The 233,345-nt window shown below is 38.6% G+C and overlaps 8 protein-coding genes across 13 annotated transcripts; 4 read left to right on the plus strand and 4 right to left on the minus strand.

Moving 5' to 3' along the window:
- The first annotated feature begins 3,124 nt into the window (after positions 1 to 3,124).
- On the plus strand, positions 3,125 to 11,672 carry LOC117295016. Its single transcript, XM_033777578.1, has 4 exons — positions 3,125 to 3,395; positions 7,557 to 7,624; positions 8,456 to 9,628; positions 11,270 to 11,672. Exons 1-4 carry the CDS (start codon positions 3,350 to 3,352, stop codon positions 11,612 to 11,614), a joined length of 1,632 nt encoding a protein of 543 aa, XP_033633469.1. The 5' UTR covers positions 3,125 to 3,349; the 3' UTR covers positions 11,615 to 11,672.
- Positions 11,673 to 20,304: 8,632 nt separating this feature from the next.
- Positions 20,305 to 58,071, minus strand: LOC117294669 (cilia- and flagella-associated protein 43-like). 2 transcript variants are annotated; one of them, XM_033777175.1, is made up of 33 exons: positions 55,890 to 56,048; positions 54,897 to 55,150; positions 54,307 to 54,403; positions 52,974 to 53,141; positions 51,738 to 52,120; positions 48,983 to 49,215; positions 48,196 to 48,312; positions 47,124 to 47,204; positions 46,116 to 46,368; positions 45,361 to 45,510; positions 44,533 to 44,717; positions 43,780 to 44,060; positions 43,145 to 43,322; positions 42,568 to 42,669; positions 40,985 to 41,062; positions 39,069 to 39,194; positions 38,328 to 38,432; positions 37,256 to 37,372; positions 36,013 to 36,060; positions 34,043 to 34,420; positions 33,157 to 33,327; positions 31,809 to 31,934; positions 31,228 to 31,347; positions 30,585 to 30,692; positions 29,327 to 29,502; positions 27,945 to 28,173; positions 26,705 to 26,817; positions 25,470 to 25,629; positions 24,887 to 24,960; positions 24,108 to 24,198; positions 23,237 to 23,317; positions 22,448 to 22,601; positions 20,305 to 20,531 (listed from the first exon to the last, which is right to left on the minus strand). In XM_033777175.1, exons 1-33 carry the CDS (start codon positions 55,916 to 55,918, stop codon positions 20,362 to 20,364), a joined length of 5,136 nt encoding a protein of 1,711 aa, XP_033633066.1. In that variant the 5' UTR covers positions 55,919 to 56,048; the 3' UTR covers positions 20,305 to 20,361. The 2 variants fall into 2 exon arrangements, with proteins under 2 accessions (XP_033633066.1, XP_033633067.1); XM_033777176.1 differs by lacking the exon at positions 55,890 to 56,048 and adding an exon at positions 58,008 to 58,071 and having other exon boundaries at positions 20,362 to 20,531.
- On the plus strand, positions 56,531 to 60,343 carry LOC117294670 (transmembrane protein 128-like). Its single transcript, XM_033777177.1, has 4 exons — positions 56,531 to 56,702; positions 58,405 to 58,594; positions 59,233 to 59,394; positions 60,110 to 60,343. The coding sequence occupies exons 1-4, from the start codon at positions 56,546 to 56,548 to the stop codon at positions 60,216 to 60,218; spliced, it is 618 nt and encodes a 205-aa protein (XP_033633068.1). The 5' UTR covers positions 56,531 to 56,545; the 3' UTR covers positions 60,219 to 60,343.
- Positions 60,344 to 61,826: 1,483 nt separating this feature from the next.
- On the minus strand, positions 61,827 to 67,949 carry LOC117295162 (CCA tRNA nucleotidyltransferase 1, mitochondrial-like). 3 transcript variants are annotated; one of them, XM_033777732.1, is made up of 7 exons: positions 67,866 to 67,949; positions 66,108 to 66,416; positions 65,526 to 65,793; positions 64,725 to 64,851; positions 63,845 to 64,038; positions 63,052 to 63,296; positions 61,827 to 62,642 (listed from the first exon to the last, which is right to left on the minus strand). In XM_033777732.1, the coding sequence occupies exons 2-7, from the start codon at positions 66,381 to 66,383 to the stop codon at positions 62,364 to 62,366; spliced, it is 1,389 nt and encodes a 462-aa protein (XP_033633623.1). In that variant the 5' UTR covers positions 66,384 to 66,416; positions 67,866 to 67,949; the 3' UTR covers positions 61,827 to 62,363. The 3 variants fall into 3 exon arrangements, with proteins under 3 accessions (XP_033633623.1, XP_033633622.1, XP_033633624.1); XM_033777731.1 differs by having other exon boundaries at positions 67,860 to 67,949; XM_033777733.1 differs by lacking the exon at positions 67,866 to 67,949 and adding an exon at positions 67,641 to 67,718.
- A 1,265-nt stretch (positions 67,950 to 69,214) lies between these two features.
- On the minus strand, positions 69,215 to 89,081 carry LOC117294928 (exonuclease mut-7 homolog). Of its 2 annotated transcripts, none has more exons than XM_033777477.1 (18): positions 89,038 to 89,081; positions 87,966 to 88,117; positions 86,273 to 86,436; positions 84,633 to 84,806; positions 83,579 to 83,632; positions 82,454 to 82,593; positions 81,270 to 81,441; positions 80,642 to 80,841; positions 79,341 to 79,488; positions 78,794 to 78,858; positions 77,171 to 77,304; positions 76,122 to 76,231; positions 74,806 to 74,992; positions 73,972 to 74,159; positions 72,752 to 72,904; positions 71,283 to 71,336; positions 70,981 to 71,112; positions 69,215 to 70,461 (listed from the first exon to the last, which is right to left on the minus strand). In XM_033777477.1, exons 2-18 carry the CDS (start codon positions 88,087 to 88,089, stop codon positions 69,790 to 69,792), a joined length of 2,871 nt encoding a protein of 956 aa, XP_033633368.1. In that variant the 5' UTR covers positions 88,090 to 88,117; positions 89,038 to 89,081; the 3' UTR covers positions 69,215 to 69,789. The 2 variants fall into 2 exon arrangements, with proteins under 2 accessions (XP_033633368.1, XP_033633369.1); XM_033777478.1 differs by lacking the exon at positions 89,038 to 89,081 and adding an exon at positions 88,460 to 88,817.
- A 794-nt stretch (positions 89,082 to 89,875) lies between these two features.
- Positions 89,876 to 188,388, plus strand: LOC117294576 (G protein-coupled receptor kinase 5-like). 2 transcript variants are annotated; one of them, XM_033777043.1, is made up of 17 exons: positions 89,876 to 90,279; positions 108,597 to 108,692; positions 122,782 to 122,894; positions 130,387 to 130,464; positions 148,078 to 148,178; positions 149,487 to 149,579; positions 161,437 to 161,500; positions 166,709 to 166,849; positions 169,266 to 169,494; positions 170,117 to 170,206; positions 171,060 to 171,148; positions 171,646 to 171,765; positions 173,155 to 173,292; positions 174,171 to 174,308; positions 175,952 to 176,083; positions 181,033 to 181,099; positions 187,247 to 188,388. In XM_033777043.1, exons 1-16 carry the CDS (start codon positions 90,228 to 90,230, stop codon positions 181,066 to 181,068), a joined length of 1,710 nt encoding a protein of 569 aa, XP_033632934.1. In that variant the 5' UTR covers positions 89,876 to 90,227; the 3' UTR covers positions 181,069 to 181,099; positions 187,247 to 188,388. The 2 variants fall into 2 exon arrangements, with proteins under 2 accessions (XP_033632934.1, XP_033632933.1); XM_033777042.1 differs by lacking the exon at positions 181,033 to 181,099.
- A 10,944-nt stretch (positions 188,389 to 199,332) lies between these two features.
- On the minus strand, positions 199,333 to 208,216 carry LOC117294984 (short/branched chain specific acyl-CoA dehydrogenase, mitochondrial-like). Its single transcript, XM_033777543.1, has 10 exons — positions 208,187 to 208,216; positions 206,935 to 207,249; positions 206,278 to 206,484; positions 205,720 to 205,890; positions 204,711 to 204,836; positions 203,697 to 203,789; positions 202,651 to 202,740; positions 201,907 to 201,987; positions 201,276 to 201,432; positions 199,333 to 200,811 (listed from the first exon to the last, which is right to left on the minus strand). The coding sequence occupies exons 1-10, from the start codon at positions 208,214 to 208,216 to the stop codon at positions 200,729 to 200,731; spliced, it is 1,353 nt and encodes a 450-aa protein (XP_033633434.1). The 3' UTR covers positions 199,333 to 200,728.
- A 1,431-nt stretch (positions 208,217 to 209,647) lies between these two features.
- Positions 209,648 to 213,311, plus strand: LOC117294261 (60S ribosomal protein L26-like). Its single transcript, XM_033776620.1, has 3 exons — positions 209,648 to 209,849; positions 211,306 to 211,446; positions 213,065 to 213,311. Exons 1-3 carry the CDS (start codon positions 209,682 to 209,684, stop codon positions 213,197 to 213,199), a joined length of 444 nt encoding a protein of 147 aa, XP_033632511.1. The 5' UTR covers positions 209,648 to 209,681; the 3' UTR covers positions 213,200 to 213,311.
- Positions 213,312 to 233,345: the final 20,034 nt, after the last annotated feature.

Here is a 233,345-nt window from a genome sequence, read left to right on the forward strand (position 1 = left end):
TTATTTATTTTTACTTTTAAGCTCTCCTCTGGGCGCCCACTGTTGTTTTACTTTGTTTTCTTAAGTATTTTTTAATGAGTGTACATGTGCTTGTAAATGTGTTTGCCCGAATAAATATTATGAAATATTATATTATTATGATAGGACCAGACAAATAACATTACATTTTTAACGTGATTTCATTTTGAGATCTTCTTTTGCCATTCTACACAATTTAAAGTTGCTGCCAGCATACCATATCTTTCTCTCTCACTCAGCTAGCTTGACTATTGGTTATACAAGTTCGAAATGGTTTGTTCTTGTTCAAAAAACATTTCACACAAAATCTCTGGAAAAAAAACATGTGTGTACTAAAAAGGGTCTGTATACATTTTGGTAATGTTTCTGAAGAAGTACAGCTGCCTTGAATAGTATATTGCATTAGGAGTTTTATTATATGCATTATTGTAATTTGCCTTTATTTAGTGTACTTTGTATAGGCCTATATGCTGAAATAATCTTTTCCTGCATGAAATGCTTAAAAATGATATATTTTCCGCATGTTTTTACTTGCTAGATTTTGATTAAAGTTGAGGGTTATACTTTGGTAATGACCCAAGTAAAACAAATGGTATTGGTTTTAAACATCCAGCAAAATTACTTTGTCTAGACTCTGAACACCCCCCCCCCCCCATCCACCCTCCAATTTAAATCAATATGTCGAGAAATTTGATTCTTCAAAAGAAAAATTGTGATTTATATTGACCGATTTCCACAAAAATGATCAATCGCTTATTATGACAAGGAGTAATGAAAAACATTACATAAAAAGTACTGACAAAATAACTAACAAATCTAAATACAAGCACAATATTACATAAAGTCTTTATACTATTCGCTTCAAAATATCAATGGATTGAGAGAGTGTTGTGAATGGATGTCAGATGGCAGTTCATTCCAGAGTTTGGGGGCAGCCGATGATAAGGATCTGTCACCCGTAACATTTAAAGGCAATGGACACTATTGGGCATTACTCAAAATAGTTACTAGCATAAAATCTTAATTATTGGTAAGGAGTAATGGGGAGAGGTTGGTAGTAAAAAACATTGTGAGAAATAACTCCCTCTGAATTAACGTAGTTTTCGAGAAAGTAATTTTCCACGAATTTTATTTCGAGACCAAGCATCTGAAAGCACACAACTTCGTGTGACCAGGGTGATTTTTCTTTCATTATAATCTCGTAACTTTGACGACCAATTGAGCTCAAGCTTTCACAGGTTTGTTATTTTATGCATTAGTGGAGATACACCAAGTAAGAAGACTGGTCTTTGACAATTACCAATAGTGTCCAGTGTCTTTAAAGGCAGTGGACACTATTGGTAATTGTCAAAGACTGGCCTTCACAGTTGGTGTATCTCAACATAATATGCATAAAATAACAAACCTGTGAAAGTTTGAGCTCAATCGGTCATCGAACTTGCGAGATAATAATGAAAGAAAAAAACACCTTTGTCACACGAAGTTGTATGCGTTTGAGATGGTTGATTTCGAGACCTCAAGTTCTAAATCTGAGGTCTTGAAATCAAATTCGTGGAAAGTCACTTCTTTCTCGAAAACTATGGCACTTCAGAGGGGCCGTTTCTCACAATGTTTCATACCATCAACCTCTTCCCATTACTCTTCACCAAGAAAGGTTTTATGCTAATAATTATTTTGAGTAATTACCAATAGTGTCCACTGCCTTTAAGTCATGGAAAAGATAAGCACAACTCAGAACAGAAACAGTAACTGGATGATTTATTTACAGATCACTAAAACTTTTGAGCTATTAGTATTAGGCCCTAACCATTATAAGGCAAGTTTGGGAGATTCATTCCATTTGCCCGTGGAGTCCGTTTGTAAAATGCTGCCGCCAGAGATGCGGATACAGATGAGGGTCTGCTGTCAAGCAATCATTCGATCAATAAATATTGTTCAATCAGAAAATATTACTTACAGCGCCAAAAATCAACAATCAAAAACAATGAAAAGCTCTCAAGACACTTACTCAAAATACAGTTGTTGAAAATGAGCAGTTTCTTGAAAATACGAATAGTCTGAGCATCTTGATGTGATTTGGAGGCTTACTGTCTCCAGCTCAAAACTTTTCCAGGTGACTTTTATTGTTCGGGGGGAGTCATGTTTTTGGCGAAAAAATGGCCCACGGCGGCGGCCGGAACCGTTCTACTATATAACTTGTTTCTAAATTCTATACAATCTGAGATTCACTGCGACAATTTGTTCAACATTTAATTGCTAATTTTCGGAAGGGCTTGCGCTCGAGCTCCTTGTCTAGATGCTGAAAAGGCTTTGGCAAGTAGCCGGATAGCTAAGATGGATGTAGATGAAGGAATTTGATGATTCAAAAGAGGGCGCTATCTAAAGAAGTTAAGTTCTACGTTCACGTATTTTTTTCCAACTTTTGATAAAAGACTCCAGAAACTTCAGACCAATGAAAGGCCGTTTGTGCTAAAACGAACTTCCACGGTTGTTAACTCTAAAACTACAACGCGTTTTTCTATAACTTCGAATTTGTCAACTGGCAATGAAAAGAATGTATAGGGCCTGCACTTCTGACAATATATGACTCGAAAGGCCACCATATACATTTAGCTCAGCCTCTGTCCTCGTTAAGTACTTTCCCCAAGGACCAAATCATGCCTGCTCTGACTCTGAGTTATACCGGGGGAAAAAAGGTTTGTTGTACACGAAAGTTAAGCTTTGTTCAGCCCCAAATTAAATTTTTGACCTGATCTAAAGGTAACTTCACAAATATAGAAGGAGAAAGGATTTATTGCTAAAGCAAAGATGAGCACGACAACGCACCAGTCACAAAATGATACATAACGGTAATTTTGGCCGGTAATTTTTTTTTGTTAAAGCCATAATTTGGTTGTGTTTGGCCCCCCCCCCCCCCCAGAAACTTTGATATGCACCGTTTCGAACCGGCGGCGGGTTCGAAAACAATGAGGCCGAGATTATCGATTACAGGGCCGAGTTTGCTTGGTGACAAAAAGGTCAAAGAAAGACGGACACAGTCAGTGAACGCACACACCAACGCGGTAGAGAAAGAGATGCACGCACACACGATTGGGATGCACAAGGACTGACTGACGTGTGGATACACAAGTGTCTTATTTTTGCGATAGTGCTTCTACTTGGATCATGAACTGACTCGAGTCTGTATCAATTTAAACCCACTTACTGCCTGCCTGGATGTATGTAATTCCTTCAATCATCTTCAAAGACGAGGCTTTTTGAGGGTGCACAGTGACGAGAACGGACAGACGGTCTGTGAACCGGCTGGATTGTGTGTGGAGCTTGGAATATAATGGGGGACGTACGCGATGTACACGAAGGCGAAGCAAGTGGTGGAAGTAAGTTTTCTTTCATAATAAAATGCCGTACTTGGCCTAGTTATCACTAGTTCAGAGAGTATTCTATCGAGTTGGGTGATGGCTGGTAGGAAAGTACTTCTAGAAACTATAAGGCTCCCGTTTCTAGAAGTAGTAGGGATGGAAAGGACGTCAGTAGTCAGTGCATGGTCAGTGACACTTGCACGTATGCAAACGGAGGAGTCCAACCGGGGCTAGCGCTAGGACCTGGGTCACGGCATGGAGGAAGAACCTCTATGGTCACGGCATGGAGGTGGTGAAATAGTGTTCTGTTAGAAAAGTGTTATGTTTCATATAAATCATAATTAGTTGGCAGTCAACAAAAACAAGGCTTTTTAATTTTAAACTAATGTTCCTAAACGATTCGACTCAACCCATCAGTACCGTAGTTTGGCGCTTTAAGTGTAAGTGTACCACACCCGACTGGACTGGAGCTGTTGGAGTATTCCTAGAACTATGATATGAGGTCTGTCGCTATCGTCTCCACTAACTTACTATGTATGAGAGGTTCATTCCGCTATTGTCTGAGTCTCCACTAGTGGAGACGAAAGCGGAACGGATAGTTCTACGTTAGCGGAACGAACCTCGGAATAGTTCTAGGGGTAGGGTTGGAGCTCCCTGAGGGCGGTAGGAACATCGTATGCAACAATGGTAGTAGAATAATCCTCCATGATGCAACGGAGGAGTCCAACCTCGGCTAGGATATTTCTACAGATCCATTCTTAGGCCCGATACTTCACAGAGGCAACGGAGGCGATTGCCTCCATGCCCCCTGGTCATTGCCTTGGTGCCCTTGAAATGCTCCAGTAGAAATTTACAATTTCCTCATAGGGTGCCCTTTACCAAGGAGAAAATGGCTTAGTGCCCTTTCCCTTGTGAAAACGAAGCATACAGGCCTGCATTCCTACCTCCTTTAACCAACCTGAATAAAAAAGAAAAGCAAAAAGGAGTGTCCCAGTTTAATACTGGGTAATACCGAATACTGGGATTGGGAAAAAGCTTTTATAATCCCCTTGAATTTATTGAAAAAAGTGGTTTTGAATTGTGTACTTCTAGAAACTATTTAAGGCTCCCCCGTGAGAAGCCTTTCCAAATAGTTTCTATAGGCCTTCAATGATGCTTCATCAGCCCAGGACTTCCACTCTTTGGGTCTTTTTGTGTAGCATCAGCCCGGGGGTGGAACCAACTCCCCCTGACTGTCAAATCATCTCCATTCACAACTTTCAAGACAAACTTTAAATCTCACCTGTTCAAACAAGCATACTCACATAATCCTCAGTCCTATTCTTTCCTCAAGCGCCATGAGCGCCTTCTTTAGGCGGATACCAGCGCTATAGGCCTACTTATTATTATTTGTGCATGGAAGTAGGATTAGATGTGTACTATGTAGGTTTTCAGGCTTGAACTACAAAACATGTACTTATTATAGTACAATGTCATTGTCGTGGTCATGTGGCTCTAAAGTAAATTCACTTTCATAAGGAATTTTTACAATTTTTATAATATAATAGGCCTAGATAGTACTAAAATATGGAATTATGACGGTGAATCTTTTCTTTCACATGACATTACAGGCTGGCGACTCAATAAATAATTATAATTTTTTACTTTGAACTGTGCTTCACCTTTTCAATTTATTTGTCATTTGTTTTGAGTTCAAAGTACGTAGAATTTTATTACATAAAGCTAAAGTTTAGTGAACTGTGTTATAAGCAGTTGAATACACAAACAGCTCAATTAGACTTGCATGCTTTGCTTGGATGCATTTAGTTTGAAGGCATGAGAGCACACAGCAGTGATTTGCGAGGAAGGAACGGGACTGCAACTTCAAAAGGTTGGAAACTTTGTAGAATTAAGTAAATATTATGTTGTTAATTTAATTTTTTCCCCGTGTGTTGAATGAAGCAAATGCTATTACAGCTACAATGTAATGGCTTTTGTATTGATAGCCTCTGTACAAAGTGCACACACTTTTACACATGCTAAAAATGAATGATTAGATAAGAACTTTTGGATTATAAACAGTATAAACAGTGCAGGCCTCAAATTAAAGACACTGGACACTATTGGTAATTGTCAACGACCAGTCTTCTCGCTTGGTGTATCTCAACATTTGCATAAAACAACAAACCTGTGCAAATTTGAACTCGATCTGTCGTCGAAGTTGCGAAATAATAATGAAAGATGGAAATTGTGTGCTTTCAAAATGCTCGATTTCATGACCTCAAAATCTAATCAAACTAAAATATTTTAGTGGAAAATTACTTGAAAACTATGTTACTTCAGAGAGAGCCGTTTCTCACAATGTTTCATATTATCCAAGTAAGCTTTTGTTGCCAAGTAAGCTTTTATGCTAACAATTTTTTTTTGAGTAATTACCAATAGTGTCCATTGCCTTTAACTCATGGCACCAACAGCCTTGGTGCCCTGTGATATTTTTGTGGTTTCAATACAGATTTACACTTTCCTCCAACAGGAGCAAAATTGCTATGCCCCTTCAAGAGGCAAGTTAAAGGGCCTGACAGTGCATTTAAAGCCTGCAGGATTTACAATTATTAGGGCTTATTTCTACCCTCATGCCGTACCATCCCCAACCATCCAAAATCTTGCTCCATCATTAGGCCAAATAAAATAAAATACCAGTTGATCATCCGGATTTAAAAAAAAAAAAACGAGGAGGATGAGGGCCTTACTATTTACTATTTCTACTTTTTTTTCAAGATGGCCGCTTAGTATTTCAAATCAAATAGGCCACCAATTCTCAGTTTTAATCAACCGCAAACTTATTTACCTATTAGTTGCAAGGACCTGCCTGTGTCAACACTAATTACACTAACAGGGTCGGATCACTCAAAAAGGTTTGCTGGTAGGCATTCACTAATATTGTATTATGAAACAGACGGTTACACGTGTTCGAGAGCATCACATTAGATTCGGAAAAAAGCTCCTAGGCAAGTCCTTTCCAAAAGATGGATTTTTTTACAAAAATCGAAAAAATTGTAAATAGTAAAAAAAAGGATGCGGCCCCAAAAAAGGATGCGGGCGGGGACGATCAACTGGTATTTTTTATTATTTGGCCATAGTCATTCTTTATCATGTTTTGTTTGATCCTGCTGAAGGACAACACTATAGGCGAGTACGTTGGTTTGGATGCATACTGTGCCTCGGTATTTGGAGCCAAAACTTATAGATATTGAGTGATTAAAATTAAATTTAGATGTTGTTGTAAGTGTCTTGAGCTTAGAATTGTCCTGCTTGGGTTAAAGACACTCAGACACTATTGGTAATTGACAAAGACCAGCCTTCTCACTGGGTGTATCTCAACATATGCATAAAATAACAAACCTGTGAAAATTTGAGCTCAATTGGTCGTCAAAGTTGCGTACAAAATAATGAAAGAAAAAACACCCTTGTCACACGAAGTTGTGTGCTTCGAGACCTCAAATTCTAAATCTGAGGTCTCGAAATCGTATACTCAGTATTTTCAGTACTCAGTACTCTATGAAAAAAATAAATCAACTAGGCATATTACACGGGTGGGATTCGAACCCAAAACCGTTGCATTTCTAGTGTCTATACCAAATAGACCACCGAGTGCGCCTGGAGGCAATTTGAATTGTATATTTTAGCAGCGGGTACCGCAACGATTTCAAAGATGGAAATTTGCATTGGATATCTTTTTTTTCACAGAGCTTACATGTAGGAAAGTAACTGCGTAAACGGTGCTAACACCCCTCAGTGTGTAATGGGTTAAACCAAAATTAAAACCCAAATTAACATTCTTTATGATAATTATTGGTAATATTTATGGGTGCGATCGTTTAGCTTCCCTGGGTCATCCCCGATCTGCCCCGGTGCGTTCGAATAGCTTTTGACGTCATTCCAGGGGCTCACCCAGGTCAGCCCCCAGTGCCCTGGTTGTGGAGTGGATCACTTGGGGGCTGGCCCCAGGTAAACGACGTCACTATGAGAGTGGTGAGTGGTCATTCGTTTAACTCTTGTCAGGGGCTCACCCGAGTGAGCACCGCGGGGTAGACCCAGGGAAGCTAAACGAACGCACCCTATATCAATCATAAACCAATGTACTTTGGAACCCAAGGTTCTACGAAATGATTTAAAGCAGTCTGTTATCTTCCTTTTCAGCAAAAGAGGACACTATGAGTTCCATGGATAGTCAGGATACCAGATCTGATAAAAAGAAAGCCCTCAAGGTGAGAACAAAACTCAAGAGTCAAGTTCAGGAGAATTTTTGTCTAGATATTTTTTAGGATGCAGTTTTGTCAGAGATCTAGTCCCAAAGTCCAAACCAAATGTCCAAGTTCTCCATTCTTTGAAGCAGCAAAAATATTTTGCATTAAAAATTGTGCCTTTTTGTGTATAACTTTGATATTACTTCAAAATGTGACCATAAACATTAGTCAGTTCAATTACACCACTGGACAGCTGTTAAATGTTGTTAGAAACAACCCATTATAAAAAGGAATGTACTTTTTGCGATGAGGTAATTTTTCACCAAAAAGTTTGAACCTGAGTGAGAAGGTCTTGATGCAGTCTCAGGCATCTGAACACTCACAATTTCCATTTTCTTACCTTTGTAAAAACTCTTTTAAAAACTTTGTAAAAAAAAAACCCCATTAATAATATTAATAATGATAATAATGAAATTCAGAACAACAAGGGTGATTGCGTCTTTGATTTATACCACTTGAGCCCATAGGCCTATTTTTACATTTAAACAAATATTATGCATGTTGGAATACACCAAGGTAGGATACTGGTCTTTGACAATTACCAAAAGTATACTCTGCCCTTAAGAAGAATAATCTCATATGCTCAAGAACCCGTCCGCATAAAACCACACTAACTTAGGAAGTCTACGAATTTTGCCAAATGGGCAATAGGCCCTATGGACTCAGTTTTAATTGGGCAAAACAAAAGTATTCGTTTATAGTTAAGGATTTGGGACAGAAGATTGTGGGGTTATTTTGTGAGTCAAGTTCATAACTCATTTTAAAAATTAAATTACATTCTGTGTTCTGCAGGGATCTTTCTGGCAGCGACGGCAAGATGTGATTGCTTGGTTGTCTGCAATGGTATTCATACTGGCTTGTTTGGGAGGTATGTTTGGCTTAGGAGCACTACGTCACTGGGACGCCAACACGGGCTATGACCACAATAAGAGTGCAACCTCGGAGGAGCGGTTCTTGCCTGAACCTTTTGACCCCGACCCAGACATGAAAGGGCGTCACGGAGCTGACGCAGTAGGCCGTTGGTACTACTGGAAACTTCCTCCAAGCCAAGCCAACGCCTTAACCAGGGCTGTCGTCTGGCTGTGCTACACCAGTCATCAGTTGCTTATGTGGGGATGCATCTTCTACGGCCAGAAGCAGAAGCTAGTGTGGCAGTCCAGCACAGCACCTCGATACTCCGGGAAGCTGGAGAAGTTTAACATCGTTGCTTTACTCGTCAACGCTTTGTTTCATGTGCTTCATCTTGGGCAGACGCACTTGACGTACGATGCAACTGCGCAGGACGTCTCGGTCGCTAGCTCGCAGAGCTCCGTTATCATGCTGCTCGTATTGGTGCTGGTCTTGGAGTATCGGGATCGTGGTCTTGCTTTCGGATGGCCTACTGCCCGCAACACCGACGCCTTCAGTCGGAAGCTTCGTCTACCTCAAGGTACTGTCAACATGATACGCAAGTACCACGGCTACGCCTTCGCCTGGGCTTCCATCTACACCTTCTGGTATCACCCCATGGAGAACACGTGGGGACATGCCATGGGATTCATGCACACCTTTATGATCATGCTGCAAGGCAGTCTGATCTATACTAACATGCATCTAAATCGATACTGGCGACTGACCCTTGAAGCCTGGGTGATCCTCCACGGTAGCGTGGTGGCCTCCCAGACCGGAGGACCTGATCTAAACGGCACCCTCTTGTGGCCGATGTTCTGCTTTGGTTTCCTCTGGGTGTTTTCGTTCACTCAGGTGTACGGTCTCCAGTTCTGGAAGAAGCTCCCTGCTTGGGTGCGCCCGACACCCTTCCTTATCTACTTAGCGGTTACCATCGGGATCTACTCGACGCTTCCTGACCGACAGGGACGCTACTGGATCAGGCTGAATGAGATCATTCGTATTCCTGCGATTGAGTATCTGGCTGCCCTGTTTGCCTGGCTCCTGGTTGAAATCTTCTTGTTCATTGAGAGAAAGGTAGGAAACATTTTTAACTCTAGAATTAAAACATTCCTTAACCCTTTAGAGACCATAGCGGCTGCAAGCGGCTTGTACCAACGGCCACAATATGTTTACCAACTTTTGCTCAAACAATGGTGTCAAAGAAAAGGTTAAGGACTGGATTGATATTTTCCAACTAAAAAAAACAAAACGGTTATTTATATTTATGTTATATATCGATTATTTATTAATTTTCCAAACACTTTACCTGAAAGTATAGTGGTGCAAAAAATCAGCAGTCTCTAGGGTGAAATGAGATTTCTCATGATAGCTCACCGTGCTTAGAAGTCAAGTTTCAGTTTAGAGCAACAGCAATCTACGTCTTGCATACAACTTGCTAAATTAGGATTAGACTCATACTTTGGAAAAAGTTTGTAATTGTTTAAATAAAAAAACAGATGTGTGTATCAGGCCTGCGTGGTATTACACGGAAGGCATTGAAGGCCATGGCCTCTTTTGCACCTGGTCTTGGCCTTGGCGCCCATTTAAAAATGTTCCCACTGATTTTTTAAATGGAAGCACGCCCTTTGCAAAATGAAAAGGGCTTTGCCCTTTCAAAGATGAAATTCTAGGCCGGGTGTAAAGGGCTACTCTGAAGTTTGAATCAGAAACTGTCACCATTGTCAAGTGATTTATAATGTCATTGATGTGTACAAAGCGGTTTCCCCCGTTTATGATTTTCCCATGCATGAGGATGTTATTTTAAGCACACACGGTTCGTTAGATAATGTATAGGCCTACTCATAATGCCTAGACTTGATGATGTGTGTTGTATAGAAATGAATTGAATTGAAGTATAGTAAATGTATTCTTTGAAAGTGTTGTTACAGAGTGCTCAGTGGATACACACGTTTGCATATCGTCGTCTGCTTTGAACATAATAGAAAGATTTATTGCAATGATTTTATTGTTACATGTAGCATGTACACAAGTAAGTGTGTGTTTTGTATTATATCGTTACTAAAAATGCAAGTTACTTGTCTGTTTGTGTAAGAAAAACTCCCGGGTGCCTGTAAACTTTCTTACGATGAACCAATGCAATGTATTAAAGGGCAGCTGACGATTTACGAAAATGTGCCAACGAAAACAACGTCGACGTCGCGCGACACGAATCACGTGTGCCACCAAAATCTGGTTAGCTCTGAAACCTCAGCGCGCGCTCATCATACACTAGCGGGATTCCGCACTTCGCGCTGCACCCACTAGAAATTATATAGAATTCTGCTAATGTAGCCTTGTGTAAGGGGGGAGGGGTAAGTGGAGGGACGCAATTAGAATCATCAATACAAATCACCCTGGTGCCAACATACTTGTTTTCTGTGCCCCCCCCCCCACAATATTTGTTAAAATGTTGTTTAAGTTTAATAGATGTTAAATTTGCATTAGGGATATAGAGTATTAGTTTTGGTTTTTACCCATATAACATACACCAATGTGTGTGTGTTAGCACTGTATACTCAGTACTTACCCGAGATTGCCCGGTGGCTAGAGGCAGTTCGAATCCTATGTTTTTACGGGGACTGGAAATGTTTTAATAGATTTTAAAGTTGTTAAAAAGTTGTGCAGTTGACATTTACAATAAATCCGTCTTTCATTTTGTCCTCGAACTTTACCCAGGTTCAATCCCGATCTGATGGCCCCAAGGAGCCACTCAGCCCAGCCTGGGAGGCCCTGTACATCATGGGTGTCCTCTTCATCTACGCCAGCATGGTCACCGTCAGCGCACTGGTACAAGTATTGGATTGGCAGATGAGTTTGATCACGCTCATGATACTGCTAGTGTTCGTCTTCATCGTTGGTGTGTCGATCGCCAATATGCTGCTCAAGCAGTGCTTCCGTAGGCCGGCCGGTAAGCCCATCGTAGCACCAGCTGAGGAGAAAGATGCGGTTGTGCCTACGGCCTACGGATCTACCTATGAAAACGGAGTGACAAATGATCTATTTGAGAAGAGCGACTTGTAAGTGATGATTTGACGGCGGTCCAATCCCCTCAGTTCATGGCATCATGGGCCGATTTCAAAAAGAGCTAAGACTGATCTTAACTGCAAATCAATCGTAGTTGCTTATAGTAAAGTGTGATGTCACAATACAAATCACTATGGTGATACTGACAATTTGTCTTACAACGAATTTGATTGCTTTGTAAAATCGAGCCCCGGGCACGGCAACCAGGACTGAGGGCAACTAGGGTCAAAACTCAGTTTGGGTAAAAAGGTCAGCTATCTTCTTGACAGTTTTCCTTTGTAAAGGGCCCTAAATGAAAGAAATTTAAGTTTCAAAGGGCACAATGATTTAGTTGCACCTGTTCCCATTGCCTCCATGTGACAGTACAAGGCCTGCATTGTTTGTGTGTTTGTGTGAAAACTTTTTTTAAATCAGTTTGACTGAACACTGCCACCAAAAGTACGTTTTTGCTTATTTATGTGCATTGAAAATCGAAGACCCGAGTTCTCTAAATATTTCAAAAATAATAATCTGAACTGAATACAAAATAATGCTCAATGCAAGAATGAACAAATTTAATAAAAATATAAACTTGCCCAGTTGGTGCTTTCAAAAAATAAATTCTTGTATCTGAATAATTTATGTAATTTTGTGTATATATGGTATATTGCAGGAATGGGGCTTGGGTTTACTAAAAATGATTTTAAATAAAAGTTTGGGTTTACTAAAAGTGATTTTTAAATAAACACAGACTAATACTTACATGTTAGCATCTAGTTTCAAGCTTTCTCGTGAACTAGTTTGTTTTACTAGAGTCTAAGTGTTTTAAAAAGTTGACCCTAACGTGATTATTAAAAAATAAAAATCTTATTCTTTGGGTTGGCATGGGAGGCGTTAGGTGTGAAGCGCTTGCCTCTCACCGATGTTGGTCTGGGTGGATTCCCGGCTAAAGCTATATGTAAGTTGAGCTGTCCTCTCTGCTATGCCACAACGTTTTTTCTCTGGGCCTTCCGGTAGTTCTCCCTCCGGAAAAATCAAACCCTTTTGATCTCTGGATTGCTTCGTTTTATATCGGTTTATGTGGCTGGCACATCAGGTTCAAGTTAGGATGATTAGCCTCCCGATATTAATCAAACAATAAATTGTGGTCTAGATTTCACCTTGGAACTAATTCTCCCCCTCAATCTTTTTTTTTATTAATAAAATGGACAAAATCCACTGAAGTATTGAAACTTAAAGGCAGTGGACACTATTGGTATTTGTCAAAGTCTACTCTTCACAGTTGGTGTATCTCAACATATACATAAAATAACAAACCTGTGAAAATTTGAGTTCAATCGGTCGTCGAAGTTGAGAGATAATAATGAAAGAAAAAACACCCTTGTCACACGAAGTTGTGTGCTTTCAGATGCTTGATTTCGAGACCTCAAATTCTTAATCTGCGGTCTTGAAATCAAATAAGAGGAAAATTACTTCTTTCTCGAAAACTACATTACTTCAGAGGGAGCCGTTTCTCACAATGTTTTATACCATCAACCTCTCCCCATTACTCGTTACCAAGTAAGGTTTTATGATAATAATTATTTTGAGTAACTACCAATAGTGTCCGCTGCCTTTAAATGCGTCAACAAAAGATGTTTTTTTTAATAACAAAACTTAAGTATTAGACTAGATTTTTGATTTGTTTGTTTGAGACGATTTCTGAGAATTGTACATATCAAATTTTTCTTATTTTAATCAGAGGAAAGTTATAACTGTAAATAATTGGTATGTTTTTAAATAAAAAGAGATACGACTAAAGAAATTTTTTATATACTATAATATGAAGAAAAACACAGAAATATAAATTTTGATAACTTGAAAGAAAAACTTGGGTGTTATTAGTAATGACAAAAGACGGACATATTTATACTACTGATCAGCTACATTGTACTTGGGTTCCTTTACCAAATTTAATTGCTGTTATTACTGTGCCTGTCACTGGGCCTGCCAGAATTAAAGTACAGGGTGATTCAAGAAGAAGTTGCCGGGATAATTTGTGATATTTTTCAGAAGAAACAAACAAACAAACAAACGACACTCAAACCTCAAAAATTCAGTAAAGCTATATATTAAACAAGCACTCTCTCCTGCTTATTATGATAAAAGAATGGCAAAAAAATGGATCATTCCTAGGAGGAGTATGTCTTTTTTAGTAAAGGTACTCATTTTGCAAGCTGTCCATGGTATAGTTTTTTATACTCTTTGCTACTTACTCAGATGTTTAAATTCAGTCAAGCATAAATCCATGGACAGCTATAAACATTCACGTGCTTTCAGTAAAACAGGCATAACTTCTCTCAGAAATGATCAATTTGTTTCATTTTGTTAATCTTGTCAGATAAGCAGGAACGAATGCTTGTTTAGGGGTTTGAGTGTCAGTTGTTGTTTTTTTGTTTTAAGATCATAAATCTCGGCCAAAAATCATTTGGTCTCACCCTGTAAAGAAACATAACCTCTAATATTCTCAGGTATGGTTAAAGCATTAAAGGCAGGGTTTACATTTGGTAATTGTCAAATACCAGTATCCCCACTTGGTCTTGGTGCATGCCAAGTTTAAAAAAATATGCTTAAAATTACAAACCCATGGGCATTAATAGGGTCTATGTACTTTTTGTAGGACAAAAAACACAATGTCTACAGATTTACACTAAACTTACTCAGTTTGAAGATAATGATGGTAGAAAGCTTCCCTGCAAATATTAGTTGCTGAGGTGCTGTAGTTTTTGAGAAATGAGTTAAACAATGTCATGAAAATAATTTTCGTCTCAGTGATCATGAGACGAAAATTCTTTTAGCATGTGAAAACGTATTTTCATGACATTGTTTAACTCATTTCTCAAAAACTACAGCACCTCAGCAACTTATATTTTAAGGTACGCTTTCTACTATCAATATCTTCAAACGGTGTAAGTTTAGTGTAAATCTGTGGACATTGTGTTTTGTGTTAGAAAAAGTACCCAAATCCTTTAACCATTGAAGACTGGTACAACAATTGTAAAAGTTCTTAATTTGCCTCTTCCACGGTTCACCGAGCAAGAAAGGGTCTCCTTCTTACTGTCCAACATTCCTTCTGGTGTGACCATTTTGTGCCTCAGTCTCTTCTTTAGAGGGGACAGAAATTGCTCAGGAATAATTTCTTGGTTAGGAGCCATGGCAGTTTCTAGTTTGACAGTTACAAGTGTAATTAACTTAATCTTTATCGGTATTGATAAAAATAATTTATATTATAGTTAACAACATCATTTTGAATTTGTCATTTTCAAAATGTAATTTTTTATTATATATTTTGTGATGAATTTTATATTTAATTCTTAAAAGTAAATTAATAAAATAACACAAAATGAAAATTTGTAAAAATGAACTTGAATTATGATATATTATCAACCTCTTTTCTATTTGTTAACTCTATTTGTTAACTCCCATTGATTTGTAATTTGGGGTCGAACAAAGATACATTGACTAAAGCTGGATTTTAACCTGGGACCTCCTGATTAACGTGCCAGTACTCTACAAACTCTACTAATACTAGTACTCTACTAATGATTGGTGGCATGATTAAAGTTACAGCACAGAGTGGGTCCTTGCTCTATGGTTACAGCTTATCAGCAACCGGAGAAGGTTCATATCAGTAATCCTGTTGGTTTTGTCTGATAGTTGTTAGTGCTGTGTGGCATTAAAGGCGCTGGACATTCTGAATTAATCACAATAATTGTTAGCATAACGTATTTGGCCTGAAGCCCTTTTTTTAGGCATCTGAAAGCACGCACATTTTTACAACATTTTTTCTGTCATTGTTCTCTTGCAACTTCGATGACGAATTGAGCCCAAATATTCACAGATTGTTATTTTCATATGCTGGGATACACCACCATGGAGGTGAGAATCTGGTCTTTGAAAATTACCAAAATGTGTCGCGTGACTTTAAACCCTTACAACATCCACCACAAGGAAGTGGAATCACCTGTATGAACCAATTCCACCCCAAGGTCATCGCCCACAATTAATCCTGCAATAAAGCAAAAGATGGCGATGGCAATATCAGATTGGTGGCTAGCTACAACTGTTGCAAAGGGTGTGGATCACTGTCAGCACTGTTTTGCTGAGATATTTATTCCCACAAACAATATAATTTTAAAGTTTTAATTTAAAACAACAACAAATATATTAATTTTGTGATGGATATTGGTTGAACTCACAGTTAAAGCCATTGGACCCTTTCGGTACAGAAAAAACAAAAAAAGTTCACAGATTTACAAATAATTTACAGGGTTTACAGAAGGTAATGGTGAAAGACTTCTCTTGAAATATTATTATTTCATTAAATGCTTTGCTTTTTGAGAAAACGGTAAAACAATTTAAGTTCTCGTTAGCGAGAATTACGGATTTATTTTAAACACATGTCATGACACGGCGAAACGCACGAAAACAATAGTGGGTTTTCCGGTTTTTTTCTCCCGACTCCGATGACCGATTGAGCCTAAATTTTCACAGGTTTGTTGTTTTATATATAAGTTGTGATACACGAAGTGTGGGACTTGGATAATACTGTTTACTGAAAGGGTCCAATGGCTTTAAATTAAATTAATAAATCTAACCATAGCTGTAACTGTAGATGCCAGTTCGAACATGACCTGGTCCCAATGCACAAACATTAGATATAAGCATAACAAAATTATGCTTACCAGAATAAGGTTACCAGCCAAAAAAACATCTTTCATGTACTAACTGTGGCTGGTATCCTGCATATTTATGCTAAGCAGTTTTTTTTTCAAGGCTTCTTAGGACAGGCGTGAAACACATGCATTGTAAGGGTCTTTTAATATTTTCCCTTTTGTTCTTTCTGGTTGGACTGAAAGTTGTTGAAGAAATGGTTTACCATTGATTGATATCTGATGATTTAAATGGATGAATCAAGCCTTAGGAATTAGAGTGCTTGTTTTTCAGCTGTTTTTTTAAGCACTGGACACCTAATTGGTAATTACTCACTTAAAATAAATCATTTATAACAAAAATTACTTGGTAACGAGCAATAGAGAACTGTTGATCATTTAAAACATTTTTAAAAACAGCTCCCTCTGAAGCAAAGATCGCAAGATCTTTGCTCTGAAGAAATGTAGCTTTTGAGAAAGAGCTAATTTCTCAAACAAATATTAAAATACTTCAGCAGGCTTCGAAACCTTTTCTTAGGCATCTAAAAGGACACAAATTTGTGCAAAGGGTGTTTTTCTTTATGTTATTGCAACTTTGATGCAAAATGAGCCGAAATTTTCACAGATTTGTTAATATTGATGTACATAGTGAGATACTGTAAGAATACTGGTATTTGAAAATAATCAAAAGTGTCCAGTGCCTTTAAGTGAAGAAATCAAGCATTAGGAATAAAAATGCTTTCGTTTTTCAGCTGTTACACAGCACTCTAAAATCCAAGTCATGGGCTCTTCAAAACCCCAGCTATTGTCACAACTCATTTGACTTTATTGTAGTACTGCAGTACTGTAAATAGTCAAGATTCTCTAGTTTCCTTGTAGAAGGTACAGAGCAGCTGGGAGAAACATAGCTTTGATTGTACTTTTATAAAGCAAGGAACAGAGGGTACTTTCAAGTCACATAATAGGGAACTGGGCAGCAATGGAATGTAGAATGATGTACAATAGAGTGCCACATGTTCTTGGTAGTATTTTTTTTTTTTTTTTTTTAAATATACAACGTATATTAGCTGGGAGTAACATAGTTTTGATTGTTCAGGGCAAGGAAGAGGGGGGTAATTCTTTCAAGTCAGATAATTGGCAACTGGGTAGCAATGGAATGTACAGTCAGTCAGTAGTGTACAATAGAGTGCCACATGATGTTCTTGGTAAGATTTTCTTGGGGGGAAATTAAGGCAATGTTAAGTACAAATGAATTATTCAATGAATTCTAATTGAATTCTAATTGTGTAAAGAAGCTTTGACAAAAGGCTTTAGGTGAATGAGTTTAGCAAGGGATGGAGTGGCATGTAGGTTTTGATTGTAAACTGGGGGGAGTCGGTCACATACGACAGCAATATGAAGCCACTACAGCAGGCATTTTCCACTCAGCTGCTGTCATGGTGCCATGTGTGTGTTGGAAACTTCTGCTACCATTAACAAGACTTGGGGCTCGACATCATAATCAACTATTAATGAGAGAAACTTCATGTGTTTTCCTGTGTGGCAAATACTTCATTAGTGTATGCAATGTGCTATATACAGCAATAAGAATGGTTAACATTAAAAACCAGGCAGTTCCCACTCAGCTGCTGGTGTCATGTATGTTTGGCAATTTGTGCCATTCAAGAATTAAGGCTTGAAGTCGTAGCCATGTTTAATGAGAGAAACTTCATGTTTTTACCTGTGTGGCACATCTAGTGTGCTGTGTGCTATAGCCCCTAGTAGTAGTAGGACGTCATTGGCATGCAATGGAGGAGTACAACCTGGGCTACTGTGTGCAGCAACAATGATAACATTGAAACCAGCAAGGTGACTTTCATCAGCAAATGTACTAAAGAAAGCTGTGAGTATTAGTTATTTGTTGAATTCAAAAGTAGAAGAAGATCTATAGCCTTGAAATTAGAATGTTGTTTAAAACATTTTAGGACAGTATCTATTTTGTGATACAATAAAGGTTGTCAATATTTAGAAGAGTCTCCACACAATCGTAAGCTTCATTCACATAAGAGCAAGTTTGAGTGTGCACCATGGTTAACTAAAGGTTTACCATTTTGACTCGGGAACCCATGCTGGTCGACCATTGGTTTGACCGTGTGGTCGACCATTTAGAACCAGCCTAGAGCCAATATTTTTTTCACTTGTCCAAATAGCCGGTGCCATTCTAACATGTGTAAAGCGCAAAGGGGAACCAGTGACACTAAAGCAAAAATGCGTACCGTGGGTACCAATGGTTGACTATGCTTCCAACTGAGTCGTTCGAGTGAGTGATGCGTCACTGTGCATGTACGTCGCTGGTCTGTAGTCGGCTAAATGTGCGCACTCGAACTTGCTCTAGTTATGATATGACTCGGCCACCACAACTTGAATTTGTTGCACTAGACTGCTCGGCCACAACACACTATATCACACATCAGTGTATAGTAAACCCCAAAAATATATAAATTATACAAATGTTGAAGCTTGTTGTTATGAATAACAGAGAAATCACAATATTTTATTAGAAGAAATACATTGAAAATATTTATCATCAATATTATAATGTGCAAACAATTCCATATATACATTTAATAAAATGGACGGAAATAGTAATGGAACTATAAAGGTTAGCAATAATTAATTCCGTTTAAGGTATTTCTTACTGGTACATTAAAATTTGGAAGGAATGTCACTCACTGTGAACGAAGATGTTTGTATCATAATTAACCTATGTATAGAAGTTTCAGCTTCGATAGTCAAGTTTAAGAAAAAAGTGAAAATCACATAGCAATGTTTTCAGGAGAGTCGCGTTATATATGCATGTCTCCTGAGTCAAAAACTATTTGCGTGAAATTGTTTTACTTATTTCTCAAAAAGTACAGCATCTAAGCAAATAATATTTTAAAGGCAGTGGACACTATTGGTAATTATTCAAAATAATTATTAGCATAAAACCTTATTTGGTAACGAGTAATGGGGAGCTGCTGATAGTATAAAACACTGAAGTAACATAGTTTTTGAGAAAGAAGTAATTTTATACAAATTTGATTTCTAGACCTCAGATTAAGAATTTGAGGTCTCGAAATCAAGCATCTGAAAGCACACAACTTCGTGTGACATGGGTAATTTTTCTTAATTATTATCTCGCAACTTCGACGAGCGTTCGAGCTCAAATTTTCACAGGTTTGTTATTTCATGCATATGTTGAGATACACCAAGTGAGAAGACTGGTCTTTGACAATTACCAATAGTGTCCGCTGTCTTTAAGAGAAGCTTTCTACCATAATTACCTTCGTGTTTAATTTTAATGTTAATCTGTGGACATTGCGTTTTGTGTCATACAAAAAGTACAACTGGAAGGAACTTGTGTAACGGAAATAAATCTATGAAAACAGTTCTGAAATCAGAACAAAAGATTCTGACAAAATCCCAGGTCTGAACACAGCAGAAAATAATTATTTATTAAATGACTTACTAAGCAAGAAAAAAAACCAAGACAGTAATCAGTCAAAAGCAGCTTTTTAGCAGCTTCACAAATGTTACCATTTTGTAAAGTTTGGTTACAAGGGGCTGTCATTTAAACACATTTAAATCAAACAGTGTTCCTTGGTGATATATTATTATATAAGACGTTTGAGAAGAGATAATGTGAGATGACCTGGGCCCAATGTCATAAAGCTGTAAAGCAGGGAAAAAAAATGCTTGGAAATGGTTCTTTGCTAAGCAACAAATAAGTGGGGCACCAGTTGCAACAATGTAGACTTAAATGGAATTTCGGCTGGTAACCAGTTTGTGTTAAGGAACATTTTTCTTTGCTTAGCAAGTTTTTATGCTTACATGGGTTGATCAAAGAGTTATGTTCAAATCAAATCAACATTTATTTCCATACAAAACTATATGAATACAAACAAGAGACTAGGACTAGTCCTAGGAGATATTACAACATAAGGCTAGTTCTAAGTTAGGACAAGTAACTCGTCCTAAATCCAGATAAGACTAGTCCTAAATCTTTATGAAATCCACCCCAGGCTTTATGAAATTGTTCCCTGTGCGGTCCACTCAGCGTTCCACCTGGACCAGAGCAGGGAATGTCCTCATGCGAAGACGCTCCACCTCTGCCCGTAACACGGCCACTTCCTGGGCCTGTGCCTTGGCTAGATCAACCAGCTTCCGTCTCTGTACGATATCACGCATACGCTGAGCAGAGCCACCCACATTCCGCATAGCAGCTGTCATAAAAAAATGAAAAAAGTGAAAAATTTAACATTGAAACTTTCAAAAGTTTCTTCTTCATCCACTTCACAAACAAATATAAGAATTATAAATGCCCAAGTTTAGTAGCCTGCTGGCATACTTATAAGAAGTGGTTTTTACAAATTGTAGCATAAAAAAAAAGGACAAAAGTGAAAAACTCAACATTAAAACTTTTTAAGTTTCTTCATGCACTTCTTACAAAAAACATAAGAATCATAAAGGCCCTAATTGGGTAGCCTTCTTGCATATTTGTAAGAAGTGTTTTTTATAAATCAAAGCAAAAAACAAAACAAAAAATAAGTAGGATTTGAAACTTTGCATGGTGGAAATACGATATAGAAATGTTTGCGTTAACACCATGTAATGACTATCTCTAATGAGTTGGGGTGGTTCTAAAAAAAGAACCGTTGGTTTCAACTAGAGTTGAAATCGTTGGTTTCCACTAGAGTTAAAATTGTTGGTTTTAACTAGAGTTGAAACCAACGGTTCTTTTTTTAGAACCACCCCAACTCATTAGAGATAGTCATTACATGGTGTTACCGCAAACCTTTCTATAAAACAAAAAAAATAAAAAAAATAAAAAATTCACATTGAAACTTTTAGCAGCGGTCAAAAAAAAAAGGAAAAGTAAAAAAAATCAACATTTTAAAATTTCTTCATCTACATCAAACAAAAATATAGGAATTATAAATGTTCTAATTTAGTAGCCTGCTGGCGTACTTATAAGAAGTGGTTTTTACAAATTGCATCAGTTTTTAACAGACAAGTCATGCTAGGCTAGTGGTTGGTGTAGTGGAATCTTTCATCGTCTTCCACCTCTTGCTTGATTCCCACCAGGGGGCACTATGTGGATTAGGTTTTCAGTTCCTACCCAATTACTTTTCCTTTTTTTACCTGGAGTATTTCTCTGTTGTTTCCCCCCCCCCCTTGCCGGAGTCTAAAACTGAAACTTCCTTCCTTGTTTTAACTTAAAGGGGTTCTTGGCTAGACCAGTGATTAAGTTTGCTTTTCTGAGAATCCTTGGCTAACCATAGGAATTAATAAATGTATTCAGTGAACTGAAGAGCTAGTTCTGAAAGGTGTTCCAGTTTGTTGTGATAACTTGTCTAAAACATATATGGGATTTAAGGCATTGCATGGTGAGCTACATGTATCAATATTGGATTGCAGTTAAACGCCATTTGTGTGTCTACTTGTTGCCAGGTAGATTTTGTTATTTAGAGGACTGTCTTGCTTTATAGTCTACTACTGGGGAGTAGTCTTTTTGGAATTCGGGAGACTTCTCAGTCTTAAAAAGAATTGTCCTGCCTTTTAACAACTACCTGGGCAGAGGGAGAAAATCGACCGTGACTACTAGGTTTTTTCCCCAGCATAGTATCCTGGCTCTGAGATTCACTTCCTGAAAACCTCCGGGAAACACACATCTCCGTCTTTCAGCAGCAACTAAAGACACACCTGCTTTCCCTACCACTTGAGAATTGACCGTTCCGGCTTTCCACTAAGCTCCGCCCACCGCGCACGTGAGCAGGACACGTGTACGAGCACTCCCAATGACATTCTGCACGATTTTCCCACGCGTGCCAAATATACGCGCACGCATGACCGAGTTTGTCCGACCACAATTATTGCTGTGATTGGTCAAATGGGTGAACGCGCACAGTTTGATTGACAGGCCGGATCGGTCCATTCCCTCTTTTCCAATTCCATCTTGACCGGCACCTTTGAATGCTTTTATATCAGATTACAGTGCGCCTTTACAAATGCTGTGTTATTTGTTATTATTACTACTTTAGCTTTTAGTAGATAATTATTGACTTCACTATAGCGGAGTGACTTCTTAAAGTGCTCTCAACGTTTCTCCTTGCTTACTCTAGGCATCATCTTAACTTACCATTGACTTCGTTGATGTGTTTCCTTTCGGCCACCGATACATTCATCTCCTCTAGATCTTTGTCCAATGTGGCGTTGTTCTTTTCTTTACCTCGTATCGTCTGCCGTAACTTCTTGACAATTTTCTTTCGCTCTTCGCAATTTTTCTCATGATGCTGTGGAATCAACCAAACCAGAGTATTGTTTGTCAACATTTGTTTACAATGAGACCGATTTTTTTGGTTTATGTTAGGCCAATTTATGATAATTTTGAATTTTAGATTGCAGTTGTCTGTGCTGCCCCTTTGTTCACTTTTCTGGGGCATGTCATTTGCCTAGCGGTTAAGAGCTACGGATTCAAACTCAAGTGTTTCTGTTCAGCAGAGTGTGGGTTCAAGTCCCAGTCGTGACACCTGTGTCCTTAAGCAAGACACTTAACCACAATGCTTTGTCCTTCGCATGGGACGTTAAGCTGTGGTCTTGTGTAATGTGTAGCGCACGTAAAAGTACCCAGTGCACTTATCGAAAAGAGAAGGGGTTCGTCTGGGTGTTCCAGGATAATAATAGGAGCATATTGCGCTACAACACCTTGTAACCATAACATGGTGCTCTTAAAAGATTAGGTCTCATAATTCAAACGTAGTCCCACATATCTTGCAAGAAGTACTGTATGTGTTTAACGCCAGGAGCGTCACTGAGTGACAGATGTGTGCGCTATATAAAAAGCCATTCTTAGTATTTACTACCATCAAGAAAGGAAGCATAACTTCGGGGAGGAAATGACATTGGACAACGAGAGACGAGTTCTTACCGCTCTCTGGTTCTCTAGCGTTGATTCCAGGGTTGATATCTCCTGTTGCCTCCTTGCTTCATGGTCTTCATTATGCAGAAACTATAACAATCAAAACAAAACAGTTTTAAACTTATTAATCAGCTGTAAAAACAACAACATTCATGCCAGAAATCTCTTTCTGCTAAGCAATATTTTTATATATTGAGCAAATCTTTTGTGCTAAGCAGCATTTCATAAAACTGTAGCAAATTGTATTTCATAAATGATAAAGAACATTTGACACTGCACACCCCTAATTTAAGTTTGCCTAATTTAAGTTCGCCTGTCTGAAACCAAAATTTACTTGGGTCGACCTAGAACTAATCTATTTGGTTCGACACGATTCTGGTGCGCCTGTCTGAAACGGGTGTGACTTTGGCCACTCAATAAGCAGCAAATGCGTCTTGAAGGAACACGTTGCCTTGGATCGGTCGAGTTGGTCCTTAAAAAGCGTTTGTAACCGTTTGTTATAAAATGCATTTGATTAGAAAGATATTTTAAAAGTAGAACATAATGATCCACACAAGTATCACTCAAAATTGTTCCTTTTACCTCGTCGACAAACGCGATTGGCCATTTATGGGAGTCAAGTTTTTGACTCCCATAAATGGCCGACCGTGTTAGTTCGCAAAGTAAAAGGAAAACCACGCAATTTCAGGGCAAATTTGTGTGGAACATTGTATTCTACTTTTACAACATCTTTCTAACCATATGCATTTTATAACAAACGGTTACAAACGCTTTTCAAAGACTAACTCGACCGATTCAAGGCAACGTGTTCCTTTAAAAGCATATGAAATTGGGCCCTGGTTAGTATGGGGGAGGGTTGTGGGGATGTCTATATACATACATTTTGTAAGTCTCGAGATACTTTCAGCATCTGGATGGTTCTGGCTTTATTTAAAAGGTCTTCTATCTGCATCACCATCTTCTTGTGTTCCCTGAAACAAACAAGCAAACAAACAAACACAAAAATGTCAATCAGCAGACAATAATAACTTGATGACTCACTGGTACGAATGACATTTCAAACTATTTTCTCAGGCAATTTATAATTTCAGATTAACAAGCAATTTTTGTTCTTCCTAAATGGTTAAAACTAATTTTGTCAGCCACTCTCTGAAATATTTTTTCTCATCTCAATTGCCAACTATACATGTACATAACAGCAGGTGTATTATAGTGCAATCAACAACTATGAGTGTAATCATAGTCAGCTCATTTTGAATTCATAAGTACCCCAGACAGTTTCGCTATTCCTATTGGTAGATAGCATGCACGTGGGGTGTTTAAACATGTGATATAAACATGGCTAGAAGTGTTTAAACATAGATGTGGCGCGCAAGCTTTACGCTTGTTGCTAATGTATGGGTAATGCAATGAATACAACGGCAATCAATGTACAACTATTAGTCCATGCGCACGTACGCACAGCGGTTGAGTGTCGCAAATTGCAACTTCGTTGACCAATCAAGTCAAATTTTTCACAGATTTGTTATTTTATTAATATGTGTTACATATATATGTGGGATAACATCACCTGAGAATACTGGTCTTTTTGATTGATGAGTTTTTACAAGATACAGCAGAAAATAAGAAGGTGGGTTAGATGCTGGGAACATTACTTACCATTCCAGGATGTGAATGCCTTTTCTAAAGTCTTTACTCTCCGTCATAGCAGCAATCTTTTGCTCTCCAAGTTGCTGGTTTAAAAAAAGGAGAAGAGAAAACATGAACTGTGTCATTATTTTGTTATGCCCAACCTGCAAAGCCAGATGGGGCATGTAGTGTTTGCAATGAACGTCAGGTGATGTGCTTCTTTAAAGGGTTTTGATACCTTTTGTAGATCAAGTTTTTGACCCGGACATGAATCCCTCGTCACTGTGAATGAGACTGTATATAAATCACCTTAAGAAGTTTCAACCCCATTTTGTCGTCATGTTTTTGAGAAAAAAGTGTGATCACAGAGCAATGTTTTTAGGAGAGTCGCATAAATACATCATTAAATGATGGTATATTTTAAGGGAAGCTTTGTACCATAATTATCTTTGTGTTAGTTTTAATGTAAATCTGTGGACATTGTGTTTTGTGGAGTACAACAAATCATTTAATTGCCATATGAAAGGGTGGATGTCCTTGTGGACACGTGCAATCATTGTCCGAGCCATAACTCAAGAAGGACTTGGAAAATCAACAAAAATAATATAAATACCCTGATTGATCCGTTGAGATCTTCTACCACTCCTCGGTGAATCAAGATGCTGTCTGAAAAGTTGTGAATGAAAGGTCCGCTATCCACCTCAACCTGACCCTGCTTCAGCAGGAACTGAACGTCCAAGTTGCAGTTGAATTTAAAACGTTCATCTCGGAGCCTGTCAATTAATACAAATAATAATAAATGATATTTATAAAGCGCCTTTTACAAAAGTTACAAAGCGCTGTACATTATCTACGATTCATAAATACCCCAGACAGTTTCTCTACTCCTATTGGTGGAGAGCGCGTCACGTGGGGGTGTTTAAACGGTTGATAAAGACACAGCTGAAGCTGTTTAAGACCGGCTGGCTTCCGCGGCAACGACCCTGCCGGTTTTAAACGGCTGTTTAAGAACTCTACGCTACACTTTTATTCCCTTAATAAACACAAAATAGTAATAATTTTGCTAAACATAAAAGCAAATGAGTTTTGAAAATGACTTTGAAAGATTCAAGAGATGAGGCCTGTCGGATGTGAATAAGGTAGATTGTTCCATAATGTACATATGTACATGTAGGTGGCCATACCCCGTGGAGGTGCATGGTGCAGGGGACAAGCGGGGAAGTAGGGAAATAGGAAAACACTAAGAAATGTTATCTACTCTTCTTCTTATTATTATTAAACATATTGGGGTTAAACTTTGGTTAAACTTTCCAGGGCGGAAAATCATTGCTGATAAAGAGATCTGGAACTTGGATCCAAATTTTTTGGAAGGTTGAGATGATGGCATTTCCAACTTTAAGTCAGAGATAGTTTTTGTGATTGATTTAGCTTTACTTCACGACAACATAATTTACTTACGAAAAGCAATCAAACACTAGTGACAAAATTCTTCAATCCATTCATTGGTAATTTTGCCATATTGCGTCTGAGGCAAACAATATGCCTCAATGCATCTTGGTAATCAAAAATAAGTCTCGACTAGTGTCAAAGTCGCGACTTTTTGAGTAAATTTCACTAGTTGCCCAGGCTAATCTCCAATTCTGATTTCTAATTTAGCTTTAGTGCATAATTGTTGCACAGGCTGTATACTCCCCAGGGAGCTGAGATGTATTAAGGAATGAGTTGAATGGCCCAGTGACCAGGAGTAATGATGAAGCACTTTCAGACGCCCTTCGGGTGTGAAAAGTGCTATAACAGGGGTGGTTGTTTATGATTATTATTAGATCAAAGAGCATAATGTGATCTTACCTATTGAGGGCTTCAACAGTATCTTCAATCTCATTCTTCAATCGATCATCTTCTTCTTGGCGATGTTGTTGGAAGGCGTTCATATCGGCCAGTGTCAACGCCTGAACCTTGACCTGATGCAAAACAACAATTACAGATGGTCACCTAAAATGCTCACTCCACGAATGTTGTTAGAAAGTCTGGATTGGATATTTGTCAGAAGTAGGGCGACTCGTGAAATTTACTACTCGACAAGATGCATATTTCGCAGGCGCAATAAAGCAAAATTCGCGCTAAAAAGGATTGAAGGATTGTGTCACTAATGTCTGAAGTAAGTAAATTATGTTGTTGTGAATAGTTGCGAGCGACACAATTGGTTCACCAAGCAGGTTGTCGCGACTATTTTTGTAGTAGTCGTAGCGTCAGGATTAACCAAGTAGTTGAACAAAATTTGTTCCAATCAATAGTCACGACTACAAAACTAGTCGCACTAGTCACCAAGTCTTTAGTCAGAAGTATAGTGTTGGAGGACTCGAAAGGGACCTAAATCTGTTGCCATGTCATAACGGACTGGAGCTCTGGGCCCAATTTCATGGCTCTGCTTTACCAACAGGGCCCAATTTCATAGAGCTGCTAAGCACAAAAATTTGCTCAGCATGAAATTTCTTCCCCGATAAAAACAGGATTACCAGCCAAATTTCCATTTGTTACATAGTGCTTGTTACTGGTATTCAGCTTTTGTTTGCTTATCCTGAAAATCACATGGAAATTTGGTTGGTAAACCTGTTTTTATCAAGGAAGAAATTTCATGCTAAGCAAAATTTTTGTGCTTAGCAGCTCTATGAAATTGGGCCCAGCAAAGAATCGGCTCTTGTGGAAGCAGGGAATTCTGTGGTAACATCATGCATATTTAACTGGTTAGCGAGGAATGTTGGCTTGTGCGCGTGCGTACTCCATGTTGCTAGGCATTCTACGCTTACACAGCTAGCGCAGAAATTCAGCGCTTGCAGATAAGTAACCCTGTTTCAGCCCTAGGAGTAGGTGGCAACGGCCTCTGAAAAAAAAAAAAAATTGTAGCCCACAACTTGGAAGTGGCCTTCAGGCCTTGTGTGTCTGGCGACTTACATTAAAAAAAAAAAAAAAAAAAAAAAAAAAGTGGAGAGGTGATCGTAAGCGCAGTATTTGGCGTAGGGTCAGAGAGTTTGGTTGGTGTCCCAGTGAAATTGGAAATAAAAAATATCCAGCCTATAGTACCACATACCTCCTGTTCACTCAGGGCCTTGGTTCTGCGCAGGCTGCACATACGAGTCCATACATGTGGCTCAACACCTTCAGGACAGTGCGACTCGTTATCCAACTCATCCAGCCCTTTCATCAACACGACCGTCGTGTTGGATTGTCTGGCTGATAGAGGGCGCTCTCCGTAGGGATTAGTCATGCCTCCGACGGGGGTTTCAGATATGGATCCCTTCTGATCTCTCCGCTGACCTCTGTCAAAATCGATTGAAATCATTAAATCGTTAAAATTCGAGTGAAAGAAAGAGAGAATACACAGAGAGTACATTTGGTTTCATTACCCAATTGGAAGTCCTGTAAGGGTCTTGTGTTTTTTTTTGGGGGGGGGGATTGTAATTTTTCCTTGTTGTTAGCTTTTTCGTCTTTGTCTAATTATTTTGTTATGCTCTTGTGTACGTGTTATGGAGTGGGCCCAAAATAACTCAATAAATTTCTCATTATTACATGTACCTAAACCATTAGCTAAAGGTTGAATCTGATACCTGAAAAGTAATTGCAACAATAACGCAACATTTTGTTCAGTTGCAGAAGCAAACGGAAAAAGCTTCGCTTAAAAAAAATTTTTTGTTAGGGTAAAAAGCATGATAGATAAAATTTGGTTTTGTGCAAGCTTATCCTGTTTCTACTTCTACTTGTACAGTTGAAACTTCTGATTGTTTTGTTTTTGTTGTTGTTGTTGTTGAGGTTCTGTGCCAATTTGTTACTCTGTTACTGGTTGTTGCCGAAACCCACAGCAATAGACCGTTTTGAATAACCCCTTTTTTTGATATGAAAGTCGCCATCTTGTAGGGCAAACAGTATGCGTGTGAAAACGTGTACATCATCGAAGCACGCAGCACTCCCAGTTTGATTTCTACGGCACATGCATGCACACACCCACGCAAACGCGCACAGACGCCATGTTGCAGGGCAGATATTTGAAGGGTGATGTCATATTCAATACGGTCTATTGGGGACATTTTCTCATGCTGGTCCGCTACAATATGGAGCAACCCTGCCTCTTAATAATCGTAAACATGTCATCTATTCATAAGTTCAAACAGGCTCTCAAAATCTACTTTTTCATTGCTGCTTTTCACTAGATATTTGTGTTTAATTCCTTGCGCCACGAGCATCACTTGTGATGGATACCAGCACATTATTAAGCCTGGCTTATACTTCCTGCAAATGCGAAGCGAATTTTTGTGATGCAACAATCGGTACGTGCTCCCTTTCCCTTTGTGACGCAGTGAAACTCGCTTTGCATGAAGCATTTGCAGGAAGTATGAACCGGGCTTTAGTGTTCTTCTTATTATTATAATTACTTGTGAACGAAACAGTAAACAACACAAGAAACCGATCCTTTACCTGGGCCTTCTCCGATAAAGCTTAAAGAGCTGATCCACGTATATAGCGTGAACATCCGGGAACTCCTTGCGAAAGTTCTTCTCCAACACTTTGTCCTCAGCGACCCGAATGTCGTAGGTGTCTCGGTAGGAGTCTACAACACGCTTGGCCTTCAACACAGCTTGGACCGTCTCTTGCTGTTTATGAAAAGATGTGTATACAAGACTTTCATTTAAGCTTACTTCCGGGAAGAAGCATCTGGTGCTCGATATGGGACATGGTAGTCCCCCGCCCCCCTCTCCCTATTGTGCCTCCGTTGTGTACTGGATATTACAGCAATTCTTTAGAGTAATCTTTTGTGGGTCTTTCATTGTTGTTGATGGTTTTTTTTGTTTTTTGGGGTTTTTTTTGGGGGGGGGTATACTTTTGTACGTACATGAGGAAAACGGGTGTGCTAGGGTATGGGAACATTGACACGCCTTAAAGGCCTCCTCAAGTGAAATCACAAGTCCGTGGTCATTCCTAGGCCAGATACAACAGTTACATCAATGCCTCCAACTGTCCGAATAGTTCAGTATCATCCATTTTGCATGATAGGTAAACCATGCCAGCCTGCAATGAATGCATATACATAGTGTACTTGTGTACAAACACAGCTCTGCACCCTCATGTGTCAACATACATAACCTGTGCATTTTTTTTTTTTTTTGGATATATATTCTCAACGCTCTACTTAGAGTTGAAAGAGAAGAGAGAAGACAATTAAGAAATTTTAGTTTTAGATGCGGGAGGGAAAACACCAGGGAAAACCAACTGACAACACCAGAGCTTGGGTCCAATGAACTATCTCAGCCACTGTTTTGCCAGTGTAAGCGTGCACTTAAAGGCAGTGGACACTATTGGTAATTGTCAAAGACTAGCCTTCACAGTTGGTGTATCACAACATATGCATATAATAACTGACCTGTGAACATTTGAGCTCAATCGGTCATCGAAGTTGCGAGATAATAATGAAATAAAAAAACACCCTTGTCACACAAAGTTGTGTGCGTTTAGATGGTTGATTTCGAGACCTCAAGTTCTAAATCTGAGGTCTCGAAATCAAATTCGTGGAAAATTACTTCTTTCTCGAAAACTATGGCACTTCAGAGGGAGCCGTTTCTCACAATGTTTTATACCATCAACCTCTCCCCATTACTCGTCACCAAGAAAGGTTTTATGCTAATAATTATTTTGAGTAGTTGCCAATAGTGTCCACTGCCTTTAACAGTTGTCTTACCTTGAGAGCCCTCTTGCTATCCAGCTGCCTATTCAGCTCATTCTCCTGGGCATCTAGTTCCTCTTCAATAAGAAGCTCTCGGTTCAAACGAAGAATCTTCAACTCCTCCTGAAAATGGAAGAGAAAATGTAGACAAGATGATGTCAGTATGGATTTGTACAAGCTCATTTTTTCTTGGAATAGTCTTCCTGTGCATATTGGCCAGGCTAGTTCTTTAAACTGCTTTAAGTCTGTTTTAAATCTCCTTTGTTTGAATGTGCTTACTTATAATTCGCTTTTTTTTGTAATTGTATCTTTCACTCATTGTATATTTTATTGTTCTCTTTACAAATGTCTTTATTATTTGCGGTATTTTAAGATTGACTCACAGCAGTTCAAGATTCTAACTTTGACAATCTTTTTGTTGCTCTTTGGTATGAAATATTAGATAAAGAGAGTGTGACATTGTTGTGATGTTTGGCTTTAGATCAAAGGTCTTGTCACAAGAGGCAACTTTTACAGGCAACTTGGAGGCAACCAACCTCTTTGGTAGCACATGAGTACTTTTTTAAGCAATGTCTAAAGGTTCCTAGGTCCAAGTCACCAAACTTGTGACACTTGCAGCACAAACTGTATAGAGGGGGTATTGGGACTCTATTCCTACCTGGTATATCACCATCTCAGTCTTGATCTTCTTATGAAAACGATCCACAAGACGATCATCAAAGTTGGACGTGGTGTCCGCAATGATGGTCTGTATCTTCTTCATCTCGGCTTCAAGGGTCTATGTTTGGAGAGAAGAGAAAAAAAATCAACATTTTGTTTGTCCATCTTTTTTTGTGTGTCTCCCTATCCATTGTCCATCCCTTGGTTTCCGACTCTTTCTCTCTATTCATGTATTTCTCACTTTGCTATTCAACTTTTCTTGCTTCTTCCATAGTCGTTGGTCTCGTGTGTTGTGTATCAACGCACGTAAAAGAACCCAGTGCACTTATCAAAAGAGAAGGGGTTCGCCCTGGTGTGTTTCTGGTTTGATTGGCTGCATATTGCACAACAGCACCTTGTAAAGCATTACATGGTGCTATGTATAAGGGTTAGGTTATTATTAAACCGCCTCTTTGCAACTGCAAACCTCCTTGGATTGCAATAGCACAGTTTATGAACCAACTGAAAGACTGCAAATGTTCATGAACGTACAAGTTTGCAATTCAATGTTTTTCTTGCGTCTTCCATAGTCTCTTATACCTTTCTGTATTTCTCCCTTTCTTCGTTGAGTTCCTTGACTTTCCTCTCATACTCTTTATGAGCCTTCTGTTCCTCCTCGGACCACTCCTCTGGATCCTTGGCCATGAAGGTTGGTACAGGCACATCCTACCAAAGAAAGCAAAAAGGTCACATAATAATAATAATAATAATAATACACAAGCATTTCTATAGCGCCCCACGAAGAAAGGAGCGCTTAACAAAGAAGAGGAACAAAAGAACAGTGAATCACGGAAACAAATGAGTTTTCAATTTCCGCTTGAAAACAGACAAAGACAGCGCTTCACGAAAACTGATCGGAAGTTCATTCCAAAGACGAGCCGCGGTAGATGTGAAAGTCATGTCACCAGCTTTCTTGTACGATCTTTGGACAACAAGCCGGGTCCGATCAGTGGAGGAGCGCAGTCTTGGTCTGTGTTCAGCGGAACCAGTGTTCTGGAGTTGAGTCATGGCAGAAAGATAACTAGGGACAAGGTTGTTGATAGCCTTGTAGACATACAGCATGAGTTTGAAAGCAATTCTTTGTCTGACAGGGAGCCAATGAAGTTTCCTCAGTAAGTCGATAGAGGGCACGTCCCGTCCACAAGCCATAACTAACCGCGCTGCTTTGTTCTGCAGGCGAGTAAGATCGGCCTCACGCGCCCCATTATTGATTTGTTTTCTTTTTTTTAAACAGTCCACAGACTTGGGCTGATTTCTTGGGATTCCATTACGCGTTCTACACTTATTCGTGCATGATGACTCATTTGTTTGTATACAATACAAACTGGATCTCCCAGGTCAGTGTCATGTTAATTTTTGTGTGTATGTAAAACTTGTGACTAGCCACTTTATGAAATAAAACTATTGCTAAAAGCTGCCTCTAAGCGAAAAATATATGCTTATAGCTTTTATCAGAGCAATAAGTGCTTCATTGACACCCTACTGGGGTGTTGTGGTCGAGCGGATAAGAAAACCGAACTCGGGCTCTGGTGTTTCTGATCATTAAAGTGTGGGTTCAAGTCCTGGTCGTGACACGTGTGTCCCTGAGTAAACACACTTCACTGTAATTGCTTCACTCCACCCAGGGGTAAATGGGTACTGTGAGGGCAGAGATGGTTCTTGTGATTGATTTAGCTTTATATGGTGAGGCTGCACAGGTTTTTTTTCAGTCCCCAGGGAGCAGAGATGGTTTAAGGAATTTTTGCTCGCACACGTACCTGACACGCATGTGCTAACAGATGCCATGTTGTAGGGCAGGTATTTGAAAGGTGACGTCATATTTGATACAGTCTAAAAGCACTATATAAAAAAAACAATTATTATTTATTATTTATTATTATTACTGTACCTTCTTCAGCTCATCTTCCTTCTTAATCTCCAGGACTCCGCCCATCATCATATCAAGGGCGCGGTCTCGGGCGTTGTCTCCTTTCTCTCGAAGTTTCCTCTCTTCCTCTTTGGCTTCTTCTTCCTCCATTTTGGCCCGCTGCTCTGCAGTGATGAACTTCTCAACTTTTACCTGGAATAAATTAGTAGGGGGTAAAGATTTTAATAACTTGGTCTCACAAATATGACCAGAGACCATAGAGCTATATATATTGACTAGAGTGCTAACTTGCTCTGCGTTTTGTAGCCACCCTGGGCACAGACATGTTTGATGTGTTGCATGACCATGGAACGATTTTTTTTAAGAGAACACACATTGCCGCGATTTGTTTACATTCGGCGTGTGCCCTTACGTATGCGACTGCCCCTTCGCGTACGTCCGCGCTACGAAAACTGTAAGTTCGACTTGATTGACACACTGAAAAAAATCGTACGCGCCTTTTAAACATGACGCACATGACCAGCAAATTGTGCGTTCACATTTGCTGCATTTTTTGGTTCGATGACACATAGAAAAGAACAAATGCACTATCATGCAAATAGCCGTACAATTGCCGTACAAAAATTCAAGCTTTTGTATTGGTATCGAAATTGCATGGTTTTCGTTCTACTTTGCGAACTATCATGGTCGGCCATTTATGGAAGTCAAAAATTTGTGTGGATCATTGTATTCTACTTTTAAAACCTCTTTCTAACCATATGCATTTTATAACAAACGGTTACAAACGCTTTGTATAGACCAACTTGTCCGATCCAAGGCACTGTGTTCCTTTAATAAACCCCCAGGATATCCGGTTAAAAACGGAAAATAACATCCCTGATTATAATTAGATTCTAAGATTTCTTACCTCGCTATCCTCCACAGTGAGCAGTTTCTCCGGCTTCTCATCATCGTCCATCTGTGGCTTCCACACCTTCTCCTTACTGGACAGATCCTCCATGATCTTCATGATCCGCAGATTCCGATCGTTGATCCGGCCGATCTCCTGCTCCCGGGCGCGGAAGATCTCGTCAAACTCCCGATTGAAGGCCATCTTGATGCGGTAGATGGCGTCTTGGAGGAGGAGGATCTGGTTGCGTTTCTGCTGTCGAGTGTGAAGCTCGAACTGACTGTAGAACAGATCGCTGCCGCCGCCGTATTGGGCGCCGAGGCTGCCGATGGTAGAGGGTTGCTCTTTACCGTCACCTTCTTCTGACTCGTCATCGGCAAACTCGGCATCACTTGCCTTCAATGAATGAACGTCGATGAGGATTGGTTACAGGGTAGGTACTAAGAAGCTAAAACTTTTGGTTTTGGTGTCTACAGACAAATTTACCCAAACCTAATAGTGCCGCAGTATTGTGTCCAACATACCCCAGGTCGAAATTCCACTTGAACCTAGTTAGACTGGGTTTAACTGGAACTAGTTGAAACCAGTTGATAAACTAGTTAAACACAGTTAAAACCAGTTGGTTTAATATGGAAAATGGACAGAGACCAACTGGTTTATAATTTCAACCTAGTTGAACATAGTTAAACCTAGTCCAAACCAGTTGGTTAATATGGAAAAAGGACGAGTTTGATCACTATCCAGTTGAACCAGTTGACCCCAGTTAACTAGGTTCAACTGGAATTTTGACCTGAGACCTCAAAATGGCTAAGAGTCCTTGGCTTCATAAACCAGAATCAATAAATGAAATGAAATTAAAATTTAAATTTGCGACCCCCCCCCTTCCCTGCCGCCAAAAGCAGGCACTTCCTGTCAATAATCAAAACTGATTTTTGTTGTTATGCAAGTCGCCAGACAAACAAGGCCTGAAGGCCACTTGAAGGTGTAGGCTACAATTATTTTATTCCAGAGGCCGTTGCCACCTACTCCTAGGGCTGAAACAGGGTTATAATACAGTGTTGCTCATTAGCGATACGAATAAGAGCTTTCAGTTATAATATAACAAGGGCCCATAAAGTAAGTGTTTAGCGGTGGGGGGGGGGGGGGGTCATAGATAAGTTTTTGTCACTGTAATGCTGATTTATAGACAAAATTACAAAGAAAGATACAGTGTGAAAGTTGCAGCTGCTTACAATGTCTACTTGCTGAGAAAACAGGGAAAAAAAATCACAGTATTTTCAAATTATTGTGATTTGAGGTACAATAGACGATGTGACGATATGTTTACGTTCAAACTACCCTCTGTTGCCAAAACACTGTTCACGTCACGTTTCACCGGCCAAAAAGACGCGTAGTCATGGTAAGATTGTGTGTACTTTCTAGCTGGCTGCCAAAACACAAAGGTTTTGCTGGCGATATGCGCGCGAATCGTGTTGTGGTTTTCGAGTGATGTCAGAGGTCATATCGTCCATGGTGTTTTGGCTGGTAACCTATGTCTAGTAAGCACAACTGTAAGGTACTCTGCTATTGTTTGTGTTTAAAGGCAGTGGACACTGTTGGTAATTACTCAAAATAATTATTAGCATAAAACCTTTCTTGGTGACAAGTAATGGGAGCTGTTGATGGTATAAAACATTGTGAGAAATGGCTCCCTCTGAAGTGCCGTAGTTTTTTTGAGTAAGAAGTAATTTTTCATGAATTTGATTTTGAGACCTCAGATCTCGAAATCAACCATCTAAACGCACACAACTTTGTCTGACAAGGGTGTTTTTTTCTTTAATTTTTATCTCTCAACTTCGATGACCGATTGAGCTCAAATTTTCACAGGTTTGTTATTTTATGCATATGTTGAGATACACCAAATGTGAAGGCTAGTCTTTGACAATTACCAATAGTGTCCACTGCCTTTAAGCAGCTTCATGTAATTGGGTTGAAACTTCTTGTCTTACCTTGGTGCTATTTCCCTTGGGCTGTACCTCCACTATCTCTTTCCTTGCCTACAGAAACAAAAAAACATGACAATGTTACAAATAATTTTAATTTGTTTAAGCCCTTAACTTTGAAGTTTGTCAGGCCATTAATTTTTTTTTTCACAAAATGTCTCTCATTTTATGGTGGTGAGTCTGGTTTTTAGTTTCACATCATCACAAGTTTGACATTGCAAATATCAAATCATTCGTGTAAAGTACGTTCAAAGATAATTTCTCTTTACATTAAAATAAATCAAATTGTCAGATGAGTGCAAAAACTTTGCATCTTGATTTTGCAACAACAAAAAATTTCACAAAAGTGCCCCATGCACAACCACAAGGGGAAATGTTCCCTATGGCTGCTGCTTCCCAGCAGGTTGTATCGTAATTAGGGTGTGATCCCTGGCTACACAGTGCAGATAATTGTTGTATGGCTTCTGACTGGCACCCCTGTACAAAGGTACTGACAAATTAGGGAGACTGCCAACATAGGGCTAGATAGCTAGCACAGTTGGTAAAGAACCGGCACGTTTATTCAGAGGTCGTTGGTTCGAATTCCACTCTCAGTAAATTTTCTTGGTTCAACCCCCAATTGTTTAAAATTTACCAGTCAGTTTCCCTTGTGGTTTATAATAAGGGAATCAATGTGTGGTGAAGAGGTTTTCAACTAGTGGTTTAAACCCGCCGAGGCCTGGTTCTTGATAATTTTACCGAGACGAAATCGAGGTAAATTATAAAGAACCAGGCCTCGGCGGGTTTAAACCACTAGTTGAAAACCGATTTGACACACATTGATTCCCATTCATAAATACCTTTTCGGTCAAAAAACGTCAACACTTTTTGTCAAAACGTCAAAAAAAATGCAAAAATTATAATTGTTCAATTATTTCTTTCAACACAACACCCCTCCAGCTATGAAATGGTAAGGCCCTCGGGTAAACAACTCCTTATAAGGAGATTGCTGTGCGCGTCGCGCATATCGCGTGATGTGGCACAACTGTCCCGGCCGTTGCTCTCGACCAATAGGAATGAAGAAACTGTCTTATAAGCATAGGTGCAAGCTCGAAGGTCACGCCCATGAATTAACACTTTTTACCGGTCATAAAAAAAGGTTTATACACACCCACGTGACGCACTGTCCACCAATAGGAATAGTGAAACTGTCTTAGGTATTTATGAATATTTGATAAAATAACAACTGAACGTCTTATAGTTAACTTACAGCCATCTCAGCCACTTCAATGCTTCTCATCTTGGTAACAAATGCCAACTCATCCACCTCCTTCTTCGTCTTGTCTCTCATCGGGTAGTTACCAACCTCCAAGTTCATGTGAAATGCCTGCAATATTAAAAAATCTTTGCCACTTCCTGCATCTGTCTAGGCCTGATACTTTACGGAGGCAATGAAGGCAATTGCCTCCATGATCCCTTGTCATTGCCTTGGTGCCCTTGAAATGCTCCAGAAGAAATTTGCAATTTCCTCATTGGGTGCCCTTTACCAAGAAGAAAATGCCTTGGTGCCCATGCCCAAAGCATACAGGCCCGGAGTCTATTACTCATTTGTATTGAAACATACACTCTGTCTTCCCCCAAATCCTAAAAAAAAAAAACTTTCCTTCCAATAGGAGACTTTCTGGGACGATAGGTGGCAGCAGACTTACCAGGTAAAACCATTGTTCTCAGAATTATGCGCATGTTCAGAACTACGTAAACAATGGAAATTTACCCGGTAAGTCTGCTGCCACCTTGCGCAGGAAAGTCTCCCATTGTAACACTAATAAAAATGTTGAACTGCTCTCGTGGCAACACGGCTGTTGATTGTCTCTGTGTTTTTTTGTTTTATTTATCAGTTTCTCTTCATGTTTTGTCTTCATTTTTCCGTACAATAATGTCTGATGAGTGCTTCTCGATTTTCGTACTTAATTGTCTCTTCAATCTGTCTGTTTATTGTTCTAAATGTGTTAGTGTTTTTGTCTGCACTGTTCGAATCAAGGCGAAGTTTTAATTTCCCCAGTGTGGGATAATAAAGTTCTTATCTTATCTTAATAACAACGTGCAGTTATTGTACAGAAACTGTGACACAAAGTCTCTATATAATGCACAGTTGGTGACCATGCAGTGCAGGCACATGCACCTCGACTCTGGAATGAGCTTCCACAGTGCATGTATCCACAGCTCCTCTTCCTTGGACACTATAGAATGCTCTGAAAAAGCACCTATTTGAACAATGACTTCATGTCTAACTGTATTAATTGCCTGTTTTTGTTTAGACTTTGTTAAGACGCTGCTCCTACCTTGATGCTTCTTCCTTTGACCAGCATGGAGTCCCAGCATTCATTCTTGATCACCTCCCTCAGGTAAGTCTTGGACAGGTCATCCAGTTCCATATTGACACGCATCTATCCAAAAAAAATAGACAGTAAATATATAGATTATCTGTACTCATAGCTCCGAAACTGATTTGCAAATGATGTGGCTACACCATGGTCGAGCCAGAGGGATGCGAAGGCCCCTTTTGGCAGCCAGCCACCTTGACCCATTTATGACCATGGAGCACAGTCACAGATCAAAACTGTTTAACTTTTTTTTTTTTTCAAGAGAGAGGAAACTAAAGGGCCTTGAAGACATTCAATGGAACCAATGCACAACTCTCTTCACATATCCAAGTGTCAAGCAAAAAACGTTGTATCACCTAAAATAGCACAAATTTACTTGCCAGGATGTACGCACACGCCGAGATACGACGTTGTTGCGCAGAACAAAATCAAGATTCAACCCTTTTTGACATCTCAATTCTAAAAAGAACTGACCGGCTTTTTAACTACTACGTGGGCAGAAGGTAGAAAATCGGCTTGGACTACTACTTTAGCTTAGAGGATCGTTATTAACTTCACTACCACAGAGTGAGTTCTTAATTGGTCACAACCATTCGACAAGCTTGCTCCAGCCATCGTCAGGAGACAGTTAAGAGGGCGATTTAGCTTATGAAAAGTCCGTCTTTGGCAACGATATTATGTTTGAACTGTGAACCTTACCTCTTGGACCTTAGCTTCCCCCATGGCCTGTAGTCGTTGCTGTTCCTCAGAGTCGAGGTTAAACTCGTCATGTCCGAGCTGTTCTATGTCTGGTAAGCCCTCGTTCTCTTTCATCATGCTTTGGATCTGAAGGACGCAAGATGAGAAATTCCAAATTGTATGATGTAAGCAGAACCCAATTTCATAAAGATGGATTGTTTGATCCCCATCTATAAGCTGTAAGCTTTAAAACAAACTTGGTGTTCACTTGTTGGTTAGTTGGAAGCATAGAGTTATATATAAGAACTATAGGGCGCACTGGCCTATATATGCTACCCGGCAAGCGCGCAGGCGGCAATTTTCTAAGTTGACAAAACAGGCATCACACAGCGTGTGGTTGTGCGGCCATTTTGTAAGTTGACAAAACAGCATCGCGTCAGCGTTCAATAAACACAAATTCCAACGTGTACTTCATATTCAACGCGCGTGCATAATGGCTTGTGTGCAGAATGGCGCGCGTGTCTCCTTGCAGTCCCGTCGCGTTTGTGCAAGAAGCATCACCAGTGCGCCCTCTAGTTCTTATATATAACTCTAGGGTTGGAAGCTGAACTGAGGTTCCCACACAAACGCAGCGTGCCAACATCTTCTTCTTTTTTTTGTAACTGCACCCGATTGGTTGAAGAAGGGTGCCCTGCCCATTTGCAACAAGGAAACCCCAAATAAGCCTTTGGGAAAATATGTGCAAGGTCATGAAAAGGACAGGGTTTGGCTAGCCCATCCAACATGACAAAACTAGCTAAGGTAGGTGGCACCACAAGGGTTGTGGGTGTCCACTCAATAATGAATTGTATCCGAAAGTGATAAAATTAGATTATAAGGCAAAGCCTGCACGGTTAGACCCAGATATGCACCAGATCTCTACATGCAATTTAACTCCCAAAATGAAAAAACCATAGCTGACAATAGCTGCACATGACATCAGTGCAAGGAGTTTGTACAGCACCTTGTACATTGTAAACCATAAGAAGGTGCTATTGACCCCTTTCACCTGACGTCATCATCAGAAAAATCTTGAATGCGCCATACTGGTGGGCAATTTCACTGTGCGTTTTCACGTATAACTCTATGCATTGAGTATGCTGTGCGTTATGCAGTGAAGTGCGCGTTTTAGGCGACGCGGCGTTAATACTAACTTGCCCACCTACATGGGAAGCGTGGCATCAGTCGCCGCGTGTGACACGCGTGCAAGGGGTCAATAAAGGAATAGGTAGCATAATTCAACAGCACCAGGAGTGTCAATGAGTGAAGGACATGCACACTATATAAGAAGCTACTATTATTACTAATATTTATATAACAATAATAATAATAACCCGTTTTTATATAGCGCTTTTCACAACCGGAGGGCGTCCCAAAGCGCTTCACATTATTACCCCTGGTCACTTGGCCTTAAAGGCAGTGAACACTATTGGTAATTACTCAAAACTATTATTAGCATAAAACCTTACTTGGTAACGAGTAATGGAGAGAGGTTGGTAGTATAAAACACTTTAAGAAACGGCTCCCTCAGAGAAGTGGAGTAGTTTTCGAGAAAGAAGTAATTTTCCAAGAATTTGATTTCAAGACCTCAGATTTAGAATTTGAGGTCTCGAAATCAAGCATCTGAAAGCACACAACATCGTGTGACAAGGGTTTTTTTGTGTTTATTATTATCTTGCAACTTCGATGACCAATTGAACTCAAATTTTCACAGGTTTGTTATTTTATGCATATGTTGAGATACACCAAGTGAGAAGACTGGTCTTTGACAATAACCAATAGTGTCCAGTGTCTTTAAATCACTCCTTAAACCATCTCAGCTCCTTGGTGGGAGTATACAGCCTGTGCAACAATAATATGCGCAACTCGGCTAAATGGAGAGATTCATACAAACTTACCGTTCTTCTCAGCTCTCTGATGTCACCACGCAGACCTGTTTTGAGCTCAGCATACTGGTTGTCTTCCTCTCTCAAAGCCTGATGATTATAAATAAAGAGACAAGACTTGATCATCAACTCATTGGAAGCAAACAGATAAGCAGTAGGCCTGGGCGAATAATTTGAATATCCGGTTAATGGCGAATAGGTTTTCCTATCCGTAACCGCGAATGCCTTTTTTTTCTTAACTGGATATCCGCAATTGGCGCGAATACCTATTTATAAACCAGATAGTCCTGTAATTACAACCAAGTAACCGGATATTCTTTAATATCCGAATATCCGCGGACGTCGGGCGACAACTGATAGGAATGTTTTGTCTGAATCCTTAAGAAACTTCTATTAAGACAGCATAAAACAGCATAAATTAAGTATTTAACTATGCTCACCTCCGTGAAGAGTTAAAACAATGACATTTCTGACGTAATTTGTTCAAAGATTACGAAAGTTTTCCTTCACGTAGAGTCAATCACGATGAAAAGAATTAGCAAATCGCCATCTTTAAATTAGATCCGGTTATTTTTATGAATGAACCGAGTGACACTGTCTAAAACCAATATCAATCCACCCATAAGGTCTCATTCACAAACGAACAGCGCCCTCTAGCGGCAAACAAACTATTCGAATATCCGCTTAATTTCGGATAGTTGGCCAGCGGTAACCGAATACCAAAATTTCACTATTCGCCCAGCACTAATAAGCAGCCAGGGGTTGTTTTTATAAGCTTGCCAGTCACTGAAAATATTTGCTTCTTCTCCTGAACACAAGCTGGGTTCACTGTACGAGGCTAGCCTTTAGTTATATTGGCCCCCGCCTCTGGAACGATCTTCCCTATAACATCCGGGCAACTACCTTAGCTGCTTCTTCAAGAAGCAGGGGTGCGTTCCACTCGCGCAAACAACTCGCAACTGTTCGCGCAAACGTTTTTTTATCTTTGGAACGATTGGTGCACATTCCGCGATGTCAATATGGCAGCGCCCTGTATTGAAGATGGCGCGCACCGTACGTAGTATTTTTTTAAACTTAGTTTTTGCTGTAGGTAGTCCTCTTTTGTACATCATTTCTTCAACTAATTAACTTTGTTACTTTAAAACTTCAATATAAATTACCGAAAATACAATGTTATTATGTTTGTGACAAAGAAATAATACTGTATGCTTGTCCGCCATTTTAAAAACCACTCGCCAACACCTCAGAAGTATGTTCGCCTAAAGTTGCCAACGTTCGCCAACGGTGGCAGCACACAACTCGTTCCACTTGAAATTGTTGGTGAACGTGCGCAACTGTTAGCAACGTCTGCGCGAGTGGAACGCACCCCAGCATAAAACTGAACTGTATCAATTCTGACAGTCGATGTTCCATCTCACAAGCGCCTCAGTCTAACACCTAGGATTTGTACGCTATATAAGAACCTATTATTGTTATTACTTCCAGACCATACCAATGAGCTCTTTTCAGAGCCAATGATACCTAAAAAAAAGAAGCTTTTCACATGGTGTGAAGGTTCAAAAGACTTCAAATCAGATAACTGTTGTGGACTTTACCTCCATTTCTTTGACTTCCATCCAGGTTGGATCAGCTTTAAGGGTTGGTGTTGGAGTCATGTAGATCTCATCTCTCTCGATGGCAAGCTCAACACCTGTTTTCTGTAGAAGCAGCCAGGGAATCACAGAAGAGGTTAGAGATATGATAAAGCATTATTTGTTTATATTAATATTTGTGACAGCTGGAGAAACATTCTACATGCATGAGGGACAGGGAGATCTCGGGACAACTCAGCCGTAACATCATTGACCGAGGACACCACTCGAAATAGAAGAATTTGTTTTGGTCATCGGAAATAATAAGGAGCGTCAGTTGAGCCTTGCTGGTCAATGCCTTCGACACCCAGTGCTACCATGCCAATTAAGTCATAGAGCGGGAGCCCACCCACAACAGGCGCGGTCCAGGAAGACCCACCAAGACTAAACTCAAGACCCTGATCGAGAATGCAGGAGTTAACAACAAGGAGGAGCTAATCAGTATGCAGGATAGAGTTGAGTGGCGTGTCAGATAAGCAGCTATATGAAGTTTAGTTAAAGAGTCTGCAAAAGCATTCTTCAATAAGATTTTCTTGCTCACCTGTGGTCCTTGCATATCAGACACAGATCTTGACATAGGGGTTGACGTCCCCTCACTCCATTCTGGCATAGCGCTCAACACTTCGTCTTCTCGCTTACGTATGGCATGAAGCATTGCATTGTGGGAGCGTGCAGCCTCGATGGCCGAGGTGGCCTTGCTACGACCTGTGTTGCTGAAACTGAGAAGGAGAATATCATATCATGAAACAACCCTGTTTGGTGATGTGGGGTACCAAGGATAATCGGATACCGACCTCCAGAAAAGTGTTACCATGCATAAGAATCTCTGCAACTTTTCATTATAGATTCTGTGGATTTTGTGGATTGTGTCACTGATGTCTGATTGTGTTTCGTAATTAAATTATGTTGTCGTGAATAGTTGTGAGCGTCACAATTGGTTCACCAAGCAGGAAGTTGCGACTCTTTTTGTAGTAGTCATGGTGGCACAATTAATCGAGTAGTTTATAATGGTAGTCGCGACTCGGCTAATCAATCAATAGTTGCGACTTTGACACTAGTCACACTTGTCACACTAGTCGTTATAGTCGCCAAGGCTTAGTTATCATAACATCAGCTGTTTGATAGCTACGTCTTCGAGGGTCAGATAAAAGATAGAATCCAAAGAATCACACTCACTTCCATGTGTAGCACGATAGCACGCCATCCTGAGTACCACAGGTCAGAATGGACTGAGCATCCGTGGAGAGACAAACCTGACGCACACCGCCCTTCAAGAAGCTGTGAGCGGAGACCACCATGGGACGATCTAGAGCCCCGACACCTCGTACCTGTACATGGCCGTCGGGGGCAGCTGAGGCAAGCCATTTCTGGTGATGGGACATGGTGAGGATGCCCCCGGGGAGCTCATGGCCTTGGAATTCTCCTTGTGGCTGGAGGTACGAGGCTTTGTTGTTGGCCTGAAATACAAGTCAAAATAATCTTTTAGATCTTCTGATTGCACAAGGTGTATTTTTCGTGCAAATAAAACAAACTGACTTATAACAACAGTATTAACATATCTACAAGTTTCTCACAAAATAATAAATCTGTTTGATTCTCCGATAGGACAAGGTATTGTTCGTGCAAATAAAAAACATACTGACTTTGACTACAACAGCAACGTATCTACAAGAAAAATGTCCAATTCTTTAGGCAGCTAGAAAAAGAAGAAAAAAACACTCCCCTAAACCCATTTCTTGTTTTTGTAATATGTTGGAAACAGATGGATTACTATGGCCATGGATTTCAAATTTAAGCTGCGACATGTGACTCAGCAAGTAAACAATGACTTGTCAATTTGAAATTTAAGCTGCGACTTGTGACTAAGCAAGTCATTGTTTGAAACAAGCTTGTGTGAAACAGCCCTAACACCTGAGACGTAAGACTTACCTTCTTTGGTGCTTCCTCAGGTAGAGTAAGTTTGTGTAGCTGTTTAGTGTCATAACTCAAAGTGAAGAATACACCACCGGTAGTCAGAGCAGCACCACAGGATGGTACCGAGAAATTCAGATTCATCTTGTTGATGGCACCTTCCTTCAAGTCACACTTTGCACTGGCCAAGAAACTATCAACATCTGATGACAAAATACAAACATTTATTTTATGATATAAGAGATGTACCCACTGCCAAAACATAGGATTCGAACTGCCTCTAGCTACCGGGCAACCTCGGTAGTCTAGTTGGTAAGACACTGCTCTAGAATTGCAAGGGTCGTGGGTTCGAATCCCATCCGAGTAACATGCCTGTGATATTTTCCCACAGGACTCAGGGAAAGTACTGAGTATACAGTGCTAACACACATTGGTGCATGGGTATAAAAAAATTGATAGTAATATTTATTTTATGATAAAATATGACGCATTAGACAGCGCCAATGTGCGGATGAACAAGATTAAATGTTCAACTTTAGATGTGGAGGGAAAAATCCAAATGGGGAAATCCATGCAATAAGGTAAGGATTGAACACACATTCCACATGCAGAGGTGGTCCCAGAAGTTTTGAACCAGGGTCCACAGGGGTATCATCATCATCATCAACAGTCGGCTGCACGGCAGGCGGACACAAGCTTTTTTGTATTCTCTCCTGTCTTGTGCTATTCTCCGCATCTCAAGTGGGGAGAGCAGAAAATCCGGGGAGACTAATCTTCCGACGTACTCAGGGTACAGCAGGCGCTGACGACCTTGTTTGCACCTAAAGTTAAATTTACTCAACCTACCTTGAGCCAAATTGCTGGGAATGTCAAACTGAGCACATTTGTTGGCCCCGGGTCCGGCATCAGACGTGGTGCTTGATGTGACTAGTACTTTGACGGCTCCATGCTTCTCTTCAGTGTTAGAGCAAATAGTCTGGACAAGCCCCTCAATTGCTAGACAATAATAAAGCAAACTCAACGATTAGTCAACTAGTTTGATACACAGGATAACTGTTGAAAGGAGGACACAGGTTGTGTGTGTCTTTGCTCAAGTTATGTTAAAGGTACTGGACACTATTGGTAGTTTACTCAAAATAATTGTTGGCATAAAAACTTACTTGGTAACGAGTAATGGAGAGCTGTTGATAGTATAAAACATTGTGAGAAACGGCTCCCTCTGAAGTAACATAGTCATTGAGAAAGAGGTAATTTTTCACTAAAATAATAAAAGACTTCGGGCCTGAAGCCTTTTATTATGCATCTGAAAACACACAAAGTTGTGCGGCAGGGGTGTTTTTCTAACATTATTCTCTTGCAACTTTAATGACCAATTGAGCCCAAATCTTCACAGATCTGTTATTTTATGCATAAGTTTTGATACACCAAGAGAGAAAACTGGTCTTTGAAAATTACCAAACGTGTCCAGTGTCTTTATGATTAGTAATTATCAAATAAACAAACTATTGTTTTCAATCTGAAAGCTCACTGATTATACTAGTACCAATCCGTCAGAGAAATATTTACAAACTGAATTTGAATTTGAAAGTGCTGAGACTCACGTGTCTGTCCGAGAATCTTGAATCCAGACGAGGGTCGTGCATCCACCACAAAGACATGTCCATCGTCTGCCCCGGTCAAGAGATACCTTCCCTCCTCATCAAACACAAGCTGTTGGACGGGAGACTGGTGCATGTGAAGCCTCTGGACAACACGAGGGTTCTCTAGGTTGCTTAGATCCAGGAGGAAGACATGGCCGGTCAGTGTCCCTACAGCGACGGTGTGGGACGATGGGCTGCTAGCAAGACATGATGCCTGGGGGATGTACATGTGGGTTGTTTGGTAATAATAATAACTCTTATATAGCGCATTTCACAATAACCGTCTCAGTGCCCTGGTCATTTGGCCAATAACATTCCTTTAATCTTTCTCAGCTCCCTGGGGCAGGCCTAGAAGTTCGCATGACTCCGCGAGAATTAAAATGAACTCTCGCTGAAGAATTTCGCGAGAATCCAAGATTCTCCCCAATTTCGGAAATGGATTCTCGCATATTTTTGGGGAGAATCTCTTTTTTATTGCATATTTTACAAGTATATGTGCTACATGTAGTGTTTCGAAAATAAAGCAATTATGAGTAGACATCTTATTATTTTTTTTTCAATCGCCCACCAGGCAAGTCACTAGCCCGCATGTATTGATACACCAAAAAAAAAAAAAAAAATTCACACGAATCTACTCAGATTCGCGGCGTCCTAGTCGGGCGCGAATCGATTCGCGTCGGATTTCTAGGCCTGCTGGGGAGTATACAACCTGGGCAACCGTAGCTCTTCAAAGGTTTTTTCATACACAATATCAACCTGTACCCTCGCAGGCAATGGCAGGTACCATTTATACCCCTGGGTGAAGAGAAGCAATTAGAGTAAAATATCTTGCTCAAGTGTCATGTCCAGGACCTGAACCCACACTCCGATGACTAAACCAACTTGAATTTGATGCTCTTAACTACTTGGCGATGACACCCTAGTACACATTGAGTGCAATGCTTTTGTAGTAAGAAGCATCTGACTTACCGGTTTCTTCAGTGAGAGGCTGCAGGCAAGCTTGTTGTCCTCCATGCTCCAGACCTGAACCTCACCATTGTCTCTCACAGACTGCATGGAAATAACCACACCACAGCATCAAAAATATATAAAATGGTCAAACTTAATGTCTCCAACTCAGTGATGTCCAGAAGCGCCGGCTGCCGGCAATTTTGCCGGCTACTCAGTCCTTTGCTGCCAGTTACTTCTTTTTTTTTTACTGTTCCTTTTCTCTTTAATTTTTGTTGCCTCCTCCAGTTTTCCCCGTGTTTAATTACTGTCAACGACTAGAAAACTATTTGTGACCTACTCTGTGAAAATGACTCAGATGTCGCCCAATACATTATTAAGTTATGGACAGTTTAATGTGGAAAATGTAAAACAATTTTTTGTTTTCCTTTTTAAGATAGATTATAGTTGAATGGTTAATCTTTAGAACACTTACTTTTAGGCAATGAAGCTATGAAAACAACAATTTTGTGATCATACTTATGTCCAATTTGTATCCTTTTGCACACAATGGTAGTTTAAAATATCATTTTACTTGTAGTTCGTATGTCACCAAAAATGGTGTAGTGGCTAATTTCAAACGGGAGTAACTCAGCAACGCGATACACCCTAAAGCTTAGACACATACCAAATTACTGTTGCTGATGTGTTCTTTCCAGCCATGCATATAACTCAATTCCTGAATTTGCCTACATCTGACTCATTTTCACAGAGCGGGTCACATTTTCAATAACTCTTACACCATACAATTCAGTTTCCACTCCTGTGCCACGCTAAAGGAGACATCAAGTTACCCAAGCCATTCAATCGGTACAATTTTCAAACAACTCTTCAAAACAACTCTTCAAAACATAATACTTGAATGAAATCAAAAATCTATGGCAGGCTCAGGAGTGCATGTAACAAGACAAAATTAATTCAACGGATTATGTGTAAATTCTTATCGTATTCACGTTCGCAGGAAGTATGAATAATACAAAAATAATACAAAATAAAAGGAGAAAATGTTTCCTGAATGAAAAATGTAATGCAAGGTATGAAGATGAAATCTTACCACGCAGTGTTGTGTGCCGGGGGCCATCATTGCAACAGCAATAAAGTCACCATTGTGGGTGTCAATCAGAGGCTGGGCGGTGCCTGGGTTGGTGTAGTCATACAAGTATAAACAACCCTGTCAGATAACAACAAAAATATTGGGTTAATACTTGATTTTCATCTGTTTTTATGTGCGGGAAGTCAACTATTTGGAGGTCTGGTTCGTCACTGTTTACCTGTTTATGTTTTATTTGTTTTGTGGTTCTTAATATTGTATGCTCAATTTATAATGTGTGGTTTTTTATTTTTATTTATTTATGTATTCACTTGTATATAATTGCTGTGGTTTCAACCATTTGTACATAATCTGCCTTGTCATATTGTCAAGTAATCTTTATATTTTTAAATTATTGTATATTGTATATTTCTCTTAATATTTTTATATGGAGCTGGTCTACTGTTGTAATTGCCTGCAAAGGATGATTCAAGTTTTTTTAATTGAATTAAATTGAATTGTTTTGTAGGGTGGTTTAAAAATGGACTAGTTTAATCTGAAATGGATTAGGCTGAACTAGGCTGAACTTTAATGGGAGACTTTTGGTAGTGCGCATGCTCAGACCTACGCGCGCAATACTGAGCATGTGCGCGCCTGCTCAGAGACGCATAAAAGGACCATCATGTCTGCTGCCGCAAGCATCTCAAAAGTCTCCACTTGGATTGGATTAGCCTAGATTCAAGTGTTTTTGGGTTGGTTTACATCTAACTTTTTTTTTTTACATTTGATTTGATTCAATTAGATTGAATACCTTTGGACTACCGATGGCAAGCTTGGTGTAGCCCGGAGACCAACCGAGCGACGAGATAGCAGCTCCGCTATTCCAGCTATCAGAAACCTGCACCACACCGTGGTTAACGTCCAAGCATCGCAGGATACCATCGTCTCCACCGGCAAACAGTCCCTCACGATGCAGGGCCAAACAGTTGAGAGTACCCTCTCTGATTGCAAGACTCTTGCCTGGAGATGCTTTGGTTTCTTCACCTGAAATTGTCATCAAAAAAAGGTACCCTTTTAAACTACTATATCAAGTAATGAACCACAAGAGAAACTGACTGGATAAAAATAAAATTTAGTTTGAACAAAGAAAACTTGACTGTTACGGGATTTGAACCAATAACCTCCGATTTTACCAAGAGAGCTTTTTAGCTCAATGTTGGTGGTCTCCCAACTTTGTCAACATCTTTGTTCGGAGGGGGTGCTTGTTAAAGGCTATACAGCCTAGTTGCCATCCCGTGTAGCCATGGATAACACCCAAGTTTACGATACAACCTGGGAAGCAGCAACCAGTACTAGATCACTATGTCAGTTCTAGCATTTCTCTCTATCCTGAGCTGTCTGTTTCAATTTTTGTATACCAAGTTTATCGATTGAAACATAGTCTTATCTCGATTTAGGATGCCTCTGGTTTCACGTGCCGGCGATCACTATGTCTGTTCTAGCATTTCTCTCTATCCTGAGCTGTCTGTTTCATTCTTGTATACTGAGTTTACCGATTGAAACATAGTCTTATCTCGATTTAAGATGTGTCCTCCGGATTCACGTGCCGGCGATCACTATGTCTGTTCTAGCATTTCTCTCTATCCTGAGCTGTCTGTTTCATTTTTTGTATACCAAGTTTACCGATTGAAACATAGTCTTATCTCGATTTAGGATGCCTCTGGTTTCACGTGCCGGCGATCACTATGTCTGTTCTAGCATTTCTCTCTATCCTGAGCTGTCTGTTTCATTCTTGTATACTGAGTTTACCGATTGAAACATAGTCTTATCTCGATTTAAGATGTGTCCTCCGGATTCACGTGCCGGCGATCACTATGTCTGTTCTAGCATTACTCTCTATCCTGAGCTGTCTGTTTCATTCTTGTAAACTGAGTTTACCGATTGAAACATAGTCTTATCTCGATTTAGGATGCCTCCGGATTCACGTGCCGGCGATCACTATGTCTGTTCTAGCATTTCTCTCTATCCTGAGCTGTCTGTTTCATTCTTGTATACTGAGTTTACCGATTGAAACATAGTCTTATCTCGATTTAGGATGCCTCCGGATTCACGTGCCGGCGATCACTATGTCTGTTCTAGCATTTCTCTCTATCCTGAGCTGTCTGTTTCATTCTTGTATACCGAGTTTACTGATTGAAACGAAGTCTTATCTCGATTTAGGATGTGTCCTCCGGATTCACGTGCCGGCGATCACTATGTCAGTTCTAGCATTTCTCTCTATCCTGAGCTGTCTGTTTCAATCTTGTATACCGAGTTTACCGATTGGAACATAGTCTTATCTCGATTTAAGATGCGTCCTCCGGTCTTGTGCCGGCGATCACTATGTCAGTTCTAGCATTTCTCTCTATCCTGAGCTGTCTGTTTCATTCTTGTATACTGAGTTTACCGATTGAAACATAGTCTTATCTCGATTTAAGATGTGTCCTCCGGATTCACGTTCCGGCGATCACTATGTCTGTTCTAGCATTTCTCTCTATCCTGAGCTGTCTGTTTCATTCTTGTATACTGAGTTTACCGATTGAAACATAGTCTTATCTCGATTTAAGATGTGTCCTCCGGATTCACGTTCCGGCGATCACTATGTCTGTTCTAGCATTTCTCTCTATCCTGAGCTGTCTGTTTCATTCTTGTATACTGAGTTTACCGATTGAAACATAGTCTTATCTCGATTTAAGATGTGTCCTCCGGATTCACGTTCCGGCGATCACTATGTCTGTTCTAGCATTTCTCTCTATCCTGAGCTGTCTGTTTCATTCTTGTATACTGAGTTTACCGATTGAAACATAGTCTTATCTCGATTTAAGATGTGTCCTCCGGATTCACGTTCCGGCGATCACTATGTCTGTTCTAGCATTTCTCTCTATGCTGAGCTGTCTGTTTCATTCTTGTATACTGAGTTTACTGATTGAAACATAGTCTTATCTTGATTTAAGATGTGTCCTCCGGATTCACGTGCCGGCGATCACTATGTCTGTTCTAGCATTTCTCTCTATCCTGAGCTGTCTGTTTCATTCTTGTATACTGAGTTTACCGATTGAAACATAGTCTTATCTTGATTTAAGATGTGTCCTCCGGATTCACGTGCCGGCGATCACTATGTCTGTTCTAGCATTTCTCTCTATCCTGAGCTGTCTGTTTCATTCTTGTATACTGAGTTTACCGATTGAAACATAGTCTTATCTCGATTTAGAAGTATGAACGCCTGACTTTTCATTCTTGTATACTGAGTTTACCGATTGAAACATAGTTAGGACTCGTCTTATCTTGAGTTAGGATGCGTTCTAATAAGAACAATTTCACAAAAGATAAGAAGGATTCTTATGTAGGATCGCACCTAAGGCTTAGAATCGTCCTAAATCCTAGGATCTATCACAAGTTAGGAAGAGTTTTGTGAAATCGACCCAAGTTGTTTTAGAGCTAACACAGCTCTTGATGCTACTACAAAGCTATCTAAACTCAATCAGACGGACTAATAGAAGACCAGGGATTAGCTCTCATGAACTTACCATCAGGCACAGTGAACAACTTCTGAGGAAATTCATCAGCAGTAGTCACCCTGGACACGAACCCAACCGCTTTATTATCTCCAGGATTATACAGGACGCTGATAACTTGGGTCTCTGTGTTATACTTGAGCAGCTGGCCCCCTTGGCACCCACAGTAGATGTCCCCTGTTGCGGTCCAGCACAGGGAGGCCGGCTCCACCTTCTTATGGTTCTCATCAAAGTTGGCATCAAAGGCTTCTACATGTTCCCCGACGAGGCCGGCTACAGCTGCCTTGTCTACGTTGATGCTGAAGGGTTCCATACGAGAGCCTGGTCTGTCTGGGAGGCCGTCTTTTATAGTGGTTTGGCTTCCAGTTTCGTCACCGTACGGAAGTCTTGTTTTGCTGTAGGTTAATAATAAAAAATATAATAATAATAATAGTGGTTTCTTACACAGCGCGCACATCCATCACTCAGTGACACTCATGGCGCTTTAACATCCAGTATTTCTTGCAAGGTATGTGGAACTACTTTAGTTATGAGACCTATTCCTTTTAAACAGCACCATGTACAATTGATGTCATGGTTTACAAGGTGCAGTGGCGTAATATGCAGCCAATCAAACCAACACCGGGGTAACCACCTCTTTTTGATAAGTGAACTGGGTTCTCTTTCGTCCGTTACACAACACACAGGCTTTACATCCCACCAAAGGAAGGTTAAGTGCCTTGCTTAAGGACACAAGTGTCACGTCTGGGAGTCGAACCCACACTCTGATCAGAAATACCAGAGCTTGAGTCAGGTGCTCTTAAATGCCATGGTTGATTTGGGATCCTTGAAAATTTGTACCCTTTACTAAGATACCCTTTACCATCACAACCATACAGCATAAAGAAATGTGCCCTCGATCTAAAGGATAACATTTCAAGCATGCCTTAAATATAAAAACCTGTGGAGCGGGAAAAACCATGCTGTATCTTTTTTAAACGCTTACTTATTACTATTTTTTTTATTTACAAATAAATTATTATTTCACACTTTCTATTTTGTTTTTCTTCTGGGGATATTAATAGTCGTTTGTTTTCTATTGCTTACTTATTTTGCTGTTGTCTGCATGTTTACTTCTTTATTCATCTTCTTGTATTTGCTCATTTGTAGTTGTGTTTTGTTTGTAATTGTGTTTTGTTTGTTTTGGTCAAACATATAATAATAATAATAATAATAATAATAAGTCCATTTACATACATCACCACTGACCTTGGAATGAGAGAGAAGAGCTTATCAGCTTGCTCAATGGTCCACACTGTGAGCTGATCAGGGCCAATGACACTCAGTCTATGCCAGTCCGTTGGATTGAAGGAGATATTAGTGGCCTGGAGTCCCCACATGGACTTACTGCACAGAAGCTCGCCTGTTTCCCAGTTCCTACAAAATTAAAATTAACACACACACAGGGTTTTATGTTTGTGTCTCTGCATTCAATAATAAATTGCAAGAACTTTGATCTCTATAGGATTTGAGGCATTGCATGGTGAGGTATCAATGTACATTTGGATTGCGGTAACACCATGTGTGTATCTACTTGCCAGGTAGAGTTAGTTCTTAGAGAACTGTCTTGCTTTATTCTACTGCCGCGGAGTAGATAATCGGAGGTTCGAGAGACTTCTCAGTTCTGAAAAGAACTGTCCTGCTTTTTAACTATTACCAGGGCGGATGGTATAGAAAATAGACTAGACTACTACTCTAGCTTATAGGATCGTAGTTAATTGTACTTCCGCGGAGTCAGTTCTGAATTCAATGTTTCGACTAGCTTGCTCTAGTCATCATTCACCTCAAGTTTTGGGCAATGTAACCGATAAAATGGAACTGGATATTGACGTCTGTTTTCGGGTACCTGGATGCCTGGCACAGGCCTAAAGGCCCGGTCCCATTGCAGCGATAACGAGAACGATAACGATAACGACGCCAAGAGAGCGCATTCTATTGGTTGAATGAGCGTGTGCGTATTTTGCGTGGAGCAATTCAACCAATAGAACGTGTTCTCTTTGCGTCGTGATCGTTGTCGTTCGCGTTATCGCTGCAGTGGGACCGGGCCTTAAGGCATTGTTTTCTGCTAAAAAGTTTATGAAATTAAGCCCTAGGCACAATAACTTGCTAAGTAAAGACAACTCCTGCTTAGCAAAAAATAAGGTATCAGCCAAAAAAAAACACACAGTCACCATTGCTGTGACTTGAACTACAATTGTTTCTTGCTTAGGCCTAACAAAGGAATTTGCTAAGCAGAATCTTCTGCTTAACAGCTTTACGAAATAGGGCCCTGCTCAACAGTTGATTTTGTGCTTACTACATTATTTCTATTTCACAGCACTACTAACCATATAAGTGCAGGAAAAAACACACTAACCTTCCAGCGCTGACAGTTTAGAATTTTTTTCCATTCAAAAGTAAGCAGGCATTTTTGCTTCCCACTAAAAAAGGAACTCAATGAAATTGATTGCAGATGGGTTAAAGCAACCACAAATTACAAATGCCTGCTACCCGAGGTACAAGTTTTGTTAACTGAGACTTTCAAAAAAAGATAAATACTCACCATAGAGAAAGCATGAAATCAGGAATTGCTGAGCAGCTGGCCAAGTATGGATGGGTATGGGAAAACGCTAGGGCACTGTACTCCATCTTAGTTCCGCCTGTAAACAAAAAGTACAAAATGTTAAAATAACAATGAAGATGACGAGCAGGATGGTTAATGATTGACATTTTGGCAAACTAAAAATATTTGTGAATCCTGACGATAAACTTGACGACAATTAGGCACTGTGTTTGAGACGGTTTGTGGTATTCAAATGCGTACAATATATCATAAACAACACAGGTCGAATACTTCGCGGACGCAACAGAGGCGATTAACTCTGTGCCAAGGTCATTGCCTTGGTGCCCTTTAAAAGCTGCAGTAGAAATTTACTCATAGGGTGCCCTTTTACCAAGAAGAAAATGCCTTGGTGCCCTTGCCCTTTCAAAAACGAATCAAACTAAACTGGCCGCTGGATTCTGCAGGGTTTTGAATAGTTAGATTTGGGGAATGGAGCTCAATTAATCGTAGTTGCGATAACGTAACCCTTCGCAGGAGGGTTACGTTATAGCAACTAAATTAATTGGTCAGTTGAAGGCCAGGGAACTAACCTTGGCAAACAGACTTCTGTGTGAACCCAGGATAGGAGAATACAAAGATCCGAGGGTTGAGGCAATTCTCGGAGAAAGCCACGAGGTGTGTACTGCCACTGACTGTGAAGGCTCCAATGCCCATGCCTGGTGAGGAGTAAATTTCCTCGCGGCCAGTAGTGATGTCGATGAATTTGATCCCATTCCCACAGACGTAACAGAGGGTGTTGCGGTTGATAAATAAGGCATCTGATCCACTGTAACCTTGCGCCCACCTGTAAACAAACATAAATACAACAAATCCAAAATGAAATTGACAACGAATTACAATGAATATATTTAACAATATTTTTGCAAGCAAAAACAAAGTTGATTAAGTATCGCATACAAATTTGTAAAAAAACACCACCGGAAAACAAAACCTGTACAGCAGAGGAAAAGAAGTGTGCGAAAGCGAATGAAAAAGTGGTGGCAGGATACAAAACTTTTCCACAATTTTACACACAACAACAAATATTTTGAATATTAATATTACATTATACTAGTTTAGTAGGCCTATAGACCTTATGCATCGACGTCATCCAGCCGCCATCTTTGAGGTCAAACGGTGACGAAACAATCAAAACGCACATAGATTGACCAATGAACAATCTCGTTTTGACCTCAATGCGGGGGCGCCGTACTGAAATGACGTCATGTGCATAAGGTCTATTTAGTATTATTAGTCCAGACCTGTCAATTCAATTGTCATGTTTTTATTACATAAATTGAACAATAACAAAAAAACATAGGCCTATATAACTTAGAAAGTCAAGTAGTCCGTAGATCTTATTTTGGCAATGCGTTATTCCTTTTGATCAATGTCAAAGAGCGGCTAGCCTAACCTTTTTTGAAAGTTTTGTTTACAAAAATTATTCATTTAATTTTTAATTTAAAAAAGAAAACACAATCAATTTGTTGACATAACATTGGATTTTTTTTAAATCAAGAAACACTGAAATAATCTATACTCACGCTAGATCCAAAGTTCCAATACTGTCCATACTTTGAACGCTACAATAGCTTAAACAATCGCATATAAATTGGTTTAATTATGAACTAAAATTTATAAATAAATCGTGCACATAACAAAAACATTGAAGTTTGGACGACCATTCATTTATCCTACTGCAAAAGTCCCACTACTACTTCGTGCGTTCTCTGTTGCCAGGATATTAGCTGGTACTACGCGCACACGAAACTGAATGGATTACAAGATTTAGTACCAGCTAAAGTTCAGCGAAATACCTAGTCTTAAAATCAAGTCGGTAATTGGTGTGAGTGTGTCAGGTTGTTTGGATATGCATAAACGCTTGTATCCTTTTTGATGTAATGGTGGCCACTAAAGTTCACTTTTTGGTTTGGGTGATAAACAGTCAAATTTTACAGTTTTTTGTATAATAATTTGTACCCATATACGAAACAGTGTTATATTATTGTGTTCACCGCAACATAGACACTGACTAACGAATTGTCATTAAGTCTACGTATCTGTTTTTAACCCGGAAGAGCAACTAGTTGGCTCCTTGTCTTCTGCTATTGGTATACAATGGTGTACAAAACTTGTTTACCATGGGGGACAGACTATTTACACTAGTTACGTTTTGTACATTCACTCGTGCACTGATGACATGACACAGTCGACGAACCGAGTAAGAATGTCTGAAAACAACAGTCAAACAGACTCGCAGGAGGAAACTTCTTCAAGAATACCCGAAAGAGAAGAAGATGAATTCCAACTCCGAAGAAGAAGGATTGCGGACGTTTTTATGGCTGCGTATGGAAGAGGTATTTACTTGTTTTTGTTTTACTTTTTTACAATTAAGCCCCAATACAATACAAAGATTAAGAAAGTAGACAAAAGTTAATCTGAAATGGGAAACAACGCACTCTATTGCCAGGTTAAAGTTGTAAAACCTAACACACCAGATATTTTGTTTTTATCCCTTTAAAATTCCGCCCGCTTCTAGTTGCGATAATCGTAACCCTCCATCCTCCCGACGGTCGGAGACCGGAGGGTTACGACACAAGACTGATATTATCGGTGTAACTAGCAGTTTTGACCAGTTTTTGCCAGACTCGTGATCAGATTCGTCCTTTTTTTCCACTTTCCAAAATCATGACAGACATTCTAAACACATGGAGTTGATCTTTATTGTATGACAACGTCATCTGGAACCCTTAAAACAACACCATGAAAATATTTGGCAGAAAAAACGACAAACACTTACTTACCAAAAGACTGACCGAATATATCCATAATCCATAGCGGAGCCAACTAGTGATGTTGAACGTCGCACTTGCTTGGCAACAACCAATCAGCGTGACCCAACCAAACACGATGTTCATACAGTACATGTACATGTACATGTACATGCCTGCATGCTGCGCACTCGGTGCGGGGGATCGGTGCTTACACACACAGGCGGTGACAGCATACGACAGCCATGGCTCGTCCAGATGCGTGTTTGGTTTGGTCACGCTGATTGGTTGTTGCCAAGCAAGTGCGACGTTCAAAATCACTAGTTGGCTCCGCTATGGATTATGGATATATTCGGTCAGTCTTTTGGTAAGTTTTTGTCGTTTTTTCTGCCAAATATTTTCATGATGTTGTTTTAAGGGTTCCAGATGACGTTGTCAAACAATAAAGATCAACTCCATGTGTTTAGAATGTCTGTCATGATTTTGGAAAGTGGAAAAAAAGGACGAATCTTATCACGAGTCTGGCAAAAACTGGTCAAAACTGCTAGTTACACCGATAATATCAGTCTTGTGTCGTAACCCTCCGGTCTCCGACCGTCGGGAGGATGGAGGGTTACGATTATCGCAACTAGCCCGCTTCATACCTTTATTTTCTATTGCTTTGATTATAAAATTACTAATTAGGTTCAAATAGTTTAACTGTAACTCCTTTTTAAGGTCTTTTAAAAATAAGTTAATTAAATCACACACTTTTTTTTAATTACAATTATTAAAATAAAATGTTTTAATTTTAGTTTGTACACAATGTTTTTATTTTTTGTACAATATATGTGATGCGTAAATATGCACATATTTTAATTTATGTAGCAGATGAGATTGCCTAGTGCCTACATACTTGGTATGGTCACTTCTGCACCTTGCTTACAAACTCAGCACCAAGATTACAAGAAACTCGGCACACCTAGCAAACACAGCACCCTCAAACTCAGCACATGCACAGAGTTTGTATCAAGTGCCAACATTTCCTGATGCCAAGTGGGTGCCAAATATGCAGGATGCCAGAGTGTCTGATACTTGCTTGGTTGTACTTTATTTAGTTGCAATAATCATAGCGATAGGTAGGAGACGTGCAGCGTGTATGTGCGCAACACATTGTGCATCTAGAGTCTATTGCATTGTTCCTTGTGTTTTGTGGTGACTTTAGTTGACAAATTTAATTTGTGTATGAACAGTTTGTTTGTAAATCAATCAAAATAATAGGGGATGCTTTTTATTTTTATGTATACAGATCTTAAAAACATTGATCCGAAGAGACTAGTGGATCTTCAGAAACTCCGAGATGGTGAAGAGTTAGAGACGAACACGAAGCCAAGTTCTCCATACAACCTCCAGACATTGTTGTGGATACTCGCAACTGCTGCTATCCTGTATTACACAGACCTAATCCCTGCTATTAAAGAAGACCATCGAATTTACAGGTAGGTTAATGAATGAACAGCGGTATCCCCAGGATTTTTCAAAACTGAAGGGGTTCGCCCCAGTGTTCCTGGCTGTGGCTGCTGTATGCGCCGTAGCACTTTGTAAACCCTTATAAGGTGCTAAATAATTGGGTCTCAGAATTCGTCACTGCAATCTTTCTGAATGTTTATATATACTCAGCCCCTTGAGTACCTTGTTTGGTAGATACGTGTGCTATACTACTTATTATTAATATTATTAATGTGGGGCATTCTAAATGGTGTTATGTTTATTTTTTTTGTGAATTTGATCTCAGAAGTACCTAAAAAATAATATTGACAACAAAGCAAAGAGTCCTCATGTCATTTCCCTGGCACCATAGATTGGGAGCGCAATGTTGTTTTTTTCACGATAGGTGTTGCACAAAAAAGAATCCCAAATTATGAGAGAGTAGGGGTTTATGTCATTATTTCTGGTTCATTGAAAGCATCCTTGCTCTATGTTGAAAGCATCCTTGTTTTCCTGAGGCTTCAGAGCTACAGTGATTAAGTTCATCCTTGATTTCATGACCAGAATTTAGTATTAATAGCGCCACCATTTATTTGTTCTCCTCTTTTTATCCACTCAAGTGTTTGGTTTGATTGTGTTTCTTTTTCAGATCCTGGTTGTACTTGGGCCTTGTTTTGCTGGCCATACCTGTTTGCATTGGTGGTTACCTCATTGTATTCTTGAGCTGGATAAAGAAAAACAGTGATTGGGAAAACGCAGTACCCATGGCAATCCCACTGGCAACTGGAACGTTTATAGCTGGTTCCATTTGGTAAGCTCAGGGGCCAATTTCATAGAGCTGCTTAAGCAAACAATTTGCTTAAGCACGAAAATAGCTCGCTTGTTTTACACATGTTACTGGCCAAAATTTCATGCCATATACATTGCTTGTGACTGGTATTTAGCTGTTGTTTACTTAGCATTTAATAATTGAGTTGAGTCTTGGACGGCAATCTGATTTTACAAAGCAAGGATTTTTTGCTTTTTAAAAGCACAATTTTGTGCTTAAGCAGCTCTATGAAATTGGGCCCAGATCTTTCAATAAAACTATATATAAACAGTTAACTTGCGGGTCTCCTGAAAACATGCAGAGTACACTGTTTGAAACGTTGAGACCAAACCGGCTCTTTTCAGAGCCAACACTCCCACTAAAGAGATTTTTACATGGTTGTACCCGCAAGTTTACTATTTATTTATAGTTTCTTCGTAAACCCTTTAATCTCTGTTTATATCGTCTTCTTCAGGTTTTAATGCATTTGTCCTAATCCTTAAGAATTGTTTCTTTATGAAATCCGCATCAACTTCAACTCAATAAAGAAGCAAGGGTTGCGAGACTGGATCGCCCATTACATGGAGATTTGAGATCCCTCCCCCATCCGCAAAGAAAAAAGGACGATCAACAACTTTTTTTTTTATGTGGCCTTATAAAGTCAGCTTACCAAGTTTAAATTTCTAATCTCCTGGTTTTCTTGTTCTTTTGATTACAGTCTCAACATTGCTATATGGCCAGTGTATAGTATCCTGACTCCTGTGATGCTGTTTACATTATTCATGGGATTCATTGTTGTTGTCAGCCTACTACCCAATATTTTCTGAATTTCTTAATGCCATATAAACATCAGGGCTATATTTGTATATAATTGTATGGACAAGTTTCCGTATGGCGCCATCACTTTTTCATTCAAAATAAAATAATATAGTATCAATTTACCTGATTGATATATCCCTTTTTGTAAAAATGAGTGAAAAAGTGGTGGCGCCATACGGAAAAATATCCAATTGTATTTGTATATGTTTCTATAAAAAAAATGTATTTCTATTGCAATTTTTATTGTTCAATTTTTTGTGTGTAAACATCATCAAAGACGAAGTGGCTTATACTCTAACGATAGCAAAGGAAAAAAGAGCATTCACACATTTGAATAGATTTAAATCAAATAATATTTATTATACCAATCATTTAGTTTTCCCCACATATCCTTAGCCTGTGTGGGAAGGGATAATTTGACACATCTTATTAGGGGGGTCAAAGGTTGGCAACTTGGCAGGCACAAAGTGTACACTCGATAAATTAATATTTATAATCTGTGTAATTTATTAAATGGGTAAACGGTTGCTATTTCCTCCAAAAAATTAATGACCATAAAATCTTACTTCTTTTAAAAAGTCAAATGAAGCTCTGCAGCTGTTTCTAATATTTTACGTTTTAATAACAATTCCCTTCTAAGGAATTAAGTTTTAGAAAAAGGGATTAAAATAAATTTCAATCTGATAGGAAAGCATTTTTCAGCGTGGCTATAACTGCACCAGATTTTTGGCGATGTCTCAAAAAACGATACTACCTTTTAGAATGAAACTTCCACATGTTAGTTTGAGTGTATACAACTACATTTAAAACAAACAAACAAACAAACAAACAAACAGATAAAAGTTTTACTTTGCCTTTAAACCGAAAGAAGTTTTTAATTTGTACTTTCTTATCATGACTTTCTAAAAGATGGTTTAAAACCAACATAAAAACGTTAAGTGGCATTCTTTGAAAAAAAAGTTACCTAGCTGGCATACGCTTGTTTAATTTCTCCAGTATAACTGAAAGATTAACGTGCTATTTAAATTGGTACATTGGTGCAATTTGACAAGTATGAAAGTAAAACAACTGTAATATAACACACTTAAATGTAAAGCTTCAATCAACTTAAGTTGAGCTGTTTCTCTACCATTGAAATCTACTTTTTGTATTTGAACACAATTTGGTATATGAAATAAATATATTTTCCATTTGAAGTCAAATTGATGAAATTGTATGACTATGTTTTCAATCTTAACCAATGTCAACGATCTTAAAAGAGTTAACACTGTCTTTACATGACTCAATGAAACAGATGAGATTCCTATAAAGTCTTGAACTTTGCTCCTTAAAGATGCTATGTCAGATTTTTTGCCGATTTGACCCAAAACTTTTGAATTAAAATTCAATAGGTACTTTGATTGGGGTCGAGAAAGTTACACGCTTTCATTTGAGCCATTGCTCGAAAAAGTCCGCCAATTATTAGTAGCAGTGAAATAAAGTGCTCAAAATTAGTTTTTGTCGGGATCCCGACAATATATCACGTGACCAATTCTTGTGTGTTTTAAAAGTAATGTTTTAAATTTTTGTCATGGTTCCTGACCATTAAAAGTAAAAGTTAAACTTTTTTTCGTTAGAGCGGGTGATACTCTTTGAAATACCATTCACTCAAAAATATATATTTTTTTATGTTTGGGGCAAAAAATCTGATGTAGCATCTTTAAGGAGCACAGCCCTTTTCCCATGATAAGGGTCACCCCCACGAGGAAATGTAAATTGTATTGTAAAACCACAGCAAAAGTACAGGGCACCATGGCAATTGCTGTGGGTGCCATGGGCAATTTTGAGACTTGTCTTGTATACTATGATGGGAGGCCAGACTAATTTATTCTTTCGGCCTTGGTTTTGGGAACAATGATTCAAGTGAAAGAAACCAACAAGATGCCTCACCAAGAAAATGAGTATGATCTAAGCCCTATCCGTAGCCATGATTTGCAAGCCTGGAATTATTACATTGAGGCCACGCAAGCCTCTGTTGCCCCTGGTCTTGGCCTTCCTTTCAGAAGCTACCCATAGACACTAAGATTTTCCAAAAGAAGTGCCCTTTCCAAAATGACAATGGCCTTGCCCTCTCAAAAATGAAACTCAGGAAAAGCCTAGATTGTAACACTGTCCTATGTTTGACCATCTTTACAATCTAATAATTCTTGAACCATCTCTAGTAACTCTTCTCTGCTTGTCTCAAAGTTCCGCTCCATCCATCTTTCCTTCAGTCTCTCCAGATACTCCCCAAACCTTCTCCCTTTGGGCACTCCAGCGGCAATCAAGTCTTTCCCAGAGACGGGGAATTTTGGAATCTCCCACTCCTTTAGTTTCTCGTAGAGTTCTTGCTCTCCTCTGTACTTTAGAACCTCAAGAGTGTACGTGAGGACTCCTTTCTCTTTGCCTTGGAGCTAAAAAGAAAACACACAAACTTGATAATACAATAGCTCAGTTGGTAGAGCGCTGACGTGTTAATCTGGAGGTCGTTGGTTCAAGTCCGACTGTTATATAGCTTCAGACTGGCACCCGGAACAATGATATTGACTAATAGAGAGACATACATAGGGCTAGACAGCTCAGTTGGCCAACCCAGAACAGACTGGACAAGGGCCTTTAAACCGACATGATGTAAAATTTTCGTAAAGGATAAAAACTTGCTAAGCACAGAAATATATTGCTTAGCAGAAATAGGTTATCGGTCAAATGGCCACACAGTTTACATTGCTGCTTAGGAAAGATATTTGCTATTTGTTTAACAGCTTTATGACATTGGGCACATGCCACTAAAGACTAGTTGAAACATGTGGCGTTTGTACTCACTGAAACAACAATGTCTTTGTACGGCTTTAATGGATCGCTTTCATAATGTTTGTCGTCCCTCTCTGCGATAATGAACAGAGCCGTTTTCCTCTCATCTGCTGACATTCTAAGACGGGCCTCAAGTTGTAAGACTTCTTTCTGTTCTTTGAGCAATGATGCAAGGAGAGTCATTGGTTTGGGCTCCATGGATTGCGAACGCTCCCACACACGACGGAAATTTGTGATATTTGTCTCCGATGGTAAACCTACAAATAAACAACAAGCCTGAGAGTAGTTCCATATTTCTCTGCATTAATGACCCTCTTGGTCCAAATTCATGAAGCTAAAACAGTGCTCCATAATCTTTGATTAAAGGAAAAACTTTTGTAGGCAACCAGTTACTAGGGATGTGAGTAACGGTGTGCATGTGTTTTGATTGGTAATAGTAACCAATCTTTGCCCACACAACTTCTCAAATTCTTGTGTTTAACAAATTTGACCTTTTAATAGCTTTGTGAATGTGGGCTTTGAGGTATTTCATGGTGATGTATCAATGTCGTACTTGTATATTTGGTTGGCGATAACACCATGTGTATGTCTATTTGCTGGGTTGATAATGTCACTTTGAGAACTCGTCTTGCGAAATATATGCTACTTGCGTGGAGTATTTTTTTGCGGGGGAATTCGTGAGACTTCTCTACTGCCGCAGAATAGAACACAACTTTGTGACATTACTTTCTTTAACACTATCATTGATGGAGTCAGATTGGCTAGTGATCATGGTAGTGACTGAACAAATGAATGATTGATTTACCCATGTGCTGTGTGAGTTGCAGATCATGCATGCATTCCATCAGACTTGCAGCATGATTTCCAGTGACCGTTTTCTTCAACTCCAGCCAAATTCTCTCTCCTGAGATTCGAGCCAAACCCTCAGCATTCTCTCTGATTGCTTGTAGGGTCTTAGAGCAGTGTGAATTGGGCTCCTTGGCGATGCGGCCGTAAAATCTAAAGGTGAACAACACAATAATGGATCAGTTTATCAGAAATGACCCTGCCTTGGTGGCGTGTCGTGGCCGAGCAGTCAAGTGCACAGAACCAGAACTCTGGCGTTCCCGATCTGATGGGTGCGGGTTCGAGTTGCGGTCTGAACACTTGAGTTGTTGTCAACCATTATACGATTTGCCCTTAACTTAATAAGTGACTACCCAGTTAGGACTAGTTAGCTTGTTATTTTACTAGTCCAACAGTTTTGTTCACTAGCCTGTATATGAAATGCGATGGGGGTGCTTTTCAACACTGAACTAGCCAGCTGGACAACTTGGAGTGGATTTTTACCAGTCTTCAAGTGTTTTAACTGGCATTTGGCCAGTGGACCACTGTTATCTGAATCATCTGAATCTTTTCAATTCAAATGTTTTTAGTTAATCAGATACTGGAGACTTTTTAGACAACCCTGGCTTCATACCAATCATTAAACAAAATACATAAAAATTTAGAAACCTTCAAATGTGTTCTTGTAAATTGTAATTTTGAGCGCAATTTCAGAATTCGCTCAATCTCCAGATTGTGCTGTGCAATCTTGAGTTTTTTGCTCCGTATTTTTATCTCAAATTTGAGGGCTAACTTTTGAGATTGTGCCCTCAAAATACGATTCCATGTCAACACTGCCACTGTTTGCAATTTGTCCTTACCTGAAGTATCTCAAGATACGCAAGTAGTCCTCTTGTATTCTTGATGTTGCGTTCCCAACGAATGCCACCTTGCATCTTTCCAAGTCCTCCTTGCCTTGAAAGTAGTCAATCAATGTACCATCCAGAGCTGAAAAATAAAACAGACAAAATAACGTCGAGCCTAAAAAAAGTGTATCTGTCTACCTACATCAGAATTTAGCCCAGGTAGGTTGTAGGCCTCCATGTAGAATGTCCTCTTTGAAAAGGGCACTTGCAATTAGAAAATCTCTAAAGGCTAAGACCGGGGCAATGAAGGCAATAGCCTCAATGTAAATTCTAGGCAAGGGTTTGCCTGATTTAGAGCTCTTTACTTTACTTGTTTTTACAGCCAAACCAATCATGTTCGGTGTTGAGCAGGGCGGTCTGCCAGACTCCACAACACTATTCTACCTCCAATCTTGTTGTAGTGAACTTGTGTTTTGAAAATGATAAACCTATCTTCACAACAGTAATCTGACTTTGTTGCAACTTTAAATCCATTTCTTATGTTTTATTGTTGGATCCTTCTCTCGAGGAACGTTTCTTTTCTTGATTCCTTGTTCTTACCAAGGAACATTTCTTAATATTGGGTCTGTATTCCACGCCAACGAGGACGCCCACCACTGCGCTGGAAGGTGCAAATTCAGGATGATGCCAACATTCTACTTCATGAGGCAGAGCATCTAGCTATAAATAGACCTGAATGGGGACGGTTTTCCAAGGAGGCCAAGGGACACCCAGTCCTAAGCAGCTAAGTAAGTAAGTAAGGGTCTGTATTCTTACCGAGGAACATCGAGTTGATGGTGAGATCCCTCCTCTCAGCATCGGTTCTCCAATCCTTTGTGAATTCCACCTCGGCGTGTCGGCCGTCTGTCACTCGATCCACCCTAAGGGTAGTCACTTCAAAGTTCTCCTTGTTGTTGAGTCTTGCCGTGATGGTGCCGTGCTGCTCTCCCTTGGTATTCAACATCCGGATGCCTTCTCGTTCGAACATGTCTTTCATCTCGGTGGGTGTGGCCGTGGTGGCAAAGTCAATGTCATGAGGTTGCTTCTGTAAATATAAGTGAAGGAGACATCTAGATCTAGTTGTAATAATCTTTGAGCATCAGTCAAACAGGAAAACTAAAAATCTATGATAAATTAGAAATTGATATTTCAGCGAACTATTGCTAAGAGATTTGCCCAAAATAACTGGAACTTAGCCCACCTTGTTTGGCTGTTATTGCTCTCTTTTAACATCGCGCATGTCATAGTCCCAATTAGTAATGTAGGATAAGACCAATTATAAAAGAGAGCCACCCCAGCACATCAAGATGGGTTAGCGGGAACTTTGAGCTAAAACCCAAACTAAGAATAATTACCCACCCTCATGAGGAGATCCCGGACTGCCCCACCAGCGATCCTCAACTCATAATTGTTCTGTTCAAAGATTTCCGCCAGCTGCCTCAACTCCGGAGTGAAGACTGCGTGGAACTCTGGCGTATCAAGCTTCATGGTTGAAGAAGTGACGCTCGCCTGCCTGATACCGAGGATTCTCAGAGATGGTTTGGCCTTGCAGCTTGAAGTAGAAGACAGTAGTTGATGGATGGCTCGTTGGAGGTGGATTCTAAAGGGTCTTACTCTTAGTGCAAACCCCAACATCTGCTTGGAATTTGATGATCTACTTTCTCCTGACTGAAACAAAAGTGTCAAAAAAAATAAATTTAAAAACAACCACTCATGTTTAAAGCATTTCCATAAAAAACATGACTATGCTCTGCTGCGGGTCTGTCTTTAGTCCATGGATTCATACTCTACAAAAAAATAAAAACATAAATTGATTGGTAAATTTTAATAAATAGGGCCTATAAATATGATATTTTGTATCAATAATATTTTTAATAAATTAGTAATAGTATATTTAGATAATTTTTATATTAACGCAATGTATAAGTTTTAAATAAATATGGAAGATCGAACATATAATTATCAATTATAATTTATAAACAACCTTGTCACCGTGGTCAAGTGGTTAGACTGCAGGACTTGCAATCACAAGGTTGTGACTGTGAGTTCGAATCCCCCAGCTAACCGCTGATTTTCACAATGATTAGAATAAACATTGTCGTCTAGTTACTGAATCACAATTTCTTGATTTGTGCAATTAATCATAGACGTTAAACAAATGTTTGTGAGAGAGATTGGAATTGTTGTCCTCCATGGTTGTTGTCAGCTTGGTGTTTATATCGGCGTCTTACTTCACGAAAGCATATTCCTTATAACCCTATAATTCATGACTTTAATAGTACGAGTCCATTTAATGATGACTCGCCTTTGTGTTGTTTGTAGGCCTACACCTATCGTCTGACCATGTTGTCCCTTGTCTTTGTCTTTGTTTGTGTTCCTTAGTATCATGTTTGTCTGTCAATAGGTTAGGGCACAAAAGCATTTTGCTTAACCTTACACCTAAATGTTGTCTTTAAATTACTACTTGTTTATTTTTTTTTTTTGAAGTATTGTGTACCTAATCATACCTCATACTATATTGCTTGTTTTGATTTTGACATAAATGTACGCTATTGTATTATTGTTTTGTATGACAGCATTGAAATAAATGTACTGAATGAATCCCCTTGTGGGAGTTTGCCGAGTTCCCTTGTTGATGGGAAGATCATCTAAACTAATTAATATAAAAAGATTCTATTAATTCATCATCATCACATCATCACATCAGATTCATTGCATCATGATTAATCATGAGACTGAATAATGTCAATGATGAAATAGATGAAAATACGAACATCTTCATTCAGTCACTCAACAACTCAACGAATCCCACCATCCATGGAGGTAGTTTATTTGCGTTTATTTCTATACTATTACTACCTCGAAATTGAATGAAAACAACAAAAACATTACCAACAATCATACTGACAACTCAAATTGCTGGCGTGCACATCCGCAACGTAGACAGGGCTACATAGGGTGTAGAACCGTAGTGTAGGCTAGCCGCGTTAGGATTTTTACTTAGGACCGTATAGACGACATCAGTGATTTTGGCTATTGTCAAAGTGTAAATCTTACTCAAATCATCATCAAGGTATCAATACTACCAAAAGCATAAAAGTGAGTAATTACCGTTACCCAGCACTGCAATGTTCCAGCGAAAATCTGCACGACGGCTAACAACAACACGTGAGCACAAAACTGTTCATGGGCGCCGCCATCTTTGAAAAGACCCACAATCCACCGCGCTCAAAATTAGCCCAAGAAAGTTAACAAACTCTCCCCCAAAAACCACGTGTGTTTGTTTGTAAATAAATAATGTTAACGATCAGCGCGCTTCATAAACAAATCGAAGATGCTGAATAGACACTTGCACTTTTAGGTTACAAATGATAATAATAAGTTAAATCACATGAACTCTCCTGCCTCTCTTTCCCCCCAAAAGCTGAGCAATATTATTGCTCAAGATCTGTTAGAGAAATATAAGGTCCCTTCTCTACGGTTATTTACTTTTGAAGTTGAATTACTAATTCCAATAAAGCGAGAAAATGCATATTTCAGTTGATTTCAGTCAAGTTTATTACTTTTGAATTAATAATCTAAAAATTAGATGTAGGCTACTGGATATAAGCCTCAACAAAGTATAAACAAATAAACTTATTATAGGACAAAAAGCAACTAGATAAAATATCTATTGATAAATCCCATAATATTTTCTTTGTTCATTTTAATATCAAGTTACTGTCAATTAACTCATCCATAGTTAGTTGAAAGTGTTCATTAAAATGGCACAGGGTAATTTAGTCCCCAAAGCAGACAAAGTTGTAGAAATACAAACATTTAAAGCATATACATTTGAATTTTCTGGAGCACATGAATTAATAAATCCCCAGGAAATTATCTCTAATTGCAATTTTCCACTTAAATATATTGAACATGCAGATACATGCATTCAGCCTTGAGGTTTTGTTACTTACATTATAAACACAATACATTGGTGTTTAAAGGCACTTGACACTTCCTTTAGTTACTCAAAATAATTGTAAGCATAAAAAATTAATTGATATTTAGAAATAGAGAGCCGTTCATAGTATAAAACATTGTGAGAAACGGCTCGGGACCTCTGAATTACAGCAACGCAGGTACATGCAATTAGCCTTTTCGTTTAGTTTAAACATTACATATACACACATTACATTGATTCACCTGTGAAGTTACATTTACTGCTTTTTAAATCATTAAATTGTTGATATTTTGCCCACACTAGGCATGATGGTGTAAACTAGACTAGATTGTTGCGGGTTCGAATCCCACTTTGGTGTTTCAGACAGATTTAAGAAGGAATACATGTAAAGTACAAAGTACATACTTATAATAGATGTTAAATTTGCATCGGGGATAAAGAATATTAATTTTGGTTTTTTACCCATAAACCGATGTGTGTTAGCACTGTATACTCAGTACTTTCCCGAGTCCTGTGAAAAAATATCACAGGCATGTTACTCGGGTGGGATTCGAACCCACGACCCTTGCAATTCTAGAGCAGTGTCTTACCAACTAAAATTAATAAGTACATACTTGACTCCCCCCCCCACCTCAAACAAAACCAATCAAACAAATTAAACCCTCATTCTAGAGCAAACTTGTTTATAATTAAAAAATAAAATTAGAAGTTACTACTTATTCACCGAGTTCTTAAGGTTAAAATAAGGCTACATTACTCAGGATTTAAAAAGTTAGTTTATAGGGAAAAAAGTATAGTTGGCAACCACTGTGTGCTCTTTCGTACTTCATGCTGTTACAATATTTTATAAAATGTTGTATTTTTTGGCACAATTTGAAAATAAGTTGTCATGCAATCCTTCCTTCTTTACACACAATTCCCCTTAAAACAAACAATTACAAGAAAATAAAGCATTATTTACAATTTATTACAAAAACAATGCTTACTATTGCAAATACAAATGCCACAGCATACAGAATATTTACTGCTTTTTTCTAATCAACTTTATGTTGAAAAATTGGCAAAGATGTGCACCGTATGTAGTGTTCTGAAAACAGCTCAAGAATTATCCGACATATCTAGAACATGCGAGAATTGGTCCACAACTCGGTCATAGTGAGTGCCATCCCAGAAGGCTTTGCCACACCCTGAGCAGCAAAAGAAAGTCTCAATTTGAGACAAAACACCTTCTGGAATGAGCTCAACTTGAAGCGGGATGGCTCCGTTGATGGTGACACTTTCAAAGTCGATCTTATGCTCAGGGTTGTTGTCAGTTTGTGGCCTGTAGTATTTACTCTTCTTTCGATAGTTGGCACTGTCTAGAGGGGCGAGTGTTGGGGTATTCGCAGAAACTTCAAGGGGCGATTTGGATTGGGGATAAGAGGACGTCATCTGAGGAACTGCAGAAGCAGGATGGGGGTCTACTATCCAAGGCGTGACTTGTTGAGTAGAGGCAATTGTTGCGGCAGGTGCGTTAACGTCAATGGCTGAGTGATAATAGTCAAATTCAATATCTTCGTCACAATCAAGGAGCAGCTCGTCATCGTCGAAGACAAGATCCTGAATGGGACGTGTCGGGTAGTTTGAGGGCGATGTACTGCTTGCTGCCCGAGTATCTGAAATGGTTGATGGAGTCTCAGCGACAGGGCCTTCTAGGAGAGCCTTCTTGTTCAGCCAGAGTCTTCTCATCTCTTCATTGGTCACATTGATATAAACGTTGCTGTTACAAACCTGAGGTGAAAAAAGAAAAAGTGTAACCTTATTTCTGATGGTTGAGTCATCAGGGTGTGTGGGTTGGAATCCCAGTCATGACTTAAACTACAATTGCTTCTCTTCACTCAGGGGTAGATGGGTACTTGTGAGGACGGAGATGCTTCTTGTGATTGATTTAGCTTGATGCGCTACACACATGACAGCACAGGCTGTATACTCCCCAGAGAGCTGAAATGGTTTAGGGATGAAATAAATTAATAAATTGGCCAGTGACTGGGGTAATAATGTTCGTTCGACATGAAAGTCACAGAGGGATGGATTTTTTCGCTGTATAAGAAGCCATTATGAATATACTTAGAAACGCTAATTTCCGGCAAATTTTTACAATTGCAATTCACAAAGTGCAAATAGAAAGCCTTCTGCTTTCAGGTTTCTTACAATAAAGACAGGACAATGAGTTCAGTTTCTGGTTCAGAGAGCCCGTGAAGCAACACATGAACTTGAATTCTAGAAGGAGTCATAAAATCTCTTTTTTACCTGACAACGACTGAAAACATCTTCTTGTTTGATGCAGACATTGAAGTGTTTGAAGACTTGAGCCACTTGTTGTTTGGCATTACACGTTATGTCGACAGCCAGACACCTTCCTTCCCCTACCTGGGATTTAAGCTTTAAAAGGACGGACACAAGACCTTCTATTAGAATTTCAGCAGAAAATTAGGAGAAGAAATTCGGGACAGAATAAAACAAAATATCTGTTGATCTTTGAAATTATTTTCAAAGAAACTTAAATTGTTGTTTAGGCAATGCTGAAAGAGTATGAGATAATGAGGACTCACTGTTTGAAATGGTGTTCCAGACGTCAATATGACTCTCTTTTCCTTGAAAGCTATCTGTAAAAGGAAACATCTAATATTATAACACAACTCTTGCTTGTTCTGTAATCTGGTTGGCTGAAACACGGTCACGTGGGATGAACTAATATAGTCTAGTGATCACGCGCGCGTTTGCAGGAACTGGTTCCCGAGCGGGCACTAGTCTTTGAAAATAGTGCCCGGTTACAGCACCCTCTCTTGACATGAATCGTGACCAGCAACTACAAAACTTCCTTTCTTTTCCAGATTTCTGTTCTTATTTCACATTTAAGACCGAGCTGTGTTATAAAACACATATTGACTGGCATAATTCGGTAACTAGTGTACGTCTATTCCCCTTCGGGCCTGTGAGTGACCAGAAGAGGGGCTTAAAATATGTTGCTCTTCTGGTCACTCAAAGTCCCTTGGGGGAATAGACGTACACTAGTTACCTCATTGCCAGTCAGTATATGTATAATAATACATGGTTGCTTTACACATTTCATATTATCCCTGTTCGTTCATCATGCATACTTTTTGACTATTTTTCCTACAACTTTCTCAAGTCCCTCATATAAGCTGCTGAAATATGCAATAAGCTCCCGTTCAAAATACATGGCCTATCAGCCATTTGGAGATTTCAAAACTGCTCTCAAAACCCATTTCTTCTAAAGTAGTGCCCTTTGAACCACGACTCCTTTTGCTGGTAGCTTGTTTATTTTAAGACACAAATTTTGTATTGTATACATGTATTTTATTTAGTTATACCCATACACCGATGCATGTAAAGCACCGTGAACTCAGTACTCCCCCCCCCCCCCCCGAGTCCTGTGAAAAAAAAATCCACATCCATACCCAAACATGCAACCTGTGCAATTCTAGAGCAGATGTCTTGCCACTAGACGGCCGAGATTGCACAGTAGCTCCAAGCAGTTCGAATCCCAGACAAATACATGTATCTTGTTTTGGAATGTTGTTATCTACTTTAAGGGTTTTGTACTGCGCCAATAGTGTCAAAACTTGACAAGTACCGGCACACTATAAAAGTGTTTTTATTACTAACATCATCATTATATAGGATTTGAGGCATTGCATGGCGAGGTATCAATATATATTTGGTTTGCGGTAACACCATGTGTGTATCTACTTGCCAGGTAGAGTTTGTTCTTAGAGAACTGTCTTGCTTTATTCTACTGCCGCGGAGTAGATGTTCGGGGGTTCGGGAGACTTCTCAGTTCTGAAAAGAACTGTCCTGCTTTTTTAACTATTACCCGGGCAGATGGTATAGAAAATAGGCTGGGACTACTACTTTAGCTTATAGGATCGAGATTAACTGTACTACCGCGGAGTCAGTTCTTAAATTGGTCTCAACATTTCGACTAGCTTGCTCTAGTCATCGTCAGGAGACTGAAGAGGTAAGAGAAGATCGAGTGGGCTTATTATTATTAAAATACCTTAGCTGCTTCATCGTGATCGTCCGAGGTTTCTAAGATCTTGACATCCACACCACAAGTCCTGAGTTGTCTACCGAGACCTTGTAGCATTGTATCACACACAACAGACAATTCTCCTGGTCGTATCATCGCCTCTACTGCCTGTGGTGGTATCTAAAACAAGACTATGAGATTCTGTGTCCACCGTGCAAGTACCAAGTGTACTTGAAAAGTGCTTTGACATTTGAAAGGAACAAAATCGCAGACTTTCAACAGGGTGTAACATTTAAATGCTTGCAAAAGAAGTGTTGTAAAAGAAGTCAAATCAAGTCACAAGTCATCTTTGCTCAAGTCAAGTCAAAAGTCAAAAGTAAATTTTTCGCTTCGCAAGTCAAGTCACAAGTCCAATTTTGCAAGTCAGGTCAAGTCACAAGTCACAAAATGTCCCAACTAAGCCCACTCCCATGACAATCTTAAACACAGTCAAAAACGTGTTACCTTGCAGATATAATGTTTGCCCTTGTGACAAGAGCACCAAAAAATATCAGGATCAATGGTAATGGCGTCATAATCGAAGACTCGATTTTTCAAAACTTTTTAAACAATAATTGTCGTAAAAGTAATTTTCCCTCAAGTCAAGACAAGTCACAAGTCATTTTTAAGTATTAAAGGCAGTGGACACTATTGGTAATTACTCAAAATAATTATCAGCATAAAACCTCACTTGGTAACGAGAAATGGGGAGAGGCTGATAGTGTAAAACATTGTGAGAAACGTCTCCCTCTGAAGTGACGTAGTTTCGAGAAAGAAGTAATTTTCCACGAATTTGATTTCAATACCTCAAGTTTAGAATTTGAGGTCTCGAAATCAAGCATCTGAAAGCACACAACTTCGTGTAACAAGGGTGTTTTTTTTCTTTCATAGTAATCTCGCAACTCCGACGACCTATCGAGCTAAAATTTTCACAGGTTTGTTATTTTATGCATATGTTGAGATACACCAAGTGAGAAAACTGGTCTTTGACAATTACCAATAGTGTCCGCTGACTTTAAGCAGCAAGTCAATGAAATTGGCAATTAAAGTGTGACTTTAATCCAAGTCACCGACTCTGTCAATAACACTGTGCAAAACTTGTGCACTATTTTCTAAAATAAAGAATACATGGTGAACAGTTTTTTTTCCTGACATCTCCACTGTCCCAATCATTACAACTACTTTTACTTGCAATGCATTTGAGTTACCTTAAAAACCTGTGGTAGAGATTTATTCTTTGCTTTTTTGGCTTCCTTGGATTTGGATTTGGATTTGGATTTGGACTTTTTGGGTGTCTTGGAGGCGCATGTGGGTTCCATGTCAATCTGCAGGCCGGCTTCGTTCACTTTGTCCTTCAGGAGAGAGTAGATCTCCAAGAGACAAAAAGCGTCCAGAGCTGCACATAGAAAAAAAAAGTAGCACGGTGGTCTATTGGTAAGACAATAGGTGGTCTAGTGTATTTACAAATCTTCAGTTTGGAAGATAAACTTGAGAAAATGACACGCTCTGATCCTTTGAACAAAACTAATTGCCAGGAATCTTGACTGAGGAGGCTTAGGGTATGTTCAGACAGCGTACTAAGTTAGACCCGAACCGGTTTAACTTTTACGAGCAGCAGGGGGTGATCGTAAAAAAAAAAAACCTATTGCGTTCAGACAGCACTGAGTTAAACCCGATCCGGTTTATCTTTGGTTTTAAGAGGTCAAAGAAAATGCGACCCCGTTACTCTAACATCCTGTTTATTGTCCTGTTCATTGGTCACCGTGTGTTTACGTAATGATTACGGAGGTCAATGGGTCGCCTGTTGTGAGTTAAACCGGATGTGGTCTTTTTTATTCTGTCCACACAGTGTTAAAAGATAAACCCAAAGCGGTCTACAGATAAACCCCCTTCCTGGACGGTTTATCTTTTGTGGGTTGAACTCAATTCGGACTAACTTTAGATCCGTTCAGACACACTGAGTTGAACTCGATCGAGTTGAACCATGAGTTAAACCAACTTTAGTACCGTGTCTGAACGCACCCTAAAGCACCAACACTTACCAGCGTATTTGATTTGTGATTGTCGCAAGGGGCGCCTCTCCCAGTTGGATAATTGTTCTTTCTTATCTAAAGTCAGGCCGAAGCATTGAAGAGTCAATTCACTCAATCCTTTGGCAGAAGAAACCTGAGCATCTCCTGCACCACGGTCTGCTGGTCTACTTAGGATGCCTGGAGAATCTGTGAGAATCTGTGAGAATGTATGAGAATGTGTGAGAATACCTGAGAATCTGTGAGAATCTATGAAAATGTGTGAGAATATCTGAGAATCTGTGAGAATGTATGAGAATGTGTGAGAATCTGTGAGAATGTGTGAGAATATGTCAGAATCTGTGAGAATCTATGGGAATGTGTGAGAATTTGTGAGAATGTGAGAATATTTGAGAATCTATTAGAATATTTAACAATACTTGTGAATCTAATAATAATAATAACAACAAATTCTTATATAGCGCATTTCACAATAACCGTATCAATGTGCTTTACATAAGTGCCCTGGTCATAGGGCCAATACCATCCCTTTCCAATGTTTCTCAGCTCCCTTGGGAGTATACAGCCCTGAGCTGCCTGTAAGGCGCTTGTGGCTTTTCATACACAATATCAACCTCTACCCTGGCTGGTACCCCCCCCACCCCCATATTGAGTTATTTCTCATCTTACTACTGTTGCTAGTCGTTGACATGACACGTGAACACACACTGGTTACTTGTTGTAAATGTTATTTTATTTATCTCAACGAATCATCTTCAAGCTGATGCTCATTGTCCACAAAGCACTTAATGGCAAGGCTCCCCTCTATATTTCTGAACTTCTTCAAGTTTACACTCCATCAAGAAATCTTCGATCAAGTTCCATGCTTCTTCTCATTGAACCCAAGTCTCAACACTCATGGGGAGACAGGTCTTTTTCTTTAGCTGCCCCACGCATCTGGAACTCTATACCACTTAATCTTAGATCTTGTCTTTGTACCACAACATTCAAATCTCTTCTCAAAACTTATCTTATGTCACAATTTTTCAAGGACTAATTTTGTTTTGTTTGTTTTTGGTTTTTCTGCGCCTTGAACACCCAGCAGGGTGGATACGTGCGCATTACAAGTCTTATTACTATTATTATTATTTTGTTTATTTGTCTATTGTAAAACTGTTGTTTTGTTTCATTTCGTAGGCTGTTCCGTGACAAGCCCTGCTTTTTGGAACGTGCCTCCATATTTATACATATTGACTACTTTTTTGTTCTTCTTCAAGATGATAATTATGTGGGAACAAACTTTGCTTTGAGTTGGATTAAATTACAAAAATGTAAAGAAACTGTCTTACTTGCTTACTGAGCATGAGCAGATCCACTATACGCTGGACGTTAGCTACGGGTGCTTTTAGGTCTGGGTAGGACTTGCTAAGCATCTGAAAGTCACCACTGATACCAAAACCTAAACAAACAGGTCAAAGGTCAATTGTTGCAAAGTTTACAGAAGAAGCATTTTGACTACCATGTTAAATTACTCCGACATAGAGGGTAGAGTGGGGACGTTTAACCATTGGACAACAACAGAGCACTGAAATCCATTTCGATATTTCCTTAGTGGTAATCTGGTTTTAACTGGGACGATAGTGAACAAAATTCCACCTTTCTTTTCTTGAAAATGTAAGCCCCATGTGCTATCCAGGAAGAATGATTGCCATCCCTTTGTCTTAATCCCCTTCAAAATGTAGTGCATTATTCAAAGCCATTGGACCCTTTCGGTAAACAGTATTTTCCAAGGCCCACATGTGTATCACACCTTCTATAATAAAATAACAAATTTAGGCTCAATCGGTCATCAGAGTCAGGAGAATATAACGGGAAAACTCATCCTTGTATCCGCACGTTTCGCCGTGTCATGACATGTGTTTAAAATAAATCCGTAATTCTCGCTATCGAGAATTGATATTGTTTAACTGTTTTCTCAAAAAGTAAAGCATTTCATGGACTAATATTTCAAGAGAAGTTCTTTCACCACAACCTTCTGTAAACCCTGTGATTATTTTTTTATTTTTCTGTAACGAAAGGGTCCAATTAATGGCTTTAAAATCCTCTACAAGTTGTACTGAATTCACCCTTTCGGTTTGTGTTTTTTCGACTGTTAAGATTGGCTGTAGTGTAATTCTACTTTTAATCGTGACAGATCCTGGAAAATATGTCGACACAATTGCTGCTTATACAGGCGGGCCAGAATTTTAGTTTGGAATCGGTAGAAACGATTAAAACAGAAATCACAAGTTCTGCTTAACCATTTAGGAACGAAAGACACAGATTCACAATTTCAATGAATTGTGTTGGAGTGGACAATGAAGACATTACATTATTTAAACAGTCTGGGTTATCTTACCTAGTTTCAAAACTTGTGTGCTTGAAAGAAAGGATTGAAAGAAAGAAGTTGTCTTGACTGGATCAAGAGTCATTAGAGCGGGAAGATCCAACAAGAATGCTCTGTCTTGGGTTGCTAGTTGAACGACAGCGACACTGTAAGAAAATAAACATGTTAGTCTTCATCAGGAAGTGAGAACATTGAAGCACGTCTACCATGTTTAAAGGCACTAGACACTATTGGTAATGACTCAAACTAATTGTTAGCATAAGAACTTACTTGGTAAAAAGCAATGGAGAGCTGTTGATAGTATAAAACATTGTGAGAAATGGCTACCTCTGAAGTAACGTAGTTTTTCAGAATTTCTTTTTTTTTTTCACTCAAATATGTGAATTTGATTTCGAGACCTCACAATTAGATTTTGAGGTCCCGAAATCAAGCATCTGAAAGCACACAACTTCGTGTGACAAGGGTGTTTTTACTCCCATTATTATCTCGCAACTTCGTTGACCAATTGAGTCCCAAATTTTTACAGGTTTTGTGCATATGTTGAGATACACCAAGCAAGAAGACTGGTCTTTGACAACTACCAAAGGTGTCCAGTGCCTTTAAGGTAGGGTCATACATTGTTCTTTGTCAACGTAATGCTGATTTCTAGGCACAATTATAAAGAAAATAAACGTCACATGTGAAAGTTTCAGCTGCTGAATACAGTGTCTTGCTGAACAAAAACAGCAAATAAATGTCACAGTGTAATAGATGTTAAATTTGCATCGGGATTATACTCGGTACTTTCCCCCTAGTCCTGTGAACAAATTCACAGGCATATTACTTGGTGGGATTCGAACCCAAGACGTTTGCAATTCTAGAGCAGTGTCTTACCAACTAGACTACTGAGATTGCCCGGTATGTTCTAAAGAATGTCAACATTTAAAGGCAGTGGACACTATTAGTAATTACTCAAAATAATTATTAGCATAAAACCTTAATTGGGAGAGGTTGATAGTATAAAACATTGTGAGAAACGGCTCCCTCTGAATTTACGTAGTTTTCGAGAAAGAAGTAATTTTCCACGAATTTGATTTCAAGACCTCAGATTTAGAATTTGAGGTCTCTAAATCAAGCATCTGAAAGCACACAACTTTGTGTGACAAGTGTTTTTTTTCTTTCTTTCATAGTTATCTCGCAACTCCGACGACCAATCGAGCTCAAATTTTCAGAGGTGTGTTATTTTATGCAATGTTGAGATACGCCAAGTGAGAAGACTGGTCTTTGACAATTACCAATATTGTCCAGTGTCTGTAACGAAGCGACAGTGGGTACCAGCCGAATCTCTGGCCGTAGACACCAACCCTGAGAAATCTGAGACATGATTCATGCATAAATCGTTTTCTCAGATTAGCATGTTTTGGGGTGAAAACTATCCAAGCTATATTAGTTTGAAAAAAATGCTTTCTCAAAATAGTTTATAAATTCAACAGCTTCAGTATATGCTTCTCACAAAGCAAGTTTTTATTGTCATTAACTTTGTGTTGATGGGGGAAAGCGATACTAGGACCAATTGCCTGGCTACTGCGCAAAAATTACAACACCCAAATAATGTTTTTTAGTAAAGTTGTGCAAAATGATTATGTGCATAATTACCTTGTAATCTGTGTTGCTGTGAACGATGGAGTCCACTCCATGTCAATTCCAACTATTTGACCTTCCTGAAAAATAAATAAAAAAAACAAGTTAAGAATAATTTATTACTACAGGTGTGGAATCTTTTTTTTTGAAATGGAAGCAAGTGGCATTTGTTCAAACTCAAACTCCATAACACTTATCAACTAAGAGAGTGCTTTTTTCCCCTTAAAATTAAGACTCTATAGCCTGAACATCTGACGTCACACTTAAAGGAACACGTTGCCTTGGATCGGTCGAGTAGGTCTTTGAAAAGCATTGCAACCGTTTGTTATAAAATGCATATGGTTAGAAAGATGATTTAGAAAAGTAGAACACAATGATCCACACAAATTTGCCTCGAAATTGCGTGGTTTTCCTTTTACTTTGCGAACTTACACGGTCGGCCATTTATGGGAGTCAAAAAATTGACTTTGAGTAATTACCAATGGTGTCCAGTGCCTTTAAGAAGCAGGGTACCTGTATGCTGGGTACCTGACAAAGTTATCTAAGAGCACAAGATTTCTACCTGAACCAGATGCATCTCGCACGCATGAAGGTCATCAAGAGTGTCCACCATACAGACATCATCAAGGGGCAAGTTCAGTTGATAGAATGACATCTGAGGTATTAATGTATCATCATCCCAGCAGTCCACTTCATCAGAGGGAGGAGGGCTGAATGATAGATCAACAGACGGCATAAATGTATCAGTAAAAAGCTTGATGTATAATTCAGTTTGCGGTAACACGGTGTGGAATTTATCTACTTTACTTTGTTGATGAAACCATCAGGGGGGGGGGGGGAGTAGGATTGAAATTATTGAGTATTTGTAATGCTTAAGATACCTTGTATGAGGCCAGAGAGTGTATAATAGAGAATGACATGTCTCATATGTACTGAGCAAACCTATGTACACGTATGAAAGGGCAAGGGCACCAAGGCATTTTCTCCTTTGTAAAGGGCACCCTATGAGGAAATTGTAAATTTCTTCTGGAGCATTTCGATGCACCAAGGGGGCATGGAGGCAATCGCCTTTTGGACAAAACATCAGACCTGATCAGGGACCTTGGTGGAATCAGGTTGGCTCAGTAGTTTCCTTCCCTACCTTTCACCTCTGTGGAGCCTGGTTCAAATCCCACCTCAGACCAGAGCCTTGCATGGCGGATTGGGTTCTCGGTCCCTACCTCCCTAACTCATTTGTTTAAAGCTGGGTTTTGTTTTTTTGCTTATTTGTATCTTGTATCTTTCTCTCGTTGTTTATTTTATTGTTCTCTTTATGCGCTTAGAGGCTTTTTCCAATAGGCGCTTTACAAAGTCTTATAATTGTTATTATTACCTGATTGCTAGGGTTTTTCCCAATAGACTGTATTGATTAACCCTTTTTTTGCAATGAAAGTCACCATCTTGTAGGGGCAAACCGTACGCGCGTCCAAACGCGCACATCAATGAAGCACGAAGCACACAACATTCCCGGTTTGATTTCTACGGCACATGCACGCACACACGCAAGTGTGTAAACACCTGCAATCGTGGACCCTCCTTTGTTCAACTCTTTGTGATAGCAACCGAGGACCCATTGTCCCTTTTGTTATAGGTCCCCGGTTTGAATGTGGATACCTACCCACGGACGCACACGCGCACAGACGCCATGTTGTAGGGCAGATATTTTAACGGTGATGTCATATTCAGTACGGTCTATTCGGGTTTTCCTCCCACATCTACAACTTTGCATTTCTTCTTGTTTCCTATATATATTCAACCCCCTATGGTGATTTTGTGCTCTTGGGTGTATAATAAAAATAAAAATCTACTTGATCGTAAGTTTACCATTCTTTGGCTCTCTCAATCTCTTCCAAGACGTTCTGAGAGAGCTGACTCTGATCAATCTCGTAATACAGAGCCCATTTAGCAGCAGCTGGCAAGTCATTGTACGACATCAAGAGGTAAACAAACTCAATCTGTAACTCCTTGTTATCCCTGATGGTGTTCACAACGAGCTCGTCCCAGTTCTCAGCATCTAAAGTCAACTGCAATTGAAGAAAACAAAAAAAATAAATAACGATCAATTTGATTCTTCTTCTTGTCCTTCTCAAAATTGCCTAAAATCACACAGCAAGATGGCAACTTGGAGGTGAGGGCTACACTCAACTGATTTAGGGGTGTCAACCTAAATCAACTGTAACCAGTATTTGCAACAGACCCTTGGGCTGATAGACATTGTTACTACCATCACAGTAGGAAGTAGGCATGTGTATCATCCACTAGGAGTCTGGCCGGTGCACAAGCAAAAACACTGAATGCACTACCGTCCCAACAATTATGGTAAAAGGGAAGGTACACGTTATTATTATTATTATTATTATTATTATTATTATTATTATTATTATTATTATTATTATTATTATTATTATTATTATTATTATTATTGTTACTATTTTTATCATTATTCACACACCTCTGTGTATTTCTTGTAGAGCAAGTACTTGACAGCGCCAAGATCCTTGTGAAAGTTTGTGTTCGGGTAGAGGGCGCCGTCCAGCTTATAGAGCTTCGCCAGACGAAGTATCAATTTACTCAGATTCCTGGGTCGCAGCTTCTCCTTCTTCGTCCCCGGGATTTTCAGCTCTCTGTGAAAAAAAATTCAAGAATGGAATGACAGGAGGAGGAAAAATCAGATGGTAGGACATGATGAGAGTCTTTCGCCAAGTGAAGACAAGCTTGATTAGACTGACCCAGCCCTCAAAACTAATATTTATGAGCAGACTTATAGTTACAGACAACTCTTCTTCTTCTTCGTCCTTTCTAGTGCGCGATTATAATTGAGAACAGTCGCACTGCCAGACACAACGGTCGAACCTCTTCTACTTGCGATAAGTAAATACTGGGGTTATTTACCCATGTATAGACCGTAATGAATATGACGTCACGCGGCTCAAATAACTGACCTACAAGATGGCGTCTGTGCGTGTACGTGCGTGTGTGCGTGCATGTGCCGTAGAAATACAAACCGGGAATAATGCGTGCTGTGTGCTTCGATGATGTACGCGTTTGGACGCACATACGGTTTGCCCTACAAGGTGGCAACTTTTCATAGCAAAAAGGGGTTATTCAATACGGTCTATTGATAGTCTTTATAACACACATGACCTGCAGCCTTACATCCCATCTGAATGACATAGCAATGGTTGAAGGTCTTGCCTAAGTAAACCAAGTGTTATGACTGGGACTCAAACCCACACTCTTCTGATCTGAAACAGCAGAGCTTGAGTTTGGTGCTCTTTAAATAATTAAAATCAGCTGGGTTTCAAGATGCATTGCCCGTGTTTGGGCGAAGAAAAAATAAAATCATTCATATTTTGTTTCATTACATAATTGAAGCGAATAAATTTAGAAACGTTATGTTTCACAATCTAATTGTAACTTATGGTAGGGCTGATACTTCACGGAGGCAACAAAGGCGAGGGCATCCATGCCCTCGGTCATTGCCTTGGTGCCCTTGAAATGCTGCAGTAGAAATTGACAACTTCCTCATAGGGTGCCCTTTACCAAGGAGAAAATGCCTTGGTGCCCTTGCCCTTTCAAAAACGAAGCATACAGGCCTGTATTATGATAATCATTAGGAAATCCACAATCTCTTACTCGATGACTTGAAAGAGATTTGACTTCTTGGTACAGAAGGAATCTAACTTCTGTATAAGCTCAATCTGAGTAGCTGGGTAGCCCTGGACGTACTTCTCAACCAGACTGATCTTATCCTGAAATACCAGAGGCAAGCATATCTGAAACAAAAGAAGAAGTGGTTGATTATAAAAGAAATCAACCACAAAACAAACCTACCACAACAATATTCCATGAACACTTGAATAATAATAATAACAAATTCTTATATAGTGCATTTCACAATAACCGTATCATTGCGCTTTACGTTAGTGACCTGGTCGTAGGGCCAATAACATCCCTTTGTAATGGTTCTCAGCTCCCTGAGGAGTATACAGCCCTGAGCTGCCTGTAAGACGCTTGTGGCTTTTTCATTCACAATATCAACCCCTACCCTTGCAGGTACCCATTTATACCCCTGGGTGAAGAGAAGCAATTGTAGTAAAGTATCTTGCTCAAGGACACAAGTGTCACGACCGGGATTTGAACCCACACTCCGGTGAACAGGGTTGCAAGCTACAATCCCGGCCATATCTCGTTGGCCCCTCCCCCCCTGCCCCCTTTCAATGTTGGTTCCAATTGGCGGTCTTCTTCTGGTTACAGTCAACATTGAGCGGGGGGGGGGGGGGAGACAATGTTTATTGTCATTTGTCATGGACAGGGAATGGTTTTATATAACGTTAGGAATGGGCGGCCCAAGCATTTTGGCCGAAATCGTAGACCAATTAAAGTGGTGGGCGGAGAGGAACAAGAGGAGTGCAGTGGCTCATGGCTGCGGTCCAGGGAGACGACAAGGGCCTCCCTGGAGGTCTAGGTGCAACAGAACTGTTGAATTTGAGACTTTTTCGGGAGTAAAAAACAGTATTCTGAAGCACTATTTAGGGTTGGGGAAAAAAAGCTAAAGAAGGATTCTGTACCATGAAATAATTGCAATGTTATGTTAAATGATCATCACACCATGTTGAATGATTATGTCTTTTTGTATTTGTAGTAGGATTTCTGCAATGGATTAGTTCATCTCAAAATCTCACTTAAAACCATCACTTTGAGGCTATACATTTCTGCGAACAGAATAAATAAAAAAGTGGACAAGGTGGCGATACAAACCTCTTCAATTTTGAAGCAATGTTGTAGATGAAGCCTATGTACACACACTCCAGCCTGTGAAAACAGACACAAAGATAATTGATACCTTAAAGTAACACCAAAAGACCTGCACAAGTAACCCAAATGAACCCAAGGTTATCATTCTTGAAATTAAAACTTGACGTTGCGATCCCTACCTCGTAGATTCCACCAACCCACTTGTAGCTACGTCTAAAAAAATAAATGGCTTCGGCTGTGACTGTGGCTTTCGGCTTCAGTGATAGCACAGAAGTACAGGGTGTAACAGACCCATGCACAATGCGCAGCGCACCTACACGCGCGCATCCTACCTGCCGTTTAGCCAGTCAAAATCGAGCGCAAACATACACAAACGATTTCACGCTCAAAATGATGGAGATGGTAGACAAATTGTGTAAGGGGTTTATAGAAATCAATGGATCCCCTCGCATAAGCGAAATGCTACCAGATACGCTGAGGTCATGTGCACAATTATGCGCACAAAGTACAGCTATTGTCCCGTGATCTGCCTCCTTTTGGCCTCAGGGATAGCGCTTTTTAAAAGTTCGACGTCATATGCAAGGGGTCTCTTTACCATGGCACTTCTTACTGCACAACTCTATGCTTTATATGCTCATCATTTTGGGTTACCAGGGATAGGGCCAGCATTTATACAGTAGCCGTGTGAGCAAGAACGCCTAGCATGACACAACTATTCCTTGCTATAACTGTATAACCCGTGAATGGGCTTATTAGCGTCAGCATTAATCTTCACAGTAAGCAAGACAGAATATTGGGCCAAGCAGTTGACTAGCCCATAATTGAACAGGCCTGTATGTTTCGTTTGTGAAAGAGCAAGGGCACCAAGGCATTTTTCTCCTTCGTATAAAGGCACCCTACACGAGGCACCCTCTGAGGAAATTGTTCATTTCTATTTCCAAGGGCACCAAGGCAATGACCACGGGGCATGGAATCAATCGCCTTCGTTGCCTCCCTGAAGTATCAAACCAAGCCATTGGATTGGATAGGATGGTCTAGCATCCTGACTTAAACAAACCTCTTTGTACTGGTCCCTTGCTATGAGCACCCTGAGATGTGATGCCAAGAACTCATTCCCCGGGGCCTCAAGATGGTACAGTTTACACAGCAGATCTAAGATGGTAATGTGGGCACTGGTTGCTAGACGCAGAGCTTGAAGCTTTACATCATTTGTTAAGACCCTCTTGATGTCCTGCAAATTTTAAAACCAGATAAATATATTATTTCATGTTTGGTATTGTTTAAAGGCAGTGGACACTATTGGTAATTACTCAAAATAACTATTAGCATAAAACCTTACTTGGTAACGAGTAATGGGGAGAGGATGATAGTATAAAACATTGTGAGAAACGGCTCCCTCTGAAGTAATGCTGTTTTCGAGAAAGAAGTAATTTTTCACGAATTTGATTTCGAGACCTCATATTTAGAATTTGAGGTCTCTAAAATCAAGCATCCAAAAGCACACAACTTCGTGTGACAAGGGTGTTTTTCTTTCATTATTATCTCGCAACTTCGACGACCGATTGAGCTCAAATTTTCACAGGTTTGTTATTTTATGCATATGTTGAGATACACCATGTGTGAAGACTGGTCTTTGACATATACCAATAGTGTCTAGTGTCTTTAAAGGCAAGGAAACCTTTGGTTGTTGGCACGGTTCAATTGTGCTCATCCTATAGACGATGTGACCTATGTTTACATTCAAACCGCCCTCTGTTGACAAAACACTCTATACGTCATGTTTCGCCGGGCACTGAGTTGCGTAGTCATAGTAAGATTGCGTACACTTTCTAGCTGGCTGCCAAAACACAAAGGTTTTGCCCGGCGGTATGCGCGCGAATCATGTTATGGTTTTCGTGTGACGTCAGAGGTCACATCGTCTATACAATAAGAGATATATATATACAATAAAACTAACCTGTGTAAATGTCATTTCAAAAGGTCATGTTTTTAAGATATCGCTGAAAATCCAGAGCGATTATGTCCATGCAGGAAGAACAATCCGTAATTGAAATACACAATCTGAGAGATGCTACTGTCAGTAACGCTTGTCAAATTCAATTTTTAGGGAATACAAACTTAAATATTTTTCCATATAACATTTCTTCAAAGTTAAATGATTCTCAAAAGGTTTTATACTATCGAAAGCTGTTGTACTGCAAACCAAGCACCGGGTAAGCTTTTTTCCAATATTTTCTCAAACCAAATAATTCATCCCCAAAATTCTCCCCAGTTTTACTTTGACCAATCATCGTTTGGACAGTTACTTACAGGAACGTTACAGAATTGGTAATAAACAAAAATCGTGAAGATCACAGGTTTACATAAAACTTACTTGGTCTAATGATTATGATAGTAGAAAACATCCCTTGAAAGATTTCTGTCTGAAATTTCATGTTTGATGAGAAAAACGTAGTATAATTTGGAGTTTATCGCTCAGTGAACGTTTTATACATTTTTGTTTGGCGTCGATGCAATGCAAAATTTGTAATCGGTTATCCTTATTCTCGTGACCCAGATGGCCGATCGATCTCAAACTTCTACAGGTTTGTCAGTTTATGGTGGATTACATAAAGTGCTTACACTGCCAGCAACATTTTTGCAAGCAAAACCAATTCTGTAATGTTCCTTTAAAGATGGTGCATAAGAAAAACCAACCGGAGGAAGTGAGTGTCTGTTCATGTGTGTCCATCGTTCAAACTCTTTGAGAACAACCAGCCCAAGAGATGAATGTTTCATCCGGCGAAGGTCTTGACTCTTATCCAACAGATGAAGAACCAAGGCGTGCAGACTGTAGGGCGACACTGATCTGAATGCTCCAACTGTAAAATAGAATAAAAATAAAGTGAAACAGGCCTGTATGCTTCGTTTTTGAAAGGGCAAGGTCACCGAGGCATTTTTCTCCTTGGTAAAGGGCACCCTATGCGGAAATTGTAATTTTCTACTGCAGCATTTCAAGGGCACCAAGGCAATGACCAGGGGGCATGGAGGCAGTCGCCTTTGTTGCCTCCGTGAAAGATCAGGCCTGGTGAAATTTAGTTTTAAAATCGTATTTGGCGATTCCTTTTTTCCTGCATATCATTTCCTTTCTTGAAAGGCAGAAGAAGTAATATCTAATTTTAAAAATATAGTTTTTCAAAGAGGACCATATTCTTCAAATTTATATTCAATTTTGGGGATGGTTTAAACAAAGAAAAATTGACTAGAGTGGGACTCGAAACAACACCTCCGGATTTACATGATTCCCAGAGCACCGGCACGCTAATCCGGAGGTCGTTGGTTCGAGTCCCACTCTAGTAAATATGTCTTTGTTCAACCCCAAAGTCATTAAACTTTTTACCCAGTCAGTTTCCCTGGTGGTTTATATTTGTATTACATTTCAAATAATAAACCACAAGGGAAACTGACTGGGTGAATTTTTAAATGATTTTGGGTTGAATAAACTATCTGGAGGTCCCTGGTTAGTCAATCTTTGTTTAACCCCAAATTAGGCCTATATTTTTCAGGACTTTCGTCGACATTCTTAAAGAACAATTTTTTAGTTCAAATGATCATAATTTTCCTAATAATCAGTACACTTTTTAAGAAAATGTTGCATTAAACTATAATATGTTGCATTAAAGACACTGGACACTACAATGTATTGGTAACTGTCAAAGACCAACTTCTCACTTGGTGTATCTCAACATATGCATACAATAACAAACCTGTGAATTTTTTTAGCTCAATTTGTTGCGAGATAATAAAAGAAAGAACACCTTTATCACACAAAATTGTGTGCTTTTCAGATGCTTGATTTCGAGACCTCAAAAGTTAATTCTGAGGTCTCGAAATCAAATTCATGGGAAATTAATTCTTTCTCGAAAACTACAACACTTCAGAGGGAGCCGTTTCTCACAATGTTTTATACTATCAACCTCTCCCCATTACTCGTTACCAAGTTAGGTTTTATGCTAATAATTATTTTGAGTAACTACCAATAGTGTCCACTGCCTTTAAAACTATAATATGTTGCATTAAACTATAACATTAAACTAATAACATAATGAATTATAATTTAGGGTAGCCTGAACGTCTGACGCCATTCTTCGAGGCTCGTGAATAACGCCAGAGAGCGGCCAAAAACAGGCGTGTAGTTTGACCTCTGACCCCTGTCGTTTCACATATAGATACGCAGTCAAATTCCATTGCGGACTTGAGAGCAGTGACTATTTGGGCATCTATGTCACTGCACGTGCATTGTATCCAATGGGAATCACTGGATCTAGCGGCAGCGACCTGTCTTTATCCTTGCGGATAAAGACAGGGGCCCAGTCTAAATTTAGGGTAGATTACAGAAGAGCTCCCTCACCAAGAATGTGAATGACTTTATCTGTTGCTTCTGATTGCCACAATCTCTCTGCCTCGCACAGCCACGTGTCCCACTCTACTGGAGCTGATGACGCACTGGCATGGGTCAGATTGCTTCGTTGCATGGTTGTACTTTATACTCTATCAGGACATCTGGAAGAAAAATACACAAATGTATGTTTGAAAAACAAACTAGATTTGTCAAATGTAATTTTTACTGCCAAATTTGATCCAGATTGTTAAAACAAAAACTTTGTTTGTAGTTGACAAAATCATGACAAAATTGTAGTTTAAGGATATTTATTATTTCAAAATTAATTTAAGTTTTCATTTGAGCTGGTTTAATTCATTACCAACTATTTATTATTGCTTGATCCTGCTTGGTGAAACAAGTAATACAACTTACAACAAGCACTGTGACATTGCTACATACTATCCGAATGAAAGTACAATGTAATTTTCATAAAAAATATGCAATTGCAAAGGTCCTTGCACCTTGCTTGCACCGATCGTCCAAGTTCAACCTGTGCTGTGTTGCCCACCCTGATGAGCTGTAAATAAATGGCTCTCTTTTATGGGTCTCATTACTGTCGCCATTACATTTTTACACTTACAGTGATGAGACTGATATTAAAAGAGAGCCACAGCACAGGTCAACAAGGTTATGAAGGTGGGCTAAACCTGTGTAGTAGGCTGTATAGTGTAAAACTGTAAGCAATTTTGAGATATCGAGGACACATTTATGGATATGGCATTACTTCGTTTGAGTAAATTGGTTGTTATATGTTATAACAGTTATATGCCTGTCCAATTATCTCAAAAAACTATTGACATGATTGAAGATAAAATTCGAATCATGAGGTCACATAATAAAATAAAATAAAGTAAAATAAATAAAGCAAACAACTGAACTAACAAACATGTCTCATGATTGATGATCGCAGACGAAACGAAAGCTGCTCATGCCCTGATCTCGTGTCTTATCCCTGCCTGAGAAAGAGTCAAACCTACCCAACGAAGGATTTTTAGAATAATTTGTGAGAAAACCATTTAAATCGCCGTAAATAACTTACCAAGTTGATCATGCCAGCTGCCTTTCGACTATTTCTCATTCGCACTATTTACCAAATGGCGCCCTCTTGTGTGCTCATAAATAGAAAGTGTAAGTTAAGGGGTGCACCTATCGGATGGGTTGTTCAAAGGTCAAGGTGTTATAACAACAAACAAAATAACAGAGCACAAAAGGCACCTTCTTATTAATTAGTTTAAGGCAATGTTTATGATATAAAAACTGACGAAATTCTAACCATAAATCTGAAATTGATTTTTTTAAACGAAGGGCACAGTTTTGAAGAACGAAATTAAGAAAAATTTCAATTTGTTATGCTTGAATGACTACCACTACAAACAAAATAATAGTTATTGCATATTATCCCATGTTTTTCACACAAAGATGATCTTGGTGTTAATAAACAAACTGTCTTACATAGCAAACACACAAATATTAACACATGTAAAACTTTTATTATCTTGAGCATTCATAAAATTCAAGTAATTAAAAATATGTTTAGGAGAAACCATGGACCAATTCCTCAAACGATTGTTTTGATGAATGTAAACAAAATAGTGACGTTTATTATCTTTAAATGTTGTCATCATAATTTGTCAAGTCAAGAAATAACAGTTTCACGTTGCTTCTTTTGTTTGAAGATGGATTTGCATGAATGAATGATGGATTTACGTTCCATTATTATTAGCGGCATTTGTTTCATAAATTAGGAACCTTTGCGGTCGAACAACATGAATGTAGGACTTCACTTAAAAACCCCCGCAATTAAAAAATGGAACCGTCCATAACCAGCCATATTTGTGTGTGTGCGTAAAAAAATGCATTTCTTTTACACAGTCATTATTTATCGTACTGTGCAAAAATAGTACGGATTTTGTAACTCTGATTACAAATTCGACCGGCAATATACGACTTTAACACCCGCATAATGTAATGTATCATGTATGATACCATGTGTTGAGTCTCTAGCATTCTTATGGATAGTTGAGATAGTGGTTATCACCATTGGAAAATCGAGTTAATACCTCACGAAAGATTTGCTTCCTTTTTGGCTAGCGTGAGGACGTACGACGACGTACGGCTAGCTACGGGACCACCACACCCAGAGAAATTGTGACGGCTCACGCACGGCCGACCGACTAGCCAGCACACTGACCGAGGACTATCGCGCCCCAGGCGTAGGGGACTTATGTTATGGAGTTAGAAAATATTGTGGCCAACACTGTTTATTTGAAAGCACGTGAAGGTTGGTATATTTTATTTACAAAGAATAATGTCCTAATTTAGTGTGTGATTGGAATGGGTATTTTGTGGTAAAAGTTACGAATAGTTTTTGTTTGTTGATTTTAATTTGACATTTTGAAATGTCAAATCAAAAGATGGCGAAACTGTGTTTATAAACCCGAAATGTCATTCATCATGTTCATAGGAATTGGGTTTCATACATGTCTATCCATCCATGGTCAGTTACTCCTGTTTGACATTTTTGGATTTGTTTGGGGAAAGATTTGTAATTGTGCCAATACAAAATTGGAGAGAGTTTTAGTGTTTTGCTTAGCATTATTACTAGATTGATTGCATTGGTTTGCTGTAGCACAAAATTCGGCTATCTCTATTGCATAGCTATTGCTAGGTACACAATCCTTTTTAAAAATGAAAGAAAAATTTCCGTTTGGCGCCACCACTTTTTCATTCAATATGAAATAATATAGTTTCTAATTTACCTCAATCCCTTTTTGTAAAAATGAGTGAAATAGTGGTGGGGCCATACGGAAAGTTATCCAAAATGACCCACACTGTCCATGCTCGTGGTGCCAATGCCAATGGACTGTGTTGTGGAAAAACCTGCCAAACTGCATAGTTTAGGCGAAGCAAGCTGTTAACCAATTCACCACTTTTTCATACGAAATAAAATAATATAGTATCTAATTTACCTGATTGATATATCCCTTTTTGTAAAAATGAGTGAAAAAGTGGTGGCGCCATACGGAAAGTTATCCAATTCATCTCCCGCATTGAAACTCATATTATGACCAAAACATTATCGTATTCTGAGAAAACAAGAGCTACTGTATTTGGCAATGAATGGAATAATAATGGTGGTCAGATGTGGACATAAGCCAATAATCCAAGGTTACTAATCCAGGCAAGGTTTCTTCGTAAAGCCATCCTTGTAGTAGTTGCAGAGTGGGTCTGTCGGAGTACTTTGCTGCAAGTAGCAACATACCAACAATGTGAATGAAGTGTCACATTTTACATTAGAAATGAGCTTTACATATGCCTTTTTTTGTTAAGTTTACCTGAAGTTTGACCTACTGTTGCTCTCCATATTTTAATTGATTGGTAAAGGTATTACAATCTGTTTAAAAAAACAAAAAAACAATGGCAGCCAATTTCACGTAACGTTTGAGTTACATGTGGTCTGCAGCTGATTTCACGAAACACTAGGATTAATCCTATCTCGAGTTAGAACGAATAACTCGTCCTAACTGAGGATGGGTTCAATGCGTCGCAACATCTATGGATACGGAACTCGTCCTAAGTCATAAGATTAATCCTAAGTGGGGAGGAGTTTGGTGAAATCGACAGCTGAGTATTCTAGTCCTATTTTAGGATTGATCTTAAGGTTTACATGTTACAGAGCCAGGCTGGGACTCGTTCTAAGTCCTAAGATTAATCCTAAGTTAGGAAGAGTTTGGTGAAATCAATGGCAGACCAGAGACAGTGGTATCCAAACAGAAGTGAAAGTATGAACACAAGTGAATTTGTATTTTTTTGCGGTCGCCTAAAAAAACTCCCACCAAACAAATTGAGCCAGTGATTGCTGAATGAGCTGATGCTTTTGGGTGCCATCAAGGCAGTTTTCTCAACCTTATTTTCTTCAGTTTTCTCAACCTTATTTTCTTGGGGAAACGAACCACATCAAAGGCCAAAACGTCTAAACAGATGTCGATAGCCGACAAATTGGCTGACTTCACACATGATGTGTGTGTAAACAATTTGCAGACTATTTCTCTGTATAAACTGTGTATGACCTTCTCTGTAGACTACATTTCTCTTCTAGTCATCATTTGATGGTGTTTATTCATTTCCTGTCAACTATCATCATGTGGCACAAATTTATAACTTTTGTTTTGGCATTGGCACCAAGACAGTTTGGCAGACTGATTTGTGTTCAAAATGTGTGAAACACTATGCTACATGAATTGAAGCCAGGATTTTGTAAAAGGGTGTCCAACTTTGCTAGAAATTGAAAAACTGGATACATGTCCAAATTGTTCACGTGTACTACTATACATGACAGATAAAACAGGATGTCCAAAATTTAAAATAGGGTGTCCAAAAGACAAAAGTGTAGGTGTAGCATTATAACTTTGAGACAAGATGCAATGATGCTAATGTATACTGCATGTATGTTTCTAAGGAAAGTGCTGTGGTTTTGTTGTCATTAAGACCATTAATTAAGTAAAACCAGGGCAACAACTTTGAAATACTTTGAAAGATAAAAATTTACAAAAGGAATACACAACAAGCAGATATTATTAACATGTACATGAGAAAGGTAGATGTAAAAAAAATAGTAGGCCTAAGCCATATAAGGAAGCTTACAGAAATCAATTAATCAATAGGCCTAGAGGTCAACAAGCTGCAGATTGGGGTTATTACAGAGATAAGAATTTAAGCGAGTTTTAATAGTTTTAAGGAATGAAACTTCTCAGCTGATCGACTTATTCCCTCTCAGTTTACATACCAAGATTAAATGTGGTTGGCCACTTTCTCTTCTTTGTGCATGTATAAAATCTGAATTGTAGTTTTTTAATTTTTTTGTTAAATTAGCTGTTACTTTACTTGAGTCTCCCTGTTCTGACATGTGGAGGCAGTGTGTGTTTGTAAACACAAGGCACAATGTCATTTTCATCTATACTCCGCATTTTAAGTGTGTTACAAAAACCATTTTTACACAGAAGGTTAAAACACTTCCTGTTTCAAGGAAATGAAGATCATTTACATTATTTGCTTACAAAGTTGGTTGTACAAACCTTTATAAATGTACAGCAGCCTATATCATGAAATGCTGGGATAATTTCTACATGTGTATCTCGAGTTAGGACGGGTAACCCGTCCTAACTTAGGATGGGTTCAATGTGTCCTAACGTCTAAGGATACAGAACTTAACTCGTCCTAAGTCCTAAGATTAATCCTACATAAATGTATGTAAGTTACATGTAGGATGAGCTTGGTGAAATCGATGGCAGTACTTGCATTATACATGAAGTGTAATGATGCACGCTTATTGTCGTAAAGGCAATTGTCCCTGGTCATTGCCTTGGTGCCCCTGGAAATATTTAATAGAAATTTACAATTTCCTCATCTAGGAGTATAGCAAAACTTATTGGTGCCCTTGCCCTTTCATTATACCATGGAGGACTTCCTCAATGATAAAAATGAAGCATGAACGCCAGTGATGTAAATCCAACTCAATGATTCAAGAGCAACATGACTATTATCGCATGCTTAACTAATACTTTAAAAACAAAGAAATATTGATAATTTGCAATATTGAGTGCTTGCACCATATGATGCAAAGTTTACATGGATGAATATCACAATAAGCAATCTGGTACGACATTGTATCTGTCCGTCAAGTGTGAAGTATACACAATGTATCATCAATTACTGTGGTGTTTCAATAATGTGATAGATGAAATTGAGAGATAGGAGTGTGAACTCAGTTTCTACACAGTATGTGTACTATTTTTTTTGTTTTTGAGGGGGCCTCCTTGGTGCAGACTTGTTCTGAGGCTCGTGTGCAACTGAGAAACATTATTTTTAAGAGAACATACACAGTAGATTGCACTTGTGTTGAAACTGATGCAATTATTCTAGTGGTTTGCACATTGACTGGTTTGTAGGGCTCTTTGATGTATACAAAATTATAAAGGAAGATACAGTAAAAATCACCTGTGAAAGTTTCAGCTGAATGAAGTCTCTACTTGTTGACAAAGCAGCAAAAGACTGTCACTGTATTTTCACATGAATGTAGAATCCATCCACGCTTAGTGAGGTGAAAGTGGGTCCCAACTGCAACTCTGGCCACAGCATTCATGAACGGACACCAACTCTTAGAAATCTGAGGAAGGATTTGTGCATGAATCGCTTCGAAGATCCAATTTTTTTTTTTACTGATTTCTAATCAACAGGGGGCATTATCAGATAAAATAATACCGTAAGATGCTTACAACCAAATTACCATAACAAGTATGAAGCTTTTGGATAGAAATGACACAAATTTTGAAGTATGACCCAACATGTACCTTTGAAGCATTTTTGTATGTTTTTTTTTGTACTACAATCCCGGCCAAAATGCTTGGGCCACCCTTTCCTAACGTTGTATACAACAATTCCCTGTGCACTTCCCATTCACATTCAAAACATTTGCCCCCCGCCTCCCGCCCCCCGCTCAATGTTGACTGTAACTCAGAACACAATCGGCAATTGGAACCAACATTGAAAGGGGACAGCGGGGCCCAACGAGATATGGCCGGGATTGATACCTGCAACATGTATGTAAATATTTTCGATAGACTGGATCAATACATTAGAAAATGTAAGCGAGATTGGGAGATTCTAAATGACATAATATTTACGGTACCTTTCCATAGTTGATGTTTTTTATGAGTAGGCCTAAATTAAAAAAACAAATTGTTTAATGCATGATACAGCTAGTGTAGCCTTGAAGATGTGCACTGTAGGCCTATGTTGTTTGCAATCGTCAATCCTCTGCAATGTAAATAACTGCATTATAGTGATTGCATTATAGTGATTACATGTCAACATTACATGTAGGAGCTGATACACCCAGAATGAAGAGACAAATTTACATAATTTTGTTCAATAAAATAACATTTACATCACAGACTCTCTTCCTACATGTACTCCTAGGCCCTTTTGGAAACCACAGCTTCGGCTTTGGATCGGCTCAGGCTAGCTTGGCCCTGCGGTTGTTTCAACAACAAGGCGTACATTTGAGTATGCGCTCAGGGCTTCAGATGAGAGAACGGAGCCTGAAGCCAAATCCAAAGCCGAAGCCGTGGTTTCGAAAAGGCCCCTAGTCAGTACACCACTTCCTCTATCAACAATAAGCTACCATTTTACTGTACATAACTTGTGGACCAGTTTTACAATACTATGTACAATGTAGGCCTACTTATTAATTTCAGCAGACAAGCAAACTTTAATTGAGGGTAGACTGTTGGACAATTCACCATGAATGAGTCAGTTCTTGTGGTTAAGCATGTGGTTTTATATTTACTAGAAAGGGGAAGTCTTATTGATAAACAACTTGCAGACTGTAGATGTAAACAACAATGTCAAGGTGTGTTTGGGACTGAGTGTTTAAAGTCATGCATTGTTGTGTGACCAAAGGAGTGGGCTGATTAATCCTATTAAACCTATATCAGGCCTGATACTTCATGGAGGCAACAAAGGCAATTGCCTCCATGAAGTATCAGGCCAATTTCAGAGCTGCTTAAGCAAAAAATTTGCTTAAGCACGAAAATAGCTCGCTTATTTTTAACATGTTACTGGCCTAAATTTCATCATGTCATGTATACGTATGTACATTGCTTGTGACTGGTATTTAGCTGTTGTTTACTTAGCATAACAATTGAGTGGCATCTTGGCCTGTAATCTGATTTTACTAAGAAAGAATTTTTTTGCTTAAAGGCAGTGGACACTATTGGTAACTTCTCAAAATAATTATTAGTGTAAAACCTTACTTTGTAACAAGTATTGGGGAGAGGTTGATAGTATAAAACATTGTGAGAAACGGCTCCCTCTGAAGTGACATAGTTTTCAAGGAAGAAGTAATTTTCCACGAATTTGATTTCGAGACCTCAAGTTTAGAATTTGAGGTCTCGAAATCAACCATCTAAACGCACACAACTTCGTGTGACAATGGGTGTTTTTTCTTCGACGACCAATTGAGCTAAAATTTTCAAAGGTTTGTTATTTTATGCATTTATGTTGAGATACACCAAGTGAGAAGACTGGTCTTTGACAATTACCAATAGTGTCCACAAAATTTGTGCTATAAAGCAGCTCTATGAAATAGACCCTTCCCATGAAATATGTTAATTGCACATAGGGCATGCGCACTAACATTTGAGGTGGCAAAATGAGGGAACATCGCGCTGTTTTGTACATGGCTAATGGCTGCGTGACGCAGACGCAATGCGCGTCTGCTTAGTGCACAACTCTATGGCGTTTGACAACCAATAGGGTCTGTACACATGCGTGAATGTAATTAGCATATTTCATGGGAAGGGTCCATTGGGCCCAGGTCATTGCCTTGGTGACCTTGAAGTGCTTTTTTTTAAGTAGAAATTTACGATTTTCTCATAGGGTCCCCTTTACATGTACATTACGAAGGAGAGAATGCCTTGCCCTTTCAAAAACGAAGCATACAGGCTTGCCTACATTGTAGTTGTAGAAATATTTTTTCCCCTGAAGACGAGCAGAGTATACATGTAGGGCCTACAGTTTGAAACGGTTGAAACCAAATCGGCTCATTTCATAGCCAACACTCCCACAAAAGAGATACGTGGTAGTACCCGCAAGTTTTACTAAGGGAATAAAAGTGTAGCGACGAGTTCTTTAACCGCCGTTTAAAACAGGCAGGGTCGTTGCCGTGTCTTCTATCACACGGCAATGACCCCGCAAGGTTTTAAACACCCGTTAAAGAACGAGTCACTTCTCTTTTTTTCCCATTCATAAATGCCTTTTTGGTTAAAAGGCGTAAATCAAAGTAAGAAACTCTGTAAAACTTATCCGTTTGCAGTCTTGGTGCAAGTGTTCTCGTTTTCCTTTCACACACAGCGTGGCCAACTCACCGACTGCGCCCGCATCGCCCGTAACAAGAAACGTCTTGCACCAAGACTAGCGCGTAGTATCCGACTACAACCACTTATAAACAGAGCTCCAGCTGGTCATTATCAACCGTTTAAACACCCCACACCATGCAAAGCTTCAAACATCACTTGTAAAAGTCTTGACGATGGCGCAACACATTTTCTTGTTCAAGGACTTTTCATGAACCCTCCCACCCCCAGTTAACCCACTTCTGTTAAATTAGATTGTGTGTTCACTGTAAACACAGAGCCATCAGTGGTTTGGACAATGATTGATAATAATTATAGTAATTGAAGGTATGTGTACTTGCCAATTCTTCTCCTTGTTCAAACATTTCAAAAATCAGTGATTAAAAACCTTGAATATTGACCTCACCTATATAACAATGCTACCACCATCTTTTGTCTGTCTTGATCCCTGTGTTCAATGCATTGCATACTCATTTTTTACCAAATAGGGATCAGACTAATGCCCTTCCTGCCTTCGTTCATTTACCGGTACGGAAGAAAATATTGCTTGGTTATGTGTTTTAGATTTTTTTTTGAGGATAATTACAGCATTACAGGGTCACTTAAAAAGGTCATCTGTATACTCTGCAAATACAGTTACGTGTTTACAATTGACATTTTGTTGTATAAAGTCTGTGTAAAGTGTAAAAATACAATTTATCATTCAGAGTGCAAACAACAGTTGTGATTGAACTTAGGGTTTGCCAGTTGGGCAGCTCGTATATAATCAACAACAGACACACAAAGCATGTGCGCTGCTAACATTTTGCGAGGGGGGAAATGTTCAGCAATGGCTTAGTCAATGTACAATTCTCCGATGGCAGGCATTTTATACTAATTGCTCTCGGACTGCACTGACTTTGAAGAGCAATTTATTCTGATTAGTAGTTGGCTAGTGCTGTTTTCTAAAGATTCTGTGACTGTTTATTTATGTCGCTGCTGTGTTTAGGGTACCTAAACGCAACGACTGGTTGATCCTGAATTGCTTCGGAGTCGCCATGCTATTTATTTATAAACCCGTTCTGTACTGATCAGCCAATGCTGCGTACATCGTTTAGATTATGTACCAGACAAAGCAGGGCCAGATTTTTCATCATCTTAAAGTAATTGTCAACGGTCCTTTTTAAAATATAAATAATTTATATGTCAAAATTGTACCTCGGCTTTTCCTGCACCAACGTTAGACAAAGAGCTGTAAATTTTTTATCAAATAATGAAAGTAGCCTTGCAGACTCCCAGACCTAAAATTAACTCTGGTGAAGGTCTTTTGCTGATGTATGCAGTGAGGGCTTCAATGATAGAGATGCAAATAAACTACACATTAGTATGCCCATAGACATTATCAATTGCTCCACTGTTTGACGGCAGAGTGTGGAAATGGAATACAAAGAGACAGGTTGTTTCAAACATTTTGGAGGGAATGTGTAAACAGGAAGTGTCACATGCAGTGACCTCAATTATCGCTTCCTAAAAATTCAGGATTTTAGCTCATTTTGTTACAGGAAATCAAGACACACATCCATGTGGCTCCTCACAATATTATGTTTAGAATAGGAGGAGCAAGTGATAGGCCAGATGGGTGTCTTTTTGTTACCCTGTTTTAAACTTGGGCACCCTGTTTTAAATTTGGGCACCCTGTTTTAAATTTGTCCACCCTCATTTTAAACTTGGTCACCCTGTTTTATCTGTCATTTTAATACATGTATTGTAAGTAAGCATTGTGTCCCCTTTTGCCAAATCCTGGCTAATTATAGAGGAGGGGTTAGCATCTCCAAGTAAAAATACAAAATTGTACAATTACTTTGTATAGCGCACTAAGTAATTGGGTCATTCCGTGTCAAGGGTAAATTTTCACCGAAGTTCAGTGCCGGGTCACATGATCCACAAGGTCAAATTCAAGGTTAGAGAAGAGGTCAAAAGGTTATCAGACCTAAACATGTTCCTACAACAAAAAATAAAGACATATTTGGAAAGCTTACACAATTTCCTTTCCAAAGACACCAATTTCAACCAATTTGACCCAAAGGTTACCGATTTATGGTCGTTTGAGAGTCAGAGGTCAGGCGCATTTTGACCAAAATCAACAAGAAAGAGCATGCGTAGCGTGAAAACCGTTTATCGGATGGAGGTGAAATTTAAAGTTTGAGCTTGTTGAGCCACGATTACCCCATAAACCAAATATGAGCAAATTTGAAGAGGGTAGGGTTTAAAATTGCCTTTTTTTGGGGGGGGGGGTGATTTGACACGGAATGACCCAATTGTACAATTGTAGGCCTACTAACGTGTTAGTAACTACCCTGTGTAGTTAGCCTGCAATATATCGAGGTCGAGTCTTAAAGCCATTATACACTTTCGGTAAACAGTATTGTCCAAGTCCCACACTTCGTGTATCACAACTTACATATATAAAACAACAAACCTGTGCAAATTTAGGCTCAATCGGTCATCGGAGTCGGGAGAAAATAACGTTTCGCCGTGTGATGACATGTGTTTAAAATATATCCGTAATTCTCGCTAACGAGAATTTATATTCTTTTACCGTTTTCTCAAAAAGTAAAGCATTTCATGGACTAATATTTCAAGAGAAGTCTTTCACCATTACCTTCTGTAAACCCTGTAAATTATTTGTAAATCTGTGAACTTTTTGTTTTTTTTCTGTACCGAAAGGGTCCAATGGCTTTAAACAGCTTTTTTTTGGTACTTCATAAAAATGTATTTTGCCCGAATGCTTCACACATCAACAGTCTTAGGGCCTTATTTCCCATGGGTGTGATTCAGAACAGAATTGCACATGGACATGTTTTTTCCCCTTGTACTTAAAGGGTCTATGTAACTTTTGTAGGACAACAAAACTACATGTATGTCCACAGATTTACACTAAACTTACACAGTTTGAAGAATGATAGTAGAAAGCTTCCCTGAAAATATTACGTGCTGAGGTGCTGCAGTTTTTGGGGAAATGAGTAAAACAATGTCATGAAAATAATTTTCGTCTCATGAGACGAAAATTATTTTAATCATTTACTGTACAAACATTTTTTCATGACATTGTTATACTCATTTCTCAAAAACTACAGCACCTCAGTAAGTAATACGAAGGGAAGCTTTCCACTATCATTATCTTCAAACCCTGTAAGTTTGATGTTAATCTATGGACATTTTGAAAAAGTACCCAAATCCTTTAAAGGTGTTTTCATACTGGGTGTTTGGGATTGGCATTTGTGCGCAAGTGCATAATTGTGAATGTGTGCAAATTATAGGTTGGCTGTAAATTTAGCACGCTTGATACTTTGCAAGTGCCATTAGTGGACTGCACATAGGGTGACATTATTCCTACTCAACACTACATAAATGCAAGTAGTGAACATATTAATCAAGGCAGAGAGTACATTATGTTGGATGCTATTGCTATTCGACTACATGTATGTTCAATACTTGCAGACTCAAACTAAACATTAGAAATTCTGTCACTCAATTCTTAAAACTAACCCCCACCCCCATCAATTATTTTTAGTAAACAAATAGAAAGGACAACTTTAATTTAAACTAAATTTGTTGTTGTTGTTGTAGCTTTAACTAATTTGAAAATGACTTAAAGGCAGTGGACACTATTGGTAATTACTCAAAATAATTATTAGCATAAAACCTTACTTGGTAGCGAGTAATGGGGAGAGGTTGGTAGTATGAAGTTGCATAGTTTTCGAGTAAGAAGTAATTTTCCATGAATTTGATTTCAAGACCTCAGATTTAGAACTTGAGGTCTCGAAATCAACCATCTAAAAGCACACAACTTCGTGTGACAAGGGTGTTGTTTTCTTTCATTGTTATCTCTCAAGTTTGATGACCGATTGAGCTGAAATTTTCACAGGTTTGTTATTTTTTTTGCATATGTTTACCAATAGTGTCCACTGCCTTTAAGATTCATTGTGACAATCTAATAAATATAGAAAATGAAAAAAAAAAACCACAAATTTGAATGGCATGGTTTTGGAACACTAATCCTACCTCCATGCATTACGTACATGTTTGCCGCCCAGCCTAGGAGTGATATTTTAATGGAAAAAACCCCTGAATTAACAAGTAATGAAGCCTACATATTTGATAATTATATGGAGGAAGGAAAGGGTAGTCTGGTAATGAGTTTTACATGCATTCACTGGTGCATGAAGGCAAACTACAGGTCTTGACTATAGGGTACTTAGAGTACTTAAAGCCACTGGATACTATTTGTAATTACTAAAAATAACTGTTAGCATAGAAACTTATTTGATAACAAGCAGTGGAGAGCTGTTGATAGTGTAACACATTGTGAGAAACGGCTCCCTCTGAAGTAACGTAGTTGTCGAGAAAGAAGACAATTTCCACTAAAGTATTTGAATTTGATTTTGAGACCTCAGAATTAGATTTTGAGGTTTTGAAATCAAGCATCTGAAACCACACAACTTTGGTGACAAGGGTGTTTTGTCTTCTTTTATTATCTCCCAAATTCGACGACCAATTGAGTTCAATACATAGGTTTGTTTCTTTTTTGTGCATGTGTTGAGAACCAAGTAAGAAGACTGGTCTTTGTGGACAGGTACATTGTATCATAAATAATTTTATAGCTCTCTGCAGGAAGTCCTATCCTATGAATACATGGGGATTCTCCCCAGGAGTTCTAAAAACTGGGGGGAATTCTGGACCCAAATTTAGCAAGTTTGGACAAAGGACGCTGAATTGCGAGGTGTTTATCATTGAAAAGCCCTAGTCTGCAATATGGAGCATTCTGAATGGTTCTGTCTTTTTATAAATTAATATTATGATAATTGATCCAAGTAAAAGGAGAAAGAAAAGCATTTGGCCACAATTTGCGAAAATCAACGCTACGCGCAACTCATGCTTTATCATCAGCCCAATAGTAATCTCTTGCCCGTGCTTGGCAAGAACCCTGCATATTGTTGTAACAATTACATATATGATCATAATCATAACTTACTTATGCCAGAAGTAAAGCTGAAGAGTATCCTAATACCTTAAAGATCTTATTTGTTATTACAAACGAGTGAATGTTTTTTAGAAAAGAAAAAAAAAGTGAAGAAGAAAATCCATTTGCAAAATGATTCACCAGCTGGTGGTGTATTTTTTTCCTTGTAAAAATTTAATAATGGACAGAGGGATTGAATAAAGAGGTAGATGTAATGTGGATGAAATTAATAATGTCTCCAGAAGACAGCAAAGAAAAACATAGTGGGTTGAAGCCGTCTTTAGCCAAACGTCTGCCGATAGATCATCTCTCTCTTTAATAATGGTGAGAGAGCAGGGAATGTAGGCACAAATAAACAGCAAGAGAAGTGAGCGCACCCGGAGCTATGTTTAGTCATTCAGAAAATGTCTTTACCATCCTAACCAGGTTCAGTCTTATGAGCAGGTCCCAATTTCATGGCTCTGCAATACCGTAAGCACAGAGTCGGCGCTTGCGAAAGCAGAGAATTCCGTGCTCACGGGTTAGCGACGAATTTTTTGGCTTTTGGGCATGCGTACACCACGTTCTAAGCTTACACTGTTAGCGCAGAAATTCGGCGGGGAATCGTGATCGTAAGCGCAGAATTGGGCGGTAAGCAGAGCCATGAAATTGGGCCCTGGTCACATGAATTGTATTATTACTTTTGAGGCTCTCCCCATAACTTAAATGTATTTATAAAGTGCTTTACCACTGTTTCAAAGCGCTGTACAATCAAGAAAAACATTAAAATGCAGGATTAAAAAACATGAGCAAAAATAGCAATATGGTTTTTTTTTTTAAATACACAACAGTTAAAAAAAGTAGCAAAAATTTAGTACAAACATTGCATTACAAACAATCATATTACACTGAATAAAATACAAAAAAGATAAGCGGTCAGGCGGACCCAGAGTAAATCAACCCCATTTCTGATAAAAAGGAGACAAAATTGAAAAAAAAAGGTAAGATCTCCACTGCAACCGCAAAACGCACACTATAAAAATTTACATGACAAAGGGTCAAAATAAAGCAAACCACAATATTTATACATGCTGAAAAAGCTAGGGTATTGGGCAGAGACGCGCAATTTGCGTGCTGATACAAACACATTTTGGCCGTCACAAATTTTTGTGTGTGTAATTGCACAAAAAACATCAAGAGAAATCCATTATAGAATTATTGTTTAGTATTGCACAGTAGGGTTTTAACATATATAAGATAAACACCTAACGAAGTAGAACACATTCCGCAAGACCTTGTTTAAATTCAGTGTGCTTAAAATCTTGTATTTCACAGTTCAGATGTTAAAAAACACAAGCCTGTCAAAACATTATAACAATATTAAAAACAACATGGTTATCATTTAATCAAACTTATGAAATCATTTTCAAAAATACATGTATTGTGCAAGTTCTGTTGTACTTAATTATATTAGAGTCTAATATTTACTCAATTCCTTCTTTTGGTTAAATTATAAGGACGAACCTTTTTTTTTAAAATATCTAAATTCTTTAGAACCGAAATTAGGACTTCATTAAAATTAACAAAAACATGCATGTAGAATCCCGTTAGTGTGAAACTTATTTACTTGTCAATTTTAATTACAGGCTGTGACGAAACAAAAAGCAAACCCCATTGAATAGAATGATCCCTACCTACATGAAAAATAAAAATCAGAAAATGAAAAATAAGGCGTCTTTGACAGCTAGATCAGTTTGACCCAATATTTATGTGATGTGTCTATAGTGTCCACCCAGTAATGCAAGTAGTAATTGCCTTCAACATGGAGCAGTATGCATGCCTTGGATTGTATAGGGCATGCTGCAGAAATCGGAATCCGTATGTACGCATTTTATAATAAATTACGGCCGAGTGGGAGTGTAACGCAAGCATGATGAGGTTTGAGGAGTAGAATGTACATGTACATTCTGTTGTCTCATCTCACTGTATGCAGTACATGTAGTAGTGCTTTCTCTGTTTCTTCAACAAAACATGTCACACTTACAACGTAATCACGTGGAATTTCCTTTTAGCTAGACCAGAAGTATATCCATGTGCTTATTTTCCTTTAAAGGATTTGGCGTCTTTTTGTAACACCAAACACAATGTCCACAGATTTACAAGATCATGATGGTAGAAAGCTTCCCTTCAAATATTACTAACTGAGGTGCTGTAGCTTATAAAAAAATAAAACAATGTCACAAAAAACATTTCATCTCAGTTTTTAGCATGTGAAACTACCAGTTTAATTTAATATTTGTCTCACTGAAAATTATTTTTGTGTCTTTGGCTCATTTCTCGTAAAACTACAGCACCTTCAGCCAGTTATATTTTATGCGAAGGTTTCTTCCATCATTATCTCCAAACTGTGTAAGTTTTTAAATCTGTGGACATTGTGTTTTGTGTCCTACAAAAGGTACCAAGACTATAAACCCTGGCTTTTTAATCTTTTATTTTCAAGCTTACAGATCATGAAATGTTGAAAATAAAAGAAACGTCTGCTGTTTGAGTTAAAATCATTATTACCATGAAGCTTTAATATACCTTAAAGCCCTTGCAGCCCTGATACTTCGGCTTTTAAGGGGCACGGCAGTTTTGCCTTGACTTTTTGTAAAAATTTAGGGCACCAAGGCAATTTTCAAAAATTTGGAAGGGCATCACGGCAATCATAAAAAGTTGCGAAGGGCACGACGGCAGTTTGAAAAAAAACCTCCGAGTTGCCTGTAAAAAATAGTTCTTCCAATTTTTCCATTTTCTAACTGTTACCCAATGAAAAAAGAAAGCATTCATCTAATTCAACAAAATAAAGAACAACTACCTACAATACACAATAAATAATTTTTGTTCATACGTAATCCTACTATTGGTCATGCACGTTGTGTAGTTTTTCGTAGAGACGCTAAAATTCCCACGTAACTGCTCCATTTTGACACGATGTTGACAGAATAAATACATGCGGTGCGCGACGCCTATGCTGTACATGATGGTACATCACATGTACCAAGCGTGGGGAAAACCACTATCCCAGCATGCAAAGACACGTCGAGTCTTTTTCTCAAGGCGTTTAGCGTTGGTTCGCGTAATTTTACCACTAGAGGGCGTTTAATCTCACGCTATCGCTCTGTTCCGAAACGCCCTCTAGCGTTCGATGTTTCGAGTATTTCTTTTGTCGCACGCAAAGAACAACGACTAACGGGCCTGAAATCTGCTGTTGTGCCTTACGTGCGTGAAATTGGGGTATATTTCGTTGCGTGAAATTTACCCAGACATCGGGACTTTTTGGCTTATTTTCGAACTTTGACAACGTTGAATATAATTTGTTTTCGGGAGGAAGGGCACGGCGGCAATGATGAGAAAAGGGCACGGCAATCATTGCCGTGAAAAATTGGTTTTTTGAAGGGCATTGCGGCAATCGGTAGGGGCAACGACGGCAATTGCCGTCGTTGCCGTCGTGAAGTATCAGGGCTGCCCTTGGACCCTTTCGGTAGACTTTGTGTATCACAACTTATAAAATAACAAACCTGTGAAAATTTAGGCTCAATCGGTCATCCGAGTCGGGAGAAAATAACAGGAAAACCCACCCTTGTAACCGCACGTTTCGCCGTGTCATGACATGTGTTTAAAGTAAATCCGTAATTCTCGATGTCGAGAATTGATAATTGTTTTAATGTTTTCTCAAAAAGTAAAGCATTTCATGGAATAATATTTCAAGAGAAGTCTTTCACCACTACCTTCTGTAAACCCTGTAAGTTATTTGTAAATCTGTGAATTTCTTTGTTTTGTTTTTCTGTACCGAAAGGGTCCAATGGCTTTAAGATATGCAGAATGTTAATTTTTCCCGGGATTTATTTCTATAGAATTATAACTTTGGGTGGTGGCGGTGTACAAATTCCCCAGGAGTTTTCTCTGATTTACAGGCCTGGAATTACGCAGAGGCCACTGGCCTCTGTTGCCCCTGGTCTAATCGTCTTGGCCTTGAGAGCTTGGAAATTTCTTGACCCTAGCGGAGTCTGTCTCGAAAATTTCCACAAAAATCATAAAGAGAAACCTTAATGTATTATTTGTTACCAGGATCAACAAATTGGTAAAATGTAATTAAAGGCACTGGACACTATTGGTAGTTGTCAAAGACCAGTATTCTGACTTGGTGTATTCCAACATAGTTTTTTTGTATGCATTTGGGCTCAATTGGTTGTCGAAGTTGCGAGATAATAAAGGAAGGAAAACACCCTTGTCGCACAAATTGGTGCTTTCAGATGCCTTGAATTCAAGACCTCAGCTGAGGTCTTGAGTTCAATTCAGATATTTTAGTGAGAAACTACCTCTAGTTTAGTCAGGAATGAATTGAACGATCTTGGCCAGCTGGGTATTTTGTCATAGTGTTTCTTTGTTTGTTTTAAAAATAATATGTGAATTTTGATATTCTGTTATCTCTTTTGATCCACCCAGCCTCAATTAAAAAAAATGGAATGTTTATTTTTAACATTGACAATTTTGAATACTTGGACTCCGCCCTCTCAAACACATACTATGAGTGTTATACAGAGGGGTGTCTGAATGTCTTTTGGAGACCCATTTTTAAATTTGGACACCCTGTTGTATTTGTCATCTACATCACGTACATTGTAAGTACGTATAAACAATTTGAACACCTACATGTAGTTTTTAAATTTATAGCAAATTTTCAGCAAATTTTACCGAACCGTGGCTAAAACCTTGCTTTAGATGACCCATGGAAGAAGGAATGGATGACCCATGAAAAATGACATAACATGGATAGGTCAGGCAGGGTGGTCGATGGTCAGCAGACCCTGGCTGACCAGGGGCTCTCCCCCAACCCCTGACCAGGGACTCTCCTCCCCCAACCTCTCAATATAAAATGAGGTGTCCCTCCAGACTATGTGTGTGAAATCTATTTACGAATGCAGCGTAGTGTGAATCAATCCGGGCTGGCTTTACCTACTCTCTGTGGCCGCTGTGCAGCATGCATCAGAGACTGGCTGGACGGAGTTCAGGTTTTTAATGCATAGGTTCTGTTAATATTTAATTGCTCTTGGATTGGGCCATGGGTGTCAGAGCGACGGTCTTCGCACTTGAAGGTCCTACACGATCATGTGATGTTTTTCCTGCGGTTGACATTCTGTTAAATTCTTTGTAATAGAATCAGGGGCTTGAATGAAGAAATAAAAAAACAAATCCATGAGTTTGAACATGCAATGTACTTTGTATTGCAACATCATGAAGATCCCACAATTTGTTTGGTATTAGTTGCTTTTAAACTGCAGTGAAATTGAAGACTAAATCTCAAGTTTTGCTCTGAGATATTTATACCAGAGAGTCACCATATTGATGTAATTCCAGGCTTGAATTTGTATACAATAACATAAAAATCCTCATTGGAGAACTGAAACCTTGTAGATTCTGATTTCCTAATAATGTGTAGAATTTTGAATCTAGATACATAAACTGCTGTACTTACAATTTCAAACTAAATCTTTGGCTCAAATCGGTCGAAAAATCGATATAAAATCAGACTTTGTACTATCTTGAAGATTAGATTTCCTTGTCAAGGCCTGTTCTTGATGGTTGTATTGATATGATCATAGAGGAAGTTCCCTCTATGATATGATGGTGTCTACGCATTACTGGATAACGATCAGTTTGCAAACACCTCAGAACCTATCTTTGTATCAGAATGAAGAACAAACCGACCAACCACTAAAGGGTTGGAATACAAATGATCTATTTTGTCCTTCTTTTAAAGGCAGTGGACACTTTTGGTTATTACTCAAAATAATTATTATCATAAAACCTTTCTTGATTACGAGTAATGGGGAGAGGTTGATAGTATAAAACATTGTGAGAAATGGCTCCCTCTGAAGTGACTTAACTTTTGAGAAAGAAGTAATTTTCCACAAATTTGATTTTGAGACCTCAGATTTAGAATTTGAGGTCTCGAAACCAAGCATCTGAAAGCACACAACTTCTTGTGACCATGGGGTGACAAGGGTGTATTTTCTTTCAATATTATCTCGCAACTTTGATGACCGATTGAGCTCAAATTTTCACATTTTTTTTTATTTTATGCATATGTTGAGATACACCAACTGTAAAGTCTAGTCTTTGACAATTACCAATAGTGTCCAGTGTCTTTAAGTGGAGAAAATGTCATCACTTGGAGAGATCCCAGTGTCAATACGTAATAAAGTGAAGTTGTAGAGCCTGACAAGAACCTATTGAAGATTAATCCAGGCATGGAATTTCATCTTTGAGAAGGCAAGGCCATTGCAAAGGGCACGTCAATTGGAAAATCTTCAAGTCTTATATTCTGTATATTGTTTGGTTTGCGGTAACACCATGTGTGTATCTACTTGCCAGGTAGAGTTAGTTCTTTAGAGAACTGTGTTGCTATTATATATTCTACTACCGTAGTAGATTTATCAGGAGACTTCTCAGTTCTTAAAAGAACTGTCAACTGTTTAACAACTACCTGGGCGGAGGGTACACTAGAAAATCGGCTTGGACTACTAAGTTCAGCTTTAAAGGATCGTTTTTAATTGCACTACCATGGAGTGAGTTCTAAATTTGTCTCACCATGCAATGCCTCAAATCTCTTATATTCTGATTTACTAATGTGGAGTTGTTTTGTTTCTCCTGTTGCAGGTGGAGGAGGTAAAAGGAAGGGACGGAGCAAGAAGTGGAAGCAAATTCTTAAATTCCCTCATATTTCATTGTGTCAGGACCTCAGGGAAACTATAGGTACGGTATGATTTTCAAAACTTGATTAGAGCCCAATTGCATGGAGCTGCCTAAGCAGAGAATATCGCTTAAGAGTTTTCTGCTTAGCATAAATGAGCAGGGTACCAGTCATAAATGAAGACAGTATGGTTTGGGGCTGGTAACCATAATCTGGTATGGAAAATGTTGTTGTGCTCAAGCTAATATTTGTGCAGCTCTATGAAATTGGACCCAGGTACTTAAATAATAGGGCCCGATTACTGCTAGGCAAAAAATGAGCAGAATCCCGGTCCCAGACAGTACACTTGGTATTTTAGCTGGTAACCATATTCTGGTTAGCAGAATTAATTTGTGCTTTGCTAGTATTTGCGCCATAAAATTGTGCCTATGTTATGGATCGGGGCTTGAAATACCGACTGGACTGTTCAGAGTCTACAGTGTAATGTACAGATGTACGTGTAGCATGCAGTTTAAGCTTGAGACCAGAGGCATAATAACTTTTAAGTCCAGGTATCCTGTGTTTTCAAAGATCACACTTTTTAAACTACTAAAAACATACTGTAGCTTTGTTCAAATCGTGGCTTTCTAAAAGTAGTTAACATTTTTTCGTCTTATAAAAATATTATTGTGCAGTAATTTTTCACAGCTACAATTACAAGACCACTGTTCCAGGTGTGACGATCTTGAAATTCAAGCCCTGTGAACCTTAAGTTGCGTTATTTACAAACCTGGAATTTTTATTCCTGAGGGTTGAAAGAAAACACTTAAAACTGAAATCAGATTGTGTACATGTGGGAGTACTTTGAAGGGGCACCAAGGCCAAGACCAGGTCAACAGTTGAAGTGGCCTCATTGCCCAATAACAAGTTCTAGTCCTGTGTTTGTGATATCGCTGTGATTTTGGATCATTGTTTGTGTTGGTGTGGGCGATTGGATGATGGGTGAACAAAATTAATCTTATAAACCCTGAGATTAAGAGATTTTTGTAAAAGTTGTGTTGTATATATGATTTGTATGAACATTAAGTAACAACATGTTACGACAAGACGTCATCATGCTGCCACTGTTTGTAATGTCAAATAATCTACATTCTGTTGCTCTAAAGTTATTGTAGTTAAAGCGAACGTCCCGAGGACATTCAGTTGTGAATTCTGGGACGACGATTGATGCTTATAACGTTCCCTTTAAGCCATTGGTCTCATTCCAGTAAAATGTTCCTGCAGGCCTTAACGTAACCCTTGTGTAGTCACTCCGCCAAACGACCTCAAGCTATGCTCGCTATGCCGACCCGTCTTCATTCTTGGAGAGTTTACTGAACTGCATAGATTGGGGGGGCCAGCAGGGTAGTAACTAAAACATCTGAAATAGACGGGACGGATGAGTTGGATTGGATGACACAAATCAAGTACACACTGTTAAACTTTTATGCGTAGAACGAGTCTGAAAAGAAATGTATGAAATTGTTTGGATGTGATGAGGCTCGTATTTTGAAATAAGAGACTTGCCGACATAACGCGCTTCATTTGAAGGTCGTGTCACACAACTTACAAGGCAATTGACATGTAACTTACTTTCAAGTCAGTCTCAGTTAATTAAAGATTTCATTCACCTTTTAATGTGTACATGTACATGTACATGTAATTTTTTTTGAGAACATAAAGCACGGAGAATTGTTCGTCTGTGCTAAAATTTACTTTTCATGCTAACGTGTTGAATTTGCTGAAAGGTAAGGTCATACTATGTAGATTGGTAAACACTCAAACGATTACCGCCCATTTAATGAAAGTTAGTATGAATTATTTTGAGAAAAAATTTCCTTTGAAGGAATATAGGTTTAATAAATAGTTCACCCCAAAATTTAATCTTAAAAGTGATTTATGCCTAAATCGTTTCCAAAGATTTCTGAGGGCTGGGGTCCCGGTTTGCGAATGCTGTTGCCAGAGACACGTCATGTGTGATGTGTAACCAAAATGCGTGGTTAAATTACAGCAAAACAATAAGTTGCCGAAAACAAGATGTATACAATGATGGTATTGAAAGAAGAAAAACAAAACAAGAATTGACGAAAATTGTGAGCCTTACTTGACATTTCTAGGTTGGTGAGTTTCTGTTTTTTATTTTTGAAGTGATTCAATATTGAAGTGATGGTGGTGGTTTCAAGATCAAGTCTAGATTTGAAAACAATTTAATTGTAGCTTTAGCAGTCACTCAATTGTGTGAAAACGATTTTACCTACGATCCCATGGCAAGCACTTGATCAAATTTTATATCCAGACATGTTTTTATGAAAAAATTAAACTTTAAGACCTGAACAACCTAATAAATATGTTTGACGTCATACTCTTTCTGGAGCCATTAATTGTGGTACAATTGTTTATTATATTTCTTTCATCTTTTTGTTTTATACCACAAATATTGAAAAGACATTTGCTGGTATTGGCAAAGGCCATATTTAATTATGCCTAGAGCTGTGTCCTACCTCTATTTTTTATAGAAGTTGGAGGTACTCAGGGGAGTTTTATTCCATCAAAATAATTTCTGGTTCATTAAAAATACAAGTCCACAGAGTTACCTGCCTCCCCAATAAATGCCTGTACAATCCTTCCCCTTGATTGGTACAACTGGCCGTTCACAAAAAACAAAACAATGCATGTACTTCAATTTCAATGGGGTTACTTCAATTTTAATGGGGTTAACATAGTTTTAAGTTGCTCTACTCATATGGCAGGAATGTAAGTTTCTACTGGTACTTTTGAAGGGGCACTAAGGCAAGGACTAGGGGCATTGATACTGTTGCCTCTGTTGCCTTCATGAAGGCTTGTAGGCCCTATACATGTGAGACCTGGAAATTTCATCTTGGAGAGGGCAAGGCCATTTGCATTTTGGTAAAGGGGCACCTCCTTTGGAAAATCTAACAGTCTATAGGGGAACTCTTGATGGGGCACCAAGGCCAAGACTTGGACAGCTAAGGCAACGTGGCCTTTGTGTCATCCATTTAATGCCAGGCCTGTCAACATACAGTACATTGTGTTCCTTGTCCAACCGGCAGCAAATTGCGCCACAGCACCTTCTGACAGTACCCTATTATAAACCATTACATGTTCTGTACATGGTGCTATCAGAATTAGGTCTCATAATTCAAACGTAGTCCCACATCATGCATCTTGCAGGAATTACTGTATGTTATCAGCGCCAGGAGCATCACTAATTGACGGACATGTGCGCTATATATAAGAAGCCACAATTATTATTATTATTATTTAAAGGGACAACGCAGTTTTACTAGTTTTACACCTCTATTTATAATACAGTTGTATGAGAACATTTCACCAAGCCAATGTCCAAGAGGAATGACAGAAATTACCTCCATACAATAACCATTTAGCTTCTGTCGAGTATCGGGCCTGCAATGTTGTTTCTCCTTTAAATGATGTGTGCACACGAGATTCAGAATACATACATAATGTCTGATTTACTATTTAAATTCAGGTACATGATACAAAATGTTCAGAACATTACTGATAGTCACTTGTCGACAAAACCGGTATAAACCCCAAGCCGGCAACTGGACATCAAAAATAGTTGTAAGTGAATAACTGCACAGTGGAAAGAACAAAAAAGACGGTCAAAATTTTGGGCAGTGCCACACGGCAGAACATTTTAATTTGATTTTAAATTTCCTCCATGACTTGGCCGAGGTATAGTTGATTGTTTATATCCGTGTGTGATTGGCAATAGATGGCCGCCCATTCCGAGCTGTTGGCTGATTGCGTGTTTCTGTTTTTCTGATGGTACACGACGACGGCGGAGTGAATTCTGACAATTTTGTTTCACTTTTATTACTAAAAATACGATGTACATGTTCTTGGTTTTTAAAATATAAGTCATCTGCTGTGCGGCCAAGAAGTACACATCATTTTGGTTTTACCCTTAAAGGCAGTGGACACTATCGGTAATTACTCAAAATAATTATTAGCATAAAACCTTACTTGGTGACGAGTAATGGGGAGAGGTTGATAGTATAAAACATTGTGAGAAACGGCTCCCTCTGAAGTAAAGTAGTTTTCGAGAAAGAAGTAATTTTCCACGAGTTTGATTTCGAGACCTCAGATTTAGAATTTGAGGTCTCAAAATCAAGCATCTGAATCACACAACTTCGTGTGACAAGGGTGTTTTTTTCTTTCATAGTTATCCTGCGACTCCGACGACCAATCGAGCTCAAATTTTCACAGGTTTGTTATTTTATGTACATGTTGAGATACATCGACTGTGAAGGCTAGTCTTTGACATTCAGTGTCTTTAACCGATGTGTGTTCCAGTTAGCATTGTACACTCAGTACTTTCCCGAGTTCTATGAACAAAATCACAGGCATAATATGTTTTCAAGACTGATGCGTACAAAGGGATCCACAATATGTAGTGCATCGGGGCTCAGTGAAATTATATTTACCAATTTTGTTTATATTATTTGTTGCCATTTCACTAGTCCACCAGCCTTTTACAATTCTTATTTCATATAAAATAGCAGGCCTGTAATTTAACGAAGGCCAGGGAGGCCGTGGCCTCTGTTGCCCTGGTCTTGGCCTTGGTGCCCCTTTAAAAGTTACCCATATATACATGTACTTACCAAGGGAAGTGCCCTTTGCAAAATGAAAATGGCCTTGCCCTCTCAAAGATGAAATTCCAGACCTGAAATTGGGATGCTTTTTGACTCTGAACTAGCCTGCTAGACCATTCAGAGTGAATGTTGACTGTGTTTTAAAACTAGAATTTTGCTTGTGGCCTACTTTAAGGGAGAACCTTGAGTGTCCAATCTGTATAATGAATAAACTGGACACAGACTGGAAATTTAAAGAGGCCATGGCCACACTGTGGTTGTTGTTTGCTGGTACTACACAAGAAGCATTGTTGTTTTTGAAAGCAGTTAGTGTCAGCTTTGAGTTTTCATTCAAAATTGAAACATGGACAAATGCTTAACTTTGCCTTTAAATGTTACCATCTTTTAACAAATTTCAGTCAGCTCAGAGCAATAGAAGACTAATACACGATGAACGCTCAGGTATTTGATTGTCTAAGAGATAAAAGATTCAATGCTGTTACAAGTAGGATTTGGAACTTTGCATGGTGGGAGTATAAATTTACAGATGGTCAAGCCTGTATGCTTCGATTTTAAAAGGGCAAGGGCACCAAGGCATTTTCTCCTTGGTAAAGGGCACCCTATGAGGTAATTGTAAATTTCTACTGGGGCTGTGAAGTATCAGGTCTGATACTGATTGAAACGTTGAGTTGTCAACCACCGGTTCTCTTCAGAACCAACGCTACTCATTTATAGATGGTGCTCCCGCAAATCTCATACGGGTAATAATGGCTGTTATGACTGTTTTTTGTTTCCATTATTTTGTCTTGTAAGACTGGAGCATTTAGAGGGCACCAAGGCAATGACTAGGGGGCGCGAAGGCAATCGCTTATGTTGCCTCTGTGAAGTATCAGGTCTGATACTGATTGAAACGTTGAGTTGTCAACCACTGATTCTCACCACAAAGCTCATGTACATGTAATGGCTGTTATGACTATTTTTGGTTTCCATTATTTTGTCTTGTATGCCGAACTTTACGCATCATCAAGTAGAAGATTAGAATGACAGGTGTCAATTAGTAACTTAACGTTGACTCCCGTCTCTACACGGTTTCCAAAATATCCTTAATTTTAGAATGGTTTTTATAATGGACATCTTGCGTGACATTGATTGGCTAACTGACGGACAGATTATCTCACATGTCAATAAAGGAGAATAAAGTTGGGGGGGGGGGTTGCTAATTTTCACTTTATCTGGAGGAGATCAGGAGCCAATTTCATAGAGCTGCTTTAAGCAAAAAATTTGGTTAAGCACGAAAATAGCTTGCTTATTTTACACATGCTACTGGCCAAAATTTCATGCCATATACATTGCTTGTGACTGGTATTGAGCTATTGTTTACTTAGCATAACAATTGAGTGGAGTCTTGGCCGGTATTCTGATTTTACTAAGCATTGGGTTTGATTATTTTGCTTAAGCAGAATTTTGTGCTTTTTAAAGCAGCTCTATGAAATGGGGCCCTGCTAGGTGCATGGTTGTAATTTAAATTTTTTACAAAATGCACTTTCTGTGAAAGGGCAAGTATTATTGGACTGTCCATCACAAGGTCCCTTGTGAAGTCTTCTCAAACATTGCTAAATTTTGTCGGAGGTCCGGACCTATGACAGAATCTTCCACTAGCAGAAGTTTTGACTAAGTTTTTTGTTATGACTGTGGCACTGACACATAGGATATAAACTCAAAGAAACAAAAGATTCATTGTGGGAGAGGTTGGAATTGCTCCTTTGTGTGATATTTTTTATAGCAAGTGACTCTGTTTATATTAGAGATTTCATAACTTATTGCAATTAAACAAGGGTCCCTTGCTTTTGTGAAATTTTCACAATTTTTTAAAGTTTTAAACACATCCCCCACCCACCATCCACAGTCAATATTATAGGGATTTGCCAAATTACAAACATTGATATTTGAAAACCCCAAAACAGGTGGTAACTTTTCATAAAATAATCCCGTTTTTTGTTTTAATGTCATAACAAGATGCCATCTCCCCATCAATCATCGTCAGTATTGTGATGGTAATTTGAACAAAAAACCACATGACTTATACTCTAGTCTAACCTTCCAGTCCCAGGTTGTTTGTCCCTAGTGCGTGGTGCACTCAAGCGTAGAAGCGACGCAAGCTGTAGACTTCAACACACAGCGTATGCCCGTATTTTTTTCCCCGGTCGTCCGTCGCAATCACGACGACATCAAAGATCCTGCCTTTGGCAGATGCTTGTTTCTCTTACAGTTTGGTGACCTTCCTTATATTCCCTCGTCTTCATCTTGGATTAATAAGGTCACAGACTTGGGATGGGAAAAAATTACCAGTAATAGTGCAGTCATGGTAACTACAATTTTCTTTTGTCCTTCATAAAGATATATTGCAGTCTGCCAGGGATCGTTTTTTTTTTTTTTTTGTCCGGGCAAGATTGCGGTAATAGAATTAGCTGGATTTTTTCTGCCGAGCATCATTTCTTGGTGAATTAAAAATTGGTCAAGTGTGCAGGAATCTATGATTTATTGTATTTTGGTTGTTTGATTTTAAAACCGTCTGCATTTTTTTTATTTCATTATTATCTCGCAACTTCAATGACAAATTGGGCTCAAATTTTCACAGGTTTGTTATTTTGTGCATATGTTGAGATACACCAGGTGGGAAGACTGGTCTTTGACAATTACCAATAGTGTCCAGTGTCTTTAAGTCATATGAAATACCACTTTAAAATATGTCCCGTTGGCACTAGGCATTAGGCAATCTACGAACATCTTTGTTAATTACCAATTCATTGTCAGTAATAACTGTTAACACATTCTTCACAACACAGCTCAACAAGTCATGTTTGTTTTATCAACATGAAGAATAAGCTGTAAAAAAGGTTTCGGAGATAACAGATTGTCTATAACGAGATGAATAAATTGCACTGAAAGAACTTTTAGAAGAATATATTCCAAACACCCATTTTTGTGGATTAAATTTTTCGAGAAACTTAACAGGGCCCAATTTCATAGAGCTGCTTAGCACAAAAATTTGCTTAGCATGAAATTTCTTCCTTGATAAAAACAGGATTACCACCAAATTTGTTGGATATTGCTTGTTACTGGTATTCGGCTTGTTTGCTTATCCTGAAAATCATGTGGAAATTTGGTTGGTAATTCTGTTTTTATCAAGGCAAAAATTTCATGCTAAGCAAATTTTTGTGCTTAGCAGCTCTATGAAATTGGGCCCAGATTGTCAATCAGAGAAACGTTTCTGCATGAAACGATTCTCAGAGTGTTTACTCCAATTATGGATTTGGAAATGATTCTCAGATTGTTTACTCCAACTATGGATTCGTCTTCCTGCGTGGACATATCCGCTCCTGAATTTCGGCAAAAACCAAAAAATGTTACCACAATTTGAACTGAAATGTTCACCGTCACAGGTTAGATGTATTGTATCAACATTTGTATAGGAGTAAAACAACCAAATGGTATTGTATAATATTTACTTTGCTTTTACTGCATTGTGCGTGCAGTAGTTGAGTGGTCTGTGTATACAATAAAATGCATCCCCAATCTCAGTCACATTCCCTATGACCATGAATAACTTATTCTCGTTGTACCTTAAACTGAACCAGTCTAATTTTTCCTCCTGCCTCAGTTTAGATATATTGATTTCAATGAGACAAAAAACAAGATGGCCATTCTGGGATGCAGATACATGACCCGTGCTTTCTTGTTTTTGAAAAATATAAAAATATAAACAGTAGGCCTGCAACAAATATTGTTGTTGGTATGTTTTTGACAGCTTCTGTTTGGTCTTCCCTTGCACTCAATCATCCCCTTCAATTTGTCTTTTTTCTTATTTGTTTCCTGTCTAAATTTTCAGCCGATATGTAAGATGTACATCAGCAATATTACCAAAGCCATGCGGTTTATGCATTGACGTCACCATGGTTGATTCTGCTCGACGACCGTAACGGACGAGAGAATTTGATGGTGTGCGCCGAAGCGTGAACAGAACTAACCCAAAAATATGATGGGTTGGAATTTTGCATTCACTTCCTGAAGCTGCACACAGAGTTTCTGTCTGGTGTGGCACAAATTTACATTTTAACAGGTTTTTTACAACGCGTTACTAGTCTGGTTGTAATGTTTTATCTCCTCTGCAAATGGCTGTCGTATGCAAAAGACTTTCACCATTACACCGTGTAAATGCTCATTATGCTACGGCAATGTTGAATTTTAAGCGTGTGGCCAGAGAGCCTGGTACTCATGTACGGTAACCAGTCCGTGTCTTGCAGACAACACTAAGGTCTTTATTACATTACAAATGATTCAACTGCCTTGAGACTGTCCCTGTAGTACTATAGTTAGTATTTGGGGGGGGGGGGGGGTGAGGATGAACGCTATTATCCATGTTATCCAGTTAAATTGTTATTACCAAACCAGATTGGTATCATTAAATTATGGCCACTTCTTGGCGAAAGGGCTGCCATCTTGGAAGGGAGTGGCCCCGGCGTGTACAGTATGTTGTTACAACAGAGATTCACATTGTCATGATTGTGTACTCACTGGGCTGACTGTAGCGTCCATGTAATGTGTCACATACATGTATGGATAATCAAACAAATATGTTTTGTACATATCCGAGATACATAGTCTGCCAACAGTTTTCTTCAGATACATTTTCTACTGTGCATGTTTAAAGGAACACGTTGCCTTGGATGGGACGAGTTGGTCTATAAAAAGCATTTGTAACCGTTTGTTATAAAATGCATGTGATTGGAAAGATGTTTTAAAAGTAGAATACAATGATCCACACAAATATGCCTCGAAATTGCGTGTTTTTTTTTTACTTGACTCCTATAAATGGCCGACCGTGTTTGTCGACGAGGTAAAAAGGAAAACCACGCAATTTCGAGTGATACTTGTGTGGATAATTATATTCTACTTTTAAAATACCTTTTTAATCGTATGCATCTTATAACAAGTGGTTGAAAACGCCTTTCAAAGACCAACACGACCGATCCAAGGCAGCGTGTTCCTTTAATGTACAAGTGTTATTTCCTCATAATATTCAGCATCAAGATAGTTTATCTCTTGCTCGTACTGTCAGCCAGAAGCCTCTGATTATCAAGAGATACTAAATTACTTGTTGTGCCAAAAACGTCTTACTATGTAGGCGACAAAAGCTTTCTCACGTTGCTTCCTCAAAACTGTGGTACATTGTAACCTACATACGTAAACTTACAAAAATCTGACACAAAATTATGAACTTGGCCAGCTGGGTATTTTTTAACTTGAACTTATTTATTGTTAAAAAACGAAAAAAAAAAAAAAAAAAAAAAAAACATTAAAAAAACACAAATTTCAAGGGAAAAAAATAAACACCCCAAAACTTGTTAGCCACTACATGTATTCTAAATGACCCCATGCTTGTTGAATTATGAATCCAAATATTTTACATACAAATTGTAGTGTACATGTACTAGCTGTATGCCTATTGTATTATCACCCAATTCTAGGTCATAGAGTATAAAGGAAATCCCTCCTAAACCTACTGTACTAGTGATCTTCACTGATCCTGAATCGTAACACTAGTCATGCTTAAAGACACTGGACACTATTGGTAATTGTCAAAGACCAGTCTTCTCACTTGGTGTATCTCAACATATACAAAAAATAACCAACCTGTGAAAATTTGAGCTCAATTGGTCGTCGAAGTTGCGAGATGATAATGAAAGAAAAAATACCCTTTTCACACGAAGTTATGTGCTTTCAGTTTCAGATGGTTGATTTCGAGACCTCAAATTCTAAATCTGAGGTCTCAAAATCAAATTCGTGGAAAATTACTTCTTTCTCAAAAACTTCTTTACTTCAGAGGGAGCCGTTTCTCACAATGTTTTTTTTTACTATCAACAGCTCCCCATTACTTTTTACCAAGTAAGGTTTCGTGCTAATAATATTTTGAGTAATTACCAATAGTGTCCACTGCCTTTAAATGTTGGGGTGTTATGGTGAACAATGTGTTCACAAACAAAGCCTGTCATTTCGAAGGTCTCTGGTATTATGCATTGTAAGTATACCCGTACACGTTGTACATGAACATTGTAAATTGCAAGGACATTACACTACTGTGCACGATTAGACCTGCAATATTGATATTTTCCATTTTGGTATTGAGAACTTACCCTGAGATTCAACTGCTCACCTCGGAAACAAAAATGTGGAACAACTAAAACAACCTTCAAGTAGTACGTGTGTAGAACATGGTACCATGAAAAATCGAGAGTTTGAATTTCCATGGATTATTTGGTCTAGTAACTTTATGAAATTATTGTGTGCCCGAAGAATGGCACACAAAGTACTTTTTTTTCCATTAACAAAAGGCCGTAGGCAATACAAAACAGGGGTAAATGTGGCATTACTGTTTGTTGCTAGGTACCCCAAAAAAGATGTTTTCCCATTCTCTTGCTGAATTTAACTGTCCTAAAATAACTAAATGAATGGAATGGCAGAAAACCGCTCAAACTTTCAAACTTGGTTGTCTTGAGTCACAATTTCTCACAATAATTGCTTTACAGGGCTGTATGCTTCGTTTTTGAAAGGGCAAGGGCACCAAGGCATTTTCTCTTTGGTAAAGGGCACCCTATGAGGAAATTGTAAATTTCTACTGGAGCATTTCAAGGGCACCAATGACCAGGGGCAACGAAGGCAATCGCCTCCATTGCCTCCGTGAAGTATCAGGCCTGGCTTTATACGCCCTTTCTCCTGTAACTTTTCTTTAAGTCCTTCTTCCATGCACACGGTGGTACATTATGAAATGGTTCTGGGAAAACATACTTGTACAGGTATATTGCCTTTAATGTGACTATCTTCTAACCATTTGTCTTGTTTTGGAATTCGATTGCAAGGGCATTTCCTTCTTGTTTGTTAGCTAAAGACAGCGTTGTGTGTTAACATTTAGTATGGGTCTACGACACATGTACGGAAGTTCAGTGAAAGAGGGTCTCCAACATCAATTCAGTTTTGATGAGGTCGCATTTCAAATGGTCTACAGTTTTCTACGGAGAGTTTTTTAGTTTTTTAATAAGTTTTGATGCCATTCAATCAAACCAGCATTGAATTTGACCTTTTGTTTGGTGCAAAAAAGTTGATGTGCTTTTGATGTCTAATGATGTCATATTTCAAACTTTACTTTGAAAGCTTATCAGATAAAATGGCATTTACAATTGAAGGTTGATGATTTTTAATTTACCACTCTTTTATGAGGTCACTATCTATTGAAAAATGAGTGCATCACAAAAGTCAGTATGACCTTTTTGAACTATTATCCCTTGAAGGGGCACGGCAATTTTCCTCTTGGAAGGGGTCTGGCAAATTTCCTCTGGTAAGATGCACTCTCTGAGGAAAGAGTAATGAGGAAAGAGTAATTTTCTGTTGGAACTTTGCAAGGGGCACCATAGCAAAAGCACAGGGCACCACGACAATTTATGTGGGCGCTGTGGGCAGGTCTGTATGCTTTGTGATTGAAAGGGTAAGGGCAACAAGGAAATTGTAATTTTCTACTGAATCATTTCAAGGGCACCAAGACAATGACCAGGGGGCATGGAGGCAATCGTCTTTGTTGCCTTCGTGAAGTACCAGGCCTGCATGGGTTGTTTCGAGTCCTGGCAGAGGTTGCTATTGTGAAAGACGTCTTGAACATGAGGAGATGATTTTCGAAATTCCCAAGACATCCATGATCCGTCTCAAGAAACACACGTACTTCATGTATACCTTTTGTCTCGTCTCCTCCAAGCCCCTTGCTGACATGTCGTCGGACTTATCCTGCCTCCCTCCACCTTAGAACTACAACCCCCCCCCCCCCCATTCTTTTGCTTCTTCACTTCTTGGATCAATCAGTTACAGGCGTGATGAAGTTTCACAGAGCGTGTGATTTTTTTTTGCCCCCCAACTTGTGAGACGATGATGAACATGGTGGAAGCGGTACATAGCACATAATAGAGGTTTCAATCACGTTGTGCATCACTAAGGTGTCACAGCGTGTTCTCCAGCAATTTTCACCATGAATGTCTTGCATCCAACGGCCCTTTGTCTTTAACAGGGCTCGAATTTGACGCTCCACCGCTGGCCAGGGGCCGGTAGAGTTTTCAGTGTAGGGCCAGTGTGGAACTAAACTCATATAACCGGACGAGTCCGGCTGTCTTGTGTTTTACAAAGAAATAACAATACCTCAGGGTGTAATATGTTGAACAAAAACCAATTACGTTCAAATGTTGACTTTGAGGCTGAAATAATACCTTTCAACTCTATTGAGTAATAAAGTATACTCAATGCTCATAAAGAAAGATGAGATAAACCTTCTCTTACAAGTCTTAGCGCTTATTCAAATAAAAACAATTAAAATCTGTTTTGGGAAGTCTTTTCTTATAGTGATACTGAGGAGCTGATTTTACAAAGAGTTAAGATTGATCTTAACTGTGTATCACTTTTAATTGTTGTAAGCAAAGTGTGATGTCGCAAACCGAATCACTAAGGCAATATTGACAACTCATCTAAACGACGAATCTTAGTGCTTTGTGAAATAAGCCAGCTGGCGTTATGTACATGGTAGTAAAACCTATGTTGGTCCAGTAGTGTCCCAACCCATGGTCCTTTTCAAAACTGGGGGGGGGGGGGGCATTCTGGACGCAAATTGTAATGGCCTTGAAAATTCAATGGACTATGCCTGCAATATTTTTATCCAGGTTACTGTTTCGCAACTTTTAAAACAATTTGTTTTATACATTGTAAATATTTGAGAAATGAGTTAAACAATGTCATGAAAACAATTTTCGTCTCCGTGATCATGAGACAGAATTTATTTAAGCATGTAAACGTAATTTCATACTATTTTTTTTAAACTAATATCTCAAAAACTACAGCACCTCAGCCACTAATATTTTAAGGTACGCTTTCTACTATCAGTATCTTCAAACGGTGTAAGTTAAGTTTTATGTAAATCTGTGGATAATGTGTTTTGTGTTACAAAAAGTACCCAAACCGTTTAAAGGCAGTGGACACTATTGGTAATTGTCAAAGACTAGCCTTCACAGTTGGTGTATCTCAACATATGCATAAAATAACAAATCTGTGAAAATTTGAGCTCAATCGGTCATCGAAGTTGCGAGATAATAATAAAAGAAAACAACCATTGTCACACGAAGTTGTGTGCGTTTAGATGGTTGATTTTGAGACCTCAAGTTCTAAACCTGAGGTCTCGAAATCAAATTCATGGAAAATTACTTCTTTCTCGAAAACAATGGCACTTCAGAGGGAGCCGTTCCTCATAATGTTTTATACCATCAACCTCTCCCCATTACTCGTCACCAAGAAAGGTTTTAATTATTTTGAGTAATTACCAATAGTGTCCACAGTCTTTAATGAGATTGAAATATATGTACATGTACGTATTAGTAATACTGTACTAATTTCCTCTTTATCTTTCTTTTTCTTCTTTTAACTACAGATAGAAATTTTAACAGTATATGTGAAGAACAGCCCATTGGATGTGCACTATTCAGAAATTTTTGTCATAAAAATGAGTATTACCAGAGAGCTATCAATTTCTTGGATGCAGTTGTAAGTATGCAAATTAAGTATGTGACCTGTGACCGTTGACCTGCCCTTATCTCAAAACATTGGTAAAGGAATCACTCCAACATACAAGCTGTGGAGGTGTGTTTATGCCCAAAGAGCTCATTATTTATGCAGCTTATTCAAGAGCAGGTCAAAGGTCAATTGAATGTTTCGAACTAATATAGTTTAAACTTTAACCTTTTCCCCTTTATAAAAAAATATTAAGTAGACATGTCCTCTAAGGGTATAGACAGGCACTGGTGTTATTGGATACAATAATTTCATTGGATAAAAAAACGTGCCTTAACAAAGCTTTCCATCTGTTTTGTGATTGCTGCGATTCCAACGTGATGTAATTGCATAGCGTGCACTTTCGATCATCTACATGCAGCGTGTGCATAATGTTTGTACATGTAGACCATGTTTTGTTGTTTTATTCAATACATTTTGTACGTGTACGTGTACATGTTAATGTGAATTAACTGCGAATCTCTGTGTGAAATGGATGCGAGGTCAAAGGTACATCTGGCAGGATCATGTCAGGCAGGTATCTTGTGTTATTCAGGAGCCTGGAAAAAGTGTGACGTCAGAAGCTAAGGCTGTATCCCAATTGGCATGTACAGCTACGGCGAGGCTGTTGTTAAAGACAGTGGACACTATTGGTAATTCAAAATACACGTAGTTGTAAGCATAAAAACTTACTTGGAAATGAGTAATGGGGAGAGGTTGGTAGTATAAAACATTGTGAGAAATGGCTCCCTGTGAAGTAACGTAGTTTTCGAGAAAGAAGTTATTTTCCAGGAATTTTGTTTCGAGACCTCAGATTTAGAATTTGAGGTCTCGAATTTATCATTGGAAAGCACACAACTTCGTGCGACAAGGGCATTTTCTTTTCTTCAACTTCGACGACCGATTGAGCTCAAATTTTCACAGGTTTGTTATTTTATGTATATGTTGAGATACATCAAGTGAGAAGACTGGTCTTTGACAATTACCAATAGTGTCCACTGTCTTTAAGGACTGTGTTGCTAAGGACGTCCTATACTATAACCCATGATGACCCGGCAACGTAGTCGTAGTCTTAGCCCTAGCTAATTCGGACACAGCCTAGGTCTTTAGTCCCTATACCCCTACTCTGCCCTATTTTAATAAACTCAGTAACTACTGGAATCAATGGAAAGATCAGTAGTTGGCAAGCTGTTTTATCTGACTCATATCAAGATGTATAGCTGAGGGGCCTTGCTAACACTTAAATAACATCTCCTTTAGAAGATGTTAATTCTTTTCATCATTCAGTGAACAATTTCCCTTGTACCGAAAGAACAAAATGCTGCACAAAATATTTCAATTGCTTCTCAACAATCAAGATTTAATACTCGGCATATCAACATTCTCAGTGTGCACAAAACAAGTTCAGTCTAAATTTCTTGCTGTGCAAAATTGCTGTAAAGATGCTGTGCCAGATTTTTGGCCCATTTGACCCATTTTGGTTTAAAATTCAATAGGTATTTTGATGGGGGTCGAGAAAGTTACAAGCTTTTTCATTTGAGCCATTGCTCGAAAAAGTCCGCAAATTATTAGTAGCAGTGAAATAAAGTGCTCAAAATTAGTTTTTGTAGGGATCCCGACAATATATCATGTGACCAAATCTTATGTGTTTTATAAGAAACGTTTTAAATTTTTGTCATGGTTCCTGACCATTAAAAGTAAAAGTTAAACCTTTTTACGTTAGAGAGGGTGATACTCTTTGAAATACCATTTACTCAAATTTTTTTTTTTTATGTTTGGGGCCAAAAATCTGACATAGCATCTTTAACAAATTGTCCCGTTAAGTCATTAGACAAAATTAAACACACAACAACAGCAACCTTCTGGTCTATTTAATGACCTTGTAAAAAAAAAAAAAAAATAATAATAACAATAACAATTTAAAAGATGCTTGCAAATCTAGCATTCAAACATTGTTTTGCAAAACATTGACATTTTTAAAACTTACTGGTGTACATAATACATGTTGTAGGTTGAATGTAATTTGTAAATTTGAAGGCAAGGCTTTAGTTTTTGGAACTGTTTGATTGTTTTTTTTCCCTATGTAGTTTGTAATGCATATAATAAAACTAACATGTGAAAATTTCTTCAAAAGGTGGTTGAGTTTTGAGATATCGCTGAAAGCGAATATGTCCACGCAGGAAGAATAATCCGTAACGGGAATACACAATTTGAGAAGCATTTGCATATTACAAATTTGGTTGCGTAGAAATTTTTATTTATTTTTTTAATAACAACATTACTTTGAACAATTTCTTTTCGCAAAATGCTTTATCGAAAGCTGCTGTAGGCTTCTAACCTAAAGTTTTTATTGCCGTCAATTTTAAGAGAAGTTTCTCCTGAAGATGAGCAGAGTACATAAACATTCGAAACGTCAAGACCACAACGGCCCTTTTCAGAGCCAACACCCCCACAAAAGAGATGTACACATGGTTGTACCTGCAAGTTTACTATTTATTTATAGTTTCTTCTTATTTATCCCCATCCTGCAATGCTTCAAACAATTTTAAGAGTGATAACCAAGCGTAATGAACAGGTTCCCTTTCCAACAAAAAAATTCTGTTGAGAAAATTGTTGAATTGTATAGAATAGAATTGAATAGAGATAAGTTACGAGCACACATAACGCAGGTGGGAAACTGTCGAAAATAAAACATGATGGAATGGATGTTCATGTATTGAGACATACAAGTTCATTCATCAACACCACCAAACAGCTGGAACAGACATGTTGAAGAAATGCCTGATTTAAGAAGATTGTCTTTAAGCCGTGAAGCAAGACAAACCAACGTTCTGTTCCCTTGAGGGAAGGTACAGGTTTGTTAATCACAAGATAACAATTCATGGCAATAAAAACTTTTGGTTATTAATACAATATAATAATAACTGTATTTATAAAGCACCAGCCGTCGATTTTCACTAAACCCTTCCTAACTAAGGATTAATCTTAGGACAAGTTCAGTTCCGTATCTTAAGACGTTAGGACGCATTTGAACCCCGTCTAAGTAAGGACTGGTTATACTCGTGCTAACTTGAGATAGGATTAATCCTAGCATTTCGTGAAATCGGAAGCAGGAAAGAAGGAAAACAAGACGGAACAAAGATGCTTTCGACCAGCTGCATGTAAAGACTAAAGGAAAAGATGGGTCTCAGAGCCCGTTTGAAGGCTGGGACACTGCTTGAAGCCTACAGCGGCTTTCGATAGTAAGCGTTTTGAGAAACATTTCACTTTAAAGTATTGTGGTCAATGTAAAGAAATATATAAGTTTTTATGGCAAAAAATTTGAAAATGAGAAGGGTTACTCAGTTGTTTTTTCAGATTGTGTATTCCTTTAAGGGATTGAATCTTCCTGCGTGGACTTATAAGTACATGTATTCGCTCCGGATTTTCGGCGATATCTCAAAACCTCTACCACCTTTTAAAAATATTTTTTTTTTTTTCAGGATATTTTTCTTATGTACTTCTGTATTTGATAGTATTTAAATAATCAAAACGATTCCACAAACCAAAGATATACTTGCTTTGAAAGTACACAGTTAATTGTACATTTAACTGTTACATGGAGTCCATCTTCGAGCAATTGTTTCAAAATGAGGACGAGTAGTACTTGTAAAATTTAATTAAGGAACATTATAACGAGTTGGTAATTAAGTCTTCAGTTGTTACATGTACAAACTCAATAATATTTCAATCATAAACTAGAAGTCAACCATCTGAATCTAAAAAAAAAATAACCCCAAAACAACGACTTTTATTTCTGTGAACGAAGATCCATCTTCAAGCAATAGTGTCAACAGGATGAGTTATTTTAAAACTTAATTAAGAAACATAATAATGAGTTGTTGATTATGCCTTCAGTTGTTACTTAATACCATTTCAATCATTAAACTGGAAGTCAACCATCTGAATCTAAGAAAACCCTTCCAAGACAACAACTTTATTTTGTGAGGAAGATCCATCTTCAAGCAATAGTATCAACAGTAGGGTACATGTAAAACTTAATTAAGAAACATTATAAGAATGAGTTGTTGGTTATGCCTTAAATTGTTACTTACTACCATTTCAATCATAAACTAGAAGTCAACAATCTGAATCTAAGTTAACCCTTCCAAGACAACAGCTTTCTTCAAGTAACAGTATCGAAAGGAGGAGTACTTGTAAAACTTAATTAAGAAACATAGTACCGAGTTGTTGATTATGCCTTCAGTTGTTAAAAGCATATTACTATTTCAATCATAAACTGGAAGTCAACAATCTGAATCTAAGAAAGCCCTTCTAAGACAACAACTTTATTTTGTTAGGAAGATCCATCTTTAAGCAATAGCATCAAAAGGAGGACGAGTACTACATGTAAAACTTAATTAATCATAAGTTAAACGTTTTTTTTTTCCCGTTACAAGCTCAATAATATTTCAATCATAAACTAGAAGTCAACCATCTGAATAAAAAAAAACCTCCAAAACAACAACTTTATTTTCTGAGGGAAAAAGCACTCATGTAATGTCCATCCTCCACACAAATCCCAGCCAGCACAAAACCCTCACCACAGTCAAAACCTCAGCAGAGAATAATAAACCAGGGATTATGTGTGATCTGTTATTACATCTCCAGCTGACCTTTGACCTCATACCCTGGGATTGAACCCACATCGGCCGTCCCCATCGTCGTCATCTTGGTGCTAGAGAGAGAGAGAGAGAGTCTGAGGGAAACTGATTGGGCTGCTAGGGATGATGGGGAGGAGGGCACGAAGGAGACGAAGCGAGGAGATGACTGCGTGGGCTGTATCACATACTGATCTATAAATATACCCCTCGCTCTCTCCCTCTCTCCAGTCTTATGGATAGGGCATTTTTCACTTCTTCTTCTTCGTCTTATTTTTTTCCCCTCCCTCCCTCCATGTCTCCTTCTTATCATTGACAGTTGACCAGGACTCTGGTTTTGTCTTTAGGTGCACTTTACGTAATGCCGGGGGAGAAAAGTACTCTGGCATTCTTGTCAGTCTTGCTATTTAATTATCAAAAAAATAAATCCGCTTTACGAGTAGATTGTCAGTTTTTAAAAAACTGGCAGGTAGATTATTAATTTTTTTATTTTTATCATTCTGATGTTGACATTTTTGTCTTCATAATTTTAGGGAGATGTTGTTTTTGTTATTTTCTTTTTCTCCTGCCTTTACATGTGTTATTAGCAAAACACAATATTGTTTCAATCTATTTCAACCAGTGTTTCCAAAAGAAAGTTAAATCCATATTGATACTCTAAAAGGAATTATTTGTTTCAATGTTAAATTAAATACATTTCAATAATGCCTCGAAATAGTGTGGTTTTCCTTTTACTTTGCGAACTAACACGGTCGGTCATTTATGGGAGTCAAAATTTGACTCCCATAAATGGCCGACCGTGTTTGTCGATGAGGTAAAGGGAAAACCACGCAATTTCGAGTGGTACTTGTGTGGATCATTATATTCTACTTTTAAAATATCTTTCTAATCATATGCATTCTATAACAAACAGTTACAAACGCTTTTCAAAGACTAACTCGACCGATCCAAGGCAACGTGTTCCTTTAATGTCTAATTCTATTTAAAACATTGTTCTAGTTAAAGTAGTTTGTAGGGAAACAGTTTCTCAAATTAGAAAAAGAATCTTCCCTATGCCGACAAATTGTCCAATTACTAGGCCGACCCGTATACCAGCGCTAAGGCTAGTAGACAAAGCTAACCGCTGTGAGATGAATTGGGCCTCTGTGCTGAGACCATCTCTGATGCAGCGTTAGACCGATCGGATGCTCGTCTTTAAAGGAACATTACAGAATTGGGAAGAAAAAAACTTGTCTAAAATCACAGATTTACATCAAACTTACATGGACTAATGAAATATCCCTTGAAATATTTCTGTTTGAAATGTCAAATTTGATGAGAAATAAATAAAAGTAATTTCCCATTTGGAGTTCATCGCTCATTGATTGTTTTGATTCCTTGTTTTAAATCGATCTCATGCAAAATGTATAACCGGTTTTTCGCTATTTTTCTTGTGACCATGATGGCCAATCGATCTCAAACTTCTACAGGTTTGTCAGTTTATGTATATATGGTGGATTACATAAAGTGCTTTTAAAACACTGCCAGTAACTGTTTTGTTAGCAAAAGAACATAATCTTGAATGTTCCTTTAATGCACACCAAGTCAGCATGCTGAGCCGAAATCAAACTCTAGTATTAGAGTACGGGCAACTAGGCAACCGGAGATCGCTCAGTCTGCCTCGGTTACAGGAATGGCGTGGTTTCATTTCCTGTGTGTTGAACTTATTAAATTATTATGATTATTTTCAGTATTGTTTTTGTTTTCTTCCCTAGTGAGCTTTGTTGGATGGTGAATGAGTACACTGTGCATTATACCGGCAAATGTGTAGGGGCTATTAAAAATAGTCAATGTTAATAACTTTTTATTTGTTTTTAAATTGTTTTGACCCACCACAAATTTCATTTTTTTAAAGGAACATTACAGAATTGGTTTTGCTAACAAAACAGTTGCCGGCAGTGTAAGCACCTTATGTAATCCACCATATACATAAACTGACAAACCTGTAGAAGTTTGAGATCGATCGGCCATCTGGGTCAGGAGAAAATAGTGAAAAACCGATTACACATTTTGCATGACATTGATGCAAACCAAAAAATGAATAAAACGCTCACTGAGCGATAAACTCAAAACGCAAAGTAAGATTGTTTATTTCTCAGCAAATATGGCATTTCAGGTAGACATATTATTTCAAGGGATGTTTTCTACTATCATCATCATTAGACCGTTTAAGTTTTATGCAAATCTGTGATCTTCACGATTTTGTTTTCTTACCAATTCTGTAACGTCCTTTAAATATTGAATGGTTTTGTAGTAAATCTTGACACTGAAGAAACAAGTAATGCCTCAAATGAATTGGATTATTATTTTAGATCAAAGGTTGAGGAACGTCAGTAGATTTCAATGGCTGTTCCCCACTTCAGCAACTTTTACTCTGTAGATTAATCAGTCTTCATCTTTTTCATTTATATTTTTTTAATAAAAAAATAAAAATACATATTAAATAAAACTAGTAAGGGACACGGCATACATGGCATTTAAGCCAAACAAACCTATAAAAAAAAACAATATCCATTTTCAGTTATTTCTTTTGAAATTTGTTAACAAAGGGGAAGGGAAATGTTAAATTTATTTTTGTGATGTTCTAATTTTCCAATAGACAAGTGTCCTCATGTGAGTGGGGGAAAAGTAACAAGTCTCTAAATTCAAAATAAAATGGGGGAAATTGCCATTGTTTTTGATACCCTTCCACTGGAAATGTTGTCAACCTCCAAGACATGGAGAATGAAGAAGAATGATGGGTCTGTACATTTTTGTATGGGGTAGTTTAATTCACGACTGATTTTTTGTCTCATTTATCATTTCAGAGAGACTATGAAGTTGCCCAGCCGGAAGACAGACTTGCTCTCTGCAATGAAATTTACAGCAAATACGTCTATGCAGATGTAAGTGTATTTGATCTCCTTTGGATATATCATTAGAATTACCTAATTTTTGTAAATGTTTGGTTGGCTCTCAGTCGTTTTTGTTGTTAATTTTGTTGTTAATTTTGTTTACTGTCTCGGCTAGTTCTTTGGGTTAGTGATCAGCATTTTTTTCTAGAATTGATTGATTATTTTCAAGAAGTGTGCTGTTATGATTAAGAGGCGACTTTTTTTTAAAAAGGGCTAGAGAATTGTCCTCGGATAGTTTCCAAAATTGACAACCAATTGAGCGGAAATTTCCACAGGTTTGTTTTTTTATGCGATACACCAAGTGAGACGACTGGTCTTTGACAATTACTAAAGGTGTCCAGTGTCTTTAATTTACTTTCAGTTTTGTTTTAGCAATTTTTGTTTTGGAGTGAATTATTTTAAATTTGTAAAATTATTGTAATTTTTTTTTCTTCCCGAGATGAGTACGTCTGACCTGCTCATTTGATAGAGTCATAAAAATGTTTTTACGGTTACAATTTTTTATCAGTTAAGTGTATTTTCAGTACATTGACCTTTGAAAATTGCTCAATTTATTCTGCATTTATTTACGAGCCAAGTAGAGGTTACTAAAGGCCAATGGATGCAAATTGACACTGTGGTTGAGGGGAACTGGTTCCAGTGTTGTTCCCCTCTAATCAAAATGGAACATTCCAATATGGCAGAACAGAAACCGTGTCAATTGATGAACCTTTGCTACGTAGCAAAATGGTTGAAATGCGTATGGTGAAATTATACAGAGAGGTTTCACGGTGAAAACGGCTTTGGCTGATGGAAGCTCCAAATCTAATTTAATTATCAAAAGTCCAGAATAAGCTTACATTTTTATAATAGTCTGATTCCCCTGTTGGCATTATATTGGTCATCAACACTATGTCAACTGCAGTACACATGATGTCTTTTACTTGAGGCCTGATACTTCACGGAGGCAATGAAGGCGATTGCCAACATGTCCCGTGGTCATTGCCTTGGTGCCCTTGAAATGCTCACAGTAGAAATTTACAATGTCCTGCCATTTACCAAGGAGAAATGCCTTGGCCCTGTCCCATTCAAGCATGTACAGGCCTGGGCATGCACATGAACAGGCCTCCAATTTTGGTGTTGAAGGGCACTGCAATTTTCCTCTGGTTCGGGGCACTTCTATGGGGGAAAAAACAAATTCAAAAGTGTGTTTGAACTTTGCAAAGGGCAACACAGCAAAAACACATGGAACCTTGTGGGAGCCATATGGTTATAATACAACGACAATGACTAGCACTAAAAATAAATAAATAAATAAAAAAAAATAAAAAAATAAAAAATAAAAATGCGAATAGACGAGTACCAAAAACAAAAAGACACAAGGAAATAAAACACAAGCATTTCAATCACCTAAGCCAGACAATGTCAATATAAGACACTTTTCATAGCAAGATAAAGTCCCAAATTTTCTATTTTAGTTGATGATCAGTTATAAACATCATCGTCTACGGCTCAATACTATACATTTCATAATGCATATAAATTTGAAGAAAAAAAAGTAAATAAAAATCAACAAATAAATGTTTTACTTAGAAAATTTTTCTTTTTGTCAAATCTTGATTAATAAAACCCCATTTACCAGGAGCTCCAAAATATGCAATAAGCAATTTTATGAAATCATGTAAATTAAACTAATGACCTTAATAGTCCTGAACAGATGACATGCACTGAGAAGTACTTCAGACAAAAAATACTGCATCAGCTGTACACAAAGATGAAATATTTTCAACAGTGACTTCACTTAAAACTTAAGAAAATGCGGGACCATGACTAGATAAACCTATGGCTGGTACTATGCAACACAAACAAAGACACTGATTAAAAAAAATGCATCATCCCTACAAATATGTTCTTTAGCATCTTTACATCAAGTGCATTATAGATCACAGATCCCTCGATGCACTTTATAATTTAAAAGGGATATAATACAGAGGAATATTACATACAACAAAATACTGCAACAGCCGTACACAACCATGGAAAATGTAAAACACGGACTAGTCCTGACTCAAAACTTAAGAAAATGCCGGTCCATGACCAGAAACACAAACAAAGGCAACATTTCAAAAAATGCATCTCATCCCTACAAATATGTTCTTTAGCATCTTTAATGATGGATGGTCGGTCGGTGGGGGGGGGGGGTGTTCAAAGAGAGACGAGGCTGGGCTCTAGCAGTTACCAGGGCAACATAATAAGAAAATGTTGTAGCCCGTCTTATTAATACTCAATGACAAGCGGTGCCTCTTGTGCTGTGATTTCTAACACTGCTCATAATACGTGTGTCCATGTCAATAGTGCAACCTTAGTAATCTGCAGGGTGTACGGTGATAATCATGACGCTTGTCATCACCGATATATATCTTGCCGATATTTATTAACCGAGTAGTCTCCCTTCCAACACTTCTACGCCAACGTTGTATCTACTTGTCTTCCTACCCCCCCCCTCTTCCACCTTGTCAAATTAAAATGATATTTGTCATATCGTTTTAACAGATTTATCCTCATCCGCGTGTTTTTTTAAGGAGCTTTGGGGAGATCAAAATTATACAATTTTAAAATACATGTACACTGGAAAAGTGATGGCAGAAATCAACTTGTACATAAAGCTGAAGTGTTGTGAACTTAGGTTTTTTTAAATTTTATATGATATATACATGTACAGCCTCCTTTCACGAGTGTGGTATTTTGTAGTACATTTTGTTTTGCCCGAAAATATCTGACCCTAACTAGAGCCTTGGGGAGAGGAAGACAAGAGATACTGAAATCTTTCTCAGGAGGCTTCCTTAGACGTTACCTTTGCACTTCTCTTTCCTCCCACAAAAAAAAAAAAAAAAAAAAAAACAGCCCCCTAAAACCCACTCATCATCTTGCCGCCAATCGTCAACGCTGACGCCATCAACATCTGACGCTGCATAAACAGAGAACATACATGTACACAAGTGCAATAGCATGTTGGGGGTCCTGATTTTCATGTCAACACCCCCCACGCAATGATACATCACAGTGGACTGGGCCTTCCATGCCAGCCAGCCAGCCAACCTCCAAACATCCAAAGACAAAAAAACAAAAATTCCAACCCACACCCACTCACAAGTCATTAGTGCGCAAATCTATCACTAATTCTGATTAATGCCAATCCCTGGCTATGCATGTAGCTACACAATGTATGGAAGCAGCCACCATCAGGGTACCAGTTGGTTTGCTGTCCACCAACAAGGCTCTCTCTCTCTCGTTTTAATCATTGCTTAATAACTTACAACTTGATTAATATGACATCTCTACACTGACCTTGAGCTTGCAAGCTGCCTTATTCTTCCCCCAGCTCCCTTGTCGCAGGCAGGCGGCTTAGTGAAGCCTGGCCATATTGGAAAAAAGTGCAGCGTACTCTCTGCCTGCAAGGTGTTTTTTTTGTATTGGCGGGGGTTTGTTGCAGTCATAGGCTGACACGAGATTGTCATCTTATAGGCCCCCAGCGCAAAACAGAAATTGTGAGTTTCTTGATGAGGGTTGCCTGTATTTTGGGGTGTTTTTTTTTAGTGGGGATATGTCCCTTGTCGTTAAGATGGTGTGGCTAGAAGCTCTGTTTAACCCCAACAGCCTCATCCCTGCCCTATACATGAAGTACCAGGTTCAAACAAATCTCTGTTGTATTTAATGAAAGTGGATGACTTTTTGTCCAATGTTAGAATCTTGACAGAACGACAAAGACTTGTGAGTTTCCTGATGAGGAATGCCTGTATTGTTGGTTGGTTTTTGAGTGGGGATACATGTATATTAGGATGGTGTTGCTAGAAGCTCTTTTTTAACCCCAACAGCCTCATCCCTGCCCCCCCCCCCCCCCACAGTATCATGGTCAAACAAATCTCTGTTGAAATTTCTAATGAAAGTGGATGACTTTTTGTTTATATATGTTAGAATCTTGAGAGTGCGAGATGGGATTTGTGCATTTCCACACAGGATTGGGAAAAACAATGCATCTCGTAAGATACAAAATAATGCTGAAATTCCTCAGAACTAAATGTATACACATTATTTCCTGAGCATATTTAGATATAAACAAGTGCATTAACCTGTATATGAAGCAAGGTTTTAACCATGGTTTGGTAAAAGGGTGTCCAATTTGCTGGAAATTTCAAAACTTGGTGTAAATGCTTTCCCATTTTAATACATTTACATTAATCAGGGACTAACTGGCACATAAATCAGGGTATCCAAATTTAAAACAGGGTGGCCAAAAGACACCCAGACACCCATTTGGCTTACATTTTGACATGTAGTGTACAAATGAAGTTTTGTTTAATGTATTATTAAGGGAATCAATGTGTGGTGAAGAGGTTTTCAACTAGTGGTTTAATCCCAACGAGGCCTGGTTCTTGATAATTTTACCAAGACAAAGTCAAGGTAAATTATCAAGAACCAGGCCTCGGCGGGTTTAAACCACTAGTTGAAAACCGATTCAACGCATTTTGATTCCCATTCATAAATACCTTTTTGGTCAAAAAACATCGGCACTTTTGGTCAAAAAGTAAAATAAATGCAAAATTTTTAATTGTTAATGATTTCTTTCAATACAACACCCCTCCAGCTATGAAATGGTAAGGCCCTCCACCGCCCTCGGGTAAACAACTCCTTATAAGGGAATGCTGTGCGTTTCGCGTGTATCGCGTGATGTGGCACAACTGTCCCAGCCAATTGTTCTCGACCAATAGGAATGAAGAAACTGTCTTATAATCACAGGTGCAATTTCGCGTGTCATGCCTATGTTTCAACACTTTTTACTGGTCATAAAAAAAGGTTTATACACACACACGTGACGCGTTCTCCACCATTAGGAATAGCGAAACTGTCTGAGGTATTTATGAATACATTTTTAAAAGCGCACCGAGTTGAGATTGCTGAGAATGACATTTATAAAGTACACATTGTACAATTTTTACATATAATCAACTGCATACATGTAATTAGTACAATGGGGTATTGAATACAATATGTCTTAAAGGCACTGGACACTTTTGGTAATTACTCAAAATAATTTTTAGCATAAAACCTTACTTGATAGTGAGTAACGGGAGATAGTATAAAACATTGTGAGAAACAGCTCCCTCTGAAGTAACGTAGTTTTCGAGAAAGAAGTAATTTTCAATAAGTTTGATTTCGAGACCTCAGATTTGAAAGCACACATCTGAAAGCACACAACTTCGTTTGACAATTGTGTTTTTTCTTTCATTATTATTTTGCAACTTCGACGACCAATTGAGCTTAAATGTTCACAGGTTTGTTATTGTATGCATATGTTGAGGTACACCAAGTGAGAAGACTGGTCTTAGACAATTACCAATAGTGTCCAGTGTCTTTAATTTAGTCTCAACTCTTTCAGTCTTCTCATGTACAAATGCATCATCATTGATGATTATATTCACTATCAAGTTTGACGTCATAGAAGACGTCATGTTTCTTGATTCCTTTTGTTCTCCGTTGTCTGGTTTGCCAATGAGCTTTTCCTTAACGGTCACAACTCCACTGAAACTGAAGATTCCACATGGAGGCTGAACAAAAAGTAGATTGGCCCCTTGATGTTGTTTGTGTCGGGCCTGTATGCGTCGTGTTTGAAAGGGCAAGGACACCAAGGCATTTTTCTCCTCGGTAAAGGTTACCCCATGAGGAAAGTATAAACATCTACTGGAGCATTGTATGGGCACCAAGGCAATGACCAGGGGGCATGGAGGCAATCGCCTTCGATGCCTCCGTGAAGTAACAGGCCTGATTTATGATTTTGAATATCATTGTCAGTGCTACTAGACTGTCTGTTAACTGTAGTTTTGTGCACAGTCCGATCCCATAATGTAAAAAAGAAATAACGTACGATAAATTAGTCGACAGGTTGAGTTGACAGATTGGAGTAAGATGTTGAACAGGATTAGTATGTTATTTTTGGTTTTTACCCTAACACCGATGTGTGTTCGCACTGTATACTCGTTACTTTCCGGAGTCCTGTGAAAAACATACCACAGGCATGTTACTCGGGTGGGATTCGAAGCCACAACCCTTGCAACTCTAGAGCAGTGTATGGGAGGTTAAAGGTCACAAGACTAGACTCGGACCCTACGGTACACAGACTTAAAGGTTGCACTGCAGTCTGTCTTTTGACGTCACCTGTTGACGCAGAAACCGCATCTTAAAATAACCGCACCTTTCCAGGGAGCTGGATGAAGTCCCCCAGCTGAGAGGGCTGACCCACTTGCGTAACTAGCAACATACCAAACCTTGGTCTTTTGTCTCGGAGTTCAGGAAGCTAGCCATCTTTATTTAATGGCGGTGTGTAGGACAGGAGAAGCGTCAGTGAAATTCAAAGGATTCCTGATGATAGGTTCTGTTTATTGTACATCCATTTCCTCTTGTACGTTAGATGCTGGAGGAAAAGGCAGGTGGATCCGTCGTGTGATAGCCGTAGACATTCTTAAGTCCACTGGCGGTTTTGCTTGTGTTAATAATTTAAGTGCCTTACCCAACAAAAAAAAAAAAGGGGGGGGGGGGGGGGACTTGTTTGGGTTTGATGTGGATGTGCGTTGGCATGTGTTAGACTGTTAGAACCGTATGGATTCTGGCTTCGTAGATGTTTAATGGTATTGATAAGCAGTCATTATAATGTGCCAAAATCCGTCTAAAGAGACCTTCAAGGCTTAAAGACGCTATGTCAGATTTGTTGCCGATTTGACCCAAAAATGTTGATGGGGGTCGAGAAAGTCACAAGCTTTCATTTGAGCCATTGCTCGAAAAAGTCCGCCAATTATTAGTAGCAGTGAAATAAAGTGCTCAAAATTAGTTTTTGTCGGGAGCCCGACAATATATCATGTGACCAATTCTTATGTGTTTTATAAGAAACGTTTGAAATTTTTTGTCATCGTTCCTGACCATTAAAAGTAAAAGTTAAACTTTTTTTCGTTAGAGCGGGTGATACTCTTTGAAATACCGATACCATTCACTCAAACAAATCTATTTTTTAATGTTTTGGGCCAAAAATCTGACATAGCATCTTTAAAGAGGTAAAACAAAAAGCCAATCGTTATGCCGATAAATATAAAACAACAGTAAACAGAAACAGGTATTTCATTTAAACCCTTAAAAACATGAAACTAATATGATAATAAAAACTTAAAGGAGCAGTCACAAATAATAGGAAGAATAGTATAGGAAGAACCATTGACCAAACAGTAGTACACTACATGGATGCAGACAATGCAAAGAAAATTAGTATAAAAAAAATTAATTAAAGAAAAAAGGAATTGTTGAATGAAATGAATGGGCAAAAGTTACGAAGTATGTAAATTAATAAATAAACAGACATTTTTTACAAAAAGAATATTGTATTTCACAATGACTGAAAATGTTATATAGCAAAAGGTATTCATTTTGAAATATGACTATAGCAAACTAGAAAGAGCTGTGGAGTATACTTAAACAGCTCATCCCCCAATATGCCAAAAGAAAACTGTCAATAATGTATTGATGTTTTGTTGATAATTAATTGATATGAGTAAAGTGCCTTTTACTTAGCGATAGGAGTCACTCAGCAATCAACATGCTGTTCATGAGACTCTGAAGCCATGTCAGAATTGGCTGGCTGTGACCGTGGCTGTTGCTTGGGGTGTTGCTAAGGGTGGCCAAGGCTTTACTGGTTGTTGACGTGGTGATCCAGCCAAAGCCAGCCAGAGTCACCAATCAACATGCCGTTCATGATACTCTGAAGCCATGTCAGAATTGGCTGGCTGTGACTGTGGCTGTTGCTTGGGGTGTTGCTAAGGGTGTCCTAGGCTTTACTGGTTGTTGACGTGGTGATCCAGCCATAGCCAGCCAGAGTCACCAATCAACATGCCGTTCATGGACTCTGAAGCCATGTCAGAATTGGCCGGCTGTGACTGTGGCTGTTGCTTGGGGTGTTGCTAAGGGTGGCCTAGACTTTTAATGGCTGTTGATGTGGTGATACAGCCATAGCCAGCCAGAGTCACAAATAAAGGGCACATCTTCATCTATGATGGATTTCTACTAAAAAAAGGTTATTAGGGCACTAAGGCAATGACCAGAGGCACTGGTGCAATTGCCTCTTTTGCCGCAGTTAAGTAGACTCTTTAGTACGTAGACTGGACCAGAAATTACTTCTTCTGCAAGACCTGCTGAACATTAGGGTGGAGATACATAACTTGAACTAAGTATAAAAAAACAACCGTAAAATATGAGTTTGTATTTGTTGGATAAAAACACCAGACTGCTAGACCTGTTTGGTTGATTGGGTACTGACCCAGTGGTTAGGGGTTAGTGACAAGAGGTATCGATATGGCGCGCTGCCCCATAGCATCGAGGCTGGCTGCAAGAGGACTACAAAAAACATGTAAACTTTTCCCATGATGCACGTTGAAAAAGGCATCATGAGCAGACTGCAGAGGGCGCACTTTGTTGCAAATTGCCCAAAATGATATTGCGGGTCTCGTGAACTTCGCTCGTGTCGGGGCACAGCAATTTCCCTCTGGTAAGGGGCACCTCTAGGAGGAAGATACGTAATTGTAAATTTGTACAGGAGCCATGCAAGGCTTGGCACCACAGCAAAAGCACAGGTAAGGGCACCACTGCAATGGACCCTTCCCATGAAATAGGCTAGTTACATTCACGCATGCGTACAGACCCTGTTGGTTGGCAAGCGCCATAGAGTTGTGCACTCGCGCAATCGCGTGTGCGTCACGCACCCATTAGCCGTGTACAAAACAGCGCGATGTTCCCTCATTTTGCCAACCAAAACGTTAGTGCGCACGCGCTATGTGCAATTTACATACTTCATGGGAAGGGTCTATTGCTTTGGGTGCCGTAAGTTTATTCAAGGCCAGGGCTGGATCTCACAAAGAGTTCAGATTGATCTTGGGTGCAAATCAGTCTTAATTGGGAGGCAAAGTGTGATGTCACAATACGAATCACTATGGTGATATACTGAGAACTCATCTAAAGATGAGTCTTTAGTGCTTTGTGAAATCGACCCCACTAAGATTCACATCAGAGCATTTAGAATCAGACAGTCATCCACAAAAACAATGACTATCAAATCAAGGCGTGGCATGTTTGAGATGGACTTGCAAGGTTTGTGACCCCCCCCCCCATCCCCATCCAAACCCCCACTCTCTTCTTAACAGAATCCTCTATAGGCTCTGCATCTCATTGATTTTGATGTCAATTTAGACTGAACCCAGCTGTATGCAAGTGGTATATCTACGCCATTACTGTACGCACCAGTGTGGTGACTCACTCGGAATGATGCTGGAGTGCAGTGGAGAGAGTTATTACCGATGTCAAAAATGCAAGTCCCCCGAGTGTGTGGAGCTAGACAGTAAGAATAATTGAAGACAAAGTTCAGACCGAAGACCGTCAAAAAAGAACAATAAGACCTCAAACCACTACAGCAACCCAGAGTAGCAACTACAAGATGACAATTTAGATGAGAAAATCACAAAGAGTAGAACAGACGAAACTGAAGAGAGTAACACAAAGGGCAAACTATATTTAAAACTGAAATCAGAACACCCCAAACCAACAATCAAAAGACAAAGGAAACGCAAGAAGAAAAAATCGTTGGCTCAGTGCTACACATACGGTCATTAACGGCAATTTTATTCTAATGATCAAAAGGTCATTCAGTGAAATTTTAATGATGCATTTGAACAAATTGTTTTTAAAAAATCAGCAAATATATGTTTAATTTAGAAGATGAATTGTCTTTTTGGCAAACAAATACTGTGCAGACCTCTGTAGATAATTAAAACATTTTTTTTACCAGGAGCTGCAGGGGTGCCAGTTTTCTAGCTATTGCTAGAATTCCAGTTTTTTCAAATTTTCCCTAATGTTTTTCTGGCGCGCCGTATTTCATCTGGCCGGAAAAAAATTATTAAGCCACTGATGTACCTGTTATTTTAATGTTATTCATTATATCAATAAACAATTGATGTCTCACTAATGAATAACAATTGCTTGAGGTTGTTGAACACAAGATCTGCAATTTGGTGTACTATATTTATCAGTTGCTCATTTTGTGTCTTTGTAACAAAAACGGTATTCCATGATTGTGGCTGTTTACATTTGCGTTATAACACAAATACATGTACCTTTCGATTTCACAGTGGATAGTTTGCCTGACTTAAAGGAACATGTTGCCTTGGATCGGTTTAGTTGGTCTTTGAAAAGCGTTTGGAACCAATTGTTATAAAATGCATATGATTAGAAAGATATTTTAAAAGTAAAATACTTTTGTTATAAAATGCATATGGGTAGAAAGATATTTTAAAAGTAGAATACAATGATCCACACCAGTAACACTCAAAATTGCGTGGTTTTCCTGCTACCTCGTCGACAAACACGGTCAGCCATATTTATGCCCGACCGTGTTAGTTCGCGGCGTTGAAGGAAAACAACGCAATTTTGAGTGTTACTGGTATGGATCATTGTATTCGACTTTTAAAATATCTTTCTACCCATATGCATTTTATAACAAAAGTATTCTACTTTTAAATATCTTTTTTTACCCCTATGCATTTTATAACAAACGGTTACAAATGCTTTTCAAAGATCAACTCGACCGATCCAAGGCAACGTGTTCCTTTAAGATGCAGCACAGTACGTAGACAAATATGAACATTTAATACCTGTTTGTTCATAAATCTGTGCAGGGAACTCAGTGCAGGGAAAGTGTTGGATGAAGCAAGATTCACATGTGTTTTGTTTTGAGGTTGACAGCCAAACTGGATGAGTTGCTAGTAGGGTTTTACACATGTCTAAAATCAATGGCTTAGCTTCAATACAACGCGGTCAGTAAAGTGGGGGGGGGGGGGCTTGCTAGTAAGGGTGCAGATTTGATTTCCTGGCTGGACAGTCGGCGTCTACGCATAACCGTAACGAGGTCTCGCCTGTAATGATAATATTTGTATGACATCCCTTGTATGTGGAGGTGCGATTGTCGGAGTAGATCGAAGGGGCATGATGGAAAAGGAAAACTATTGTCATGGCAACAGCCAGGTGTAGACGCATGGGTCTTCTTTTTTGTGAAATAGTAATTTTCTTCTTATTGGAAGTAATTTGAAATGAAAAGAAGGGACTTTAGGTGAGTTTTTCTGAGAAGTCTCGTTGATTGATTGAATATAGATGAGACAAAATGTGTTATTATTTGACAATTTTCTGTTCTTGCAGATAAATATTTTATAGGACACGCTAATCTGGATTGTACGCTTTGGGCTATAAAAAGTGTTTAGTTATGAAATTGTTGTGGTTGGAAAGATGTTTTGAAAGTACATGTAGAAAATAATCGATCCTTATAAATACATTCATCTCGAAATTGTGTGGTTTTCCCAAGTACTTTTGTGACCTAAGGCAGTTCGCCATTTTGTGAAGTCAAACATTTGGTTCTTCAAAATGGCGAACCTTGTTGGTTCACAATTGTGTGGTTTTCCCAAGTACTTTTGTGACCTAAGGCGGTTCACCATTTTGTGAAGTCAAACATTTGGTTCTTCAAAATGGCGAACCTTGTTGGTTCACAAAGTAAAAGGAAAACCACACAATTTCAAGGCATATTTTGTGTGGATCATTAAACATGTAAATGTACTTTTAAAACATCTTTTCAACCATATTCATTTCATACCAAACACTTTTTATAGCCTAAATCTTCCCAATCCAAGGTACAGTGTCCCTTAAATGCCTCCAAGATGAACTAAACATATATTGGATTATTAATTTTAGGATAATATTTTCTGAGAAGCGAGTTGAATCAGGATTTTAAACTGGATTTAAAAAGCGTTTATCCTGAGTCATCTGTCTCAACTTGATACTCCATTGTGCCTTAACCTTCTCGAGGCTCAGTCAAGCAAATCTTCTCTTCCTAGAAAAATCACCCACAGGGAGGAACAATCACAGTGACTCGGCCACTTCCAGGAAAAGAAAATTCCCCAGCTCAGTAGATGCTGATGGCAAGTTGTAATCAACTGTGTTATCGTGGCAGCACATCTATGACCCCCCTCCCCCTTAATTCCTAGAGGTGCTGTTAAAGATTTCGCTTCAGTGCACAGCGAAGTCATTCCATAGGCTGAGAAGGGATTATGCGTTGCGGTGTGTCTCATCATAGCTGTGTTTGTATTCAAATGTAACTGATCTTGTTAGACCCAAATGGTTGGGTGTCTTACAAGAACGGAAAGTGATATTCAAATTGCTTAATTTATGCTGTTCCAATGTGGACGCCAGAATTGCAGATTGTATTTTGATGTGTAAATCATGCACAACTTTTCAGCTGGTCCCAATTTCATGGCTCTGCTTACCGTTAGCAAATAATCGGCGATTATGGAATTCCACGCTTTCGTCAAGTATTTCATTGGGTAGCTGGAAATGTGTTGCTTTTCGAGTGCATACTCTATGTTACTAGGCATTCTTTGCTTGCACAGTAAGCGGAGAATGATGATTGTAAGCGAAAAACTCGGACCCAATTTCATTATAAGCCTGTAAGCAAAGAAATTGCTAAGCACAGAAAAGTATTAGAAACAGGTTACCGCCAAAATTACATCACATTTATACTGTTGTGACTGGTGCCCCACTCAATATTTGCTTAACAAATAAACTTGTCCTAGGCATTTTTTTCTGCAAAACAGCTTTTTAAAATCAGGCCCAGCTGATTTCTTCGTTTTGGGTGTTTTCAGCTGTGCTGTTTAAAAATTGAAAAACGGAAGTTGTGCTGATCTTGGATTTTGGAAATGTCTGATAATTTGACTATTCCATAGTAATTATTCACACAATATCAACCTCTACCCTTGAAGCTACTCATTTATACCCCTGGGTAAAGAGAAGCAATTAGAGTAATAGCATCTTGCTCAGGGACACAAGTTTCATGACCGGGATTTGAACCCACTCTCCGATTAAACCACCAGAGCTTGAATATGATGCTCTAAACCACTCGGCCTTGACGCGCTAATTACAGTGTAGTCTATTAATGCTGCCATGGTTGGATGGATTCCACTGAAAGTGCCTATTCTTCAACAAACCGCACTGTAGCCAAGATGGCCAACAGACTTAGCCATAGCCAAAGTTGTTAGGCCGTGTCCGAATTAGCGGCTACAGCTATTGCTACGTCTAGATTGCTGCGCCATCATGCGTTGAAGTATAGGTTGCCTTAGCAACACACTTAGCAACATCCGTAGCCATAGCCGTCAATTCGGATACGGCCTTAGAGTCGACCACCCATCTAATCAATATTAAAATAAGTCTGGACGGGAAATTAGTCTGACCTCTTTTTGGTATAATGAGAATATATCATCATTAATTGCTAATGCACATCAGGAACAAGACAAAGATGGTGCCAGGATGATGGGGTTCTATTGATGAATATTGGCACATTTTCTCTCTTCTTTTGTTGTAGTTATGGATCCTTAATTTTGCAATTCCATTAAGAAATGCTCTGTTGCAATGAAATGATTTCATGTCATACATGTACACTGATGCTTTGTCTTTTGAAAGGGCAAGGGCACCAAGGCATTTACTTGTACAGTGTACATCTATAAGGAAATTGTAAATATCTATTGGAACATGTCAAGGGGGCACCATGGCACCAGGAACATCGGAGGAAATTATCCAAGGCCTGTTTACATATAAGTTGTTTTCCTTTCTTGAAAATAAGAAAGAATCTAGATTGGTTTTAAAGGGTATGTACATTTTCCTAACAAAAAACCAATGTCCACAGATTTACATTAAACTTACACAGTTTGAAGATTATGATGGTAGAAAGCTTCCCTTGAAATTTTACTTACTGAGGTGCTGTAGTTTTTGAGAAATGAGTAAAAGTAATAATTTTCGTCTCAGTTTTAGCATGTAAAAACGTATTATATATACCAGCTATGCTATGGTTTTGGTATAAATATCATAACTGGTTTAAGGGGGTTTTAAATGCTAAAATAGTTTTGGTCTCATGAGACCAAAATTATTTTGTGACTTGTTTTACTCATTTCAAAACTACACATGTAGTTAGTAATATTTGAAAGGGAAGCTGTCCACTATCATTATCTTCAAACCCTGTAAGTTTAATGTAAATCTGTGGACATTTTGAAAAAGTACCGGAATCCTTTAAACTGTGCAAGGCCAGAAAAACAAAACCTCTTTAGGGCTCAAATTTTACACTAAACCGCAGGCAGATGGCCAGTAGTTTTATTGTCGGGCAAGTAAACTTATTACTTGACAAGTCCAGCAGTATTGTGCATGATTGACCAGTTGACCGCTGTGAAATGTCTTGAATGGAAACAAATTATATTCAATAGGGGACTTCCGGAATGCTTGGTAGCAGCAGACTTACCGGGTAAAATCCATTGTTCAGAACTAGGTAGACTTGGTTCCAAGTTATTGATCGTGGCTTTTTAGTCGTCCTGATAGCCGCTACAAACAGCGCCCTCTTGTGATCAACCTTCGTCATTTAGCCTAGATTGCGAGTTAGGGCGCGTGATAGCTAATAATGTGGGGGCGTTTTTCGTGGCTGAGATGCAGAAGAGTAACCGCTATCTAAGTCTTGAATCAAGTCTAAGAACTAGGTAAAACAATAGACATTTACCTGCTGCCACCTAGCGCTCCGAAGTCTTCTATTATGGACCTTGACTCTGGAATACTTCTATACTATTGAGTATTGAAACATTATACTCAATACCCAAAATACAAATGAGATAAATCTTCTTTTTCACGTCTTTCTTTGAGCAAAATTGTTAAAAAAAAAACAACTTAAAGGCACTCTTCAAGGCACTCTTAAAGGCACTGTACACCTTTGGTAATTGTCAAAGACCAGTGTTCTCACTTGGTGTATCCCATCATTTATAAGCATACAATAACAAGCCTGTGAAAATTTGGGCTCAATCTGTCATCGAAGTTAGGAGAAAATGATGGCAGAAAAAACCTCCTTGTCACACGAAGTTGTGTGCTTTTAGACGGTTGATTTCGATACCTCAAATCCTATATCTGAGGTCTCAGAATCAAATTTGTGGAAACTTACTTCTTTCTCGAAAACTGCGTCACTTCAGTGGGAGATGTTTCTCAGAATGTTTTATACTATCAACCTCACCCCATTACTCGTTACCAAGTGAGGTTTTATGCTAATAATTATTTTGAGTAATTACCTATAGTGTCCACTGCCTTTAAACTGTGTCTCAGGACTCAGGATGTTTTTCTCAGTTTGATTCTTGTCTTGTACACAAATCCAGTATTAACATTTTGAGCTACAAGCCTTGCAGTCTTGTGGATTTTTCTCCCACATTCGAGCTCTGCTCTTACATTGTATCTGGTATATATAAATGTTTGTAAATGCAGTAGACCGAGGACACCCCTGTGTTCTCCCGTTGTTTGGACTTAGACTTTTAGCAATGTCCCCAATGGTTTGGTGTACATAGCGTAGCAAGGACTGTCCCCGGTATGTCATTTTCTCGGATCCCTTTTGTTATAGTCCTCGGTTTGAATGCGTAGACATGTACATGTATAACACATGTGTGAATGATCACCTACTTTCATGGACATTAAAGATGGATTTTGAATGGGCAGTAAGGAGAAACCTTTAAGGTTAATGGATAAACACGATGGCGTCAGAGAAAATGATTTCCAAGGAAGATCGCTAATGGGTAAAATATCTGTCAGAATGTCTGACGGGACCTGAAATGATAAACTGTAATGGGAGAAATCATTAATTAATGAATGCGCTCAGATTATTGCACATAATTACTGCTGTGGCTGCGTTTGTGGTGAAGTGCAAATTTGACTAATTGTGTCTTTCCTCCTCACCATTTGGAAGCCAGCGATTTCGCTAAATTAAAAGTAAATTAATTCAGCAGATGTTAATGATGAAGTATCAATACTGGAATATATGTATACTCTATCTTTAGTTATTGACCTTTTAAGGTAAGGTCATCGTTTAGTAATGACCTCGGGAATTTTTTGTTTTTGTGTGGGTGTGTAATTTCTGTTCCGAAAGCTTGTTTTAAGAATAGCAATGGTGGTAAGCAGACTGCAGAATTAATTTGTCTGAATTGCCCGCGTTGAGGAGAATTTAATCAAACATTTGAATCTGTGAATTCGAGTCATGCATAAATCGATTTCGAGGTTTGGTGGCTGTTCGCGAATGCTACGTCTAGAGATGTGGTTGGTACCCGCTGTTATTGACTAAATGATTGAGAAAATAGAATTAGCTGTTTTAAAGCCATTATACACTTTCGGTAAACAGTATTGTCCAAGTCCCACATTTAATGTGTATCACAACTTATATATAAAATAACAAACTTGTGAAAATTTAGGCTCATTCGGTCATCGGAGTCGGGAGAAAATAACGGGAAAACCCACTCTTGTTTCCGCACGTTTCGTCTTGTCATGACATGTGTTTAAAATAAATCCGTATTTCTCGCTATCGAGAATTGTTATTGTTTTAATGTTTTTTCAAATGGTAAAGCATTTCATGGAACAATATTTCAAGAGAAGTCTTTCACCATTACCTTCTGTAAACCCTGTGAATTATTTGTAAATCTATGAACTTTTTGTTTGTTTCTGTACCGAAAGTGTATTATTGGCTTTAAAGAACTTACCAACCAATTGGACCGATGGTATAAATGCAAAATATAGTTTAAAATGGCCTGACGTTTGACCCTAGATGAGTCTTTCTCGAAGCCTTCGAGAAAGACTCTGCTAGGGTCAAACGTCAGGCCAATAACTTTTTTTTGCAACTAAATGATTGGACGGATTCAACATTTGTGGTGTGATAATACTGTGACAGTTTTTGCTTTTATCTCAACAAGTAGACACTAGACACTAAATCATATAAGCATACAGAAGTGTTTACAATTTTTTTTGTTTAAGATGACAGCATTCCAGGCGAAATTATATTACAAGACGTTGGTTCTCGTAATATCATCCAGATTGAAAGATAATTTATTTTGCTCATTTATTTTCCCTTCATCCTATTGATCTGCCATCTTTTAAGAGGAAAATTAAATCCTAACCTTCAGCTCCACTGAATTACCTCATTTCTATGTTTTCTTCCTTGTAGCCCTTAAAGGCAAGGACACTATTGGTAACTGTCAAAGACTAGCCTTCATAGTTGGTGTATCTCAACATATGCATAAAATAACTAACCTGTGAAAATTTGAGCTCAATCGGTCATCGAAGTTGCGAGATAATAATGAAAGAAAAATAACCCTTGTAACTCGAAGTTGTGTGCGTTTAGATTGTTGATTTCGAGACCTCAAGTTCTAAATTTGAGGTCACAAAATCAAACTCGTGGAAAATTACTTCTTTCTCGAAAACTACATCACTTCATAGGGAGTTGTTTCTCACAAAGTTTTATACTCTCAACCTCTCCCCATTACTCAGAATCAAGAAAGGTTTTATTACGATAATTATTTTAAGAAATAACCAATAATGTCCGGTGCCTTTAACTTTCATACAAAATAATAATAATTAAAAAAAATAAAAAAAAATACTGTAACTTGACGCTTCTTATAATATCAGTTGTTTGTTTCCTTCTCTTCCTCAATGCAGTCTCCTGAGAGGCTACAACAAGTCACAAATGAACAGACCGAGGCATGCCAGGAGGCACTCGAAAACTCCCCAAGCAAAGAAATCTTCACCGAATGCAGGACGTAAGTTACTCCCCAAACGTCACTCTTTGTGCAGAGCTGCCGACTCCGCCGAAAGTTCTCTGAAATTCCATCAATTTTTCCATAAATGGTGTTTGAAGCTTCCCATGGTGTGGAGAATAAGAGTAACTATAAACATAAATATGAACAGTAAACTTGCGGGTACAACCATGAGTAAAATCTCTATTGAAGGACTGGTGGCTCTGAAAAGAGCTGGTTTTTGTTGTTTCTGTTTGGAAAGTGTCCAATGGCGTTAAATCAAGTGGACAACATTGGTACTTGTCTACCCAACATTTATACCTGTAAAAGTTTAAGCTTAATCGGTCACAGGAGTCACATGGTAAGAGTGGGGGAAAAACCTTTATACGATTTCTCTGTTTTCAAGTATTGAAAATATCCAAACGATATTACAGAAGGTAATGGTGAAAGACTTGTCTCGAAATATTATTCCATGAAATGCTTTACTTTTTGAGAAAACATTATAACAATATCAATTCTCGATAGCGAGAATTACGGATTTATTGTAAACACATGTCATGTAACAGCGAAACGTGGGGAAACAAGGGTGGGTTTTCCTGTTATTTTCTCCCGACCCTGATGACCGATTGAGCCTAAGTTTTCACAGGTTTGTTATTTTATATATAAGTTGTGGTACACGAAGTGTGGGCCTTGGACACTACTGTTTACCGAAAGTGTCCAATGGCTTTATGCCATTTTGAGGAATTTTCACTTTTGGTACCTGAAGCTCGAGTCAGAAGCCACAACTATGATTAAAGAACATTTATTTTTTACAAAGATCAGGATCCAAGGGTTTCTGTGGTAACTTAAAAGAAATATTTAGCCATCGAGAAAGACTCTGCTGGGGTCGAAACCCTTTAAAGGAACACGTTGCCTTGGATCGGTCGAGTTGGTCTTTGAAAAGCGTTTGTAACCAGTGGTTATAAAAAGCATATGGTTAGAAAGATGATGTAAAAGTAGAATACAATGATCCACACAAACATGCCTCGAAATTGCACGGTTTTCCTTTTACCTCGTCGACTAACACGGTCGGCCATTTAAGGGAGTCAAATTTTGTACTCCCATAAATGGCCGACAGTGTTAGTTCGCACAGTAAAAGGAAAACCATGCAATTTTGAGGCAAATTTGTGTGGATCATTGTATTCTACTTTTAAAACATCTTTCCAACCATGCATTGTATAACAAATGGTTGCAAACTCTTTTTTATAGACCAACTCGTCCGATCCAAGGCAATGTGTTCCTTTAACTACATTATCTTTTGCAAAAAATAATTATTTTATTTTTGATTTACAGAGGGGTGAGAGAATACCTTAAGGGGGAGCCCTTCACAGAATTCCAAAACAGTATGTTCTTTGATCGGTTATTACAGTGGAAATGGTTAGAAAGGTAAGCAATAATATTTTATTTTATTCATTTTCGTTGTTCTAATGTTTTAAAGGGTCCATGTACTTTTTCTAACACAAAACACAATATCCACAGATTTATATTAAACTTCTCTTACACAGTTTGAAGATGATGATAGTAGAAAGCTTCCCTTAAAATGTTATATATACTGAGGTGCTGTAGTTTTTGAGCAATGAGTAAAACAATGTCACGTTTTAGCATGTAAAAGCGTATTAAGACTGGGTTGCTGTAAAAATCAAAGAAGTGGTGGCAGACTTTCAAAAATGGATTTCGTTTATACTTTGCACAAGTGAAGGCCATCAACCAAAATGTAAAAATAAAGCATAATTTTTGCTTTTACACCTTCCCAATTTTCACAAAAATGGCTGACCGTGTTTGTCGACGAGGTAAAGGGAAAACCACGCAATTTCGAGGCATATTTGTGTGAATCATTGTATTCTACTTTTAAAACATCTTTCTAACCATATGCATTTTATAACCAACGGTTACAAATGCTTTTCAAAGACCAACTCGACCGATCCAAGGCAACATGTTCCTTTAAGTTATTGGTAGTTAACTTTGGGATTTCGTTCTGCCCACCAGAGAATGTGAATGTAGATTGACATACAAAGTGTATTGTACCAGTAGATGTCACATGGGAGTTAAAGGAGTGAATGTTATTTATGTGACTGCCTAGTCAATGTAAAATGATTTACGCATGTCGAACCTACGTCATTACAACGCTTTGATGTCATAGCTTTGTGACTCAATGGTCGTTTTAAAAAATGCTTGAAATACCGAAAGAAATGTACTACTCTTTACTGGGTAACTTGGATATCGTTCTGTCATAAGACAGAAATATTTGTAACTGATTTATGGGAGGGTGTGTTATATTCATCAGTCAGGCTGCGTGTGGTGTGTTTGTTTGTTTGTTTGTTTGTTTGTGTGTTTGTTTGTTTGTTTGTTTGTTTGTGTGTTTGTGTGTATGTATGTATGTTTGTTTGTTTGTTTGTTTGTTTGTTTGTTTGTTTGTTTGTTTGTTTGTTTGTTTGTTTGTTTGTTTGTTTGTTTGTTTGTTTGTTTAAAAAAAATTGTGTAATAATTTCTTTTTAAATATATTAAATTTAATAGATTTTTATTAAATTTAAATAAATAAATCAAGCCATAATAATAACAATAAGTCAGGAAAATGCTGAATCAAAATCTGAAGATTTTTTATTATTTTTTTTGGTAAAGTGATCACAGAACTCTTTTTTTTTTTTTTTTAAAGGGTTCAAAAATACTAGTCTGGCCCTCTCCCCCATGTTGCATACAACAATATGTTGGCGAGAGGGGAAACACAACTTGAATTTCCAGGGGTTGAAGACCAGCTGTGGAGTCTGATCTCAACCTCGTTCTGGTTATAAATATTTGATGCAAAAATGATAACCTTGTACTCATAAACACATTGCTCTCGCCGCACAAATTTAAGACTATATTTGTGATGGCATTGTCATTGATTTAGACAGCACAGGCTGGTGACCTTTTCCACCTGAATAATTTTTTTTTAAATGATTCGTTGGAGAGACATTGGTCTTCTGCTGGCATTGCTGGTATATGATTAAGTATACTGCACAAACAAAATAAATATGTGCATATGAAGATGCAAAAATAACACAATAGGTAAATACAGGGAATAGTTGAATTAAAGATTACAATTATGATAACTTCTACCACCAATGAGTTTTTTCTCCTTGTGTCGTTATGCTAATAGAAATAGTGCAAGTCTTTTGTTGCGTGATGAGATATATTATTTTAGGCTAGCTCCCTTTATCTTTTGTCTCTTATCTTTTAGCATTTTTATCTTTTTTTTCCCGCATGATTCTTTTGTTTTGTCCATTATATTAATTTTTTTCCCCTCGTGTTAAGCAGAGAAATGGGAGAAAAATTAAGAAAACAAATTAGGAGAACATTTCTGCTGTATTAGGAGCTGGTATCCAAACACCTTGTCTGAAATTGTTAAAGGGACACATTGTTGCGGGATATTGGGTCGACGAGGCACATTGAGAAAATTTTTGCGAGAGCGATGTGTTTATGAGTACGAGGTTATAACTTTGCCTGAAATATAATTAGAACAAGGTTGAGATCAGACTCCATAGCTCGTGTTCCACCCCTGGAAATTTGAGTTGTGTGTCACCCCACTTACCTACATATTGCTGTTTGGAACATGGGGAGAGAGCCAGACTTGTATTAGCATTCATGAGTGTTTTAATGTTTGTATATAGACCAATCGCACCAGGCGCGCAAGTGTTGAGCACCGCGCGCCATTTGCTGCGGTGTCTTCAATGCCTAGATTGTGCACAAAAAGTCACCGCAGTTGGTAATTTTCAATTTTGTTTCGTTGGATTGGTCTATACTGATTGTGGCAACATTAAATCTAGCAAATATCAAGACTTGTGGAACCATATCACTAACTTAAAAACATCCCCCTTTGGGATTTTACCAAGTACCCCTCATTTATTGGGACAAGGACAAATTTTGTTACTCGCCCTGTGGACTAGTGAAGAAGAGATTTGACTCGCCTGCCGCTGTTTTCACTCGTATTTGGCGACCAGGCGACCATTAATTTTGAATCCTGTCAACAGATGCAGCAAAAGCCTTTAAATTAACGGCTTTGTCTTTGAAAGTGGTCTGCACTCAAAGCTTGTAGTTTGGTGCAGTTTTTAAGAACAACAATTTTTTCTATACTCTGTGACCGTATGGTACTTGCCCTATACTTTTATCAATAGGAGACTTTCCAACGCTAGGTGGCAGCAGACATACCGGGTAAATTTCCATTGTTTACGTAGTTCTGAACATGCGCATAATTCTGAGAACAATGGATTTACCCGGTAAGTCTGCTGCCCTCTGTCGTCCCAGAAAGTCTCCCATTGAGTATTAAGTGTTTTGAAGATGTGTTTTTCAACATTGCGGTAAACATTTTCAGTTATTTGAGAACAAGAAATCAAACATGAAGTGTGGAAGTGGGAGTATGAATGTCAACATTGATGAAAATAAAACAAAGTTGTGAACGGCCTGGCTTGAACCCTTAAAGGGGCAGTATACTAAAGGATATCCTGCTTTCAATATTTAAAGGACAGTCTGAGAATATCCTGTTTACCATTAAAGGGGCAGTGCTCATTTGAGTTATTACTTAAATAAAAACACATACACAGAGGACTTCTTAAGTGGATTTTTAAAGGGGCACCCAAACTACGGGATTTGGGGTCCTGCTATTGGTGTTTTATTATTCATTTTTTTCTAAAGAATTCCCTTGTGGGGTCCAGGTTGAACAAATAATTCCCTTGTGGGTTCATTGTTCCAAAAAGACCCAACAAGGGTGCTCCAGTAAGCTCAAAAAGATGTGGATATGGTGAATGCAAAACTGTTTTAGGTTTTCATACTATACTGCTTAAATAATTAACAGTACGCTAAGGACCACAAAGTTCTGAGTAAATCCTGGCCAGTGCTTCACACAGGCAATGGAGCCTCTGGTCATTGCCTTGGTGCCCCTTGAATGTAACAATTTAGTAAACGAGGTGCCCTTTACCAATGAGAAAATACCTTGGTGCCCTTTCCCCTTTCAAGAGACGAAGTACCACCAGGCCGGCAAGTCATTAATCAACAATGTTTCTTTATTGGATCGGAGGGATGTGATGTCCGCTAATCATTTCCCCCCTTTTTTACTTGAATTCTGCAACGTTTTTCCGTTGATAAAGTGCACACAGCAGCCTTCGGAATTACCCACCGTTGTCATGTTCTGCGTAAAAAGACGATCCCGCAATTAGTGCCTGGACCTTCTGCTTGAACCAGGAAATATTCCCTTTCCTGGTGACAAGGGTTTGTTTTTGCCACCACATCATCCGTTGTTGTCCGACCTTCATCATGACTCTGTAATAAATATGCATGAATCAACATTAAACTGTTCCTGAATAAGTGGAAGTTTCTGTGCATCCTCTGCTCTTCAGTTGTCCTGTTGTAGATATTTGGCATTTAAAAAATGAAAGTACTACACAGATATTGCAAGTACTGTATTGCGAGAACTATTTTGCAAGTACTATTCGGGAGGAACTATGAATGCAAGTACCTTATTGCAAGAACTATTTTGCAAACTTTTTAGTACTATAATGCAAGTAATAATAATAATAATAATAATAATAATAATAATAATAATAATAATAATAATAATAATAATAATAATAATAATAATAATAATAATAATAATAATAATAATAATAATAATAATAATAATAATAATAATAATAATAATAATAATAATAATAATAATAATAATAATTGGTTAGTCATGATAGTGAACCAAATATTTATTTTTGATTCGTCGTCAAAAAGGTTAACCATAACAGGCCTGTATGCTGCGTTTTTGCAAAGGGCAAGGGCACCAGGGCATTTTCTCATCGGTAAGGGCATCCAACCCAATGAGGAAATAGTAAAGTTCTACTGAAGCATTTCAAGGGCACCAAGGCACTTGCCATGGGGCACGGAGGCAATCGCCTCCAGTGCCTCCGTGAATTCAGGCCTGCCACAGAAAAATGTATGTAGTTCCGAACAACCCTGAAATGTTGTCCGGTACCCGTTACCTATGATGGGATGTCTTCTTTGCCGATGGTGTATGCCGCCTTTAACAGCACCCCCCCCCCCACCCCAATCAGTCCTGGGTGAGAGTAGATATTTTACGGGGGTGGGCATTTTGTAAATATTGGCTCTTCCGATGGTATTTAGGATTTCAAGCGTGTGTATCATGGCCCAGAATTCTGTTATGGCTGATCCATTTAGAGACAATTTGTGTCGGTCCTTTAGATGTTAAGGAATGATGATACTAGTCAATAACAACAACATCAACAACATACCAAAGCCAATAAACGGAAAGATGAGAGTAGAAAACAAGATAATTTCCATGTTATGGTTTTTTTTCTTTTATCTCATACTGTATACCATTATTAAAGGTTTGTTGTTGTCAAAACAAATCTGATAACCTTTTTAACAGATCTGGGAAATACATCTACGTTTGTCTATGTTACATTACATCTCATATAATTCTACATATGTACATGTATGTGTAGATCCTCCGCCCGACGTTTACACAAATGAGAGAACTTAAAGGGAAGGTATAACGTTTGGCAATCACTCTTAAAATTAATGGCAAGAAAGATATTTGGTAAAAAGCCTACAGCGGCGTTCGCTATCATAAAGGCTGAGTCACACTGCAGCGATAACGATAAGGATCACGGCGCAAAGAGAACGCATTCTATTGGTTAAATTGCTCCACGCAGAATACGTGCACGCTCATTAAACCAATAAAATGTGTTCTCTTTGCTTTGTGATCCTTATTGTTTTCAGTATCGCTGCAGTGTGACTAAGCCTTTAAAGGGTGGCTGCAGTGTTTTTTTTTTTAATTTAAACGATTAAACATGACTTTTTAAACCTGAAATATTTTTTTATTTTTGTTATTTAATGCGCAAGTATTTTTTAAAAGTGGTTTTCAAGAGATTAGGGGAACCCACCCCGCCCCTAAAAGGGAGCCTTCATGTGACGTCATGTCGGGAACCCGAGCCGTCGCGTCCCCTGGCTGTGTGCATATAGAGACGTGTGCATTGTGTGGCCTGGTACCTAGGTGCGTGTAGTTAGGAACCAGACTCTTTTTGCCGACGATATGTTTGAATTCCCGATGTGACGTCGATGGTAGGGGGTGGTAACAATCCACAAAAGGGGGGGGCATGACCTATTCGCTAATTACGTAAGTCAGATATGTCGGGGAAAAAACAAAACACATTTTATTGATGTTTAATACATATACCAGAAATAAATGACAGCAAAATTAACTGTTTTATTTTAATTCACTGCAGCATCCCTTTAAGCATTTTGAGAAACATTTCACCTCAAAGCATAGAGTGAGAACTAGAGCATAATATAAGAACTAAAGGGCACACTGGTGATGCTGCTTGCACAAACGCGACGGGACCGCAATGGAACACGCGCCCGCACCGTAGTGTACGCGCATGGAATATGGTATACACGTTGGAGTTGTACGCTACGTCATGCTGTTTTGTCAACTTAAAAAACGGATGCATGCAAGGGAACACGCAAGGGAACACCTGCAATATGAAGTACACGTTGGAGTTGTATGCTATGCCATGCCGTTTTGTCAACTTACAAAACAGATGTATGCAAGGTAACACGCAAGGGAACACGCGCAATATGAAGTACACGTTGGAGTTGTACGCTACGCCATGCTGTTTTGTCAACTTACAAAATGGATGCATGCGCGCTTGCCGGGCCCAGATATATATGTAGGCCAGTGCGCCCTCTAGTTCTTAGTATATATAACTCTGTGCCTCAAAGTCAGTTTTTATGCGCCAAAATTTTAATCTGAGATGTGTTACTGTAATAACACTTCTCAGATTGTGCGTTCCTATTAGGGGTTATTCTTCCAGCAAAGGACATGTTGGCTCTGAATTTTCTGTGATATTTCAATAAACGCGACCACCTTTTGAAATGAAATTTTCAGATGTTAGTTTTGTTGTCTTCATCTATAAATATTTCGGTTAAAGGCAGTGGACACTATTGGTAATTACTCAAAATAATTATTAGCATAAATCTTTTCTTGGTGAAGAGTAATGGGAGAGGTTGATGGTATAAAACATAGTGAGAAACGGCTCCCTCTGTTGCTATACATTAGTTTTCGAGAAAGAAGTAATTTTCCATGAATTTGATTTCGAGACCTCAGATTTAGAACCTCGAAATCAACCATCTCAACGCACTCAACTTCGTGTGACAAGGGTTTTTTTTTGGTCATTATTATCTCGCAACTTTGATGACCGATTGAGCTCAAATTTTCACAGGTTAGTTATTTTATGCATATGTTGAGATACACCAACTGTGAAGGCTAGTCTTTGACAATTACCAATAGTGTCCACTGCCTTTAAGGAGTATTGACACATGTAACAGTCAAGAAGAAGAAGAAGAAGAACAACAACAACAAGAACAACAACAACAACAACACCAACAACAACAACAACAACAACAACAACAACAACAACAACAACAACAACAACAACAACAACAACAACCACCTAAAGTTTTTTTTTAATCGAACGGTTCGAAAAACCAAAGGTATACTTCACCTTTAACTGTATTTTGACCTTCTTTTCGATTGCAATTACATATATGGCATCTGACAGAATATGTGTGAATTCATAAATTGATGAATTTACAAGTGAGCTTCTCTCTATCGTCAGAGTTGAGCCAACAGCTGGGCGAATCAACCAATTACATTTATCATAAATTCAGATTAGGATGGGTTGGTGGTGTCCTGTACTGTATACTTGTAGGACCATATTGTCAAGTTGAACCAAGTCCAACAAGGAAACTCGTCTCAAAAGTTCACAATTAAAGGGTTTGGACACAAAACACAAACGTCCACAGATTGACATTAATCTTACATGGTTGAAGATAATGATACATGTCAGGGCTGTATGCTTCGTTTTTGAAAGGGCAAGGGCACCAAGGCATTTTCTTCTTGGTAAAGGGCAGCCTTATGATGAAATTGCAAATTTGTACTGGATCATTTCAAGGGCACCAAGGCAATGACCAGGGGACACGGAGGCAATCGCCTTCGTTGCCTCCGTGAAGTATCAGGCCTGACATGAAGTAGAAAGCTTCCTTTAATATATTACTTGATGAGGTGTTGCAGTTTTTGAGATAAGAATTATACAAAATTCAAGAAACTTATTTTAGCATGGTACAACTGATTTACGCAACTCTCCTGAAAACATTGCTGTGTGATTTTCACTTTTTTTATGAAAAACTTGACAACTAATGAAGCTGAAACTTCTACATGTAAATAATATTACATACACTAAATCACGTCTTCATTCATAGTGAGTAGGGTGTCATGGCATGGCCAAAAACTTGATCTACAAAAGGGATCTGTCAAAACCCTCAAATTTTTATCGGTCACGAAAAACTTTGATACTTCTCGCCAAAATATGGATCCCTCATTCAAGCAAGCAGAATCACCACCGGCATTCCATCTTTCTCCTGAAGACGAGCATATTATACTGTTAGAAACGTTGAGACTAAACCGGCTGTTTTCCGAGTCAACACTACCTCAAAGGAGTGTTTGATTGTACCTGCAAGTTGACTACATTATTTATAGTTTATTTTTACCTTTAAGTATCATTTGTAATCATAATCTGGAATTGAGTTCAAGTCCCTGTGTATGGAAGGTATCTGTTTCATCATTACCCTTTGCTTTATTGTGGCGTACGTGTAGAATCAAGTATAATTCAGGGGTTAGTTAAATGACAAAAACCTAAACTTGATTATGGACTTGCTATATAAAACAACCAACGTTTTACACGTACTTCCGGGCTTGAATTTTTTTGGGAAATCAAGAGGACAGCAGGGCTTGTGTTTTACTTTTAACTTGGACAGGTTTATTACGGAGAGTTTTTTGTCCTACGGATGAGTATACTTCAAGACTCAACAGAATTGACAGATATTATCAGACTCAAAGTCAATGTTGTAATCTCTTTATTATTTTGATTAATATTTTTTTTATTTGTTATTATTATTATTTTTTTTTTTACACAGATATTGCACATAAATTACTATTCAAATGAAAAAGTAAAAAACCCAACATAAAACACAAGACTGCTGGACTTGTCCATCAGTCATGAGTTTACTAGCCTGACGTTAAAATCTTGTGCCTCAGGCCTGCCATTCCAGTGTTAATTTCAAGCCCTGTACTTTCGGAGGGGGTGGGGTTCCATTCAGTAAAGGCCAATCACACTGCAGCGATAACGAAAAACGATAACGATCACGAAGCAAAGAGAACACATTCTATTGGTTGAATGAGCGTGTGCGTATTCTGCGTTGAGCAATTCAACCAATAGAATACGTTCTCTTTGCACTGGGATCGTTATCGTTCTCGTTATCGCTGCAGTGGGACCGGGAAATGGAAAGAATTTGTATCTTCAAGTGAATTTATTTGAAATGGACTACATGCATATGACAATTGTATGGGAAGTGTGTGCGGCAGTTTTTGTCGGCTTGGAATGTTCGCACAATGAGTGTCATTAAAGACACTGGACACTATTGGTAATTGTCAAAGACCTGTCTTCTCACTTGCTGTATCTCAACATAAGCATAAAATAACAAACCTTTGAAAATTTGAACTCAGTTGGTCAGCGAAGTTGCGAGATAATAATGAAAGAAAAAACAGCCTTGTCACACAGAGTTTTGTGCTTTTAGATGCTTGATTTTGAGACCTTAAATTCTAAACCTGAGGTCTCGAAATCAAATTCGTCGAAAATTACTTCTTTCTCGAAAACTGCATCACTTCAGAGGGAGCCGTTTCTCACAATGTTTTATACTATCAACCTCTCCCCATTACTCGTTACCAAGTAAGGTTTTATGCTAATAGTTATTTTGAGTAATTAGGCCTACCAATAGTGTCCACTGCCTTTAAACAACCATGGGTTCTTTTAGAATCACCACTACTCAAAAGAGATTTACACATGGTCCCAATTTCATAAGGAGTGTAAGCAAAACAATTTGCTTAGCATGAAATTTCTTCCTTATAAAAAACAAGATTACCAACCAAATTTTAATTTGTTGCATATTGCTTGTTACTGGCATTCAGCTGTTGTTTGCTTATCCTGAAACTCACGTGAAAATTTGGTTGGAAATCCTGTTTTTATTAAGGAAGACATTTCATGCTAAGCAAATTTTGTTTGTGCTTACAGGCTTTATGAAATTGGGCCCTGGTCAGATGGTGCGTGCAAAACCCTCACCTGATTGTTCTCCCACCATGTGAAGTTTCAAATCCAACTAAGGATAATAAACATAATAGTGGCTTCTTGTAATAATAATAATCAAAATTTATACCGCGCTTAATACTACGTTTCTAAGGTATGGTGCTGGTGTCCTGGGGCCAATTTCATAGAGCTGCTTAAGCAAAAAAATTGCTAAAGCACGAAAATAGCTCGCTTATTTTACACATGTTACTAGCCCAAATTTCATGCCATATACATGTACATTGCTTGTGACTGGTATTCAGCTGTTGTTTACTTAGCATAAAAATTGAGTAGAGTCTTGGCCGATAATCTGATTTTACTAAGCAAGTATGTTTTTTGCTTAAGCAAAATTTTGTGCTTAAGCAGCTCTATGAAATTGGGCCCTGGTAAAGACTATAGTACATCAGGGCAACAGCACCAATACAAAGAACAATATACACGTATAAACAAAACAAGCATAATAAAAGCAGAAATAAACATGAGAAATAAACACAAATTAACAGAAAATAACAAGCTGCAGAATGGGGTAACCACCAAGATTTGAACAAGTGAGTTTTCAGCATAGTTTTAAATGTATGAAAGGAAGAAGCATTTTGTACTAGCTTCTTGTATTAGCTCATGGCTTTTCAACATTCTGAATTTTTCGACGTAGCTGGATTACAATACGCGCCATTGACCGCCATCTTTGATGTAAAACAGTGGAAAAGTGTGCGCGCTTGACAAGACTTCCCGCAGCCAATAGCTCTTCACTCTTGCACAATTCATCAAAGATGGTAGCTGATGATGTCTATTTGCAGTCTATCTATTGTGGAGCCGGTTGATCCCTAGGTCTGGTCGTATGCGAGTGCCAAAATTCTGCGACAAACCGCGGCTACCCATCCTCCTTTATCCCTCGTGCAATAACACACCACAATCTCAGTTTTAAATGTAATTATAAATTTATCGCCCAGTCTCCAGTATTTTTCTTATCGCTTTTTAGTGTTTTTTTCTTGTAATTGTAATTGTATATAGCCATTGTCTGTTTTTTAATGTTTTTAATGTGTCAGTGTGTTTACTATAATTATGTGAGCATTTGAGTTACCCTTTTTGGGATCTAATAAAGATTATTGTGTTGTATTGTATTGTATTGGAGCTCATTTTTGAAGTCCATGTATGAAACCAATTCCTTTAGCCATCACAGACACAATTTCTGTAATTTTAAAATATGTACATATTAAGAGATGCAAACAAGCATACGTACAGTACATGTAAGGTGCATGTAGGCTTGGCACCTCATAATGTGTACACACTGTACGTGGAGCTCTAATATATCAGTGTGATATTTCCTGTATCCGTTTAATGTGTGTGTTTTTACACATGCTGTGTGATTGTGGTTAATATTGGAAGTTGAAGAGGTGAATCTAGCAGAACTTTGCCCTCTCGTCCGTCAGTCATCGTTTTCTGGGTTTATTTAATTTTTCTTTTAACGTTTTGTCGATCGTAACCTTAAAGTACATGCGTACCTGACAGGGTTTGACACTAGCCTGTACTAGAATGAATTTCAATTCATTATGGCCTATTATTTAAAGGGGGGGGGGGGGATTTAGAGTCAATCTCTCTTTAGTGCCCTACAAAGTCCCCTCCCTCGTTTTGCCTGAATTTTGTTGGTTTGGGGGTATGGTAAGGTTCTGTTGAGCAGTTTCTAATGCCCCCATCACACTGAACTCGTTCTCCCTACATCCTGAAAAATGTAGTCTTGTTGCGAGACGACAGAAAAGTGCGCGGCGAGGACGGAGCGAGTGGGGGATTACGATAGTTGAGTGAAAGTGTGACTATAAGTGTCTGGCACCAAGACTACATTTTTCAGAATGTAGTGAGAAAGAGTCCGGTGTGGTGGGGGAGGGGGGGGGGGGGTATAGAGGCCAGTTCCGCATGTTAACTGGTAAAAATGGTTTGGTTTATGGTGCAACTGTTGATATTTTTTCCCATTAAATATTCATTCATTTATATCGTTGTTTTCTTGTATTGTTTTCTTGTATTTCTAGTCAAGCTGTGACGAAGAATACTTTCCGGCAGTACAGAGTTTTGGGGAAGGGAGGTTTTGGTGAGGTAAGTGTCCCAAGGAGTTGGAATTTCATCCCACACGCTATCAACAAAATTCTAGCTCTGTGATCGAGTTCAAAGTGTCGCTAAAGAACCTACTTGTTAAATCTGTAATGTTTGTCCAGCTTTGTCGGCACGTACACGTATATTTCTATTCAAGACACAGCATTAGCCACATTAAACCCATAGCCCCTTTTTATCCCTGAGTCAAGCCTCACTCTAATACCTATACAACATGCTGCAACCCAGTTCCACCCAGACATAAATGTACCCACTCATAATACTGATCCGAATCAACACAACACAGAACAATTAATGCTGCGCATACATGTAGGGCTACATGTAGCTTCCATTAATAGAAGTTGAAAACGCATATTTAGCCCATTTTTTCCCAATCAAGCCTATATGAATGCCCAAATAAACATACTGCCACCCAGTTCCACTCACTCATAATACTGATCCGACTCTAAACACAACACAACACACTTAATGCTGCACATGTACGTACATGTAGCTGCAATTAATAGAAGTGGAAAGACGCATATTTAGCTTTAGGCAACAGTTAACACACTTTACAATCTTCGACAGAAACTCGTAGGCAATAGCGGAGGAATCTCCAGCCAGCCCAAATCATCTGGCATGTTTAGTCTGATGAGGGTCTCTAACTCTACAGCAACTTTGTATCCTCATCTCTAAAAGAGAACTGAGCTGTTTTATATCAATGTTAAAAGAAGTGGAAAAAATGCATATTAAGCCCATTTTATCCCAATCAAGCCTATCTGTAATACCTACAGGTCAATTAACAAACTGCCACCCAGTTTCACCCAGAAAAACCCACTCATAATACTGATCCAAATCTACACAACACAGCACAGTTTGTGCTGCACATATGCCTACATGTAGTATACAAGTAGCTCCCTGCCATTAAACGAAGTGGAAAAACTCATATTTAGCCATTTAATCCCAATCAAGCCTATCTGTAATACCTAGGTAGACTTACTGCCACCCAGTTTCACCCAGAAAACCCACTCATAATACTGATCCAAATCTACACAACACAGATCAATTAATGCTGCGCATAGGCCTATTGTGCACATAGCTTCCACTAATAGGAGTGGAAAGACGCATACTTAGCTTTAGGCAACAGTTAACACACTTTACAATCTCCGACAGAAACTCGTAGGCAATAGCGGAGGAATCTCCAGCCGGCCCAAATCATAAAGCATGTTTAGTCTGATGAGGGTCTCTAACTCTACAGCAACTGTGTAGCCTCATCTCTAAAAGAGAACTGAGCTGTTTTATATCAATGTTAATAGAAGTGGAAAAAATGCATATTAAGCCCATTTTATCCCAATCAAGCCTATCTGTAATACTGTACCTACAGGTCAATTAACAAACTGCCACCCAGTTTCACCCAGAAAAACCCACTCATAATACTGATCCAAATCTACACAACACAGCACAGTTTGTGCTGCACATATGCCTACATGTAGTATACAAGTAGCTCCCTGCCATTAAACAAAGTGGAAAAACTCATATTTAGCCATTTAATCCCAATCAAGCCTATCTGTAATACCTAGGTAGACTTACTGCCACCCAGTTTCACCCAGAAAACTCACTCATAATACTGATCCAAATCTACACAACACAGCTCAATTAATGCTGCGCATAGGCCTATTGTGCACATAGCTTCCACTAATAGGAGTGGAAAGACGCATACTTAGCTTTAGGCAACAGAGGACACACTTTACAACATTCGACAAAAACTGGAAGGCAATAGCGGAGGAATCTCCAGCCAGCCCAAATCATCTGACATGTTTAGTCTGACGAGGGTCTCTAACTCTACAGCAACTGTATCCTCATCTCTAAAAGAGAACTGAGCTGTTTTAATATCCCGCCAGTTAAAGGGTCTATGTAGTTTTTTCCTAACACAAAACACAATGTCCACAGGCTGATATTAAACTTACACAGTTTGAAGAACATGATAGTTGAAAGCTTCCCTTGAAATTTTACTTACTGAGGTGCTGTAGTTTTTGAGAAATGAGTAAAACAAATAATTTTCATCTCAGTTTTAGCATGTAAAAACGTATTAACCAGTTATGCTATATAATGGTATAATATCATACCTGGTTAATGGAATTTTACAGGCTAAAATAATTTTCGTCTTCCTAAGACGAAAATTATTCTGTGACTTGTTTTACTCATTTCTCAAAAACTACACAACCTCAGTTAGTAATATTTGAAGGGAAGCTTTCCACTATCATTATCTTCAAACCCTGTAAGTTTAATGTAAATCTGTGGACATTCTGAAAAATTACCCGAATCCTTTAAAGGCACTGGATGGACACTATTGGTTATTGTCATAAGACCAGTACTCTCACTTGGTCTATCTCAACATATGCATAAAATAACAAACCTGTGAAAATTTGGACTTAATTGGTCGTCGAAGTTGCGAGATAATAATGGAAGGAAAAACACCCTTGTCGCATAAGTTGTGTGCTTTCAGATGCGTTGCATTTGAGACCTCAGCTGAGGTCTTGAATTGAATTCAAATCTTTTAGTGAGAAATTACTTCTTTAAAAAAAAACTATGTTACTCCAGAGGGAGCCGTTTCTCACAATGTTTTATACTATCAACAGCTCTCCATTGCTCGTTACCAAGTAAGTTTTTAGGCTGACAATTATTTTGAGTAATTACCAATAGTGTCCGGTGCCTTTAAAATAAAAAACTCTCAACAGGGAAGCTAGAGAGACAAGCTGAAGATAACATTTGCGCTAGGCTTGGATGTCTTGGGGTATGTGTTTACATCCACCCATGACTGATGGTGTGCCTAGTTGATGTACAGCGCTCTCCCCTCCAATCAGTATCCCATTTTGCAGAGGTGGAAGGATCCCTTGACGGATTGGCATTTTAACTGTGGGGGGGGGGGGGGGGGGGGGGCTACAGCGATTTTCAAGGGTTTGGGTGCATATTTCAAGGCTCAGTGGGGACTTCAAAACGCGTTCACCGGCGCCCTGTCAACATGTTTACCCTTTTAATCAAAGCAGGGCTGGACTTTGACACGAGACTCCGTTGGCCAATTTCTTTCCGCGGATGCTTTCATTTATTTACACAATCATACCAGAGAGAGTGAAATGCCATTCATGTCCAGCATTTACGACTTAAATAAGACTTGGCATGTTTTTTGTTTTTTTAATGTTTACCTTTCAAATTAAAAAAGGAAGTGCAGAATAAATTTAGAAACTTGTTGGAAAAACAGACATACACTTCAATTCAAAGAACAAATGTGGTGTAAAATGCTTACCTTGAATTTAACATTCAGTTTTTAAAATAAAAACAAAGAAATATTACAAGAAAAATAAAAGAATTTAAACATTAAAACACATAATGAATATACTTTTGGTCTTAAAAAAAGAAAGAAATATAAAGTAATGTTGTCACTGCACAAAAAACGAAGATACAAAATTTTGTATTTTTTTTCCGATGGGACCAAATGGCACAAACGCTTATATAAAAAAGACCAAGACTGTTTGATTAAGTCCAACACATGGACACTGTCTACTGCAGGTAACAATGAACCTGATGTGCAACACTAACATTTTACTGCAGCACACACACTCAGTAAAAGATTTATTATTCCAAAAACTGTTTTATGAAATCAGCTGAAGAACACTTAATATACGTGTATATATTCCCTCGCCTCTAAGACAAGGCTGATGTAACTACATGTACCTTTTTGCCTTGAAATTGCGTGGTTTTCCTTTTACTTTGCAAACTAACCCGGTCGGCCATTTATGGGAGTACAAAAAAATACACTCCCGTAAATGGCTGATCGTGTTTGTCAATGAGGTCAAAGGAAAACCGTGCAATTTCGAGGCATGTTTGTGTGGATCATTGTATTCTACTTTTACAACATCTTTCTACCCATACGCATTTTATAACAAATGGTTATAAATGCTTTTCAAAGCCCAACTCGACCGATCCAAGGGAACGTGTTCCTTTAATGATGATTCCAGATGCATAAAAGTAGAATCAAATTACAGCCTGTACAGGAGATATGACCTTAAGATTATTAATGCAAATGGTATAATAATGATATTAGTTAAATTTGCTTTATATTTCTACACTCTACACTATAAGGATGGAATATCATTATTTCAGAGAAGCGGAGGAAATTTTATTATAAATAATCAGATAGGACGCAATGGTTGTTGCTAATGATATTCTTTATCCGTGTGTACCTTTTACATAACATGATAAATGGAAAGGTATTCTTTATCCCTGATGCAAATTTAACATCTATTATCGTTGAGGTACCCGCTGCCAAAACATAGGATTCGAACTGCCTCTAGCGACCAGGCGATCTTGGTAGTCATAGTTGGTAAGACACTGCTCTAGAATTGCAAGGGTCGTGGGTTCGAATCCCGCCCGAGTAAAAATGCTGGTGGTATTTTTTATCAGAACTCGGGAAAGTACTGAGTATACGGTGTATGGGTAAACAAATTAATATTCTTTATCCTCCATGACAATTTAACATCTGTTATATTTTGAATTGTTATTATTTATTTTAGGTTACCCACATTAAATAATATTTTCTTGATTTCAAGTTTCGATTTATTTGCAGAAAAGGGCACTTCTTTTAAATGGAAAGTCTAGTGAAATTGTTTCTAAGGGGCATGAAGGTCATTAATCTCATCACCAGCCAGGCAGTGCCCTTCTGATCCTAGATAGAAATTTCCACCACCCAAATTAAAATTTCTGCCGCTAATTTGTCTTGGTCAGAATGAAATGCTTCGAAATATGGGGTTTTTAAAATCATGAATTTCATTTTTTATCAGTGGTTTATAAACCATGTAATCTGTGACATCACATGTTTACGAATCAGACTGGACTTTTTTCAGGCACGATCTGTACACGGCGCAATGGACAAAAACAAAACCTTGCATTTTATGAAAATTTCACTGTCTGACTTTGACCGACTTTTTATCTGAAGAAAGGGGGCACATCTCTTGTTCAGCTGTTGTTTACAGAACTCTTGAATTAATGTTACGACATAAATTCAAAACGTACACGGTCACTCTCTTTGCCATCAAAGGTTACATGTTCTTAATGCATTATTGAATGATAACGCCAAATCTTTAGTCCAGGCTCATACATGTATGATGTTAGCGAGTCGTCTGATTGCTATTCTGTTTTTGACCCCTAATCTTCTAGGTATGCGCGTGTCAAGTGAGGGCGACAGGCAAGATGTATGCATGCAAAAAGCTGGAGAAGAAACGGATTAAGAAGAGGAAGGGGGAAGTGATGGCACTCAACGAGAAATTGCTCCTGCAAAAAGTCAACAGCAGATTCGTTGTAAGTTCCTTCACAAAAGTTTAATCATTGACTTTTGTTTCCACTTCAATACCCCTAGTCAAGTTAGTGTAACATAACCAAGGCTTGAAAGGGAAGTTAGTGTGGTCCCTTTTTGGGTATAATGACAAGTAGCAACCTCGTTCCCAGGGGTGATCGATCTCGCCGTGCCCTTTTTTTTCCAGCATGCCTTGCTCGATCATAACCCCTGGAGTTATTCTAACACATTTAAATGAGCATATACATTCAATCTTTTCTACGCGCGCACGCATGTCTTTTGTCTTAAAGAATGTTTTTGTTTTTGTTTTTAAAACACGTGTTTGTGTCATAAAAAACGCGAGCATGATCAACAAGCAAATATCTTAAAACTACGCGCTCCCGCAATTTCATGTGCCAATCAGCATTGTTTCTCAGCGCACTGTCCTAACTTAGGACTAGCCATACGTTTTTAATATCTCCTAGGACTGGTCCTTATTTAGGACTAATTCCCCCCTGAAATCAACCCCTGCTCCTGTGTGGCATTCAGGTCTAACACGCAAACAATCATTAGCTTTTGAATCCATCATAAAATTCGAGCTTGCAAAATAATTTCAGACACTAAATACCATAACATAAGTATGATATTAAAAAAAAGTCATATTTTCTGCTGAAGCAACGCTATGAAATTGAGCCCCGGATTTTTTACGAAATACTTGACCTTTAATGTAAAAAGAGGAGGTTGAGATGAAGTTCATAAATTGAAGATACACAAACGATAAGTACTTGCCTGTAGGTATTGACACAATCTTCTAACAGAGCTTGACAACGAGATTATGAAGTGCAGAGGCATTGCTTGGTCTGTCATTATGGTAAGTAATCCACGGATGGTATCAACAGAAATGTCTGTCTGGAGAATTGTGTTTCAAATTCCGTCCGGGCATCTTTTGAGACACTATTTTTTGTTGTTATTTGTTAACTTGTAATAGTCTTGTAATATAACTGAGTAATGCGGACACAATTCAGCCATGTGATTTTTACTTAATTTCAGGATTTATTCAAAACTTTTTGAGACTCCAAATTTTCAAAAGACGTAGATCAATCACTGGAGGGAGAAAATAACTGTCTGAATTGTCCGAACCTGTAGTTTCGCATTTCTGGTGGTGCGCAAAGTCATACAAATCTTGAATTGTAATGTTTTTTGAGGGTCCAGCCATCGATTTCACAAAGAGTTAGGACTCGTCTTATCTCGAGTTAGGACGAGTAAATCTTAAGGTATGCATGCTACAGTGCAGGGTTGGGAGATTAGTCCTAAGATTAGTCTTAAGTTAGGAAGAGTTTTGTGAAATCGTGGCTGGTCTAGACTAACATGACTAAAGAGGGACCCAGACCTGCTAGCCATTTTCCAAGAGTACTCACATCCGTCCAATTTCATCACAGAAATGTTTTGTTTTTTTCTTCAGTTTTCAATATAACTAAGACTACTTGCTACCATGGCCAGCGCACTAGATCGATAGCTCTTATGACTAACAAAGGGCTAGATAGCTCAGTTGGTATACCGCCGGCACATTAAACCGGAGGTCGTTGGTTCAAATCCCACTCTAGTAAATTTGGCTTTGTTCAACCCCAAATTATGAAAAACTTACCCAGTCGGTTTCCTTTGTAGTACATTATTACAGGGATTAGAATTTTCAGACTTTAATCTGAAGTCGGGAGTTTTTTTTAAAGTCTGCTAAGAAATCTCCTGTGGTTCCGAGGATTTTGTTACCAAATAAGCTCTTTAGAATCTTTAACTCCAGCTGTCGATTTCACCAAACTCTTCCTAACTTAGGATTAATCTCAGGACTTAGGATTAGTTATGTTCTGTATCCATAGACGTTAGGACGCATTGAAACCATCCTAAGTTCGGACGAGTTACTCGTTCTAAATCGAGATAGGATTAATCCTAGCATTTCGTGGGTTGCCAGAAGGTGGAAATAGCACCATTTCAATGTACCTGGATCCCAGTTTTAGACTTTTTTTGTCAGCAGTGTCTCTCACTCCTGAATTTAAAGACACTGGACACTGTTGGTAATTGTCAAAGGCTAGCCTTCACAGTTGGTGTATCTCAACATATGCATAAAATAACTAATCTGTGAAAATTTGAGCTCAGTCGGTTATCGAAGTGGCGAGATAATAATGAAAGAAAAAACGCCCTTGTCACACGAAGTTGAGTGCGTTTAGATGGTTGATTTCGAGACCTCCAGTTCTAAATCTGAGGTACTTCTTTTTCAAAAACTATGGCACTTCAGAGGGAGCCGTTTCTCACAATGTTTTATACCATCAACCTCTCCCCATTACTCGTCACCAAGAAAGGTTTTATGTTAATAATTATTTTGAGTAATTACCAATAGTGTCCACTGCCTTTGAGACGATTTTGTTTCTGGCTCTCTTCATCCCACAGGTCAGCTTAGCCTACGCATATGAGACGAAGGACGCCCTCTGTCTGGTCTTGACTATTATGAATGGCGGAGATCTAAAGTTCCACATCCATAATCTCGGCTCCCCGGGCTTCGAGGAGGAGCGGGCGAGGTTCTACGCCGCTGAGATCACCTGCGGATTGGAACATCTTCATCAACATCATTTTGTGTACAGAGATATGAAGCCAGAGAATATCTTACTGGATGACCACGGTAACTAATGATCCCGTCCTTTCCCTCGGTTACTTAATACATCCCTTAAAGGGAAGGTACACGTTTGGAAATTGTCAAAGACCATTCTTCCCACTTGGTGTATCCCAACATAAGCATAAAATAACAAACCTGTAAAAATGTTAGCTAAATTGGTCATATAAGTTGCAAGAAAATGATGAGAGAAAAAACACCCTTGTTGGACGAATTTCTATGTTTTCAGATAGGAATAAAAGACTTCTGGCTAGAAGTCTTTTATTGTTTTCGTGAAAAGTTACCTCTTTCTCAAAAACTACGTTACTTCAGAGGGAGCCGTTTCTCACAATGTTTTGTACTAACAACAGCTCTCCAGTGCTCGTTACCACGTCAGTTTTTAAGTTAATATTTGTTTTGAGTAATTTCCAAACGTGTACCTTCCCTTTAATGTTTAAATCGGCCCTCCTCTGCTGAACCTGCAGTCAGAGCATTCTGTGCACAACTGTTTACATAGATTTGCAGTCATCAGAACATTCTGTACACAATTGTTGAATGTGCAGTCAGGGTAACTTGAAAACTCTAAATCAAGTGGCGCCGCGCCTCTGACAGTTTCAAACGACTTATCGAAAAATCATTTTCTTCCACACAGGCCATGTAAGAATTTCAGATCTGGGATTGGCTGTTGAGATTCCAGAGGGTGAATCCATCCGCGGTAGAGTAGGAACAGTCGGCTACATGGGTGAGTAGAAAGTCCTTCGTTCTTAGTTGTGGCTGTATTGGCGCACTCGTGTTTGCAGAATGTGGGTTCCATGAATGCGAATCCCAGCCATTCATCGTGTCTGTATCTTTCAAGTGAGGGAATTTACCATAAAATTTGGGGGGAAACCACAAGTCCCCAGGACTTGTGGCTCAGAAGCTGTACTGGAACCATACAGTTATATATAAGAACTAGAGGGCGCACTGGGCTATATACGCGCTCCGGCATGAGCGCAGGCGGCCATTTTCTAAGTTGACAAAACTGGCATCCCACAGCCTGTGTTTGTGCGGCCATTTTGTAAGTTGAACAGAACAGCATCGCGTAGCGTTCATTAAACACACACTCCAACGTGTGTTTCATATTCAACGCGCGTACAGAATGGCACGCGCGTGTATCCTTGCGGTCCCGTGGCGTTTGTGCACGAAGCGTCACTCGTGCGCCCTCTTGTTCTTATATTATATAACTCTATGACTGGAACAGGGTTTTATTAACGAGACCAGAATCAAAATGAGAAGAGACTTGGCAAGTCTACTAACAGCTACTACTACTGAGTTGATTTGTTCCGTGACAGCCCCTGAGAAAGGTTGTGAAGAATGAGACCCCAAAAGGGGACTTGACAAGTCTATTAACAGCTGTACACCACAGAATTAATTTATTTCTTGACAGCCTCTGAGGTGGTGAATAATGAGACCAAACATGGTGACTTGGCTAGTCTATTATTAACAGTTGGATTCTAATGGTTTTTTTCTTGAGGTGGTGAAGAGTTAGACCAAAAAGGGGACTTTGTAAGTCTATCGTTAGTTGTATGCTAATGTTTTGATTGTTTCCTTGGCAGCCCCTGAGGTGGTGAAGAACGAGAGATACACCTTCAGTCCTGACTATTGGGGTCTTGGGTGCATCATTTATGAAATGATTGAAGGAAGGGTAGGTCCTCTTAAAAGTTTCACTCAAATTTGTTTTCCTCTGTGCCCAAACTCATGAAAACAGTACGCAGTTGTTTTATGCACTCTGGTGGGATTCGAACCCACTACCTTTGCATTGCTAGAGCAGACGTCTTACCACTAGACTACATAGCTAGCCCGGTGGCTAGAGGTGTTTCAAATCCTAAGATTTAGCAGCAGGTAACGGATTGATGTATTGTTCAATAGCTATACACTTTGGGCAGTTTAAATAAACTAGTTACGCAGAAAAAAACTTGCACCTTCCTGCAGAACGCACCTTTGAACAACAAACTTCTTCCAATATCAGACTGTTAGGGATTCAATTCCTTTGTGCACATTTTGACTCCCAAATTGACTCCCAAAAATGGCGCACAGAATGGGCTGGTGTGTTGTGCACTGTGCAAGGGTTTACTTTTGAACATGACAAGTGTTGCAAATTGAATTAATTTTAAGTGCAAATGAATTTTTGTATTTTTATAGGCGCCGTTCCGAGCCAGGAAGGAGAAAGTAAAGAGGGAGGAAGTGGATCGGAGGGTTAAAGAAGACGAAGAAAAATACTCACCAAAATTCAGTGAAGAGGCCAAAGAAATATGCAGAAAGGTATGATGGTAGTGCACTTCGACGTAGGCTTGTTATTTTTCTTGGGTGTCATGATTTCAGGACTTTACATCCATCTGTGGTTGGCGCAACATTTTCTTGAGAGTTGGACATGTTGAAGAGGCCACCTTGCAGAGAAAGATAAACACTATTGTGTTCAGACGTCTGGAGGCTTTTAAAGCCATTGGACCCTTTCGGTAAACAGTATTGTCCAAGGCCCACACTTCGTGTATCACAACTTCTATATAATGTAACAAACCTGTGAAAGTTTAGGCTCAATCGGTCATCGGAGTCGGGAGAAAATAACGCGAAAACCCACCCTTGTATCCGCACGTTTCGCCGTGTCATGACATGTGTTAAAAATAAATCTGTAATTCTCGATATCGAGAATTGATATTGTCTTACTGTTTTCTCAAAAAGTAAAGCATTCCTTGGAATAATATTTCATGAGAAGTCTTTCACCACTACCTTCTGTAAACCCTGTAAATTATTTGTAAATCTGTGAACTTTTTTCTTTTTCTGTACTGAAAGGGTCCAAATGGCTTAAAGTCAATGCAACTCCAAGAGGTTTTATTTATCTTTTTCTGGTAGTGATCCCAAGGAACCTTCAGAAAAAGCGCCAAAGAATTATTCCAGGGAAAACCCACATTATCATGCCGGGACTGAAAACCCAATCCACATAGTGCCCCTGGCGGGATTTGAGCGGGGGCTTTTTCCTCTAAACCAAGGAGAGACTGAGGTTTAGTTCTTTATTTGCAATTACGTAGAGAGTCTGGCAGTTTTCAGAAGTGTAACACCTCAACCTCAACCTCAACCTCAACCTCAACCTCAACCTCAACCTCAACCTCAACCTCAACTGTTATATCCTCAGTATTGTTAGAGGCTTTGCATGGTGTGGAGAAATAAGAAGAGACTATAAATAAATGTGGCGTTTCATGGCCGAGCGGTTAAGAGCACCAAATTCAAGCTCTGGTGTTTGATCAGCAGAGTGTGGGTTCAAATCTCGGTCGTGACACTTGCTACGTAAAAGTGGGGAGGTAGTGCTTTCTGCTCTACCGGCCAGGCTTCGGACTGATGATACCCAAGTCTACATCCGTATGGACTGTAAAAGGGGTAACCCTGTTTCAGACCTACATTTAGGAGTAGGTGGCAACGGCCATTAGAAAAACAATAATTGTAGCCCACACCTTGAAGTGGCCGTCAGGCTTTGTGTTGTCTGGCGACTTGCATAAAATAAAAAAATAAAAAGTAAACTTGCGGGTACTACCATGTGTAAATCTCTTAGGGTGAGTGTTGGCTCTGAAAAGAGCCGGTTGGGTCTCGACGTTTCGAACAGTATACTCTGTTTGTCTTCTTCATCCTATTTCCATTATGTTTCTTTTCTCGTTATAGTTACTTCAGAAAGACGTTGATGATAGACTCGGATTCAAGAACGGCTCAGCCCAAGAGGTCAAAGACCAACCGTTCTTTGAAACGATCAACTTAGTAAGACTGGAAGCTGGCAAGGTGGACCCACCATTTGTGCCCGATGTAAGCTTAATTCTCTGTATTATTATTCTACCAACCCATGTCATGACCTGCAGCGCACATTTATCTTGTCCACAATTTGGAAAGCAAAAACTTTTGCAAAGGACTCCCAAAATGGATGAAAATGACATAACACCTTTCTCAAGAATCTGAAAAGTGCACAATTCTATGCAATATTCAACTTTAATTACCATTGTTTTATATTTATCGACATGTAAATTGGCTTATTGTTTTACATCTTTAATCTGTAAAGCACCTTGAGCCTTTTTTGGTGGATTTTTGGCTTATATAAATAGACCCTACTGTTTATTAATAATGATTCATAAATACCTGAGACAGTTTATCCATTCTGATTGGACTAGAGGGCATCACGAGGGGTTGTTTGAACGGATGATATAACACCAGTAAAAAGTGTTAAAACATGGGCAAGCTTGCACCTGCGCTTATAAGACAGTTTCTTCATTCCTATTGGTCGAGAGCAACAGCTGAAACAGTTGCGCAACATCACGCGATGCGCACAGCATCTCCTTATAAGGAGTTGTTTACCTGAGGGCCTTACCATATCATAGCTGGAGGGGTGTTGTGTTGAAAGAAATTATTGAACAATTACAATTTTTGTGTGCGTTTAATTTACCCTTTGACCAAAAAGTGTTGATGTTTTTTGACTGAAAACGTATTTATGAATGGGAATCAAAGTGTGTTGAATCGGTTTTCAACTAGTGGTTTAAACCCGCCGAGGCCTGGTTCTTGACTTCGTCTCGGTAAAATGATCAAGTGATTTAAACCACTAGTTGAAAACCTCTTCACCACACATTGATTCCCTTATTGACAAATGCTGAGAGAATTTTCTTTTACATGTCTTTTCGAACTTTCGCCTACAGCCGAAAGCAGTGTATGCCAAAGATGTTCTGGACATCGAACAGTTCTCAACGGTCAAGGGGGTCAACTTGGACCAGAACGATGATAAATTCTACAGTAAATTCAACACAGGCAGTGTTACAATTCCTTGGCAAATGGAGGTATGATTATGAAAGTACAATGCCATGATCTTGGCATCCCAAATCGAAGCCGCCCTCCACTCAGAGCATTCCTTAAAAATACATGGCAGATTCAACAGATTTGCGTGCCTGCACTCTACCAACTGAAGCCATATAAACGTTAACTGCCGTGTAGGCCGGAATGACACCCAAGTTTACGATACAGCCTGGGAAGCAACGCCCAGGGGATCACCCTGAGACTTTTTATTCTGAATGGCAACCCCAAACAAAGATACCGCCAACATAGGGCTAGATAGCTAAGTTGGTATAGCGCTGGCACGTTCTTTACGGAGGTCATTGGCTCAAATCCTGCTCTAGTCAGTTTCTCTTTGTTAAACCCACAATCATAAAAAAAAAAATGTTTACCCAGTCAGTTTCCTTGTGGTGTATTATTTGAGATTTGTGTGCAAAATGCTGACATGAAGTGTAGTTGTTTTATGCTGTGTGTTACTTTTCATATGTTGTAAGTCACAATCTTCAATGAGTTCTCATCTTGCTTACAATAATAATTTCAAAAATGTGCTTGTTATCACTTTTTATAATGTATTTGTTAATGATTTGTGTATGTTTTTTTGAGATTGGTTGATTGTTTTGTTGCAGTGGTTAGGTTCACTTTTATTAATCCTAGCCATTGTAGAATGGACCGTTCCGGCTTTCCACTAAGCTCCACCCACCGCGCACGTTAGGAAGACACGTGTACGAGCACTCCCAATAACATTCTGCACGCTTCTGCCGCGCGTGCCAAATATACGCGCACGCATGACAGAGTTTGTCCGACCACAATCATTGCTGTGATTGGTCAAATGGGTGAACGCGCACAGTTTGATTGACAGGCCGGATCGGTTCATTGATATGTCTTGTGGATTGCTTTCAATGTATTTTATATTCTTGCCATGATCTGTTACTATTTTGTTGCCTGAACATTTCTTTCCCCAGTTCTGGTTCACAATTGTTCTTCTTTTCATATGATTTCATTGACATGTACAAGTATTACTGTTAATTTTCTTGTAATCTTGTATGTTTGATGACATTTTTCAGCCTTAGATGATTATTATTTCAGTCGTTATTATATTATTAATGTTTGATTTAACTTTTTAAGACAGCATTCTGTAGCTTCTAGAGTGTTGATCTTGTTGTTTGTTTGCTTATTGATTTGTATATACTTGTCTATATTTACCACATTTTTGAGTGGATTTCTTGGTTTCTAATTTGTAACTCTTTTTTTTTCTGTGCCTAAAACACCTGTTTAGATTGATTTTATACGCTACATATAATATTACTTGTTAGTATATTAATGGTGAGTAACACGTAGGCCTAGAATTACATATATGGCATCTGTTGCCGCCCTGGTCTTTGCCTTAGTGCCCCATCAAAAGTTTCCCACTACATGTAAAATTAAGATTTTCCAATAGAAGTGCCCTTTGCAAAACAAAAATGGCCTTGCCCTCTCAAAATATTAAAGTCCAGGGGTGTGTTTCACAAAGAGTTAGGACTAGTCTTATCTGGAGTTAGGACAAGTTACTCGTCCTAACTTATGACTATCCATGCAATTTGTGTATCTCCCCCAGGACTGACACAAGGTGTATGCTATTTAAAACACCACTTTTTGTTTTTTCGTCATGTAGATGGTGGAAACGGAGGTCTACAAGGAGTTAAACTACTTTGGGCCAGACTACACGAGGACTCCAGACCTACTTCTTGATCAGCCACCTCCACCTCCAAGGGAAGGGTTCTTCAGGAGAATTTTTAAATTAAAGGTGAGGGCGTATAGATAGGACGTCAATTCCTTTGTTGTCAATTCCTGGCAAGAGGGGGTTCTCAATAAGTGATTTAATTCATTTATTTTTTGCTTTTATCAGAGACCTAGCGATGGGTGTAACAAGGGTGTGTCTGATATTTTCCCCATGTACATTTCAAACTTTTTTACAAACCAGGGTTAGGCATGGCAACTTAAGTTCGCAAAGTATCTTTTATTATCCTGAAAAGCCATGGAGAATTTTTTATTTTATTTATTAATTGATATATGTTTACTCCAATGTGAACTAAATTTCCTTTTTTTTGGAAAACATTGTAAGTGAGTTTCGGCAAAGATTACTTGTTGCTGTTTTTTTGTACATAGTGGTCTTGAAGATTGTGACAATGGTACATTTTTGCTTGGTTTTATGTTCATTAGCAGGTAACGGTTATATTCCCTAACCACAAGAGAATCAGGAGACGGGACATTTTCAATTGCAGACCCTAGGATTTTGATTTCCATCCCACACTCCATCAAGTATTCTAGCTCTGTGACCAAGTTCAAATGGTCGCTAAAAAAGACTTGTTTATTCTGTAATATTTGTCCGGCTTGGTCTGCACGTACACGTCATAGATACATGTAGACTGGCTTGAGCTGGACTCTCTACTCTCCCTGAACCCTGCAGGCTGTACCTGGCAGTGGTTTTCCCGTTGGATTCTGATTCCATTCCCATTGTTGATGTTTTTTTTTTTTCCCCATTTCTCTGATCGTTTACTACCCTTTAGAAAAGGCGCTTTTTGAATGTTATAGAAAGGTTTGCGGTAATACCATGTAATGAGTATCTCTTATGAGTTGGGGTGGTTCTGAAAAGAACTGTTGGTTTCAACTCGACGTTTCGGACAGTATGCTCTGATCGTCTTCTGGAGAATCTAGACGATCAGAGCATACTGATCGAAACGTCGAGTTGAAACCAACGGTTCTTTTTTCAGAACCACCCCAACTCATTAGAGATAGTCATTACATGGTGTTACCGCAAACCTTTCTATATCGTATTTTCACCATGCAAAGTTTCAAATCCTAAAATGTTGTTATTGTTATTTACCATGACCCTCTTGATATTCTGGTCATGAACACAATGAACTGTCCAACATGTAAATCAACAGCTCTCCCTGTTTATTTACTGTATGTTGCCAAAATGTAAACGTACGAGATAAAGTTGGGTATGTTTGGTTAGAATGCTCCAGATATGTGCGTGATAACAATTATCTTACCCAAGATCGTACTCAGTTAAATGTTTTGCTGTTGAGTTAATAATACAAATACATGGTTTTGTTGTTGAGAAGCATGGTTTTGTTGTTGAGTAGCAAATACATGGTTTTGTTGTTGAGTAGCAAATACATGGTTTTGTTGTTGAATAGCAAATACATTGTTTTTGAGTAGTGTTGCTGAAAAGAACTGTTGATTGAACCGTAAGTTGTCAACCATCCGGTTCTTTTCAGATTTACAAATGGCGCTGCCATAAACATCACCTAAATGTAAAGATAGAAAGTGTTGCAGTACCGTCATAATTTTGCCCTTGGGGGGGGGGGTGTGTGTAGGTAGGATTGGTCTTGGTCTTGATGCCCACCATATCACAACATGACACACTGAATCAACCAAACCATTCTGAAGAATGCCCTAAAAACGTGTTTCTTGTGGAGATGAAAACAATGTTTCTGTTTCTACATGTAGGTCATATATGCTGTCTAGAATGCCCCTGGTAATCTGTGTGAAAAAAAGTGAAACAAGTTCAGAACTACATTGTAGATATTACCTTACTATCAACACTACCACATATTACCACCAGCCAGCCCTACATGATTGACCCAACCTGGATTCTCATGTTTATTATTTGGTTGTCCCACTTCAGTTTTAATCAACAACAAATCAGAGGGAGCTGATATCTTTACCAATAAAGATACACCCTCACAATCAGCTTTTATTTAAAGGAAGGTTACAGAATTGGTAAGAAACAAAACTGGTGAAGACCACAGATTTTCATAAAATGAAAGCGCTAACTGATGACTGAGGTGCACGTGCTAGACCAGCATGTACCTCAATCCGCGCCTAATGCGTAGTACCGAGTGTTTGCGATAAGGTCTATGGGGCTGTTAACGGCTTGTACCAAAATGACCTTAGCAGCCACAGACGTCTGCAAGACTTTTGTTTGTGTGGGGTCGTCACTCACCTACCTTGTCATTTTGACATGAACAACATGATGCATGTCCTGGCGAAAGGTGATGATTGTACAGAAATGAGCGTAGTTTTCGAGAAAGAAGCAATTTTCACAAATTTTATTTCGAAACCTTAAGTTTAGAATTTGAGGTTGCCAAATTAAGCATCTGAAAGCACACAATTTCGTATGACAAGGGTGTTTTTTCTATTATCTCGCAACTTCGACGACCAATTGAGCTCAAATTTTCACAGGTTCGTTATTTTATGCATATGTTGAGATACAGTAACTGTGAAGACTGGTCTTTGACTGTTACCAATAGTGTCCAGCAGTCGATTTCACAACACTCCTCCTAACTTAAAACTAATCTTAGGACTTAGGACAAGTCCCAACCCTGCACTGTAGCATGCAGACCTTAAGATTAATCCTAAGTAACTCTTTGTGAAATCGACAGTTGTGCCTTTAAACCATCAACATAGTTATCAGTGTAGGGCATCGCTTCATCACTAGGGGATATTATGAAAAGTCAGCATCAATATTTATAGAGGGAGTAGCTGGGGCATTGTTGTAGTAGGAGTTCATTCACACATAGACACGTACTCACGTAAGTCACTTAAAGCCATTGGACACTTTCTGAACAGAACAAATAACTTACAGGGTTTACAGAAGGTAATGGTGAAAGACCTCCCTATATTATTCCATGAAATGCTTTACTTTTTGGGAAAACAATTATCAATTCTTGATATCGAGACTAACAGATTTATTTTACGTGCGGAAACAAGGTTGGGTTTCCCGTTATTTTCTCCCTACTCCGATGACCGATTGAGCCTAAATTTTCACAGGTTTGTTATTTAGTATTTAAGTTGTGATACACGAAGTGTGGGCCTTTGGACAATACCGTTTACCGATGTTGTGCGATTGCTTTAAAACCATTGATAAGACCACTGTATGGGGTTATCAAAATGTATCGGTGTTTATTCTCTGATTCAAAACAAAATTAAATCAATAAACGTTCAAGATCCCTTTTTAAAATTGAGAATCCACAGTATTTTATCTCATATGGTTGGTACTCGTAAAACTGCTCTGTTCATATTGGAGTCAACTTTAGTATAAAGATGTTGCTTTGGTATTGCTACTAAGTGGCTGTACTAAACAGAGCGCCCATGACAGTACAGGGCTTTTCACAAATCTTTCTGAAAAGCACCGAAGAACCTTGTACAAAATTATGGTTTTGTTGCAATTGAATCTGCGTACTCTGATTTGATCTCAATTTCCTTTTTGATTGAAAACGTTTTGAGTCAATTCAGCAAAGATTACTTGTTTCTATATTTCTTTCAAGCTGGCCTTTAATAAGATTGGTACATTACGGTTGGTTTTATGTTCATTAGCAGTCATGGTCAGGCTCGAAATTGATTTACAGGCCCGAGGCTGGTGATTTTATTTTTGGCCAGTAAAGTCATTACTGGACAAGTCTTGCAGTCTTCTGTTTTTCATATCTTTACAGGCAATTACTCTAAATAATTATTAGCATAAAACCTTACTTGGTAACGAGTCATGGGGAGCTGTTGATGGTATAAAACATTGTGAGAAACGGCTCCCTCTGAAGTAATGTAGTTTTTGAGGAAGAAGTAATTTTCCATGAATTTGATTTCGAGATCTCAGATTTAGAATTTGAGGTCTCGAAATCAAGCATCTGAAAGCACACAACTTTGTGCGACAAGGTTGTTTTTCTTTCATTATTATCTCGCAACTTCAATGACCGATTGAGCTCAAATCTTCACAGGTTTGTTATTTCATGCATATGTTGAGATACACCAAGTGAGAAGACTGGTCTTTGACAATTACCAAAGGTGTCCAGTGTCTTTGTGTATGGATATTTTTGTTGTCATATTGAATCTGGGCTTGTAAAAATAAAGGGAGACCCCCCCCCCCCAATTCCAGTCGTAATAGGTTGGTTGGACTGTGCAGTATTGAATCTATCAAACTCCGGCAGAATTTCAGGAAGTTGATCCGTAAACAGATTCATCTGATGATGTCATGAGTTCTTTCTGAGATTGAGGCGTCAAGAATAATTGTTAAACGGCAGTCGATTTCACGAAACGCTAGGATTAATCCCATCTCGAGTTAGGACGAGTAACTTCTCCCAACAGAGGATGGTTTAATGTGTCCTAACATCTATGCATACCAAACTTAACTCGTCCTAAGATTAATCCTATCTCGAGTTTAGGATTAATCTTAAGGTCTGAATGCTACAGTGCAGGGTTTGGACTCGTCCTAAGTCCTAAGATTAATCTTAAAGGATTCGGGTACTTTTTCAAAATCTCCACATATTTACATTAAACTAACAGGGTTTGAAGATAATGATAGTGGAAAGCTTCCCTTCCAATATTACTACCTGAGGTTATGTAGTTTTTTTACTAGGGGCCAAGCATCATGCCTGATATTAAATTGTTAATTTGGGGTGAAACTGCCATACAAGAAGACAATATATTAAATGTGAATAATAACTCAGGTGAGCTAAAGGTAGGAATTGATATTCCTCTTAAAACAGTCTAGATTGTAGGAATGAGGGAACGTGCACCAGGCAAGGAATTCCAAAGACATACAGTATGTGGATTAAAGCTATTGGAATGACTCCTTGTTCTACATCTCAGCAAATCAAGAGTGTATGGGTTGAGAACAAGCAGAGAGTCTGGTGTCACGCTGAAACGTTCTGAATTTCTTATATATTTTTTCTAACCCACTACTTTGACTCGCAGTGCCCTTGTTCGTCATCGGGGGCAGACCAGGAATAAGACTGCATCTGGATTGTGTGTGTGCGACAAGGTACCCAGACCTTAATATTATCTCATGTTCATGCTGTAGGTTTTTCTGTACACAAAACGCAAAACTATCACCGCACTCTGCACTTCTTTTTAAAAACACTTTCTTTTTTAGTCTTGATGCTGAACCCCCCCTCTCTTCATTATTTAGAATGAGCACTTGAGTAATAAAACTATAGTTTTATTTTGTTTTAGTTTTTAAGACAAGCATCTTGTTTTATTGGATATGGTATAATGTACAATGTAGCTGATAGAGGGGCTTAGGCAATGGTAAACCACATAAACTTCTTTGGGAAACCACAGTAACTGGTACACCACTGGTAAACCACTGGTAAACCACTGGTATGGTAAACCACTGGTATGGTAAACCACTGTAATATCTGGTTTGGAAAACCACATCAACTTCTTTGGTAAACCACAATAACTGGTATGGTAAACCTCTTTATCTGGTTTGGGGGTTTACAAAACTAGTATGGTAAAACTTTCAACTGCCATGGTAAACCATTCAAATGGGCCTGGTAAACCCTATCAATTTGCACGCTGAACCTTTCAAACTGGTATGGTAAACCAATATCAAAATGTAGGTTACACTTTAATTTCAGACTAAATTTTTGTTAACTGGTTTTCATTTAGTCTGGACATGAATTAAAGGACTCGATAATGGGGGGTCAAAACTAACCCCATGAGGCCCAACAAACAGAATAAAAATAAATCTATGAAGGTTCATAAGTTTTTTTTTGAGATGGTTTAGTTTTCCTGTAGAATGGCTTGTGTAGTGACACAATGGCTTAAATGATAGTAGCAAACAAATTTTACACCTTTTGGTTATTTGGTGGTGGGTTTATTTCCATGATGAGTTTGCTGCGTTTATTTCTATGATTTGTATGATTTTGATGATTTAAAATTTGGTAAATACTTTTTATTTAAATACAGTATGAGGCAACTGGTATAATTTGAAATAGCTTTGCAGTCAAAGACTCTTTCTTTTCTACTTTCTTTCTTGCAATATAGTTTTTATTGAGCAATTGTTTCAACCCCTAACCCCTAACCCCAACCCCCAACCCCCAACCCCCAACCCCCAGCCCCCAGCCCCCAACCCCCAACCCTCAACCCCCAGCCCCCAACCCCCAACCCCCAACCCCCAACCCCCAACCCCCAACCCCCAACCCCCAACCCCCAACCCCCAACCCCCAACCCCCAACCCCCAGCCCCCAACCCCCAACCCCCAGCCCCCAGCCCCCAACCCCCAGCCCCCAACCCCCAACCCCCAACCCCCAACCCCCAACCCCCAACCCCCAACCCCCAACCCCCACCCCCAACCCCCAGCCCCCAGCCCCCAACCCCCAACCCCCAACCCCCAACCCCCAACCCCCAACCCCCAACCCCCAACCCCCAACCCCCAACCCCCAACCCCCAGCCCCCAGCCCCCAGCCCCCAACCCCCAACCCCCAGCCCCAACCCCCAACCCCCAACCCCCAACCCCCAACCCCCAACCCCCAGCCCCCAGCCCCCAGCCCCCAACCCCCAACCCCCAGCCCCAACCCCCAACCCCCAACCCCCAACCCCCAACCCCCAACCCCCAGCCCCCAGCCCCCAGCCCCCAACCCCCAACCCCCAGCCCCCAGCCCCCAGCCCCCAACCCCCAACCCCCAACCCCCAACCCCCAACCCCCAACCCCCAACCCCAAACCCCAAACGCCTACCTCTTTCAATCTCCTCCCTTGTATCCTGATCACACTAAACTAATCAAGCAGTAGTTAGATATTAACAGGCCTGGAGTTACACGAAGGCCCAGAGACCATGGGCATTGCCCTTGGTGCCCCGTCCAAATTTCCCATAGATTCCCATTGCAAAATGAAAATAGCCTTGCCCTCTTAAAAGAACACGTTGCCTTAGATCAGACGAGTTAGTCTATAAAAAGTGTTTGTAACGGTTTGCAAAATGCATATGGTTGGAACGATGTATTAAAAGTAGAATACAATGATCCACACAAATTTGCCTCGAAATTGCGTGGTTTTCCTTTTACTGTGCCAACTAACACGGTCGGCCATTTATGACTCCCATAATGGCCGACCGTGTTAGTCGACGAGGTGAAAGGAAAACCGTGCAATTTTGAGGCAAATTTGTGTGGATCATTGTATTCTACTTTTAAAACATCTTTCCAATCATATGCATTTCATAACAAACGGTTACAAACGCTTTTTATAGACCAACTCGTCTGATCCAAGGCAACGTGTTCCTTTAATAGTGGAGCTTGACTGAACATAGCACTAATACATGTATATGCAGTCTATTTGTGATGTGCAATGTAGTCGACAGAGAGGTTACGCATACGGATACAGATTGATTACGATAACTATAGACGATGTGACCTCTGACGTCACTCGAAAACCATAACATGATTTGCGCGCATACCGCCGGGCAAAACCTTTGTGTTTTGGCAGCCAGCTAGAAAGTGTATGCAATCTTACCATGACTACGCGTATTTTTGCCCGGCGAAACATGACGTATACAGTGTTTTATCAACAGAGGGCGGTTTGAATGTAAACATACATGTAGGTCACATCGTCTATATCCTTTCACATTAACGAAGTGGAAGTGTCGTGGCCGAGCGGTTCAGAGCACCGAATTCAAACTGTGGTTAAGAGCACCGAATTCAAACTCGGGTGTTTCTGATCAGCAGAGTGTGGGTTCGAATCCCCAGCCGTGACACTTGTGTCCTTAAGCAAAACACACAACCATTGCTTCGTCCTTCGGATGGGACGTAAAGCCGTTGGTCCCATGTGTTGTGTAAACGCATGTAAAAGAACTCAGTGCACTTATCGGAAAGAGAAGGGGTTCGCCCCGGTGTTCCTGGCTGTATTGGCAGCATATTTCGCTACAGCACCTTGTAAACCACTACATGGTGCTAAGGATAAGGTCTTATATCTCAAAATTTGCCCCGCTCCTTGCAGTAATAATCTGTGGCGCTTTGTATCCTTTGGCAAAAGGCGCGTTACATTATAAATACGGTTATTATTATTATTATTATTATTATTATTATTATTATTATTATTATTATTATTATTATTATTATTATTATTATTATTATTATTATTATTATTATTATTATTATTATTATTATTATTATTATTATTATTATTATTATTATTATTATTATATGTTCTTCCTACATTTGAGAATTTGATTGAATAGTATTTTTGTTTAACTGTTCGTTTTTCGGACCCACCTTTCATGCCTTTATAATAATGCGTTTGAAGCATGTTTCCAGCAAGCATGGCAAAATAGAGATCTAGATTTCACCGCATTTTCTCAATTTTTGCTCACAAATAACTTAACACATTTCTATGTAGGCAATGGATGGTACCGTTAAAAGCAATATCAGGGAAAATGTTTTTAATCTACGGGGAAAAATACAGCCAAAAGCAAAATGGTATCCGTTTTATAATGCTTTACGCTTCCAGATATCAATTAGTGAATATTCAGGTCCTACACTCCCCCACCCCCTTCCACCTCCACCCCCCCCCCCCTTCTCTCAACCCATCCATTCTGGTTTATCATTGGTTCTTTTCCTGAATGTTCATGTGATTCATTAAGGAGTAATAATTGTGAGACATGTTTGATGTTGTAGTCAAGACTGAAAGTTTCAATCTGTAAAATGGTCTGCAATAATCAAGTAACTCTTCAGTGAGTATCGTTACAATTTCTTGATAATGGCAATGTTCCGTTTCAAGACGATCAGACCGACTGTGACCTTCATATTTGTGTTTTGATGGTTTTATGGTGTAGTGTGATAGAAGTTAGAAGGATGGCTTTGTATTGCACTAACTGGTAGTAAAAGCACCTTTGACCCTTGACCCAAGGTAGTTGAATATGACCCAGGTTGTTTTAAAAATCATGTTCTGTGTTGAGGCGACCAATTCTGAAATTGGTTTTGACCAAGTACAGTATAAGTATAGCCAGAGCCAAAAGCTTCTAGCCATCATCAATTGCTGTGGCTGGATGCTCACTTCTATCCGTTCGTCAGCAACGATTTTAGCACAGGGGCAGATTTCACAAAGATATACATGTAGGACTAGTCTTATCTGAAGTTAGGACAAGTAACCAGTCTTAACTTAACACTAGTCTTATCTCTTAGCATTGCCCAAGGTAGAGTTTTGTGAAATCAACCCCGCTGTAGCCAAATCACTCTTAAAGCTAAATGTACAGGGCCTCGAAATGTTGACTGCGAGTCTGTTAACAAAACTTTTAAATTATATTGAGTCGTGAAGTATAAAGACAATTGAGAAAAAAAGACAGTTAAAGACAGTGGACACTATTGGTAATTGTCAAAGACCAGTCTTCTCAATTGGTGTATCTCAACATATGCATAAAATAACAGACCTGTGAAAATTTGAGGTCATTTGTTCGTTGAAGTTGCGAGATAATAATGAAAGAAAAAACACCCTTGTCACACGAATTTGTGTGCTTTCACATGCTTGATTGTGAGACTTAACAAATTCTAAACTTAAGGTCTCGAAATCAAATTCGTGGAAACTTACTTCTTTCTCGAAAACTACCTTATGAGGGAGCTGTTTCTCACAGTATTTTATACTATCAACCTCCCCCCATTACTCGTTACCAAATCAGGTTTTCTGATAATAATTATTTTGAGTTATTACCAATAGTGTCCACTGCCTTTAAATGCTTCTTTGTGTCAGGAAGATTTCTGGTTTTATAAAAAATTATTCTGTTCCAGTAAACATTTTGAGCAACAAGCTCTGTGGTCGTGTGAATGTTTCTCCCAAATTCGAGCCCTGAGATACGATTTCAAAACTGCCTTAAAGGTGTGCACACTCAGGCATGGAGTTCATTTCATTGACACTGGACCTTGATCAGTCACAAGAGGGCCTCGGAGGCCAGCTAATGTTGTTCTGCAGCGAAGCTCCTGCTCATTGTTTTTTTGTGACCTGGGCCAAATTTCATGGCACTGCTTACCGTAAGCACAGAATTGGCGCTAACGGAAGCAGGGAATTCTGTGCATACGGCAAGCGTATTTCACGGGTTTGCGGCGAATTTTGGCTTCTGCGCGTGCATTCTACGCTTACAAGGCTAGCGCAGAAATTCGGCGCTTGCACGTAAGCGGGGAATCGCGATCATAAGCGCAGAATTCGGCGGTAAGCAGAGCCATGAAATTGGGCCCAGTTAGGGCCATGTTACACGAGGCAATTTAGGGGCAACCAGTTCCAGGCAATCTCCAAGAAGAATAGGCATCCTATTTGAATGTTAACATTTTGCTTTTGTGAATCGTAAGACAATGTTTTAAAATTGACTTATGTGATACCAAAGTGGTCCTGTAGCATGCACTGCAGTTGGTTGCCTCCAAGTTGCCTGTACAAGTTGCCTCCTGTGACAAGGCCCTTAGACTCTTGTAGCTCCAAGTTCCCTTTGTAGGAACCACTTAAACCTAGTGGGGAGAAAAATGTTCAATCAGTGTATTTTGACAGTATCACAATCAAAATCAGATCAAATGCAATGTAAATTGGAAGTTAAAGACGCTGGACACTATTGGTATTTGTCAAAGACCAGTCTTCTCACTTAGTGTATCTCAACATATGCATAAAATAACAAACCTGTGAAAATTTGAGCTCAATTGGTCATCGAAGTTGCGAGATAATAATGAAAGAAAAAACACTCTTGTCACACGAAGTTGTGTGCCTTCAGATGCTTGATTTCGAGACCTCAAATTTGAGGTCTCGAAATCAAATTCTTGGAAAATTACTTGGTTCTCGAAAACCTTGTTACTTCAGAGGAAGCCGTTACACAATGTTTTATACTATCAACCTCTCCCCATTGCTCGTAACCAAGTCAGGTTTCATGCTAATAATTATTTTGAGTAATTACTAATAGTGTCCACTGCCTTTAACAAATAAAAAGGTTCAAATGAGGGTAGATGTATGTCCCAATCGGTGTAGTTTGTCTGACATTGGCACCACACTGAATCAAGTTTAAGAACTTGTGCGATCATAAATCCTATCGAGACACTATTTTAGTCAGTCAGACGATTGCTTGATACCTATTTAAAACAGGAAACTAATATCTTGTAGACTTCACGCATTTACATCCACTTCTTTGTATAAATGTTTTATTTTTTTCCTTCCGTCTTTTTGCAGAGGCAAGACAACCAACAAACGGGAAAATCAACAGCTCGACAAAAAACATCATGAGGAGATTACCTAGACTTATAACAAGAAGCAACCAATTACCACTTGACTGATGAGTACAGAGACGGGTGATCATGATGTACATCCAAGACGTCTGGAAGACCTTGACTTGTGTTAAAAAAAAATACCTTAATAAATGAATAAACTGACGTTGAAGTAAGACGCCTTGTATTGTTAACGACCGAACGAAGAAAGAAGAAGAAAAAAACTAGAAACTTGTATGTATAAAAACAAAAAATCTTTTCCTAAAAAAAAAAAACCAACACCATAAAATATAGTTATCAAGAGCTAAAAAAAAAAAAACTCACTGAAGAAAAAATATTAAAAAATTTGTTTAGAAACATATGTATGTACAAAGGAATCTTGCCACAATGTTTGGTTATTTGTGTATTTGAGGCAAAAATAAAAGGTTTTTGCATTAAAAAAAATATATATTTCATGTGGACAGCAAGTAGTGGAAGTAACTATAATGATTAATGTTATATATATGCATAATGTACAAGATTTTAAAAAGGGGGAAACCCCTTTTTTTTCCGAGATTGTAATGAGGTCATAGCTGTAAGATGTGTAGCTTTGTGGGTTATTAGAATGATGAATCTATTGTTCGTTGTCATCATTGTCTTCGTCGTTTCTCCGTTTAGATTCCTTGGATACCAATATTTGCACTGGTCCCCAACTCTTTATGTACGACTTTTTTTCACCAGATTTCTACTTGTGATCTTGGCTGGTACCCCACTGGCCAGCACTGGTTTCTCTTTGTATCACAAAAAAAATAAAAATATCTAAAACAGTGTAAGTGTTTATGTTCAGAGGTTTATAATACTGGAACAGACGCAAGATTTTTTTAAAGGAAGCTCTTTATTGTAAATGCTAGCAATTATATGTCTAATACTTCTCCTTTTTATAGAGTCCTGTCTGCTTTTTAACATTTCAAGTACAAAACACTAAAAAAAAAACTCTGACGTACATTGTCATTTCGGAGTCAGTTTTAGGGGCAGTCAAATCTGTAAGCCTGACTGAGAACTGAACTGAAAGAGTTCACCCAAGCACAATCTTATAACATGTTCATCACGTGATTAGAAAAACACACCTAGATAAAGTACACATTGTAACCACGGGCAACCATTTTGGACCCACTCGTTGATTTGACTATATGCATATCAAAGCAAGAACTGGACGCAAAGAAATGCTGACCTCATTCCCTGCTTGGCTCTAAGCCAATCAGAACACTCCCAGCTGAAAGCTGCCATTTTTTTTATACAAGTCGTAAGATGGTGGTTATAAAATTAAAAAAAAACACTACCATTGCTGAAACTGCTGCTTTGTTAAATGCCTTTAAAAAACTCAGTTTATATATGTTCAGTTATATTTTGTCATGCAGACACATCACTGATGTTAAAGGTAGTGGACACTATTGGTAATTACTCAAAATAATTATTAGCATAAATCTTACTTGGTAACAAGTAATAGGGAGAGATTGATAGTATAAATCATTGTGAAAAATGGCTCCCTCTGAAGTAATGCAGTTTTTGAGAAAGAAGTAATACTCCATGAATTTGATTTCGAGACCTCGGATTGAGAATTTGAGGTCTCGAAATCAAGCATCAGAAAGCACACAATTTCATGTGACAAGGTTGTTTTTTCTTTCATTATTATCTAGCAACTTCAATGACCAATTGAGCTAAATTTTTCACAGGTTTGTTATTTCATGCATATGTTGAGATACAGACAATTACCAATAGTGTCCACTGTCTTTAAATATACGACACCAACAAAACATTTGAAGGATGAAATCTGGCCTTGGACTTCACTCTTTAAGGGGCACAGCAATTTTTCTCTGGTATGGTCCACTTCTACGAGGAAACTGCAATTTGTATTGGCACTTTGCAAAGGTGCCTTGAATAATTTTTGAGGCCTGGAAATAAGATTTTATAATAAACAAAAGCCATCTTGCAAACACATTTTGCAATTGATTTTTTTTTACCGAAATGAAGTCAGCCGAAATTGTCTTAAAATTCACTGTACAGGTTTTGCACTGTAAGATAACATTGTGGTCCAAGTTAAGAACGCTATCTGGTTCTAGTTCAGCACTTAATACTCGAGATTGTTGCTGTAATTGCAACATTTAGTTCAACATAGGGTTACCCCCCCCTAAACCCCCCCCCCCCAAAAAAAAAAAAAAAAAAAACAGAAAGAAAAAAAGAAGAAGAAAATATCCCTGAAACAACAACAACAACACCAACAAAACCCTTAACAAAAACAACAAAAGGGGAGGTTAACTATCACTGGTTTGGTTTCAAATCCAAGAAGTTACTTTGATGAAGGTCAGGTCATTCTCAGAAAATTATAATTTCTCGTAAGCCGCCCTTCTGTGTCAGATTGATGGAATTGCAAACAAACATGCCGTAACCCCCCCCCCCCCCAAAAAAAAGAACCCCCCCCCCAAAAAAAAAACCTGAAACAACAACAAAACCCAAAACAACATCAGCTAAATGGAGGGTAACCTGTCAGTGTTTTGGGTTCAATTCCAAGAAGTTATTTTGTTGAAGTTCGGGTCATTCTTAGAGAATTATCCTTTCTCGTAAATCACCCTTCTTCTTTTCCAGATTGGCGAAATTGCAAGCAAACACGCCAGATGTTTTCTCCAGTTGTTTTTAGCGCTGGACAATAATACATTCTAAGATATGGTGGACACAGTACGATTGCATTTGTTTGGTTTGGAGAAATCTGTCTGTAGACTCCCAAGTCAAACGGTGTACTCCCTTTGTGTACGCCATATCTCAAAAACGGTAAATATAATCTGTTCAGATATTATCATATGTTTGCTTTTAAGCAGCCACTGTAAATTCTTGGTAACACATAGTTGCAAATTTGGTTATTTCAATAATTTATCCGAAAGAATTTTTCCCGGGGAAAAAAAAACAAACTGATTTTGTACCAAATTATGGAAGACAACATTTATAGGGTGATGAAAAATGTTACAGGTTCTCTGTGAAAAAAAAAAAAAAAAAAAAATAGGTTAAGTACTGTTTGAAATTTCCTCATTAAAAATAGTCTGAAATAATAGTAATAACTTTTTACTTGTCATAATGTGAATACCTGGATAAACTAGACTTTTATAATTGTTAAAGGAATTATATAACAAGGTCTTTCTGAGGATTTTTAGCAGCATTCTGTGCAAGTCAAACTCGAAGGGGGTGTTTTCTGAACTGTTTCCGGAAGTTTAAGACAATCTGTTTTTTTTTTTTTAAATATCTGAAAACCCAGGATAAGCTTGAGGGACAACACATCTGGATTTGCAAAGTTGGTGTGTTTAATGAGCTTTTGCCCAAGCATAAAAAACATACACTTGTTAGCAGCCAATGCGGTTTCAACGGTACCCAGTTTGTGAGTGGCCGTTGTGAGATTTTCGCTTAGCACATCATTAAGTATAACGAACTCTGCTTAACATTTTTGTGAATTAGGTTCGTTGAACTTCATGCACTCTTACAGTCAGTGTCAAGTGGTTTTTGCGGGTTGGGATTAACCAACCTGTAGATGCAGCAAAGGTCAAATATCAAAGGTCAGAAGGTCAATCAAAGTTGTTTTCAAGAGTTCGGGCAAAAGAGTCGTGGAAGCCAAGGTTGATGTGATTGAAAAGTCCAAGCTCTTTATGATCTCTTGGAAAAAGACGGCTTGAAATTTGTTTAAAAATTTTTTCGTATCGATTTGGATTTATGACCAGTGGCGTAAGGTTTCGTTTGAGATTGCGTTGAACTGTATCTGAGCAGTATTGCATAGAGCTACGGAATTACGCACACACCACTCTTACAACCCCTTCAATACAGTAGACTGTTGTACAGATAATTCAACCATCTTTTAGTTGTCCGTTTTTCAATATTGTACTCACAGAAAAAAATGCACTACGTGGTGACTGTAACATGTAACATGTGCTTTAAAAAAAAAAATTTAAAAAAATACAACACGCCTAAAAAAAATTTTTTTTAAAATTAATATAAAATTAAAAAATGCTGATCTTTTGTTGTTGGTTTGCTGCATCGTGTATCTGGACATGCTCAAGGATTAAGAAGTAACTCGGTAGAAAACATTTTTTAGTGGTATTTGTTTGTGTGTTTAAAGATTGTGTCTTTTATGTTTTATTTATAGAGAAAAGGAACATTTGAAATAGCTTTTGCCAACCTTCTAAAAAATATGTCGTGCTTCTTGTTATATTAAGCTAACACATTTATTTTATTTTTATACAGTGGAGAAAAAAAACAGGAAAAAAAAAACACAGAATGCTTTGAGAAATTAGACTGTGTGTAGTATGTTTTATTTTGGGGAGATGTCGTGAACTACAATGCTCTCCGTTATATAGAGTGAGGGCATTTTGGGTCGGTTGCAATGTAAATTACAATTTCTTTTTTTTTTCAAAGCATAAATGTCACCCACTCTGAAAATGAGTCAGATGTAGGCAATTTCAGGAATTGAGTTATATGCATGGCTGGAAAGAACACATCAGCAGCAGTAATTTGGTATGCGTCTAAGCTTTGGGGTGTATCGCGTTGCTGAGTTACTCCCGTTTGAAATTAGCCACTACACCATTTTTGTGCAAAACGACTACAAGTAAAATGATATTTTCAACTACCATTGGGTGCAAAAGGATACAAATTAGACATAAGTATGATCTCAAAATTGTTGTATTCATAGCTTTATTGCCTAAAAGTAAGTGTTCTAAAAGTTAACCATGCAACTAAGAAAGATCTTTTAAACTGTCCATAACTTAATATTGCATTGGGCGACATCTGACTCATTTTCACAGAGTGGGTCTTAAATAACAGGATTGATGTTAATTTGTTGAGGAGTAGACGTTGTGTACATTGATATGAACTTGTATCTGTTTCTTGGTATAGGACTTCCAATGTGTGCACAACAAAAATGTAGATTATATGTTAATACAGTACTCCCAATGTTTTTTATAGTGTAGGTAGCATTTGGGCTCACACAGTGCAGTTGTCACCTTTTAACTATATCGATTGAGGTACACGCGACCCTGATCATGGTAAATGCATACCTGTTTGGGAATATTTACACCTTTATTGGGTACACTTGTGCCCTGATCGGGTCAGTTATACCCGATTGGGTGCACGTATACCTTGATTGGGTACATTTATAACTTGATTGGGGACACTTTTACCCTGATTGGGTAAATTTATGCCAGATTGGGTGCATGTATACCTTGATTGGGTACACTTATACCTTGATTGGGTACACTTATACCCTGATTGGGTGTATTTATACCCGATTGGGTACACTTATACCTTGATTGGGTACACTTATACCCTTACTGGGTACATTTATACCCTATTTGGGTACACTTGTAACACTGAATGGGTACACTTAAACCCAGGTATTTCACAATGAGGGTAATAATGTTTGGAAAGTCTTGGTGAATAAACCATTCAAATTATCCCAATTGGTTTATACTCTCCCCATTGGAACCTTCTTTTGCAAATGGAGATAACAGTGATCCCGATCGGGGGGAACTCTTGGGTGGCCATCAGAGGTAAAGTCCTAAGTTAAAGGTAAAGTCCCACTGTGGTTACAATTTGGTTAAGTCATAACCTTGATTACAAAGTAAGGTTAATTGTATACCTTGGTTATACAGTAAAGGTTATGGTCAGATTGACAGATTGATCCTAACATTGCAAGTGGAAGGTAACATCTTACTGTGGTTAAAGTAAGGTTAAGTCTTAGTGATGGCAAATCCTACCCTTGCTTACCAGTAAGATTGAGTCTTTGTTTTGATAAAGGTCTTACTTGCCACTTTACTTTACTGAAAATAACTTAAAGTCTTGCTCCTGGTTAAAGTGAGGTACATGTAAAGTGCTACCTAGTCTAGGTATCGCTTTACAAGAAGACTTATGGAGTCTTTCCGCAGTGAACAGGCATGCAACTGCCCGTTGAAAAAAAAAAGAGGAACATTTTCAAAGGCACAACGCAAGTGCGAAACGCCACGGGACATGAGACCCACAATGGTACCCTAGAAAATGTTGAGGTTTATTATGCTCTAAGGTGCATTGTTAGCATGTACTAGGCTCATTTTACATTATTTTAGTTGTACATTGTTGTTGCCAGGCATATATTAGGCTTATCATATTTTTGTTCACGTGAGTTGCATGCCTGAGTGAAGGAAAGGTATCTAAGTCTTACCCCCCTAGTGAGGAACGATGGTCACATGAATCGGTTAAAGATCACAAGGAAAGAATAAGGATGGGAACTTTACCACAACTTGTTAAAGAACAACTTTTTTTAAATTGCACACAGTTTGTATGAAGAATGCACAGTCGGAAGACATCTTATCAATGCAAAAAAAACAAACAAACAAATTTTAAAGTAATGAATCTACGCAACGTTAGAGGGTCAATTTGGTTCTCTGAGCTGTTGGTCGATAATATTTCTTTGTGTGTTTTCGTTTATTTGTGGTTAAAATAAATGAAAAAGACTCACAAATCTGATCTAGCCTTGTGTTAGACTGGACTGCACTAGTTTAAACCAGACCAAACTGGTTCTAAGTTGTTCACCATAGAATGCTACATAAGTACTGTTACCTCTAAAGTCATGAAAATACGTAGATAAATAAAAAATGAACGGAGCTGTACTAATCTGCAAGTCACTTTTCAGTTCAATTCTTGGAGGAAATTAAAACTTTAATAAGAGTCTTGACAGTTTGCCAAGATGTTGTGATGGTTCTTCTTTCCATGATGAAGCCTGCTGGAGCAATCTTGGTAAAAGAATTGGCACAGTTCTAACTTCTAACGGGAATATACTGATGTGGAATCATGGCAGGGAGCGATGATTGTCTCATGCTGTGAGCATATTTGTGTCATGTAGTTTCAATTGGTAAAATGTTCAAGTTTTGTCGGATGCATTCTTGCCAATTAAGGGATGTTATGCAAAACAAAAATGTTCAAAATGGTGGGAGAAAAAAGGTTTCTTGCAATCAAACGTAAATAAAGCAGTCTCTTGGAAAAGCTGAAGAGTAGTGTGTGTTTCTGATCCTTGCACCTTGGGTTGAATTTGTTAAACTTAGGAAAACACAGTTGGATTCCAACAGCTGAAACGGAAACGAGTTTTCCAACTTAGGGTACTAATGTTAATCGCAGCCGCACATAAATGTAGAAATTGAATTTGAAAATCATTCATAGTTGGGGCATTAGATAATTTACTAACTTTTGTTTTATATTCAGATGATTACAATTTTATTTGAATGTGGTGTCTTTCAGTGTAAAATGGTGTTTCTTTAAAGATTTGGTGCATAAAGAATCAAGAAAGTGTTTGCTTTTTGGATTGAATTAACATGATTTTATATCAAGTTATTATTTTATTTTATTTTTCGATCCCACTGAGTTCTGTGAATAAATTCAATGAGTGTAAAACAGGTTTGGCAAAATCTGGTAGCAACTTGTTAGCACAAGTTTTAACCGGTACAAACCAGTATAGCAGCAATTTGTAAGGACTGGTTTAAACTGGTACAATCCAGTATAGCAGCAATTTGTAAGGACTGGTTTAAACTGGTACAATCCAGTATAGCAGCAATTTGTAAGGACTGGTTTAAACTGGTACAAACCAGTATAGCAGCAATTTGTAAGGACTGGTTTAAACTGGTACAAACCAGTATAGCAGCAGCTTGTCAGGTCCGGCTTAAACTGGTACAATCCATTACAGTAGCAACTTCTTCAAACTAGTTTAATCTAGTACAATCCAGTATAGTGGGAGGGCATTTTTTATATTTAAATTGATGTATAAAAAAAAAACAGTACAGAGTTATGGTCCACAGATATATAGCCAAATTTGTACTTGTTACGTTGCTGATTTTTCATGTAACTTTGAAAAGAAATAAGATTTTAAGTGGAAATGGAGTTTAGGTTAGGTGTTAGTTCTTTGTTAGGTATTTAAAAAAAGATTTTTAACTTTGTGAAAATTCACCCTCTGTCAAATACTCAACAATGACTGAGTATAAGGAGAGTCTTGAATGTTAATATTTCAATTGTAAATATAAAACACAATATCGTTATTATTTTCCAAAAACATAGTTTATGACCTTTTGGGTTTAATGGAACATTACAAATCTGTTTGTAAATAATCGTCCCTTAATTGCTTCTGCGATCATTTATTTGAGAGCAACCGTTACGTCATTGCCAACTTTCCAACATTTTTCAGTTTTTTTTTTTTTTTTGGGTCATAGTTATGGTTTCATAAAAATCGTACAAAACAAAATGGTTGGTTGGTTTTCAAAATCTCCATCAACTGCGTGTTGGTTTAAACAAACGTGTGATGCTCACCTAGTTACTGTACTCTCAACGTATTTAGAGGTAGGTCGTCCCTAGGTTGGTAGAGCATAGTTGTCACAACGTTAAGAAAAAAAAGCTTGTGACATTGCATAAAATATTTCACACCTTTGACTCGTTTTGTTGTGTTTTCATCTTTACAAGTTAAATGCACCTTAATACGCTACTTTTGGTGTGTAATTTTATGTAAAAGTTCCACATTTACATCAAACATTTTTTTTTCTGATATTAAAAAAAAAGCAAAATTGTTATTAACATTTAAACAACAAAAGTGATATCCAGTTTAACTTCCTGGCCCAATTTAATGGCTCTGCTTAGCAGGGAATTCTGTGCTTACGGCAAGCGTATTTCTTGGGTTAGCCGTGAATTTTGGCTTCTGCGCATGCGTTCTACGCGTTACTAGGCATTCTACACTTACAAGGCTAGCGCAGAAATTTGACGCTTGCACGCAAGCGGGGAATCGTGATCGTAAGCGCAGAATTCGTCGGTATGCAGAGCCATACAATTGGGCCCTGTCAATGGCATTTGGGCTAAGCGCCATTTCTGAAGCAAGTAGATATTTATTCAGTAATACTGCTACTTGTGTTTCCTCTAAAAAAGTTAAACTCTGTGGTTGTTCATAAAGCGCGGTTCATACTTCACGCGAATGCGAAACAAATTTTGGTGATACATCAATCGTTGCACGATCCCTTTTCAATTGTGACGCAAGAAAATGCCCTTCAATCGCCTGAAGCATTCGCAGGAAGTATGAACCATGCTTGTGTGGACATGTGTAAGTCCACATAGTGCTTTTAAGTCCCTACATTGTGTGGACCTCTTTTGTTGTCAGTTCCACACTTTGTAAGCAAAGCTGAGGCCTTTAACGAAACCACGACTTTGGCTTCAGATTTGGCTCAGGCTAGTTTGGTGCTCGCAGGTGTTTTGGCAATTGCGCTTGCCGCTTTGCGTACGCGCTCAGGGATTCAGACCAGAGAATGGGGCCTGAAGCTGAATCCAAAGCCGAAGCCAGGGATTCGTAAAGGCCCTAAAACACGAGGAATACAAGATGGGTGTAACATGGGCCCAATTTCATGGCTCTGCTTACCGCCGAATTCTGCGCTTACAATCGCGATTCCTCGCTTACGTGCAAGCGCCGAATTCCTGCGCTAGCCTTGTAAGCGTAGAATGCCTAATAACGTGGAGTACGCACGCGCAGAAGCCCAAATTCGCCGCTAACCCGTGAAATACACTTGCCGTAAGCACAGAATTCCCTGCTCCCGTAAGCGCCGATTCTGTGCTTATGGTAAGCATAGCCATGAAATTGGGCCCTGGTCTTTACCATTTCTGCTTTTACTTTTGTAGTTCCTTGAAATGTGACAATGCAGTTCCTTATTACTTTATTTCCCAGAATGATAAAACAGTAATTTGAATGAAGACTGGGAGACATTAATGAATGTTGTTTCTACTCAGAGCTCTTTGGACCCAATAGTCAGTAATGCTAGGATTACCTCTCGACATCCATCATAATTTTTGCTGCCGACTTTTCTTGAATCAAACTAAGTTTCTTAAAAGGAAATGATAATCTCTGTCACACTCTCAGAGACATTCACAATCTTGTTGGTGATTATTTTTTTGAAATAAGTGCAACAGTAATATCATAAATTCTTGTTAAAAAAATGTCAAGTAAAGTTATGTTTATGAGTGAGTCATGAGATTATGTTGACCATTCCTCAGTGTGTCTTAGATGACTAAATACCACATATACATCATCAAGCTTGGTACATATTCATTGGGAGACCTTTTAACTGCTAGTTGACTAAAGACACGGCCCAACTTCATATCACAAAAAACTTGCTAAGCACAAACAATTGTGCTAAGCAAAAATAGGTTACTAGCCAGAATACCATCTGGTTATCATTGCTGTGACTGGTACCCCGGTCTTTTCATGCTTAACAGCTGTGTGAAATAGGGCCCTGTCCTGGTATCATCCATTGTTATTGATATTGTACTCATGCACATCAGAGGTGTGGTTGATTTTTTGGCACTTAAGAAACAACTAATGTATTGTATGCCAAGAATTACAGTAAAGAGGGGTAATAAAAAAGCATTTTCTGCTGTCAAGTAGACATGCCTATGAAGGTACAAGCAAAAAACAGCGCCCTCATTGAGGTAAAAGAAACATCTATCAATGGCTTAGAGATGTTCTCGGTGTGTACACACGTCCTGTGTTCTTTGACCTCGGTGATGGGGAAATAAATGAAAGGGTCCAGGGAGCAAACCACTTATGAAAGTACAGTAGTCTCACTTGCTGGAGCAAACTTTGTTAAGTCAAAGTTTGCTTTGCTTTAACGTTGAGTACAAATCACCCTGAAGGGTGTCACACAAAAAAACAAGTTTTCTTAATAATGGTCAAAGGTGGCAACAGGCATAGTTCAAACAGAATATTAACACTAAATGAACGATTAAAAACGATCAGAAATTGTTGGTAGCAATGTTATAAGTGTTCTTCTCTAGCTCTCCTGTGAAATTTTGTTCTGAGTTCCAAAAAAATAAGCAGCAGGTAAAATCTGCAGAGATTTTATGTGGACCAATTATGTTATAATAGTATATAGTATATTGACCGACCATGGACAGACAATTTATACGTTTTTTGGAAAATGAGACAATGGTCTTTCATTGTCTTGCCCCCGTTTCTGCCGACTTGGGTTTTACTTACTGTAGCTAATACACAACCAGATTTTATTATTATTGATTAAAAAAAAAAGAAGAATTATATCTAAGAATTTGATGTGTATGTTATAGATGAACGCACACACATAATGCAGGAGAATATTATACCACTACTTGTAGATTTTTGTCAACTGTAAAGATACAGAGTTTACTACTACTACTACTACTATCTTGGGCTTGACAATGTAAGAGACAAAAACAAAAAATGCAGGCATTTCCAAAGTTATTTACGCTTCTGAATACTCTTACTGTATGGTAGATGACTAGTTGTACCATTATACATTCATTGTCTCACACATTAATGTGCCATTTGTCTCCAATGTGTGTTCTTTCATTGGTTGTCAAATTGATTGCATGGTCTTGTCTGTTCCCCGCATGCATTTTGTTTACCAAGTATAGACCTATGTTTACATTCAAACCGCCCTCTGTTGACAAAACACTGTATACGTCATGTTTTCGCCTGGCAAAAAGACGCGTAGTCATGGTAAGATTGCATACACTTTCTAGCTGGCTGCCAAAACACAAAGGTTTTTCCCCGGCGGTATGCGCGCGAACCATGTTATGGTTTTCGTGTGACGTCGGAAGTCACATCGTCTATACATGTATATTTATATCATTTTCAGGGCCACCCACCCCCCCCCCCCCCCAAACATAGATTTTTACTAAATAGGGAGACCGCCAACTAGGGCTGGATAGCTCGATTGGGAGCCAGGAAAATCCATTGAAAACTCTTTAAGCTGGGGGAAATATTGATCTAAAATATCTGCTTGATTTTAAGAATTACGTTGGTCTTCAATTGAATAGAGAAAATTTAATAGTCTGCCAATATTTAGAAATGGAAATTTGGGTTGGGTGGGTGGATTTCGAGAAAAGATTGAAATTTGAAAACAGTAATCATTCTAAGTGACACACTAATCAAATAATTCACAACATACTAGAACATTCTTTTACATGACTTTATTATTATTATTACACTTTTGTTTACACACTTTTTTCAGACTCATGGTTGAAGTTTAAAAAGAATCAATGACTCATCTCGTTGTTGGCCATTTCTACCACATATTATTTTATTTTAATTGAGGGAGTAATGATGGAGATTCAAAGTCGGGCTACCATTCCTGCGAAGACATCAAAATCAAAATACTTTGATATAATTTCCATATTGTTTGCCCTCTGAGCCAGTAAGACTGTTTTTAAAACGGCATATCAACGATGGGAAATAGCTCGGGAGTCTTTATTTGAAAACAAGTGTAAAAAACATGATTCATTTTCATTTGACAGAATAATATGTGTTTTGTTTATACATTATTTACACTTTTGCTCACTGCACAGCCACAAAGGGGGGGAGGCCTGTCCCCCACCCCAAGTTGCCCCAACTCCCACAACAACAAAATCCAGATAATTTATGTAGTGATTTCAGAACAAGATGGCCGATCCCCCTGAAGTAGCCTGTGCCCACCCCCCCCCCTTCCCAGTTCGCCAAAAATCCTTGCAGCGTCACTGGTCATGCGTTATATATTCTGAAGCAAACGCCTCTACACAACGTAAAATGAATTAAATTAAAAACAAATTAAGTGTTGAACACTTTAACATAACTTTCCGTTCAGTACATGTCCTTAGCAAAAAATAAATATAAGAGCATTTGAAAACATTTAAGAGATCCCATAACTTTTTTTAGGCACAGCTTTGACTGTCCTACTCATTTCAGTTGTCAAAAAAGTACTTGCGTTTAAAATCAGTCGGTGAACTACACTTGATCAACAAAACCATTTGTAGCTTATAAATGCGTTCCGTACCAGAAGTCAATACTTAATATTTAATGCCTCTTACAATAATAATAACGCCAATCTTGCCGATTTTGGTCGTACTTCACCTCTTTTCTGCAGACGTAATCCACTTTACTGAGAAAACTACACTGTCAATTTTAATGAATCCTAAATGGTCTGGGCAGTCTTTATTTATCAACAATTTCACCGATGTTTTATAAACTCTACTGGGGTTGACAGTTTGAATGATTTGTCGCCTTTGAAAAAGGTAATTTTCTTCATGCAGTGAAAACTGAATAATATATTGTACACGACTAGTCAGGTGAGATACATGTAGTAGGAAGGAATTTTGTAAAGTAGCATTATAGTTAGTGAAGTTAAAAACGAGAAGTTCCCTGGATCCAATAAGTGGAAGTTGTAATCTTTTTGTTTCCTCCTTTCGCCAAGGTAGTAGCTAATAAGTTCTTTTCAGAACTGAGAAGTCTCCAGAATTTCAAAAAACCTCTCTGTGGTAGTAGAAACAGTTACTGCCATGAAAAGCTTGCGAGCTTTTTGTTGATCAGATTTTCTATTGAGACGCTTACACTGTCGGTTTTAACGAAGATCGAAGAGCCCTCTAGTGGTGATTATTTGCCCTTTACGATTTCTGACTGAAGACACTTGGCGATAGTGTTGAGCTGGATGTTACTAGCCCCCTCATAGATCGCTCCTGTTGGTCAAAATGTCAGATGTTAGAAGACTCAAAATACACATTTATCTCAATCATAATATCATATAATCAACCACAACTGACTGGGTAAATTTGAATTTGGCCGGGTTGAACAAAGACGAAGTGATTAGAGTGTAATTTAGACCTGCGACCTCATTCATGGCACTTGCGCCCTTGAGCAAGGCTCCTGACCATAATTGCTTTGTAAAGTTGGGAAGGTAATGCAATCTCCTCTACCAGCCAGGCTCCTAGTGGATGATACCCAAGCCTACATCCTTACAGACTGTGATGGGGGTAACGCTGTTTCAGCCCCAGGAGTAGATGGCAGCGTGCGCCTGGTGAAAGCTTAGGGTTAAAGTGTAGCCCTCACTGTGGGGTGGATGTCTGGGGCTTGTGATATCAGGGGATCTCTCATGAAAAAAATAGAGTATGAAGAAAGTCTGTTTTTAAGACTGTCTACTTACCAGCTTTGCAATCTCGATAGTATTTCTCGATAGGGTAGTCCTTGGTGAACCCAACTCCACCAAGGAGCTCAATGCAGCGTGATGTAACCAGAGTAGCCACTTCTGAAGAGAAATACTTAGCCATGGAGGCTTCCTTAACAACCGAAAGGCCAGCATCCTTAAAAAAAAAAAAAAAAAAAGGGCAGATCAAAGGCGTGTGGCTTGGTGACTGAACATATGTAAACTGGTAAAGGTTACATTTAAAGGCAGTGGACACTATTGGTAATTACTCAAAATAATTATTAGCATAAAACTTTCATGGGGAGAGACGGCTCCCTCTGAAGTGCCATAGCTTTTGAGAAAGAAGTAATTTTCCACGAATTTGATTTCGAGACCTCAGATTTAGAACTTGACGTCCCGAAATCAACCATCTAAACGCACACAACTTTGTGTGGCAAGGGTGTATTTTCTTTCATTATTATCTTGCAACTTCGACGATTGATTGAGCTCAAATTTTCACAGGTTTGTTATTTTATGCATATGTTAAGATACACCAAGTGAGAAGACTGGTTTTTGACAATTACCAATAGTGTCCGGTGTCTTTAAACATTGTTTGTTTTATGTATAGCTCGTTATGTTTGACTTCCTTTACCTTCATACGAGCAGCATTATACGTCATCGCTCTAGCCACTTCTACTTGTGTACTGAGATGAGCGATCTGGTGTTGAACAGACTGCAAGGAAATCAACAAAGAAAAGATGTCAATGAACATTGTCAAGGCTAGAAGATTCTTAGCAAAAGAAAACACTGCAAACTTCTGATCTGAGTAATTAACTGCGCTTAACAGCTCTCTAACATTGGCCTCCAAATTCAATTATTTTGTGTTTTATCTCAAAATTCACTATTTTGTTTACTGTTTGTGTGGCTTTGCAAACTCTGTGCTCATTTACTTCACATCACAATGCCAGCAACATAGCAAATAGTTTATCTTATGTCTTGATCAAAGTGACTTTAAAGGGAGTGTACAGGTGTATACCTTTGATAATTACTTCAAAAATTAATGACCATAAGAACTTACTTGGTAAAGAGAACCTGAGAGCTGTTGATATTATAAAACATTGTGGGAAACAACACCTTTGAAGTAATGTAGTTGTAGAGAGGGAGGTAATTTTTCAACAACAAATTTGAATCCGGGAAACTTGAGCCTTTCTAAGTCATCTGAAAGCAACACTCAATTCTATTCTAGGGAGTTTTTCCCCCCATTATTTTCAGGCAGAGTTAAACATTTCACAGTTTTTTTTAAATGTTACTACCTCAAATATACCAAATGAGGATACTGGTCTATGACAATTACCCAAAAGTATACTCTGCCTTTAAAAAAATCTCTCAACCTCACCTGAAAATCCCAGAGGGTCTTCTTGAACTGTCTACGTTCCATTAGATATGGAATTGTATTGTCTAATGCTCCTTGAGCAATACCAACCATCTGTTTTGAGGAAAACAAAACATCAGTTTTTGTTATCATTCAGGCAGGGAGTACATCAATGAAGTTTTGGGTTGTGCTATTGCCGCTCATCTATCTTTAATAAATAAGAGTACAGAGTTGGTTGGGAACTTTGTTGATGAAGGGCTGGCCTCAACATTATAACCTCTTTCTCATCGTAGGTCTGTAGCAAGCCTCTGTCTTTTCTAATAATAATAATAACAAATTTGTATATAGCGCATTTCACAATAACCGTATCAATGTGCTTTACATAAGTGCCCTGGTCATAGGGCCAATAACATCCCTTTTAAATGTTTCTCAGCTCCCTGAGGAGTATACAGCCCTGAGCTGCCTGTAAGGCGCTTGTGGCTTTTCATACACAATAAAAACCTCTACCCTCGCAGGTACCCATCTATACCCCTGGGTGAAGAGAAGCAATTATAGTAAAGTATCTTGCTGAAGGACACAAGTGTCACGACATGGATTCAAACCCACCAGAACTTGAATTCGATGCTCTTAACCACTCGGCCATGACACTCTATAAATACAGATATTTTCATGGTAAATGTGCCACCAGTATGTCCGACCTAGTTCCTCCTATCAGGGTGTTTGAGCGTGAAACCAGACTTTCTGCTTCTTCTCACCCATCTTGCTTTGCTGAGATATTGAACAATGAGCCATTCCAACAGCTTTGTTCCACGTACTGCATCTTTTTGGAACTCCTTGCATGGTGCATGTTTCCCTCCGTCCTACAATCTAGACTGTTTTAAGAGGAATATCAATTCCTACCTTCAGCTCCCCCAAGTTATTTTCATCTTTAGTAAATGTGTTCTTCTTCTAGCCCCCTTTGGGAAGAACTTACATACATTTCTTTTCAGAAAGGTGGGTATGGCGTCTGTGTGAAGCAGACCGAATGGTACCACCATTGGTAGATCTAGCAATGTTTGGAGTCAGTTTACCTGGGAGGCGATTCCAATGCGTCCTTCATTCAGCATACCGATGGCGTATTTGTACCCGTGTCCCACTTGGCCAACAATCTGACTATCATGTACCTATCGACAAGAAAAGGAAAGAAGCCTTTTTAGCCTTTGAGACCCTGCTCGGGTCTCAAGGTGTGACCACTTACTACTCTTTTACGTTTCTTACTTGACTTACTTAGATGCTTAGGACTGGGTGTCCCTTGGCCTCCTTGGAAAACCGTCCCCATTCAGGTCTATTTATAGCTAAATGCTCTGCCTCATAAAGTGGAATGTTGGCATCATCCTGCATTTGCGCCTTCCAGCGCAATGGTGGGCGTCCTCGTTGGCGTGGAGTGTTGAAGTCACTGTTGTAGACCAGGTTGGGAAGCCTGTAGGAGGGCATTCTGATAACATGGCCGAACCAGTTCAGGGGGCGTCTGGTCACTACATCTGTTATTGTTGTGTTCATGTTAAGTTGCCTGCGTATCTCTTGATTTCTCATTTTGTCTCTTAATGAGACACCTAGTATCAAGCGGAGGCATCTCATCTCAAAGACTTCCAGTTTTTGTTTGGTGGCCTTTTTGAGAGTCCAGGATTCAGAACCAAATTGCGTTTCTACCATTGGTAATTTTTGGTGATAAAAAGATTGCATGTGACAGCACACGCTTGAAAAACGCCCTCACTGGGGTCAAAAAGCCCTCTCACTGAGGTCAAAGGAGGCAAACCATTGGACGACTGTTCTTTGTGTGTAAAGACAAGCACGTGACCTCAGTGTTCCTGTAGCATTTAATGTTATGCCTGGGGTCTTTAAGTAATGCTATTTTCTCGAAGGAAAAGAAAGAACAGAGTAAACTTGTAAGAAAGAATAAAGACACTATTTTTTGTCAAGCCAAAAAGTGCCTGGAACGCTTTACATTGTCTTATATAAAACAGGGAAGAGTTTGGTAAGATTTCAAACAGACTTGTAAAAGTTTTCATACGTTCTCATTTCGAATAATTATTTGTATTACTTACTCTGACATTGTCAAAGTGGACTTCACACGTTGGCGAAGCCCTCAGTCCAAGTTTGTCTTCCTTCTTGCCGATGGTCAGTCCTTCCGTCTCTCTATCCAGGACGAATGTTGTGATGCCTCGATGCCCCTGCGTATCAAAGATTTCCAATTGAGTAAAATTTGAAGTGTCGTGGCTGAGCGGTTAAGAGCATCGAATTCAAACTCTGGTGTTACTGATCAGCAGAGCGTGGGTTCGAATTCCCAGCCATGACACTTGTGTCCTTTAGCAAGACACTTAACCATTGCTTTGTCCTTCGGATGGGACGTAAAGCCGTTGGTCCCATGTGTTGTGTAAACGCATGTAAAAGAACCCTGTACACTTATCGAAAAGAGAAGGGGTTAGCTCCGGTGTTCCTGGCTGTGGCTGCTGTATGCGCCGAAGCACCTTGTAAACCCTTATAAGGTGCTAAATAATTGGGTCTCAAAATTCATCACTGCAATTACCTATCTTTCTGAAAGTTTGTATATACTCAGCGCCTTGAGTACCTTGTTTGGTAGATACGTGCGCTATACAAGACTTCGATATTGTTATTATTATTATTATTATTATTATTATATCAACATGAACTAACACTTAAAACCATTAATACCCAACCCCAAGTTAGCAGGAAGTGAATATCAATCTTGAAGGGGCAACAGCAAATTTCCTCAGGTAAGGGTTACTTCTAAGGGGGGGGGGGGGAAATGTAAGTTTTTATTGCAACCTTACAGAATGCACCACATCAGTTGCTGTGTGTACCATGGGTTATTTCGAGGCCTGAGTTAGTCTGTCTTGAGCCAAAATGGCCAATCAGGTCAGTATTTATAACCGATTTCAGGATAACAGTCCATCTCGCCTTTTCACTATTGGGTGGAGAGAAGCAACAATGATAAAGTGTCTCGCTCAAGGGAACATGTGTCACAATTGACCAGGCCAGGATTGGAACCCTCATTCTCCAAACCAAACCACTAAAGACCTTTATATACTTTACCTTACTGAAGTCAGCATTTGCCATGACGATGAACACCCCTGCAAACGCTGCACTGGTTATCCAGAGTTTGCTGCCGTTGATGACGTAGTGGTTACCATCTCTCTCCGCCTTGGTCTCCAGGGAGAAAGCGTCACTACCGGCGTTGGCTTCCGACAAACAGAAACTTCCAACCTGGATTAAATGCAAAAAAGGTCAATTCAGATGCTACTGGTGGTCAAAGGTCATCAGATGTCAAATTTTCATCAGAGGTTTACAACTCAAAGTGGAGATAAATTTCATGGCTTTGCCTACCATAAGCAAAGAATTAGCACTTTGGAAAGCAAGGAACTGCTTGTGCACGTATGTACTCCAGAACATTAGGCATTTTTCGCTTACACTGCCAGTGCAGAAGCGGGGCGCTTGCCCGGTAAGTGAAGAATGGTGATCATATGCACAAACATCGGCAGTTAGCAGAGCAAGAAAAATGTCCGTGGTACTCTTGAAAGTCTGCGATCTGACAAGTAAGACAAAAGCTACACATTCAAGAAGAGATTTTGAGTAGGAGAACATGATACTCACCGTGTCATTCATGAGTTTCGGAAGATATTTCTGTTTCTGTTGCTCCGTTCCATATTTCAGAAGAATTGTAACGACCAATGTGTTGTGGACGTCATTACAGACGGCAATGGATGCGTCAACCTTTGATAACTCTTCAATGATGATGTTAGACACGAAGAACGAGGCTCCGGGTCCACCATAAGCTTCTGGAATTTCACACCCCATGAGCTGAACAACAAGGGTAAGAAAGAGAAATGGTTCAAAGGCAGTGGACACTATTAATATTACTCAAAATAATTTTTAGCATAAAAACTTACTTGGTAACCAGTAATGGAGAGCTGTTGATGGTATAAAACATTGTGAGAAACGGCTCCCTCTGGAAGTAACGTAGTTTGCGAGACCTCAGAATTAGATTTTCAAACAGGCTGAGACCTCAAAACAATTCAAAACCCGGTTAAAAACATATCTGTTTTCTTTGTACAATTGTTGATTTCCTTGTATCTAGCGCATAGGGACATCACAGTGATATGCGCTAGATACAAGAATGGTTTATTATTATTATTTTTATTTATTTTATTTGTTTATACATTTACATTGATTCCAATGTTGCCATAAAGTTATATTTTTGTACATCATTAAAGTTAAAATCCATGACAATGAAATAAAATGGAATCTTACCCCGTTGTCAAACAGAGCCTTGATGATCCCCATATCAGTCTCGCCATTGGTGTCCATTGCTCGTACCAGCGGTTTGATCTGCTCCTTGGCAAACTTTGCTACCATCTCTTTCATCATCAGCTCATCTTCTGACAGAGACGTTGCTGGTAATCTGCTGTTGAGGAGAGGGGCTGCCGCTGCTGTGGGATTCTGGCTGGGTTCAGCCGCTGTTGTCAGTGTGCGTGGGGTGACTTTGGGGATGGTGTTGTGAACCAACGCAGAGGTGATTAACTTGTACGAACTGCATCGTGGTATGCCAACTCTGCTTGGCAGATACTAGACATAAGAAAACCACAGATCATATTTTTTTTTAAAGAACTCTGTAATCTGACAAACACATTTTATTATTATTAATTTTAAGAAAGTATACTGAACAACCAATTCAAGGGTGTTTATTTTTAAGTAAGCGGGTCCTTTTTCATATCACTTAACAGGTCAAGTTTAGTCAAAATATATTTTTTTAAATGGAGTTCCGAGAACTCCACTATGACCTTGTGACAACCCTCTTTCATAAAAGCGTTACACACTAGCTGTTTCGCAAATGAATAAACAATTATTCCGATCTGATTGTGTTGTGTCAATGTCCCCTAAAGCAAATGCCAAGTCCTAACCAATAAGGTTTATCGGAAATAGCAAAATATCAAGAGAGGGCGCTGTTGAACCCATACACAAAGGTATAGGCGTTGCGTGCGCGAGTCGTACAAACTGCATAGTAAATGCCCCATATTCATTCCCATAATGCAGTGCATTTCTGAATCGAGATCAACCTTATGAAGCTATTCAAAAAATCAAAGTTCTGCCTTTGGTAGTTTGAAAAGTTAGATTGTTTTAACTTTTAAAGTTTTAGAAATATTTATAACTATAAGAAATAGTTTATAACAAATAATAGTTTCAGACTAAGAGTAGGATCTTGGACCGTCACCTTTCTGACTTTCCCTCACAACAATGAGCCCACGACTCCCCCTCCCCACCAACCTAACACCCCTCCCATTACCAATGTACACGCAGCATCATAACAACATTTTGGCTTCACAGAACGAACCCAAACAGACGACGTGCACAACTTCTCTCACGTCTCTCTACAGTTACATCGCACCACATTTTGTCCATTAAAACTTATCTTCTCATGAATAACAGATAGAATTGTCAAAACAAACGACATAGTTTGAAAGCTAATGGGGATAGAAAACATGATTTGTTTTTGTACACAAACCTGCAATCTGTTGAATAATCTGGCAGCCATTTTGGATCATATGCTGGTACCCGGCGACACATACATTCGCCCGATAATTTGGCGTGGTAACCAACAACCCCCACATCTGCCTCTTTTACATTGCCATCCCTGAAAGGTTTGTCCCGTTTATTAAACATGCTATTTTCAATCTTCAAATATCTCTTTTTTAAAGAATCATCATTACAAGTTGTTGAAACTGATAAAATGATTGGGTTATTAAACAACATAAGATCTTCATATTTTTAAAATAATACCTAGGTTATCATAGTTTTTTAAAAGATAAGTTGGGCGATCGATCTCTGGCGGTCATGATGGTGAATCGTGTTGTATCTGTAATTACATGTCGAGTTGGCTCAGTCATTGAAGTGCCACTCTTTTGCCAGTAAAATAAACTCCATATTAATTTGTAAATTGTGAATCATAATCTGCTGTATTCTGCTGTATATAACCATTGATGCCCTATAATTGACACCATTTTTTATCTCGGTGAAATGTTGCGTGTCATTCCTTTCATTCAGTTTCAACTTTCGTTCGTATTCGTATTCGTGATTCAGATTTTAGTTTTTACTAATTATCTTTTACTTTTAAACTTTAATTTGGAAATATTTCCACATGTGACCTTATTTGTTATTCAAAATGAGATATTGCTTGTGGATGGTAACGCTACAAAACAAAGAATGAAAAAAAGGTGCCTGGACACTGAAAATCTTCCTTAAAATTGCATTGTTATTATTTTAATTTTAAAAACTTGCAAAACGTGTCACTGCATTGCGGCACTTGTCTGTCTCATATGGTCTCATCAAACCTTTGTTAAAAGCCAATTGGACACTTTTGGCAAACAGTATTGTCCACAATCACAAATTGCATATAAAGTATAAACAAACCTGTGACAATTTAGGCTCAATTGGTCAGCGGAGTCAGGAGAAAATAACGGTAAAACCCACCCTTGTTTTCGCACGTTTCGGCGTATCATGACGTGTGTTTAAAATAAATCTGTAATTCTCAATATCAAGAATTGATGTTATTTTAATGTTTTCTCAAAAAGTAAAGCATTTTATGGAATAATATTTCAAGAGAAGTCTTTCACCGTTACATTCTGTAAACCCTGTAAGTTATTTGTAAATCTGTGAACTTTTACTTTTTTTTCTGTACCGAAAGTGTCCAACGGCTTTAAACTTCAAAATAAATTTTACAATCTGGCCCTGAATTTACGCAGCACGGAGGCCATCATCAAGCTTTGCCTTTGTAAACTGTATGTAGACATGGCCATTTTTAGAGCCCCTTCTTCAGAAGAATTCCATGAACTTTGAGAGTTTTTTTGTATGGAATTGCTTTCTGTAACTTGTTCAGAAAGATGAAATGCCATTAATACTATCGATCTTAATTTACAAATACAATGTGAAACTCTTTTTGTTGAATTATCATAACAACACTGTAAATAGTTTGTGTATGTATTTTTTCCCCGGTAGGCATCATGAAGCGCAACCCGTTTGTGTCATCTTCAAGGCGGAAGAGCCGCAAGCGCCATTTCAATGCGCCCTCTCACATCCGTCGCAAGCTGATGAGCTCCCCACTGTCCAAGGATCTTCGAACCAAACACAGTGTCCGCAGCATGCCCATCCGCAAAGATGACGAGGTCCAGGTAGGTAACTAGGGTAACCCAAGATAATTTTCAAAATTTTAAAAACACCAGTTTCAGACAGGCGCACTAGAGTCGCGCCGAACCAACTTCATGAAAAGTTTGACGTCTGAAACAGTTAGGAGCGACTGGACGCGCTAGAAGTCGAAAGAAGTCGCTCCTAATCTATTTGATTTGGTGTGACTCTGGCTCGCCTGTCTGAAAGGGGTGTAAAATGTTGAGATGGTTGCTGACATCTTTCAAATAAAGTGTTGTCTTTCAGAGATGTCCTTTGTGGGATTATCAGGATATCGACTTCCCAAGATAATTTATTGTGATCTCAATATTTGTGGATGTTTTCATCCCAGTACATTCTAGTTATGGATGCCATCATCCGGAGATAAACCATCTTAATGATATCATCTTACATTTATGTTGTCATCATAACTATTTATGATTCCTAAAGTAAATTATCTCAGGATCTCAACATGTTGTATGACACATTTGTTCCAACCATCTGATGGATTTAGTAGGCTGCGTCGGGTTAACGTTACTGTGGATGCTTTTGCTCAACTCTTTGCCCCTAATCAAGGACTGCTTTTGATTGCACACTACATACGGCCTAACAGCCGTCCATTGTGCCCCATGTGTTTTCAGAATTTTTCTACAAGAAATCCCACTATGCCCCATTATGGATCTGTTTACACCTTTACAAAGCAAAGACAAAGGTGCATGCAGTATTTTTTTAGTGACGAGTGAAGCCGTGTTCTGCTGACGGAGTGCTGTCGAGGCCACTGTAGAGGATGTTGCCCTGTACAGCATGTGTTAACCTTGTATTATTGTGGACAGGCAGATCTGTACCAAATGCAAAATATTGTGTGTGCGCTAAGTCAATAGCGTTCAGCACTTGACTCTTTGCCAAAGAAATTTGGCAGGAATTCACCTTTTTGATGTCGCCTTTGGTATTAAATACAAATTTAAAACATTGAGAAGTTTTGAGTACATAGATGGCATACAGAACATTTAGAAGTGTAAACTGATCATCAATGGGCGTAGTGAGATTTGCTTGTGAAAACTTCTGAAAACATGGAAGAGAAATTGAAGGCTCCATTAGGATGTATGTAATCATATAGTGGTATACAGATGGAAGGAGTCTATGATTATGGCTTCCTAAGTCCCTGCTTCGGCCCCTTACATAATTACCCCCAAAGACTTTTTGGTTTTCATAATAAAGCATTATTTTCTAAAGGAAAGATGCCTTGTTCCTACAGGGACCAAATTACAATCTGGACTACCAGGAGCATTGTTTTGGATTTGAAATTTACACTTCATGAATGTCCATGATCTTGACGATTGAACACAAAATTAAGGGAAACTCCTGCTGAGGATTGACACTGGCATCAACTTTATAATCGGTGAGCTTGCAGATTGAAACCAATCAATTCTTTATATGATATGTATTTTTTTTTTTTTACTCAAGGTGTCCCGAGGTCATTACAAGGGTCAGCAGGTCGGCAAGGTCGTCCAGGTTTACAGGAAGAAGTTTGTCATCTACATTGAGAGAATCCAGCGTGAGAAAGCCAATGGAGCTCAGGTCTTTGTTGGAATTCACCCAAGCAAGGTAAAGTGGATTGAGAAAATGTACCGGTGTTGTCAGATTGTGAGTTTATGTCCTTATTGTGAAGTTTCCGTCCTTGTTGTGAAACTTGTGTAAAACAGCTATAATTAAGCCTGGGTGACAAGTGCAATTAACTACTCGACTAGTCGTGCCTCAAATAGAAAGTGGCGACTAATTTTTATTTCCCAAGATCCGTTCCGGCATATTGTTTGCCGTAGGCGAAATATAGTAAAATTAACACTAAAAGGATTGTGTTTTGTAAGTAAATATATTGCCGTCAATAGTCGTGAACAACACAATTGGTTCACCAAGCTAGGCATTATGACTATTTTTGTAGTAGTCATGGTAGCACGATTAACTATGTAGTAGGCCTGGGCGAATTATTTGAATATCCGGTTAATGGCGTATAGGTTTTCCTATCCGTAACAGCAAATGCCTTTTTTTTCTTAACCGGATATCCGCATAGGGCACGAATAGCTATTTATAAACCGGATAGTTCTGTTATTACAACCGAGTAACCGGATAATCTTTAATATCCAAATATCCGCGGACGTCGGGCGAACAACTGATAGGAATGTTTTGTCTGAATCCTTATGAAACTTCTATTAAGACAGCATAAAACAACATAAATTAAGGATTTAACTATGCTCACCTACGTGAAGAGTTAAAACAATGACATATCTGACGTAATTTGTTCAAAGATTACAAAAGTTTTCCTTAACGTAGAGTCAATCACGATCAAAAGAAAAAGCAAATCGCCATCTTTAAATTAGATCCGGTCATTTTTATGAATGAACCAAGTGACACTGTCTTAAACTAATATCAATCCGCCCTTAAGATCTCATTCACAAGCAAACAGCGCCTTTTTTTTTTTTATTTTTTTTTTTTTTTTATAATAGCGCCCTCTAGCGGCGAAAAAAACCTATTCAAATATCCGGTTTATTTCGGATAGTTGGACAGCGGTATCCGAATAACAAAATTTCACTATTCGCCCAGCACTACTATGTAGGTAAAAAATTGGTTTTTTAGTACCAAAATCTTCAGTAAAGTCTGATAAAAAAACATAATCAAAACCAGATTTTTATATTTGTGGGCAAGGTAGTATCATAAACCACAGAGATGACCTAGGTCCAAGTTAAGAGAGCTGCTAACAGTCAATCTGTGCTTATTGTACGATTTCCTTTTTACCACATGCACAAGAAAAGGCACCTTCTGTTGCATACTGTATACATATGAATAAATTAACCAGTGACAGCAACAATCAGGGATGTGATTTCTCCGGCTTTTGCTGGAATTCCGGCTTTTTCAACTCAAAAAGTCAACCAACGTGAATCGTGTGAATCCATTGAGAAAATGGGGGGGGGGGGGGGGGGTAGATTGTGCTAATTAATTATTCATGTTGAGTTTTGCATGCCGAAATGTATTTAATTGGTTTAGGAATGTAAACTATGTATTTATACATGTAATTGTATTGCCATATTTGAGAACGAGGTGGAAACGGAGTGCTAGGTGCTTTTTTTAGTTAACCCTAACCCTCACCCCCCCACCCCCCTCCCCCCTCCAGTCATAGATGTGCTTTGTACTTATCAGCATTTGTCTTTTGTTTATTTCCTCTTTCCAGGTGGTGATCGTCAAGCTGAAGATGGACAAAGATCGCAAACGTCTTCTAGAACGCAAGGCTGCATCTCGCAACCAGAGAGACAAGGGAAAGGGCAAACACACAGAGGAATCAGTTGCCATGGCTACAGATCAATAGACTGACCAATCCAAGGATTTCTAGATAGGCAAAGTTATCGGCCTCCTGTAAATTACTGCTCTGTGTTTAAATGTTAACTAATAAGACCGTCAAGATTACGAGATAAGTCAAACTTTTGTGTTGTGTCGTTTTATTTTAGTCCTGTGTGAAAAAGCTTAAAGGTACTGGACACTATTGGTAGTTACTCAAAATGTTGTAACAAAAAAATTACTTGGTAACGAGCGATGGAGAGCTATTGATAGTATAAAACAGTGTGAGAAACAGCTCCCTCTGAAGTAACGTATGTTTTGGAGAAAGAAGTAATTTTTCCATGAATTTGATTTCAAAACCTCAGAATTAGATTCTGAGGTCTCAAAATCAAGCATCTGAAAGCACACAACTTCCTGTGACAACTGTTTTTCTTCCAATAGACCTTATGCATTGACGTCATCCAGTCGCCATCTTTGAGGTCAAACGGTGACGAAACAATCGAAACGCACATAGATTGGCCAATGAACAACCTCCTTTTGACCTCGAGGCGGGGGCACCGTACTGACATGACGTCATGTGCATAAGGTCTATATTATCTCCCAACTTTGATGACCAATTGAAATTCAAATTTTCACAGGTTAGTTATTGTATGCATACATGTTGAGTTACACCAAGTGATATGATAAGACTGGTCTTTGAAAATTACCAAAGGTTTCCAGTGCCTTTAAAGCTTAACTTTTGTAGTTTTGAAACATCAAAGGAATTAACAGATTGGAATTAAACTACGTGATAACACTTCAAAAGGAATGAGCAGCAAGGATTACCCCGTGTAATTTTGGCTCAAATTACATGAAACGTTTCGTTTCATTTGAGCCAAAATTACAAAACCTTGTTGCTATTGAAAGGCTCACCCCATGTAATTTTAGCTAAAACAACATAATATACGAGCAGCAAGGTTTTACCTTGTACAATGTAATAGCTTAAATTACATTCATAAATACCTCAGCCAATTACTTCATTCCTAATGTTCGAGAGCAACGGCTGAAACAGTTGTGCCACATCACCCGATACGCGCACAGCATTCCCTTATAAGGAGTTGTTTACCCGAGGCCAGCTGGGGGGCTTTATACCATTTCATAGCTGGAGGGGTGTTGTGATGAAAGAAATCATTGAACAATTAAAAATTTTGCAGTTATTTTACTTTTTGACCGAAAAGGTATTTATGAATACACAAGACTATAGCCTTGTACACATTTCTAGCCCAAATTTGCTCAATACACAAGGAGAAATTTGCTAAATACACAAGGCTTAAACATTTTAGCAAAGTTTGCGAAGAACACAAGGCATCGGACACATTTCTAGCCAAAATTTGTTAAGACTATAGCCTTGTACACATTTCCAGCCTTGTTAAAATTTTAGGCAAAATTTGCTCAGTACGCAAGGTATTGTACACATTTTTAGGCCAAATTTGTTAAGTACACAAGACTATAGCCTTGTACACATTTCTGGCCCAAATTTGCTTAATACACAAGACTATAGCCTTGTACACATTTCCAGCCCAAATTTGCTCAGTATACAAGGAGAAATTTGCTAAGTACACAAGGCTAAACATTTTAGGCAAAGTTTGCTAAGAACACAAGGCTATAGCCTTGTAAACATTTTATGAAAAATTTGCTAAGTACGCAAGGCATTGTACACGCTTTTAGGCCAAATTTGTTAAGTACATAAGACTATAGCCTTGTACACGTTTCCAGCCTTGTTAAAATTTTAGGCAAAATTTGCTTAGTACGCAAGGCATTGTACACATTTTTAGGCCAAATTTGTTAAGTACACAAGACTATAGCCTTGTACACATTTCTAGCCCAAATTTGCTCAATACACAAGACTATAGCCTTGTACACATTTCCAGCCCAAATTTGCTCAGTATACAAGGAGAAATTTGCTAAGTACACAAGGCTAAACATTTTAGGCAAAGTTTTCTAAGAACACAAGGCTATAGCCTTATCAACATTTCATGCAAAATTTGCTAAGTACGCAAGGTATTTTACATTTTTTTAGGCCAAATTTGCTCAGTACAAAAGGCTATAGCCTTGTACACATTTCTAGCCCAAATTTGCTCAATATAGAAGAAGAAATTTGCTAAGTACACAAGGCTAAACATTTTATGCAAAATTTGCGAAGTGCGCAAGGCATCGGACACATTTTCAGGCCAAATTTGTTAAGTACATAAGACTATAGCCTTGTTCCCATTTCCAGCCTTGTTAAAATTTTAGGCAAAATTTGCTTAGTACGCAAGGCATTGTACACATTTTTAGGCCAAATTTGTTAAGTACACAAGACTATAGCCTTGTACACATTTCCAGCCCAAATTTGCTCAATACACAAGGAGAAATTTGCTAAGTACACAAGGCTAAACATTTTGGGCAAAGTTTGCTAAGAACACAAGGCTATAGCCTTGTAAACATTTTATGAAAAATTTGCTAAGTACGCAAGGCATTGTACACTTTTTTAGGCCAAATTTGTTAAGTACATAAGACTATAGCCTTGTACACATTTCCAGCCTTGTTAAAATTTTAGGCAAAATTTGCTAAGTACGCAAGGCATTGTACACATTTTTAGGCCAAATTTGTTAAGTACACATTTCTAGCCCAAATTTGCTCAATACGCAAGACTATAGCCTTGTACACATTTCCAGCCCAAATTTGCTCAGTGTACAAGGAGAAATTTGCTAAGTACACAAGGCTAAACATTTTAGGCAAGTTTGCTAAGAACACAAGGCTATATATATAGCCTTTTCAACATTTTATGCAAAATTTGCTAAGTACGCAAGGCATTGTACACGCTTTTAGGCCAAATTTGCTCAGTACAAAAGGCCTTGTACACATTTCTAGCCCAAATTTGCTCAATATAGAAGAAGAAATTTGCTAAGTACACAAGGCTAAACATTTTATGCAAAATTTGCGAAGTGCGCAAGGCATCGTACACATTTTTAAGGCAAAATTTGTTAAGTACACAAGACTATAAATAAGCCTTGTACACATTTGTAGCCCAAATTTGCTCAGTATACAAGGAGAAATTTTCTAAGTACACAAGGCTTAAACATTTTAGCAAAGTTTGCGAAGTGCGCAAGGCATCGTACACATTTTTAAGGCAAAATTTGTTAAGTACACAAGACTATAGCCTCGTACACATTTCTAGCCAAAATTTGCTAAATTTACAAGGAGAAATTTGCTAAGTACACAAGGCTAAACATTTGATGCAAAATTTGCTGAGTGCGCAAGGCATTGTACACATTTCCAGCCCAAATTTGCTCAGTATACAAGGAGAAATTTGCTAAGTACACAAGGCTTAAACATTTTAGCAAAGTTTACGAAGAACACAAGGCTATAGCCTTATAAACATTTTATGCAAAATTTGCGAAGTGCGCAAGGCATCGGACACATTTCTAGCCAAAATTTGTTAAGTAAACATTTTCAGGCCAAGTTTGTTAAGTACATAAGACATTTTCAGGCCAAGTTTGTTAAGTACATAAGACTATAGCCTTGTACACATTTCCAGCCTTGTTAAAATTTTAGGCAAAATTTGCTTAGTACGCAAGGCATTGTACACATTTTTAGGCCAAATTTGTTAAGTACACAAGACTATAGCCTTGTACACATTTCTAGCCAACCCAAGTTGACCAGTAACTTCGAATTGAAGCAACCTGATTTGGGAATAAAGTTTTGTTAACACAATAGGCTATATGAATATGAAAATGGGATTAGTAATAGTAGGCCTATAAAATAAATAATGCATAAGCCTACATAAAATATAACCGATCGATTTGCTTAGCAGCGACGAGCGCTCAAGTACACTGACTAGGGGCCCAAAGGTAAACACCACTACAATAATGGTTATCAACCAAACTAGACAGGCAGTTTAGAATTGAGGAAGCCTGATTATGTGACAATGGGATTAGGGCAGTTCCACGGGGTCGGACGTACATTTCGGACACTTTAACAGAGTGTATTATTACAGTGGTATAAATAAAAGGAATTTTTATTCTGGATAGAGGTATAAGGCAGTCACTTAAGTTATTTTATCAAAAAATTATTCATCCATGTCTTTGGATATGGACGCCATTCGCCCAAAACACCATGGTGTCGGACGTACTCAGAGAAAGGCCTTTTTATGAAAACCAATATTTGTAGTTCAAACTCTGTGATGTGTTTGAACTTTAATGCAATTTTTTCTTATTTATGGATTCATCAGACCTCTGTCATTACACTTTACCATAAAACATTTGGTTTTTAAATTTGAATTTTAAGGAACGGCATTTAATATATTGGTGTCGGACGTACATTTCACAGTGTCGGACGTACTTGTCCGAAATTGCATTCAAAAATAGGTAACAATCAGTTCAACTTTTCGCTTTTGTTATAAAATAATGATTTAATCTACCAATTTGTTGTTGTAATATCAGATTAAATCATTATTTGTTGAAAAAAGTGGTTTAATTGTCAAATTATACCACGTTTTGAGATCAATAGAAACAATGTGCATGTGTAATGCAACTTGTACATGATGTACATCCGTATCCTTATGCATTGCTGTGCCATCCAAAACTGGCAAAACACCTAAGTTTCAAAATGTTGCCTAACAATGAAAGATATGAGTCTGCAAAATAACATTTGGTCCAAATATATTGTAGATTGGACTTGTGTTTTAAAAAAATTAAAGTTTAAAGTTCTTGGTGGGTAACTGTTGCCAAGGTCAAAGGTCACCAAGAATTTTGGTGTTAAATGTTTTGATATTTTCTCTCAAGAACCAACTTTAGAGCATTGTCAACAGTTTACTAAATGAATGAGAGCTCTATCTTTGCTTGGGGGTTACCACATGTACCTGAATTTAACAAATATACTGCAAAAACCAATCTTTTCTTATATTAATTATAAGTACTAGTGGGTTTTGGAAATGGAAATTAAAATTATTGTGTTTTTAGCAGCCAGTAGAAAAAAAGGGGAATGAAATACACTTGTTTTGAGGCAAGATTTGAGTGATTTGGGTGAGAGTTACCCTAGGTACCAATTTATAGCTTTGTATGATATTTTAAAGGCATTCAAAAAGGCTTTCACGTAATTATTTTGGAGGTGTCGGACGTACTGGTGTCGGACGTACGAACAAAATGCACGTCCGACACCAGGATTTTGTACGATTAAGAAGATTTTTTTAAAGAAATAATTCCATGGTTAGATAGAGGGCATCAATTGTGCTTTGTAGTGTAAATTTGAAAATATTCTGCCCACAGTTGAAATAGGGAGATTAAAATGTTCACTATTTTGGTGTCAGACGTACATCGGAAAAGTAAGTTTCCTAAAATATTGAATATCATAAAATTTTGAAAGAAATTTTTAATTTTTTTTCCATCATTGTGTTGCTACCATAGCAAACTTCAAACAGGTGCAAAACCAAAACAAACACTATTTAACAACAGTAAAAATTTTGATTAATTTGGCAAAACATTATTTTTGAGCCAACTTCACTATTTTTAAAGTATTTTTTCAGTCGAAAATAGCACTTGAGCCGCTGAATATTTTCAGTAACAAATTATATTTTATTAAAATTCATACAATTAGCTACAAAATGATGCCTCATTTGCCACATTAGTGCCATTTTGAAATTTTGGCACTGAGGTTTACATTTCTATGGAACTGCCCATTAGTAACAATATAAAAAGATATAATGCATAAGCAGAAGAATTGGACAGCCATTTTGCGCGTTTACCGTTGATTTGCATTGTGACGTCATATTATTTTGTGCGGTAAGCACCAGAAGGTTAGCATGCCTCTTCATGTGCTTACGGTTAGCAGCGCTATGAAATGAAAATCACGCAGTAAGCACAAAATCAGCCGCTAAGCCGTGCTATGAAATTGGGCCCTGATCCAATGCAATGTGTCTCTTTAATAGCCAACTTTCAAATGCGGGCTAAGATGACCCTTTGACTTGTCCCAGAAACTGCCACAGAGGGTATGTTATTGTCAGCTTGTCATTGTGAACTTGTCAGGTACTTTGATGTTATTTCTATCTAAAGACAACAGTATGTCAAGGGAAAGAAACAGTAGTCTACATACTCTGTCAACATTGTGTTTTAGAAATGGTTATTTTAAAAATTTTGTAACTAAAATGTTGAAGTCGAAGAACTTTTTCCAGTTTCATTGAAACTGTTGAACTTTACTTTTCATTTGGGTGTATTAGCCGGCTGGAATAAAAGTCGCAGAGTTTGTTGAAAGCTTTAATGGTCCAAAACAACAGTATTACAGTTTTTTATTTCTTTTATTGTCTCCAGAATTGAATTGATGCTGTGCAATTGAACAACATTTATTTAAAGGCAGTGAACACTATTGGTAATTACTCAAAATAATTATTAGCATAAAACCGTTCTTGGTGACGAGTAATGGGGAGAGGTTGATGGTATAAAACATTGTGAGAAACGGCACCCACTGAAGTGCCATCGAGAAAGAAGTAGTTTTCCATGACTTTGATTTCGAGACCTCAGGTTTAGAACTCGAGGTCTCGAAATCAACCATCTTAACGCACACAACTTCCTGGGACAAGGGTGTTTTTTCTTTCATTATTATCTCGCAAGTTCGATGACCGATTGAGCTCAAATTTTCACAGGTTTGTTATTTTATGCATATGTTGAGATACGCCAGCTGTGAAAGCTAGTCTTTGGCAGTTACCAATAGTGTCCACTGTCTTTAACTATTGTTTGAAGTTTTGCATGATGTGGATAAATTTGAAGAAACTATAAATACATGATGAACTTAAGGGTACACCTATATATCTTTAGTGGGAGTGTTGGCTCTGAAAAGAGCTGTTGTACTCTGCTCGTCTTCAGGAGAATGCAGGACTACCGGTGGTGATGGAGCTTGTGAGTTGGTTGCTGGCTGGATGTGCAGGTAACCTTATTCCGGTAAGCATAATTTTGCTGGGCTTACATGTAGCTATTTTGTTGTGTTTAAACAGCTCTATGAAATTGGTGCTGGTCCAGTTGGTGCAATTAAATGTAGTTTTATAAGACATGAAGGTTTGCATGGTGGAATGATAATGAGAAATATTTTTGCGGTGACATGTACGTAGATAAATCTCTTTTGATAAAAACGCCTTTGCACATTTTAGAGCGAAATTTGATAAAGACGCATATACTCTTTCCCTGATGGCGGGAAGAGTATGGAGTCCAACTGTTGAGTCCTCCCATTTATCTTTCAACCACCATCAATCAAAAGAGATTTATTTAGATGGTATCATCGCAAATATGTTTCATAATTAAATGCATTTATGTTATTATGTTTCAATGTTAATGTTGGTCTTTTCTCCCTGGTTTCTCCAGGCTTACTATGGAGGTGAAGGTCGCTGCGATCAAGATATTGGGATACAGGGTGACTATGACCTAACTGAGTTAGTGTGTGGAGCATGCTCAGATGTATCCAGGGCTCAGGTAGGGGGTTTTACGCCAAAGTTTTATTTCTTGTTTTTATGTATTGTTTTAAACCCGGGGAGACCAACTCTGTTTTGTTTAATGGTGCCCAGTGAGACAATGCATTAAGCACAGACCCGAATAAGGGGGCAATTCCTCCCCCCACATACAAATACAAAGACAGCTACATGTATATTGAGCCAAAAGCATTATAAAGAACAAAGGGTCAAAATAAGTGTTGAGATAACTGTGAAATTACTGATTACATAGTTAACCCTTTTATGGATTATTTATTTGAGTATTAATTTGATCATATGGACACATTTATTGTTCATTCATTTGTGAAAGTCGACCACTCCCAAACAAGGTCACAATAGCATCCTCAAGCGTCCTCTTTCCCAATCAAAAACTGTGTGGGCGTGCGGTCTCTATTTTTTGTTTTACAACTAGTTTTACGGTCGGCAAATAGAAGAGTTAATACAACATTTAGGGAATTCACAAGATATGAACAATTTTTTATTAAAACATTTTGCAAACAATGGGTTTTTTTTCCAACCAAATTCCTCTGATTTGATTGACCTCAGATGTGTCCAAAGCATGGGACAGATTTTCTGGAGTACAAGTGCCGCTACTGCTGTTCAGTTGCTGTGTTCTTCTGCTTTGGTCGAACACATTTCTGCAATGCTTGCCACGATGACTTCCAAAGGATCACCAGCATTCCAAAGCCAGATCTTCCTCACTGCCCGGCTGGTAAAAGAGATTTTACTCATGGTTGTACCCGCAAGTTTACTATTCATATTTATATTTATAGTTACTTTTAAGTCGGTTACTGTTTGGTGGGACCAGCCTCGTCACTGTTACTGTGAATCAATCAAAAGCACGAAAAAGCGCTCAACCAATGACCAAAGCCTTAACATGCTTCTGGTTTGGGTAATTAAAACGCACCCTTAACAACATGATTCTCTTACCATCCCCGATCCTCTCAAAGGGAAACGGGACATTGGTATCAGCCATGTAGCCAGCTCCTGCAAGCAATAACTTGCCAAGTGGTGGATGGATGTCAAAGAAGACTTACTGGGAATATATATTATGAGCACTCCCTCTATTGTCAAAATAACTTTGTATAAAGTTAAGTTATAGGCACTGTATGCCTATCATGTATGCTTGCACGCCAGTGTTTATGTAAAGGCTATACATTTATCTTTTGATAAAATTTAGTCTAGTAGACACAGTTTGTAAAGAGTAGCGGGAAGTAGCGTTAGGATGACCACGCCCTCTATTGCCAGAGAGACAAATGAGTAAAGTTAGGCCATTTTGTGTCTGTGTTTAGGGTTAACTTGAAAAAGTTTGTAATGAGTTTGTAATGAGTACCCGGATAACATGAGCACCCCCTCTATTGTCTGAATGACGAAAGTTCTGCCGTAAGAATGATTTAAAGTTTAATTGGGCCTATATCATGTATGGTTGCACGCCTGTGCTTTGTGTTAAGGCTTACATTTGGCTTTGTGATAAAGAATAGTATTATTACTCTAAATTAGGCCATTGAAATTAAACTCATAAAATTTACTTCTAGGGCGTATATCGTGTTCACTTGCGAGTCAAAGTTGGTGCAAAGACTAGCTTGTATCTTTTAAACACACTTAACAAGAGTATTATTACCCAATTAATTAAGTCTAGTTTAATCTAGTAGACACCACTATATTTTGTAATGAGACGTGGGAATTTGCATGAGCATCGAACGTTAGCACGCCCTCTTTCTGCCATGAACTCCAAATAAATTTGCTTCTAGGGTCTATATCATGTATGCTTGTGCATCTATGCTTATTTTAAGGCTAGTGATTATATTTGATATATACATAAAAGATAATACTTCAAAGTTATATAAGCTGCAGTATTTGCACTTTATCCTACATAACATGACAGTAAAGACATTTGAATCTCCACTTTACTTATTCCGAAGTGAATAATGTTCACGTATTTTGTAATTTAAACCTTGGCTACAGTTTTTAAGCGCAGCGATATAAGCGTAAGAATATAAACTGTAATACTACACAAGAAATGGAAAAAATGAGTTCTCGGACAGAACAAATATCAAGCGCGCACAACATTTTAAATGTGTATCGGCTGCGAAAGAAAAAAAAAGATTTCCAGAACAGAAGGACGAACAGGTGCATGAAGAATTCTGAGAAGAAGCTCTTACTCCAGAGGGAACCAGGCATATGCCCAGTCTGGTCCCCAACTGTTGAAGCCTGGAGACAATGATCAGCCATGGAGGAACCAGACAGTGATGCTGTGGTAACGGGTTCGTATCAATAGTAACAATTACTTGAGAGGCCTAGTAGTAAGTCTAGGGATTAGAAATAACGCTGTTTTCCCCATCCAGGTTCAAATCCTGGTTTGTATTTGGTTTTACTGAGTCTTGGTTCTAATAATTTCCTTTTCAGGCCCAAAGATTTCACAAAGTAAACTAATTAAAAATCAGGAAAATTTGAACCAAGACAAAGTATTTATAACTACACTGTCGCCAAGACATGGAAAGATGCGTGACTTGAGATTGGCAGGGTTTGGAATGAGCAACTCCAGTGTAGCTGAAATGGTTAAGTATCAGGTTTAGTATAAATTTGTTATCTCTATGACTTAACCCCTTCCTCCACAGGTTAACCAATCTTTTTCTTTGCAGCCTTAATTTTGACTTGTTTGTTTCTTCCACACCCATAACCTTTTTTTTTGTTCTCATACACAGTGGAAGTGTTATCGTATCTACATCAATGTAGTGTGGAAATGGAGATTGGTGAAGTATTTGGTGAAGTATTTGGTGAAGTATTTGGTGAACAAATTTTTGTGGATGCTAACCTGGATTTATATCAAATATCAGAGAAAGAACAAGGTCAAAATGCTACTCAACTTTACATCGCATACCGGCGTGAAGTTGGTTACTTATTTGACGTTGGACGTTCAATATTCAACGAGTAACAGTTACCGGTTTGACATTCGTCTTAAGTGCATGTTCAATACGAAAATATAAATCATTAATTTTCTTGTGGTCAGACCCTTTTGGCCGGGCAGTGTCTGGTATAGATGTGTAGAGGAGGGTCCAAGGAACACATCCATGGTAATTTTGACCCAGCCATTTGGGTCCTTCTATTTTTTTACTATTTTAATATAAGAGATGTTAAATTTGCAACGGGGATATTTAACTATTTTGCCGTATGTTTAACACACGTTTTACAGTCCTTTTTATAACGGTCAGTTTCTAGTGGTCAGACCCTTTTGGCCGGGCAGTATCTGGTATAGATGTGTAGGGGAGGGTCCAAGGAACACTTCCATGGTAATTTTGACCCGGCCATTTGGGTCCTTTTATTTTTTAACTATTTTAATATAAGAGATGTTAAATTTGCAACGGGGATATTTAACTATTTTGCCGTATGTTTAACACACGTTTTACAGTCCTTTTTATAACGGTCAGTTTCTAGTGATCAGACCCTTTTGGCCGGGCAGTATCTGGTATAGATGTGTAGGGGAGGGTCCAAGGAACACTTCCATGGTAATTTTGACCCGGCCATTTGGGTCCTTTTATTTTTTAACTATTTTAATATAAGAGATGTTAAATTTGCAACGGGATATTTAACTATTTTGTCGTATGTTTAACACACGTTTTACAGTCCTCTTTATAACGGTCAGTTTCTAGTGGTCAGACCCTTTTGGCCGGGCAGTATCTGGTATAGATGTGTAGAGGAGGGTCCAAGGAACACATCCATTATAATTTTGACCCGGCCATTTGGGTCCTTATATTTTTTAACTATTTTATTATAAGAGATGTTAAATTTGCAACGGGAATATTTAACTATTTTGTAGTAATATTTGAACTATTTTGTAGTATGTTTAACACACGTTTTACAGTCCTTTTTTAAACGGCCATTTTCTAGTGGTCAGACCCTTTTGGCCGGGCAGTGTCTGATATAGATGTGTAGAGGAGGGTCCAAGGAACACATCCATAGTAATTTTGACCCGGCCATTTGGGTCCTTCTATTTTTTAACTATTTTATTATAAGAGATGTTAAATTTGCAACGGGAATATTTAACTATTTTGTAGTATGTTTAACACACGTTTTACAGTTCTTTTTTAAACGGTCATTTTCTAGTGGTCAGACCCTTTTGGCCGGGCAGTGTCTGGTATAGATGTGTAGAGGAGGGTCCAAGGAACACATCCATAGTAATTTTGACCCGGCCATTTGGGGCCTTCTAACTATTTTAGTATAAGAGATGTTAAATTTGCACGGGGATATTTAACTATTTTGTCGTATGTTTAACACACGTTTTACAGTCCTCTTTATAACGGTCAGTTTCTAGTGGTCAGACCCTTTTGGCCGGGCAGTATCTGGTATAGATGTGTAGGGGAGGGTCCAAGGAACACTTCCATAGTAATTTTGACCCGGCCATTTTGGTCCTTCAATTTTTTAACTATTTTATTATAAGAGATGTTAAATTTGCAACGGGGATATTTAACTATTTTGTCGTATGTTTAACATACGTTTTACAGTCCTTTTTATAACGGTCAGTTTCTAGTAGAAAGCTTCCCCTGAAATTCTACTTACTGCAGAGGTGGTGTAGTTTTTGAGAAATGAGTAAAACAAATAATTTTCGTCTCAGTTTTGGCATATAAAAGTGTACTTTCAAAACAGTTATGCTATGGTTACGGTATATTACCATAACTGGTTATGACGTCCGTCTGACGGTCTCAGTGAGACGACTATTCGGTTGAGATTTGTTTTAATCATTTCTCAAAAACTACAGCATCTCAATAAGTAATATTAGAAGTGAAGCTTTCTGCTATCATTATCTTCAAACCAATAAACAACAAAGAAATACCAGTTGGTCGTCGAGATTTTTAAAAAAAATAGGAGGATGAGGGTCTTTTTTTCTTTTTTCTTTTCTCAGCAGGTGTCTGCTTAGTATTTCAAATCAAACAGGCCACCAATTCTTCAGTTTGAATCCATCGCAAACTTATTTATACCTATTTAATGCATGAGGACCTATATTAACAATATTAGTTTTATGAAAAAGACGGTTACACGTGTTCGAGAGCATCACGTCAGATTCTGGGAAAAGCTCTTTTTTTTCTTTTTTTTTTACAGAAATCGAAAAAAAAAAAAAAAAAAAACAGAGGAAAAAACTAGATATTATTGCATTTGTGCACAGATGCTTAGCTGTTTCGTTAATAAAAGTTTCACATTTCTCAACTGAGTTTGAAATTATACCATATTCAGAGAGCAACTTATTTATTAAAGCTGCAAAAATGGAAAAACTCATAAAAAAAATCATGTGATGTCATCATGACATCATTTCACAATTCAAGAGAACTTGCCAATATCTAACAATCTACAAAGTTTCAACATAATCGCATCGTTACTTCGACAGTTATATGACTTCAAAAAATGAAACTTTAATTCCGCGTCACGTGACCCCCCGATGACTTATTGATGCCTGCCTGACAGTAAACGTGTGTGTAAACTTGAAGTGATTACCAACAACTTCACCGCAGACATCTTCAAAGTCCATTTCGAAGAGTTTTGAACCTGCCGCTAGAGGGCGCTGTTGCAATTTGTGACGTCATCAATATTTTTTTGAACTGCCCACCCTTGCTAGGCACTCACTTATAACTTTTACCACCTTTGGCCCGTTTCGACCGGAAGTAGGGGTCATGTGAGGTCACGCACACAAAATAAAATGAAGACCCAATTTATCTCTACCCAATCCCGTAAACAGAAATCTACAATCTCTTGTGGTTGAGATTTTCAAACATTTAAATAAACGCCTTTAAGATGACGTCACGTGACCATGACGAATTTCTTTTAGGACCATCCTTGCACCAATGCCCTTCATCCCTTAAAGTTTTATTGCAATTGCTCTTAAGGAACCATGCAAAAAATTGCGAGAACTGAATATGACTGAAACAACCAAATAAAAAACCGAACAAAATCAATATCTGTTTCGCTGCGCTGCTGCGCTACTAAACATCATGTAGTTTTTATTGTTTGAATGACACACAGGAGTACCCGCCGTATGCGTCACATGACTTATACGCGGGTTACTCAAAATGAATGAACCGTGTCGTGATTCATTCATTTGAGTGCATTGATGCGTGTCAGTATAAAAGCAGCGTCCTTAGCAACAGAATCCAATTCAGGCCGCTGCTTACTCTGCTGTAGTGTTAGTGTAGCATTTCGGCAACAGCGTATTTTATATACGATATTAAGTTCCACATATGGAACATAATATTATGTTTTCCTTTTTCTTCTGTTGGTTTTTTCAATTCTTTTTTTTTCGTTGACAGGCATGCCGAATGCTGACATCTGCTTCAACTGCAGAATGCAAGGACACTTGTCCAGAGAGTGCCCATTCCATATCGATAAGACTAGAGTCAGAACTGCCCACTCACTCGGCTACACCACAGCAGCCCTAAGTCAGCATTAAAGATGCAAAATGTTTGACGAGTTTGTATATGTATTTAGAGGTACGATGTGACTATTAATCATGTAAAAAAACGGTCTTGAAATCTGATAAATTTATGGTCAAAGAAAGACACGCACAATTTTGGTTCTAATTTTGTTCATCTCAATTGATCATGTTTGTGTTATGAATGGTTATAATATCTAGTTGATGCCGCCCCTTGGTCCTTCCAAATTAATCAGCATTAAATGAGAAAGTTTTCGAAATAGTTTTTATCATGGAATTGATTTCATCTCAAATAATCGTAGAGAAAACAGAGCCCTGTTTCATTGCGGGTCCCTTATCAGTAGCTTATCAAGCAACTGGTAAGAAACAATTGATTCTGGATGTAAGAAGATTTAACAAATTCGTTCAAAAAACTTTAAACTAGACGATTGGAAGGTTGCAAATTCTTTCACAAGATTCTCTAGTGTTCTGTTTCAACTAAGTATGGTTACTATCATATCGAAATTTCACCATCAGTAAGTCTCAATACCTGCTGTTCTTGATCATTATGATCCATAATAATGTGTAAAAGCTGATGTTTATTTGCTTGGTGACCATCCTCTGTTTTTGGCCGATTTTGTGGTCTAATACTTAACTTGGATTAAGGAATGTATTATATGGAAGGCCCGAATGCATTTAAGAGACAAATTTGTTTGACAAGTTTGTACATGTATTTAGAGGTACGATGTGACTATTAGTCATGTAAGATAACGATCTCGAAATCTGATAAATTTATGGTCAAAGGAAGACATGAAAAATGTTGGTACTAATTGTGTTCATCTCAATTGATCATGTCTGTGGTTATGAATTTTTTTATAAAATTTCATTTTTGAAATCCCACCTATTGGTTATTCCAAATTAACAATTCAGCGTTAAATGACAAAGTTTTCGAAACAGTTTTTATCATGGAATTGTTTAATCTCAAACAATCGTAGAGATAACAGAGCCCTGTTTCATTGCGGGTCCCTTATCAGTAGCTTATCAAGCAACTGGTAAGAAACGATTGATTCTAGAATTAAGCAGACTGAACAAATTCGTTCAGAAACTTCAAAATTGGAAAATAAGTTTGCAATTTCTTTCGCAAGTTTCTCTTATGTTTTATTAGTCGAAATATATTATTTCGACTAAGTCTGAATGGGTACCCTATCATATCGAAATTTCACCAACAGAAATCTTGATACCTGCATGCTGTTCTTGATCATATGATCCATGTTAATGTCTAAAAGCTGGCATTTTTATTTCCTTGGTGGCCATCCTCTGTTTTGGGCCGATTTTGTGATTAATACTTAACTTGGATTTAGGAATGTAGTTTATGAAAGGCCCGAATGCATTTAAGAGGCAAACTTGTTTGACAAGTTTGTAGATTTATTCGAGGTACGATGTGATTATTAATCATGTAAGATAACGGTCTTGAAATCTGATAAATTTATGGTAAAAGAAAGACACGCACAAATTTGGTACTAATTTTGTTCATCTCTGTAGATCATGTCTGTGATTCTGACTGGTTACAATATCTCCAGCGTTTAAAAATTATTGGTGCTTTTTGTCTCACTGTTTCTTTTGATTAAAAACCAAAGAGGAAGCAATCGTGCAGCAGCAAACTTCGCTTAGACGGGACGCGAAGACCCAAGTCAGCGCACATGATAAGTCAAGTAGCAAAGTCATGATGCCCTTCAAACATGGAGAAATAGATGCTTCAAGATTGATTTGTTCGTGTTATTGTTGAATTATTCGTAAGGTTTCACACCACAATTCGTTATGATTTCAATGCATGTAAGTACAGGGGTGAAAGGGTAACCAATCACGGGCATGGCAAAACTGTGCCCCGGTAAAGTAGTCCTCGTTTCATGCCAGTCGCTTCTTTTCGCGGCTTAACGGCTGCCGACCGTTAGAGTCACCTGGAAATAGAATTTTATTTATTGAACAACAAAAATAATTTTTTTAGTAAGTGTAAATAACGATTTATGTGTTTAAAAAAATAAATAAAGTTTGTCACGTCAATCGAGGCAGAATTTGCCTCGATCGAACATTGAACACACATACGCGCAAGTACATTCAAGTCCTAGTCGTGAGTTTGTACGTTTTTCTTGCATTTTTCCGACAATGTCGACCAGGTGCATTGCTGCTGGCTGCAGCAAAACAACTCAAGATGGTGTCAGTTTCAAACTGACAGTTTGCATGTCTTTTCCAGCGCTGTTCAGCAAACACTTCGAGCCGTCGTGCTTCGAGAATCCGAAATACACTACACATTTTGACTTGAAGAGAAAGGTTCTTTTCTAAAACATGACGCCATCCCGACAATTTTTCCAGTTAGTGAGGAAGTCGAAGAAGGTACCTGAAAGACGTAACGAACCTAAAGGAGTATTTGCCTAACGTGAAAAAGTTCAGGTATTGTTTCAACTTTTAGGGCATGTTTTTAGCTTGTGCCAAGCGTCACTATCTTTTGTTAGCACTGCATGCAATTCATCGCGCCTCGATTGTTCCTTGGACCCTCCTCTACACATCTATACCAGACACTGCCCGGCCAAAAGGGTCTGACCACTAGAAACTGACCGTTATAAAAAGGACTGTAAAACGTGTGTTAAACATACGACAAAATAGTTAAATATCCCCGTGCAAATTTAACATCTCTTATAATAAAATAGTTCACAAATATAAGGACCCAAATGGCCGGGTCAAAATTATAATGGATGTGTTCCTTGGACCCTCCTCTACACATCTATACCAGATACTGCCCGGCCAAAAGGGTCTGACCACTAGAAACTGACCGTTATAAAAAGGTCTGTAAAACGTGTGTTAAACATACGACAAAATAGTTAAATATCCCCCTGCAAATTTAACATCTCTTATAATAAAATAGTTAAAAAATAGAAGGACCCCAATGGCCGGGTCAAAATTACCATGGAAGTGTTCCTTGGACCCTCCTCTACACATCTATACCAGACACTGCCCGGCCAAAAGGGTCTGACCACTAGAAACTGACCGTTATAAAAAGGACTGTAAACGTGTGTTAAACATACGGCAAAATAGTTAAATATCCCCGTTGCAAATTTAATATCTCTTATAATAAATTAGTTAAAAAATAGAAGGACCCCAATGGCCGGGTCAAAATTATAATGAATGTGTTCCTTGGACCTTCCTCTACACATCTATACCAGTCACTGCCCGGCCAAAAGGGTCTGACCACTAGAAACTGACCGTTATAAAAAGGACTGTAAAACGTGTGTTAAACATACGGCAAAATAGTTAAATATTCCCGTTTCAAATTTAACATCTCTTATAATAAAATAGTTAAAAAATAGAAGGACCCCAATGGCCGGGTCAAAATTACCATGGATGTGCTCCTTGGACCCTCCTCTACACATCTATACCAGAGCCTGCCCGGCCAAAAGGGTCTGACCACTAGAAAATGACCGTTTTAAAAAGGACTGTAAAACATGTGTTAAACATACAGCAAAATAGTTAAATATCACCGTTGCAAATTTAACATCTCTTATTATAATAAAATAGTTAAAAAATAGAAGGACCCGAATGGCCGGGTCAAAATTATAATGAATGTGTTCCTTGGACCCTCCTCTACACATCTATACCAGACACTGCCCGGCCAAAAGTGTCTGACCACTAGAAAATGACCGTTTAAAAAAGGACTGTAAAACGTGTGTTAAACATACTACAAAATAGTTAAATAGTCCCGTTGCAAATTTAACATCTCTTATAATAAAATAGTTAAAAAATAGAAGGACCCCAATGGCCTGGTCAAAATTATAATGGATGTGTTCCTTGGACCTTCCTCTACACATCTATACCAGACACTGCCTGGCCAAAAGGGTCTGACCACAAGAAAATGAATGATTTATATTTTCGTATTGAACATGCACTTTTTAGACGAATGTCAAACCGGTAACTGTTACTCGTTCAATATTGAACGTCCAACGTCAAATAATTGTAACCAACTTCACGCCGGTGTGACAAGGGTGTTTTTTCTTTCACTATTATCTCGCAACTTCGACGACCTATTGAGCTCAAATTTCCACAAGTTTGTTATTTTGTGCATATGTTGAGATACACCAAGTAAGAAGACTGGTTTTTGACAATTACCAATAGTGTCCACTGTCTTTAAAGATGAATCTGGCTGCCTTTTTTAAGCTGAAGTTTCCTGAGACAGTTTATGTTTTTCTTTAAGAGGCAATTTTTCTTAATTACTTGGATTGCGGATTTCAGCCTGGCATCAAACAGAACTCCCACATTACCTACAGATTTGGCAGGTGAAATAGTTGTATTTTCAAAAGTCACTCTGGAGTCGACCGTGGCTCTTTACTGCTGCAATACCGGGTACATGTAAAGCACAACGTGAGGGTGTAGGGGGAGACCGTGACACTCTGACAGCCCGGTAGTTGGTACATAATGGTACATACAATACCTCCATGTACATGTACCATGGTACAGTTTTCTGGCACACGGTTTTACGGAAGTTTATTTTGACAGGGACGTTATAAAAAACAAAGATTTACCTTTTCTTGGTGAAATTTAGAACTTCGCACGTCAGCAGTTGTTGCACTTTTACTTCCAGCTTTAAAGATGGCGACGTGTTTTGCTAGACTTGATTTCCAGTCTGAGAATGCGGTTATAGCCCAGTTCCCTGCATCAGCCACTCAGAATTCCCCTGCAGATTTGCTATCACACGCTATAACTTAGCCGACTAAAAACCACGATCACAGACTTGAAATCAAGTCTACCATCTTGCACGCATGAAACGGGAACTAGAGACGGCGACCCGACTACTGTATTTCCCGCTTCTTTTTTAATAGGCCCAAAATTCCATGGAGGTGTGTAATTTTTGTTTTACAATTTCGCCCAGAAACATTTTCAGAAAAAATTCTGTATGAAGTAATGTGCTTGTGGAAGGTCTAACCCTAACCCTAACCCTAACTATTTTCTGGGGGCGACTTTGCTAGGGGGCGACATTGGCTGGGGGCGACATTGTCAGGGGCGACTTTGCTAGGGGGAGGGGGGCGACATTGTTTGGGGGGCGACATTGTCAGGGGGCAACTTTGTAACAACTCGGGGCGTTGGGGGCGACTTTGCAGGGGGCGACTTTGTTGGTGGCGAGCTTGCTAGGTGGCGAGATGACCAGCCCCTGCTCCGAGTAGTTGAACGCGTGCAACATTGTGTACACTCAACAATTTCAACAAAAGACAACAACATTGCAAACCGATTTTAAATTGGGTAGGGGAATCAATGTGTGGTAAAGAGGTTTTCGACTAGTGATTTAAACCCGCCGAGGCCTGGTTCTTGATAATTTTACCGAGACAAAGTCGAGGTAAATTATCAAGAACCAGGCCTCGGCGGGTTTAAACCAACAGTTGAAAACCGATTTTTGGTCAAATGGTAAAATTCATGCAAAAATTATAATATTGTTCATTGATTTCTTTCAACACAACACCCCTCCAGCTATGAAATGGTAAGGCCCTCGGGTTAACAACTCCTTATAAGGAGATTGCTGTGCGCGTCGTGTCAGTTCCAGTCGTTTTGCTGTTCCAACCGTTGCTCTCGACCAGTAGGGATGAAGAAACTGTCTTATAAACACAAGTGCAAGCTCGCGTGTCACGCCCATGTTTCAACACTTTTTACTGGTGTTATATCATCTGTTCAAACATCCCCACGTGGTGCCCTCTTTCCTTTGAGTCTCAATCTAATGAACCCATAACATGGTGTCAGATGAGCTGATAATAGTGAAACAGTAAACATCAGAGAATTGATTGAGACTCAAAGGAAAGAGGCAATGACTACTTGACTTGTTCAGACCACTTCGGGTCATGTTCAGTCAAATACATGATTTGTATACATGAGTTGCTTTATACACTGTCAATAGAGGGCGGTATATAAGATGAGTGGTTTACCATCAACATCGACCAATCAGAATGGATAAACTGTCTTAGGTTATTTATGAATACAATTTCAAATCCAATTCTACTAAAATGATTATTACCTCTGTCCCTCTGAATACCATTCTCAACCCCACATTCAATACAATTTCAAATCAAATTCTACTAAAACGATTATTACCTCTCCGAACACCACATTCAACCCCACGTTACATTTTAGCATCATTAATACTACAGTTCTCATCTAGCCGGGCCGCGCAAAGCGCGGCATCCCGCTAGTAGCTATAATACGGGTAGGATTCACTCGTCCGTGTACGTACATGGATGTAGAACGAACGAC

Source organism: Asterias rubens, chromosome 9 (assembly GCF_902459465.1).
Source record: "Asterias rubens chromosome 9, eAstRub1.3, whole genome shotgun sequence".
NCBI lineage: Eukaryota > Metazoa > Echinodermata > Asteroidea > Forcipulatida > Asteriidae > Asterias > Asterias rubens.

Coding starts and splice junctions, on each gene's coding strand:
- LOC117295016 (XM_033777578.1), top strand. CDS start 3,350: ATGGGGGACGTACGCGATGTACACGAAGGCGAAGCAAGTGGTGGAA. Junction 7,625..8,455: donor ATAAAAAGAAAGCCCTCAAG/GTGAGAACAAAA, acceptor TGTGTTCTGCAG/GGATCTTTCTGGCAGCGACG. Junction 9,629..11,269: donor TCTTGTTCATTGAGAGAAAG/GTAGGAAACATT, acceptor AACTTTACCCAG/GTTCAATCCCGATCTGATGG.
- LOC117294669 (XM_033777175.1), bottom strand. CDS start 55,918: ATGGACAGTATTGGAACTTTGGATCTAGC. Junction 44,718..45,360: donor TCCCAGCAATTTGGCTCAAG/GTAGGTTGAGTA, acceptor TTTTGTCATCAG/ATGTTGATAGTTTCTTGGCC. Junction 29,503..30,584: donor ATAGCAAGAGGGCTCTCAAG/GTAAGACAACTG, acceptor TTTCATAAACAG/CAAGAGACGGTCCAAGCTGT.
- LOC117294670 (XM_033777177.1), top strand. CDS start 56,546: ATGACACAGTCGACGAACCGAGTAAGAATGTCTGAAAACAACAGTCAA. Junction 56,703..58,404: donor TATGGCTGCGTATGGAAGAG/GTATTTACTTGT, acceptor TTATGTATACAG/ATCTTAAAAACATTGATCCG. Junction 59,395..60,109: donor TTTATAGCTGGTTCCATTTG/GTAAGCTCAGGG, acceptor TTTTGATTACAG/TCTCAACATTGCTATATGGC.
- LOC117295162 (XM_033777732.1), bottom strand. CDS start 66,383: ATGTTGGGGTTTGCACTAAGAGTAAGACCCTTTAGAATCCACCTCCAA. Junction 65,794..66,107: donor TCCGGGATCTCCTCATGAGG/GTGGGTAATTAT, acceptor TTATATTTACAG/AAGCAACCTCATGACATTGA. Junction 63,297..63,844: donor GCAACTCACACAGCACATGG/GTAAATCAATCA, acceptor GTTTATTTGTAG/GTTTACCATCGGAGACAAAT.
- LOC117294928 (XM_033777477.1), bottom strand. CDS start 88,089: ATGCAACGAAGCAATCTGACCCATGCCAGTGCGTCATCAGCTCCAGTA. Junction 82,594..83,578: donor ATTGCTTCAAAATTGAAGAG/GTTTGTATCGCC, acceptor CTTTTGTTTCAG/ATATGCTTGCCTCTGGTATT. Junction 78,859..79,340: donor GCGAGATGCATCTGGTTCAG/GTAGAAATCTTG, acceptor TTTATTTTTCAG/GAAGGTCAAATAGTTGGAAT.
- LOC117294576 (XM_033777042.1), top strand. CDS start 90,228: ATGGAGTTAGAAAATATTGTGGCCAACACTGTTTATTTGAAAGCACGT. Junction 174,309..175,951: donor CAATTCCTTGGCAAATGGAG/GTATGATTATGA, acceptor TTCGTCATGTAG/ATGGTGGAAACGGAGGTCTA. Junction 176,084..187,246: donor GGAGAATTTTTAAATTAAAG/GTGAGGGCGTAT, acceptor GTCTTTTTGCAG/AGGCAAGACAACCAACAAAC.
- LOC117294984 (XM_033777543.1), bottom strand. CDS start 208,216: ATGGCTGCCAGATTATTCAACAGATTGCAG. Junction 206,485..206,934: donor AGGCTCTGTTTGACAACGGG/GTAAGATTCCAT, acceptor CTTGTTGTTCAG/CTCATGGGGTGTGAAATTCC. Junction 202,741..203,696: donor GCATTGGAATCGCCTCCCAG/GTAAACTGACTC, acceptor TCCTCAAAACAG/ATGGTTGGTATTGCTCAAGG.
- LOC117294261 (XM_033776620.1), top strand. CDS start 209,682: ATGAAGCGCAACCCGTTTGTGTCATCTTCAAGGCGGAAGAGCCGCAAG. Junction 209,850..211,305: donor GCAAAGATGACGAGGTCCAG/GTAGGTAACTAG, acceptor TTTTTACTCAAG/GTGTCCCGAGGTCATTACAA. Junction 211,447..213,064: donor TTGGAATTCACCCAAGCAAG/GTAAAGTGGATT, acceptor TCCTCTTTCCAG/GTGGTGATCGTCAAGCTGAA.